The sequence below is a fragment of the Eretmochelys imbricata genome, chromosome 10, assembly GCF_965152235.1.
Source record: "Eretmochelys imbricata isolate rEreImb1 chromosome 10, rEreImb1.hap1, whole genome shotgun sequence".
Lineage (NCBI taxonomy): Eukaryota > Metazoa > Chordata > Testudines > Cheloniidae > Eretmochelys > Eretmochelys imbricata.
Genome location: NC_135581.1, coordinates 32,133,414 through 32,414,488, shown reverse-complemented (window position 1 = coordinate 32,414,488; position 281,075 = coordinate 32,133,414). Strand labels below are relative to the sequence as shown.

Sequence of the window (281,075 nt, the reverse complement as noted above, 5' to 3'; positions counted from 1 at the left end):
TGGCTCTGCAGCAGCCCAGTTGTAAGTGGGGTTCAATCTACCAGGCCCATTCAGCCCTTGGCAGCACCCTCCATCTATCAGAGCACAATGACCTTCAGCTACTATGAACCTGAGCTGGATTCCAACTGCAGTCTGATTTCCAAACAATACTTGCCTGGAAGGATGCATTTGGTCCCAGGGTTTCCTTATCCAAAATTACTGTATGTGTAAACACTGTAACTTGTGGCCTGAAGGTGAAGGGAAATGACCCCTTTGCCTGTAGCCACCTGTTAGGATACAGATATTCAGGCCTGTCTGTCAAGGCCTGTACTCTAAGAATTTAGGTGTATTCTTATCACTTGGCTAGTTAGAGGTATAAAAGAAAGAATCAAAATCACTGTCTGCCGGTGTAAGGTCCTTCTCTTACTGTGACAGTCTCAGGTCCTGTTCTTAGGCTAAGGCCTTTGGCTAAGCAACAGAGGCAGCCATAAGCTGGGAAGCGAATGGTCACATCCTCACATTCCAACCTAGCCACATTGAAATAAGGTGCTATTGGGCTGTTAGGAATACAATCCTGCCCTGATAGTGCCTATCGCCTCCAGAGAAAGGGAAGTGCCTAGAAGATGTAAAAGGAAACTTAGTTTGATAGCATCCTGTCTGGCAAGAACTCACTTATCAATAGCTGGGATGTGAAATCCTCACTTCTGTATTGTTTTGTCATTATAGTTCCCACTTTGCTATTGTTTGTCTGTATAATCTCTGTCTGGTTCTGTGATTGTTCCTGTCTGCTGTATAATTAATTTTGCTGGGTGTAAACTAATTAAGGTGGTGGGATATAACTGGTTACATAATCATGTTACAATATGTTAGGACTGGTTAGTTAAATTTCAGGAAAATGATTGGTTAAGGTATAGCTAAGCAGAACTTGAGTTTTACTATATAGTCTGCAATCAATCAGGAAGTGGGGTGGGTGGGTGTGGGGGGGAGGGAAATGGGAACAGGGAATGGGGGTGGGGAAATTGGAATCATGTTTGGCTAAGGACAGGAATGGGAACAAGGACACAGGTGTAAGGCTCTGTGGTGTCAGAGCTGGGAAGGGGGACACCAAGGAAGGAAACTGGAATCATTCTTGCTGGAAGTTCACCCCAATAAACATTGAATTGTTTGCACCTTTGGACTTCGGGTATTGTTGCTCTCTGTTCATGCGAGAAAGACCAGGGAAGTAAGTGGGTGAAGGAATAAGCCCCCTAACACCACCTGGCTATTACAGTCACACTCCCCAGCCTGGAGGAGCTGTAACGTTTAGTTAGTGCCCAGTATGGACAGACACAGCCCATGTGGAAAATAAAGTGTCCCTCTCTCAATTGTCCTTCTTTCCAGACATTTTATTGACAATTCACATTTTTAACATTCACACTTTTTGGAAGGCAAATATCTGAGCGCCAGGAGACCCCAGCCATGCCAGCGGATGATATTTCACAGTAGCAACGGGCTGACCACTCATTTATTTATTTGGATCATCCAATCAAACATTTCCTGCAGCCCTTCAGGAAGAAGGCATCAGTATAAGGCACCATAAGACAGGTCACTAGTGTGAAAGGGCTAGAAACAGGAGGCTAAGGTGACAGCCAGGATAAATCAGATCGATTACACAGAAAAATATTTCATTTTAAAAATCTAAGGCTATTTCAGGGTGTTCACAGGTTGGCATATGGCTCTTCAGTCTTCCAGGCCAGCGACCCCATGTCAGGACAGGACGCTTCCTCAGCCTCTCCTCTGCTTTAGCATCTCCATGTACATCTGGAGAGACTTTTGAATGGAGTCTTTCGTGATGAAGCTGACAAAGTTCTGAATGTCAGATTCGCGGTGGGCGAGCAGACGGTCCACAGTTGGCTTCCTCATCATGGATTTGGTGATCTGACGGGCATGGTCTGTGGAGTAGAGAGAGAGAGCATGTTGGCCAAGCAGGGTCAGTGTACATTACAGCCAGAGGTCCACCTGTCAGTAGTAGGACCACGGGGTGTAATTACCTTCCTGAGGAAAAGAATACTTGGTCCTAACACACTCTTGATTCTAACAGGGAATGACAGAGCAAGAACCAAGAGCTGGAAGCTGAAGCCAGACAAAGGCAAATTGGAAACAAGGCACAAATTTTTTAACAATGAGGGTGATTAACCACCACAGCAACCTCCCAAGGAAAGTGGTGGATTCTCCATCTCTTGGTGTCCCTGAAGCCAGACTGGACTCCTTTCTGGAAGATGCTTCTGTCAAACACCTGTGATCGACTCAGTGCAGGGATAACCAAGTGAACTTCTCTGGCCCGTGCTGTACAGGAGATCAGACTAGAAGATTACAGTGGTCCCTTCTGGCCTTAAAAATCAATACCCTTTGTCAACACTGTTTGACACAAGTGATACCACCATGAACAAACGTTAATTGCCCCATCCCCTGGGGCATGTCCTCTGAATCAGCTCCCAGAACAGCACAATAAAGCCAGTTTCCCAGCTGGTGACACTCAGCATTGCTCCATGGACTTCAAGGAATCTGCACCAGTTTACATCAGCTGTGTGAGGACACGGCCCTGAGTTCCAAACACAGAGAATGTAATTATGTATTAAGGAAGTCCATCCCCACCACACTATGGATACTCTCCATACACCTCACTTCCAGGACAGCCTTGGTCTTGCATTAGCCACTGCTGCACTCACTGTGAGAGCCTTGGCTGGCAGGTGCTATTATGAACGTAAGTCATTTCAGTCACAGAAACTCTCCCGAAGCCTATCCCAGAGCACAGACGTTCTCCACGACACGACCAGCCACATCCCCATCAGGAGAGATCCTCAGGAGCACGGCCAAGGAGCCCTCCAGTGGGGAATCTCTGGCTCAGGCACACGGCAAAGGGAAGAGTAAGCTCTCAAGTGGGGAAGAGATCAACCAAAGATAGAGAGCACACAATGCTTGTCTGCCACCAGTTGCATAAACCAAACCCTGCAGCAGGGTCCGGATGGCAGCCCACCACCTCTGTTTCCAAAGCTGTCTCGCCTGCTCTGCTTCATACCTTCCCTCTAAGACCCCACATGCTTTTAAAGCTTTCCTCAGAGCGATTATTCTTCCAGCCTTTCCTCTCCACTGAACCCACTCCTATTTGTATGGAGCTCTTGTAAAAAGCGATGTGCAGAAGTGAACCTGGCTCTGAAAAGCAGAGCAGTCACCAGAGCAGAATTTACTTGCTTGTGCTGTGTTGGATATTCCTAACCAAACATTTGCCTTTCCCGCACCAGTGTCCAATTGCTATAATGCACATTGATTAAGAGACTGTAATGAAATAAGTGTTCTCATGAGGGTCTGATTGCTCAGTTAAAGTCAGTAAATGCAAGTTAGCTCTGCCAGCAGCATTATACAGAGCAAGCACTGTCATTCTAGCATGGTCTGCCTTTCGTTTTACTGGTGCAACACAAGAGAGTGCATTAGTGCAACACGCATTTCATTTTCCAGGTATTTGTGCAAGAACAAATCTGGGAAAGAAACAGATCAGCTGCCCACACATATACTGGAGGCTCCTCTGGGTGATAACCCACCATGGCCCCTGTGTAGCACACTAGTACACATGAATTTCAAGGACCAGTACTGGGTCAGGGCCCTAGTGTGGGGATTGTGAGATCTGCACTGGAGTCTCCAGGAAGCCAGACAAGAAGGGACTGGTGACTTGCTCCCCCTCTGGAATAAGGGGCCAGGGACTGATGGGCATCCCGACATCCTCCCATCATGAGAGTGCAGGGCCCAAGAGATGCTTGGGGACCTGCTCCCAAGCCAAGGATGTGTGGGAGCATCCTGGGCACCTGCCTGTCAGACCCAGATTACAAAGGTTCTAGAAGGCAAAGGAATTGAGAACGGAATGTGAGATCCAACGATACATAAGAGCTGGGTGTAATGTGTCGGGGGGAGGAGCTGGGAAGGCCCAGACTTGGTTTTTGTCTCTCAGTCCATTCCCCGAGTAGCAGGCACATGCAGAGCGCATCTCCCGTCGGCTGGGCACCTTCTGTTTCAAATGCTCAGATCTGTGTTAAATCCCACCCAACGGCTTTCAGGCATAGGACAGCACTTGCCCCTCACACTGGCTCGTTGCATGCTGAGCTGAAAATTGCCACCATTCATACACGAGCCAAGTCATACAGCGAGCTTCGAATTTCTTCCCCCTCCATGCTGGCCTTACGGCAGCGTTAGCTGTGTGAAACTGCGTGTCTGAACCCCATGCTAGCCAGGTGGAACTGGCTGGCCTGCCATCCATGGCATCTCAACCCCAATATGCTCATTGCACTGCCTTTATTCCTGATCTCTTGGGAGCCAATAGCAGCTTTACAACTCATTTCAGTGGGAGCTGTCTCTGGTCATGAACTTGGTAACTTCTCCAAAGATAGCCAAGGGGCCCCTTGAGCTCACTAGAAACAAACCATGCCAGGCTGTTTGGCACTGGATTCTCCCATAGGTGCTTACAAGCTGGCCTGTTCTAGTTGGTTCCAGAGGCTTCACTGAACTGTTATGGTCCAATTGCCTGGGTCTCTCTGCAGTTCACCTTCCCTCTGGGACCTTGCCAGCCCAGGGTTTCTCAGAGGTTTGCTAGAGCATCTGGTCCAATACTATTCTGCCTCCTTTTTAATCAATCTAGGATAAATATTGCTGACATTACCACATGCAGATGAACTAGGGACTGTTAAGCCTCGCTCTCCGATTGCGTCTCATTCCCCTCCATCGCTCTCACTGTGCTACACCAGGTGACCGGCACACTCTGGCCACGAGCTCACTGCTCTTTGACAGGAGCATCCCGCAGCCGCAAGTCTCTTACCTGGAATAGCTAACCACTGTGACATCACAGCAGCAGCCGTGCTCTGTATCTTCTCCTCTGGTACTAACTGATCTACAAGGCCTATTTTATGGGCCTCAGGCGGGGAGTACAGGAGCCCCAGCTCGAGGGAACGCTCTGTAGCTCGGTTTCCAATAGTGTTCACCAATGTATCCTTAAACCTAGGAGAGAGGAGAGGAAACGCTCAGGCGGGGGAAGCACAGAACAACCAGCAAGTGTAAAGAGAAGCAGTGAGACAGCAAAACAAAGAGCTGATGTTAAGTAACCACCCTGTCCTCCTTCCAATCCCTCTTTAGAACTCACCTCTGCTGGGACACCTTCAAACCACTCAGCAATGGTCAGGCAAGCATGCTGGCTGCTTTGCAGACTGACTGGTATCATCTGTGTTGCCTTGCGGTCCCCCTGCCTGCAGCCACCCATTCTCTCGTCTTATACTTTCATTGTAAGCTCTAAAGGGCAGGGACTGTCTCTCTGTTACATGTATGTACAGCACCCAGCACAATGGGGCTGGGACTGTATGCAGTACCCCCATACAAATAAACTTTGTCCTGTCAGAGACTCTGGTGTCTCTGAATACATATTTCATAGCAGCACTGCTCCCGTCCCCCCACATAAATACACTTACCAGAAAGGTGCAACAATACCCAGCTGCGTTTCGTTCAGTCCAATGCTGTACTTTGGGTTCTCTGCCATGATTCTGTAGTCACAACTCATGGCCATCAGACAGCCCGCTGCCGGGCTGGACCCCTGGCACAGGAAGGAAGAGACTGGATCTAACTAAATCTCCACAACATGCTTCTAGTTCTAAAATACTCCATCTCCTCTCACCATAACAGCATCATCTATCGCATGCAGGATGCGCTCAGAACAGCACTGGGGATAAAGCTTTAAAGTCATGTCCCTATAAATCTTCGAAGGGACATGGTCAGAGTAAAAAAAGGCATTAAAACAATTCCTGCCCTACATTATTAATTGTTTTACATTTTAAAATTCTATTTTAATCCCCCCCAGCTATTTATGCTGTTAACTGTTTGAACTTTCCCAGCCTGGGAAATGAACTAGTCAATTTCACCTCTGTTCCTCATCAGTGTCATTGCCAGGTTCTCCAGCTCTAGCAGGAGGCTGCCTTGTTTGGGTTGCAAACTCGACAGTGGAGTAGGGTTTTGCTGAGGTTTTTTTTTTTTTTTAACCAAAAATATTTTTCCTAGGGGAATTTATATTTAAAAACTCCAAGGAAACATTGCCATCAGTCTTGCGCTTTGGGAAACCTACACTTGAGACCGTACGTGACCCGATGGTGTCCCTTTTAAGAAGTCCTAGCTGCCTCTTTTCCTCATACGTTCAGCCTCAGAGAGAAATTCAAGAGCACTTGCTAGTCACAGAGATATGGCCAATGCCAGCAGTTATTTTGTGGAAAAATAAAAGCGAGTGACCAATCAATACACAGAAATCACCAGATGGGCCAGTGTAACCCAAGAAACAATAACCAATTACTGCATATTAACTTATGCCAGAAGACATCTGAACTGCCCTTGCTGTGGATCTAACAGCAGAGTGCAATGACCTCTTCCTTCCACAACGCCTGCCCTTGGATTTCATTCCCTCAAACTCTCAAGGTAACACGTTAACTAATAAAGCACAAATGTTAGCTAGAATCATTTACTAAATTCATCAAGTAGGAACTAGGAAGTTGTGCATGTGACACAAGCAAATTTCAAGAAGGTAATCTACTAGACAAGCCATTTACAACACACACTTTGCTTCTCTACAAAAGAAAAAGGACACTAAACTTTCTAAACTACTACATGCCACAAGGGGCCACAGCAATGGTTCCCTCAACCCACCCAGCAATATTGTTAACCTATCCAACTATACTCTCAGTCCAGCAGAAGCAGCTGTCCTATCTCGGGGCCTCTCCTTCTGCCCCTCCACCCCCACGAACATGATACAGTTCTGTGGTGACCTAGAATCCTATTTTCAACGTCTCCGATGCAAGGAATATTTCCAACACACCTCTGAACAACATACTAATCCACAGAGACCTCCCTACCAATACTACAAAAAGAAGGATTCTAGGTGGACTCCTCCTGAAGGTCGAAACAACAGACTGGACTTCTACATAGAGTTCTTCCGCCGACGTGCACGGGCTGAAATTGTGGAAAAGCAGCATCACTTGCCCCATAACCTCAGCCATGCGGAACACAATGCCATCCACAGCCTCAGAAACAACTCTGACATCATAATCAAAAAGGCTGACAAAGGAGGTGCTGTTGTCATCATGAATAAGTCGGAATATGAACAAGAGGCTGCTCGGCAGCTCTCCAACACCACTTTCTACAAACCATTACCCTCTGATCCCACTGAGAGTTACCAAACGAAACTATAGCATTTGCTCAAGAAACTCCCTGAAAAAGCACAAGATCAAATCCGCACAGACACACCCCTGGAACCCCGACCTGGGATATTCTATCTACTACCCAAGATCCATAAACCTGGAAATCCTGGGCACCCCATCATCTCAGGCATTGGCACCCTGACAGCAGGATTGTCTGGCTATGTAGACTCCCTCCTCAGGCCCTATGCTACCAGCTATCTTCGAGACACCACTGACTTCCTGAGGAAACTACAGTCCATCAGTGATCTTCCTGATAACACCATCCTGGCCACTATGGATGTAGAAGCCCTCTACACCAACATTCCACACAAAGATGGACTACAAGCCGTCAAGAACACTATCCCCGATAATGTCACGGCTAACCTGGTGGCTGAACTTTGTGACTTTGTCCTTACCCATAACTATTTTACATTTGGGGACAATGTATACCTTCAGATCAGCAGCACGGCTATGCGTACCCGCATGGCCCCACAGTATGCCAACATTTTTATGGCTGACTTAGAACAACGCTTCCTCAGCTCTCGTCCCCTAACGCCCCTATTCTACTTGCGCTATATTGATGACATCTTCATCATCTGGACCCATGGAAAAGAAGCCCTTGAGGAATTCCACCATGATTTCAACAATTTCCATCCCACCATCAACCTCAGCCTGGTCCAGTCCACACAAGAGATCCACTTCCTGGACACTACAGTGCTAATAAACAATGGTCACATAAACACCACCCTATACCGGAAACCTACTGACCACTATTCCTACCTACATGCCTCCAGCTTTCACCCTGACCACACCACACGATCCATCGTCTACAGCCAAGCTATGCGATACAACCGCATTTGCTCCAACCCCTCAGACAGAGACAAACACCTACAAGATCTCTGTCAAGCATTCTTACAACTACAATACCCACCTGCGGAAGTGAAGAAACAGATTGATAGAGCCAGAAAAGTTCCCAGAAGTCACCTACTACAGGACAGGCCTAACAAAGAAAATAACAGAACGCCACTAGCCGTCACCTTCAGCCCCCAACTAAAACCCCTCCAACGCATTATTAAGGATCTACAACCTATCCTGAAGGATGACCCAACACTCTCACAAATCTTGGGAGACAGTCCAGTCCTTGCCTACAGACAGCCCCCCAACCTGAAGCAAATACTCACCAGCAACCACACACCACACAACAGAACCACTAACCCAGGAACCTATCCTTGCAACAAAACCCGTTGCCAACTGTGCCCACGTATCTATTCAGGGGACACCATCCCAGGGCCTAATAACATCAGCCACACTATCAGAGGCTCGTTCACCTGCACATCCACCAATGTGATATATGCCATCATGTGCCAGCAATGCCCCTCTGCCATGTACATTGGTCAAACTGGACAGTCTCTACGTAAAAGAACAAATGGACACAAATCAGATGTCAAGAATTATAACATTCATAAACCAGTCAGAGAACACTTCAATCTCTCTGGTCACGTGATTACAGACATGAAAGTTGCTATATTACAACAAAAAAACTTCAAATCCAGACTCCAGCGAGAAACTGTTGAATTGGAATTCATTTGCAAATTGGATAAAATTAACTTAGGCTTGAATAGAGACTGGGAGTGGCTAAGTCATTATGCAAGGTAACCTATTTCCCCTTGTTTTTTCCTAACACCCCCTCTACCCCCCCCCCCCCCGATGTTCTTGTTAAACCCTGGATTTGTGCTGGAAATGGCCCACCTTGATTATCATACACATTGTAAGGAGAGTGGTCACTTTAGATAAGCTATTACCAGCAGGAGAGTGGGTTTGTGTGTGGGGGGGGGGGTGAGAAAACCTGGATTTGTGCTGGAAATGGCCCAACTCGATTATCATACACATTGTAAGGAGAGTGATCACTTTAGATAAGCTATTACCAGCAGGAGAGTGGGGTGGGAGGAGGTATTTTTTCATACTTTGTGTGTATATAAAAAGATCTTCTACACTTTCCACAGTATGCATCCGATGAAGTGAGCTGTAGCTCATGAAAGCTTATGCTCAAATAAATTGGTTAGTCTCTAAGGTGCCACAAGCACTCCTTTTCTTTTTGCGAATACAGACTAACACGGCTGTTACTCTGAAACCTACATCCCTTTGTAACATAGGAATAGCTTCTCCCCTCCTGCAGAGAAACCCTAGCAAGGAGCCAGAGGGGCCAGGAAACAAATCTGAGCTCATCTGGTGGAGTTTCTGAGCAACCGTCTCCTCCAGTGGGAGGGCTTTGGGGGAGCTGAGGGGGATGGAGGGAAGCTGGAAAGGAGGGAGAACCCAGGATCTAAGGAGCTGTCATCTTGTCGGGCTTGCCCCTCAGCACTGCTCTGCTAGCTTGTCCCTCGCCTGGCAACATGGCTTCTTCGGGTGTGACACCACCTCTGACCATGTCCCCCAGTGACTGGGCAGCAGTAGCCACAGAGAGGCTCCCCCTAATGCTAGTCCAAGCAGCATGAATTCCAAACCAGATTGCCACTTGCAAGTGTGGGCTGCATCGGGGACAATAAAGCAAAAAGTAGCAAGAATGGTGCTCCAGCCTTTCCCATCCCTACAGTCCTTGGACTCATGGACTCCAAGAAAGGAGGGTCTCAGGATGGGGGAGAAAATCATGACAACACCACGAGTAGCCACCTTTCCCACCGTGCCCTCCCCAGCTAGCCATCAAGCCCTCCCGCACACACAGCATCTGGGATAAAGCCGCTCTGAGACACGGCTTCTTGGGGCTGGGCGCACTCTTTGCTATGTCTGTGCAGCAGAAACAAAGAATTCGATCAGAGCCAGCACCCTGCAGGAGATTCTGTTGTGACCTGTCACTTTAAGAGGCTGCTAAGGCGGCTAGCAAGCTGAAATCATGCGAGGCACTGTGGAGCTCGGGCTTCCTGTGTCGTGCTGAGTAAGTCCCACTTCAACCAGAGGGAGCGGGAGGTGCTCAGCACCTCCCAGGTGCAACGTATGGCTGGCAGTGCATTATGGAAGCTGTCCACCCACTGCAATACACAAAACCATCTTGGAGCAACTGACAGTGTAAATCTCTCTCATTCATGCCTATATCTGAGAATCAGGAACAGAACCAACCTCCAACAGTAGGGACCCTGCATACTTCTGTGTGGAGGTGCATGTGAAACATACACATGTATATTTTGCACACACAGTCCCTGTATACATTCTAGTGTTCGTACATAAAGCCTTCTTCCTTTCCTGTCCCTGCCCCCACAGTACCAATATAGCAAGGCAAGTGACTGACAATTGAGAGCCTCCTATGAAGTCAGGTATAAAGTTGACTTGCATTGATAGCGGCTATTGTCACCATGTTGGATTGGTACAGCCTGAGCCACATCTCCTGAACGGCTTTCCAGAACTCTGCATAGTGCTCTGCGCTCTTCCCATACATCTCCATAATATCCAGGCCAGCTGAGAAGATTTTGGGGGCACCCTAAAATAATGTAAGAAAAACATCAAATGGATAATATATAGTGACTGACCTTTCAACTTGTTAGCAACATGGTCTGGTAGAACCTGACCTGATCACGTGTGTACAAAACTGTGCAAACAAATATCTTTAATATTTTGCAAATTTGCTTAGAGTTATATTAACAGATAACTCAAGGGATCTTACCAGCAAGAAAAATAACAACGATATATACAAATACAGGGGAAATTCATTTCTTTGCAATTATTATTTTTACTTAGCAAAGCTTGTGGTTAATTTCAAATTTGATGCCAGAAAATGCCAGGTGAATTTAAAAAAGAGGACAGAGTACTTCCCTCCCAAATCAGCCTATTTTGTAGCCCACTTTATTTTCTTCCATCCTTGAAGGCCCCTGTAGCAATGACCTCCCTCAGGCAGAGGTGGCTCAATGCGACAGCCTTCAGAGCCTACCAATGCCATGCTTTGATATCGCCTGAACTGGTTGCTAGAGAGCAATATGGCTACGCATGAAGCAAAGGAACAAACCAGGGTCTGGCACTCACACCCTGCACATAACAACACCTGGCACTACTGGCCAGCTGAAACCGGCCCTGTAAAGAGAATCTTCATTTCACTGTAAACATACTGACGTCAGGATGACCCCTCTGCAGCCTCGGTCATTCTCCAGTTTCTCCAGGCTTATTAGAAACTCTGTTAGAAAGTCCAAGCTCAGGCTGTTCACAGGAAGGTTCTCCATCTTCATCACAGCTACCCCTGCACCACAGAAAATAAGAGGAATTAGAACCCACTGGAGATGACCATAGCAATGTCTGCCAGGCCACTAATTACCACACTCCAGATCTCTGAACGTTCCCAAGACCAGACTAGATCAGGCCTGGATGCTAGCGTAGGAATTTTCCTCCAGGTCAGATTGGCAGAGACCCTGGGGGTTTTTTGCCTTCCTCTGCACAATGGGGGACAGATCACTTACAGGTTTAAACTAGTGGTGAATTCCCTGTAACTTAAAGTCTTTAAATGATGATTTAAGGACTGCAGTAACTTAGCCGGAAGTTAGGGGTATATTCAGGAGAGGCTGGGTGAGGTTCTGTGACCTGCAATGTGCAGGAGGTCAGACTAGATGATCACAATGATCCCTTCTGACCTTAAAGTCTACGGGTAACTGGCCATGCCACTTTACATAACTAAATTGCTGGATTTTCTCCACCCGCATCATGCCTGTTAGGGTAACTGGCATCTCTCTAGCTCCCCCCATGCAAAGATCCGTGCACTCCACTAATATCATTTTAGCTTCCCAACACCCTGTGAAACATTGTTTCCTGCCTGCAGATGGGAAGCGGAGGCACAGAAAGATATAAAGCCACAATCACAGTGTGGCAGAACCCAGTTCTCCTGGCTGCCCATCTTGTGGAAGAACCCCTTGAAATGCAGCTCTACATGAATTACACTAACGAGAAATAGGGTGTTCCAAGCTCTAGCAGCTACCATCAAAAGGAGCAAGCAGTGTGTCCCATTGTATTCAAGAGGGCTAACACAGACTGGACAGGAGCTGCAGTGGAGAGGCTACATTTTTCTTGTAAATATCGTTCCCTTGGTTGTGGTTGTGTTCCACTGACAGGCATCCAAATGCGACTGGCAGTGCTCACATAGGGAACTGACAGGCAATGTGTACTTTAGATATAGATTATTTGAGGTGTGCTTGTGAAGATCAGCGTGGCAAGCTGCTGTAGGGCTGAAGGCCTATTCCTTCATCCAAATGCGTGTACGTGCAGAAGCTCATAGGCCTAAGTCACTGCAAGAGACAAGTCACATGCATGTTAAAACAATCACAGCAGCTTTCCGGATCCATTACCAAGCGTCAGCACTTTGTACCGCAGGCATCATGCACAGCACTGTTAGAGAGAGCCTAGTGCACTGTACACACACACACACAGAGCCTAGAGCACCGTACCTGTAAAAGAACCCACCCCGGCCTGCCGTACACATACACACACGCCCCCCCTGGCTTGCCATACACCCCCCCCAGTGCACTGTACACACACGCCAACAGGCTGTACACATACATACACGTACAGCACACTATACATACACATACAGACAGCACACTATACATGTACGTACACGCACACAGCCTAGTGCACTGTACACGCACCGGCAGGCTGTACATGTAGATACGCAAAGCACGCTGTACATGTACACACACACAGCACCCAGCACGCTGTACACACACACACCGACAGGCTGTACATGTACACACACCCAGCACCCAGCACGCTGTACACACACACACCAACAGGCTGTACATGTACACACACACAGCACCCTGTACACACACACACCGGCAGGCTGTACATGTACACACCCAGCACCCAGCACGCTGTACACACACACACTGACAGGCTGTACATGTACACACGCAAAGCATGCTGTACATGTACACACACACAACACACTGTACACACACACACCGGCAGGCTGTACATGTACACCCCCACCAGCGCACTGTACACACACCCCCACACACAGAGGCCGCCCCTCACCGGCGCTGCTGTCCAGCTCCACCGCCACCCGGCCGTGGCCGATCGCTCTGCGCGGGGCGGCCCCCGGCTCCCGGCCTCCGGCTCCGCACAGCCCCGGACGCGGCCCTGCAAGACACGCACGGGTCAGCGGCGGGGCCCGGCCGGGCGCGGAGGGCCGGAACCGGGACCAGCGCACGCCGGGAACGGCCCCAGGTGGCTCCCCACGCGCGGGACCGGGGCCGGGCCGCACCTGAGCGAAGCAGCCGCCAGACAAAGGTCAACCCCACCGCCGCCATCTTCCGCCTACCGGCCCGCTACACCGCCGCCTAGCGAACTGACGCGCCCAGAGACGCTGACTGACACCCAGATGCTGATACACACCCAGACTCTGATACACACCCAGAGACACTGACACACACCCAGACACTCAAACACACCTAGACGCTGACTGACACCCAGAGACACTGGTACAAACCCAGACACTCACAGACACTCAAACACACCCAGAGACACTGACACACCCAGATACTGACTGACACCCAGAGACAGTAACACACCCAGACACTGACGGACACCCAGAGACGCACCCAGACACTGATACCCAGAGACAGTGACACACCCAGAAACATTGACACCCAGAGACAGTGACTGACACCTAGACACTGACACCTACAGATACTGGCACCCAGAGATACACAGAGACACTGACACACCCAGAGAAGTATTAGCACACATATACTGACATACAGACACTGACACACACATAGAGACACACATTCACATGTGCACAGACACACACCCCCTGTTGACACACACACATGCACTGACTCATATACACACCATCTCACTCACACACACACACACTCACTCTATTGACACACAAGTGCACAGTCACATACAGACACTCCATTGACACACACACACCCCTGCACGGACACAATCACATGTGCTCAGACTCTCTCATGCAAACACTGACACACACACTCACCGATGCACAGACACACTTACACATATTTACACTCACACGTGCACAGACACACATACACCCTTCATAGGCACACACGCACGCACAGGTTCACACACACATCCACAGACACCCACACTGACGCACAGTCCATTGACACACACACAGAGCCATGTGGAGCAGGGCCTCTCCAGCCCGGGGTGGGTGGCTGGGGCTGGCTGCGGGACACGGCGTGTCCACAGCCCCACATGCTCCATCCTCTACCAGCTGGCAACAGCTCAGGGATAGGGTGAGTGGCCATGTAGGCGAAAGAGCAGGCGCTGGTGTCCAGGCTCAGTGAGTGGGGCTGCAGGAGCCTCTCTGGGTGGGGTGGGCAGGCGATGGGGGAGGAGGGGAGTTGTGGGGAGCTGGGACCACCAAGTAAGCGGAGCTGCCAAGTACCTCTTGGCTGGGCCACCTGACCTCAGAGCCTGGCTAGGAGAGGTGACAGGGCCAGGCCCCGGCTCCCTGCCCTGGGGTGGGGGAGAGGCCCACAGGGAGTCATTGACTGACAGGCTGGCGGCATCCCAGGCCTGTACCACCCACCTTGTCACCATGACAGGGAGAGACACTGCCCCCCACCTCGAGTGTGAGGCTGCAGTTACCCCCTCAGCACCACGCAAATACACCTGCCGGCACCCCCAAATACTCCCTCCCAGTACACACACACCCCCCAATTCTCCCTCCCAGTGCATCCTCCCGCACGCACCCCCCAAATACCCCTCCCAGTACACACACACTCCCAAATACCCCTCCCAGTACACACTCACCCCCAAATATTCCCTCCCAATACACACACAGCCCTCATGCACCCCGAAATACTCCTTCCAGTAAACACACACCCCTCCAGCACCCCCCAAATACTCCCACTCAATACATACACACCCCTCACACACTCCCAAATACCCTCCCAGTACACAGCCCCCCCATGAACCCCAAATACCCTTCCCAGTACACACGCACCCCTCACACTCCCCCCAAATATGCCTCCCAGTACACACACACCCCTCCAGCACCCCCAAATAGCCACTCCAGCACCCCCAAATATGGCCTCCTAGTACACATACACACTCCTCTAGCAACCCGCAAATGCCCTTCCCAGTACACACACACCCCTTCAGCACCCCCAAATACCTTCTCCCAGTACACACACCCCTCCTGCACCCCCAAATACCTCCTCCAGCACCCCATATACCCCTTTTCAGTACACACACTCCAGCACCCCAAATACCTCCTCCAGTACCACTCACATATGCCCTCAGCACCCCCATATATCCTACCATTATACACACACCCCTCTAGCACCCCCCAAATACCTCCTCACAGTTCACACGCACTCCTCACCTCCTCCAAATACCACCTCCCAGTACACCCCCACCCTCCCAGTACACCCCCCCCCCCGCACAACTCAAATACCCCCTCCAACACTCACCAACTCTACCCTACCAGAAGTGTTCTCTTTTTGGGAACTTGAACTATAGTAACCCTAAGCTGAAGGGGGGTGGGGGGGGGCTGGGCATCAGGGTGTTAGGGGAAGGGAGCTGGGTGGGGGACAATCAGGGGGTTATATACTTACAATAATTTTATTTGACAAAACCAAAGTTCATACTCTTTGTAAACTCAAAACAAAAGCAAAACTTAAAGTAGTTGTCTAAAAGTGTTTTAATGCCAATATTTGCATCTATTTGACATTTTATCTATGTACTTTCTCAAAGTCTGTAATGTAATTTATGACATCTTTCTTGGAGGTTATTTTTAGCTTACACAGTGTCTTGATTTTATTTTCATTTAATGCACTCAAAATATAAGCAATAGGCCCTGGGTATGTTACACAGCATTGGGTGTGTTTGTTGAACAGGGCATTTGCGGTGTGAAAAATGTTTCTCTGAAGTCTTAACCTTGGACCCTTGACCAAGAAATTTGGACCCTGACAAAAACTAATTGACTACCCCTGTCCATCTGGATCTCTGATTCATCCTTCCAAAGAACAAGAGAGATCCTATTCCCTCCCAAGATCACACTGGAAAGGGACCTTATACACAGCTGTCCCTCTTCCCCAAATTCCTGGCTAGCCCTGGTAGTTCGTCTGGACTACATATCCCAGAATCACATTGCTCTAAACTGAAATCAACCTCAGATTACGGCCTTGTCTATACTGAAAAATTAGATCAAGCTAGCTACTTCGCTCAGGGGTTGAAGCATTTACACTTTGAGTGCTGAAGTTCAGTTGACCTAACCCCCAGCATAGACACAGCCAGGTCAACGGAAGAATTCTTCCATTGGTAGGCGGTGTGGTTGGAAGTGTAATTTCCTCCTTTTTAATCAGCCGTGTTTTATGGGGTTTTGTTTTAGCACTTTGAAAATACACTTTGGTTCTGCGCTGTCACTGCCCACTTTTTTGTGCGAAGAACAGCACGGGACTGCAAAATTAAACACATACACACACAAAATACTCTGGCCATCTGAAGCATTGATTTGGCTTCTTGGTGTTGTACTGTCACTGCATTCCTTATAGAAGGGTGTAAGACTTGGCAGCAAGAAGGAAGGGACCAACGTGGATTGGGGTTTGTGGGGCCCTGGGCCAGAGAAAGTGGGGGCCTCTCCCCACCCCTTCTGCCTGCAGTCTCCCCTGCCTCCCCCGGAGCTTGCCCTGTCCCGCCCGCCTGGCACTTGTGCCAGAGAGTTGGGTCAGGGCATGGGGGCTTCCCCAGCTCTCCAGCAGGAGCACCTGGCGGGTAGGGGAAGCCACCGCACCCTGACCTTGCTCCCCGGCAGGAGCACCAGGTCGGTGGGGGGAGCGGGGCAAGCCCCTGTGCCCTGATCCCGCTCCCCAGGAGGAGTGCTGGGCAGGCGGAGAGGGTCAAGCCCCGACGCCCTGAAAGGGGGCCGCTAGTTGGCCCGGACACCTGAGCAGGGGTCCCAGTGGCTAATCCGCCACTGATTACACTGGAAAACAATTGCTTTATGTTTTGCACATGCAGTCTCGGTTTCTCTCTCACCCAGAAACTCTGACAAGGAAATGCGTGCAAATGAGATGGCAGCTGAAGGCCCTTTGATCCCTCAAGCATGATGGGACTGGGATCAGAAGCTGCAAAGAGGCCAGCCAAGGATCACCGGCTCTATGATGTCTGGCTTTGCCATCCCTTTGAGAAAAGAACCCCTGGAACTTGTGTAATGGGGCACGGCGGGGTGGGGGTCGGGGCAAGAAGACACAAGCCAATCAGATGTCTTGGGAGTCAGCCGCAAGGGAGAGGCAGCTGACTGGACCTATTCCAGGTCTCCCTAAGGAGAAGGGATCAGAAGTCCTCCTGCACAGCAAAACAGACAGACGTACTTTGTAGGTATGTATACACTGCAAACTGAGGTATGACTGCTGCCTGGGGAGACATGCCGGTGCTAGCATGGCTAAAAACAGCCGTGTAGCTACAGTAACTCCTCACTTAAGGTTGTAGTTATGTTCCTGAAAAATGCTACTTTAAGCAAAATGATGTTAAGCGAATCCAATTTCCCCATAAGAATTAATGTAAATTGGGGGGCGTTAGGTTCCAGGGAAATTTTTTCACCAAACAAAAGACTATAATATATATATATATGCACATATATACAGTATAAGCTTTAAACAAACAATTTAATACTGTACATAGCAATGATGATTGTGAAGCTTGGTTAAGGTGGTGGAGTCAGAGGGTGGAAGAGGGTGGGATATTTCCCAGGGAATGCCTTATTGCTAAATGATGAACTAGCAATTGGCTAAGCCCTCAAGGGTTAACACTTTGTTGTTAATGTAGCCTCACATTCTACAAGGCAGCACGAATGGAGGGAGGAGACACAGCATGGCTGTGGCTGCAAATATTGGAAACTGAAAGGGGTGATGAACCCACGCTATCCCACTGGAGCACACCACTCCCTCCACTTTCCAAAGTGCGGGGGGAAGTGCATGTGTGTGTGTGTGAGAGTGAGACAGAGACACACACCATGTGTGTGAGAGAAATGTGCATTGCCCCTTTAAGTACACTGACCCCACTCTAAGTACCCTGACCCCACACTACCTTTTTAAGTAGATCAGCAAGTTGAGACAGCAGCTGCTGCCAGTAAGCTCCCTCTGTCCTGAGCCCTGTCATCCACCTCTCTGTTTTGTGGAGGTGGGGTACAGGAGCGGGGGGAGGGGGACACCCTGACATTAGCACCCCTCTTTCTCCCCCGCCCCTCTACACAGCAAGCAGGAGGCTCCCGGGAGCAGCTCCAAGGCAGAGGATAGGAGCAGCACACGGCAGTGGTACGAGGGACACCTGAACTGCCCGGCAATTGGTAATTTGCTGGGCAGCTGCCACACAGGGAACTTAGGGGAGCTGATAGGGGGGCTGCTGGTCCACCCTGGTGCCAAGCCCCCACCAGCTAGCTCCAACGGGCTGCTCTTCCTGCAAGCAGTGGACAAAGCAGGAGGCTGCCAAACTAAGTTATATGGGAGCACTGTGCAACTTTAAATGAGCATGTTTTCTCATTGATCAGCGATGTAACAATGTTAACCGGGACGGTGTTAAGTAAGGAGTTACTGTACAGGGGCCCGGGCTTCAGTTTGTGCTGTATAAGCACACTGGGGAGGGGACCCTGAGGACATACAGTGCTCACTGGTTTTAGCTGCGCCAAGGTGGGTGAAACTGGCATGGGCATGTCTACCCAAGCTGCAGGCTGAGGAGCGATTGCAGTGTCATCGTGCCCTGAGAGAGAAGGTTGCAGGATGAGTGGGCGAAGCAGAGCCAGGAGGGCCTCACCTGGGCACACCGAATTCCCCTGCCCATGAAGAGGAGTCTCTGCTCACTGAGCCATGTCCTGACCGGGGAAGAGAGAAGCCACAACCTGCCACAGGAGAGACCTTCCACCCATCCCCAGCTACCAAAGGCCAGCTGATGCCACAGTGGACAGAGAGGGACTAGCAGCTGGGACCATCAGGCGCCTCGGCATTCAGTTGCAGTTTGCCTGTCCGTGGGCTCCAGAATTAAGGCCTCTAAAATACCTAACTCCTGAGAGAGAACCAGTGAAACTCTGCTTGACAACCTCAGCTGAGAAAGGTCACAGGCCAAGTCTTGCAGTGGGACTGATGTGCTCCAGGCTGCAGGACCACCTGCTGCCACAAGGAGGCTCAGGGTGGGATGGAGGTACTCCGTGCTCCTCCCCTCCCTCCCCCCCAATACACACACACACACACAAAAGTTGCAGAATGCTTGGCTCTCACCTGGTGACTTCTGGCCCTGGATCACAGAGAGAGGAGGAGGCGGCAAGGAGCAAGGAATACAGGTTTCTGTGGCACCGGCCCCACACAGAGTGTAGTGCTCCCTGCATGTCCCCCTGCAGCACGTGGAATAGGCATTGGGCCCAATCCTGTCCCTAGTGCTGTTAGCAGGAGGAAGCAGGATTTACACCCGCTAGTTGATTTGCTCTTTGTCCATGGAAGGGTTGCTCTGCTTTCGGGCTCCTCAGCCTTGGGCCTGCTTGCCACTGGTTCTGGCTGGTGTGGCAGATTTTCCCTCTCTCCCTTGCTTCTAGAGTTGGCTCATTGCTGCCGTGCCTCCTCTCTTGACGGTTAGGAAGTTCAGCACGCATTCTCTGGTCACGTCTCATGGGCTTGGTTTCAAAGGCAGGGCCCTTCCTCGTAATGCAAACAGGGAGCAAAGGATTTTGGGCCACAGGCCTCCAGCAAGGGTCCATATTGTCCATTAGAGCTGATGTGACTGTACGGAAAGTCTCCCTTCTTTCATATCATTGTGTTTCTTTTACCCCTGGCCCACCTGAAGAGGCAATGATGGTCAGCTAGCATGGATGATTCTTTGGCTTCCCTACCCCCCATCTCACAATAGAGGAGTTGGTTTTTATTGCAATCCAGGGAATTTGACTGCACCAAAAAAGACTGCAGCTCTGCCTGAAGATACATGTGAATCTTGTGCTTTAAGGCCTGCTGAACCCGTGCTGGGAGGTGCCGAGCATCTGCTGCTCCTCCTGCCTCCAGCTCCCAGAACATGCTCAGCAGGAAGCAGCACCTTGATCCCGGGCAGCTGGGAGGCCCAGCAGGCCTAGCCTGGAGCCTTTGCAGGGAAAACAGTGTTGGTGCAAATATAGCCCTGCTCTGGTGCATGTAGACCAAGATCTACTGGTGACCATGGCTGCTGGGTCTGTTATTAATGTCTTGGTGAGCTGTGCTGAGTGGAAGCCATCAGTAAAAGTTGCTGATTCGGCTCAAACCAAGGGGAGCGCCAGCAGGAGACAGCAGGGCGGGATATGGGCCCCACGCACTTCTGCAAAACCCATCTGGCCTCCTGCATGCATAGATTTTCCATGGGACATAAACCAGCACAGCTGACTCTGGGCCAGGGGGTGTCAAGTGCTTGTATAAACAGGAGCGGTGCAAACACTGCCCTTCCCCCAGTACAAACCATCAGCTGAGCCCCTGCGCCAGCCGGCTTGATCCTGAAAAAAGCACTGCCTTCCGTGCTAAACGTGGCTCCCGGGGAATGCTAGGGGAGACTGCATATCTCATCTATTTTGAGGAGAAACCACAGACTGCTTTTTGCCTGGTGGGAGGAACATGAGCCCCTTGCATCAGAGGGGGAAACCAGTGAGATCAGCCACAAAAACCCGAGAGAGAGATGCAGAGGAGAATACAGAAGCCAGACACTGAACCAAAGTCATTCTTCCAATTCAAGAGCTACCAGAAGGATCTGCGACAACCGGCTCTCTGCTGCTGAACGCGCTGGGCAAGGAAAATGCTGCCCGTTTGCCTTCTTCTTGCTGCTGTGTGTCTGCAGGGGAGTCTGCTGCAGGAGGCCGGGACCAGGGAGCAGAGAAAGCCATTCTTTGAAAGGTTTAGGCGACTCGAGGAGCAGGTGAATATTCATGACTCTTTGCTATTGGACAGATGGGGCCAAATCCTACTGACTTCATTAGGAGTCAGACCTACTTGCTCCAAAGGGTCTGCAGTGTATCCCTCTGATATCAGCATGTCTATCCATGTGTTCCTACAGTACCTGTCTCACCAGCTGGCCCAGCACTGGAACTTACCTGTAGAAGTATATGGATGTAATATATCGGGGTGGCCAAACTTACTGACCTTCTGAGCCGCATATGATAATCTTCAGAAGTTCGAGAGCCGGGCCTGCCTGCTGGGACTCGGGGCTTCTGCCCTGGGGCGGGGTGGTGGGGCAGCCCCGGAATATACAGAACATCAACACCCTTTACTTACACGTTTTTTACTCAAGCCAAACTTCCCTTCTCTTTGCCTGGAGTTTGCTGAGTGTTGACTCTCTGTTGTCCTAGAGGAGACTGTAATGTCTGGGCAGATGTATGAGTCTGTGTGATAGCCATTAGAGATACGTAGCCAGCGTTTTCCCAGCTAGATCTCTGGGAGCTGCTGGCTGCTCGGCACCACAACAGATCAGACTGTTTCTTGAGGTGTCTAACTTTAGATCAAAGGGTCAAGCTTTAGGGGTTCACTTTTGAATGCTGTTGGTCTCTGCTGAGGAAAGTGCCGACAACAGGGCACTGGCTCACTGATTTGCACAGCAGATCCAGGCCCCCTTTGTGACTTATCAAAGGACAGGACTGCTGGGATAAATGTCTCTGTCCTGTGAAGATTTGGCTGGGGACCCCCTGGGCTTGGATGTCGGGGATTCCAGGGGATGACACAAGCAAAGAGTCAGGGTTGCAATGACCAAAGAGTGAATGATCCAGTTTCTATGATGTGTGTATGGATCACATGTACATAGTGTCCCAGAAACTAGAAATGGGAGAACACTGATTAGGTTATGGAATCCAGTCTCCAGCGAGGGCAGGAGAGAGTCCCCAGTCAGAGAGCGGGCTGAGTTCCTGGGAAGTGTCTGGGTTAGCGGCCTGCGAGCTATAAAGGGCAATGTGAATCTGAGTTACGGGGCATTTTGATATTATTTTACATTTTCCAGCAGGCAGTCCTGTGTGAAGGCAATACCTGGTTTCTCTAGACTCCGTGGCTCACCCAATGGCTGAATTTCAGCTGGAGAGGTCTGGTTATGTAGATAAGGGCTGGATTCCAAGCCCAGCTCTGCCACTGCCACACTGGGGGGCCTTGTTGAACCCTAGATTTTGGCTTTAGTTACAAAAGTGGCATCAGATTTGTGGTGCCTCTGGGTGAGGGTGCTCAGTGTGAGACCCCTTTGGGGCTGGTTCCAAACTGCAGTCAGTGGGAGCTGACCATAACCAAAGCAACCGCAATTAGAGGCCCTTTGTAAAAGTTTAGCCCTTAATGCTTGTGTGTCAGTTTCCCCAGCGGTCCAAGGGTTGCGTAAGTCCCTGGGGTTGTGGAGGGTTGATTAGCCTGAGTTCGGCAGCCCTGCCCAGAAATGATCCCTGATCTAAGTGCTGGGAATCATTCAGGGTTCTGGGTGTCTTGCAGTTTCGTCGGTTTCAGGAGGTGACACTGCTGCATCTCCAGGGGATCGCCGGGAACTACAACATTTCCTACAACATCGACACCAGGTTCCGGCACCTGGCGGATCAGTACGACACCATCGCGGCTGCTCTCAACGTGTCGCATGCCGCCCTGCAGGAGGACCTGGGCTCTTTGAAAATCTGGATGAAGAAGCTACAGAAAAGAACCAAAAAGCTAAACTCTAAACTCTCCTCGTTGGCTGAGTCCCTGAGCAAAAGCCACAAGCAGAGCTCTGGGGAGAGGCTGCAGCAGAGCGCTCTCCTGTCCAACCTAACTCTGCAGACTGCAAGCCACGTGGCAGACCTCACCACCCTGCACGCCAGCAGGAACACCCTACAGAAAGAGCTGGAGAGCCTGCGGGAGGCCAGTAGGAGCCAGGGAACCAAACTGGAGGCTCTGGAGCAGCGGCTGAAGAACACACTGCACAAGGAGATCCTGACATCTGGGCACCATGAGCTGGCTGCGGCCCAGCGACTGAACCAGACACCCCATGACAAGCTGCTGGAGGCAGAGGGAAGCCAGGGACACAGCGTGAAGAAGCTGCATGCCAAGCACAAACAAAGGAAGAAGCTGGAGGAGAAGAGGCAGCAGGTCCTGGCCCAGGCTGCAAAGAGGGGGCTGCAGAGTAGCCTGTTCCATGGGAATAAGACCCCCAGGCAGGAGAGACAGCCAGAGACCCCCACTGTGCCAGAGCCACAAGCTGCCAGGCAGCAGCTCCGCAGGGTGGCCCAGATCTCACAAGAGCAGCTGCAATCACCATCACCCAAGAAGCCAGGCACAAGTATGCTGAAACCTTTTACATTCTCTCTGTCTCCCAGCACACATACCCACATGATGTTATGCTAGGGGGTGCTTTTGTAGAAGGAAAGCTCAGCCCTCCATTGCTTGCAGCAGGCCTTTGATCTTCAGCAGACCAAAACCCCTCAGGCTAGAGAGGTGCCTTTTCTTTGTCCCGGGAAGAGAGAGAACTCGGTTGGACTCCTCCTGACCATCCCCTGGACCCAGCACATGGTGCCAACAGACCGTTCTCCCCACTATGGGATTACAGCCTTCTCTTGCTGCTAGCTAATGTCGTTAGACTTGCATGTCAAATGGTAGCAGGCTGCGATGTAGTGCTGAAGGTTTAGGATTCAAGCCCTGACACACTGATGCATGATGCGGAGGTTGTGTTAGTTGCACATAATAGAATCTGGCTTTATTTTGCCTTTTAAAAATAACCTAGGAAATTACATACAAAAAATTATGTTAAAAGACCTACATTATTTAGGCTGCAAAATCCAGCACTTGAAAGTTAGGAAATGCCAGGTCTGTGGTTGCCTTTGTAAACTTAATCCACCCCTCTGTCCATATGCCTTAGAACTTTGATTACATGATCACGTACTATTTTTCTGCACATGGGGCCAAATTAAGGTTGCGTGGGCAACTCTAAATCTGATATTTCCTAATTTTCAAGTGCTGGCCCAAACTATAACTGGGTTCAAAAAAGAATTAGATAAGCTCACAGAGGATAGGTCCATCACTGGCTATTAGCCAAGCTGGTCAGGGACGCAAGCCCCATGCTTTGGGTGTCCCTAAACCTCTGTCTGCCAGAAGCTGGGACTGAGCAATGGGATGGATCACTTGATAAATTGCCCTGTTCTGTTCATTCCCTCTGAAGCACGTGGCACTGGCCACTATTGGAAGACAGGATCCTGGGCTGGATAGACCATTGGGCTGACCCAGTACAGCCGTCCTTATGTTTTTTTAACATTCTTTTTATACGTAATTGTGCGTATGTGGCACGTGCGTTATAGGCACATACGCTGCATTGCAGCAGGTTCTTGGGAACGCCTTCTGTAGGTGATTGGGGCAACATACAACTTCCAGTCTAACTCCTCTTTTGTCAGCTGCTCGTAATTTTGGCAAACAAATTCCTTTGGGGCTGAAGTTGTCCATGGCCAGGCCTGAATTCTCAGTTGTGCTAGGGTACCCTTGTACCGTTCTGGCAGCGTAAAAGGGCTGTGCGTCAGTGTAAATGTAATCCCCCAGCCCCCTTCTGGCCCCTTTACGCTGCCAGAGCAATCTAGATGGCTGTAGTGTCAGTGAGAATTTAGGCCCTATGCTCTGGGCAGAGATTTTTGAAAGATTTCAGCAGCCGAGCCGTCCAGTTGCGTTGTCATTCTTAAAACACCAACCATAAATAAACCACCTTACCCATCAGTTCCCATCAGAAAGGTTGGCCACACATCACCCAACAAGTGCTGGACCAACTTGGCTTCTTTTATAGATCATGCTGGGTTTTGAAGCACCAGCCAAGCTGGCTGGGAATTGTGCTGGGGGGGTTGGAAGTTGGGAGTGTTGATATTTTTCCACGTGCATGAAGCAGAATTTTCTGTTGGGTTTCTATGGTCCCTCTCAGCCTTAGCATCATTCTGCTCCCATGTGCACCGGACAGTGCTGTTCAGGATCTCTCTGCTCGCCCTGACAGGGTTTCACAGGCAGCTGTGTAGTGCTGGGCTCTCAATGCCCAGCAAAGCTGACAGATCTTAGATTGTTGAGTTCTCTTTCCCTCTGGAATTGACTGGCCTCAGTACTGCTTTGCAACTCTGCAGCATGTCCCCACCATCACAGAGCAAGGAGTGGAGAGCCCAGAGTGGGGAGAGTCTCACGGCGCTGTGCGGGAAGCCCTGAGGGAGAGGGGATGCTTAGCAGATGTAGCAGTGGAGCCTTCAGGCTCTGCTGGAGGGGGTCGCTCAGGGGTCTCACCAGCAGCGTTGCTACGGGGGCTCTCCCTGGAATCCCAAGCTCAGGCTGGGTCTGTAAGGGGGATCCCCAGTGCACCAGGCAAGCTGCTCTCTGGGCCTTTCCGAACCCCACTCTGTTGGGGGTGGGCACTGAAGAGGGTGGGCTGGACAAGAGATGGTGTGAACTTCTCCCCTTCCCCAGTCCCTCCCCCTCTCCTTCTGGATCCTGTTCATGGACTCTGAGATCTCTCAGTTAATCTCCACTTCTGACCTGCATATCTAGCCGCCCTTGGCCCCAGCCCCCGCTGTCCCTCCCTCTCCCGGCTCCTCTCCCTCAATGGACAAGCCCCTGGTAGGATGCCCCAGCCACCAAAAAACCCACCGCAACCACCCAGCCTCTGACTCCTGTCTCTCCTCCTCGTCTAAGCTCCTTGAACAGAGTCTTTGCTGTCGCTGCATCGCCTCTGGGCTTGTGTTCCTTCCTCAGCCTCCCTGATCTCTCTGCAGCCTTGAATACTCAGGGTCCTCCGCTGCCTCCCCCTTGTCTCCTGTATCAAGTTTAAACTTCTTGTTCAGGCCTTTGGCTCCACCAGAAACAGATGGTGTCTGGGAGGGCTGGGGGCCGATGGACGGATGAGCTCAGAGGTAGCTATTCCTGGTGATGCTTTCTTGTTAGGATGCCCACAGCCTTTGGGGATCTTTCCTTGGCAGGGGCTGAGAGATCATCCCGTCTCCCCAAACTCCTGAGCTATTGCCGTGACCGAGCTGTGTCTCTTCTTTTGCATCCAAACAGGTGTCACACCCCTGTTCCCTCCATCCCCACGGCCTCTCCAAGATCAAACAGGGCCGTGACATAGACCCGACCAGAGGAAAGGAGGACAGCCGGCTGAGTAGAGGGTTCATTGAGCCAGTTAAACCATGAGGCTGCGTGGCTCCACCGGCAGGAGACTCTCGCTGTCGCCCCAGCTAGTGCAGCATCATTATCAGTCAGAACAAAGCAGGCATGAGGCACTGTGGAGCAGCCACTGGGTGGCACTGTTGCTGTACAAAGGTTCAGCCCCTGCCCAGCTCTGGGCCAACATGGGTGTTGCCGTGTGGGTCCCAGAGAGACATGGTGCGGGAGGTGATATCTGTTATTGGGCCCACTCCTGTCCGAGAGAGAGAGAGAGAGAGAGAGAGAGGCTTCCGAGCCACAAGGAGCTCTTCCTCCGGGCTGGGAAAGGCTCTCAGAGTGTCACAGCTAAATACAAGGTGGAACAGATAGTTTAGCAGAAGTAAAAAGAAATGGAGTACTTGTGGCACCTTAGAGACTAACCAATTTATTAGAGCATGAGCTTTCGTGAGCTACAGCTCACTTCATCAGATGAAGTGAGCTGTAGCTCACGAAAGCTCATGCTCTAATAAATTGGTTAGTCTCTAAGGTGCCACAAGTACTCCATTTCTTTTTGCGAATACAGACTAACACGGCTGTTACTCTGAAACTTAGCAGAAGTAGTTAGCACAAAGTCCAAGGGACCATTCAAGGTGAAGTGGCCCGTTAACACCACAGTAGTCATCTGACAAAAACGGGGGGGGGGGGGCGGAGGAAGAGCGAGGGGGGGGATTAGTGAGTTACAGTTTGTTGTAATAAGCCTCAAATCCAATGCCTTTATCAAGTCCATGATTTTTAGTCCCTAGCAAAGTTATGAATTGAAGCTCCCAGCACAGGTGCCGACTTTCTGGTTTTCCCGGGGGATGCTCGACCCCCACTCTACCCCAGGCTCCACCCCCACTCCACCACTTCCCCCAAGGCCCCACCCCCACCCCACCTCTTCCCACCCTTGCTCCGCCTCTTCCTGCCTCCGCTCCTCCCCCACGCAGCGGGCGGGAGGCGCTGGAGAGGAGGGGAAGGAGCTGATTGGTGGGGCTGCCAATGGGTGCTGAGCACTGGAGCACCCACCGAATCAGAACCTATGGCTCTCGTCTTTGGAAGGTGTGGTGCAGGTTCCCTTTGAGGACGAAGCCTGAGAGGTCAGACATGGAGTGATCACTTTGCCGCCAGGTGGGGCAGGGTTTTTGTCTTGATCAGTTTGCGGCGTGAGTTCATTCCAGGGCATAGTGATTGATTGTCTGGTTCCACCCACATTGTTGTTATAACGCGCCCACAGAGGCATCATTCCCACCGGAGTGACTTTCTGAAGCTGCATGCTGGTTATCCATCTCCACCTGAGCCTACACTCTCCTGGGCTGGTGACATTTCTCATAGTTCAAGCTCGGGGAACTTCTGGCCTGCTCTGGGTCAGTGGCATGGCTCTCTGGGGGTTGCTCTGTTGAAAACAACAGGCCCTCACTGAAATGCTGCTGGGGAAGTAGCAACTCAGCAGGGGTTTGCAGGACAGCTCAAGGCACCTGGAACTTTGCAGGGTTGAGCAGGAGACAACCAGTCAGGCCCTGCAAGGAGGGTGCAGCCTCTTCCTGGCTGAATCATTAGTCCAAATAACAATATTCATGGCTGCATCCTGTCTCCACTGGCCAGCTTAGCTCTCCACCTGCTGATGCTCAGGGCACGGGGGAGGTTAGTGATAGCATGCTATACTGTGCTGGTGGGATTTGAGTGAGGGAGTGGAGCTGGGGGTGCTGCCCCCCAGCCAGCTCACTCATGTCACCCCCAACAGAGCCATTCTAGGACAAGGACTGATGGCCCCAAATTCTGTGTCATGCAAGGTGCTGCCATGCCTGTGATTGTGCCTGCTAGGAGTGGGAGGACGGCCTGGGGGCTCAGGCACTGGCTGGGGATCAGGAGAGCTGGGTTCTAGCTAGGCCCAGCTCTGGCACAGACTCCGTGTGTGACTTGGGGTTAGTCACCCACTGGCTGATTCATCTGAGTTGCGGAGCGGCCAGAACGACTCTGTGCCACTGAAAACCTGGCCTTTTGCCTCCCTGTGTGTCATGTTCATGAAGCACCTGGGGTTCCCCAGATGGAGGCACTAGGGATTATTATCTAGGTGGGGTGGGGGAAAAAATATGTGGGGCTACCTGCAAGGCAGCTCCTATGCCAGGTGAAAGGGAGGGTGGCTAACTGTGTGATCACTGCGCTCAGACAGCTGGGGGGGCAGGGAGAGCAGTCCTTGACTGACCCTCACTTATGGTGGGGTCATCAAACAGGAATAAGTCACCAGGACCATATGGTATCACCCAACAGCTCTGAAGGAACTCAAATGTGAAATTGCAGAACTACTAACTGTCGTCTGTAACCTATCATTTAAATCAGCCTCTGTACCAAATGACTGGAGGATAGCTAATGTGACACCAATTTTTAGAAAGGGCACCAGAGGTGATTCCAGCAACAACAGGCCGGTAAGCCTGACTTCAGTACTGGGCAAACTGGTTGAAACTATAGTAAAGAACAAAATTGTCAGACACATAGGTAAACTTTATTTGTTGGGGAAGAGTCAGCATGGTTTTGATAAAGGGAAATCATGCCTCACCAATCTGCTAGAATTCTTTGAGGGGGTCAACAAGCATCTGGGCAAGGGTGATCCTGTGGATATAATGTACTTAGATTTTCAGGAAGCCATTGACAAGGTCCCTCACCAAAGGCTCTTAAGCAAAGTAAGCTGTCATGGGATAAGAGGGAAGGTCCTCTCATGGATTGGTAACTGGTTAAAAGATAGGAAACAAAGGAATAAATGGTCAGTTGTCAGAATGGAGAGAGGTAAATAGTCGTGTCCACCAGGAGTCTGTACTGGGACCAGTGCAGTTCAACGTATTCATAAATGATCTGGAAAAGGGGGTAAACAGTGAGGTGGCAAAATTTGCAGATGATACAAAACTACTCGAGATAGTTAAGTCCAAAGCAGACTGTGAAGGGTTACAAAAGGATCTCTCAAAACTGGATGACGGGGCAACAAAAAGGCAGGTGAAATTCAATGTTAATAAATGCAAAATAATGCATGTTAGCAAACATAATCCCAACTATACATATAAAATGATGGGGTCTAAATTAGCTGTTACCACTCAAGAACGAGATCTTGGAGTCATTGTGGATAGTTCTCTGAAAACATTCACTCAATGTGCAGCAGCAGTCATAAAAGCAAACAGAGTGTTGGGAATCATTAGGAAAGGGATAGATAATAAGACAGAAAATATCATATTGCTTCTGTATAAATCCAGGGTATGCCCACATCTTGAATACTGCATGCAGATGTGGTCACCCCATCTCAAAAAAGATATATTGGAATTGGAAAAAGTTCAGAAAAGAGCAACAAACATGATTAGGGGCATGGAACAGCTTCCATATGAGGAGGATTAATAAGAATGGGACTTTTGAGCTCGGAAAAGAGACGACTAAGAGGGTATATGATAGAGGTCTATAAAATCATGACTGGTGTGGAGAAAGTAAATGAGGAAGTGTTATTTACTCCTCCTCATAACACAAGAACTAGGGGTCACCAAATGAAATTAATTGGCAGCAGGTTTAAAACAAACAAAAGGAAGTATTTTTTCACACAACACACAGTCAGTCTGTGGAACTCTTTGCCAGAGGATGTTGTGAAGACCAAGACTATAACAGGGTTAAAAAAAGAAATAGATAAGTTCATGGAGGTTAGGTCCATCAATGGCTGTTAGCCAGGAATCAGGATGGGAAGGGATGGTGTGTCTAGCCTCTGTTTTCTAGAAGCTGGGAATGGGCGACAGGGAATGGATCACTGGGTGATTACCTGTTCTGTTCATTCCCTCTGGGGCAGCTGGCATTGGCCACTGTCAGCAGACAGGATACTGGGCTAGATGGACCTTTGGTCTGACCCAGTATGGCCATTTTTATGTTCTTATGGCGGGGCGGGGAGGGGAGGCAGGAGGCTGGTCCATCGTCACAGTGCAGGCATGAGCAGCAGCCCCACACGCTCGAGACAGGCAGTGACTGTGGCTGTCTCTCTCTCCTCTCCAGTTTGCAATGTGGATTCCATGCTGCTTTTCCCCAACGCTTCCACTGAAAACTTTGCCACCTTTGGTCAGGGCTTCCAGACCAGCCTGCACGAGCTGTCAGTCTGCAGCTGGGTGAGCACCCACGCTCACTCCCTGGGCACCATCCTGTCCTACGCCACAGAGGAGAATGACAACAAGCTCGTCCTGCATGGCCGGAACACCGCGGCCCCAGCCTCCATCCACTTCGTCATTGGTGACCCAGCTTTCCGGGAGCTGCCGGTGGGGCGGGTCCTGGACGGCGGATGGCACCACATGTGTGTCATCTGGTCTTCCATCCAGGGCAAGTACTGGTTCTACGTGGACAGGAGACTAGCATCCATGGGCTCCAAGTTCCAGGAGGGCTATGAGATCCCCCCTGGTGGGTCGCTCATTCTGGGTCAGGAGCAGGATGTGGTTGGGGGTGGGTTTGACCCCTCAGAAGCCTTTGTGGGACGCCTGGCTGGCTTTGCCATCTGGAACCGCACTCTGATGCCTGGGGAGGTGTCCAGCATAGCGATCGGGAAGGGCCTGCCCCGTGGCACCATCCTGAGGTTGGCTGATGTCTCCTCCCTGAATGGATCAGTGCAGAAGGTGAATTGCACCTGCCTGGAAAACTGTTAGTAAACCAAGCACGCCCCATCCTGGGCTGTCCCCAGCAATACAGACCGTGGGCAGCCCAGAGTCCAAATGCCACCGGGCAGTTATCGACATCAGCTTGTGATGCCTGTGAGCCAGAACACTTTCTCCACCCTGCTAAATAGGCAAAATGCCCTTTTCTCCATAGGATGAGAGGCTAGGGGCTCTACTGACACAGCCATTGCCATGGAGATCCTGAGAGGCATAAAAGCATCACTCAATGCTTCCCATGCCAATTTAATGGAAACTTCTTCATGTGATTGCTCATGTCTCCTCACTGAGTCCAGAAATCAGTGCAGCTGTGTTGAGGGTCCAGCCATGCTGAGATGGCTGTGTCCAAAGGGATAATCAGCCAGAGGCCGGCTCATATCAATACCTGACCTCGGCGTCGTATTGCTTTTCCTCCTGCAGCGCTTTTCCAGACCCTTAGCAAAGACCCAGCAATCGCTTCTCCCACCAGTGCAATGCAGCCAGCTCTGGGGAGGATTGGGGCAGGGGGGCATGGCAGCTGTTCAGTAGTGCACAGCAATACCACACACCAGATTAGGACAAGAGATGAAAGCCTCAGATGGGATTTAGATAGACAGACTGCGAGCATTCAAACTGGAACACAGCCACCCTGCACTTATGGAAACTGCCACAGGATTTTTAATTCCCACAATGGTCGGAAATTAGTCTTAGATCTCATCCAAGATACAGCCCCGTAATATCATGCTGGGCATGGGTGTAGCCCAGAAATGGAGGAAAGCGGGCTGTCTCCCGCAAATACCGCTTCTGATAACTCCCACTTTTCCAGGAAGGGCTCCCCTCCGAATACTGACCTAAGCAAACCCTACGGAGCTAACACCAGCTTAGCCCAAGGTGCTGTAGCTGCATATAAGTGCAGCAGCCTGGGGGAAAGGCTCTTGGATTCTATTTCCAACCTGAGGCACAAATGTCTATTGCAGTTAGTTTTCACAGTGAAATGACCACGAATGGAACTTGCCTTCGACATTTAATTCTTCCCAAGAGAGCCCAAGGAAGAGGAGGGCAAGGGGAAGGTGGCCCTCATAACGCAGCCCAGTCTTGCAGTCTAGGTTTGTGAAGTGCTCTTTGAAATGTCAACAGTAACTGTGTACCAGACGGTGTGTACCCTGGTCGTAGAGGGTCAAGCTTACCCCTGTCATGGGGCTGGGCTTGATGAGTAACTCAAAGAAGAATAACAGAGTAGAAACCTCCACCTAAGCTTTCTCCCCAGGTCAGATTGTTCCTAGGGCTCCCTGCAGGACCTTCCTGGCTCTGCCCTGAGTTCCCTCTCCCTAGAGGGCCACCCCACCTCTCAGAGGCCGATGAAGTTCAAAACCAGCATGTGCCTCAGTGAAGCAGCAATTCGTGCAGAGCTCTAACCTGGCTAACAGGGCAGGTCAACAGATGATCCCTGCCTCTCTGTTCAGCCCTAGCCCCGGCTACATTCCCCTGTGGTGCCAAACATCCAAACCAAACAGCCTTGATCTAATCATGAATGAGAGCTGGACAGAAACAGGAACTGTGCCTTTCCCCTGGCCCAAGCTCTTCCTTTAAAATGGCCTCAAGTCTAAAGCTCCTTGGAGAGGCTGGCTGCTCTGGTTGCAGCCTCAAATAGCTGCAGTAAGCTACCTGCTCCAGTATAATAGGTACCCACTGCATCCAGCTTGGCCTTGGGAAGCCACAGGAGTGTGGAGAGGGGAATGTGGAGCCTCTTATGGGCTGGTGGTTTAGATCAGGTGTCTCCACAATAACCTGTGTGTGGTACTGAAGCTGCTAGAGTGATGCTGCATCTCTCTCGTGAACGCGAGGCCTGTGTCTCTTGCAGCTGGGATCTGGCAACATTTCAAATAAGAAGGAAACAATCATGTTTGCTGTATGTAAAGTGAAAACTGCCCAAGTAAACAGCAAAAATGGGGACAGGCAGGGGAGATTTTTAAGATTATTTCAGCTTGAAAAGGACAGCATCAGCTTGACATTTAGGCAGTTTCAGAACGTGATGTTGAAAGCCTTTTGGGTCCGGCCCCTGCTGACGCAGGGGGTTTTACAGCCACGTATTTTCCATTTTAAAAGAAATTGTTTTCTCCTGTTGCTGGATGAAAATCTCACCCAGGCAGTTCAGGAACCTGACTGTTGTGGAAGGGTGAACTTGATGATGCAAAGTGCTGTCAAATGGATCATGTACACAGAACTGGGAAAATAGAGAAAAGCCTCTATTCGGGCTAATCTCTTGCCATTTCGGTGACATTAGCTGCCACTTCTAGCAAGCAGGTAAAACATTCAAGAGAAAAGTGATGGGTTTAAGTTGAGAGTGTCCCTTTAATCATCTAAGGTGTTAGTAACATGCCAAGGAGTGGTGTCTGTTTTTACATTGACCGTGTCCCTTTCCATCATGTTTACAAGCTTGAGGGTCATTTTATTCCTAAAATCAAAGGGCCAGTCAGAGGCACGTTCCAACCCCCAGAACGTATAGTCATGGGCTAGCTCCCCAGCCAAAGGCTCCGTCTTGCAAGGTGCTGGGTGGGTCCCTTTAACTCCTGCGAATGTCAGTGGGAAGTGAAGGCACCTGGCACTTCCAGAAATGCTCAGCACTGTACAGAATCAAGCCCTAAGCCGTATCACTGGTGGGTGCTTGTCAGGTGCCCCATATGGCCCGTCAGTGACATGATTCATTGATGTGTCAGCAATTGGGGAAGATCATCAGGATGGAAACAGGCAGCAGTGACTGGGAATGACCCAAAAGACTTGGGGCTTTTAGTCACTGTTGCTCTGGCTCTGCCGCTACTTTTCTCCGTTTTATTTCTGTTATCTCCTCAGTGGCACTAGCTGGGCTCCCCAAACAGCAACTCTGCTCTGGTCTCCACATCCTGCACTGTCCTGGAGGCAGCTCCCCTTCTCCTACACTTTTATTAAACAGTCTGCTTTCTTTATTTCCCGCATTGGCTTGGTATTGCTGCTTAAAGGCAGAGCATGGGAATGCAGTGCGCTGTAGCCACTGGGAGTGCTGGCCAACTCCAGGTGTCTCACTCCTAGTTCTCTCACCTCGCGGGCCCGGGTCAGAGTCTCCTGCTTGTTTAAATGCAGCTTGGAGTGACCCTGATGTTCTGCAATAGTCACTGGCACCTCAGGAAGTGTTTGTCGCTGAAGGAAAGTGACACCCCGTCAGGAGCTGTTATGTGCGTGGCATCCAGGCAGCCACACCCAGAACTGCTCTGAGGATTTGCCAGCCTGCTACGTCCTGGTTGTCTCCGCTAAGAGAGGCCAGTCGGTGGTTCTGTTTTTCATGTCCATGGCAGACAAGAGCAAGCAGCTGCAGCCCAGCATGGGGCTGGTCACTGTCATGGGTCTGTGTCTGGAGGAGACAAGGCAAAGGTTTTCTCTGGAGAGGCTGGTCCCATCCCATGCACCGAAGGTCTTGGGGTAACTGGGAGCTTTGGGCAGCAGCCTGCTCCTCCTGGATTGTGAAAGCAAGCAGGGAAGAGGGTTTTTTTTGTGTGTGTGTGAGGGGGAAGGTGCCAGCTTCCTGCACAGCTCTGTTGTGTGGGTGGAGAGGGGAAACACATGGACACGTTCTATATGGAAGAGGTGGCGGTGCGAGGCCCCACCAGGCTGGCTAGCTCAGATTTCTCTGCCCATAACACCCTGGGACCCACATGACGAAGCATCATTTATATACATGTGAGGCCTTGGCATGTGGCCCAAGTTCTCTGAGACAGGTACAAACAGCAGAACACACCAGAGAGGGGCCATGGAGCATCTTACACCAGCAGCACAAGGGGCAGCGGAGGGTGTCCGAAGGGAGGGGAGACAGGTGCATAGATTCTTAACAGTAACTAGGACTGGAGGAAAAAAATTAGCCAACATTTTGGAAAACGCTGTTTCATTTCAGCCAAAATGTTGTGTGAAATTGTTGCATTTTGGCTACATTTTGTTTAGAAAAAAATGGGGGGGAAACATTCCTTCTTCAACACTTTTGGGAATGAAAAGCTTCAACTTTTCATGTTGAATATGACTTTTTGTTTCAAAATGAATGTATTAAAAACTTTACAAGGGGTCAAAATCGAAGCAAAACCAATGTATCCACCTGCACGGTTGTGACTGAGCCACATTTTGAATTTTGTTTGGAATTTCATTTTGTGAACAATTTTGACGATTTTGTCCCAATCTGGGATTAGTTTTTTCCCCAAAATCTCAACATTTTTCAGTGGCTAGAAAATCCATCTTCTGATCAGCTCCCTGGGTCTTGCTGAAACCACACCTCTGTCTGGTCTGGTGGGTGAACACCAGCTGACTTCCATCACCAGGCTGGATTTGAGAATTGCTGCACAGTCTCCGCCTGATAGGGAATTGGAGGGTGACGTGTGGGGCCCTTTGCAGACACACCTCACTGCAGACCATGGTCCACAGTCTTTTTAAATAGAGTACTGGTACCCATCTACCCCTAAAGGCAGGGGGCGTCAGGGAGGATTTTACCTCTTGAGGCATTCAAGCTGGTGGGTGGGTACTTTACGGGCTCAGACGCTTCAGCCACAGTCAGATTTCATGCCGTGCCATGCCTGAGCCCAACCTCCCCAGCACTTAGAGTAGAGCAGCTACACCAGTGCTGAGACAGAGTGTAGAAAAGGCTAAAGCCAGAACAGTTTCTTTCGGGCAAGAGGAACATCCTCAAACACTGCTGCATCCCCTCGGTGTGATCTGAGCTATGGCACCAGGAACGTGCCTCCCCATCGAGGTGTTGTCCCCTAGACCTCCCCCTGGGCTCCACTTTGGAATGTCTGGCCTCATCTTCAACTGAACCTCCCTCCTTCCACATCTACAAGTTGGGCTGTCCCCCAACTCAGCACTGCCTGGACATGTCTGCCTGTCTCTGTCTGGTGCTTTGCCCCCTCTCTTTTTGACTGTTGCAGTTCCCTCCACAAGAGATCCAGCTCTCCCGAATCCAGAAGGTGCAGAATGCTGCTGCTGCTTGCTGCCATCCAGAAAGGGGTAACCACATCCTCATTCACTGCAGGATCCAATTCAAAATTGTCCTGTTTGTTTTAAAAGCCACCTGGAGACTTGCTCCAGCCAATCTCACAGCCCTGGCTCTAGCTGGGGCTCCCAGGGATGGCTAGGACCCTGCCATGGAGAAAAGGGACCCAGCCAGGGCTCTGTGTGGCAGGGAGTCTGGTAGCTGCAGGCTCCCCAGCCCTGTGGCAATCTTCACAGCAGGGCTGCCCCGAGCCAGAGTTGTGGACTCTGGAACCCAGAATGAAAGAGCCTGCTAGGAAACCATTTGTAAACCTGACTGTGTTTTGGCGAAAGATTTGTTGACCCTGTAATGAGTTGACAGAACATTTCACCCCCTCAGACAGTTTTTTTCTGACAAAGCTAAGTTTCTTCTGAAAATTTCCAGCTGCCCCTATTACCGAGTGCTAGAGGCTTTTTTGGAGCTAAAGATCCTGGTTTTCATCTCTGCTGATCATTGAAATGTTTGTGGCCATAGCTTGTTACAGTGTTTCCTCTCATCTGCCTTCCTGCCTGCGTCTCTCAGTTTCTCTTCCTTGGTTGTTGTTCTGGTTTCTTGGACAGTGTATTATGTAATCAATGTTCCCTCTAATTTTTGACAGGCCACATGCGCAAAAAATTTCCTCTGTGCAAATTTGTGTGTGCGCGGTGTTTCGTTGTGCGTGCGGGGTTTAGGATCTGTGTGCGTATGCACACAACTTAGAGGGAACAGTGCAAGTAACTCTGCCAAGTGTTTGGGGTCAGTGAAGATACTGTGCAAAACACAGTTGTATTGAACTGTATTGCACAGATGATGCAGAAGAAAACTCTTGGGATAATCTATAACATTGCTGCTTGTGTGAGACCTGACTTGTACAGTAAGGCAGAGCAAAAGAGAATGCATCAAATGCCCCCGGCTCTTCCAACCAAGTCAAGAGCATTTTCTTTAGTCCTAGTTTTGGGTGTTCTGCTGGTCTCTTGACATGCCCTAACAATTACTTTCTGCTGGATTCACTGAAGACCTGGTCTTGGGTTACCATACTGTACTAAAGGATCATACACAACACGGGGATTGTAGTGTTGTTTAAGCACCGTAGTTCTGGTTCTGAGCTGTTACACCAATATGAATCTGTAGTAACTCCACTGAGGTCAGTGAAATCTCTCCAGATTTACTTTCCACCCCCTCCCAGGGGTGTTACTTTGGATTTACACCAATATAACAGACATCAGAATCAGGCCCCCTGTCTGTAGGATTTTCTGAAAGGTCTTGAAACTGGTTGACTTACTTTCAGAGACTGAAATGCCGTTGGCTTCGTTGCTAGTGTAGTGTGATTAACGTCACTGAAATTACATCAGGAATGAATTTGGTCCATGATTATTTGAAGGAATAATGCCAGGTACACACACAACACAAGTCACACGTGAAGGGGGAAATTCTGAGCTCCTAAGTCAAGCAAACCTCCCAGTAACTCAAACTAAAGGCCTGGTTGGGTAAGGCCTGCAGAATTGCACATGCACATCCCATAGGTGCGGTGTTCCACTCTATCTCCTTTGGGAACATATCCCTTTAATCTGCCCCATGAAGCCCTTTGCTATACAGCGTGTGTCGGGTGTGCTCCTCTGGACCAGGCATTGCATGCTCCCATTGACCCGAGGCAGGGCCGCCCCAAGCAGCGCACCCAATTGCCGCCACCGCGAGCGGCTGAGGAGATGGGGGTTGCCGCAGAATTGCCCCCGCCGCGGAAATGCCCGAGCGGCACACGGATGCCACCCCTTGCGGGTTGCCGCCCCAAGCACCTGCTTGGAACGCTGGTGCCCGGAGCCAGCCCTGCACCGACGAACGGAGCTTACAGCTCTTTGAGATACCTACGCTACAGGTACCCTCCGCGTGCCCCTCTGGGGCAAGCCGCCGGACTACAACTCCCATGATGCAACGCTCTCCTGGGCTCGGCGGCCGCCGTAGCCCCTGTCACCTGACCGGCGGCGCTGCTTGCCCCGTGGGGTCACATGAGCCGCTCGGAGCCCGATGCGGATCTTCCAGTGGCCGCTGCCCCAGCCGAGCGTCCCCGGCCTGGCCGCATGGCCAACGTCGCCAAGAAGGTGTCCTGGTCCGGCCGGGACCGCGACGAGGAGGACGAGCCGCCGGCCGCTGGGGAGGCCACCCCGCTGCTGAACGGCGCGGGCCCGGGGGCGACGGGCGGCCCCCCGCACTCCCGGCCGGTGAGCGAGTGGGGCCGGCTCCCTGCGGGGGACGGCGGGGTGAGAGGCTGGTGTCACGGAGCCGGGCGTTGTGGGGGGCCAGGGGGCCGGTGTCAGCGGGGCTGCGCGGCGGGGAACAGGCAAGCCCAGATCCGGTGCGGGTCCCGCTCGTCCCGCCTTGGGGAGGCTGGGCTCGCTCTAGCTGGTGCCCTGCGTCCTGCCGGGCTGGCCTGTAGGCAGGGAATGTCCAGGGAGCTTCAAGCCGAGCGGTGTCTCTGCCTCCTGCCCCCGAGCCATCCCTGCCTACTAGCTTCACCCCAGCCGTGCTCTGTTTATAAGCCTCCCTGGTCTTCTAGCCCTGCAGCCCCACACTTTTGCAGCTACTTCTCCTCGGTTCTGGGAGTTGCTGTCCTGCCGGAGCTCTGTGTGCTTCCTTTGCTGGAGTTCAGCCAGCGGGTGCTTTAATCCCTGGTGGTGTAACCGAATGGAAGCTTCTGTAAAAAGGTGAAATCTGGCAGAGCCCTGAGCTGGGCAGGGTCTGGACAAATGCTGGAACATTGCAAAGACAGTGCAAATGGTGAAGTGACAAGGGTCCAGGGTGAAATAAATTCTTCTCTGGGCTTATTTGGAGAAAAAACGGTTGCTACAGGATCTGTGCAGCCCTGAGGGTTGGGGGAGCTTTATGTCCTTAAGAGGGGATTTTTTGTTGAGTGAGTTTAAGGTGCAGAGAATTCATATGGGGAAGGAGGAAGGGTTAGCAATCGGGTTCTGCCTCCTTTAGTCTTGCTGTTGGCTTTTGCCTCACCTGTCTCTCTGGAGAGCTCCTTGAAACTTTCCTTTAGTATTGGAACGTGTCTCCACAGCCTTCAGTGGAATTGGAGAGACCAGGAAGTAATTGGAGCAAGTAATTAGAGAAAGCAGTGACTTAACTGGACAGCAGCAGTTAGGTGTTAAAATGATTTGAGGAGAGGGACTGGCTTATTGGTGGCATGCAAGATACCTCATTTTGGGTTTCCAGGACTCTTGAATGTGCATTGATCTCTGCAAATGGATGGGGATCTGAGCTTTGCTTCCCAAAGGGGTGGGCAAACTTTTTGGCCCAAGGGCCGCATCTCAGTATGGAAATTGTATGGAGGGCCATCAGGGGATTGGGGTGCATGGGGGGATGAGGGCTCTGGCTGTAGGTGCTGACTCTGGGGTGGGGCTGGGGATGAGGGGTATGGGATGCAGGAGGGTACTCTGGGCTGGGATCAAAGGGTTTGGAGGGCAATCAGGGCTAGGGCAGGGGGTTGGGGCACAGGGGGTGCTCAGGGGTGCAGGATCTGGGTGACGCTTATCTGAAGTGGCTCCTGCAAACAGCGTCCTGTTTGTCTCTGCATGGGAGCTGGAGGGGAGGGCCCACACCGCTCTGCGCACTGTCCCATCCACAGGCACCGCCCCCGTATATCCCATTGGCCAATGGGAGCTGCAGAGCCGGCACTTGGGGTGGGGACAGCGTGCGGAGCCCCCTGGCTGCCCCTGCTTCCAGGAGCTGCGCGGCGCTGCTGCACGCATGGAGCAGAGCAAGACAAGCCCCCAACCCTGCTCCCTGGCTGGAGCACTGGAGTGAGGAAAGCTCCTAACCCTGCTCCCCGGTGGGAGCTCAAGGGCCAGATTAAAAGGTCCGATGGGCCGGATGTGGCCTGTGGGCCGTAGTTTGCCCACTCATTCCACTCTCTGTCATCCTTGGGAGACTGTACTCAGATAATTATTTAAGAGGGGGTGTAGAATTCCTTCCTGCCTAAGATTGGGATCCATGCTCTCATTAGGGGTGCTCAGCCAGTGACGGCCTGAGCAGGGAGTGGGGAAATCAAGCAGAAATTGTGGAAATATCATGGTAGAAGAGCAACTCTGCTGCACCCTTCATTCCTCAGGGAAGAGAAACTTTATGCCTTCAATTACAGCACAGTCCTGAGTCCCTATCACTATTCACTGATCAGTCTTGGACAGGTCAGTCTTTCTTGTGTCTGAATCAACCAAAGTGTATTAAAAAGCAGAACTTTACAGGTCACCAGATTGTGAGCTGAGATTTCCTATTGCAGAGCGATACTGGGACAGGGGGGCTACAGATGACTAGGACAACCAGCAAGGAAAAACACAGCATGTGGATCTGATTCATACAGTGTGTTTCTCATGTCTCTGTGACAAGTGCCTAGCTGATTGCGGTACTTGGTGAGCACAGCTGATGAGACAGGCTGCTGACCCCCCAAGAGGAGCAGTGTTGCTGTGAGGGGTTGCTGTGGCCTGGCAATAAAACGAATGGGGTGGGTGGAAGAGGAATACTTTCGGGGGTTACTAACCATTTCTTAGTGATGATCCTTATTAAGTATAATGGATACAGGAAATCTTCATTTCAGTCATGGTCTCTGCTGATGGGTAACCTGTGAATCTTTGGCTGATCAAGGTGTGGCCAGTAAGAAGTAGCAGGGTCTATAAGCATGGAGAGTGGGACCAGTACGTTATGTATGACCCTTTTAATGGACTCCTTATCCTCCCCATTTCTGTTGGGCCCTGCCGGCTTTCCACGGCACTCATAGCTGCAGGCAAGAAGCCATGAACTGGGGAGACTATCCCAATTCTTACTTAAAAGCATATGTTTGTGTGGGAGTGAATGACCTAGCAGGCTGGTTCTGGCCTGTTCTCCAGGGTGAGGCAAGGGCTTGAGCAGCTGAGCACAAGAAAATCAAACTCTTTAAATGGAGACTCATTTAATTTCACGCAGCACATGGGGTAACATGCCAGCAATAGTAGTGTCTGGCTTGTGAGATGCTACATAGCAAGTAAAAACCCCCACCTGCTCACACTAGGTTCAGGTAATAGGCTTCATTCTACAGGAAACGTCTCTCCTGTTGTGATGTTGGATTGCTGTCTGTGCACCTTGTTCAGAAACGAAGGCTGTTAAATATGGCACGTCTCCCATTGAGGGCATGTTGCTTGCTATGGGAGTTGTTTGCTGTTGTGTATTACACACACTATAGGGAGTTCTGGATTGGAAGGTGCTACCTGGCTTGTGACTCGGAGGTTATGGCTGTGATTTGGTCTGTCTAAGTTAGTGAATGCTTCAGTTAGAGCCCCTGTGTGGTTTTAGGTGGGTGCAGGAAGGGAGGTGAGTTAATAACAAATGGCTTTCTTGCCTTTTCCTGCAAAGCCTAATCTGAAAAAGCAATGAGACTTGGATCTGTGTTTGAGGAAGATCAATGCCTTGCCCAGCCATTATCACTGGCATCTTGTCATGTGTAATGCAGTGCTTCACCTTACTTCAGAGTGCCTTGTGCAAGTTAGAACACTGAACAAAATGGCTTGAGAGAAACCTAGGGCTGTTGAATTGGGAAGTTTCTAAAGACGTGGAGCAGTAAGTTCAAAGAACGCTACAGTAAGTGTGGTTGTGATTGGCTAGCAATTCTAACTGCTGAATTTCAACTGTTGCCATAATGTAGAGATAATCAAAGGGTCTGCATGTTTACACCCACAAACAAGCTTTAAAGGATCTGTACTAGAGGAATAAACTTCCTATTTGCAGACAAAAGGGTGAATTGTAAACTTAGAGGTACTAGCGTATTAAAATGTGGTTTGAAACCAGACCTACAAACTAATGGTTGCGGTGTGAAAGGCACCTCTCCTCATGACTCCCAGGGTTGTCAATTTGATGACATCAGAACAGGTATGGCAGAGGCTGTAGAAGTTTTGAAAGCCTTGTCCATGCTGCCAGGCCATTGTGTCCCTCCCCTCTGCAGTAGCAAGTTGTTCAGACTTCAGCCCTTCTTGTCCTGAGAGAGAACTAAAATCACACTCTTTTGGCAAGTTGCGGTGGTTCTGAGGCTGCGACTAACTTGTATGGCTCTGAACACACACCAAATGGTAACAGCTGTCAGTCACCTGACGTGGCTGAATTTGCACCATTGGCATGGACATGGAGGGCTTTGAAGCCCATTGCCAATCACCACAGTCATCCAGTCTCATTAAAATAAAATAAATGTCAGTTATTTCTAAGCCAAACATTGCACAGCTCAATGAAGACCTCTGCCTGCTTCACACGCAGCAGTCAAAAAACAAACCTGTTGGATACATAAGGAATGGGATAGGGAATGTTACTACAAATAATATATTGTCTGGGTACAAATTAATGATATCCGTCCACTTTAAGTTGGGAGACTAGGGCTGAACACAGGATCCCAAAGATCAGAGGAATAGGGAAGATTCAGAAATGAAAATGATTGGACTTTTGCATGAAGAGAGACTGAAGAAGATTGGGGCCGGTTAGCTTGTGGAAGACGTGAGTAAGCTGAGACACAAGAAAAGAATACAAACCTGTGGGTAGTGTAGAGAAATGCACCCCATTTATCTTATCTATCCAGTCTCATAAAATATTCTTGCAGTGGCCACGAAAGGCAGCAAATGAAAAAATGAGAAAAGGAAATACTTGTCTGCAGTGGTGGTGTAGTCACAGATTGTGTGAACTACTTGTACTAAACTAGCTGTTCCACCTTGTATTTAGCTGTGACACTCCACAGAGTACCTTTCCAGACCTGAAGAACAGCTCTGTGTACGCGCAAAAGCTTCCCTCTCTCCAACAGGAGCTGATCCATCTCACCCCCGCTGTGTCTCTGAAAGGAAATACTGTCATTTACTCAAGGCACAACTAACTGCCATCAGATCTCACAGAGGCCAGGAGCTGTGTGGGATTAAAAGGGATGAGCTGTTTAGGGATATGCTTATCCATATAGTTATAGAATGAATATACACATGTTGAATTCAAAGGGGAGAAACTCTTCTGTTTCAGAGCGAGAGCCATTCACGGACTGGCAGGGTTAGGAAGATACTCTGTGTGAGCTGATTATTCCATAACCATCCTCTGTGAAGCTTCTCACGCTCTCCTGAGGGCCCTGGTACTGGCCACCATCAGGAGGATCCTGGGTGAGAGGGTTCTGGGGTCTGGATTTGCATGGTGGTTCCTATGTTCTACATCTCTAAGCACGTGCACACGATTCAGATCAATGCGCTCCCAACGCTGAAACACTTGAATCTTGGGCACATCTCATCAATTTGGCGATTTCAAGATTCCTGAGAAGCACTTGAACAGTTGAGCTGGATGTGGTTAACACCTGATACTGAGATAAAGGGGTCTTTGTGTAAAACACTCCTCTTGGTTCTCCTTCCTTGCCATTCGACTGGATCGGCTCTGATATTTTTCCAAGCTAGCTCACAAATTGAATATTAAGTATACAAACAGGCTGATGCCCAGGCAGGTAGCAATCTGAATTCCTAGGCAGGAAGCAATGTTATACATATTCTGAGAAATGTAGCTCAAGAGCCTGCCTTCGATCCACCGTGGATAAAAGCAAACTTTATGGTGGTGATGACTTGTCAGGTGCCTGCTGTGCCTTTCGTTTTGTCTCTTTGCTTTCCTTGAGAGTAACTTTTTTGGCGAGGGGAGAAGGATAGGTTGGCAGATGGATTTGTCAAACCATGTGATGGATGCTTGGTCCCAAATACTCAGCCTACCATGCAACAAAAGTAAAATTGTTGTATGAGTCTATAGGCTGGTGGGAGTCTAACATCTGCATTCATCTGTGCATGCTTATTTTGACTAGCTGCATGCTTGTTTAGAAGCTCAGATAGCAAGATGTAAAATACTGCAATCAGGGAATAGCACCAGAGGTCTTCCTGCTGGCTATATTTAGAGGCATCCTGGATGTGTCTCCTTCAGGGGGAAGGAAGAAGGATCTGTACCTGTATTAGAGAAAGCAAAAATTCCTGAGGAGTCTTGGAACAGTTCATGCCTAGGATTGTTAGCCTTTTGGGTCAACAGGGCTGGAGCGTATACCTGCCCACTCACCTGTTGGGAGTGAGCACTTAGCCTTGAGCTGATTTCATGAGTCTGCAGAAAGTTGCAGGGTTGCTGCACATAATTTCCCAAGGTGACATTAACGAGACTCTGGTCAGTTTCACTTCAGCCTTGTAGGCAGCAGTGAAACAACCAGGACCACTTCAGGTTTATGCTTCTGCTGAGGAGAGGTCTGGGGAGCAGCAGAGGCAGAACCTGGAGTATTTCCAGAGAGAGAGGCCCCAAAACTGGAGGAGGGGTCAAGTTTCGGATGACTGATCTCTTCAGCTCATGGGTAGTTCCCAGGAGGTTGTGGGATGGGGAGTAGGAAGAACATAAAAACTGCCATACTGGCTCAGAACAATTGTCTGTCTAGCCCAGCATCCTGTCTCCAGTAGTGGACAGTACCAGAACGTTGTGGGGAGTGTACAAAACAGGGCAGTTGAAGTGATTGACCTCTGTCTTCCCCTTCCGGCTTCTGGCAGTCAGAGGTTTATGGTTGCCCGAGCATGGCGGTCTGTCTCTGACCATCTTGGCTAATAGCGATTGATAGACCTATCCTCCAGGAACTTATATAGTTATTTTTTTGAACTGCGTAATGTTTTGGCCATCACAACATCCCATAGCAAGGAGTTCCACAGGTTAATATGGTGTTCCATTGGAAAAACTACTTCCTCTTCTTTGTATTAAAACTGATGCCTATTAATTTCATCTGCTGGCCCCTGGTTTTTGTATTGTGGGAAAGGGTAAATGGCACTTCTCTATTCACTCTTTCTACACCATTTGTAATTTTTGTAGACCTCTGTCATGTTCCTCTCCCATCCCCCTAGTCATCTCTTTTCTACGCTGAACAGCTGTCATCTTTTGTTAAAAGGCAAGACTTTGCCTTCCAGCAGCCAGAGCAGGAATGGATTTGTCAGCTGTTTGATAACCAGAGGCTGGTACCAAAGATACAGGCCCCTAGCATAGTCCAGGGGTAGCACCTTGGTAAGAATCCAGGCATCCTGGCCCATTCTCAGCAGTTGCAGGTGGCGGGGGTACAGGGCGTCTCACAAAGTGTTGTTCATGGAGGCTGAGGCCAGGGCAGATATTGTCTTCATGTTGGCCTGTGGGTGGTAGGTTTCTGCTAAAGTCTCCTAGCCTTGGGATTTGATACAAACTTTGGGGCCTGTCAGGACTGTAGCTTTGTGCTGCCTGTGATAGAAGCTCGGTAGCAAATGAAATATTGGCATAATTGCTTTTCCAGCTAGTATTTCAGCAATGGTAACACGCTTTCCTGTAAAAATCGTACTGTTTCATAGCTGCAGCTTTGCAAGCTAGTTGCCATTCTACTGCCATGCCCATTCAGCATCTGACTAGGAACTCTAACTTAGCCTGAGTTTACAGCAAGGGCCCCGAGGACTGAATATCTTTATCTTTATCTTGTCTTTCATAGAATCCACCAGTCTGTATGATGTCTCTGTGTGGTCACTCAAATTGCTGCATGGAGGTGTATGGGGACACAGCTTCTTTCTAATGTTGTGCGTGATCCAGAGCCAGGCTGTTGGCATGTGATGGTGCAGAGGATAAGGAAAAGAAATAATTCATGTCCTGTGACCCTTCTCTAGAAATTAAAAAAACCCTCTAATAACATTTCCCAGGCAGTGGCCTAGTTTACTCATCAACAACAAAGTCAGACATTAAGTTGAGTCAAATGCTTCTTGAGTCAAATGCTTGCTTGTGGTTCTTCAGAGCAAAGTTGGGAGCCTATAAAAAGTTTGCTGTGTACACAGTCTTAGTGTTTGTTCTGTCAATGTTTTTGTTCATTAACTCTGATGGAAGTCATGCCATTATTGACAGGGATTGCTTCATGGCTAGTCAGCCTGTAAGGGAGAACACTGGTATGGTACCTACCATGCGTGGTGCATGTAATATAGTTTGGCTGAATATAGGCCATTTACTTTTGCCTAAATCTAATCTTGTGGATTCTCATTGTTGGGGGTTGTAACCCATCTGCAGGGCATAGGCCTCACTAGCTCTGCTCCTGGGTGAGTCAGTCCTTGCCAGGCAAGATGCTCCTAGCTGTGTTGGTCTCCTTGCCAAGCAATACCACGCTGGGTCAACCATACTGTAATAGTGGGCCCGTTGTCGTTGCTCATATGTCATCTTATACTGACCCCTGCTGCAGGTCCTGTGGGATAGGAAATTACTTTTGAGTGCTATTTACTGTATATCATAAACTTTAGCCAAACTTTTCTTTCCAATTAAAGTTGTTACTCTGGGTTTGCTATAGGCCCTTTCAGAGAGGTTGTTTTCATAGCAATCAGCCGTTGGACCATGTCCCGGAATGATGTGGCCTGAGTCATCTCTTTCTAGAACTTGCAATTAGAAACGAATGAACTGGCCACTGCGCTAGAAACCAGCAGCACCTTACTTGGCAAAATCGGCCAACTTCAGAAGTCTGTGTAGCGAGTGTCTTTGTACCACTGAGCTGTGGCAGAAACTGCCCTAGCTCTTCAGAGATGGTTACCAGGTGCAGTTGCTACAGTTATTAGGTAACGCCCAACGCTTCCTATGAAAGCCTATTTTATTCTTTTAGTAAAAGCACTACAGAGAAAACATTAAAAACCCTAAAAAGCCTACCTGCGGGCTAATCACCTTCCCAGGCATCACCCAACCCTAACACGGGCTCTGACAGGAGCCATCCGTCAAACACCCACTGGAGGGAGATTCCTTGTGGTTACCTGTTCATCACAGCTTCAGCTCAGAACAAGCCCACAGTTTTATGGGGCATCAGTAGGCCTAGTCCTTCCAACTCTTCCCTAAAGACTGGGGCTCTCTGTGAAGCAGAAGGCCTGTCCCTTTGCTGGATCAGGAAGAAGGCCCTGAGCCAGTTTAACATCAGGCTATTTATCCAAGAGTCCTTTCTTTGTCAGTTGGTCCGTGGAGAATCCAGTGTGAACCGGTATATGCACCTTTCCTGGGGGTGGCTTCAGAGGGCTGGTAAGCAGGGAAATTACATTAGCATTCCCATCCCTGTTAGAGAATGCACATCCAGTGCCACAATAACACACACACAGTGAACCACAACTTAATTCCATAAAGTTTGCCCAGGGTATTACAGAATAGTGTCAGTCTTTCACAGTAACAACTAGTGGTAACATCATACCAGCCAAGTCAGTCATATTTGCTCTCCCCCACCTCTCTAGCAAACATCTGCCCACATGCGATCCAGGCTGATGGAAAAAGTCCAGTCTGGGCTTGGCACCACTCTAAGCATTACACTGCCCCTAGGATAACTTAGAGGAGAATTCTTCTTCAGCGGGATCCCGTGGTCTTGGGGTTGGAGCCCCAAATGCTGAAGAATCTACTCTCAATCTTAATCTGGCCAATGTGCCAGCTTTCGTGTGGACCCGACATGATTGAACTCCAGAGTATGGGAGCTCAAGCTAGTGCTGGTGCATAGGGTCTCGCTTGCATTTACCTAAAGTTCTTCATGTGTGTGCGATAATTTTTTTTCCCCACTCATAATGAAATTTGGAGGTGGAAGCTCAGTTCAGCCTTTCTCTGTCAGAGGCCCCTGCAGAAAATACAATTACGTCTTGGTGCTTCCAGTCAGATCAAGAGCACTTGAGTGTCTAGTCTTTCTACCCTATGCTAAAGCCCCCTTCCCTTTACAAGCACTTTAGGGCAAGGATTGTGTTGCCCTCTCTCTGTTCTGCACCTAGCCCAACAAGGCCTCAGTGCAGATCAGGGGCCCCTAGGCTTGACACTGATGTAAATCTGCCTAGATGCAAAAGAATGTTTTGTTGCAAAGTCAAGCACTTAAAATGCATATTTATGGCTGCCTTTGCAACCTGAGTTCTGTCCCCTGGGGGAGTCTGGCCTGTGCACTGAGTGAGGCAGGAGTTCTCCTAAAGAAAAAATAGTATGTGATCATGTCATTAAAGACAGTCGTACACATGGCGGGGGGTGTCAAATTAAGGCTACGCGAGCAACCTTCGTTAAAAGCAGATCTTACTTAACTTCTATTCCTTTAAAAGAAGAGAGTTAAAAACGACTAACAACCTCCCCCATTGTGCATCAGCAGCAGGTTTGATCTACAGGACTGACTACATTAGCAACCTTTTCCTGCTGGCAGCTGCCCCTGGGCTGGGCTGCTGGTGCCATGTGCTGGGTCTGGGGGAGCCCCCAGCCCGTTGTTCTTTCTCCCCTCTGGGAGGTGGGGGGAGTTGCTGCCCCATGTGATGCCCCTGGTGGGAAGAGGGGATGGGCTGCTGTGAAGATGTGCCAAGTCCAGGGACGCATGTGGCTAGTGGGAGGCCCAGCTCTTTCTCATCTCCCCTCCCGCTGCTACAGCTCCCAGGTCATTCCAGCGCAGTGGTGGCGTGGGCCCAGCTGTAGAATGTCCAGTTATTTTGGTAGGCTGCCAGCATTTCCCTGGGGAAGCAAGCGAGAGACAGAAAGAGCGACTTCAATTTGTGTCAGTGAGCACAGTGTCTGTCTCAGCCAAACCCAGATGGAATCAAGAGAGAAAGGAAAAGCACTTCTGTAGTCTGGGGATTTTCTTCCTGCCAAATTTCAATTCAAATACAGTTCAATTGGATCCTGGAAAGCGGGGGCTTGACAAAGATTTGGAGTCATGGCAGACAAGCATCTCAACAGGAGCTCCCATTGTGATGCTGTGGCAAAAAGAGCTAGGGGGGTCTTTGGAGGAGAGGGTAGATAAAAATTGACTTAAACACTGAATATTTTTCCTTTTAAATAACCGGATTAAAATTAAATTTGAAATGATGACACCTGGTTTTAAGGGCTACACTTCACTCTGTTCAAATCATTTGAATAAAAAAGTGGTGCATCAGTGAGTCCCCAGATTGAAATTTAGTAACCTGTGCTACTTCTTAAATTCTTTACTGGTGCCAGGGGAAAGCACCTCACTTTCTTTGTCAACTCCAGCTTTATAAATGTCACAATGTTATGTTCTACATGATGTATCTACATTACTTTCAGTCTGTAGAATGGAGGAAGTTCTAGTACTTACATTTTTCCAAATGTAAATAACTGCCAGTTTGTTTCCCAGAAAAACTTTTTCCTTAATTACTTTTGGTTTCTGTTTAGCTAGCAAGCGCAGAGAGCGAGTGAGTGCTTCATTTGGACTAGTTTATTCAAAGCTAGCAAAAAACGAGAGGGAATTGAACTAGTAGGAAAACTTGTTTTCATCTTTCAATGTATGAATAAAAACCAGGTTGGAGAGAATGAGATCTATTAAGTGTAAAACCATGAAGGGCATGAGGCAGATATTTCAAAGTTATTTAAGCACCAAAACATGGCACACGGCACCTTTAACAAGGCACCTGGTAGGAATATAATTTCTATCCTGTATCCTCCTAGTTAGCCAAAAGTACCAAATTTTTTATAAAGACTACATTTGGTTTCAATTCAGCATGTTGTAATGGTTAACCACCAATAAAAATGCACCTTTCTTTAGGAAAGTTAACAAAGTGCAAATAAGAACATAAGAACAGCCACACTGGGTCAGACCAATGGTCCATCTAGCCCAGCGTCCTGTCTGCTGACAGTGGCCAGTGCCAGGTGCCCTAGAGAGAATGAACAGAACAGGTAATCATTAAGGGATCCATCCCCTGTCAGCCATTCCCAGCTTCTGGCAAATGAGGCTAGGAACAAAACAAAACAAAATTAAAATCAATTATTTAAATTCAGATTTCCTCCTTGAAGACTTAAATCATGATTAAAATGGATTTGACTCAATGTGCTCCTGCAGGTATATAATGAGTAGGAGTACGGCCATGATTTTTACCTCTGTGTATGGCATTGGCCAGACAAATGCTGGAATATTGCTTATAGTCCTGGTGTCTGCATGTTAAAAAAGGTGTTGAAAATTGCAGAGAGTGCAGAAAAGAGCCACAAAAATTATTTGAGGTCTGGAGAAAATGTATTACAGTGAGTGACTTACAGCTCAGTCTGTTTAGTCTGTCACCAAAAACCCTCAAAAAACAGAGATGGTTGATGATGGCGTGGAAGCACCTTCCCGGGGAGAAAATACCAGGTATTAAAGGGCTCGTGCATCTAATGAAGAAAAACATACCAAGAGCTAATGGCTGGAAGCTGAAGCCAGACAAATCCAGATGGAAATAATGGACCCATTTTTAACAGGATGATTAACCATTGGAAGAAACGACCAAGGGAAGTGGCAGAGTCTCCATCTCTTGATGTCTTCAGATCAGCACTGGATGCCTTTCTGGAAGAGGCTTTAGTCAACCAAGGTCTTGGGCTCAGCGCAGGGGTAACTGGGTGAAATTCTGTGCCCTGTGACATACAGGAAGTCAGGCTAGATGATCTAATGATCCCTTTTGGCATTTATCCTAGTCATCAAAGGCCTCGACCAGCAATGGAGGTGAGAACTCTTGAAAAAAGGTCACAAAAACTCTTGCCATGGAAAGTGTTAGGCAACCAAAGTACAGGGGTTGTTACTGGCTCCCATGACCTGTTTTGGAATGCCAGATTGAGTAACCGTTGGCGATGATGTAGGGGAATAAGCTAAAACTGGCTAGTTGCGGCTTCCTCCCCAAGTTTATTAAAATGTTTTTGCTTGTGATCAGTGATGGAGAGGTGACTTCAGGCTTCTTATTAAGGTATCAAAGGCTTAAACAAATCTAGGCTCAATGACTAGGTGGTACTGTGTGTGTGTGTGTGTCTATATCTATACATGTACACACACACACACACACACAAAAACATCATATTTTTCATGTATCCTCTTTGCATTCTAGAAATACACAGAACCCCAGAGTGCCAAGCCCGGGGCTGGAGGAGTCAGGGCCTGCAGAGTAAACTCTCCTGGTATGGAGGGATCCCGGAAGGAGTGCACTCCTGCTTCAGGTTAACGCTCCCAGCCTGGTGCCAGTTGCAGGGGTTGTTTAGATCCAGCCCTGTAAGCCGCTGCATTGGTTTGGAATCCAGATGGGCAATTGCTTTGCTCTGTGTCAACATTAGGATCTCAAGCAGTGCCTTCAGCGGGGAGGAAAGGTAGGGTAAGTCTACACAGCAGCAGGGAGCGAGCCACCCCGTCCGGGGCAACAGACTCAAGCTAACACGCTAAAAATAGCAGAGTGGACGTTGGGCGGAGACTTGTGCTAGCCTTGCGGTGGGGTGGCTAGCTTGAGTCTGTCGACCTGGGCTGGGGGGCTTGCTCCCAGCTGCAGTGTAGATGTACCCTCAGTGGCTGGCAAGGGAGCTTGAGCGTACAGTTTTGTGATCCTGCTGACAAGCTGATTGCATCTTGGTTCCTGTTTGCTTGCAGACCTGACCACGCTGCTTGGAGATTGAAGAGAAGGGAGGGGCCTGCTTCTGTGTGATCTACGTGCATGTTGCGTGGCCAGCACTCTAAACTGACTTTGTCCCCCCTCCCAAAGCTCACAGGGAGGGGTAAGTTTCATGGTCTGGGAATCTGAGCACTTTTGTGGTAGCTCCTCCTGGAGGGGGTGTGAATGTTAAAGGAGTCTGGGGAGGGCTGTGAAGGGAAGCGAGGGTGGCTCTTCCGGGAAAGGTAAATTACAGCAGCGGTGGGACAGCTCTGGCCCTAAGTTGGGTCTGACAAAACCAGCCCACAAAGAGCTGTTTGTGAAGTCAGGCAGTGCCACTTTCCCCTTCGCCTCTCAAGAGCTCCTCACGGTGCCTCTTTCTGGCTGGGGAGACTCATTGCCTTGCAAGGGACGACTTGACATCTAGCCCTGTGGCGTCATAGCCAAACCACCTGAACCTGCTTGGTACCAAACCAGCAGGGCTGCAGGATCTGGAGATGTGGAGTCAGTCTGGGTCCTGTTTGAAAGCCGTCTCCATTTTGGCCCAGCCACACTTGTCTGGGTGACTCTCCCCCTTCGGGCCCTCATCTGCCTCTGCTCCTCTTGCAGCCGCTCACTGTGACCTGGGTGTAAAACAGGCATCAGCTCCTCTGTTCTAAAATGGGATCTTGCATCTCCTCTTTGAATACTTCTGATATGGGCAGGGAGAGCTTGGCCTGAGACGTCTGGAGAAAGAAAGTGTCTTTTTCTTGTAGGCCCCTGTCCCTGTAGTCTCTGAACACCTTTTTGTCTCTAATGGAGCTATACCCAACACCTCCCATTTTACATCAGGAGAAGGGCCTTCAGTTCCCCATGACTTGCTTGTTTGGGCTATTGCAGTGAATCCTTTGAGACAAGCTGGAAGTGGCTGCCTCCCTGCAGTGGCCAGTTGAATGAAGTGTACATAACGACTAGTACCTGCCCGTTCCCGGTGACTGCTTCTCTCGGTCCACCCGGAAAGACCGAGAGAGTCCAATGTGCCTGCAGGCCCCTAGAGCTGCCCCTCTTCCTGTATTCCAGAGGCTCCTGGCTGGAACAGGGGACGGTGGTTTCTTCGTTTGTCTTTGCCAGGCCATGCTAGTCTCCTGACCGCAGAGATGGCTCCATCCTATGCTGTGGCTCACAATAGGCCTCTTGGCCCTGCAGGGCCAAGGTGGTCTGTGGAAAGGGGCAGATGTGAGTTCTGGGAAACCTCATTTCCATTAAATGTAAATTAAAATAACTCCAGTGTCCAATTGGCTAGTCCCCCCACCCCCCTGCCAGGGCAGAGCTCCCCTTTGCAGGGCAGTGACCCTTCAGATGCCAGGGCAGATGCTTTCAGCGCCAGCAAAGTGTCCGTCCCCCTGCTTTGGAGCAGGACGCCGTCTCTGGTACTGCATGGTGGGGCCCTTTAACACCGCAGCACCACTGCGGGCTTGGTTATAGGCCCAGCCCTTGCTCATGTTGAGTGACTGGAAGAAGTGCCCAAAATAGCTCTCAAACTCCTGTATTAGGCAACTCTGCTGACAGTGCTCGGTTCTGGGAACTTGCCCGGCGGAAGAACCGGTCCTCCCAGATCACTCTGTCTGCTGGAGAACACACCATGGCTCATCCCCGCCTGAAACGTGCCTAGGTAGCAGAGCGTGGCTGCAGCAAATGCTCCCTGAACCTGGTGTGCTGTCGCCCCTCTGGGAAACACCTCGCGCAGCTTCGGTTGCGCTCGGTCTGCAGGCTCAGGGCTGTCTCCCGCTTCCAGCTTGCTTCGCTTTGTGTTGCTGTTTGCAAATAGCAGCGTGTCCTCCTGGGCCCGAGCAAGTCAAACGCTTTGGTGGGAACGCCTGGCGATGAGATTAAATAGACTAATATGCTCGTTTCTCCCTGGCCAGGAGCAGGTCATGTGGAGTAGAGCACAGAGCAAAATGCACAACAAACTGTTGTTAACTGATCCTGTATTCCAGGCCAGGAAATAACTTTCCTGATCGTGACCAGCGGGCATTCCCTGCAGTACAGCTGCAGATTTTGCCCAGTCAGGCAGGTGTGTTTAGTTACCGCAGTCCTGAGCCATGTAATGCCCCTGAGTTGGGGAAATGTGTGGGTGAGGTGAGATCATTCAAGGAGGGAGGGAAGGTGGATTTGGGAAGCGAGGGGTTAACGTCCAGTCTCTCCAAAGTAACTCGGAGCCACGTGGCTGTGGCGCTTCCTCCTTGGAGAGCCCCAGCCTGCTGAACCAGGCTGGGTAGAAAGGCCTGTCTCTCCATGGTGACCGGGGGTGAGGAGTGCATCGCTGGAGCGGCCCTCCCTGCAGGGAAATGGGCAGGGCTGCACCTGGGGTTGTGTGACGCATGGGGAGAAAAGCCTCTTGTGCGGCATCAGGTGAGCTGACCCCACTCAGTGCAGCACAGGGGAGCTGCTTTAGCGCAGCTGATGCGAGGTGTCCCCCAAAGCAGGCAGAGAGCAGTGCCTCCTGCCTGGCTGGAGCTGGCTGAAGTCTCAAGTGACAGCTCCTATTGCCCGAGCTCCAGGGGAAGGAGCTGGAGGTGGCAGAGTTCCAGCATCCCTCCCTTGTGTTCCTCCTGCCTCTGTTCTCCGGGGGGCTGCTGGGTTTACCCTGAGATTTAACCAGGAAAGTCTCCAAATGTGAATGGCTGCAGAGGGCCTTGCAGTCTTGCTGGGAGCGGAACAAGGGGTGTCCAGCCCCGTACACAGTAAAGAGCAACTCCGAGCTTCTCTCCCTGTGCTTGGGCAGCATCGTGACAGTGGTATGGGGTAGGAGATTGGCTGCAATAGGCGAATGAAAGGTAGCAAGGAGGGAGAGGCCCTAGCTAAGATCAGCCCCTTTGTGATGGGCTCTAGGTACCTTGAGACAGACAGACAGACAGATGGCCCCTAGCTCTATGGGCCTCGCCGGCTGGCTGATAGGTTGGTTGCCGCCAATGCAGCGTGCTCTTTTCTGCTCCATGAGACAGGCCAAGAGCTCACTAGCAAGAAGAGTGCACAGGAGCTAACCCCTCCAGGCCTCGGAGAGACCCTTTCACATCATGTTACAGGGCAGTATAAATTTGAACGCCCCCTGATGCAGCAAGTGGGCCATTTCGAGCTCTAGGCTCGTCTGCAGAGCTTTATCCGTGATGCAAGGAAATGACCCAAAAGCAGCTCAGTTGTTCCTCCAACAAACACAGCTGAGTAGCGTTTGGCTTGTGGAGGGGAGTAATTGATCCAGCCTCTGGCAAGGTAAAATGTTGTTAATAGTATTAATAACAGCTTCTGACAGGGCTTCAAATTGCCTCCTGACCCTGTCATCGCTGGCTAAGTGAGCCTAGCCCTGGGGCGACCAAATTTTGCCCACCAGAGGGTTGCAACCAACTTGCCTAAACCAGGGCAGGTTGCAGCTGCCATGTGGTCACTTTGTGGCAAGTCCAGAACCTGGTGTACCAACTTCCATCTTAACTGGCATGGCTTCTGCATTACAAACTAGTGGCCCCTGTCAACATAGAACTCCATGGGTTGCATTAGGCCTGGGTCCTGCATTTGGCCACTGCTGGCCTAAAGCACGGGATGCCCTGGCCTGAAAGGAAGCTATTCCCATGTGCTGCAGCAAATACAACAGGGTGAGCCTGCAGGAGGAGATCCTGGGCTGCTGACACTCAGCACGCAGAGCACAGCCACGCACAGTGAGGGGAGCCTGACTAATGCAGGCGGTGTATAAGAAGAGAGAGGGAGAGTGCCCCAGCTGGGCCGAGTGCAGCATGAACTTGAGGGCAGGCAGCTGTCAATCTTGCTTCCCTCCCTTCCCCCCTTTGGTATTAGAGTCAGGAGGGCAAAGCGGGGGCACCCAGATGTCTCCCTTCTAGCGTTGGGGCTTGCTAACCTGCGGCCATGTGGAATATTTGAGCATTGACCTAGTTTTCCATTCTCCTCTCAGTTCACCCATTCCCCCTTTCTACGCCTTGGGCAGCTGAGCAGTGTGGATCTCAACGACGATGTACGCGAATTGGTGAGTGGCACAGAAAGGAGCAAACATTGCTCTGACTGTTCCCCTTCTTGGTAACTGAGGCCAGGCTGCGGCAGATGGCTCCTCACAAAGCAGCAGAGTGGGCCGCAGGGGGCAAACCCACTGCCAAGGGTCTGTCTTTCCATTATAAGCCTAACTTACTTTTTCTAACTTGTTCCTCTTCCTCACCAAAACCAGCTGCCTACTTCTGCCTGGAAACTATCATGTAGGAGCCCCTGCCCCAGGAGGCACCTCTTGGAAAACTTGGGGTCAGTTGGACGATGTGTCTTGGAGAAATGATTAATCAAAAATTAGTCTGTGTCTTTAAGACTCCCTCGCTCCCTGCCCATACCGCATCCGAGCTCCCGTGCGGCCACAGCCAGTGCTCCGGGCTCTGTTCCAAGCACTCTCTCAACGGGTACACGTATTGGGGGTGGGGGTGTCCCAAAGAAGTGCATGGAAGTTGTACTTAGCGCCCATGCGTGGCATTGCCGAGTTGGACCAAACAGCGAGCACAGCTGCAGGGGAGAGCACCTCACGGCGGGTCAGTGAGCGCCCGAGGCTGGAGCTCCAATCCGGCTCCGTGGAAAACTCGCTTTGGCTGTCTGACCCAGATCTCGGGATTGTAGGGCTGCTGCTGGACAGGCCACTCGCCTGCCGTGTCGTCACTTCCCCCTGCACTCCCCTCTCACACCCACTAGCCTCCCCATTCCCCGCTGATGAGCCCTAGACCTGTGCTCTCTTCAGTGTGTCCTTGCGGCTCTGACCCCACGCAAGAGACGCAGGCAAGAGCCATGTCCTCTGGCTCAGAGCATCCCCCAGGTCCCTTCCGTAGGTGGATCCCCTTTCCCCCCACACACGTACTCTCCATGTGGAAGGGGGCGTTCAGCTGTTTGCTGACCACTGTCCTCCATGCTTGGCCCTACCGACCGGTTAGTCTGGAAACTGGGGTCCATGTGGCGGGCAGGGGGTGGGCACTGGGTGCCAGGATTGGGCTTTGGGGCTCGTTGTGCGGGGGCGGGAATGCTCTGTGTGACTGGATTCTAGTGGAAAATTCCTGCCCCCAGCTTCACCTGATCCTGGGCCTGGGGGTGGAAATCCAGTTCAGAACATACCCTGCCAATGGGGAAAACAGCCCTCTGGGGACAAGAGGCACCTGAGACCTAGCTGCTCTATTGTGGCCTATTATGTCTCCTCTCAGAGCAGTGGGTGCTTGCTTGGTTTCCCTTCCCCTCTCACATCCTGTATCTGGCTTTCGCCTCCCTCCGCTCCTGGGCTTCCCCCTCCATTTCCGTTGGGTTGCCGTTTGTGTTACGGTGGTGCCAAATGGGGTCCTGCACAGACACCGCAGGAGAGGGGGCCCTGCCTGAAGAGTGGACAGGCTGAGTGGGCGCTGAGCGGTCACTCCTCTCTGGAAGGCGTAACCCTAGGTGGAGGGAGAAATCCTGTCACCAGTGGCTGAATCTGTATTCTACGGATGGGTTCTGCGCTCGCTCTCTCTCTTTCTCTCTCTTTTTCTCTCTCACCAGTCAGATCCCATGGGCCAGAGAAGTGTCCCTCATCCTCCACCCCTTCATGAGCTGCCCCCAAGCCCCTCCTGAACCTCACATACCCTGGAGCGTGGGGCTGGCCCTCGGGGAGATTGATCTAGAGTAACCCTTATACACCATTTCACATGGCACCTCTGAGTGGGAGCCGCCGGGGTGGGTTGTGTTCACACTGCTGCTGGAGCCGGAAGTGTCTCTAGACTCGCTGGCATTGAGGTTTGCTGATCTGACGCTTTTATCTTTCTAGCTACAGTAGTCTGAATTAGGACACATGTTCGGTCTTCACTTGTGACTAGGGCTGCCTCAGAGCCATTCTCTTATCCTGTAGCTGGGCCTTGGTCACTCTTATTAGTTGTATTGCTGGTCCCCACCTGATATCAGGGCCTAGTTGTGCTGGGTACTGTACCAACACCCCAGCCCTGTCCCCGCCCGACAGCGCTTGCAAACTCACGACAGGCAGGATACAAGTGAATGTAACAAATGGGACAGGCAGGAGGATCGGAGAAACAGAGCTACCGTTCCCCGATTAGGTAGACATTTCTTGTTCTCTGCAGCCCGGTGCTCCCTGCTGTGCGCTCTGCAGGGATTTGTAGGGCCAAGGACAACAGCAGAGCACAAATAAATGGACCCCACCCCTTCCCTAAGCGTGCAGTCGCTGTATCAACTCAACGAATGCTGTGCTCCCGCCAGGAGAGGGGAGGAGCGACAATATTCTCGAGATCCACGGCTGGATTGTTCTCTTAAAGCCTTTTTCCTCTTGGTACCTGTCTGTGCATTGCCACACACCACTAGGCCATGCGCTGGTATGCTAGGGGAGACCTCACAAAGCCTGTTTGAGCCAATGTTGCCAACTGTCATGACTATCACAACTCCTGTGATATTGGGTGGTTTTCTTCAAGCCCCAGCTCCTGGGGTCATGTGAATACATGAGACTCTTGTCTCTCTTTTTAGAAAGAATTTTAGCCCTCATTGTCTTGCAGAGAAAAGCTTAAAAATGTGAGCCCCCCCCCCCAAGGATCTAACACCTGAAGGCAAGTAAAAAGACCCCCACACTTCTTAATGGCTCATGATTCTTAAGCCAATCTCACGATTTTGGAGGCCTGACACCAGATTTTTAATGTCCAGGGTTGGCGATGTAGTTGAGGACAGTAGGACAGAAATTTCTGCCCTAGCTTGGTGCTTCATGGTACTTTCCTGCCTGACTTCTCCAAACCGTCTGAAGCAAATGGAGTTCCAGCATCTGCTCCTGGATCCCCCCAGATCTCGGTGCCTGGGAACAATAACCATTTCCATGAAAACGGCTTTGCACACTGTTGGTAACTTGCCAGGGGTGTTTCGGAGTTCTTGGAAGCGTATAATCCGGCTGCTCTGTTTCCCCCTTGCCTCCTTGTTCCCCAGCTAAAGCAGATCTCCCCTTCCCAGTGGGCACTCTAATTGAGAGCCTGCTTTGCTCTGCGGTGGAGGGAGAATTTTCTTGCCCTGGGAATGTGCCTGCCCTGTGCCAAACATCACCGGTGACCCCTCCAGCCTTTGCTCGCTTCTGAGCAGAAGTATCTCGGGCGACGGTCTTGGTCACTGAGACCTGAACAAACGATGGCGATAAAGCCTTGAACTGTTCCTAAGAAACACTCCCGAGGGACCAGGTCATCTGGTCCGCAGGCTGGAGGTCTTAGAGCATCAATTGCCAGCTATAATAGCACAGCTCCCTTACCACCTCCTTATTCTGGGCAAGGGAACACATTGGAGTAGCTATAGCACCTCCAAGTCCAACCTGCCGCCCTTCCCAGCATGCTGCAGCTAGGGGCAGGCGGTGTTGGACAGAGGAGGGGGTGCCCTTCACTGCCACGGGGCGTCCAGCCTCAAATCTCACTGCACCAGGGGTGGCTTTGGTGCTGCGCATTTGAAAAGCTCCCCATCTGCCTTCCTGGGATAAGGGTGTCTCATTACGGAGTTGCCTTGCTACCGAGGCGTTTAACTCACCTTTCCCCTGTACTTAATGGGCGACTGGAGGGAGGTACAGCAGGGGTCCCCCTCTGCCTGATGAGTTGAGCAATAAAAGCTGTCAGCACACCCGTCCTGGCGGATGTTTCTGGCTGTGGCATCAAGGCTGTTCTCATAGCTCGGTGGGCTGATTGGTGTTGGTACTGGGACGCTCATGCTGAGCCAGTCCCATCCTCTTTAGTTCTGCAGGAAATCCCCTGGGATCAGACAGCATCTGCGCTGCATTCCCAGCTCTCTGCACAGGACTCTCAGTGCCTGAGGCAGTGGTGTGTCCTGCTTCGTTAAGTAGACTCTGTTTATAGCAGTCAAAGTCAACAGCTATAAAGAGGCTGCTTCATGGTGCCATCTAGGACGCTGGCGTGAACAGCCAGAGCAGATGCTGTCCTACCCCATCTCTGCCTAAAGCCCCTGGCAGTGAACAAACCCCTGTTTTTGTGAAAGGCTTCCTGGCAGAAGCTGGCAGCGGGAGCTGCGTGGAAGCAGGCGATGCGACCTGTTGATGCCGTCAACAAGCATACCCCAGCCGGTCCCTCGGAAGAGTAGCTGAGCACTGGGGCTGGGACTTGGGGGTAGCTGCTCCAAATGGCAAACTCCAGCAGCCCTGCTTTGGGGCAATGCCTTATAAGATGTCCTGGCTGATCTAACGCCTGATCTTTGCCTCCCCCAGGAAACGGAGGCCCCTAACCAGTTTCCCAGTGAGATTCCTCACAATGAGAAGCTGCTCTCGCTCAAGTATGAGGTAGGCACCCCAGGTGATGTCTGTTTAATTGGGATTAGAAGATTCTGGTTCATACTTATTTGAAAACTGGTGATGCTCAAGCCAGCGAACGAGTGGCGTTGAGTATGGGAGGAGGCAGTGGAGTTGAGGGGTTATAACCTGGTGCGTGGAAAACCTCAGCACTGAGGCTGTTCTGGTGCTGCAGGGCAGGAAAGTCCCTGTGGGACAGCAGGACACCTGTCTCCAGAGTAATCTGTGGGGTTCCAGACAGCAGGGGGAGGTTTAAGCGGAGAAGAGTGCTGGGACTGGGGGCATGAGCAAGTGGGGGTGAAGTAGGTTTCATTGGGAAGGGGCAGAGCAGAGCTGAAGCTCACACTCCTGCAGGAAGGAGATCCCCTGCTGTGGTACCCAGTGAAAGCATTTCCCTCTCCCTGAATCTAGAGCCTGGACTACGACAACTGCGAAAACCAGCTGTTCTTGGAGGAGGAGAGGCGGATCAACCACACGGTGAGTCTGGCTGTGCCCACAGCACCGGCCTGCCAGCCTGAGCCCTGACGAGACTCCAGCCACCCCTGTGGAAACTGGTCAAATGTCACTGCGGGCCAAGGGTCAGAGATGTGGCTTCTCAGCAGCATAACCCATTGCTTCTGGGAACAGCTAGCCCCAGGCCCCCAGAGGAGAGACTCTCCTCACTTAATTTATGAGCCCACTCTTCTACGTTTGGGGCCACTTCCAGCTGAACCAGTGAGTGACCATGGCCTAATTAATGCCAGTTTGCTTGGGGGAGACCTGGCGTGGGACCCTCTGTCAGCAAGGGGGATATTTAGGAAGGAAGCTGATCCAAAGGCCTTAACATCTAAAATGATGACATTAAATTCTGCAGTCACTGCGTGGGAACACTACCATTGCTGTCCCAGAAGGTGACTCCCCCTAAGAAAAATGAAAGCAGGAAGGCCAGGTAGTGTAGCTAAATGCTTCAAGAGATCCAGACCAGGTCTCCTCCCAGACAAGACCTTGAAACCAACAGGAAGGAGCATGCACCATGACTGGTGATGTGTGAGGAGGCCTCAGGGCATTGGAAGAGCAAATAGCCAAACGGGGAAGAACAACAAGAAAGTCTTTAAGTGCTTCAGCAAGGAAACCTGCCAGGTCTGCTGGACCCCCGGGGAGTAACAGGAGCAAGGATAAGGGCACTGCAGGAAGGCAAAACCACTTCTTTGCATCAGCCTCCACCACAGAGGATGTTGAGGAGATAAGTGTCAAACTAGGATGTGCTGTGGTACCGACTGATAAGTAGGGCACAGTTCTGCAGATCAGCTCCTTCCCGCGCTCCTAGGGAAGACGCTCCCTCGATCCCGTTCCAGTTCTAAGATGACCAGATGGTTGAAACTGTAATGATGCTGTTCCATGAGTCAGTGATACGTCCTTAGAAACACCCTGTGCAGGAACGCTGTTCTAAGCCTGTAAGCGAAGGGGCTGGAGGGTCGCCTCTTTAGCTCAAACACCCAAGACACTCTTGGGAGAGAAAAAGTCTTGGCTAATACCAGTTTAGCGAACACAGACTGTTTTCAACTGTCTGAATGAAAATCCTTTCCCCTTCAGTGAATCAGGTTTAATCCTACCAGCTGTCACCAGCCTGACAGGAAAAAGAGTAGATCAGACCAGAGCGTGTAATGTTCAAAAGAATAAATAAAACCCTTCCAGACTGTAATTGTCCAGTGTCAGAAGAGGGCATGTATCTGATCAGCTTTTCTCTGGGAGGGGAGCTGCCCTGCCCTGAGTACTTAGTGATTTAGTTCTGCACAATGGGAACAGCACTGACGAGAAAGTCACGTTTCTTGGGGAAGGGGGGTGTGTGTTAAGGTGCACGACACCATCCTTCACCCTATGGGTGCATTTGGATAGCTAGAGCGTGCTGTGCTCAGGATCAGCCAAGGCCCTGGGGTGGAGGAGTCTCAACTCTGTCTCTCACAGGCGTTCCGAACAGTGGAGATCAAGCGCTGGGTCATCTGTGCCATGATCGGGATTCTCACCGGCCTCGTCGCCTGCTTCATCGACATCGTGGTGGAGAAGTTGGCGGGGCTGAAGTTCAGAGTGGTGAAAGACAGTATCCTTCAGCTGGGGAGCAAGTGACATGGGGGCAAGTGTGGACAGGGTATTGCAGTGATCTCTGGGCGATGGGACAAGAGGCCGTCAGCACAGTAGCGAGCAGAGTAAATTACCCACCGGGGAACTCCTAAAGGACATGGCCATGTGGGGTCAGGTGCATGTGTGTTGGCACTGAGTGAACTAACCCTGCAAGAACTCTGTCTGTCCATGGAGGAAGTTGAATCTTTGGTTAGATCTGTGAATGCCCTGGGCCAAGAGTAGTGGGTGCACTTGTGATCCGTGTCAGGAGGGGAGGTTTGTATCACAGTGGCCGTACCATAAGGAGCCCAGCATGCTCCAAGTCCTGTCTCATTAGGGCCCGAGAAGCGAGGTTTCCCCTAGCAGACAGACCTGCCGAGGGGCTCCCAACCCTCATGGGATTCTGTGAGAAGCAGAGATGTTCCTGACGGAATAATGTGATTGATTCCTGGCTGCTACCTGGAGAATAAGCATGGGTCAAATCTGTTACTCCCTCGGAGCAGATAGTCCAGCCTACCATGGGTACCTTTCCGATGTTCTGCACAATTGATTCCTAATATGTTTGCTGCGTACTACAGCAATTCATGGTCAGAGAGCAGTTCTGCTCCAGAAAACGGCAGCCCCTCGCTCTGCAGACCAGCCCCGTGTGCTCAGTGCTGGAGCTGCCGTGCTGTTGACTGAAATACATGTCAGCTTAGAGCTGGCAGACATCCAAAAACCAGAACTATTTCAATTAAAAACTGCCAGCATTCTTCACCCCACGGTCTTCTGTCCCTGGTCGGGGGAGTGGGGAGAACTGCTGCCTAACTGACCTCACGCATCTTCAACAAAGTAGTGTAATATTCAGTTACCTACACCCCGTGGCAGGCCATGGCTACTTATCAGGTTGTGAACGCTTCCAGGCAGGGACTGCCTCTTTTCTATCCTTATGGCACCCAGCACTGTGGGCTGCCCCATCTCAGTTGGGCCCTCCAGGAGTTATTGTAGCAGCTACTTGGAGAAGCAAGCAGATCCACTCTTGGATTCTTCAGGATGAACACTGCTGTATAATGTGCCCCTACAGACCTGCACGCAGAGATCTAAACCCTTTGAGAAGGCAAGAACCCAGCTTGACTCTCAGCTCTCTCGGGAGCAGGCCCTGGCAGTTAGGGGAAACCTTCTCTTTCAGCTAGAACAAACTGGCTGGGGGGTCGTTGAGAGCATAAACAAGGGGTCCCACCATGGCCTTGTTAGTGACTCTGCATAGTTACGCTGCACTTCAGCTCTTGTCCCAGGCCCACACTGGTGCATCATGGTTTCTTGCTTTGGCCTTAAAGTGAAGGGCTAAAATCAGGCTGAATCAGAGAGATCCCAGTCCCTTTTGGTGCAACACCCTGTAATGCCAGAGCTCAAGCGTCTGGCTCCCTACGCCGCTCAGCCGGGGAGAAGATGCCCGGCAGAGGGGAGAGCTCAGGAATTAGCACTAGTGAAAATACAGCAGGAACACACCAGCCAAGTCACCTCCTTTCTGTATTAAAAGCTCCTTCACCAGGCTTGGTGCAGTGTGAAAATCCTTTAACTCTTTGATGCCTGGAGCCTGCACTTTCCCCCGTGATGTGTTCAAATGAAACATGCGTTAGCGTGAGCACAACTGCCTGAATCACCGGGTGCTAAGAATTTACCGCTGTATTGCATTACGCTTGTCAGGGAAGCTGTTTAAACACTTCCTTGAAAGATGTGCTGCTTTGTGTGTGTGTGTGTGTGTGTGTGTGTGTTTGCCTTGCAGTGTGCGGCTGTCTCCCATGAGATGGTGCAGTGGTAATGGGGGGAGGAGGCGGGTTCTTCAACCGGTGATATTTGAGTTTCTTGACTGACCCTCCCAGATATTGACAAGTTCACTGAGAAGGGGGGGCTGTCCTTCTCCCTGTTACTTTGGGCCATTCTGAACTCGAGCGTGGTGATGGTTGGATCCATTATTGTTGCTTTCATAGAAGTAAGAGTTAAGAGCCAGCTGCAGGCCGGTTGGTTTGCTCACTTCCCCCTGCATCGGTTCTGCAGTGAAATATGCAGCAGACTCAACAGCCAGTTAAACATTCTAGTAAAACCCCCTACTTGAGGGAGTGGGAAGTCGCTTAGTTTCTTTGCCTGCATTTCCCTGTCTGTTCTCTGCTCCCCCTGCTGGAGCAGGTGGCTTCAAAAACATCTGGGCCTTAAAAACTCTTTACTGCAGGTAGTGCTCAAATCTGTGGGTAGTTGAGTGGGATTACGTATCTTCTGGTAAAGCAGACACAGAGCTGCCATGGGCACGAGATGAGATTGATGAGATTACGCTGAAGGAGGATTATACTGGCTGAAGGAGAGGAGAGGACTTTTCCTTTTCCTAAGAGGGGAAGAAAATGCAAATATTATAAAGCTCAGGGTTGTTTTGTTATTTCAGATGTTATTTATAACCATAATTCCTCTGACAGGTTTCAGAGTAACAGCCGTGTTAGTCTGTATTCGCAAAAAGAAAAGGAGGACTTGTGGCACCTTAGAGACTAACCAATTTATTTGAGCATGAGCTTTCGTGAGCTACAGCTCACTTCATCGGATGCATTCAGTGGTATTGAATGCATCCAATGAAGTGAGCTGTAGTCCACTGAATGCATCCGATGAAGTGAGCTGTAGCTCACAAAAGCTTATGCTCAAATAAATTGGTTAGTCTCTAAGGTGCCACAAATACTCCTTTCCTTTTTTCATAATTCCTCTGTGGATTAGCACAGGGACTGAGTTGTTTTACTACTGCCATGCAAGGATTTCTCCTTAAGGGTCTCTACCTTCGGCCAGTAGTCTTAAATGAGGCACTGTCTCTTTTCGGTTTGATTCTTTATTTGTTACATGCGCACAACCCTAGGTAATAGCATCCAGCACGGCAGGTAGAAGGAGCCCAGCAAATAGTCAGAGCCAAAGGAGGCGAGGTGTTAAGGAGGGAGCTTTTCGGGATGCTGATGGTAACGGTTTGCTCGGCTGGGGAGATGGTGCAGCTTCCTCGACATGAGTTGACCTGCGCCCATTTACACTAGGTCTGGTCTTGGCCAGTCTCTACATTTCCTGCATGTCCAAGTGTTTAAGGATGAAAAGCTCGTAGGCAGAACAATGCGCTTCTGAGACAAGCGCACAGCAGCCCCCTTAAACTGTTGCCCATCCGGAGGGGGGCTGTAATCAGGGGGAGTTATTGTGAGGTGAAGGGAACAAATCACAGTAACAAGGCAAATGAGCAGCATCTCCGGTGGGGAATCAGGGTAACGGAACCTTAAAGCACAGTGGAGTCCGACTTGGCCAGTGTGCTAGACCTGTTCTGCGTTGAGGAAGTTGAAGATAAACGTCCTGCCCTGTCTAAAGTGGGGGGTGGGGCCTTTAGCCATGAGGCAGAATGGGTGCAGAAACAGAGGGTCACACAGCACTCGTAGGCCCCCCGAAAGAGGCGGCCAGCTTTGCTCTTTGTCACGCCCTCCCCTTTTGGAGCAGGTCCGGAATAGCCTGGACTATACATGGTGCTGTGGCCGTTACTCCGTGCTGACGGGTGCTGGCCCGTGCTCTTGGGTTAGTCCGGCTGCTGGCTGAGCGTTAGTTCCCAAGTAGTATTGAACAGCAGCTTGGTCTAGCAGGATCTCTCGCTCTTTCAGCTAGGCTGTCGCTCTCCCGTTCAAGTGCCCGGCTCTTTCCACAGATTTAAAGAAAGCCAGGCAAATATAAACCCTTCGGTGGCCCTGCACCCATTCAGCCCGTCCACCAGAGGATCTGTTGAGCTGGCCGCAGTGGCTTCAGTAGAGTCCTCCCCTTGGAGTTGTTTTCTGGAGAACATCTCCTGGGGCACGGCCTGTTCCCTAGTCGCTTCTGAAGAGGGAACCACCTCGACTCCTACAAATCGATTCAGTCCATCCTGCTTTAGTACTCCTGGCAGGTCGGACTACTCAGCCAATCGGGTTTTGCTTGAGGACAGCCAAGAAGTTACTTGTAAAAGCACAATAGAGGCGGTGCCAGAGGAATAATCTGTCCCTGAGATTCAGGTGACTAATCTCAAGTCCCACTCCAGGGAAGGAGCTGCTGGCTAGCCAGGGTCTTGCCTCTGGAACATGCCTGGCCAGCTGTAGGGGTTGGGGTGGGCGGGGTATGATCCCTACAGGAAGCAAGGCTCAGACTGCCCCTCAGTAGCTGTCATGTTTTCCCCTTATGGGGGGGGTGGTGGAGGTGCTGAAATGGTCAGAGAGCGGCCTCTGGCCCTTGTTGCCATCTGGGATGATGGAAGCCACTGTATAAGGGCTGATGCTAACAAACTCTCCCTGTGCTTCTAGCCTGTAGCCGCTGGCAGCGGGATTCCTCAGATTAAATGCTACCTCAATGGCGTGAAGGTTCCTCATGTCGTCCGCCTCAAGGTAAGACACTGGGTTTTGGTGCGAGTGCACTTGGCCGTCCCATGCGCCATCGTCCCTCCCCCACACCAGCGTGGTAAGGCAGACCAGGAGGCTGGCAGCTTGCAGGAGCTAGGACTTCCTCCTCTGGCATTCACCAGCCTGGTCTGCCTCCACGCCATGCCAGTGCCCCCGTGCGCTGCCAGCTCCCCGTGCTCGTCTGGGAGGTGCGCTCCTGTCCCAGCTCTGCGAGGATGCCCTGTGGCCTCCCATCTGCAGCTGATAGTGGCATCTTCTGGGGGAGAGGAAACTGGCCCTGAGTCACCAACTCATGACCCCAGCAGTCGCCATCCTGCCCAGCTTTGTGACTCCTCTTGGGCAAGTTCCTTCACCTCCCTGGGGCTCTGTCTGATAAACACACCAGTGCAGATCCCTTTGGGGCTGGCTGAGGCGAAGCGCTAGGTAACTGCAGTATCACAGCTGGTACTGATTGTACCGGGGGGCTGCGTGTGCATGCTTGCCTCTTGTAGCCTCCTGTGCTCTCAGCCTAGCTTAGGCTGCTGCTCTCCCACCCGCTCCCTTCCAGTGGCATTCAGTCCTTGCATGCACCCCTTGGCAACGGGAAATGTTGTTTAAGGGCATTTTTACGGTCTGCCGGCCCTACAGAGCAACGTGGGGGCTCAGTGCTGGCTGTGAGATCTCTCACGTGGCAGAGCTTTGCAAGTAAAACGGCACCCCCGTGTTTGGATCTGAGGGCTCAGCAGGGCTCCAGTAGGCACGTGGGGGAAGCTAGTGCTGTGAATACTTGCTGACCCCTGGATGTCGGGGGGCGGGGGGCAGTTACTGGACTGCCCAATCCTCTGTGACGGCCGTGACTCCTGCCCTGCTGTTACCCCAGAGAGCTGGTGCTCTGCGCTGGAGAAAGGCTGCTGCAGTGGAAGTTTAGACGTTACAACCGCAGCAGTGAAACAGCAAGCCAAAGACAAGAGACAAAGAACTCTTTGGCATCGCTGGCTCCTGCCGCTCTAGCTGCTAGCTTGCTGGCTACCCGCCGCGCTTCTTGCCCTGTGAGTGAGATTTCCAGGGGAAAGAGGCTGTAACTCCATCTTCCCCTTTGCTCTCTCCCAGGTACCTGGGTTGCGGGGAGCAGCTGTGTCTGGTTTGGAGCTCTCTGCGTGTCTCCCACCAGCCCGCCGCCGAGCGTGACTGCCTCATGACTTGCTGTCTCTCCTGTGCTAATCAGGGACTCTCTCCTTGTTTTCCAGACCTTGCTGATCAAAGTCTGCGGGGTCATTCTGTCGGTGGTCGGAGGCCTGGCTGTCGGGAAGGTAATTTTACCCAGGAAGCTAATCGAATTCAGCCACCTTCCCAAGCGCACTGTCGGCGTGCAGTCACCCCTCTGTGCTGCACCCTGGCCCCGGGAGCTGCTGCTGTCACGCACGCGTGTTGCGCTCGAGCGTTCCTGGGGCCTCCATCACTGCTAGCATCCTAAACCGTTTGTTTCCCACAGATACGTGTATCCGTTTGTCCTGGGTCAGTGACTTCTCCGCTTTCCCCTTTGCTCTGATGCCCCTCATCAGTGAGCTGCCTTGAGGTGCCTCTCAGAACAGCAGGGCTTCTCAACCTTTTCCTTTCTGAGCACCCCCCCCCCCCCCGGCGCTATAAAAACTTCATGGCCCAGCTGGGCCACAACAACTGTTTTTCCGCATATAAAAGGCAGGGCCAGTGCCAGGGGGTAGCAAGCAGGGCAATTGCCCGGGGCCCCATGCCAGAGGGGGCCCCACAAAGCTAAGCTGCTGAGGCTTCAGTCCTGGATGGCGGGGCTCAGAGCCCAGAGCTTCAGCTTTCTGTCCTGGGCCCCCGTGAGTCTGATGTCAGTCCTGCTTGGTGGCCCCCCTAAAACCTGCTTGCGGCCCCCCGAGGGGCTCCAGAGCCCTGGCTGAGAACCACTGCGGTACAGCACCAGCAGTGTGCCGTGCCCTCCTGGGGGATCGGGGATCAGGGACCCTGGGTAGTGGCGACGTATCCCAATGACATCTGCTGACCTGCCAGGACTCAGAGGAGTTGGGCAGGGGAGTCGCAGTCCCTGTGGCTGTCTGGTTCTTTCATCCTCTATATTAGAGGCCATCTCGAGAATGAACCCTACAATGGTGTCGCTGCACCATAAGGTGGCCTTCCAGAGAGTCCTGCTGGGACATTGCCGGGCAGAGGTGCAGCCACTGGTACAGTCTGCGGTTATGAATGGAGCTTGAGTCCACTCTGACGCAATCCTGGGGATCCCCCGCACTGATAGAGACCGCGTTTCAGGAATTCACGCTCTGCGTTCTAGAAAGCAGGGTGGTTTGTCCAGGCCTGCTGGACGTTCTCTTTAGAGCCACTTATTAAAGCTAGGAAGCATGGGAGTAAGGTGAGGTTTCCACTTCCTGCAAAGAAACCTCCCCTGTGGGAGCCGGGGCTACTTCGGCCATAGAATGTCCACGTGGCTGTACTCCCTCGCAGGCTCTGAAATCGAGCTGGGGGCGTGGGCGGGATGCACAGAGTTCACGCTCTGAATGCCCGCGTCTTCATGGCAAGGCTCCAAAAAGCGAAGCTGCCTTTCTCCTCTAACGTCCGCTTTCCTGCCTTCAGGAAGGGCCAATGATTCATTCCGGAGCGGTCATTGCAGCTGGGATCTCGCAAGGAAGGTCGACTTCTTTGAAGCGAGACTTTAAGGTTGGTTAGCTCGCTCCCAGAGTCTGACGGGGGGAGGGGGGGGTGTGTGTGTATGTCACCACATGCTGGGGAAGGAGCTGTGGTTACTGGCTCATGACATCTCTGGTCCGGTGGATAGAATCAATATAGCAAAGTGCTCTTCACCTTCCTAGTGCGATCTAGGACCAGCCAACTAGCGCGACTGAATCCAGAAGAGCCTGCCCTGCTGAAAAGGTGGGGTAGGGCAGTGAAATGGAGATGGGCCTGCTGAGGGCATGAGTGCTGTGGACTTCCATGCAGACAAAGCTATCTGCTTGTTATGCTCCCCAGGGCGGCAGGGGCCAAGAATCCTGCTCGAGCAGTCAGCGGGGGTGGCTTGGAAGGAGTAATACTGGCCTATCCTGAAGGGGGCTCCATCCAATCCTCTTTGCCCTAAACCATTCCAGTTGCAGTGCTCTCTGGGTACCTATCCCACAATTCCCAGGAGCAGTGCATTCTGGGGGGAGCTTGAAATGAATATATTCTCCCCCTACAGCACCCACTGCAGCTGTGCTGGGGAGAGCACCAAGGAGCGGTGGAATGTTGCTCCCCTCTGGGTCCGGCATTGCTAGTGAGGAGGGCAGGGCTGGGCTGGGCGGGCGGGCGGGCAGCGAAGGCTCCCCCACGTTGCTAAGCTTAATTCAATTGGCCGCTGATGTCACCATCTGAATTGGCCTCAGCAGACTGAACACGCAGCCGATCTGTACTGGGAAGCCAAAGCCTTGATGGCAACCCCGTGATGCTGCCATCTGGGCTCGGTGGCCTTTGTGAAGGGGCCCACTGGCTGGCACGGGGCCCCTGTGCGCTCTGTGACACTGCTGAGCGCTGGTATGTCAGGGGGACATTGGCTCTGCGGCTGGGAGAGGAATCCAGTTCAGGTGGACAGACACACGCTGGCCCCGCGTGAGCCGGCGCACCAAAAATAGCCGCGCGGCCAGGGCATTGCAGGCGGCGGTTTAGCCAGCTGCACGAGTGCATCCTCAGGGGGGCGGGTGGGTAGCCCAAGCTGCCACAATGGGGCTGTGGTCTCACTGCTGTTTTTAGCACACTGGCATAAGCAAAACTAGCCTGTATCACCCCGCTGGAAAGCATGCTCCCGGCAGCTCTGTGACATAACCCCCTAGGGGAGCAGGGAGCTCAGTGTGTCTGCTTTTATTGGTTCACATCCTAGCTGCGACGAGTCCTGTGCTGCCAGGCCATGTAATAAACTATTCCGGGGTTTAACACCCCTCCACTCAGCACGGGCAGCGGTACAGGGATAGCTGCGAGCAGCATTCTCTGCATGGGAGCCAACGTCAGGCCGACGTTACAGGGGGTGCGCTTGGGCTGCTAGCAACTGCCCAGCCGGTAAAGCGGCTGTCCTCGTGTTGTTTCAGATCTTTGAGTACTTCCGCAGGGACACGGAGAAAAGGGACTTCGTCTCTGCTGGAGCGGCTGCTGGCGTCTCGGCCGCTTTTGGCGCCCCAGTTGGTAAGATGTCTTCTGGTGCTGGGTGTTGCCCTGCAGGCCAGACCCTGCCCCAGGAGGGATGCTCACCACCCCTCACCCCCTGTTAGGGGTAGCTGGCAGTGATCTGGATCACCCAGAGACTCGTGGCTTTCCCAGCCCTCTTGTGGCGGGTGGGGCTAGTCAATCATGCTTAGAGGAAGTGACCTGTGCTGGACAGAGCTTGGAGCAGCAGCTTTGGGTGCTCTGCATATTTACTCTCGGGCACTGCTTGAAACTGCGACTTTCAGAGCTGTGTTCCTATGTAGCACCGCCAAACTAGAGAACAATGGCGGCTCTGTCCATCTGTCCCTCTGCTCCTGCCCATCGAGCTTGGTGGCAAACAAAATACTGGCATGCAGGCTGCCTGCCTCTGCTGGGCTTCTGTCTGATGCCGAGGGGAGCCCTTGGAGAACAGAGAGAGGGAGCTGGTCCTGGCATGCAGATACAGCCAGAATGCCTGGGTACTACTTGGTCCTGTTCCTGCTGAGTCCAAGAGAAACCTGGACAGCGCCAGTGAAGCGGATAGGGTCGTGCCTGGGTGGGCAGGGCTGGGAGAGCTGTTAACCCCCCAGGAGGGGTGTCGGTGTCTGTATCAGTCACTACAGGAAAACTCATGTGTGTTCCCTCCTCCGACGTGAGCCTGAAATCTAGGCGTAAAGTTTCGTGTTAAGGAACGAGTTAGTCCCCCAGAGAGCCGTCCCTGCCCCCCAGCAGCCCATATCCAGGGTGAACCCACACCCCAGCATTGCTGCTCCTCCCCGCTAAGTGACTGGGGAAGTGGCAAGATGTAGGCCGAGCGCTCTCTCCCAGTGGTCCCCAAAGGGCACCAGGCTTTGTCCCCACGGCAAAGCCTTCCTGCTGCCATGGAGGCAGGCGTCGGAATGCCCAGCGTTTCCATCTCTTAGCCGAAAGCGACCGTGTGTGATGCTCCCCCAAAGCCTCCTGGCTCCAAGTGCGGTGTTGGCATGACCGAGAGCTGCTAGCATAGACCTGCATCTGCAGCAGTGACCCTCCCCAAGGCTTGGCCAGCCATTGGCCTGCTTCTGGGGCTCAGGCTGGTGGGGGTGATCCCCTTGGCAAAGTGTCATCAACCACAGCCAGGTGCATCGGTTCCTAGTGCAGGGGTGAGGTCTCCAGCCCTGTGAGGCTGTGCCCCTTGTCTCTGCACACCCAAGGGGCAGGTTCTTTCCAGCCCACGTAACTGGGAGATCAAAACTCACCCTGACAGGCCCAGCCACTCCCAGGCAGGGAGGCGGTAGCTACCCGAGCTGATCTATTACAATGGCCCCATGGCCTTTTGTATCCCTAGGGGGAGTTCTCTTCAGCTTGGAAGAAGGTGCCTCCTTCTGGAATCAGTTCCTGACATGGCGAATCGTAAGTGTTAGCAGCCTGAGGCCGAGGACCGCCTTGGCTCATGCAGGGCCAAGTACGATTGGCCCCGCAGGTGCTGGGCACCGGCTTCTGAAAACTCAGCTGCCAGCTGGGGGTTTGACTGGGGTTTCACTCGGGCTGGGGAGGAGCAGGATGCCTTGTCGAGCGAGGGGCCTGCACTGGGTAGAGATGCCCCTGTCAGAACGGGACTGTCTGGTGAATCTAGGCCTTGACTGGTGTAAGAGTCTGAGGCCAAGACAGAGGATGCTGACGGTTCCCCTCCCGGAGAAGCTGCCATTTAGCGCTTGGAGTCCTGCAGTGGCCTGTGCCCCAGAGGTGGCAAGAGGGAGATGGGACGTAAAGGGAACAGCGCAGAACCCTTGGAAGAGGCGCGAGGCACTTGTGTATAAGCACAGAGTGCAAGGTGCTGCATGATCCCCAAGAAGATATGGCTTCTGCCTATGGAGCTCTTAGTGTAGCAGACATGCTGATTTGGGTACCAGGCACTGGTTGGGGTGTGAACTAAATCCTGCCCCTCCCTGATGTAAGAACACTTTGGGGAATGAGTGGGGCCGAGGTAGGCCCCTGGTGGATGGAGTGGGGTTTGAAGAGGTGTGACAGCAGGCAGCCGAGGCAGCAGGTTGTCTCATGCCATGATACTCTCTTGCTTCTCTCTGCAGTTCTTTGCCTCCATGATCTCTACATTCACGCTGAACTCCATCCTGAGCTTTTACCATGGGAACCCTTGGGACCTCTCCAGCCCAGGTCTCATCAACTTTGGAAGGTTCGACAGTGAGGTAAAATTGCTGGCAGGTTTGTGCTGTCACTGGGCAGGCACACGCCCTGTACCGGGCGTTCTCTGCAGCCTTGCAAGTAGTGGCAGGACCTGAGGGCAGCAGATGGGGCCATTCACTCCCTTTATGCCCGTCCCCTGAATGTTTGACAGTATGAGGCACCTCAGGTGGGGGGTGTCATGCTGGGGCGGGGGCGCTCTGCAAAGGCCAGATGCACCCAGATCAAAACTTCCTGCCGAGCAGCCTCTTGGAAGTATTTGTCCAGCTGTTGCTGGGCTCTGGTTCTGCCAGCGCGGGTTCTGTGGGGCCTGGGAGCGAGGAGCCCTGCTGCAGCCACTGCTCTGGGCAGCTGCCAGCTGTAAAGGCTTTGAGCAGAGGCAGTGACTTGGCACCGAGCAAATCGCTGTGCCAAAAGGTCTCCAAACCCATTTCTCCTTGTTTACAGAAACTGGGATACACGTTCCAGGAAATTCCGATCTTCATCGTTATGGGAGTGGTTGGTAAGATCGGTCTGCTCGTTCAATTGAGTTAACACCTCTGAATAATCCCCTGTCCTGAAAAGCTGCCTTAGCCTACTTCCTTGGGAGAATGGGAAAGCTATTAAAAAGCACAAAAACAGAGGGCCCTCGGGGAACCTTTTGCTGCTCGATGCTTTCACGGGCCACAGCTAGATTCTCTGGCCAATCTTGATCTTCTGTGGTGAAGGCGAAAACCCTTAACTTTGTTCTTCCCCCTTGCCGGGTAGGGTTGGGGTGTGGCAGAGCCTGTCAGAGTGACATTGGTCCAAGGTATGGCCCCTTGAGAGGCTGGGGGAAGGAAACTGGTGTTCTAGGCAGAACTCCCTTCCCGCTCTGAGTCTGTGGGCTGGGTGTTTGGAACGTGAACTGTGTGAGAATTATTTTCTGATACGTTGTTTCCGTACAGCCCTCTCCTGCTGCGCTGGGCACAGCACACATCTAGAAATCTGTCTTTCAGCTGCAGCCTTGCCTGCCTCTGCCTCAGTGCTCTGTACAATCAGGTGGCTGCTAACAGTCCTCCACCGGATTTAACAAAATGACCAGAAGTGCAGGGAAATGCCAGGTCGGAGTCAGCGAGGAATTGCTACGGACTTTCCTCGTAGATAAAATGTCAGAAGCTATCCTTTGGATCAGACTGGACCCCAGCCAGTATGCTGATGTCATCTGCTTCTTTCACTGTCCTGGGGTCTGAGTGGTGGTTGAATTTCCAACCTTTCCGCCCACTGCTTCCTGCCCAGAACAGAAACAGGAGTACTGTGGTCTTCAGTTGGCTGGCTGCTGTAAGGCGACAAAACTCTCCTAATGCCGTGTTGTGTCTGAGTATTGAAACGTGCATTGGAACAATGAAACCTACTGATCCCACAGTAACCCTGATGCAGCCACATTGCACATCCCAGTATACACTGGAAAATGTGGCAGTTATAGTCTACGTGGGGCCTCTGACTAGCCTGATGCGCTGTAAAAATTCTCAGTCCTAATGTTGCATTAATGCATCGTGCCGATCTATGACCTACATGTTGTAGATATAAGATCGGGCTCGGACGCTAATGTTTCCTTTAGTGAAGAAACAAGAAATGAAGGGGAAGGCCAGGTGTGTACATGGATCTTTCTCGATGATGTGCGCTCGCTCTCATCCTTCTATCCCCCCTCCAAAGCAGGAGAGTTACATTTTGACTCTTTCAATGGTGAAGCCTCCGTAAACTGGAGATTTGTGCCCATAGGGAGCAATGGAAGCAGCTTGTGCAGTTTCTTCCACGACATTCGGCTTGCTCCGCTGTGTGGCTTGACACGGGGCATTCCAGCAGGAAATTGCTGCTTTTCCCTGGAAGCTGCTGCTGTCAAAGGCTTAAAAACGTTGTGCTATTGAGGATGTGTTGCTGACGAGGGCAGAAAAGTGTCCAAAGGCAAACTGAGTTGGGGAAATCTTTGTCGTGTGTTTTTGTTTTGTTTTTTTTTTAAAGATGTGTTTAACTCTGTATATAGGAAAATCCTGAATGTGGCATAAAGGAATATTGGTTTCTTTCAAATCACTCAGGAGGTTTTCAGCTGCTTTCCCTCTTTCCTGCTTGCAGGTGGAATTCTTGGCGCGATATTCAATGCCTTGAATTACTGGTTAACCATGTTTCGAATCAGGTAAGAGCCCAAGAGGAGCTAAATAAAATGAAATCGCTCAGTATTCTCCCGGGTTGTGTTCAGACTGGGGCCGATTAACTGAACCAAAGGGCGTTCCTTTTGTTCCTGAAGCCCTACTGCTTCAGATCTGGTAAGTGACGTGTGGTGTTCGCATGTGTTCACTCACAAAACTCAAGTGCTTAGAAGTGTGGAAGTGGAAAAAGGGATAAAGGGAATTTGAACACAGACATCTTAGTTTTCTTAGGAATAGAGCAAGAGTCAGGCTAAGTCTAACTCTAATTCCCGCTTCCTTGGCAGGTCTCTGCCAGATAAATAATTATGGCAGGCGTTTATCAGGCGGAGACCTGCCTAGGAAGGGGGAATCCCTGTCCATGTGCACTCTCCCCCTTGCAATTGCTCGAGAATAAACGGTCTCTGACTTGTTGCAAACAACCTAAGAGTGAAGACTGCGTTTTTCTTCCACAGAAGCAAGGAAGTGATCGTTAAGGATGCCGTCGCTTTATAGCACACTAGAATTGACAGCTATTATCACAAAGAAATCCATATTTCATCACAGCTGTAACTCTGACCCAAAGTAAATATCCATTCCATCATCTCCTAAAGCAGAGACCAGTCTGAGAAAGGAATCTTCTCTTACATGTGCCTATTCACAGTACTCTAATCCACCTAAAATACATGAACATGTTCCACGCTTTCCTATTGGACTGTGTATAACCACCGTTTCTTGAGGCACGTTGGATTTCATTAGATGATACCGACGACCTGCAAGTATATTAACTGATGATGCAAGTCCCATGTAACAGTAGCTTTTTGAAGAAACACTTAGATTCTGAAGACTGAGGATGGACTGAAAGACTTTAGAACAAATACATGGGTCAGAGTTCAGGTGATGGTGACAAAAGATGGGTTTCTTTCTTCTGATGCAAATGCTTATGTTGACAATGCGATTTTCTTAACCATCCATTTCTTTGCTGTTTATTACCTGGGTTATGCGCTATGTAAATGCATTGGGGGAACATTTTCAAAAGCTCAGGTCCCAGTGAGCTCCTAAATCACTGTCCCCATAGTCACTTTGCTTCAAAAATTAGTTAAAATGGCTAAGCTTTCTGTGTTGGAATACCTCCCTTCACCCTCTTGGGACCTGGTTTCTCATTTATCCACCAGAGCTCACCTTTCAGACAAATAACATCCCATGTCTGCTGGGAGGATATGGGGAGTGCTTTGTAGCTTTTGCAGATGGAACAGACAGGAGTTGAGGGATTCAGAGCAGACTGTACGTTCCATGTTCGATGGTGCTGCGAATGTGTTCATGGAACCAGAAGTCTGCAGGACCGTTAAAAGTATAAAGGGCGATTTCCATGCAGCTCCTCTTTCGTACAGCCCCAGTAACGTTCAGACGGCCTTCCGCAGGGCGGGATAGCATCCAGGAGCAGAGCTGGGGAAGGGGATTGTTTCTGTGGACAACTTGGTGAGAGAGAGAGAAGAGAGCAACAAAAATGATCAAAGGTTTAGAAAACCTGAGCTATGAGGAAAGGTTAAAAATAGCAGGTGTGTTTAGTCTTGAGAAAAGACAACTGACGGGGGGCTGATAAATCTTCAGACATGTTAAGGGCTGTTATAAAGAGGATAGTGATCAATTGTTCTCTGGCCATCGAAGGTAGGACAAGAAGTAATGAGTTTAATCTGCAGCAAAGGAGATTCAGGTTAGGTGTTAGGTATCCTGAGAGTTAGTTACAACATTTTCCTTAAGTACTGGGATAGGTGACCAAGGGAAGTTGTGGAATCCCCGTCACTGGAGGTTGCTAAGAACAGGTTGGGCAAACACCTGTCGGGGATGGTCTCGGCTTACTGGGTCCTTCCTCCGTGCAGGGGGCTGGACCAGATGAGCTGTCAAGGTCCCTCCGAGCTCAACATGTCTATGATTTCCCCTTCATTTGAGCCCGTGAAATCCTGCTGCTTGTCTGGTTCCCGCCCCTGGAAGGAGGCAACCTGCACCAGCCATTCCCCTGCCCCCAAGCCACCAGCAGTGGTTGCAACCAGTCTGAAGAGCCAGCTGACCTGGGGGTGCTTCTGGGAAGCAGAGAACAGCCGGGAGGTTGCTCCCTGTTCACGTGGCTTGTGTCTGACTCTGCAGGTACATCCATCGCCCGTGCCTGCAGGTGATCGAGGCCATGCTGGTGGCGGCTGTGACGGCAGCTGTGGGTTTTGTGATGATCTACTGCTCTAGCGACTGCCAGCCCCTCCAAGCGGATTCCGTGACCTATCCCCTGCAGGTAGGAGACATGGCTGTGAACCCCATATCCCCAGCACAGTGTCTGTTCCTGACTGCCCCCTAGAGCTGGATCGGGTCACAGCACAACCAGGTGCTCAGGGATTTTCCAGGCATAATCTCTGCTGCCTTGCTTGGGAGCTGGTCTCAAAGGGGCCAGGCTAGGCCCAGGCAGGGGGGAAGGTCTCTGTAGCTTTTCGATGAGCCAGGGGACTGCAAGCACTGAGGGAGGCAGGAACATCCCCTGAGATGGGCAGTGAATGAGGCAGGGCTCCATACGTGGCAGAGGAACCCTGCCTCGTTCAGGGCCTGAGCTTCCTGGGCTCCCATTATAGACAGTCTAGCATGCTGGGAAGGGTCACGCAGTGCACATTGAATGAGGTGAGGCTCTGCTAGGGGGTATGGTTCACGGAGTGCATGGCCAGTAAGCGGGGCCTGGCAGGGTCTGGCCAGAGACTTTCAGTTTAAGGGACTACAATAGAGAAGCGGGCATCCAAACTGTTGCTGGAACATGCAATCTGCAAACCAAGCTCTCGGTTGGGGAATGACAAAGGTAAGGTCACCTGTGCAGCCTGAACGCTGCCCCTTGTGCATCGGCATGCACAGAATAGCACAAGATGGCATGTGTGTATCTAAGATTGCAGAGAGAGCTGTATACTTGAGGGAATAGTGTGTGATCAGCTGATCAGACAAGACTTGGGTGGGGGGCTGAGCTAAAGGTCTGTGCGAGCTCAGTGGCCTCAGGACAGGTTTCTAATAGAATCTAGCTGGGATTTGATGATCCAGCCTAGTGCACCAGCAGAAGTGAAGGCTTTGCAAATCACGTGAGCCTTCACTGCACCACCTTGGTAAAGGGGTCACTGTTGATTTAAAAATCACCAGTCTCTGATAACATATTGCCAACTACTGTTAAGGAACATCTAAAACTACTAGAACAACGAGGAGTCCGGTGGCACCTTAAAGATGAACAGATTTATTTGGGCATAAGCTTTTGTGGGTAAAAAACCCACTTCTTCAGATGCATGGAGTGAAAATTACAGATGCAGGCATAAATATACTGACACATGAAGAGAAGGGAGTTTCCTTACAAGTGGAGAACCAGCACTGACCAGGCCAATTCAGTCAGGGTGGATGTGGTCCACCCCCAGCTAAAACCTCTCCAGCACATCAACGATCTACAACCTATCCTGGAAAATGATCCCTCACTCTTCAACCTTGGGAGACAGGCCAGTCCTCGCTTACAGGCAGCCCCCCCAACCTGAAGCAAATACTCACCAGCAGCTACACACCACACCACAGAAACACTAACCCAGGAACCTATCCTTGCAACAAACCACATTGCCTACTCTGTCCCCATATCTACTCTAGCGACATCACCAGAGGACCCAACCCCATCAGCCAGACCATCAGGCGCTCATTCACCTGCACATCTACTAATGTGATCTATGTCATCATGCGCCAGCAATGCCCCTCTGCCATGTACATTGGCCAAACCGGACAGTCTCTACGTAAAAGAATAAATGGACACAAATCAGACATCAGGAATGGTAACATACAAAAGCTAGTCGGAGAACACTTCAGTCTCCCTGGACATTCAATACAGATTTAAAAGTAGCCATCCTTCAACAAAAAAACTTCAAAAACAGACTTCAAAGAGAAACTGCAGAGCTACAATTCATTTGCAAACTTAACACCATTAATTTGGGCTTGAGTAGGGACTGGGAGTGGCTGGCTCACTACAAAAGCAGTTTTCCCTTTCTTGGTATTGACATCTCCTTATCAATTATTGGGAGTGGACCACATCCACCCTGACTGAATTGGCCTTGTCAGCGCTGGTTCTCCACTTGTAAGGTAACTCCCTTCTCTTCATGTGTCAGTATATTTATGCCTGCATCTGTAATTTTCACTCCATGCATCTGAAGAAGTGGGGTTTTTTACCCACAAAAGCTTATGCCCAAATAAATCGGTTAGTCTTTAAAGTGCCACCAGACTCCTCGTTGTTTTTGTGGATACAGACTAACACGGCTACCCCTCTGATACTTAAAACTACTAGTACGGCTAGAGATGGGAGAGAAATCTCACCACCCTTTCTGCTTTCACTGCTCCCCTTTATAGCCAGTAAGTGTACCCCATTTGTGACAGTCGTTCAGCTAGTAAAGGGGAAGAGTTAAAATAGTAATGTGTCAAATTCTCAACTAAACTAGCTAAATTTCAACTTGACCATGACCCTCTAAATTTCTGAGGTGGGTAACACTGTACAGGTGAGAGGCTAGGCCTAGTGTGCTCACCGTTGCAACACGTAACTGATTTTGGAGTGTAAATATTTTCGAAAGGGATTTAGGCATTCTTAATTCCCAGGTGCCTAAATTCCTTTTGAAAATATGTGGGCTCCTAAATCAGTGAGGTGTTGCACCAGTGCATGCAGCAATATCTAAATACCTTTAAAATGTCGGGCCTAAAAGCCTAACTAGCTGAACGCAAATGTATCATGCTAGCGATGCCTGTGGCCTATGGCTCCGTGAAACTGCACATCTGCTAGTGGGGTGTCTTTCACCAGGTGCCCAGGACCCACTTTCACTCCTGCCTTCTCGCTCTCTGCCAGCTACTGCGTCCCCATGTGCCACACGTCCCAGTGCAGCGATCGTTGCGTGGATTCTGCCAGATCTCACAAGCCAGCCTTTGTTTTTTCTCCCCAGCTGTTCTGTGCGGATGGAGAATATAATTCGATGGCCACCACCTTCTTCAACACGCCTGAGAAGAGTGTCGTCAGCCTCTTTCACAACCCTCCAGGTCGGTTCTGGCTCGGCTGGCGGAATGGGGAGGGGGCTCGGGTCTAACGGCAGGTCCGGGGCAGCAGACCCAGATTTAGGAAGCCAATCGCTTTGTTCGGTTTGTGGTCAGATGTTCTTGTGTTAGCCCAGCCCTGCAGCCCTACCGCACGCTCTGCCCTGCTGGGTGAGCTCTGTTCAGTAATGCTCATAGACTTCAAGGTCACAAGGGACTATCGCAATCATCTAGTCTGATCTCCTGCACATCGCAGGCCACAGAACCTCACCCAGCCACTCCTGTAATAGACCCCTAACCTCTGGCTGAGTTACTGAAGGCCTCAAATCATGGTTTAAAGACTTCCAAGTTACAGAGAATTCACCATTGACCCAGAGCTCCTGTAAAAAGATCCTCCTCGCTAGTGAATATCAACCCTCCGCAGAGCCTGCTGGGTGGACAGGCTCTGGGGCTGTCCAGTGTGTAACACATTGGTGGAGGTGGTGTCACGTAGAAGCCCTAGGGTGTGGACCAGGACCCATTGTGCTGGGTGTTGTACAAACAGAACAAGGACAGTCCCGGCTGTGCAGTCATGATGGTGCGCTTAACCAGGGCAGTGCCATCCTGGCACAGCTCCCCATCACAGGGAACAGAAGCAACCCACAGATCAGGCTGGGCCAGATGGTGTTAGTGCCGAGCCATTCACGATCGCGATGACTTGCCCTCCACGCCTCTCGGCAAAGCTTTAAGAGCAGGGGTAGCAGGAGCCCTTCATAGCATTTACAAGTGCCCTGCTGCTAGTCTGTGCGATGTCCTAAATCTTTCAGACTGACCTCATCAGGGGAACAGAGTCTTGCTTTGTTCGTACTCACTAATTCATAGAATGCAGGTGTTTGCGAGGCATCTGCCGTTCACTAGTGCGAAGTGGGTGATCTGCTCTTGAATACGCATTGAAACAAACTAGTCTCTAGCCAGAGGTGAATAGGTCAGGTCTGAGGAGGAGACCTGTATCAGAAGTCTTGTGCTTTTAGGTAGTTGGCTGATTTGAGGCTTTATAAAAGTCAAGATCTGGATTTGGATCTGCAAAGTGGTGTCAATATTTTATTGACGCTCCCACAAAAATTCCCCCTCCCTTAGCCTGTGATAAACACCCTGTCCCCTGGGCACATGTGCTCAGACAGGCAGGATGAGAGCTGTGGTGTGTTAGCTTGTGTATAGATGGGACCTTGATGAGGAGGTTGCAGTGTCCCATGAGCACTCTTGTTAAATATCAGCCAAGCATTTTCCATTCACTGCCTTCAGTCTCTGTTCCATCCGTTCTCCTTTGTGTGCTCACTCCAAAAGCTGGAGTCTGTGGAACGTTCTGGAAATGTTGTTGGCTGCTTCCTGTTTGCTAAGGTCTCTCTCTCCTGAATGACTTTCCCTTCTGGTCATGTTTTAAATGTGGATTTTACATTTTGGGTTGTCTAGAAACGAAATCGCATTTCACAGTGCCCCGGAGAGTCCTGGCTGGGTTTGCATCTCTCGGCTGACATAATGGCTGGGTAACTTTAATCGAAAAGGCACCAGTTCCGCCTCTACCCCAGAAACAGTCTCCTGGAACAGCCGCTTGAATCTCATACCTGTTCTTTCACTGACAGCTGAAGCACAGAGATGGCTATCCCTTGAGTGTACTGAACTGGCAACTCCAGCACTAGTTGCACTCAGTGGTGATGACTTCCCTACGGACATAGGATAGGACCCAGAGGACTTGTGGTGCCCCAAACCTTTTCCTCTCCTGTCTCAAACCTTGGTTGACAGTTGCTGTGGAAATGCTCAAAGAGGGTGGGGAGGGGGTGCTCACCTACTTGACACTCTAAACAGCTGTTGGCTGAGGATGCAGATCCAGGGAGTGCTGGGCAGGGGGGACTTCAGGGCACTGCACAAGGGCCTCTCGACACAGGTGATGGCCAGTGAATCAGCTGCAGTATGGCGGGTGAGACTTCCCTTGCAGGTAGCAACGCACAAGCAGCAGGGGGCGTCCCTGGTGAATATAGAGCAGGAAGGTTTATTGCTCTGCCTGGCAACAATTATGCCACAGCACTGTAAGGAACACGACACGCCGGGTCGAATCCTCTTGGCTTCCGCAAAGGAAAACGGGGCCTCCCCAGTGGATTAGAATTCTGCGGCCTTCTCCAGAACTGGCTGTACTAAGTTATCTGGGTTGTCAGGTGTCTTTTTGATGAAGTACCTCGCAAGAGGCTGTTAAGAAAAATACGTCCTCCAAGGGGACGGTCAGAGTATCGTCCTGGGGTAGAAACTCAGAGAAGCAGAAAGCCGATGAAACGGTCAGTTTGAATTGTGGCCAAAGGCTAACGGGGAGCAGGAGGGGTGAAGTCCTGGAGTTCAATATGAAATTAACCGCCTGGAAAGGGGGGTGAGCGGAGAGGGCAGTTCATAGAAAGGATGATTGTGAGATGTGTAGACAGGCCTGACCCTGCGAGGGGGAATGAACAGCTGGTGGGAAGAGGAATCGGAACTGCTCCTACAAGTGTCTGAGTCTGAATTAACCCTGGAAGCTCACCGCAGACCTCTCTCATGGGAGCAGAAATCCAGTTTAGGAATGAGAACGACCCCCCTGAATGAGTGAGCCCCTTCCCCAACATAACCGTGCCTGTGGGAAGGGGCAGTGAGCAGGGACAGCTGGGCACAGGAAGGGGCGATGAAGACTTCCATGCAGAGACTGACCCGACAAGCAGTGTTTAGTGAAGAGATGAATCAGGTCTGGGAAAGGCTTGCTGGCTAACGAATGGGACGGGGTGGGGGGAGCATTCATAGGTGTTCTCTGTTCAGAGCAAGGGGATTTGGTGCCATTGAAAGGCAACGGGTTTAAAATAGCTGCAAGGAAAGCAAAACTAACCCTGCGGCGCCCCTGGCCAGAGAACATCGGGGCCAAGAGCAGAGCAGGGATTGGAAAGGCTTGGCCCTTGTGTGACCATGAGAACAGCTGCAGTTACGGGATTTTTTAAAGGTTTTAGGGCTGTGAACCCTCCTGCTCCAGGGCATGAGCTGGCTGCTGGGATGGGGGCAGGCTAGCCCAGGTTGGGGCTGCTTTCAGAGTACCTGCCTGCAGAGGGCTTGGCGATCGGAGCCAGCCAAGGGACGAGAGAGGGAAAGATCTCGTTCTTTGAGGGGAAATACCAATCTTTACTTGTGAGATGTCTCTACAGTGGCTAGGTAGGTCCATCCCGCTGCCATGACCATTAATGGAGGGGGATCGGAGCAGAGTGATGAGGAGCTTTGCTGCACCCGGGGAGTGGGGGGAGGGTTGTAGCATCGGTTCTGCCCTTTCTCAGCCCCCTCAGGGATGCTGTTCTCTAGGGTGTGCGATGACGGACAGATGCACCTTGCTCTTCTGGTCTGACGGGCTGGTGTGTGTTTGGAGGAGCCCACCCTCTCGGAGCCACATCGTGGCAGTAATGGGGGGCTGCTAACAAGCTGGAATGTGCCATTTAATGTTGCAGCTTGACCAGGCTGGTGCCAGCAGCAGGTCTAAACAGCGTGAATCTCTGAGGTGTAGAAGGGCTGAAACCAACCACCTGGGCCTCTCCTCTCTCCCCCCCACCCCAGGTTCTTACAATCCCATGACCCTCGGGATGTTCACCCTGATGTATTTCTTTCTGGCCTGTTGGACATATGGGCTCACCGTGTCGGCAGGTGTCTTCATCCCTTCCCTGCTGATCGGAGCTGCCTGGGGACGACTCTTCGGCATATCGTTGGTCTACTTGACCAGTGGAGCGGTGAGTTACCCCCCGGGCAGGGTGGGAGCACTGACAGCGAACCCACGTTTTGCTTGCAGATTTATGAGCGCTCCATGTCTGAAGGTCAGCTGAGGAGCTGTGTGGGAGGAGGTCGTGCTGGAGTTTTAGCTGGGTTAGTGGGTGAAGGGAGAAAGACAAGCTTAGATACTGCAAAATCCCAGCTAGAAAGGGAGTGGATCTTGCTTGCTGCCCTTCGCCGCCTCATCCAGCAGCAGCAGCTCCGGAGGAAGTGCAGTAGACCCGAGTGGCTAAGGCTCCCTGCAGAGCATCCCTGGGGCAGTGCTTGCTGGAGCTTGGTGAGGCTGTTGTCAAGGGGCCTTGGATGCTCCAGCAGATGGGTGGCTGCTGCTTTTGTTGTCTGGCCTGTGGCTGGCACGTAGGGTGGCTGCCTCTGCCTCTGAGGGGGTAAAAGTTGGATGACTCTGTCCCACCCCATGTAACTCCCTGTCCCTGTCTCTCCTGTTCAGATCTGGGCCGACCCAGGGAAGTACGCGCTGATGGGGGCCGCAGCGCAGCTGGGTGAGTTTGGCTCGCCATTAGAAAAGTGCCCGCTCGGAGGCGTTGGTTGTGTTCCATGGAGACTGGGCTGTGTCTGGCTGTGTCTCTGCTGGGAACGTCTGGTGGAAAACGCAGCCTCTCTCTGCTTGGAGTGCTGCCGGTCAGCTTCAGGCAGCGTATTGGCAGCTGCCTGCGGTGGGGGAAAGCCTTTTATTTAACATGCACCTGCGTCAGGGGTTCCGCTTGTCCTGTGAATCGGAGACTGAAGTGCAGCCGCTGGGAGCGGGGTGCTCCCCCTTAGCCTGGGTCTGTGGAGGAAGGGGCTGTTAATGGAGAGCAGGTCTCCCAGGAGTGGCCTGGGCCTGTCTTGTTAAAGGCAGCTGGTGGCATGGCACAACACACCTGGTTACGCACGTCAGGCTTTGCAGCGCAGTCTTGTCTGTTCGCTGCCTGACCGTGTCCGATGTGGAACCACAGAGCTCCCTTGGGGCCCCTCGCAGCCCGTGGGTGGCTCCCCGCAGAGCAGCACCAGATGTGGGCGCTGCACCTTGCTGCTGCTAATATTAACTCCTGGCATGGATGAGCCCCCGGTCTAGCAGTGACCCGGAAAGCAGAACTCTCCACGCCAGCACTGAAGAGCAAACGTGGCGTCATCCTGACCTGTGGTTAGCTAGGCAGGGTACAGCCTACAGGAGCCAGCTAGCGCCCTGCTCTCCTGCTAGGCTCTGTGCCTCTGTTCCCCACCCGCACTCAACGCAGGCCCTGCCCCACCCCATACGCCCTTCGTGGAGCCGTCTCTCCAGGCCAAACCCCAAGGCAGGGTCGTCCCCAGAGTTCAGGTATATGCAGCAGCCATGGGGATCAGCTAATGTCCCAGCGCCAGGGCTCAGAGCCTTTGCTGGAGCCTCCTCTTGCTCTCCCTCCTGGGTTCTGCCCTCTCCCTGCGCCAACAACATGTACACCTCTCCCTCAGGTGGGATCGTGAGAATGACCCTGAGCCTGACCGTCATCATGATGGAAGCAACGGGCAATGTCACCTACGGATTCCCCATCATGTTGGTGCTGATGACGGCTAAGATCGTGGGCGACTACTTCGTGGAGGTGAGCAGCCTGGGCTGTTCCCATTCCGAATGAGGGCCAGCAGGCAAGGCAGTGGCTGCAGGAGCCAGGACCTGCTCTCTGTTTTGGGGCTGGATGCGAGCATGGAGCTGGCAGAGCCTCTGGAGCCTGCTGACTGGGCATGGCTTGGCACCGCCCCCTAGTGATCTAGCCCGGCTGGGCTTGCCTGGGGAAACCACTTGATTAGTAGGGATGTTGGGGTCTTTGCCAAATTCCATTAGCCTGAATGGAGCAGAGTTAATACCTCCCTAATGGGCTGTGGCTGGGGTTAGTGACCCGTCAGCTGAGCACTGAGGAGTTTTGGCAGGGCGGCGTGTGGAAAGCCCAGGGACAAGACCAGGCTCGAGCAATTTGAAGGGAGCCTGTGGCCTGTGTCCATGCTGTGCCTGCCTGTGGCTGATTGCTTTGCCTCTCCTCCTGCTGCAGGGTCTGTATGACATGCACATCCAGCTGCAGAGCGTTCCTTTCCTGCACTGGGAGGCTCCAGTGACGTCTCACTCCCTCACGGCCAGGTAAACAAGCTGCCGTTCTGCAGGGCGGCTAGGCCCCTGGCTGGCTTCCTTGGAGCCCTAGTAGGTGCATTGGACAGAACAGCCCCTGGCACTACAGCGAGTGGGGCTGCGGTCTGGTGGAACTTTGTGCCCTGGGCTGCAGAGCTCCCAAGACTGGCTGGTAACAGAGCAAACTGCCCAGGAGGCATCCACCAGTTCGAATTCCCAGTGCTGCTGGGTCTGAGAGCTTTGAACATGTCTGCCAACGGGTCTGGTGGGTCTGTCCTGTCCTGTCCTGTCCTGCCCCACGTCAGCACGGTGGCACCAGGACGAACCTGAACTCTTTTTACCACTTTTTGGGCAGTTTGATTAGAAAGGGAAGGGGACAGGGTGGTAAGGGGTCCTGGGGATTGGGTCCAATACAGGGCCCCCCACTGCTGGACCCAGGGCCACAGAGACAGAGCTCTGGACGGTCTGATGGTGTCTGGGTGTCAGCCCATTCTTAATAGCGGAGTGACTGCTTCACAACCCACCAGTGCAGGGGATTGTATTCCTCGCCAAGGGGGTCTGCCTCCCTGCCTTCCCCAGCACCCAGCTCGGACTGGCTGCAGGCATAAGAGCAGTGTGGGGGCAGGGCCGCTAGCAGGCTGCCGGGCTGTCTGCATGGTACTCGCTGTGCGGGATCTGGGAGGTTCCTGTGGGTAGAAAGCTCCCGGGGGAGGAGCGTGGTGCCGGGGCTGAGCAGACTCCCCAAAGGGAGAGCCCGTGCAGCGCTCTCTGGCACAGGATGGAGCTAGGTTCTCAGTCACTGCCGCCCATCGGTTGCCCAGGCTGTTCCACAAGGGCCCCCGGGGCTGCGTCCGCTCACAGGGTGGTTCCTGGTCCTACAGGTTGAGGCTGCCCTCTAGTGGCAGGCGAAGGAAAGTAGCCATCTGGAGCTGCTCTCGTCCAGAGGCAAACCCATAGAGAGGGGTTTGTGCACGGAGCCTGCCAGGCCCTGGGGAGGGCAGATCACAGGAAGGGCAGCTGTGCCACGCGCGGACCCCTCCGGCCGCTCTCCCGTTTGTCCGTTACGCTAGCGAATGTAGTGTTCATTTGGCGGCTGTTCATGGCTGTGCTCAGATTGGCTGTGACCTTGGGGGTTTATCCCCTTCTTCTGCAGTGTGGGGCATGGGGCACTGGGTGGGATCTGGGCGGGTCTCCTCAACCCAATTCTCTGCCTTGGCGGGGGTCTTGGCACTGGTGGCACCTCAGCCCCTCCTGTTCTCTGCCTGTGCACACAACAGCTTAGTCTTGGGTCTAGCTCGGGTGTCCGGGCTCAGCACAGGGGTAGCTGCACCTGGCCCGAGCTGTGCAGGAGAGCAGACTAGATCCCCGTCTGGCCTTAAACTCTGGGACACTCTGGAAGGCTGCTGCTAAGTGGCTCTCCTAGGCCGTAGCGTGGGGAGAACATGGGGAACACTAAAGAAGCTGCAGACCCAAAGACACAACCTGGCCCGCCTAGCAAGTTAAATAAGGTCCACGTGATAATGCAGGGACCAGGGCCCTGCCTGGGGTAGGATGGGGGGTCGACTTTTGGCTGGTGTGTTGGGCACTGCCCTCTGTCTGGGCCAGGCAGCACACTCCTCTGCACCGGTGAGGAAGAGGCCAGTCCCAGCCCGCCGTCACCTGGCGCTCTGTCCCCTGCAGGGAGGTGATGAGCGCGCCCGTGACCTGCCTCAGGAGGATTGAGAAGGTGGGGACGGTCGTGGACATCCTCAGCGACGTGTCGTCCAACCACAACGGCTTTCCCGTGGTGGAGAGCAGCCCGGACCCCACGCAGGTAGGGCAGACCACTGGCCAGCTGCCGGCCTTGCCCCAGGACCACGGGCAGCTGAAGTAACACCCACGATGGGGGTGGGGGTTGGGCCACTCTGCAGCGCTTGGGGTTCAGCCCGAACTGCTGAATCGGGCCAACGTGGTGCCCCAGCCAGTCAGAGACCTGACAGCTGCAGAGGCATCTCTCTGACCCTTGTGGGTGCTAGGGGGCCTTCACCAAGCCTGTCCCACATGCACACGGCCCAGCCCCCCTGGTGCCCTAGGAGCCCTGGGTTCATGGGTACTGGCTGCTCCTGGGATGGTTCTCTGCACCCACGTGGTGCTCTCAGGCTGGTGGCTTCCCTGCCCTGCAGCTCCCAGCATTGCTGCTGCCACCAGTGAAGCCACCCCAGCGTGAGCAGCGATGGGGAGAGGCTGCTCCATTCCCTGGGGCTGCAGGACCTTGCTGAGCTGGCTGGGGGACGGTCCCGCCTTAGAATCATAGGATATCAGGGTTGGAAGGGACCTCAGGAGGTCATCTAGTCCAGCCCCCTGCTCAAAAGCAGGACCCATACCCAATTAAATCATCCCAGCCAGGGCTTTGTCAAGCCTGACCTTAAAAACGTCTAAGGAAGGAGATTCCCCATCTCTAGCTAGGACTCCCCAGTGCTTCCTGCGCTGATAGGCCTCGTTGCCGGCTGGCAGCCAGGAGCCGAGGGGGTGGTATGGGCGTGACCCAACGTGCCAGCACTCTTCAGAGGTGCCGTGGCCAGGCATGTGTGTCTGGGATGGGCAGACACCAGGAGAACGACCCGCTCCCCAGCTAGCCCCTGTCCCGTTGCCAAAGCCTTGCTGATGCACGGCCCTGCATGCTAGCATCTTGCACCAGCTGGTGCTGGGGAGCAAACCCTGACTCTGCGTCAGAAACCAGCGTTCCCCACCTCCCCCCTTGCCCTTTCCTGGGGCACCCAGACAGGGTCATCCCTACCAATGATGGTGCCCTACGCAGCCTGAGCACCGGCTCCTCCCCCCGCCGCAGCAGGTCTGGGTTGTGTTCAAGGCCTGTAGGGCCACGGAGGCAAGAGCTGTGGGGTGCCGCTTTGGGGGGCCACACAGGTCCAGAGCAGCCCGGGGGATTAGCGGGGAGCCTGGCGCCGGCAGCAGGAAGCGGAACAGCCTGGCCCCAGCCCGCTCCCCCCGCCCCAACTGTGTCGTTCGGGGGAGAGGGTTAGGGGCAAGGGGTGGGACACAGTGGGGAGCCAGCGGAGTGGAGCGGGCTGGGGCTGGGGCTAGGGTGCTCTGCTTCCCGCCACCGCCAGTGAGTGCAGGGGTAGGCCTGACCCTTGCTGCCCGTGCCAGGCCCCCCCGCTAATCTCCTGGGCCGCGTCCGTCACTGGGGGAGGGGGCTTGGGGGAAGGGGTGGAGGTGGGAAGAGGCGAGGCAGGGGCGGAGGGAGTTATCCCGGGCCCCGCACCTCACCAGGAATGCACAGGGGAGCCAGCTGGGGGATGGGGCTGTCCACCAGTCCTGCTGCATATGGAGCACGCAGCTGCTTAGGGCACCATGAAGTTTGGGGCAGTTTGGTGCCCCAAACTTCATGGTGCCCTATGCAGCTGCTTATTCTGCATATGCCTAAGGACGGCCCTGCGCCCAGACGCTCTTTGTGCAGCCCCTGGGGACAGCAAACAGAGTCCTCCTCCCTGCTCGTGCTGAATTGCTGCCTCTCACCGTCCCCGGGGCTGGACCCTGCATGGTGTGTGCAGGCCTCGCGCACTGCAGGCCTCAGGCTCGCTCACATGCCGGAGTGCAGGGCGTGGTCCTCGCTGACCGCCTCTGAGCCTGCACCTGCCGCTCACCCGACAGCCCGCCCTGGGGCTCTCGGCTCTGCATCCCTGGAGGCCTGCCTGCTTGTCACCACGGGGCAGTGAGCAGCCAGGGCCTGTCTCCGGCCCGTCGGGCTGATTGCTGAGCTCTCCTTGGCCCCTGCTCACGCCCGGCGCGCTCTCTTACAGGTTGCGGGACTGCGAGGCCTGATCCTGCGCTCCCAGCTGATTGTTCTCCTGAAGCACAAGGTAAATGACTCCGTGGGATTGGGAGCCTTTCTCCCCCCAGGGGACTTGCTGTAACTGGGCCTGGATGAGCACTGTCTGATGTTACGCCTCTGGCCCTCTAGTGGGATGCGTCCGGCCCAGCCCCTCTCCTGGCCTCTGCCTGGGGCTAGCTCAGGGAGGTGGCATCAGCCTGGTTCAGTGAACCAGGAACCAGACTCCCCTTCCCCGTGGTATGGCAGGGGCTCAACTGTCCTGGCTGCCCAGGTACCCAGTGATGCCCACTGCTTCCCTTGGCAGCTCCTGGCTCCTCTCCCCTGCCGCTGGCAAGCAGAGCAGGCTGGAGCAAGGTGGGTCGCCAGCTCTCTGCTGGGAGGCCGCTGTTCCTAGAGGTGATGAAGGGTCCCCCCGTCTCGCTGCCCAAGGATGAGCCGGGCACGTCGGTGCCGCATGCTGGACCCACTGTCCGCTTCTGAGCACCAGTCTGCACAGGGGAGACCATCCTCTGGCCAAACGTACTGGGAGCCTGGAGATCGGGGCTCTGCCAGCCCTGGGACAAGTCCCTTGGCCCACTGTCTCCCTCGCCGGGGCTGTCTGCCGTGCCTCAAGGTAGAAAGCTGAGTGAAGTGGGCTGGCCCTATGGGATGTTCCGGGGTGATGGACTTTTCTCTGTTTGCTCCGTTACGTTCTCGCCCCGTCAAGTGGCAGCTGTCCAGTTTTACCCGACTGCCTGGATCTGCGCAGGGCTGGGATTCCTGCTGCCCATGGACAGTTGCTGGCTGCTGCTAGTGGGGAGGTGGGTCTGCAGGAGCAGGGTGGGAGGCAGCTGATCTGCCAGGTCAAGACTCCCAGCAGCTGAGCAGGGCTCTCCTGGCTGGGGTGGAGCCACGGCACCTGTACCAAGGGTCTCCCCTCTCCTAGGTCTTTGTGGAAAGAGCCAACTCAAACCTGGTTCAGAGGCGGCTGAAGCTGAAGGATTTCCGGGACGCCTACCCCCGCTTTCCCCCCATCCAGTCCATTCACGTCTCCCAGGACGAGCGCGAGTGCATGATGGACCTGAGCGAGTTCATGAACCCGTCACCCTACACGGTGCCCCAGGTATGCCTCGCTGCGGGCAGGGCAGGGCGTGGTGCTGCCGATCCAGCTTTGGGAGTGAGCCAGCGGGAGGAGGGGAGGCAGAGCAGCCAGGGATCTCCTCCCACCACTTGGGGGCCAAGTCGGGCCCACTCCAAATGGGAAGAAAACACCCCTCCCCTGGGGTGAGTGGGGAGCTGCGTGAGGCTCAGTGCAGAGGGGCTCCGTGCCCCACGAAAGTCGGGGAAGAGAACCTGTTACAAAGGGGCTGCTCAGCCCCCTAGGCCCTCCCTGCCAGGGCAGTGCTCCCCGCTTGGCCCTGTAACGGGCAGCTCGCTCTGCACGCAGCAGGCAGCCTCCGGGGCTCTCTGACCTCCTGGCCTCGCTCTGGATTGCAGGAGGCGTCTCTGCCAAGGGTCTTCAAGCTGTTCCGGGCGCTGGGCCTGCGGCACTTGGTGGTGGTGGATAATCACAATGAGGTGAGTGGCCAGCGGCTCCAGGGCCATGTAACACCCTGGTGGGTTCCCCTGGTTCCGTATGGGGCACCAGGCTATGGCAGAGCCCTGTCACCACAGGGCCAGCATCTCTGTCCGCCAGACATGCGCCCTGGGGTGATCTCTGTGGGGCGCCCATCGATCCCTCTGCCTTCCTCCCTGCAGGTGGTCGGGCTGGTGACCAGGAAGGATCTAGCAAGATACCGACTAGGAAAGGAAGGGCTGGAGGAGCTGTCCCTGGCGCAGACATGATGCCCCTGGGGTGGTTGCTTTGCCATGGTGAGCCCCGTTCCCCTGGAGGCGTCGGCAGGGAGCTGGTCCCCGCAGGCTGCCGCACCACCCGGTGCGTTCAGCACCAACGCCCAGCCCCGATTGTGCGTCTTGTCTGTTGCCGTGTTCCCGTTTTACTGGCTGCCTGTCCCTTATGAGGGCTGGGCGTCACTGCAGTCTACTGTCCTGTCACCCGAGGGAGCAGTTGCTGGGCAGATTCCTGGTTTCTCCCATCTGCGCGCTGGGCCCTTGGAACAGCTTTGAGGCTAGAGAGTGCTGGGGTGGGGAAGCTGAGCCCAGTGCCTGGCAGGAGCGCGAGCGTGCTACGAAACTGGGCAGCAGACGTCCCACTGCTAATCCCCGGCCGGTGCATTCCAAGCCAGAGCCGCCTCTGCACCCCACGCCGCCTCCTGGACTATGTGCTCTGGACTTCAGGAACCAGAATCGTGTGGATCTGACCCAGTCTGCAGCCACCATTGACCAATGTCCATCCCGCCTGGGCCTCCTCTGCACCAAACCCTTTACCCGGGACACAGGCATGGGAGCTGGCAGGGCCTGGTCCAGTATCTTCTAGCAGGGAATTTGCCAAGCAAAGGCCCCCTGGATCCGCTGGGCCAGTGTCTGGGGACCAGTGTCTTAACGCTACCCACAGCTGAGGTGGCGTTTAACCCTGCATGCGAAGGGAGCAACGTACCCCAATTCCACAGCCCCAGCCTTGCAGCTCGGCGGGTCTCCGATGACATGGACACACACAGACAACCAAGTAAATGGGCTGCCAGGGACTGGGTGCAGCTGGCTTGCCGCTCGCTGTTGCTGGGCCAGTCTCTGCCACGGGTTGCAGCCAGGCCCCGCTTTGGCAGTGACATGCCTGGGCCTGTCTGAGACCCTGGGCCAGCCCGGGGGCACGGACCCTCCTGGCACTCCCTGTGCTGTGCATCTCTGACATGGCGCAGCCTCCCTCCCCTCCCCTCCCCCACGCCGCCTTGTTTCTCCCAGGCAGGGTTCACCCTGGGCCCCTCCTGGGGAGGCCAATTGGCCTGGGGCCAGGGCTTGTTTGGATGCAGGCGTTTGGTGAAGGAGTCTCCCAGGGGCGTGTGTGCCAAGTGGGCGTTGGCACTGCAGTTCTGTAGGAAGGTACCCGGTGTTGAGTGCTGCCCAGCTGTGGGGCCGGGCAGGGTTGGACCCCATGCTGGGGAGGGGAGGTTGCTCTCCGTAGAGCGCAGTGGTTATCAAAGGCCTTGTGCAACGACCGCCGTGGCCTCCAGCCACATCACTGCTGGACCCTCTCCCTCCAGTGCCAGGCACACCACGCCCGGGGCAGCAGGATAGTTTGCAGGCAGCCAGTTCCAAGAGTCCATGTGACTGCTAATGGGAAGTGCCCTCAGGGCACCGTCTTGGCCCATTCCTGGAGAGCAGCCGTCTCAGCAGAGCAGGGCTGCCCCCTCTGTCCAGTCTGCGCTGCCTTCCCTGGTCGCTGGGTGTCCTGTTCCTGGCTTCCTTTAGGCGGAGGGGATGAAAGGAAGAGGGATCTGCCTTATGAGTATTAATAGGATGAAGTGATGCCATGCGGGATGCTAAAGTGGAGCATTTACAAACGATCCCCTGCTCCAGGAGAGGGGTTCGCCCCGCTCAGGCAGCCTCTGTCCCTAGCTCTTGTCCATTCTGCCCGCTCTCCTGGGCTCCACTCAGTGATGACAGCACAGGATGGGTGCCCGAGGTGCAGCTCATGCTCCTGGCGAGAGGGTGGTGGGGCCGAAATGCACGGAGATCGTAAGAAATAAAATCACTGGAACCACACTGCTGCTGCCAGATCTGCTTTTCCGTCTGCGCCCCGTCCCGGCCGCACCGCTCTTGGGCAGCCTGGTGAGATTCAACCGGGTCAGGCCGGGGCAGGGAGCAGTGTCTGGTTCCGGGGGGTAGGAAGAAGCGGCTCTGCACGACTGGGGCTTAGAGTGAAGTCATCCGCACCTCCGCCTCGCAGAGCTCAGCTCCTGCCCGGCAAGGATGCCTTGTGGCTGAGGGGAAAGGCCGGGCCAGTGCGTGCAGAGCCGGGGCTGGCAAATCGGCACACCTGAGCTTGCCGCATGGCAGTCCCAGCCTCGTGCAAAGCCTTTACAAATCAGGGTGTGAAAGTCTGTCCTCAAATCACGGCCACTCTCAGTGTGAAGCCATAAGTGAAAGATGCTGCTGGCGCTAGTTCCCAGAGGGGACAGGGAACGTGACAGCTGAAATCTCTGGAGCACCAGCTCATGCTGCCCTGAGACCCAGCTGCAGGTGGTGAGGAGACAATGGGACAGCCAGATGCCATCCTTGCCAGCTTGGAGGTGGCAGGGGCTGCCTGCTGCACCTGAAGGTCAGCCATTGCTCTAGCCCGTGGGTTCCTGGAGCAGCCTTGGGAGAGGAGGTTTTGGGCCTCTGGTCAGTGCAAGCCTTGTTCCTGCATCCCCTTCCACAGGCCTGCTCCCCTGCAGGCACAGTCCCAGGCCTAGGACTTCACCCGCTGCTAGAAATGAGTTAGTGACCAGCCACTTGGAGCCATTGTAAAGCTGGGCTCCCCTGGCAGAAGGCCGCGCCTCCCTGGTAATGTACAGACTGTTCAGCATGTCATGCTGGAGTCTGAAATACCAGCCCCACTGTGCTTCCCCATGTCCCAGTTACTCTGGGCTGGAGCGGTTTGTTCATGAGTAGGTTGCAGGTTGCAGCTAAGGGCTAGGTCATCACCAGGTGCGTGGGTGTGGGGCTAGAGATTTTACACACCCGTGTCTAGCAAAGGGCTAAGATCAACCTCCCCAGAGCCCTTGGAAACAAGTTAGGATCTTTCCAACCAAGAGAATTCGCCCCCTCCAGGTCAAGTGGATTCCAGCATCTCCTCGGAGAGCTGCTCTAAACACCCAGGGCTCGAGCCTACTTGCGTTGTAGATGCAGACCTCGCACAATCAGCTAGTGCATGTAAATATGCCTGCTCGGGCAAGCAAGTTCTTGTACCTCTGGGGCAGGATGGGGTTCTGAAGGGGGGCATGCAGGGCAATGGATGCCCTCCCTCTGGGACTCAAACAATGCACTCACAGAGCAGGCCACCATCTCTGCCTCTCCTCTCACCTCATCGGGCCTTGGAAACTGAATTTGTAAAAGGAGCAGTTGCAAACCCCAAGTGTCTATTTTGGAAGCCTTGAGATTTTCTATGGGGAGATGATCCATGGGAGATATTTTTGTGCTGAAATAAAAGCTGTTTATACTTTTATCCCAGCATTGACTCCTTTCTCTTGCCTTACGGCATTGGTTGGGGCGAAAGGCCAAGGCCATGCGGCCTGCGCAGCATTCACCAGTGTGTTCAGGGACTTGTCCAGGCAGTCAGGCAAGGTGAGAGGGGCGCTCAGGTGGAGGGTGAGGGCAGAGAGGCAGCTTTGGAGTTCTGCTCCCAGACCGGTGGGGCTGAGGTGAAAGCGTGTCTGCTGGGAGCCTGTTTGTCCCGAGCCCCCCTGCCCCAGCTAAGGCAGCCGGTGATGGTCCATCTCTGGGAAGGAAGAGGGAGGATCCAGTGGAGAAGGGTCCAGAAGGGTGCACATGGGCCAGCGTCTGGCTGGTGAGCATCATGCTGTCCCTTGGGTCCCATCAGCCTCCAGGACTCGTCAATGGGGCGCTGGGGCTGTTACTGCCACGTGCACTGTGGAGTTGGACATGCAGAGCTGTTGGGGCCTGGCTGGCAGTGGGAGAGTGCTGGGTAGAGCAAGCCCCCCGCCCCAGTGATACCCCTCAAGGAAACCAGTGGGGCAATGCCAGGGGCTGTGGCCAACCTGCAGGGTCCTTGCTTTGTGCCAAGCACAGCATCACCCCCTGGTGGTCAGGAAGGACAGTGCCCTGTCCATGCTGCCCATTTAACCACTGGAGAAACAAACCCGGACTGTACAACTGGAACTGATGGAAAACAATGTCCCATCCTTCCCGCTTGCCTCCCTGGTGATTAGAGAGGCATCCTACAAGGGGGCAAATTTCAGCCCCCCGGCTCGGCACTGCCCTTTGTGCCTTGCACACAGCATAGTTAGGGGGCTGGTGACCTGGTTGGGGTCGTCAGTGGTGCTAGCTTAGCCTAGTCTGCCCTGTGGGAAGCTGTCATAATAAACATGAGGATAGATTTATTCTCCCTGAACGCTGCGAAGCTGGCTGCCCCCATGTGGGCCCCTATTGTCTCTCTCTTTTGCTTCTCTCCCTTCCTCACCTTTTTCTCCCTTCCCTAGCTTTCCCTACCTTGGTATTTCCTGTCCAGCTGCCTTCACGCTGCGGCCTTCAATCACTGCCTGGAAAGGATAACAGGATCTGCAATGCGATAATTAAGGCCAACATGTACATTTTCACAATCTCTCTTTACTAGCAACACCCCAGTGACATTAAGGGGGCAGGCCCTCACTCTGACCCGTAAGTGCAGGCGGGCCGACAGCGCTGCATTGGCTGCACTTGGGCCACGGAAGAGTTCATCACAACCACGAGGGCTAGAAACTGACTTTTAATAAAACTCCAACTCGGCAGAATGTGCGTTGGCCTGTGGCCCCTAGGTACAGCAGTGGGGCTGGATCGGGCCTGGCGCCCGGCTCTCCAACTCTCTGGCTATGGCACTTTTGTTCTCTGATGTTTTCAGGTGCAGAAGTCACAGCTGGTGTTTTGTCACCTAAAATTGTAATGGCTGGTGTATGTGCCACTAGGGGGCAGCACTAATCGCTCACCCCCCCTCAGTCTACGCCCACTTCGAATGCCTTAGAAAGAACAGGAGGACTTGTGGCACCTTGGAGACTAACAAATTTATTTGAGCATAAGCTTTCGTGAGCTACAGCTCACTTGCCTTGTTTCCTTTTCGAATGCTGTTCTGAAATTGCTGAAGATTGCACTATTCCCATTTAATGACCGTCTCGGCTCTACAAGGACGCGATCCCTCAGTGCACGCAAAGATAACAGCCACATGGTGCTTTTGCTCTTGAAAGGAATATGTGAAAACACTCCCTCTTTGATACTTTTTGGTGCTGGAGCTGGACCTTTGCAATCTCTAGTGGCAGCCCCTGAGAACAGACTGGGAGTACTTCACACCTCAGTAATCATAAGCCAGGTAAACGTAATGCAACCCAGTGAAACATTACAGCTCTCGGGGGGGGTTTCACCCATGGAAATGGTAAGGAGCGCAGACTGGCATGCTGTGAATGCTGGCACACGGGCTGGAGCAGGTCCCGCCTCCTCCTCCCCAGCACCGCACAGTGGGGTCAGAGATCCAGTACTGTTGACTCCAGTACCTGCAAGGGCGACACTGGCTCCAGCTGTTTCTGCACCAGCGGCGTACCGGGCAGCAAGGGACCTCCTCTGCCTTTCTGTCCTGCCCTCTCCCTTGGCCCAGGGTATTGCCAGGGCTGTGTTGTTTGTAGCCCCATGGGCTGGGCGGCCTGCTGAATCGATGGGTCTGTCAGTGCCACGTCCTGGGGTTTCCCTTCCACACTCGGAGAAAATGAGGCGAGTACTGGACTTGGGGCCCTCCTTGGTACCGGGAACCTCTTCAGTCCCCACATGGCTGGTGCCCCCAATATTGCCATGGCAGCAGGCACCACTCTGCCCTTTGGCACCGGTTGTCACATCAGTACTGATGCTGACGTCGGGGTTACTACTCCTGGCCCCAGGAATGACGGAGCTACACTCAGTGCAGGGGGCACCAGCCCCTCGTCACCCTGGGGTGGAGTCAGACTAGCTGCGTGAACTCTCAGGGCTCGCCCCACCGCTGCCCCCTGAAGCCTGGGACTCCTCAGTGTCCAAATCAGGGTCTGTCTTCTCCCACTCTCCATTACCTGAGCAAGGGCCGTTCATGGAGTGATGTGGGTGTGACGGGTTGGATCACAGAAACCCCCTTGGGAACTGCCAACTGATGATTTTATATAGACTGCAATGTCACAGTGGGTACCAGGACTGGCACTCATCTCACGGTCAGAATGGGGGCCCCTGGCCCAGGGCCTACTGGCCACCAATGCCCTTTCCATACCAGTGGCCTTCATGGAAACTGTGGGCCACTCCGCTGTCATGGAACTCCCACTGAAAACTGAGAGCGCTGGCCAGGTCTGTGGTGGTAATTGATCCATCACAGGTCCAGGTACTGGTGAACCTTTCTCCCGAGGAGCCTCCAGCGCTGTCCCACCTCGGCCTGTCACCCCAGCTCCAGCACAGTTAACTGTCTCATCCTCGTCCCCAGACAATTCCATGGTGCCAGGCTCTTTCTCCCCATCAGTACCAGAGGATTTCAAGGCGTACCAGGACCTGTGGTGGCATGGGGTTGCTTCCCTAATATCCAAGTGGAGTTCCTGCAGGAGAATACTCACAAGTTAGTGGACGTCCTTCAACCATCTGCCCCTGGGCCAGTCACCCTCCCTCCTAATGATGCACTCCTTGAGCATGCGAATGCCCACTGGAGCACATCAGCTTCAGTACCACCTGCAGCTAAGCATGTGCAGAAGTGCTACCTCATTCCCACACACGGATTTGAGGGTTTTTTCCCCATTCAGCCACAAATTCCTTGGTAGCAACCATGGTGGCAGGTTGCTCCCAACCTCATTCTCATTGACCTGGTGTGGCCGAGGCAGTGCTGGTTCCCCGACCTTTTTGCATTGCCAGTTCAGGCTCCCATCCTGCTTCCTCTCCATCTCAATCTACTCACCCAGAATCACAGCTGCACCTTGCACCCCGCGGGGTGTGGCTGCTGCATGGCTGGCTGAGGAGGAAGAGCGTTATGCAGTGGCTATTCAGCAGGTTCTGCTTAACGGTAAAAAGCCCTCTACCAGCATGGCCTATTCCGAAAAACAGGAATGGTTTGCCACGTAGCCATTGGCCCATGAAATTCAGCTGCTGCTGGCTTCCATCCAGGACATCCTGGAGGACTTGCTTCACCTTCAGCGATCAGGAGGTGCGCTTCGTTCACAGAAAATGCACCTGGCAGTGATACTGGCATTTCATCTACCCATTCAGGGAAGATCAGTCTTCTCCAATCCCATGGTACCAAGATTCTTAAAAGGGCTTCTTCATCTACATCCCCCGTGGGACCATAACACGGTCCTAGCGGTGCTGATGGGACCTCCGTTCGCATCCCTAGCATCTTGTCCCTTTCCGCTTCCCTGGTAGCACTCACATCTGCAAGGAGACTGTGAGAGTTGCAGGCTGTGATGGCAGAATCTCCTTATACATAATTCTCCAAAGACGAGACGACTTAACAGCCACATCCAAAACTTTTGTCAAAAGTGGCCTCTGTTTCATTTGAACCAGGCTGTATATTTACCTGTGTTCTTTCCTGAGCTGCATTCATCTCCAGAGGAGCAGCATCTCCATACATGCCATGTCTAGCCTTCTGTCAGGACAGGACTAACCAGTTTCATGTTTCTCCTCACCTGCTTGTGTCATATGCAGAGTGTATGAAGGGTCACACGAGTCCTTCACAGATGAGCTCTAGACGGATAACATCCTGTATCAAGAATGCATGTGAAATAGCTTCCGCTACGCCCCCTCAGTGGTTGGAACTCATTCGACAAGAGCGCAAGTGACGTCAGAAGCGTTCCTCGGTGACGTCTCAGTTTTGGACACTTGCTGCATCTACTCGAAGAAGAAATGGTTATGTACTGTAACTGTGGTTCTTCGAGACGTGATGCACATGTGCGTTCCGCGACCCACCCTCCATCCCCTTTGCACTGGAGTTTCATCTCTGGGTGTTCGGTGAGACAGAACTGGGGGAGGGAGGCACAGCCTCATGTAGCCAAGGGTGGAGCTACCATCATGAGGTGCGAGCACTGCCCGGCAAATTCTCCAGCAAGCTGGGCGTGCGCACACCCCCCCCCATCCCTTAGTGGAATATACAGTACGTAACTGTTTCCTTCTGCATCGTCACCTCTTCACTTGACCTGCAGCCCTGGGTCACGTCACCACCAGGGCTGGTCACTGGACTAGGTCTGCACTAAGCGCCGCTCTCTCTGATCTCTCTCTCTCTGAGTTCCCCCTCTCTGACCATCTCCTGGTCTCCTTCACCATGGCCCAGCAGCCCCATCCATTGTGCTCTGGCACTTGGCCTTTCTGTGACCTCCAGTCCGTTGGAGCTGGTGACTTCTCATCTGCTCTCAGCCCTCCCCTCCCACCTTTCCATTCTCTCCATGGCTCTCTCTCTTTCGCCCTTCTCCCATGGTAAGGTCCAGCCCTGACTCACTCCCCCAACCTCCCCTTGCTCTGCTCCTACCCTGGCGCTGCAAAGTAGCTCTGACATCTTCACTGTGAACCAGCTCCACTTCCCCAGCCGAACTGCAGCCCACACCCGTGATCCCAGCTGCCTTCTTGTTGCTCCTCAAACCCTCCCCTTCTCCGGCCTCTGCTGCTCTCACTGCACAGGACCTTGCTGATTTCTTTCAAGAGACCTGACAAAGTACACCAGGACCTTCTCCCTCCCCTTGGCTCACCCTCTCTTCCCCCATCCCCTCCCACACTCGCCTCCTTCCCCCTCTCCCCGTGCAGAAGTGTCTGTCTGTCCCCACTAACCCTGCTGCTGGTCCCTGTGACCCCATCCCACCTCCAGATCTCCCTCACTCCTCTCCTAACTGCTCTTTCCCCTCACCATACAAACATGCTCTAGTTTCTCCCATCTTAGTGCACTATCTGCAATTGCTGTCTGGGGTTCCTCTCCTTCAATTCCATCCTAGGCCCCCTCCACCTGCCTTCCCAGCCTTCCCACTCCTCTTGCCAAAGAATCTGCCTTCTTTATAGCCAACGATCAGAGCCAGTGCGCCTGGGACACCATCACTCAGGCTCATCCTGAAATCTTGTCCTCTTGGCTTCCCTGACTCTGCCCTCTCCTTGTTCCCCCTGGACCTCCCTGATGGCTCCTTCAGTGTGTCCTGCAGAGGTTTCTTCTCAGCCCCTTTTCAGCTTGCTGGGAAGGTTCCACAAGGCTCTCTCCTTGGGCGCCTTCCCTCGCTACAGCTCATCTCTGGGTCACCTCATCCAGCAACACAAATCCAGCCCCCATCTGACGACTCACAGATCAGCCTCTCTGCTCCAGACCTGTCTCTGCCGTCGACTCGGGCTGTCTAGCTGTCAGCTCAAGTTCACCACGACTGAAAGAGACCTTTAGCTCGTCCCTCCCACTCCTCCCTGCATCCTCTTTCTTGATCACTGTGAACAATACCAGCAGCCTGCCCGGCACGGAGGCCTGTGACCTGGGCCTCATCTTCACCTTGGACCTCTCCCTAGCTGCTCACACCCAGGATATAGCCACATCTTGCCCATTCTTTCTGCAAAACATCTCTGAGAGGCCCCTCCTATCCCTTTGCACTGCTAAACTCCCGCCCAGGCTCGCATTGGCTTGTGGCCCAGTTATTGCTGTCGTCTTCTCTCTCACCCTGCTACTGCTGCAAAGATTGTCATCCTCGCCCTCAGCGCTGGCTATACCACCCCTTTGCATCCCTCCACTGGCTCCCTCTTCCTCCAGAGCACACCAGCCTCTCGAGCAGGATGCCTTGTGATCCTCCAGGGACCGCACGGCCTGCCCAGCACCCACAGGCTCTAAGGGCAGCATCTCGCCAGCCCTGCCAGGCACTGTGAGGATGCCCCAGGCACAGTACCGCAGAGGCAGAGTCACCAGGCCCATTGGGGGCAGGGAGCAGCCAGGAGCTTGCTGGGGGCAGCATCCCGGGGGTGGGGAGCAGCAGCTGAGCCTGTATCCTTGTGCAAGGGGTCTGCATGTGGAAAAGGAAACGCTGTGGCTTTGGGCTCAGCCTGCAGCTGGGTGAGCTCCACGTGGCTCTAAGCCACCTTTGCAGCTCCCTGATCCTGGGGCCAGCTAGGGAGCAGTTTGGCTCTTAGCAGAACTTAGAGCAGCCTGAAGGCTGCCACCGTTGCCAGAGGCCATCTTGCCAGCCAGGGTGGTGCTCCGGGCACACCTACTCCTGCGGAGGCTGTGAAGCAGGGATGGGATAGCCCTGCCTTTGCACCCCCCACGTGCACATCAAAGGCCTGACTTGCAGGAGGCACCAGCTGGTGGTGCTGTGCTGGAGCTCCCCAGTGACCTGGCCCAATCCCCAAAGGGGTTACATGACCCCGTAGCTGTGGGGGTTGCAAGCTTGTCACAACTCGCTTTCCTGCTGACTTTGGCTTGTGACGCTGAGCTACCAGAGGTGAGTGCTACGCAGATCAGTGTGTCTCAGGAGGTTCCCTGAGCCGTGACTCCCAGCACAGCCAGGGAAGCATTGTGGGAGTCCTGCAGAGACGCAGGGAGGGCGGGCCCCCTGCCCGCCCCAGTTCCCCTCCCTTGTTAGCGGGTGTTCTCGCTCTGGTTCCAGTGCTGCAGGAGGAATGTTAATGCAGGGAGTTGCTGAATATTTCTGAAACACAGCCTCTCCAGGTCTGCAAATAGAGATGCTGGCCCTTTGCTCCCACTGCGATCCCTGGCGGACGGCACGGAGCAGGAGATGTTAGTACAAGCTTTTAGCATCCATAAACAACCCCCGAACGCACCGCTCTTATTTGCCAAGATAGCTCCGCTGCTGAGTATCCCTGGAGTTCCCCTTGTGCTGTGTGCCACAAAATCTGGGGGCCGGTTGCTAATGACAGACTGACCGCCCAGCTCAAGGGCTGGACTGGGAGCAGATGGCACAAGTCCAGGGCATACCCTAAAGGTCAGGGAGTGCAGAGGAGGCTGCATTGAAATTAGCACTAAATACGAGAAGCCGTGACTCAGCACGATCTGCTGCTGTCCTGCTTCCCCTCCCCATGGCAACTGTGGGGCAGCCCTATAGTAGAACTGGAAGCTTAGGGGCTGGTGTTCTGGGCAGATTTAAACATAAGAACATAAGAATGGCCATACTGGGTCAGACCAAAGGTCCATCCAGCCCAGTATCCTGTCTACCGACAGTGGCCAATGCCAGGTGCCCCAGAGGGAGTGAACCTAACAGATAATGATCAAGTGATCTCTCTCCTGCCATCCATCTCCACCCTCTGACAAACAGAGGCTAGGGACACCATTCCCTACCCATCCTGGCTAACAGCCATTAATGGACGTAACCTCCATGAATTTATCCAGTTCTCTTTTAAACCCTGTTATAGTCCTAGCCTTAACAACCTCCTCAGGCAAGGAGTTCCACAGGGTTGACTGTGCGCTGAGTGAAGAAGAATTTCCTTTTATTTGTTTTAAACCTGCTACCCATTAATTTCATTTGGTGGCCCCTAGTTCTTATATTATGGGAACAAGTAAATAACTTTTCCTTATTCACTTTCTCCACACCACTCATGATTTTATAGACCTCTATCATATCCCCCCTTAGTCTCCTCTTTTCCAAGCTGAAAAGTCTTAGCCTCTTTAATCTCTCCTCATATGGGACCCGTTCCAAACCCCTAATCATTTTAGTTGCCCTTTTCTGAACCTTTTCTAATGCCAGTATATCTTTTTTGAGATGAGGGGACCACATCTGTACGCAGTATTCAAGATGTGGGCATACCATGGATTTATAGAAGGGCCATAAGAGATTCTTCATCTTATTCTCTATCCCTTTTTTAATGATTCCTAACATTCCGTTTGCTTTTTTGACTGTCTCTGCACACTGTGTGGATGTCGTCAGAGAACTATCCACGATGACTCCAAGATCTTTCTCCTGATTAGTTGTAGCTAAATCAGCCCCCATCACATTGTATGTATAGTTGGGGTTATTTTTTCCAATGTGCATTACTTTACATTTATCCACATTACATTTCATTTGCCATTTTGTTGCCCAATTCCTTAGTTTTGTGAGATCTCTTTGAAGTTCTTCACAGTCTGCTTTAGTCTTAACTACCTTGAGCAGTTTAGTATCATCTGCAAACTTTGCCACCTCACTGTTTACCCCTTTCTCCAGGTCATTTATTTATACGTTGAATAGGATTGTTCCTAGGACTGACCCTTGGGGAACACCACTAGTTACCCCTCTCCATTCTGAACATTTACCATTTATTCCTACCCTTTGTTCCCTGTCTTTTAACCAGTTCTCAGTCCATGAAAGGATCTTCCCTCTTCTCCCATGACAACTTAATTTACGTAAGAGCCTTTGGTGAGGGACCTTGTCAAAGGCTTTCTGGAAATCTAAGTACACTATGTCCACTGGATCCCCCTTGTCCACATGTTTTCTGACCCCCTCAAAGAACTCTAATAGATTAGTAAGACATGATCTCCCTTTACAGAAACCATTTTGACTTTTCGCAACAATTTATATGCTTCTATGTGTCTGCAATTTTATTCTTTACTATTGTTTCAACTAATTTGCCAGGTACTGACATTAGACTTACCAGTCTGTAATTGCCAAGTCACCTCTAGAGCCCTTCTTAAATATTGGCGTTACATTAGCTATCTTGCAGTCACTGAGTACAGTAGCTGATTTAAAGGACAGGTTACAAACCATAGTTAATAGTTCCACAATTTCACATTTGAGTTCTTTCAGAACTCTTGGGTGAATGCCATCTGGTTACTGTTAAGTTTCTCAATTAATTTCAAAACCTCCTCTAGTGTCACTTCAATCTGTGACCATTCCTCAGATTTGTCACCTACAAAAGACAGCTCAGGTTTGGGAATCTCCCTAACATCCTCAGCTGTGAAGACTGAAGCAAAGAATTCATTTAGTTTCTCCGCGATGACTTTATCGTCTTTAAGTGCTCCTTTTGTATCTCGATCGCCCGGGGGCCCCACTGGTTGTTTAGGAGGCTTCCTGCTTCTGATGTACTTAAAAAACATTTCATTATTACCTTTTGAGTTTTTGGCTAGCTGTTCTTCAAACTCCTTTTTGGCTTTTCTTATTACATTTTTACATTTAATTTGGTAGTGTATATTTCTCTTTGTACTGAGCACCATTCACAGGATAGCACTGCCCCTACTCTGCCCGTGCTGCTGGGACGCCACCCCCTCCAGAACCCACCCGGGCCCAACACCAGCCTAGGCTGAGACAGCGTGGTCCTGACACTCAGATCTCAATTATGGCCGCAAAGAAAGCTAGGGCTGCAGCATGTGCTGATCATTACTCACTTACTAATACCTGTCTTCTGGCATTATTCCCATCAAATCCATGGCACTCGCTGGAGACTGAGCCCTACTCACCGTAAGTAAGGAAATCAGCAGGTGCCCTTAATGCTGGCTGGAGATTTCATGTGTCCTGCATTATAAAATGCACCTGATGGGGCATTCAGTTCCACAAGCGGATAATGAAGATGAAAAACACTTGGCTGGAGACCTGCCAGAGCCTGATATTCGCCAACCAAGCAAAACTGTCAATGGAAACCTGCCTGTGTGCGCTCATGCATTCATCCATCCTCTGCAGTGTCTGAAGGTTTGTCTAGACTAGGAGAGGGCAAACTTTTTGGCCCAAGGGCCACAGCTGGGTATGGAAAGTGTATGGTGGGCCATGAATACTCACGAGATTGGGGTGCGGGAAGGGGTGAGGGCTCCGGCTGGGTGTGTGTGCTCTGGGGTGGGGCTGGGCATGAGGGGTTTGGGATGCAGGAGGGTGCTCCGGGCTGGGATTGAGAGGTTTGGAGGGCAGGAGGAGGATCAAGGCTGGGGCAGGGGGTTGGGGTGGTGGGGAGTGGGAGGTGCAGGCTTCAGGTAGCGCTTACCTCAAGCAGCTCGTAGAAGCAACAGTACGTCCCCCCTCTGGCTCGTACATGGAGGCGCAGCCAGGCGGCTCTGTGCACTGCCTCATGCGCAATGGGCTGGGGCAAGGGGTTGGGGTATAGGAGGGGGTGAGGGCTCCACCTGGGGATGCGGGCTCCCAGGTGGGGCCAGAAATGTGGGGCTCAGAGTGCAGGAGGAGGCTCCAGGCTGGGGCAGGGGATTGGGGTGCAGGAGGGGGTGAAGGCTCTGGCTGGGGATGCGGGCTTCGGGGTGGGACAGGGATGAGGGATTTGGTGTGCAGGAGGGGGCTGGGGTGCAGGAGGGAGTGTGGGGTGTGGGCTCCAGGAGGAAGTTTTGGTGCGGGAGTGGGCTCAGGGCTAGGGCTGGGGTAGGGGGTTGGGGAGTGGGAGGAATGTGGGCACCAGTCGGAAGTTTGGGTGTGGGAGGAGGCTCAGGGCTGGGGTTGTGGTGTGGGAGGAGGTTCAGGGTGCGGGCTCCAGGCAGCGCTTACCTTGGGCAGCTCCTGGAAGCAGCTGGCATGTCTGGCTCCTAGGTTCAGGGACCAGGGGGCTCTGCATGCTGCCTTTGCCCTGGCAGCTCCCATTGGTTGTGGTTCCTGGCCAATGGGAGCTGCGGAGCCACTTAGGGTGGGGCAGCACATGGAGCCCCTGTGGTCACTCCTGTGCATAGGGGCCACAGGGACATGCTGGCCACTTCTGGGAGCCGCACAGAGCCAGGGCAGGCAGGGAGTCTGCCTTAGCCCTGCTGCACAGCCGACTGGACTTTAGCTGCCTGGTCAGCATTGCTGACTGAAACCTCTAGGGTCCCTTTTCGACTGGGCGTTCTGGTCAAAAACCAAATGCCTGACAACCCTACGGTGTGTTTACTGGGTTGTAGCTAGTCCAGGTGGCTCCAGGAGGGGACACTAATGTGCACCATGACTAGCCATGTCGCAGTAAGACCTACCTGCCCCTCATCTGCACGCGGAGTGCGAGTGAGGGTGCTTGGTCAGTGTAAACACACCCCTTTCAGCAGGGAAGCCACTCTCTGGGAAGCCAGGGAGGCTGGGAGCTGCAGGGGGTGGGGGACTGGGGTCCTACCCTTGCGTCCTGGCCCCACTGTGACCCATGGCAGGCAATGCGGGAGGGGTTTCTACTAAGGTCATATCCCTGCTCATTACACATTCCCCTGGTTACACCCAGGTCACTCCATCACCACAGGCTGGAGCTCTCTCGCTGGTTGCCGGCAGCCTGGCCTGCAGGTTTGTGTGTGGCTCAGTGGTGGGTGGGCCAAAGCACCCTCTTCCCCGCAGTGAAGGGTGTAGCCACGTTGACCGAGGAGCAGGGTTGCTGGATCTCAGCTGCCCTCCCCTGCACAGAGGGATGATTTACCTAGTCTGGCAGGAGCTATTGACTTGCCGAGGAGTGGGGAGATAGGGGGGGTGTTTCTGGCAGATAAGAGGTTTGCTCAGAAGAAGACAAATGACTTTGTTTGTTGTTCTTCCTAATCGCTGCCCCTTGGTGGGTGGTCCCAGGCATTCCTTCCAGGAGCCCCTACCCCCTCTGCCGTGCTCTGTGCTCCCCGGTTAACCCCAGCAGGGCAGGTGGCAGGCATCACCCACCCCCGGGCTGACCTGCAGGGTGAGGCTGGTCCTGGCACTGACTCTCAGGGGTGGAGTGATGCCCTTGGCAGTTCCTTATCAGAGGAGGCAAGGCAGAGAGCCCAGAGATAAAGACATGGGGCCCCTCGCAGAGGCCAGTAGGTATAGGGGGATGGGGACTGTACACAGGCCAACAGCCAACGTGCTGGGGAACAATCCGGACTGCCTTGCTTGCCCTTTCCAAATAGAGAGAGGGTCAGGCGTGGTGAACACAACCCAAGAACCCCTGGGCAGAGCGTGTGCCCACTCCCCTGCAGCCAGCTGGCCACCTCACCTCTACCCAACCCCTTGGCTGCCTTCCTGACTCAGACGGTGTCCAGTCCACACTGCTTCCCCCTTCCCATCACAGCCCTCCTTGATCTCCCTCCAACCCCATCTGCACTCCTCGTGGTCCCTCATGCCCCTGCTCCTCCCACTGTCTCTTTGTGCCTTCGTTCAGCCTGTCTCTGTGCATGCACCCGGCTCCGGGTGCTCTCCACAAACTGCAGGCCCTTTCCTGGAGCAGTGACCCCTGGGCCTCCCCAGTCCCCCACGTTTCTGACCGTGCGAGGTAGCAAGCTGCAGCGCTCTGCTGACTCTGTGGTACGGTCACAGGAGTCGGCTCTGGGCTGGGGCTGGGCACGGGTCTGGCTTCATGTTTGTAACTGGAGCTGAACCCTGTTTTTCAGCTGAAACTTTTTGGGAGCAAAAAATGCAGAGTGGGTGACGCAGAAATGCTTCCCCAATTTGTGAGACAAGGTGTGGGAGGTAATACCTTTTGTTGGACCAACCTCTGGTGGTGAGAGAGAGAAGATTTTGAGTTCCCCAGGGCTCTCCTCCTGGTCAGGTTCACCAAACTCTTCATTTAGGAAACAAACAAAAGTTGGGGATTTTTTTTTGTTTGTTTGTTTCAAACAATTTTTTGTTTCCAAATTTCCTTTCCTTTTATTTTCAGAAACGTCAAAGCCCTTCGAACACGGTCAAAAGCAAATGCACCCTTTTGTTTGGCACACAGTGAAAATGTTTCTGACTCAGTCTGACCCGAAACAATTATTTGTCAACTTCTCGAAATGGCGAAGAATGGATTTTCCAGTTCTGTGGCAAAGCTGTGTTCATAAGGATTCGTGTACCCAGGGAATGGTCTGGAACGGCTGTTGCACACCACCTCCTGCTCTGGGCGCTTGTCCTCCGCAGTAGATATTGGACTTTAACTTCACACCGTATCTCCATTTGAAATAGCTTCCCCCCTAGACAGCCCTTGCAGTACTTCAGAGCTGGTATTAGTACTGCTTCCTACCACCCTACAACTCTTCCAACTGCTACATGGACTCAGACACTAAACTAGAAGTTGGCTGCTATTGATCAGCGCTCAAATGCCCCCAAACTAGCCAGCAACTCTGTTGGTAAAGAGCCAGCCCTGCTCTATAGAGAGCTAGTGTCAGGCTGGCAGCTCCCTCTCATCTAACCAATGATAATCCAAGATCCTCTGCCAGCTGAGCCATCCAACAGCGGTCGGATGCAGGGCGGGGATCTTCAATGGTTCACCCACAAAATAAGCTCTGCTCAGCTCAAGCCACCCGTGCTAGAGAGCACGCTCCAGAGCTGTTCAGAGTTGATCGTGTGAGCTCAAGAGGGCGGGGGGCTCAGGTGGCTCCTCCTTGACTGGAGAGAATACAAGTTGTATCTTTCAGGCTCACCCACTCATGGCGCTAACAGTAGCAGCCACTCCGAGCAGGGGTGTAGTTCTTTGTGCTCTGATGCCAACTCTCCTTCCTTACGTGCTTGGGCAGTGAAGTTAGCAGTGGTGCCATCTGAAGGATCGCCATTGGCATTAAAGGATCATTGCTGAGTTATGACCTATTGATATGAACGGAAAAATTATTCCTCTCACAGCTGTTGTTTCAGGCTCTCTGCAAACTCAGGCAGACACCATGGGGGGCTGGGCCCTGCAGCTGACTCAGCCCTGTACTCAGCAGCTGAAAGTTGGCTGATGGGCCTGGTTTATTAATTCCACCTGGGACATGGAGGGGTAGGATCAGCTACCTGGGGATGAGACTAGGCCAGGGCAGATCTGGATGGAAACTCCAGGGACAACTACACCCAGGCAGTGACCAGCAGCCAGGCCTGAGGCAGGTACTGAAGCTGGGTCTGTGTGCACTGCAAGGCCAGGACATGGAAAGCATTCTGCCTGCTCCCCGTCAACCATTACTGCTCATTTCACATCTTTGACTCTGCCTGATCCCTGCAGGGAATGCTGTGGTTGGAGCCCTGGAGGAGCTCCTGCTGGCTCAGCATGAGACCCCGGGGGCTCCTGGAAGGTGCATGCCACAGTAACAGCTCTCCATCCTTGGACAGGGTCCACCATGTTCCCCACTCACCGCATGGCTGATGTGCAAGGGGAGGGACCATGGCAATGACCCACTCCCTCTCCCCAGCCTGTCCACAGGCACAAGAGAGAGAAGGTTCTAGCACCTTCCTGTCCCAGCCCCCCTGTGGTGTTTGGTACAGAACAGCTGACTTCCAGGGCTCGGGGATTGGCCCTGTTCTGAGCAGAGCCAGCCAGGGGCTCAGAGACTTTAGGGTCAGAAGGGACCATCAGGATCATCTCATCTGACCTCCTGCACATCACAGGCCACAGAACCTCACCTAGCTACTCCTGTAATAGACGCCTAACCTCCGGCTGAGTTACTGAATTCCTCAAATCATGGCTTAAAGACTTCAAGTTACAGAGAATCCACCATGTACACTAGTTTAAACCTGCAAGTGTCCTGGGCCCTGCCGCTGCAGAGGAAGGTGAAACCCCCCCAGGGTCTCTGCCAGTCCTTTACTGGATGGAGTTTGCTTGTACTTTCAGGTCCCAAAGTGCCCAGGAGCAAACTGCAGTTTTCTCACATTTGTTCATCATTGGAAATCGTTTCCAGATAATGTCATTGAATCCCCCTTGGACTGCAGCACGTTGATTCGCAAAGGCACGTCGGTGCCCAACTCCCCCTCAAACCAATGTGGGTCGGCTGCCTAAAGACCTCGGGGCCATCGGCCCTGTAGCAAACAGACAAACAGAGCAATGGCAGGGAGGGGAAATGAGGGACTCGCTTCCCTCGGACAAGGAGAAACAGGCACCGCTTGGGTGACAGGTTTTCTTGGGTTTATTTTTGTTTAATGGATTTAATAAAATTTATAACAAGCTCCATAGGCCAGGAGCAGTGGAAGCTCCCTAAAAGTGTGGGGGCCCCCACTGGTGCCCGAACCATAGCCTCTGCGCTGCCCCACCCCTTCCTGTGAGGCCCCACCCCGACTTGCTCCTCTCTGCCCCTCCCTCCCCCATTACTTGCCCTTACAGCTGGTAAAAAGTGGGAAGGCATAGTGATGTGATGGGGCCATGGCACCCTGGGCCCCCTGGTCCGGCACCCCTACCTGAGGCATGGCTCTTCCCATCAGCAACCAACCTGGGTGGAGACCAGCTCCTTCTCCTTAGCCTGTGAATATCAGGGTACATGCCCCCAGGCCAGGCCCCTAGGGGCCTACACTTTCCCTGGGGTCCTTCCGTCCCTCTCTGCTACACAGAGGGTGACCACAAACATCCTCAATCCGCTCAGGCTGCACGGCCTGTCTCCCATCAGCCATGCCCAGACTGGTGGTGGTTTCCCAGCCTGCCTAGGGGTGACGAGAGATTGTCTGACTTTGCTTCCTTTGTGCACAAGGGAAATGCCTAAATCCAGCCCCTAGGAACAGATCAGGGCTTAGTAGGTTCTGAGCTAGTAGAGGTTTCACGTGCCGGGTAATGTGAGCATCGCCCCAGGCGGGCTTGGGCCAGGAGGCAGTGGAAAGGGGGAGTGTTGTGGAACTGAATCACCCCCCAGGCAGTCAGCGTGCACCACTGCGGGGGAGGTCAGAATGGCATTTCCTGGAGGGTGACGAGAGGTGGTATGCCCCTGCCTGGATGCAACAGGCCCCATGGCAGAAGGGCAGGTACGGTGCCTTGTGCCTGACCCCCACCATGAACTTCCTGGATGACCCTGAATGGGACTTGGGCTGCATCCCCATACGGGGGCATCAAAGGAGCAAAACCCTCCTCCCATACCTGCGCCAGTATCCAGCCCTTGTCTCTACATGTCTTTCTGCTCCCCTTCCCCTGGCACAGGTGGGTGGGAGGTATGGCACCCCCCTGTGCCAACCAGCAGCCAAGCCACGGTTCCTGCTATAAGGGCTAGACCCTTGGAGCAGGGAGTGATGGTTGCTCACAGCAGTCCTTGGGCACTGGCCTCTGCGCTGCTCCTTGCTATAGGCATAAGGCAGCCCCATTCCTGGCCTGAGGACTCACAGCAGCTGGTGGATAATGACACATGCCCATCTCTGTGCTCTCTGGTGGGGAAGCGCTGTCCAAGCGCTGTGCACCGGGAGGCAGTCACACCCTCCCTGGAGATGAGGCTGCAGCCGGGAGCCCTTTAGGATCCTGCTTTCAGACCCCTCTGTCATCTACAGAGGACTGCAGGCCCCAAAACTGACAGAGAAGTGACCTGCCAGACTAGAGGTTAGTTCCCTATCTGATGCCCTGGGCTGGGGTGTCCTCCCCACACTGGCTGGGAGAGGGCTGAGGCAAGCCAGGTGGGCCTATCAACTAGTTAGGCTGCAAACTGGGGGAATTAAGGGTGGAGAAATCCCTAATTAAGAGGAAGTTCACCTGAGCAGAGGTGGGCTGGGAAGTTCACCTGAGCAGAGGTAAACCCAGGAGCCCGGCAGCAGCAAAGGCTGCTGGGAGGAAGTTTGTGGTCACCATTTGCTCAGCAGGGAGGGAACCCAGGGAAAGCATAGGTCTCCCTGACCTTGGGGGTATGTACCCTGAAGAGAGTCAGTGGGAAGTAGTAAGGCTGGGGACTGAAGAGACTTTGACCATTTGTTGTACAGTCCCTGGGCTGGGACTTGGAGTCGTGGATTGGCCCAGGTTCCCCTGCCCACCACTGTGGCAGTGGTGGGGCAGTGAACTGGAAGACTGCTGCGGTCACACTGGGAGTGACAGAGGCTGAAGGATTGTACCCCAGAGGGGGGATGCTGAATGACCTGGCCCAAGCACTGAGTCATGAAGAGGCAGTAGCAGCTCCTGGAGCGAGAATAACTGGGAGAGAGAGATGGAGGTACGGCATGCAACTGCAGAAAGGGGCATTGGCCTCCTGGAGCTAATCCTCAGAATGGCCAGGAGGCGGTGCCATCCTGCAGTGAGTAGAGCACCCCCATCACATGCTGCCCCCCCCCCCCCCCCCCAGTACAGCTCTTAATTATCATGAGGCCTTTTGGTTTAGACTAATTCAGCCCATTCTCCCTTTTGCACCTTTTGCCCATCACCATTTGTTGTTATCAGTTCTTGTGACCGTTTGTGAACTTTCCCTCACTTCTTACAGTAGAGCTCACACTTCAGGTACATGGGTAGACCCAGTGATCGCAGCAGAGCTACAGACCCAGGGCTCCACTCCTCTCTCCCTACACCAGGGCAGCTCCAGTGATGTGAGTGTGCTCACTCCAGGGAGCATCCTGCAGCCTTTCTAGACTTTCTAGACACTCCCGGTTTAACCAGACAAATCCCTGGGCATGGGGGTTTGCCTGCAGCAGGGGGGATGACTGGAAGGGTGGGAGCTGCTCGGGAGAGATTTAAAAGCCCTTCCCCTCCCATTCCGGGAAAGCAGGGTCTGGCTGGGCAAGTCTCTTTGGGAGGGAGGCACGCACGACCTCCTGGGGTTAGCGGCACATGTGACGTTCTCCCTCGGTGTGTACTGGGAGAGGCTACTCTGGAAGAGGCCCCGTGGGGGCGTGTTCCCTGGACTGCTTCTTGTAGCTAGAAGGTTTGTCTCATCGCTGAGAACGGCTTACAGTGCCCCGCGGGGGGATGGTGCTGCCAGCCTCAGGAAGCAGGCAAAGGTGGCAGAAGGCTCTCCTCTTCACTCCCAGCCCCATGTTAGAGTAGCCTAGGACTGCTCGAACTTACAGTGGCCGGAAAGGAGGGGCTGAAAACACAGCTGAGGCTCAGCACTGGGGAGTCCAAGCCACATCTACTTTCTCCAGCTACATCCCCTTTCCCTGCCAAACCTGCATCGAGCCACTATAGAGGATGCCCGTGGGCACCCAGCGCCAGAGAGGCTGGCCCTCCCTGGAGTCGAATGGGGAGTGAGAGCCCCACCACCACACTGGAGTGTCTGCGTCCTCGTCCCCTCTGTTCACCTGCCCCGCAAGGGAAATGCGGGCTGTTTGGGTGTTCACGGTGAGATCCTCAGGCCTGATTCTCCTCAGCGGTACTGAGAGCCTGCAGGACCCCCCCCCCCTCCCCCGACTGCCAGCACAGCAAGCACTCAGCACCGCTGGAGTACAGTGTGTCCGACAGGGCAGGGACGGTGCTGAGCACCTGCAGCCTTCCCCCGCCCCCTCTCACACACACCGACTGCCAGCCCGGTGAGCGCTCAGCACAGCCGGAGTACAGTGTGTCCGACAGGGCAGGGACGGTGCTGAGCACCTGCAGCCTTCCCCCGCCCCCTCTCACACACACCGACTGCCAGCCCGGTGAGCGCTCAGCACAGCCGGAGTACAGTGTGTCCGACAGGGCAGGGACGGTGCTGAGCACCTGCAGCCTTCCCCCGCCCCCTCTCACACACACCGACTGCCAGCCCGGTGAGTGCTCAGCACAGCCGGAGTACAGTGTGTCCGACAGGGCAGGGACGGTGCTGAGCACCTGCAGCCTTCCCCCGCCCCCTCTCACACACACCGACTGCCAGCCCGGTGAGCGCTCAGCACAGCCGGAGTACAGTGTGTCCGACAGGGCAGGGACGGTGCTGAGCACCTGCAGCCTTCCCCCGCCCCCTCTCACACACACCGACTGCCAGCCCGGTGAGCGCTCAGCACCGCTGGAGTACAGTGTGTCCGACAGGGCAGGGACGGTGCTGAGCACCTGCAGCCTTCCCCCGCCCCCTCTCACACACACCGACTGCCAGCCCGGTGAGCGCTCAGCACAGCCGGAGTACAGTGTGTCCGACAGGGCAGGGATGCACTCCCCATCCCACAGGCCCCCACCTGCCTCCAGCACGCAGTGCACCAGGGGCGGATCCAAGCCTGAAATCAGTGGGGCTAGGGCAGGATTTGGCCCAGTATGTGAGCTGCCCTCGGGGCCAGCCTCTGTCTCAGCGCTATGGGCCCCTTGTGCATGGCTGTGATCGGAGGGCATTGCTGATACACACGCACTGAAAAGAAGCGTTTATTCGCCCTAGCCAGTGCCATCACAATCCGAGGAGAACAAAATCAAACACCAGCATTGCCACAGCCTGGCTCTGGGCTGCTGGGAAATCCCAGGTGACATATCTCCCAACCCCCACCCTGTCCCATAAAAAGGGAGTGAGCTTTATCATTAACCAGGGTGGCACATGGCGGGGATGCAGCGATCAGATGGCAGCAGGTGCACCCTGGCACTGCCCAGCATCCCTGCAGGACACACAGACGTGGATGGTTTTACAGGATGGGCACAAAGGCTGGTGCTGCAGCTGGGAGGGACCCAGAGCCTGTCAGGTTTAACAGGTGAGAGCAGGCTAAGGCCCATGGTGCATAGGCCAGGCATCGGTTTGGGGGTTTGGTTCAGTCAGAACTGCAGGTGGGCATGGTGCCCCCATCCAGAGCCAATCCTCAGCACCTTATGGGCATAGAGCGTCTGTCCAGCACAGGGGCCCCTGGTGGGGCTGGCTGGGGCCCCAGTTCCTCTGCCTCACAGCACACTGAACTGATCGGTTTCCATAGCCGGCCTGGCCAGCTCCCTGCCGGTGCTGGGCAGCTCCTGCTCCTGCCCGGGCTCTGATGTCCAGTTGGCCAGGAGGTCGCTGAAGTCAGGCGGGTTTGTGTTGAGGATGCATGGAGGGCCAGGTGACGGCTCCTTCCAGAAGGACTGTGGCAGCTTCCTCTTGTGCATGGGCATGATGTGGGCATACTTCTTCTCCAGCCGCAGCTTCCTGCCGTCAGCCGCCCTCCTCTTGAGGAAGCGGTGCAAGCCGTATTCGAAGAGCTCCGCTAACGGCCCCAGCTTCTGCACCCCATCCTTGTTACAAATGGACCTCCAGACCCGCTGGTCGAGCTGCCCGGGGGGTGCCACAGGGCCCTGGGCATCCTCGTCATCCAGCTCGCCACTCTGGGCGAGTCGCATCAGGTCTGCATAGTACAGCTCCCGCCCCAACCGGCGGGGAGAGAAGCAGTCCTCGTAGATGTTGCAGGAGTCAGGGTCCTCATCCTTGGCCTTCCTCCCAAAGTATCTCTGGATGTCACAGCTGATCAGCTCGGAGAACTTCAGGAGCTGCAGGGTCATTTCTGCATCACTCTGGCTGCAACCAGCTGTGACTTTCTGCCCCTCTGTGCCAGGACTGTGACAGGGAGGGCTGTCCTGCTCTTCCACGTCATAGTAGTCTTCCTCTTCCACCTCCTCGTCATCTGACAGGTCTTGGAAGTCCATGTCCTGGGGTGGGGTGGGGTGGAGGAATGAGTGCTGGAAGGAAGCAGGCAGCCTGAACTCTGGCAGGTTCCTGATCACTCCTGCAGCCATCTTACCGCGCTGCGTATGGACGGGTGCCGCTGGGTTGTGCAGTCACGCTGGAGGATGCAAGGGAAAACACATGGTTAGGGATGTGTGGATGGGACCCGGTGGAGGACTAAGGCTTATGCAGTGATACTTCTGCTCCCCTCTGTGTGTTAACTCCCCAGTCCAGCCGTGCAGGTGCTTTCCTCCTGTGCAACGTCAGTACTTCCCCGCTGAGCAGGGCCATGGTGCTGAGAGCTGGAGGATCTTGCACTTTGTTCTCCACGTGCCTGGGAGCTGCCTGTCAGTCTGTATGGGTCAGTTACAGTGGGAATGGTTCAAGCAGCTCTGTATTCATGCACCTCCCCCGCCCCCCCCCCCCCCAGTCTTGCTCTGTGCTCCTGCCTTTGCACACAGCTGGCCAGGTGCGGTGGATGAGGTGTGCTGCGGTATGGGACTAGGGCCCGTTCTCTACAGCTCTGAGGTGGTTGCTGTGCAGTATGGGGTCACCGCGACTCTGCTGGAAGCAGCTCAGGGGGCAGCGGTGCTGGCGTTACCAGATCCCACCGGCTGTTGCCATGTGCGGAGCAGGTCGGATCCAGGATAACAGTTTTATTGCACAACTGGAGATGGGATTTATGCTGCTTAAGCAAACAAACAACCCCCCTAACATCTGCCGGGCCTGAGAAGCACAAGGCCACACAGCCAGCCGGGGGCAGGGAGAGAACCTGGCGTGCAGCTGGGCACATTTTCCAACTGGCAGCTTGGGGCGTTCTTTGCCAGCAGGGTCTGGCAGCAGCAGGAGGCAATCTCCCTCCCACGACCCAGGCCAGGGATCAGGCCCCGGTTTGGATCTCAGTTGCCCTGTGTCAATGGGGAGTAACTGGAGAGAGCCCAGGGTAACAGATCAGCATCTCCCCGGTGTCTGCTTGCCCTGCCATAATGGTCACCCCACGCCTCCCATGGGTGTGCTGAGGGGGCAGGGTGGGGAGGGCATTTGGCTCTTGTGCCATTAAGGCCCAGGCCTGTGCTGGCACAGCATGGGCAGGACCAGCCCCAGGGAGAGCGCTGGGAGGGAGGCACTGATTGCCCATGTGCAGCTGGAGCACCTGCTTAGAACCCAGCCTGGGCTGAGACAGAGCACGGCCCGACCCACAGCCAAAGCACTCCAGAGCTGGCCGGCCCGGAGTGCAGGATTCTCAGACCCAGGGGCTGGGTTTGGTCCCTTTGGGGCTCAAGCTGAACCTGCTCTGGCTCCTCCCAGTGCTGATGCCCATTCAGTGGCTTTGCATTTGCCCGCCTGAGACAGGGAGGGGCTGGAGTGGCTGCTGAGCTGGCACAGGAGAAAGGCGCAAGGCTGTGACACCCCCCCCCCTCCCGTCTCCCCCTCGGTACTGCCTCAGAGAGCACCCTGTCTGCGCTTCAGCTCGGCTGCCACTGCCCCAGGACTAGCCACCCGGCTGGGGAGATACAGCTGGGGACCTGCGAGTGCTGACTCAACCACTGGGGCATGGGTGTCTCCTGCTGGGCACCCCCCACCGCGGGCGCTGCCCAGCTAGTTCTCCAGGCATGCTGCTGGTGCCAGGGCATGGCCCCCGTCCACTCCTCCCCACAGGCCCAGCCCTCGCTGACAGTCCGCAGCCCTTGCTGCCCGGCCCCCCAGCCACATGCCTGGGGCAAGGCGTTTACCAGTGCCTGGCTTCCTTCACCAGTGTAGAGAGCACCCACCTCCAGCTGCTTTATAGCTGCACTATCTGGCCCCCTGACCCTCCCACCCCAGGTGCTGGAGCTCAGGGGCTGCCCCTCGCTGCAGCCTGAGCATCGCTGTGGGTAGAACACACACAGCTCAGGGAAGGCTCTGGAGTCCCACCCAGGGCAGGCAAGAGGCCGGTAATGCAGGTGGGCAGGGCCCCACAGCAGGTGGTGTGCAAGTGGGAGCCACCCCCCAGAACACCAGAGAGAACCACCAGTGTTCCCTGCACTCACCCCCCTGAGCAAACTGAGCAGGAAGGGCTGGCAGCATCCCACTCAGCAGCAGGGCAAGACTTGTGTGCCACCGCACCCGGTCTAAGCTCGCAGACTGTGGGCTGGGGAGTTCCACTGGGCCTGAGGCTGGTCCGGCCCCAGGAGCTGCTGCGTGCCCTCCACACCTAGATTCGGCATAGCTGTAGATCCCCATCCCCTGCAGGCTGGAATGCAGAGACAGCTGCAGAACTGGGCTCCCTGCACCCAGCGCAAGCTTCCTGCAGCCTGTCCCTGCAGAGCAGCCCCCGTTGGCTCGCCGCCTTCAGGGTACTCCATGCCCATGCAGGGTGGGGGGCCATTCCCACCATTAGGCAAAGACGCTGACAACCCTTTGCCCTTCCTGAGAGGATCTCACATAGTTTGGGAAACAGTCCCAGCACCTCAGCGGTGCCCTGGGAGACAGGCAACATTGCTACGTCCCAGGAGGAGAAACTGGGGACAAATCACTTGCCCTGTGCCTAGGCAGAGCCAGAAACAGAAACCAGGAGTCCTGGCTCCAGTTCCCCCTCTCTTACCAGTACAGCACTCCCAATACAAAGAAAACTAGGAGAGCCACCAATGGGTAGGAGAGTGTGGTCTAGTGGCTAGAGCAGGGGACTGGGAATCAGGAATCCTGGCAAGTCACTTCCCTGCTCTGTGCCTCGGTTTCCGCATGTGTAAAGCAGGGATGACACTACTGTAGAGTGCGAGGCACGGTGTGCTCTGTGGATGGAGGATGCTAGAGAAGGGCAAAGTATGACTGACACATACAGAGCCCGCTGCCAAGTGGGCAGCCTCACCCCTGATCCCCATGAATCCAACGACCTGGCCAGTGTGCTGCACGCTGGTAGGACCATCCCGTGCAGCATGCATGCAGGTGGGATAAGAGCGGAGGGGGGATGGGAGAGGATTTAGCAGGGGCTAGAGCAGTGTCCCAAGCGACCCACATGGAGCAGGAGCAATGCTGTGGCTGGGAGCTGGGCAGGCTGCTCCACACTGGGAGCCAGTGTGCTGGGAGCCAGCTGGCCGGAGCCAGCCTGGGGGTCACCCCTACACTCAGCGGTGCTGCCCCGGGAGAACAGGGACCCATGGGTGTACTGAGGGAGGAGATGCTCGGACGCTGAGGATGGCCCTCAGGTGTGACACTTCCAGCGCTGGGCTGTGGGGGCAAGTTCAGCTCCTGGGTGGGGGATGCTACGGAGAGACACAGAATGGGCCTGAACCTGAGCTCCAGCTCCTGGGCACCAGCACACGCCACTGAGAGCAGGGGGTCGCTCCTGACCTCCAGCAAACGAGAACAGGATCCCGCCGCAACCGTGCCATCACCCCCCAGCCACCTCCGCCCTCAGGCCATGTCCTGTGCCGATGGTGCTTTCACGAGGGGGTCACGCAGCGGGAAAGTCCAGCCTGCCCGGGAAAGCAGGCCTCATTCACTCCAGCCCCTGCTCACCCACCTCCAACTGACCGCAGACAGCCTGGCTTTGCTCTCTCCAGACACCTCCCCCATCCCGCTGGGATCTCTCAGCCGCAGGGCCCACGTGCGTTCTGTGCCAGCACTGGGAATGCAGAGGGGCCAAAGGCTGGGGAGCACCGGGGGCTGAGCCTGCCCAGGCAGAATGGCCCTGTTCTCCTTGGCCCATTCAATGCACCCTGGGTGCCAGTCTCTGCCCCCGGCTGTCCCTTGCAGCGCTCAGCTGCTGGGCAGAAAGGGGACCCGGGCGCTAAATAGGGAGTGGTTAGAAAGAAGACTGACTCTACAGCTTCTTTTGCAGCTATGCGTGGGGGGGGACACTTCTTGCCCCAAGCGGTCAGCCTGAGGGAGAACGAGGCCAGCTTTGGGGCGCAAGCGACTGAAATACCATCCCGGTGCCTGAACAAGCCAGGTGCCTCTGGGCGTCATGAGCACCAAACCACTGTACTGCACCCTCCTCGTTGGAGCCTCAGCACTTACCTCGCTGCAGCAGCCGTGCCATGCACAGCATCCCAGGCTCTCTCTCTCCCCTGGCCATCCCTCCACCTGGGGCTGAAGTATTTATAGTGGAGCTGGACTGACGGCTGGCAAATATTTGGTAGCTGTATTGTAATAGTAGACTCGGTAAACAGAGCTTTGGTTTGCTTTAGCGCCCAGCAACCAGAGAACACTGCAGCAAGGGAGCCAGTGGGACGGAAGATAGGGCTCACCTTAATGGTTGACTTCCCAGGGGATTTTCAAGTGTTGTTCCTGTAGATTCACCTATTAAATCTGCAGTCACAGCTGCCAGACCACCCCGCACACTTGTGCAGAGGGCTCTTATCTCCGCTGCTGATTGGAAGCGAAATCAAGCTTTGTCAAACAGGCGTAAAATTAAATTTCATGCTATTTTGACTCCTGGAGTAGGCATCTTCTGAAGAACATAATGCTCATCAAACAAGCCCTGTGCAAATACTGGCCACAACGGGCAAGGGACGTGCCCTAGATGGGGGCCTCCCCATTAGAAACAGCCTCTCGAATCAGCTGCAGGACTAGAGACAGCCCAGCCGCCTGTGATCTGTTGTGTTCGTTTAGATGGAATAAGGGGCCCACGGGTGTTAATACAACCCAGTCACTGTCTAACATTAAGAGTGTTAAACAAGATTCAGGGTCTGGCATACGAAGACCTCCACCTGCTTAGTGCCATGGTGCAAACATGCCATTAAACAGTCTTTGAACCTTATATTAAAAATACAGACGGAAAATCAGTAAAAGTATCTGAAATGTAAAGTATTAAGAAAGGCTTTAATTTCAGCAACATCCCTTAGCTGGCAAGAGTCTTTCAAAGAGAGAATCTCTTGTCTGGCAGTCTCTTCATTGGTATTTTTGGGGAAAGGGAGTTTGCTGAGACAGGCTGGAGCTGTCGTTGTGTTAAAGTCTAGTCCCGTTTCCTAGAAGACAAAACAAGACACGAACCAGGGGAGAAAGAAGAACAGCAGAGAGAAGATGCAGCTATTGGCTTTCACTGGCAGTCTTAGTGATGGAAAACATGGGCCATGCCCACAGTCTGATCAGTCACCCTGAGGGCTGGCAAATGGGTACCTGTGGCAGGCTGTTTAGGCATTGCTGTCAGCTTGCAGCAGGGTTGCAAAACAGGCCGTCCCCCAGGAGATGGCTGCCATCATGGTGAAGTTTGCTCCTTCCCCTCCTGTCTTCCAGTGTTGCCACAGCCAGCTTTCCCCCACAAAACCTCTTGGTAAGAAGGCACGGCCGGCGTAACAGCGCATTCCCTCGGGGTTATGTTCACTCATTAGGCCTAATTACGGCCACAACAATTTTGCTCCATTGATTTCCGGTCCCTCACGTCTTGTTTCCCAGGCATGATCATAATACAGCTTTTGAATTATCACAAGGCTTTTTGGTTTAGACTAATTCAGCCCGTCTCCCTTTTGCCCAGCACCATGTGTTGTTATCAGTTCTTGTGACAGTTTGTGAACTTTCCCTCACTTCTTACAGTGGAGCTCACACTTCAGGTACACAGGTAGACCCAGTTATCACAGCAGAGCTACAAACACAGGGCTCCATTCACTTCTCCCTACACCAGGGCAGCTCCATTGATGTGAGTGCGCTCACTCCAGATTGGCAGGAAGCATCCTGCAGCCTTTTTAGACACTCCCGGTTTAACCAGATGAATCCCTGGGCATGGGGGCCGCGGTGGAAGTGCCAGGCGCTAGGCCTAGGGTCAGATCTCGGCTTTCCAGCTGCGAGCGACTCTCACCCTTTGCCATCATGTTCCCACTGCCCGAGACACTGGCTCTGAAATGTTCCAGATAAAAGCCAGGAACTCATTCATCAGTTCTCTGTGCAAGAACCATTTCACTCCCAAATGCACCGGGGCTAATTAGCTACGGAAGTATTTCACTAGCCTGCCCGGCTTGCACCGACACAAGCTGGTGTGATAGGAAGCCCAGGACTAATGGTTTAGTAAGTGATTTACTGGGAAAGCTGGCCCCTGGTGTAATTGATTTATTGGTGGGCGTGGCTATTATAAATCACAGATAACAGCCTCATAATTTTATTTAGTAAACACCCAGCTGGAGAACACAGCAGCTTTGTTATCTGGCGTCGGCCTATTCTTGTGTTGCAAGCCCTCTGCAGGGGGAACACCACTGCCCTCTGCTGGCAGGGCACAGCACAGCTCCAGAGAGTGCTGAATTCCTGGGGGACTCAGCCTTCTCCAGAAGCATCCACCCTCGCCACAGCCCCCCGCTCCCCAGCCCAGCTTAGGAATGGACAGGGCTTAATGAGCTGCCCGGAGTGGGGGGCACAGCAGGCAGCCAGCCCCACAATTCCTGGTATTAGCACAGCCCCCTCTCCCTGCCATGGCCTCCTCTAAGAGGCAGCGTGGCAGACAACCCAGACTCAGGAGGGGGACAGTCCCAGCAGGGACTCATTGCTTTACAGACAAGGTGTTTGAGTTAAAGGGCTCCAGTTCCCAGGGGCCTCCTGACTTCAGGGCTGGGACTTTAACATTTCCCCTTGTTTTGGGCCTAGAGATTGCCACTGCGTGCCCAGCCCCTCCCCCAAGGCCCCACTCACATTCAGGGCCAGGCGCCGGGTGCCTGGGTGCTGTGTGCCCACAAGCCACAGGGAGCCTGGTGTCCAGGAATCCCAGGGGAGAATCTCTGCAGGAGGGTAGCCCAGCCCCTGGCTCTGCATGCAGCCGGCTTCCCACTGTCTGTCTGCTCCTGTGGCCCCCATCGCTGTCACAGGCCTAATGCATTTATCCTCACAAATCCCCCATGCCAGGGCTGGGCCAATATTCCCATTGTGCAGATGGCAACAGGGGCCCAGAGCAATGCAGGGACTTGCCCAGGTCACCCATGGAGCCTGTGCAGAGCCGGGAGCTGACTCCAGGTGCCCTGTCCCTTCGCCCATCTTTCTTCCTCCACTGGTAGGGGATGTTCCCAGCACGGGACAGGCTCCAGCAAGCAGCTTGGCAAGCCAGGTGGGATCAGGTGCTGGCTGGCATAGCTCCTTGGGTGACCGTGGGGCCTGGCTGAAATGTTCTGCAGCCCCATGGCCAGCCTGCGCCTTGTGATCCCAGGGGCACAGCCCTCACCAGGCCAGGGGAGGACAGGGCTGTAGGAGGGCCTAGGAGCACACACGGTGCTCTGCTTTTTGGAAATCAAACTCCCTGCAGCCGCTACCCACACGAACTGTTGCCTACAGGGGTGGCACTAGCCTGGTGAAGCCAGCCAAAGCCAGCAGGCAGGCAGACAGACAGACAGACAGACACACACACAGGGATGGAGAGGCCAGGGAGCAGGGGCTGAGGCCGCAGGCACCACCAGCCTTAGCGGGTGAGGTCTCCTGGGGCTGACTCTGCTTTTCTTCCCTCTTTCTTGCTTGTTGGTGTCATTCATCTTCCCCATCCGCCCTGGGGATGAGCTAGGCTCTGGGCACCCTGAGAGGTGGGACGGGCCCACAGTGCTGGGTGGGTCTCTGCTCCCAGGCTGAGCCATGTCAGCGTGCTGCACAAGGGCGTCAAGGACAAACTGGTCGTGCAACACGCCGGTACAGTTGAGGTGGCTCCATGGAATCCAGCTGCATGGCCTCAGACACAAACACACAGCTATGGTTAACACGTAGGCTGGCTCTGCGGCGTTGAGCGCCAGGATAAACCCTCAGATCCCCAGACAGACCCCGGGCATAGGAAGTGGCTGTGAGGCCGGCAGGTCGCGGCCCCATTAGATGCTGATAGGGAATGACCTGAGGTCTCTGGCCAGACGAGGGCCGTGCTCAGTCTGTGCAGTGCCCTCCTGGCCAGTGCTAAGCCCCCGCAGCCCCTGGGGCCTGACTCTGCAGTGACCCCGCTCTTTGCGCACTCCACCCCAGGGCAGGGTGCTATCCTGAGTGGGCAGCGGTTCATACCCTGGCGAGTAGCGAGGGGTCAGCTCCTCAGCAGGGAGCACAGGCCAGGAAGTGCAGCAGCTGAGGGAATCACTGAGCTGCCTCCAACAGCTGATGGGCTGTAAACAGCCCTAGAGCCCCACATAGTGGTGTTAGCAATGATTTCATGGGAGCAGGCCCCCCTCCCTGCTTAACTGCCTGTCTGTCACTGATGAGCCCAATCATCCCCCACACCGGAGCAGGGAGCGCTCGTGCCAGGACCCATGCACAGGGGAGCAGCCTGCACACAGCTGTGACCTCACACAACACACACACAACCCTATTGCAAGGATCCACTCACACTGAGCATCACTCCCTGCAGTGAGGTGGAGTGGCCTCCCTTCGAACTGGAGAGCAAGGGACTACTACACTCTCCCCTGGTGGGCGGAGCCAAATCCACCCCACCTCCCTCGCCAGAAGTACCAGGGCAGGACAGGAAGTATAAAAGGAGAGCCGTGGAGCTCAGTTAGGGCTGGACCACCAGAGAGAGCAGACATTTCTTCCAGGGAGCTGAGCTGCCTTCTACAGGATCCCAGACCAGCCCTGAGTGGAGCAGCACCCTGCTGTTGGAGAAGACAGAAGACCCTGATGAGTGGCTGCCACCTGACTGTGAGGTGATGAGACAGAGCCCCCAGCTCACCGGAGCACCAGCAACTAAGTGGGGTAGGATGTAGCCAAGGGGAACCAGACCTTGATCCGGTTGTGCTGCTGGGAAACGAGGCAGCATGTTTCAGTGGTTTCCTTGCTGACCCAGTGGCAGGACCACTCACTGTTGCTAGTGCCCTGGGCTGGGATTTGGGGGATAGGATGGGCTGGGTCCCCCTATCCCTTGCTGCCATCCCACACCTGGGGTGACTGCAGACTCATTCTAGGCCAAGAGATGCTGGAACTGCTGTCTGCTTCAGCCCAAAAGCTGTGGGATAAAGACTGTTTGTACTCTGCCCTGCCCATAGGGCCAGGGCTCCCCCATAGACTATTGGTTACTGTCTGACTGTAATGAGGCAAAGTGGCATCGCTCCCACTCCAGAGCAAGGGACCACTACCCTCCCCAGGGGGTTAGGCATGTGCACAGGGGTCCCCCCACCTTTGCTGGGGTAGGGGCTATGTTGGTTCCAAATATGCCGTCACAGAGGGAGGCAGGGACTCAACTCCAGGGCATAAAGTCTGCCCTTAGGGTGGTGGGGTGGATTGCACCTGCAAGCCTTTAGAGATACACGCTGCAGCACCAGCTGGAATTGCTCCACAGAGAGGTGCTCCTATCTGCTCTTTGCTTATCCTTTATCACCAGCCCCAAAAGGGCAAGACTCAGGGTCTGGCTCCACCAGGAAAGAGTTAACAAAGAACTGAATGGTGGTTTTTGGTCTGGCTGCCTGTTGAGCTGTCCCTGCTCCCCCTCCTGCCTTCCAGCATGTCTCTGTGTGAACTTTCAGAGTAACAGCCGTGTTAGTCTGTATTCGCAAAAAGAAAAGGAGTACTTGTGGCACCTTAGAGACTAACCAATTTATTTGAGCATGAGCTTTCGTGAGCTACAGCTCACTTCATCAGATGCATACCGTGGAAACTGCAGCAGACTTTATATATACACAGAGAATATGAAACAATACCTCCTCCCACCCCACTGTCCTGCTGGTAATAGCTTATCTAAAGTAATCTTCAGGTTAGGCCATTTCCAGCACAAATCCAGGTTTTCTCACCCTCCACCCCCCCACACAAATTCACTCTCCTGCTGGTGATAGCCCATCCAAAGTGACAACTCTTTACACAATGTGCATGATAATGAAGTTAGGCCATTTCCTGCACAAATCCAGGTTCTCTCACTCCCTCACCCCCCTCCAAAAACCCACCCCCATACACACACAAACTCACTCTCCTGCTGGTAATAGCTCATCCAAACTGACCATTCTCCAAGTTTAAATCCAAGTTAAACCAGAACATCTGGGGGGGGGGTAGGAAAAAACAAGAGGAAATAGGCTACCTTGCATAATGACTTAGCCATTCCCAGTCTCTATTTAAGCCTAAATTAATAGTATCCAATTTGCAAATGAATTCCAATTCAGCAGTTTCTCGCTGGAGTCTGGATTGGAAGTTTTTTTGTTTTAAGATAGCGACCTTCATGTCTGTGATTGCGTGACCAGAGAGATTGAAGTGTTCTCCGACTGGTTTATGAATGTTATAATTCTTGACATCTGATTTGTGTCCATTTATTCTTTTACGTAGAGACTGTCCAGTTTGACCAATGTACATGGCAGAGGGGCATTGCTGGCACATGATGGCATAAATCACATTGGTGGATGTGCAGGTGAACGAGCCTCTGATAGTGTGGCTGATGTTATTAGGCCCTGTGATGGTGTCCCCTGAATAGATATGTGGGCACAATTGGCAACGGGCTTTGTTGTAAGGATAAGTTCCTGGGTTAGTGGTTCTGTTGTGTGGTATGTGGTTGTTGGTGAGTATTTGCTTCAGGTTGCGGGGCTGTCTGTAGGCAAGGACTGGCCTGTCTCCCAAGATTTGTGAGAGTGTTGGGTCATCCTTTAGGATAGGTTGTAGATCCTTAATAATGCGTTGGAGGGGTTTTAGTTGGGGGCTGAAGGTGACGGCTAGTGGCGTTCTGTTATTTTCTTTGTTAGGCCTGTCCTGTAGTAGGTAACTTCTGGGAACTCTTCTGGCTCTATCAATCTGTTTCTTTACTTCCGCAGGTGGGTATTGTAGTTGTAAGAAAGCTTGACAGAGATCTTGTAGGTGTTTGTCTCTGTCTGAGGGGTTGGAGCAAATGCGGTTGTATCGCAGAGCTTGGCTGTAGACGATGGATCGTGTGGTGTGGTCAGGGTCACAATTTCATTTGCAAATTGGATACTATTAATTTAGGCTTAAATAGAGACTGGGAGTGGCTAAGTCATTATGCAAGGTAGCCTATTTCCTCTTGTTTTTTCCTACCCCCCCCCCCCAGATGTTCTGGTTTAACTTGGATTTAAACTTGGAGAATGGTCAGTTTGGATGAGCTATTACCAGCAGGAGAGTGAGTTTGTGTGTGTATGGGGGTGGGTTTTTGGAGGGGGGTGAGGGAGTGAGAGAACCTGGATTTGTGCAGGAAATGGCCTAACTTCATTATCATGCACATTGTGTAAAGAGTTGTCACTTTGGATGGGCTATCACCAGCAGGAGAGTGAATTTGTGTGGGGGGGTGGAGGGTGAGAAAACCTGGATTTGTGCTGGAAATGGCCTAACCTGAAGATTACTTTAGATAAGCTATTACCAGCAGGACAGTGGGGTGGGAGGAGGTATTGTTTCATATTCTCTGTGTATATATAAAGTCTGCTGCAGTTTCCACGGTATGCATCTGATGAAGTGAGCTGTAGCTCACGAAAGCTCATGCTCAAATAAATTGGTTAGTCTCTAAGGTGCCACAAGTACTCCTTTTCTTTTTGTGTGAACTTTGTTGCCGATTCTTGCACATATCGGCCTCTGCTGCAGGTGTGCTTTGAGCTGAGCTCAGGGCCCCATTGTGCTAGGTGCTGTACAAACCAAGGGAGAGACAAGCCCACAAGCTAGTGCAAAGCAGAGTTTGTGATGTGGGAGCTGGACCACTCTCATCCCACACAGGAACAGCACTGGGCAGGGCCCTTAAGCACAGCTTGAATCACAGACCTAACTATGTTAGCTGGCAGCAGAAGGTGGTTGTTAGCCTGAGGCGGGGAGGGAGCTCCTTCCCCCATGTGGTCCACTGGTGCTATGTGCTGGGTTGGGGGTGCCCAGCCTGGCAGGCTCTTCCCACCTCCCAGAGAGGCTGTCTGGTTCTGAGATTCCCAGTGCAGTATGAGCTGCTGCTGGGGCACCAGGAGCCTGGCTTTAGATTCACATCATCATGGTCAGTTCTTTTGACAAGCTGCAAAAACGTTGCTGACAAAGCAAGCAACCAGCAGGGAAAGGGCCCTTTTCAAAGGATTACATCTCTGCCACATCTGAACAGAAGTTCCCCAGACCAAAAAAAGGCACTTATCTGGCCCCAGGGCTTTCTTGCTGCTGAATTTCAAAGGCCCTGCTGCTAACAACAGTGGCATTAGCTAGTTTCTCAAACACAAAATCACAAGAATCTTTTTAATGGAAAGTTTATGGAAACCTAATTACAATCCCAGCTGCCCCTCTAATTAAGGGATATTCTCCTCTGCTAGGTGTCAATGACAGCAGTGAGGCTTGAGTCCAATAATCTGTCTAGGGGACCCTTTCTAAACAAAATATAAGGCTTGGCTTGAGGCCCCGTCCCCCACTGAGACAAACTCCCACTCTTTGCTTCAGGAAGCTAAACAATCTCCCTTTCCAAGTATTTCCTGCCCACACAGGAGCCCTCTGGATCATTGTTATGTGGAACCGCAAGGAAAATGAGCACATCCAGGAAGTGAGAGGGCTATGCAGCCTCCTTGATCCCAGTCAACACGCTTCCCCGCTTGCTGGGGGCCCACACTCTCGGGCAGACACACCCCACCCCATCAATCCAAACAGGCTCAGCAGTGCTTGTGTGGGCACCAGGATGGAAGCTTTGTACGCCTCCCTACATCAGTGCAGCCCCTCCAGACCTGTAGCTATTCTGAACTGCAGCTGCTTGGTCCAGTCTCACAGAATCTACTCTGCATCCCTGGCCTAGTCCATGGAGGCCACATGGCGCCGGTGGCTACCACCATTCCAGACCAGGGTCCTCATCTTCCAGCAGTCCTGCCACAAAACTCCATTCCACATACAGTCCAAGATGGCTGGCTGGGAGATCCCTAGTGCAGCACAATCTGATTAGCAACATTTCCCATTTTTAGCTCCTCTTCTCTGGCTGGAAAGCTTAGATTGCATTACCCAACCAGACTCTGCTGACTCTTAGCTTGTGGTGATCTTCTTTCCTCAGGTTGTACCTTTCAGACTTCTTCTCTCTCCCGCCTATGCCCCCGGTATATTTACACAGACCATCTAATACCAGAACGCTCCAGACTCCATACAGAACTGCACTGGGGTGAAATGCTACTTTGTAAATGAGCCTGCCAGAGCTGGCTTTTCCCCTTTCTCCAATAGGGGGCAGCAGAGAGCTCCAGCCATCTCAGCCTTGTATCTCTGGGGGTTACGGAGAAAATAACAAAGCAAGGAAGAACCAACATCAAGTCCCCAAGAGAGAGTATCCTGTTGGGGTGTCTCCTCCAAGCCAGGCTGCACCTGACCTCCAATACTACGACCACTGCCCTCTGCAGATAGCAGGCTGCTGGACAGGTACACTGTGCAGGAAACAAGATCCTATAAGGTACATAGCTGCGGAGAGCAGAGGAAGCTGTTCTCTGTCGCCCAGTCGCAAAGGCCTGCGGCACTGTTCATGGCCTCCATTCTCTGGACCCTTCGCAGGGTAGCCCCCGCCCTGCGGGAGCACTTACTGTTCTCTTCTCCAAACATTCACGCTGGCAACCGTCCTGCCGGAATAGCAGCCATCTAGCCCATTTGCCTGCTCAGCAAACATGATTAGTTCCAGCCAGATCTCGGCAGCAGCTGATAAGCCTTCATTATGGTCCCATGACGTCACTTTCGCTTCACCTCCTTCTTGGGCTACGAATGCTGCGGGGACTATGCAGCCAACCTCTGCTGTTTGTACCCAGGCCCCATGAGACTCTCCTTGGCACTCCCTTGGCACCAGTTGATCCAGAGCATCCTGGAGCTGACATTTGTGCTTCCACAGCTGGAAATGCCTGAGCCCCCAACGTTGAGAATTCCCCCCCCCCTTCATCAATACTCCCTACCCTTGCCACAGGGACCACGCCCCACCCCAGAGGTGGTGCATTGCCAACGTAAGGCCTGTAACAGGATGCCCCCATCATATAGTGGGCTCCTCAGATCTGCACTAAGGTGTGTATACTGGGCCCTGACATGTGTCTGGGTGTGCCCATTTCTGTGTCCAAAGGCAAGAGCTGGAGGCCATATTAAAGCTCCCGAGTATGAAAATCAGCATGAGCAAGCTCTGCGGTGGGCTGGCGGACCCTGCAGGAAGGATGACGCCAGCTGAACAGAAGTGGCTGATTCAGGACATCCCATGCAGCTTCTTCAACTGTGGCAGAGTGGCTGGGAACAGGGAGAGGGAGAAGTGACACTGGTCCTGCATCCAGAGCTGCTGTGCTCCACCAGCCACCTTCCTCTCCCCCGAGCAGGACCTGAAGGCTCCGTCACTGCTTGGAGCCCGGGGGGAGGGGGCTCCCAGCCCGAAGAGATGTACTCATGCTAGATCTCATCAAGTTAGTGCCCTAAAAATAGTAATGGAGCCACAGTACCACAGGCAGCGGCTAGGGGCACGTAGCCCGGAGGTTGTGGTGGGTTTGTACTTTGGATGGCAAGCCCCCTGCGCTGCTGCCTGTGGGCCCGCAGCGACATTGCTATTCTTAGTGCGGGGAGGTCTAGCAAGCTGGGCATCACACCCCCAGCTCTCAGCATCTCCCTGTGGAGTGGTGATAAGGTACTTGCTCCTCGCCTCCCGCCCGGAGCAGCGGCCTCCTGGGCTGCCTGCAGGGAGCTTTCCGACTGTCGGGCCGTGGTTTGCAATGTGCAGAAGGCCCCTGCTGATGCCCAGCACTCCCCTCCCCCTGACACTCTGCTGGGGCACATCTCAGCCCCTCCTGCCCTTGTCACTAGAACTTCCCCTTGAGTGATTCTCAGGCATGTACTGGCCAGGACCACTCCACTGAGGGGCACAGCCCGCAGCATCCTGGCTGCAGTCTCCAACACAGGGCTCTCAGGAAGGTGCACATGGAGCACAGGACTGGGGTTGGAGTTGGGGTGTGGCCCAGCTGGGAGTGGGGCTGGGCACAGGGGCACTGCACAGCTGTGGCCAGGTCTAGGCACGGGGCCATGGCGTGGCTGGGCATGGGGCCGCAGTGCAGCTGGGGCCGGGTCTGGATACAGGGTCGTGGTGCGACTGAGGGTGGGGCTGGACACGGGGCCACAGCATAGCTGGGGCATTATTTGCCATGGTTTAGGCAGATTTTCAGAAGCTGTCAGGTTGGTGGCTAAGAGGAGCTAGGAGGAGATTGCCTGTGGTGGGTGCCCAGGTGACTTTGAAAAGGGTGTGTGGGTGAGCACAGAGGATGCTGTGTGCCCGGGGACGGTGGGGATGGGCCATGGTTACAGCATGGCCACTCATCTCACATTCACAAAGCCCTACCCAGGCTCCCTGCCAGCTGCAGGGGCTGCCTCAGGCAGAGCTCAGCAAGCAGACACAAGGGGTAACCCAGTGCCCCAGCTGCAGCCCAGCTCACGGCACTTCCAAAGGCAAGCAGCACATTGGGACCCCGGCAGCCTCTCTGCCTGGCTTCCCAGTCAGCCCTACCATCCTGGGTTCTGGCTGCCATGTCCCTCCATCTATGCCAAAGAGATGGGGAACTCACTCCACGCCAGCCCCACACCTGGTGCAGCAGAGGGGCAGGGAGTAGCATTGCCTCACTGTCCCCATCTGCAGGTCTGGGGTGGTCTCTTCCTCTGCCCACTCCCCTCCACACCCGGAGGCACAGGTGCAAGGAGCTGGGGTGAAGGCACCAGTGGGATCCAGGCATTGGCCAGAAATGAGCTGCTTCTCAGGGGGTGCCATGGGCTGGACATGGAGTAGCATCTCTCTCTCCCTGTGGCACGGGGAGAGGAGTGTCCCCTGGAGGAGCCTTGCACACCCACCCTGTCCCACGGGCAGGGGGCTGACAGGCCATTGGGTCTGCTGGGGCAGGACGGAGGAGGCTGACTGGGGGATTCCAGCCACCAGCCTTTGCCCCCTGTGAGCGTGGTAGCTGTGGGATGGATCTGAAGGAACACAGGAGCTGAGTATGGGGGGAGCCTGCTCGCCCGAGGATCGAACAGCTGCGGGGAGAAGAGGCCTGGGAAAGAAGATCCACGGGATGCCCCCTCGCCTGGTGGGACGGCTCCAGGGCCCTCCTTTCTCAGAGAGCCAGTGCCACATCTCCCCCCCCGCCCCATTCCACCCCGCACTGAGCCCAGAGGCCTGCAGCGGACTGAAGTATCACAGCTCAGAGGAGACTAGACTGTCCCCTGCCACAGGCAGAGCTCAGGGGGAACCAAGGTGACCCGTGCCTGAGAGCGACCCAGATAATCTTGGCCCGTGACCTGCACCCACGTGCTGCAGAGGAAGGAGGGTGGGACAAACAAACTAAACCAGTAGGGGGGTGGGGAATCCCACCCTGACCCCTGCCGGGGGGGCCGAAGCTCTGCCTCTGGGCAAGGCGGTGGATCTGGCTGCACAGGCAGGAGGTGGAGCTGGAGCTGGGTGTGTGGCTGGCGGGGCAGAGTCATTAGGTAGTGATATATACGACTGACGTGCTCCAGTAGCTGACTCCAAGCTGGGATTAAGGCAGGAGCCCTGAGTGACCTGGGCTTCCCAACCCCCTGTGCCTCTTGGCCAGCAGCCATGCTGGCTGCCCTCTGGAGGAGCCTGCCCTGCTGGGAGGGAACCTGTGTGGCCTCAACACAAATGGGTCTGGCTCCTCTGGAAACTCGGGGGCTCATGCCCAGTACTGCCAGGCCCCCAACACCAGGAGAAGATGCACACTCGGGCTCTCAGCTCCCGGCACCCCACTGCTCTGGTCAGTGAAAGCCCAGAGTCTCTTCCGCATTTCTAGGCCCCCAGTCAAAGGAGTCTGGGGCTGTGGGCTTCATCAAGCCCAAAGTCTGGCTCTGAGGGAGGAGTGGCCGGGCCAGGGGGACATCTTGCAACCTGTTCCTCGTTCAGGGTGTTTGATTAGGCACCTAGTTGGCTGTTCAATAATAAAGCGCCCTGATGATGCAGTCAGGGAAGATGGAGCATATGTCCCGGCATATGCTTCTGCAGGATGGCCTCTTCTGCCGCCTCTTTCCAATCAAAACACAGCTCCCTGCCAACCTCGGCCTTATCACCCCAGCAGGCTGGAAGCCTGAGCCCCGCTCTGGGCCCTGCCTGCTCCATCCCTTTGGGAGGATTCAGAGTTTCTGCTATTCTCACAGCTCTTATTGATCTTCCTGCAGGAAAATCAATAGCCCAATATGTTAGCACTCCAGGGGAGCTGCAGGAAATGACAGCCGCAACTCAGCACAGCAACACGGCAGCCCGCCTGGAGCCATTAGAAGAACATTAGGCCCTTGGGTGAGATCTTTCTGTGTGCTTTGAGCTAATCAAAGCCAGGGGCTAGTTCATGTGTCCCTGCAGCAGGGAGGAGTGCTGGGAGGGCGGACCATGGAGCCACAAAGGGGCTTGGAGCTCCCCTCTGCCACATCACAGGCCAGCCAATGCATTGCAACCCTGGCCCTGTGCCGTGAGGCTTGATTCTGTTCTGGGAGCTGCAAAATCAAATGCACCAGCTGCATTTATAAATGGGAGTCAGGTCCTCACTGGCCGAGACTCACCTCAGCTCTGATGACTTCAGTGGTGCTACACTGTCAGGGCGTCTGGCCCACAGAGTCCTGAGCTCCAGAAACTCCTCCTTGAACTTGGCCACTGGCTGCCCCCCAGGGCCAAAAGCCGTCAAGCCAGATCAGGTTGCCACCCTGACTTGGCCTTAGCGGCACCAGGACCCTCTCCTCTCCTCGCATGGCTGCTTAAGGGCCACACACAACAGCCGTCTCCCCTGGCAGGCAGAGGTGCTGCTGGCTCCTGCTGGGCCCAGGGAGCCAGGTGGCCAAAGGGGCAGGGAGGAGCTCATCAGCCAACAGTTCATGCAGCCATTCTCCAGCTGGACGTGCTCCTTGGCCTAGGACACAAGGGCTCCATTCTGATTAACGGTCAGGATTTTGTGCCTCCGCTTCCTTTTCCTCCCTCGCCTGGCATGGTGACTGCAGTGGCCTCGAGTGGTCAGAACCTCAGCTGAAATCTCATGTGAAGTTTGGCATCATAGGCTGGGCATTGTTCAGGACTGAGTCAAAGGAAGGAGCGACCCCTACTGAGCCCACACCACACACACCCTTTATAATGATGCTAGTGTGGTGATGAGAAACAAAACAAATGTTAGAAGAACCAGGAAATACAGCATTAAAGTGAAACTGTCCATATAACATAGCCTTAACTCTGCCCTTGTGGGATGACACTGCCCCTACAACCTTAACTCTGCCCACATAGGTGACACTGCTCCTACAACCTTAACTCTGACCTTGTAGGGATGGCATCACCTTGTTTGATCGCTCTTTGGTGGGTGGTGAAATCTGCCTGCATGTGGCCTGTGTGAGCAGCAGGACAGTGAGGGCTGGAGACCCCCTCCTGCTCTGCTAACTCTCCCATTGTGACTGTCTGGCTGGGACAAAGGGGAACAGCTCCCTTCCCAAATCTCCCAGCAACTGACCTGCACCCACATGAACCTGCCAATGGCTTGTCTAGAAAGAGCGCCCCCTCCAGCAAAGCAGGAGAAGCTCACTGGATCCAAGGCTAGTTTAGGACTAGAGCTCAGATCTCTGCTTCACTGAGCAGCATCCCTACCACTTTCCCCCTCTCCCTGCCCTGGTTGTTGTTAGGGGCAGGGCAATGTTAAAAGACTCCCAGCCTTGCCCACAGGAGTCCACTGACGGGCAGTGCATGTCTGCAGCCCTGTGTGCAGAGTTACAAGTGAGCAAAACAAGCAATATGAATTTTCAAGCTGTGAGCACCTGGCAGATAGTGGGGGGGCTGCAGCCTCAGAACCCTCCTTTTGATTTGCATGAAATTTTGTTAAAAAATGACACAGGCACCACCCTAGTGGCTGTGAAGGGGGGGTTCACCTCCCAGGGTGGGGTTCAGCTGGCTTAGAAGGGGCCAATTAACCTTAAAGGCTGCACCTGGGGGAGAGCCAGGCTTGATTGATTAGGCTAATTGATGATGAAGCCCAGCTGATTGGGGCAGGCTGCGCTTGTATAAAGCCAGACAGTTGCAAGTAGAAGAGGGCTGGAGGGGGAGTGAGGGAGTGCACAAGACCCCTAGGCTCCCAGCCCTGCAGGAAGGGTTTACCAGAAGAGCTGTGGGAAAGTAAAGCATGTAGAAGGCAGAGTAGGAAGAAGTCCAGGGAAAGAACGGTGAGGTTGTGCAGATCTTTGTTACTGCTCATTGGGTCCCTGGGCTGGAAACTGGAGTAGCAGGCAGGCCCTGGGTTCCCCTACCAGCCACTGTGAAGTGGTACAGGACTGGTGAAGGTGGCATCCAGGTAGCTGGTCTGGTGAGATGCTGATATGCCAGAAGAGGGAAAACTATATAATAGCCTGGCTAGAGGGCTGAGCCATGAAGAGCGAGCACCCCAAGCCCGGTGATGGAAGAGGGTGCTAGACCAGATGAGAGCTGATCTCCTAGACCAGCTACCAGGGGTTGCTTCCAGTGGTGAGTGAAACCTGTAACAGAGGCACCCTTCTAATTTTCAGCCCCATACATGTTTATGTACAGATTTTTGTGGGGGTGGTGATAAATAGGGTTCTGTCTGGAAACTGGCCTGGTTAACTATGGGGCAGCTGCCATGATACAGAAGGACCTAGACAAATTGGAGGATTGGGCCAAAAGAAATCTGATGAGGTTCAATAAGGATAAGTGCAGGGTCCCGCACTTAGGACGGAAGAACCCAATGCACAGCTACAGACTAGGGACAGAGTGGCTAGGCAGCAGTTCTGCGGAAAAGGACCCAGGGGTGACAGTGGACGAGAAGCTGGATATGAGTCAGCAGTGTGCCCTTGTTGCCAAAAAGGCCAATGGCATTTTGGGATGTATAAGTAGGGGCATAGCGAGCAGATCGAGGGACGTGATCGTCCCCCTCTATTTGACATTGGTGAGGCCTCATCTGGAGTACTGTGTCCAGTTTTGGGCCCCACACTACAAGAAGGATGTGGATAAATTGGAGAGAGTCCAGCGAAGGGCAACAAAAATGATTAGGGGTCTAGAACACATGACTTATGAGGAGAGGCTGAGGGAACTGGGATTGTTTAGCCTGCAGAAGAGAAGAATGAGGGGGGATTTGATAGCTGCTTTCAACTACCTGAAAGGGGGTTCCAAAGAGGATGGCTCTAGACTGTTCTCAATGGTAGCAGATGACAGAACGAGGAGTAATGGTCTCAAGTTGCAGTGGGGGAGGTTTAGATTGGATATTAGGAAAAATTTTTTCACTATGAGGGTGGTGAAACACTGGAATGCGTTACCTAGGGAGGTGGTAGAATCTCCTTCCTTAGAGGTTTTTAAGGTCAGGCTTGACAAAGCCCTGGCTGGGATGATTTAACTGGGAATTGGCCCTGCTTCGAGCAGGGGGTTGGACTAGATGACCTTCAGGGGTCCCTTCCAACCCTGATATTCTATGATAGACAGGCTTCATGTCTGGCTTGCCAGGTGCAGGGGAACTTGAGTTTACACCTGGATAATCTGTGCGAACCGAGGAATGGGCAGCTTCCATTTTTGGGCGCCCAACCTTAGGGTGCTTGAACTGGATTTTCAGAACCACCGAGTGCCCGCTGCTGCCCCTGGCTCAGGCTTGCCAGTTCCTGACATTCACAGAGCATGACCTGCCCCCCAGAATTACAGGACTGACCTAACACCCAGGAGATGTCTCCAGCTGGGGTTCTTGGATTTATCCTTTGTGCACATGCAGGCCCTATGGTCAGGCTTCTCCCTGCAGTGGAGTGGGGGGCTCAAAACTATCTACAAAGGAAAGCGGGATTGCTTCCCTAATCCCATCACTGCAGGACTCTGGGCTTTACAGAACAGACCAAATAACAACAAAACTTGCGATAAAACACACATGATCTGGCAGCCGGGCACTCCCACCATAGCACAACCACGGCTGAGTGCTGGGCTCTGGGGCTCTCAAGTTGGCCAGCCACAAACTGAGCCAGCCAAAATCAGCAGCCACTTTGGAAACTGTCAGCCCTACCACCACCATGAACCCCAACAGCCACAACCTGTCAGACATGGGGAGGTGGCATGTGGGTGACATCTAGTGGTCACCTTGTGACACGAGTTATAGGGCTCAGCCAAGGGGATGCATAGCCCTCCCTACCTGGAGCAAGCTGTGCCCAACAACTCCGCATCTCCTCCTGTGGGGGGCTGTGCTCCTGGGCTGTGTGGGATCCAGCTCCTGCAACCTACTGGGTGTTTGAGAGCTTGCAGCTTGGGAGGCCCTTCCCCATGGAGCACAGATGAGCTGGGCTTTCTAGGGTCACCTCGCTTTCTTCTGCTCCTCCTTTGCCTCTGCTTGGGGCTGGTGCTCCCAGAACAGAGGGAAGGACAGCTCAGTGGTTTGAGCATTGGCCTGCTAAACCCAGGGTTGTGAGTTCAATCCTTGAGGGGGCCATTTAGGAATCTGGGGCAAAAATTGGGGGTTGGCCCTGCTTTGAGCAGGGGGTTGGACTAGATGACCTCCTGAGGTCCCTTCCGACCCTGAGATTCTATGAGAGAGGGGAGGCTGGGGAGGAGCGGTAGAAGGGTGTAGGTCTGGGAAGGATCAGGGGAGGGGCTCCGGCGTCCGGAGGAAAGACAAACCCAAGAGACAGATGAGGGCGAATTTCCGGAGGCGCCTCAGGGGCTGGAAAGATTGACTCCCACCTTCCCAAGTCACAGAGCAGCCTAGGAAATATAGACTCACAGGCCCTGAACAGGGAACTGCCCCTTCTCAGCCTCAACACATGGATCCTCCTGGGGAGCTGTGGGGTGGAGGGGGCACACCCTCCTGGGGACCCACAGAGCTCTGTTAATTTTTCCCCATAAAAACCTCTTTGGCCCTGGCTCATTCCTGTGGCCGTGCCCAGGCAATGGTGGCGCCAATCTCATAGCTAGGGCCCTACCAAATTCGTGGTCTGTTCTGGTCAATTTCACAGTCATAGGATTTTTAAAATAGTTAGTTTCACGGTTTCAGAGGTTTATATCTGACATTTCATGGTGTTGTAACTGTGGGAGTCCTGACCCAAAAGGGGACTGTGGGGGGGTTGTTAAGCTGGTGGGGGTGTGTGTGATGGGATTGCCACCATCACTTCTGCGCTGCCTTCAGAGCTGGGCATCACAGCCTGCTCCACAGCCCTGCATGTGCTAAGTGGTCACAGACGTTTAGCTGGGCTCCAAGACACTCCACCAACAGGAGACTGTCATGAGTAATACAGACACCCAGGCCTTGGCACATAGGGACACTGGACTATCCCCAGAACCCGAGTCTGATACACAGGAGATCTTGTTTGCCCTTTTCTCATGTGCTCCTTCTCCAGTCCCCATCTTCCTCCTGTCCTCTTTCTCTCTCGGCTTTTCACCTGATCCTGAAATCACGGCATCAGCACAGTGGGATGAGATGGTTCACCTGGAAAAGGACCAGTGACGAAGAGAGACCTGACCAGCCCAGCCAGATGATGTCCCTGACTGGGGAGGTGAGCCAGGGTCCAGAGCAATAGCTGCTGTGGCTGACCTGCCGGCCCAGAGAATCCATCTGTGGCTGGCCAGTCACCCTGTATCCTGACATCAACAAAAAACCTCTCTCCCCTGTCTTTATTCTCCTATCTCTTCTCCCCTATGGGTCTCTCTGTGGAAAGCAGGAAAGTACGATTATTTCCCACTCAGAATTAAACAATTGAACTATGCCTTTCGCCCCCACCACGGGCTGTTTGACAGAAAGGTGACTAGCTGCTGTTCCCTCTGTGGCTCTCTAAAAAGAGACCTTGGTAAGTTTGGATCATGTTTGTTTTTCCTGATCACTCAGTTTCAGTTTGCTGCCTTTCTCCGTGTTTTGATTCTTTCCCTTGAATGTGCCTCAATCGGTAAATTTCTAACCTGTGGCATGAATCTGCTGTGGGACTAAGCAGCTGAGGGCTCTGTGTGCCAAACCCTGCACCTTTTTGAAAACTTTGTTGGACAGTGACAGGATAATGTTAACACCTTTGACTCTTTAGGCCCAGATCTTCCATCTGAATTAATACAAGAGGTCCCTCCTTCACCCTGCCATTCCAAGGGCTTAGTTCCCTTCTGTCCTCCTCCCCGCACACACATCAGGGTCCCGCATTCTCCCTACCATGCCAAAGGCTTGGGAAAGGACTCCATGGTCCAGAAGGACCCAAAAACCCTGGCCCCTCTGGGTTGCAGCCAGTTGTTCTCACCCTGGCCGCATCCTGCTGCAAGACGAGATCAGCCGTAAGCCACTATGGAGATTCTCCTGGGCTTGCGCATCTCAGTTGTCTAAGGAGAGAGAGAGACACTGCCAAGTGCCACCGGGACCTTACTGCAGACTCTGTAGTGACTTCCGTTCTGGCACCGGAGCATCACCTGGCATCGCTGCCTCTAGGAGGTAAAACCTCTCCCCCCCTCAACCTGACTTGCTGCAGCACAGCCAGGTAGGGTTTCAGGTTGGGCTAGCAGGGCCTGGGGGTGATTCCAGCCTGTGGAGTTTGGGGAGACCTGTGCTGCAGGCCCTGGAGCACGTGGCATATAGGCACCTGCATTTCTCCAGTGTATATAGCCACTGCCCGCAGCCTCATGGGTGCCTTCTGTGCCCTTACTGGTCAATGTTGCTGTCAAGCTGTACACAAGCATGAATACCAACCTCAGGGCATACTGTAAGGAGCCAGGGAACAAACCCCAAATTGGTTGTGAGTTCTGTACTCTGATTTCACCAAACAATTATTAAGTGTAAACTCCTCAGGCACTATAACAGCCTTAAGAGAGAGGCACACGTGGTAGCCCTGGGCACTTGGATCTATCCTGGGCCCTGTCCCGCTCTGGAGCCACAAACACTGGAGGAGCGGACAGCTGCTGTGCGGTCCCCACCGTCTTGGGGGCAGTGGGGCTCAGGCTTCCAGCTTCAGCCCTGGGGTGGCAGACAGCAGGCTCCAGCCATGCGGTGGCAGGCTCTGGCCACAGGCTCTGACTTGGGGCTGCAGGCTTTGGCTGCACAGCAGCGCTCCCTGGCTGCAGGGCTCTGGCCACAGGGTTCCATCCCCCGGCCACAGGGCTTCAGTGTCACTACCCCACTCATTGCCCCTGGCTCCCACTACCTCCCCTGGCCCCTCACCCATCCCAGTATCATCGCGGTCCTTGGTACCTCCCTACCCACCTCTCCATCCAACACTTAATTTGTCCCCCAGTTTGACAGGGCTGAGTAAGTCTGCTGTGAAAAGTGATATTTGTAACCGTTTTGCCAGGTGGAGCCAGCAGCAACAAGGGCCAGGTTCAGTATCTAGGGGTTCCTTATCAACAATACAACACAAAACCGGCTTAAGCCCCCACCCAGTGACAATTACACACCACCCCCTGGGCGCCTCTAAGAGGCAACGCTTCTCCACTCGCAAGCACAGAGTCTGAGTGTAGCAAAAACTTTTAATAAAAGGAGGGAAGTAATTCAGCATTAATTTGGGAAAACACCACAACTAGGGTTCATAAACATAAACCATGAGCAAAAGACCCAGCCCCAAGTACATTGGACCATGTCCTTTTCCCCTCAGGTTCTTAAGTCCAACAATCCAAAAGTCTCTTTAACGTGCCCATCCCTTCTCTGTACCCCACTCACAGTTGCTGTCCTTAGCCAATGCAGCCCCAGAGTTCAGAGGTTCATCCACAGCGTTCACTTCCCACCCCGTGTGGAGGGGCAGCAGTAAGGAGGAACCTTACACACTCCACTGTTTGGGCACTCATTGCCCCAAAGGCCAATTGCCATGTCTCTCTGCAGGGCTCTGCTCTGGCCCTCTCCACCAGCTTCCCTGCTGGCCACTTGCTGCACCTCTCCACCAGCTGCTGGGCTGGCCACTCACCAATATATCTTCAAGGACCCCCATCTAACACAGCTCTTAGTGATATCAGCTATTAGTGAGGGAAGCTTCACTGCTGGTGCACACTGGGCAGTCTCTTGGAATAGAGACACTGTCCCAAAATAGGTCTAATATTTAGTGTATTCCTAGACCTAGGTATCAGTGATTGCAGCTCTGCAGCATGAACAAAGCTCTCAGTTGAATCTAAATTAACTCTTTTATTATACCATGGAGAGAGGAGGCATGAAATGGTATCTAGATACCAATACCTACCTTCCCCCAACTCATTGGGTTTTGGAACCCAGGTCCCCTGCCCAGCGAGTGCCGTTCGGTTGAGGGTAAGTCCCTCCATCGGGGTATGCCGGGTACACTTCTGCTGCCCTCGGTTCACACAACCAGGATAACAACACTTTATTACTCCTGCCCCAATAACAAGGAAACTGGGGATCCAACACCAGCCACAAGTGATTATTTGGCAAGCAATCCCATCATGCTGAGCACCTAGGCAGGGTGGGTGTGTCCATGTAAACAAGATCAGCTCCTGAAATCTTTTTCCACAGCTCACCACTAGATGTCAGAGGAGAGCTCATTCAGACTCTACACTCTTTTCACTGCCTCCCAGCTAGCTAACAGGTCTGCTGCTGTGAAAAGTGATATTAATATACAAATATCACTTTTCACAGAAGCAGACTTACTAACCAGCAAGTCTTTAAAAAAAGAAAGAAAGAAAAAGCAATCAAAAAAGCAAAAGGATCAACAGAAAAATACAAGAATATGCAAAGCACCTTATTTGTGTTTCTACTTGGTTTAGATCCAGTAAAGGAGTGGTTCTCAGCCAGGGGTACGTGTACCCCTGGGCGTATCCAGAGGTCTTCCAAGGGGTACATCAACTCATCTATATATTTGCCTAGTTCTACAACAGTTTTTAAGTAAGGTGAAACTTGGGGTACGCAAGATGAATCAGACTCCTGAAAGGGGTACAGTAGTCTGGAAAGGTTGAGAACCACTGCAGTAAAGAATAGAGGCAACGGTACATTATTTTTATTAAGTCTGCAAAATAACCCCTACGTAAATAAATTACTATTATTTGGACATGTGTATGTGCATATTCATTTTTTTCCTAAAGTTAATTATTTTACAAAAAATTACCACACACTGACGCCACCAAAAACTTTGTTGTGAGAACCCCTGGCCTACACTCCAAGCAACAAAGAAATAGAGTTTCTTCTTGTTAGGGCTTTTTATCCCCCACCCCGGACTCTCAGCTGCGAACTCAGATGATGAAAGGACTTTACTTAGGGTGACCATATTTCCCTATGCTGAATACAGAACACCTAGTAAAATTACTCGTATAATCCCATTCTAATCCCACGTGTCTCCTCTACTCTTCCTCCTCCCAACCAGGGACCTCCATTCTAACCCCACGTGTCTCCTCTATCCCCCTCCCCCCAGGGGCCTCCATTCTAAGCCCATGTGTCTCCTCTACTCTCCCCCGCCCCACCTGGGGCCTCCATTCTAACCGCATGTGTGTTCTCTACTCTCTGACTCCCCCTGCCCCCATTTCTGGGGCCTCCATTCTAACTAGAGTTACCAACTTTCTAATTGCACACAACTAAACACCGTTTCCCCACCCCTTCTCTGAGGCCCCACCCCCACTCACTCCAGCCCCCCTCCCTCCGTTACTTGCGCTCCCCCACCCTCACTCACTTTTACTGGGCTGGGGCAGTAGGTCAGGGTGCGGGAGGGGGTGGTTAGCTCAAGACAGCTGGAACTAGGTTTTAGTTTACAGAAGTTGGGCTATCTGCAGTGTTCTACCCCCTCCGTATCTATCATCGGCAATTGTGTAGTTAAGACAAAGGCAGGTTGAGGTTGCAAACAGTCAGGTGATATTTATTAAGAGTAACAGTAACCGACCCCCTGCAAACTAAGATAATACAATAACAGCTTGGTTGTTAACCCCAATGATGTAAATGGGGGTGAACCCCACAGCCCCAAACCCTATACACAATGGGATAGACAGGACTAAACAAGGACTATACCATATCTTTCAGACACTAGACAGGAGAACAGGAATAGGAACGCAGACGGGAACCAGAATCTCAGGGACAGGTGCCAGGAACAGAAACACAGCAGGAACCGGAACTCAGGAACTTCGGTGATAAGTAAAGTAGATCTTCAGTATGGTGTCTTCTGCCTTCTATTCTTGATCTCGTTGTCCTGCGATGCTAATTCATGTGATGATGGAACAGGTGAGTGGAGGTAAGTTAAGGGAACCTTGGTAGATATTACTGGTTCACCTCAAGTCCTAATACCACAGGGCTCTAGCTAATAGCAAGGCTGGTATTCTGTGGGAGGGCTTCTTTGCCTCACTCGGATGACCTGCTTTCACAGCATTTCGAGACACAGAGTGCTGCTCAGAGGGTGATGCTCCCTTATATGAGTTCTCTGGTTTTTTTTGTTTTTTTGAATGTCCAGATTCTACTGCCACGAGACATTACCTTTCCCACCTTTTCTTTGTTTTGGTGCCAAACTCAAAAAGAGAGCCAAAAAGCTGAAGGAGAAGGGGTGCCAAAATGGAGGACAGGTTGTCCTATTATCAATCCAAAATGACTACTATGGACACTTAATAAATTGAACCTTTCCTACGCAACAGGATGAGGGCTCCCGCTGGGGAAGCAGGCTCTGGGGTGGGGCCGAGGGGTTTAGGGTGCAGGAGGAGGCTCCGGGCTGGGGCCAAGAGATTTGGTGTGGGAGTGGGCTCAGGGCTGGGGCTTCAGGTGCAGGAGGGGGTGGAAGCAACCCTAATTCTAACCCCATGTTCCTCCTCTACCCTCTGCTCTCCCACACCAGGGGCCTCCATTCTAACCCCATGTATCTCCTCTACCCCTCCCCCCCAGGGTGGCCTCCATTCTCACCCCATGTGTCTCCTCTACCCCTCCCCCCATGGGGGGGCCTCCATTCTCACCCCATGTGTCTCCTCTACCCCTCCCCCCACGGGGGGCCTCCATTCTCACCCCATGTATCTCCTCTACCCCCCCCCCCCGGCCTCCATTCTCACCCCATGTGTCTCCTCTACCCCTCATAGAATCATAGAATACCAGGGTTGGAAGGGACCTCAGGTGGTCATTTGGTCCAGCCCCCTACTCAGAGCAGGACCAATCCCCTATTTTTGCCCTGATCCCAAATGGCCCCATCAAGGATTGAACTCATAACCCCGGGTAGAGCAGACCACTGAGCTACCCCCTCCCCCTGGGGGCCTCCATTCTCACCCCATGTGTCTCCTCTTTCCCCCCCCGGGGGCCTCCATTCTCACCCCATGTGTCTCCTCTACCCCTCTTTCCCCCCCCCGCCTCAATTCTCACCCCATGTGTCTCTTTTACCCCTCATAGAATCGTAGAATACCAGGGTTGGAAGGGACCTCAGGAGGTCATTTGGTCCAACCCCCTACTCAGAGCAGGACCAATCCCCAATTTTTGCCCTGATCCCAAATGGCCCCCTCAAGGATTGAACTCATAACCCCGGGCAGAGCAGACCACTGAGCTACCCCCCACCCCTCCGGGCCTCCATTCTCACCCCATGTGTCTCCTCTACCCCTCTTCCCCCCCCCGGGGGACCTCCATTCTCACCTCATGTGTCTCCTCTACCCCTCTCCACCCCCCCAGCCTCCATTCTCACCCCATGTGTCTCCTCTACCCCTCTTCCCCCCCCGAGGGCCTCCATTCTCACCCCATGTGTCTCCTCTACCCCTCTTCCCCCCCCGGCCTCCATTCTCACCCCATGTGTCTCCTCTACCCCTCTCCCCCCCCGGCCTCCATTCTCACCCCATGTGTCTCCTCTACCCCTCTTCCCCCCCCCGAGGGACCTCCATACTCACCCCATGTGTCTCCTCTACCCCTCTTCCCCACCCCGGCCTCCATTCTCACCCCATGTGTCTCCTCTATCCCTCTTCCCCCCCCCCCCGTGCCTCCATTCTCACCCCATGTGTCTCCTCTACCCCTCTACCCCCCCCCGGCCTCCATTCTCACCCCATGTGTCTCCTCTACCCCTCTTCCCCCCCCCGAGGGACCTCCATACTCACCCCATGTGTCTCCTCTACCCCTCTTCCCCCCCCGGCCTCCATTCTCACCCCATGTGTCTCCTCTACCCCTCTCCCCCCCCGGCCTCCATTCTCACCCCATGTGTCTCCTCTACCCCTCTTCTCCCCCCCGAGGGACCTCCATACTCACCCCATGTGTCTCCTCTACCCCTCTTCCCCACCCCGGCCTCCATTCTCACCCCATGTGTCTCCTCTACCCCTCTCCCCCCCCCCCGGGGGCCTCCATTCTCACCCCATGTGTCTCCTCTACCCCTCTTCCCCACCCCGGCCTCCATTCTCACCCCATGTGTCTCCTCTACCCCTCTTCCCCCCCCCCCCGGGCCTCCATTCTCACCCCATGTGTCTCCTCTACCCCTCTTCCCCCCCCCCCGGCCTCCATTCTCACCCCATGTGTCTCCTCTCCCCCCCCCCCGGCCTCCATTCTCACCCCGTGTGTCTCCTCTACCACTCGTCCACCCACCAGGAGGCTCCATTCTGCAGAGACACATGGGGTTGGACTAAGAGGCCCCCAGTGTTAACGGCACTAGTGGGGCTCTGGGGAGCCCCCAGCAGCCTCAGCCCCTGGCGGGCCAGTGGGAGGAAGGGCGGGGACGGTGGCTGCGGGAGGGCCCATGGGGGTGCTGGGCCAGGGCCCCCCCGTTTCCGAGCAGCCCGGCTCGGGGCAGGACTACATCTCCCAGGATGCCGCGCGGGGGCGGGGCTCTTTCCGCCCAGCGTGCCCCGCGCTGGCTGCTGTTGCGGCCGGACTCGGCGCCGGAGCTGTTGGCTGCGCCCCTCGCCCGCTCTGTCCCCGCTGTGAGGAGCCGCGCGCTGCCTGCCTCCCGCCATGTCGGCCCAGGCCCAGATGCGGGCGCTGCTGGACCAGCTCATGGGCACGGCCCGGGACGGTGAGTAGGGGCGGGCGGGGCCTGCCGGAAGCGCCGCGGCCTGGCCGGGGGCCGGCACCGGCCGCGCTGGGCCCGGGCCCGGGCAAGCGCCAGCGAGGGCTCTGAGCGGGGCCTGATCCCGGCAGCTGGGGAAGGGTCAGCGCTCGCCGTGGGGGACAGATCCGGGGTCCGACCGTCCCCTCGAGCTCTGCCTCCTGGGCTGAGCCCGCCCCCTTCTCCCCCGCCGGGGCCCTGGCTCCTGGGCCCGAGTCTGGTTCCCAGGACAGATCTTCGCTCCTTTGCTCGCTTCCGTCCCAGCGGGGGCCCTGGCGCCGGGGTCTGAGCCCCTCTCCCCTGCCCTCCCGTCTCCCGAGCTGGCAGAGCCCCCGGTTCTCTTGCTGCCCCCAGCTGTGGAGGCTCCGTATCCAGCACCTGAGCTTTGCTGATGCTCCCCCAGCCTGTCTGCAGGGGCCCTGTCCAGCTGTGGCGCCTGTCATTGTCCGTGTAGAGCCCTCGGCAGCTGCTGGAAACGTCTGCATGAGTCAGACTTGTCCGAGTCTGTGGTTGTTTCAGTACCTATCCCGGGGAGAGGGGGGCACACTGACTGCCCAGGCCCCACTTCAAACAGGGGGTGTCTCACCAGGGCGTCTGCAGCTCCCCTTTGAACAACTCGGTTCAGAACTCCAGTGCCTGTTTGACACTTGTCTCTGTTTGTGTCAACTTGAGAGCCCACATGTGGGGTTTGGCCGACTCCTTGTGGGGAGCCTGGGTTTGAAAATGTGGAGCCTCTTCTTTTATAGTAATTAATCAGAGTAGCCTAGGTCTAGCCTGTGCAGCCTTTTTCTCTTGGGACTCTTTGGAAACCTCAGCAGAGGATATGTGCTTAGTGTGCGGTTCTGTAACAGAGACAATCTAAGCCTCCCCTAAAGCAGCCTTGAGTGCTTCTGCTATTGCATTGCAAGGTGAGCTGGAAGTCTAACTTTCCTGATTTAATATATATTTATTTGGAGAGACTTTCCGGCCATAAGCTCAGAGGAAAAGCTCTATCCTTCAGTCAGTGCTTTACACACAGAAGCATGTTAGGTAGGTTTGTATGTAGAAACTGAAGCTCATAGCAGTTGCCAAGGACAGGAATGTTGCATCCTATGCAAAACTATTTTCCTGCTATGGTTTGTATTTTCTTTTCTACTGAGCTACTGAATATTTAAACTCATTCTGGCACATTAGCAGGGCTGTCCTGGTTCTTTGCACTTTTTTTCGTAAGTGAATAAGTGCTTTTTCTTTCTTGTGTATTGAGTTGCTTTTGAATTGCTTCCCATATTTTTATTTCATACAAACTGAACAATTGTGGCCCCTCTATTTTATTTATAAAGGTTCAGTGTATCTTTGCCTGCCTACATCAATCTGCAAGGGAGTTGCAGAAAAGCCTCATGTTCATCGAGCCGTGAGTCACAACCAATTTTTAAAGCTGTTATAACAAAAAAAGTGTTTGCTTTTTTTCACAAGTAATTTTAAGAGTGTAGCTTAGAAAGAAAGAAAGAGAGAGAAAAAACCATTTTCAGTAGACACGACATTAATCCTGGATGCTTTGCAAATCCTAAACTATATTCATACTTTAGTATTACACATACCTGTGTCATATACACAGATTAGCTATAAAATTGTCACATACCATTGCCACTTTGCCTTTACTTTTATGTATCATTCCCCTGACTTCCTTACTGCAGGTGTGGGCAAGAAAACTTTTCCTTTAAAACTTTTCAACAGTGGGCATAAAATTCTGCAGCTGAGGTCTTGAAGAATGCAGAAGGGTATAGTATGTGTTGGAGCTCGCAGTGTGTATTGACTAACTTTGTTTCTTTTTTTTTTTTTGCTTTTCTGATATTGTCTTGTTTAAGTGGCTCCCAAGTGTAAAATGTTTTCTGAGGGTGGGAAGGTGGGGTGGGAAGTACATGTTTTGTGTTCCAGGCCAACACTTAAAAAACTTCATTCCTCACATGGCCTTGGAAAGCACACTGCATATTTAGTTGTCCAAACCAATAGGACTGAAGCATTATCTTATTGGATTAATAAATAGCAGTTGCCTGTAGAAATTGCCAGGCACAGCCCTGTTTTGTGATTCATGGCCCTCTGATAGCATGGGTTTCAGTATCTCCTGCCCCTATCCTTTGTATATTTAAAAGAGGAAAATAAAAAAATTGTCATGGCTATCAGCCAGGTTGTCTTTTTTCCCTGGCTAGGCTGTCTCTTTGCATTGGTAACAGGCCATGGGCGCTCTCTGGCTTTCCAGCACCATATTTAATATGTGGTGTACTGGTCATCTAAATGCAACATTCATATTTCAGTTGCCAATTATAAAAGTTCCAGAATACCTTATTCTCCTCTAAGCTTTTCCAAACTATCTTGGGGAACAGGAACATGAAGTATTTTTAATCTACATATTGAGGCGAAATGATCATACCAGCACCATCATGCTTTATCAGCATTCTAATGCTTTCTTATTTAAACCAACACATGAATTTCAGGAGATGAAACGAGGCAAAGGGTGAAGTTTACAGATGATCGTGTCTGCAAGAGCCATCTCCTGGACTGCTGCCCTCATGATATCCTGGCAGGAACAGTAAGTGTCTGTCTTGGTAGTTGTAAGATATGGTGAAATAAAAGGCAATGGAAATTGTTCAGATCACATCCCTGTGCCATATATACATCTTAGGAGATGCCAATTAGGAAAGATCAGACATCCTCTGCAAATTCTGAATGTACCTAGTGCATGAATTTCAGCATGCCCATCTGTGACACACACACATGTTGCTGTTGAAAAAATCTGCCTGTAGAATTATGTGGAAGTGGTCAGAAGTGAGGGATTTTAGTAATCCCATATCTGGTGCTAAAATAGAACAGTCTTGTCAGTTTGACATACTTGGTGCCTTTGAAACTTTCTAATGCTGATATGGGACTTTATTAATCAGGAATTAAAAGAGGATAATATAATGTCAGTCAACATGGATTTATGGAAAATAGATAATTTCAAACAAACTTGGTATCTTTTTTTAATGAGATTTGCGAGTTTGGTTGATAAAGGTATTAGTGTTCATGTAATATACTTGACTTCTGTGAGGCATTTGACTTGGTATCATATATTTTGATTAAAAATATAGAAAGATATAAAATTAACACGCCAAACATTAAGTGGGTTAAAATCTGGCTAACTGATAGGTCTCAAAATGTAATTGTAATTGGGGAATCATTGCTGAACAGGTGAATATCTACTGGGATCCCACAGGGATTGGTTCTTGAACCTATGCTATTAAACACATTGTTTGCTTGCGCCAAGCTTACCAAGAAATCCAGATTGCCCTATCTGGATTTCTTGGTAAGCTTGGTGCAAGCAAACAATGTGTTTTCATATGGCTAAATATAAATGTACCCATCTAGGAAGAACGAGTGTCGGCCATCTGGGGACTGTAGGATGAGGGACTCTGAGGAGCAGGATTTGAAAAAGATTTGAGTGTCATAGTGGATAATCAGCAGAACACCAGCTCCTAGGGTGCAGCCAAAAGGGCTAATGAGATGTGTGGATACCCCAGCTTTACGTATCTCGAGTAGTAATAGAGAGGCGATTTTTACCCCTGTGTTTGGCACTTGTGCGACCACTGCTGGAATACTGCATCCAGTTCTGGTGTCCACAAATCAAGAAGCATGCTGATAAACTAGAGAGCGTTCAGAAAAGAGCCACGAGACTGACTAAAAGATTAGAAAATCTGCTTTATAGCGATAGACTCAAAGGGCTCAATCTATTTAGTTTAACAAAGAGACGGTTAAAGGGTGACGATCACAGTCTATAAGTATCTACACAGGGAGTGAATATTTGATAATGGACTTTTCAGTCTAGCAGAGAAAAGTCTAACGTGATCTAGTGGCTGTGGAAGTTGAAGCTAGACAAATTCAAACTGGAAATAAGGCATAATTTTTTAACAGTGAGAGTAATTTACCATTGAAACAATTTACCAAGAGTCATGGTGGATTTTCTATCACTGATAATTTTAAAATCAAGACTGGATTTTTTTCTAAATGATCTGCTGTAGGAATTATTATGGGGCAGTTCTCTGGTCTCTGTTATAGAGGAGGTCAGACTAAATGATCACAATGGTCCCTTCTGACTTTGCAATGTATGAATCTTAAATGGGACACGGCTGCTGCCCCTTCCAGCCCACCGTCTGTCTTCAGCAGGTTGGATCAAGGCTCATTTGTGGAACTCAGAGATAGTTTTAAACAACCTTGTTTCTCTTTGATCTAATTTAATAATTCAACTCCCCAGCTTTCCAGTCTCCAGTCTTACTGCATGTGGCCCTGTCCTGATGGATTCCCCAGGGAACAACTTTCTTTTGATGGGGAATATATTCAAGTATTAATGGCATTTTGTAGTTCACTGTAATTCAGTTCTTAGGACTGGTTTGGCTAAGTAGCATGTTAGTGTGTCAGAGCAGATTTTGTTTAATCTGCAGATGAAAGAAGGAAACCAATTGCACCTCCCTGCTTTTCTAGTTTCTGCCTCCCTTCCTGGGAAAAATCTGGCTCATCTTGAGTGTTCAGTTCAAATGTATTCTATAGGAGCAAAAAAGAGGATGCAGGATTTTGATGGTGCTGACAAGATTTTATGTAATTAAAAGTATCCTAATTTGGGGTGGCTGAGTAAAGATGAAAAAAATTACTTATGGAAAATGGATACCACCAGACAGATTGCTGAATTACAGTAAACTGGGATATTCTTTCAGAAGAAAATGAAGCATGTCTTCTGTCATTGCCACATGAGAACTAGACTGCTGCATGCTGGAGATGAATTCAAATACTTGAATTCTTCTGTAGCCTTCAGTGTTCCCTGTAATTTTTGACAGGCCATGTGTGCAAAAAATTTCTTCTGTGCAAATTTTTGAAGCAGAGTTCAAATTTGTGCTCCATGAGGCAAATGCGCCCAAGCGAGTAAAATGCTTATACATTTAAATAGTTTTAATTTGCAATTTTTGATAATAGTTTTACAGCATGTTATTTTATAAGTAAAAAGAACAGGAGTACTTGTGGAATAAATTTGTTAGTCTCTGAGGTGCCACAAGTACTCCTGTTCTTTTTACTTATAAAATAACATGCTGTAAAACTATTATCAAAAATTGCAAATTAAAACTCCATTATGTCAATTTATATGGGTTTTCAGATAGAGACAACATAAGTAAAAAAAGAAAGACAAGAGTTTGTGTTTTTTAAATTTAAAATTTCCCTAAAAAAAATCAATAAATGATTATCAGCCAAGAATAAGATATGTAATTACAAATGAATTTTAATTTCTTATTGGTCGAAATATCAAAGTCCGCTAAACTAATCTTACTGTTTTTCCCTGCGATCTTTTTCATTTGCCCATTCAGTATAAACACTGTCCAGATCTAACAGTTCTCCATCCAGCTGGTAACTCTTAATACAAAGTCCTGGCTGGGATGATTTAATTGGGGATTGGTCCTGCTTTTGAGCAGGGGGTTGGACTAGATGACCTCCTGAGGTCCCTTCCAATCCTGATATTCTATGATTCTATGATGCTATGAATACACATCAGCATGTCCAAATGATCTACTTGTAAACAATTCCATAGTTTGTTTTTTAGAGTGTTCATTAAGCTAAAGCCACACTCACAGTCTGCACTTGATGCTAGGAATGTTCCTCCAATATCCATCAACTTTGCAAGATCGTGAAACTGTTCGTTCTGGTGAGCAAATGTCACCATATCTGGGAAACTTAAAACCGATTGGCTTTTGATTCTTTTGGCTACTGCAAACTTGAAGTCATTGTACTGACTGACCAAAACAATCTCTTTAGCAAGAAAGTCTTTGTATTTTGAACATAGGGATTTGACCTAATGAATTCCAAAATTGAAGTCACGCTTAACTATTGCTACACAATCAAAAGCAGACCACTTGTGGACTTCATCCTCTGGAAACCTATCTGCCAAATGTGCACACAAGATGTTTATGAAAGTTATTATGGAATTGGTATCAATTTCATTATTTTCTTGAGAGCTCATATCTAAGAGAGCCTTAACTTTGTCACTCCATAAGACTGAATCTCCAAGGTACTGTCTTCTGATCTTGTTCAGTTTACCTCGGGCAAGGTGAAATGCTTCAAGAGGCGTAAGGCCCCATTTCTGGAGCAGCGTGGATAGTGAAGCCAGCTCCGACAAAACACCATTCAAAACTTCTAATGTTATTCGGTATTCCATGGCTTTCAGCTTTTTGTGGCAGTATTTAGAAACCGGATCAGTATCTTTGTCTTGCTCAAAATATTCCAGAAGAGGATTATAGTTGCAAATAATTGCTTGAAGTGCAAAGTGCCTAGATAACCAGCGCACTTCACTGAGTGGCCTGAAAGCCACTGACTCACATTCAGAAGCATCCACTATTTCCTGAAATTTGCATTTTCTCTTGGATGACCGATAGAACACTGTGTAGATGGTCCTCATTAAGGTTTCGATGTCTCTTATCAGCTTGATCTCTTTCCATGCATCGGAAATCCCCTAAGCGTGGAATATCATGTTTCAGCTGAGCCACCACGCCATTGAGTTTGCCCAACATCACGGAGGCACCAATAGATGTGAACACCACCATCTTCATTGGATCAAGTTGGTGTTTTTTATAAAACTCTTTGATTGCAGACACGATTGAAACAGCATCATGTTCTTGCAATCGTAATAGTCCACCAAACGAAGTTTTATAGTCTGCAGAATATAGGGATCTATATTTAAAGTAGAGTATCAAGTATCTGTTAATGGATATATCAGTGCTTTCATCAACAGCTAGAGTATGAAACATTGCTGATGCTATTTCATGCATGAGGTCATTTTGGACAATGCAGTTGATATTTTCAAGAAATTCGAAAGCATAATTTTTACTTCTCCAGCTCACTGGTATGCGCACATACTTTTCCCTGTGGTCATTAATATCCTGAACAGGAAGCATTGCGCTGTTCATTTTAATAGCCAACAACACACTGTCAATAAATACCTTGATTTCTTCTTTGAGTGCTTGCGTTCAAGATTAATTTGCATCCTCTGCTTGTCAGCTGGACTTTCAAGAATCATGCTAAGCAATCCACTCCGTAAGGAAGGGTTTTTGTTTCTAAGTCTTGTTCCACCATCTATATTAGACTTACTTGCCAGATGACGCTTTAAGAAATCCAACTTCCATACATCGTTCTACATTCTTCCTGTTAAATTCTCTTGAAGCTCTGGCATCTTAACAATATACACAAATGACTCTGTCCTCATCATATGTGAATATTTCACAAAGTTTAACAAACATTACACTATGTGACTTTCGTATAACCGTCTTTATAGTCTCATCCAGCCATCCAGATTTAAATGAAGTTGCTGTTCTTTTATGCTTTAGACCTCTAGACAGTGACATTTTGGGATTGATTTTTTTACCGGATTGGTTTATTTAAAATTAATACTTTTATTATATGGCTACTATTTTAATGCGCTTAACAGCGTGACTCGACAAAAGGGCAAATGGGAGATCATTCAGATCAGGATACCGGAAGTTTGTGCGTAGCTCCGATCATTTCCATGCATCTGTGGCAAAAAAAACGCCGGAAAATGGTAAAACATCACGAGTAAATGTCTGATGTCCAATGTCTTTGAAAGATTTTAACCACGAAAACAGCACTTACCTTTTTTGTTCATTTCTGGGAAATCTTTGCAGTTCCTTAGCAACTACAGCCAGGCATTTTGACTTATTCGCATGTACTTGAGTTTGTACATAGCCAAATGAACAGACTACAAGGAGATGTGTGGGTCTCAACGTGATCAACGTTCCATGTTCGAAATGCTGGTGGGGAGGGGTATGATTCATTGCCCTCCTTTCCCTCCTCCTCCTCCTTCCCTTCCCCCCGCCAGCAAGTAGAATCTGGCTGTGTTGATAGATGGCAGGCGAACAATGTCAAAAGTCGCCCGTAAATGATATTACGGCCTGGCTCCAATGTAGCATTTCATTTTTTTGTGTGCGCGGGGTTTAGGTGCATGTGCACAGCTTAGAGGGACTTGCTTTCAATGGTAAATATTAAAGTATTACAAAATCAGTCATTTTATATTGCTGTAGTCAAGTAACACTGCTTAAAATGCAGTTACAATTTATAGCCTTGCCTTTTGTAATATGGGGGCTGGAGCTGGCATGCTTGCTGCCAACAGAGGAAAGATTCAGTATTTAATCTTTAGATTGTACCACCGATAGACCACTATAAAATCGTGGTATCAGTAGGAGCAGCTGTAGCAAGGCTGTTTTGGCACTTGTGACAGGGCAACTTCTGCAATATCGTGGGTGTATCTTAAGAGTTTGTATTATAAATGCAAATGTTTGTGTATTATTGTATGTAATGTTTCAGGCAGGGAGATGTGACTAATGTGGACTCTGGGAAGGGCTATGAGCTTCAAAGGACTAGTTGAAACAATGTGCCAGACAAGAATGAACTTTTAAAGTTTCCTAGGGGAAGATCTATGCGAAGGTATATGCAAAAGTACCCCCCTCTGGTTATGCAAAAACTCAGCCTTGAGGAGGGGACCTTTGTCCGCTGATCACCTGTTCCATGAGAACAAGGTTAGCAGCCCAAATGGTAATAAGGAGTAACTTCCAGAATTCTGGTTATTCTTGTTTTGAATGGGTGTTACCGTGTTATGAATTTGTAACCACAGAGAAACATCTGTCGTGTTTGAAGGACTGACTCCTACCTACTCCGGGGGGAATTTTGCACCAAAATATTAAAAAGTCTGCACACAATGTTTTAATATTTGGCATATTTTGTTTGTCAAAATAACACCATATAATCAAACCATTTTCAATTATTTTGGTAATTTATTTCAACATACTTTTCAGCAAGTGTGTCTGTAACAATACAGATAGCAAAACAGATTCAGGAAATGTTTTTTGAAAAATGGATTCCTTACTAGGCATATTGGCACATCTGTGTGGCTCCACAGCAAGCAAGAGGGACAGAGTCTTGCATGCATGCTCAGCCTTGCCCCCCGACTCCCCCTCCCGCCCTAGATCCAGGTGTGGGTCAAGCAGGCTCAGCCTGGCAGAATCCAAGTATGGAGGAGCTTTAGTGTTGGGGGGATACAGGTGTGGGGCAATTGGGCTGCGGTTGGCTTGGTGGGGGGTTCTGGATGCAGGGAGGTCCAGGTGAAGGTCATTGGGGCTCAGCAGATGGGGTCTGGAAGTGGAGAGCGATGGGTCTCGGCATGGGGCTCAGTGGATGCGGCTGGGTACTGGAGAGTGAGGCTTGGTAGGGTGCAGGTCTGGATACAGTTGGTTGGGACTCAGTGGGGTTGGGGTCCAGGTGCAGGGAACTCTGTAGTGTGGTCCAGGTGCAGGGTGATGTGTCCTGACAGCTGGAGGTGGTCCAGGTACAGGGATGGGGATCCGGATGCAGGGGAGAACTAGGTGTGTGTGTGTTTGTTTGTGGCCAGGGGGGGAGAGGGTGTGCGATCTGGATGCACAGAGGTTGGGCAAATGGGGATGGAGCTCCACCTACAGTGATCCCTCCCCCTGCGGCTAGAGAGTGATGGGAGCAGGAAGTGGAGGAGGGGTGCAGAGATTCCTGCAGCCAGAAGAGAGAGCCCAGCCCCACCTCCTGAAGTGATTTACGTCTCCCCGACACCTGAACCAGACGCACGCCCTGGGTGTGTGAATCCATTTTTTTGCGGGGATGTTAATTTTGAATTCCCTGAGTGGTAAATGATGGAAAGAATTCATTTAGCTTCTCCCACAACGGCCTTGTGTTCCTTAAGGGCTTCTTTAACATCTCAATCGTCCAGTGGCCCCACTGATTGTTTAGCAGGCTTCTTGCTTCTGATGTACTTAAAAATTTGCTGTTAGTTTTTGTTTCTCTTGCTAGTTGCTCTTCAAATTCTTTTTTGGCCTGCCTGATTATAGTTTTACACTTGACTTGCCCGAGTTTATCCTCTTTTCTATTTTCCTCAGTAGGATTTGACTACCAAATATTAAAGGATGTCTTTTTGTCTCTAACAGTCTCTCTTACTCTATTTAGCCATGGTGGTTTTTTGGTCCTCTGTTTTTGTTTTTGTTTTTAACTTGGGGTATATGTTTAGTTTGAGCCTCTATTATGGTGTTTTTAAATAGTTGCCATGCAGCTTGCGGGCATGTCACTCTTGTGAATGGTTTCAGAGTAGCAGCCGTGTTAGTCTGTATTTGCAAAAAGAAAAGGAGTACTTGTGGCACCTTAGAGACTAGCCAATTTATTTGAGTGTGTTGTGAATGTTCCTTTTAATTTCATTTAACTAGCTTCCTCATCTTTGTGTATTCCCCTTTTTGAAGTTAAATGCTACTGTGGTGGGTTTCTTTTTTCTCCGCACAAGCATTTTAAATTTAATTACGTTATGGTCTCTTTTACCAAGCAATTCAGCTATCTTCACCTCTTGGATTAGATCCTGTGCGCTATTTAAGACTATAGCAAGCATTGCCTCTCCCCTTTGGGTCCAGGACTAGCTCTCCAAAAAGCAGTCCTTTCTGGTGTTTAGAAATTTTATCTCTGCATCCTGTCCTGAGGTGAAATGTTATCAGTCAATATGGAGAGAGTTGAATCACCCATTACTATTTTATGGCTTCTCTGATCTCCCTGAGGATTTCACAATCCCCATCACCATCCTGGCCACATGGTTGGTAGTATATTCCTACTGCTATACTCCTGTTGTTCAAGCATGGAATTTCTATCCATATAGATTCTGTGGTATGGTTTGATTCATTTAAGATTTTTATTATATTTGACTCTTCGCTTTCTTTCACATGTAGTGCCACTCCCCCACCAGCATGACATACTATCTCATTCCTATATGTTTTATACCCTGGTATTACCATGCCCTGTTGATTATTGTTGTTCTACCACATTTCTGTGATGCCTATTATTCATCTAATACCAGGCACTCAAGTTTACCCATCTTAGTATTTGAACTTCTGGCATTTGTAAACAAGCATTTATTAAATTTGCCAATATTTAATTGTCTGCCTTCATCTGATGTAATTGAATGGGCCTCTTTTTAATTTAACTTTCTCTTCAGTTCCTACCTGTACTTCATCAGCTTCTATCCTCTCCTCTTTACTAGGATATAGAGTATCCCCATTTATAAATCTTCCCCTAAGAGATGTTTCAGAGTAGCAGCCGTGTTAGTCTGTATCCGCAAAAAGAACAGGAGTACTTGTGGCACCTTAGAGACTAACAAATTTACTTGAGCATAAGCTTTCATGAGCTACAGCTCACTTCATCGGATGCATTCAGTGGAAAAATACAGTGGGGAGATTTATATATACAGCGAACATGAAACAATGGGTGTTACCATACACACTGTAACGAGAGTGATCAGGTAAGGTGAGCTATTACTAGCAGGAGAGCGGGGGCCGCAGGGAGAAGGAAGAGGGAACCTTTTGTAGTGATGATCAAGGTGGGCCATTTCCAGCAGTTGACAAGAATGTCTGAGGAACAGCGGGGGGGAGAGGGGGAATAAACATAGGGAAATAGTTTTACTTTGTGTAATGACCCATCCACTCCCAGTCTTTATTCAAGCCTAAGTTGCTCAAATAAATTTGTTAGTCTCTAAGGTGCCACAAGTCCTCCTTTTTCTTTTTCCCCTAAGAGATGTCTCTGTATGAACCTTGTGCTGTTCTGCACCTGTTGGCTTTTCCCCAGCCCTTAGTTTAAAAACTCTTGTATGTCCTTTTTAATTTTACATGTCAGCAGTTTGGTTCTATTTTGGTTTAGGTGGAGCCCTTACTTTCTGTATAAGTGTCTCCTTTCCCAAAAGGTTCCCCAGTTCCTAATAAACCTGAATCCCTCTTCCAAACATCACCATCTTATCCATGTTTTGAGATCCTGCAGTTCTGTCTGACTTTCCCCAGTTCCTTTGTTGTCAACCTCCAGAACTCTCAACTGGAGAAAGTGAAAGCATTTTAAAGAATGCTACCCTGAAGGTCCTGGACTTTCTTGTTAAGAGAGTTGGTGAGGGAAATGTCAAACATGGTCTACGTCCCCAAAATTTGACAGTTCGATGGTGGTTAGAGGAACTTTAAGCATGTGAGAAAAGACTGTCTGTCTCATCACTGCCTCCAATCCTGCCATCATTTCTGTTTCAACTTTCCATCCTAATAAGCCATCAGCTTTTTAGAAGCCAGGTGTGTGTATAAAATTTTGGTAGAATTTGAAAGAGTTGCTTTAGAAACCTCTTGCTCAAATGATCGCAAATTTGGATCATCCCCCCCCCCCCATGAAGCACAGCAAATTTCAAGGTAAACATGCAGATTTTAGAACATTTAAAAAATCGTCCTTTAAAAGAGAAGTCTTCTCTGCTATAATAATTGTATGAAATTAATCATCAGCAAGTGCTTTGCTGTGTCCAGATCCCCCCCCCACAGTAAAATCTTGGCTCAGTTCTTCTCAATGTGATGGTCTCAGCAGAATGAGAACACCCCATGGAGTTGAATACATCCTGAAAAAACAGAACTGAGACGTGTGATCTGCCCCATTCGTGTCAGTGAGTGTTCTTGTCACCTCCTCCCTGGTGCTTAATACCTCAAGCATGCCTGTTCTCAACTCCTCGCACCAGTTTCAGCATGTAATGTATTCTTGTGTATGTTCCTAACATGCTAATTCTTAGCTCCCCCCCAGAAGGGCAGGACTGCCCCGGGTGCTGGCTCACATGGGGGGAGCCGAAGGGGGTCTCAGACATCCCCAAGAGAGGCAAGGGCCCCCAGATCATGGCACGAATGGGGTGGCACAGAGCGGGGCTCAGACACCCTCAGAGGGGAGAATGTGGGTATGACCAATGCCCCTGCCCCTCCCAATTCCCCTGCCACCCACTTCTATGTCTCCCCTCCCCTTTCACATGTCTAAGCTATCATCTTTTCAAACAGAATTTTGAGCACCTTCTGAATTTTCTGCTATACTCATATTCCTCCTCCTCCTCCCCCCGCAAGTCCTTTGACAGGGGTGTATTGTAGCAATATACCTACTTTTTTGTTTGTTTGTTTTTCAGATTTTTGCCCAGAGTTGGATTTGAGTTTACAGTGCCTCAGTATTGCTCAGATTTGATGGCTGTAAATATGTCCTCTTGAGCTGTGCAGGTCCTATGAGTTGTGGCTGGCTAGCAAACCTCTTAAGCACACTGTCTGCACATTTGTGTCGGTGGGTCCCATGCACTACCTGGGGGGTTAAAAGTCCAGTTAATCAGACCATGTGACCACACTTGGAACCCTGTTTTGATCCCTAGGTTTGCTCAGAGAAAGTTGGTAGAATCTGTCAACTTAAGAAAAGCTAGTGTTTTTTATTTCAGGAGGAATCTACCTTGGGAACCCTTTGCCGAAAGAATCTCAAATTTGGATCATTAAACCCACCCGGCAACCCCATGAGGCACACCAAATGTCAAGGCAACTCGAGTAACCATGCCGATTTTAGAGCACTTACAAGAGTTAACCTTTAAACAGAAAGGTGCTCTCACCTTAACTATAGCAGAGCTGGCTCTCTGCTGTAACAATTGTGGCTTGCGCCAGTTTGATTTATCTGGCCACTATGGATATTTCAAGGAAGCATGGAAAGTCATTATCCTGGAGACAGGGAGTCCGTTCACCAGGCTCGTGAATGCCAGTGCCAGGATGGAATTTCATACTTCCCATTGGACTGGTTTGTTAACAATCCACTGGTGGGAGAAACCACCTCTTAGCAATATGATCAGTCTTGTTGGTTCAGCTTCCATTCTCTTTTTTTCTGTCTCATGACTGCTGAGCCTGGTTCCAAACCTGTGTGGCGTAGGGAGCCAGCACAGAGGTTTCCAGTGAGGAAAACATTGTTTAAAGCTTTTGCGGTCTGTTCCACCTCGTGGGTTGCGACAAGCTACAGTTGTTTTGTTGTCACCCTCCAGAATTCGCAACCAATCAGGTGGAGAAACATGGAGAAGGGAGATGGACTATTGCACTCTTGGAGGCTGATGCTTAGCTGGAATTTCTGAGGGACTACTTGTCCTGAAGTGAATGCAGATAGCTCTGGCCTGGTCGTCATCTAGATTGCTAGTGGATCTGCCAACAGATTGCCATGGAACAGACAATGGCAGCACTTCTGGAGGAAGTGTCAGCTGGTAATCTTCCCTAAATTGGGTAGCTCTATTAACTGATCATATAGTTCTGAAAGCGACAGAGGTGGAGCATCACCCAGAGACTTGTATTGGCACAAATTACCATTGCCTGCTAGCAAGAGAGAGTGGCGAGCTGATGAAACCTGTGGCATGGCAGAGATCTCATCCATGAGGACCTGAATTTTGTTGATTTTTTTCCTTGGGCAACTCACAACATCCAAGTTAGTTGTGAAAGATGCTCTTAGGGGTTAAGAGTTCTTGTGATGGAGTTATTGAATCTGCAGGAGAGCTCCTTAGAAACATGTGATGCCCCAGGATCTGGATGGCTAGGCAAATGTGGTGACTCTGCAACCAGTAGGTTTTTAAGGTAGGGAGGGGGTAAATCTTAGTGCATTGTTAGCCGTTTTGGTAGCTATGCTGAGACATCAGTTGCATAGACCACCCGTGAAACAGACGATAGTCCAGAGGACATTGCCTGTAGTTGATAGCGGTCATCTCTTACAGGATAGAAATGTTTAATGGCAGGGTAATATTGGCACATGAAGATAAGCCTGCTTGAGGCCTATGGAACATGAAAAATTCTGGGGGATTGTTTCTTGATCAGAAGGGCCAGTGTTCTATCAGGAAATCAACTTGGTGCACTGAGGTAAAGGGCCCCGTGGAAACCTCCAGACGTCTAGATTACCACCAAAAATGTGGAAGAGAAATCAAGGCTTCTCTGCTGATTGAAAGCAGGGTGATTGCCCCAAGGGAGAAAAGTTCAGAGATGCATTGCTTTTCATGAGATCTGGAGAGAGAAGGGAACAGTGTGGAGTGAATTGGGGGACTTTTTGAAAGTGAAGACTTGAGCCTGAGAGCTTACCTCTCAAATCAGAGAAGGTGTTATCTCTGCTTGCAAAAAATGTTGAACCTTGTTTTCAGGAGAAGATGGTTCTAGGTTGTGACTGGACCTCCTTGTCTTGTGGAAAATCCTCCTCTGGCTGGTGTTGGAAAGGAATTCTGATAGAATAGCCCCACAGAACGAAAGGGGTGAAAGGACACTCGCCGGTCTGATGTTGCTGAAAGCTGTAAATACCGTAAACCGACCTGAAGCCACTCTAGATTCCTTTGGAGATATTAAGCTCGGCACGATTGTAACATCTTAGTAGTCCTTCAGAGCTTTTTCTAGAGACTTAATCGAAATGTTACCCAGTTAAAAGGATCTTGGAACAAGGCTGCTCCTGGAAGTGGTGGCTGTATTTAAAGGCCACAGCCTGTCTCCATTTGGCAGCTCAAGCTAAGAGTAAATGGCTTGATAAGTCTATTAGAGCAGTTGTTTCATTGTTAATAAACTAAGATTATGTTGATGTCACAAGTCATGATTTTAAAACTGATATTTCATCTCTGTGTAGCCTGTCTTTTGTGTTAATGTGCTTGCTTCATTCTGAAAATTTCAGTTCTCCTCCTCTGTACCAGTTCTGCTAGCGTGCATGTGACTCACACTGCTCTCTTGTTTACAGAATAATAGAAATTGGAGCTGTCCTCCATCATCATGGGGCTGCTGCTGCAGGATTAGATCAGACATTTGTAGGTAGTTCTCTAGGTATTTTCCTCAGTTCCTGGCTAGCTAATTTAGAGATATTTAGTTTTAATCTTAGTCCTGCTCAACCCCCTAATCATCTGGGTGTATACATACATACACATGTCTGCAGCATGACTCTGCAAGCTCTGATGGAATTTGTTCTCCACTCATACATGGGCCTTTGGCTCTGGAGCTCTCCAGATGGTAAATATACTTTTTTCCATTTTAAATAAACCAAACCAAGTGCTTGGTAGTCGACACTGATAAATGCAGGGATGAAACTAGAGGGGTCAGTTGTAAATATTTTAACTAAAACCTTAAAGCCCCTTAATTTTTTTTAGTTGATAACTGTGGAAATAGATTTAAAAATTGGGAGCAGATGGCAGAAGTGATTGAAGCCTCTTTTGACAAGGGGGCAGTCCTACTTAGTGTCTCGTTAGCAAGGTGGATTAGTTTTAAATCAAAGCGATTTTATATTTCGTATTTTAATTGTTTTGTGTTTCTACCTTTTAGGTGTTTTCCTAAAGAAAGGTTGATTCTCATTGGTTGGTAACCATTAACATATGTTGATTGCAACTAAATATAGCCTTTACACTACGTTTGGTGCCTTTTTTTTTTTTTTTTTTTTGCTAACCAGGAGGGTACACTATATCTATACGCCTTCATTTAAGCAGTTATATAACTCATATTTATTCTTAGTCTTTATTTTTTTACATTATTTGTTATGTTAGAAAATGGGGAATGATGCATTTCTTATTTCCTAAACTAATTTTTAACTGTTAATTTGTGTCAAGCGATACTTGGATTGAAATTCAAATGCAATTAAAAACACACACGAACAGCATTTCATGTTTTTATTGCATAAAACTACCTTTAAATATGTTGGATGCGTAAGAAAAGAAAATTTATCAAAACATGTTTGGCATTTAAAACTAAGGAAGTATTACCTGTAATTAGTTGAATTGACATTGTTGTTCCTGGTCACCATGTCCTTCAAGATTTTAGAACAGTAGATCTCACCCTCTCATACCTAGTTTTATTCGTAGATTGGAAGAGCTTTCCTGTTTTTTCAACTCCTAGTTGGTTTCCTAACTTCGAATAAACTAGTCATTGGCCTGAAGTAGTTGAATAAACTGAAGTAAAGAAAATATTCTCTCTCCACTTGCAGAAAAGGGTACTGTTGGCAAAAACTGGTTTAGCATTTCAACAAACTCTGGTTCCAGATGCTTAGCTGGTGATTTCCACCAGTTCAGTAGTTTGACTTCAAAGCTGGTCAGCGAACATGTACTCCTTAATATTTTTTTGTTTAATTTACGTGATTTTAATAATTTAGGTCTTAACATACATTATAAATAAGTTGCACCTGAAGAAGTGGTTTTTTACCCACAAAACCTTATGACCAAATAAATCTGTTAGTCTTTAAGGTGCCACCGGACTCCTTGTTGTTTTTGTAAGTCTTAACATAATTTATCAATTTCAAATGTAATTGTAAATAGGTGTTTCGTTTTTTTTAATAAACTTGTAATTTAAATTACAAGTTTTTTTTATTTATCAACGCTGCTTGCTGGTCCGGTCATTCGTATGGGCTTGTGCAAAAGAGGCCACTGCGTTGGTCCAGTGGGACTTCAAATCCATAGCTGCATTAGGCTAACCCTGTGAAAGGGAGCTGTCAATGGAACTCTTAATACTACTCCGCAAGTTAGCTGCTAGCAGGCACATGGACATACTGGTCACTGGCTCCTTTCACCTTCAGACTGAGTTACTCTTAACCAGGAAGCAGCACCTGAGTGATGGGGTTGTATTGGGTTTCCTTGGACACTTTCTCAGTTACCCCGTTGTTAATGCATTTTTCCTGTTGCCCTTTAATATTAGGAGTCAGATAACTAGTTTATTCTACCTGCCTCTGACTGTTGAGCGATATGTTTTGCTTGCATATAGTCAAAATAGTGCTACTTCAGAAGCACCTGGAAGAATAATCCAACCAGACATGTCTCTTGTGGCCACTTCTCATATTGGTAAATCAAGAAAGAAAATCGGTTTCTAAATTGCCTTTGTGGGTGTGATACATGAAATGAGCATTTACATAGCTATCAGCAGTTAAATATCAGTGCTTGTTGCAGCAGTAGAAAGTTCTTTCATTGACCTTCTCTTTACTTTCCCATAGCGTATGGACCTGGGAGAATGTACAAAGATCCATGACTTGGCACTGAGAGCAGATTATGAGATTGCAAGTAAAGAGAGGGACCTATTTTTTGAGCTGGATGTAAGTATTGTGATTTTTAATTATTTGTGTGTAAACAGCTCAGTGTAACTTCTGATATCAGATTGAGCAGCAGAGTCCAGCTGACGTTTCTGCTAATCTTTTTGTTTACTGTACTATTTGCTAATTTGTAGTCATGTCATGTCATGACTTTCCTCATGTCAACCTGATGCTGAATTGAAAAGTTAAAATTAATTATGGCATTTGCAAAACCTAGGAACAAAAACAGGCTACATTCCTTTTCTGCTCAGAACTGCCACTGCTCTCAGCAAGGCTAGAAATATCATGCTCTGATGGGCTATGAACAGGGGTGAATTCTAACATTAGAAACCTGCTCTGTGTAATTGTACCTTTGCCAGCCTGTGCTTCCGCATTGATTTTGTGCATTGGAACTGCTCAAGCGTAAAAGGAATGCTAGTTCTCCCATCCTGGCTGCTCCGGCATGTCTGTGTGCACCCGTTGTCCATGTAGTGGTGTTTCAGTGCACCACATCAGCCATCTAGGTGTGAATCCCCTGCTAAATCTCAGAATGTAGAGACTTTGTCAAGTTACAGCCAGAACAGAAGCTCTTCAGAGCAGTCTTCATTCTATTTGCCCACATCTATGTTCAAAATGAGGCGTAATGACCCTGCTGTAGTTACTTACCTGGGAAAGGTGGGGAGGGGGACAGGGATCAGTGAAATTCCCTTCCCTAAGCAGACAAGCAGCTGTTGACTCTTGGTTTACCTCATCTCGGTTTCACAAGAGTCGGTCATTCTGATTCTGTTGTTCCCTGCCCTAATTTCATTTCTATTGAAATATCAGAACCCAATGCTCTTTCTACTGACTGTTTGTTTTCTATCTCCTGCTCCTTTATTAGCTCAGTATTTTTCTAGCTAAACCTGTAAATTTGTCTTCTCAACTCTCTCATTAATTACTGGCACCCTGCCATTCCCCTCCCCTCCCCCCCTTATGAGATCACTGATATACTGGTCTCCTAGTTACCTTTGCTGTTGCATCTTCCCTCACACTAAGGCTATGGCTACACTACAGAGCTTACAGCTGCGCATGCAGCTGCACCAATGCAGCACTCCCAGTGCAGACTCTCTAAGCTGATGGGAGAGAGCTCTCCTGTTGGCATAATTACTCCTGCCCCCGCGAGTGGTGGTGGCTACGTCGGCAGAAGAAGCTGTTCCACCGACATAGCACTGTCCACGCCGACGCTTAGGTCGGCATAACTTATGTCACTCGGGGGGGGTGGGGGAGGTGGCGGCTTATTCTACAGTAAGTGGTAGTGTGTTCGTAGCCTAAGGAAATACTGTATCCTTGCCCCATAGAAGAGTAAATGACACTGAGTAAAAAAAAATATACGGACGTGGATTAGGGCTGAGCACAGCCTCCTTTGTGGGGCAGGAACTCAAATCCCAACTGTATCACTGCTTCAAAACACTAAGAGATGAAGGGAAAAAGACAGGCTGATCTCCACCATCCATTTAGAAGTGTGTTCCCCAGAGTGGGTGCTGCTAGCATGAGGAATATAGGAATTGCTGTGCTGGATCAGGTCAGTGGGCCATCTGATCCCAGTTTGAAAATGTTGCCCTACATCCACTCAGGTAAGAAGGGAGAGCTGTGTGGTGGTTTGTGATCTGTAAAGGAATCCTCCTGGCTGGCTCTCCGTAGCAAAAGAGCCAGAGCCCAGCAAATGCTGCTTGTATGGCAAAAAGCACCCATAGTTACAGTTCTTGGTTTGAACACACACAGGCTATGGATCACCTGGAGTCCTTTATCGCAGAGTGTGACCGGAGAACTGAGCTGGCGAAGAAACGCCTGGCTGAAACTCAGGAGGAGATCAGTGCTGAAGTGTCTGCAAAGGTATCACTCTTCAGTTCAACACTTGTTCTGAGGGCCTGTGTGCATTGTTATGACTAGGTATATCTATGTTAAAATGTGATTTCTAAAACAAGAGACCTAAGTTACTTCTAAGTTGCGCGGCTATGCTGTGGGCTATCAAGGGCCACGCAGGCGTGGAGAGGCACCTCTCCCTGGTCCCAGCCCCGGAACTGCCCTGGCAGGGGAGAGGCGCCTCTTCCCTGGCCTTGGGCTGCTGTGGCGAGAGAGGGCTGGGGGGAGTCCTCTCTCCCCACCACAGCCTCGGGGCAGCCTGCACCCGAAGCCCCTCATCCCTAGCCCCATGCCAGAGCCCACACCCCCAGCCAGAGCCTTCCCTCTGCCCCAGCCCTGAGCCCCCTCCCACACTCTGAACCCCTCAGCCACACCCCCTCCATATTGGTGCACATAACAAAATTCTTTCCGCACATGGACTTAAAAAATTAGAGGGAACATTGCAGGAGATTACAAACTAGTCATATTTCCAAAATGTGGCTTCAGCCCTTCTGCGGTGGTGGGGTTTTTTCTTACCTGCATGGACAAGAAAACCATGTTGGGATCGAGATGAAGACAAACCATTCTGCTTTAACCTGTTTCTAACCTTTTTCCTTCCACTCACAGAAAACTGTTGTGTTGTGTTTGGGCCACTGTCTTGTCTTGCAGCCATTTAACGAGCTGCTAGTGCAGAGTGGTCAGGGCTGCCTGCCTCTTGTCTGGCTGACTTGGCTTCTAGCCTTGGCAACTTTGTCCAACTTAGTTTTTCTGCTTGAAGCATTTTCTCTTCTCTTGTGCTGTTCAGTGGCGATCTCTTTAGTATTCCCAATCCTCGTAGTTGGGGATGCCCTAGGCCCTGAAGCTCTGAGTTTGGTCTCCTGCTCCTTTGGGATGTTGCTGTGAAGTCTTGGCTGACGGAGGAGGTGTCTCCTGGTTGAATGCTGCATTGCACAAAGAGTAAATGTACCTGTAGCTTGCACTAGTGGCAATTTAATCAGTGATTTCTTACCACCAAATCCATGTTGGAAGATCCCTGTTTTCTCATTCATCATATGGCTCCTAGTGACACTTCCTGTGACCATTCGCTTCCCCATGCCCCTTATGAGACAGGAGACCCGCATGCGCGCACGCACACCCAGCCCTCTCTCCCAGCCCTCTGGCATGGAATTTGTATAATGTGTATTTTGCTGCTTGGTTTCTCCTGTAGCCCAGGTGGGTGTCCCCTCATCCTTTCTCCCTTCAAGATGAGCGCAGGGGTTTTCTCTCAGCGTGTGTGTGTAAATGGTTCACTCCTTCCAAAATTGAAAATACCCACATTGCTAATGACTACAGGGCAAAGGAAGCTACCCAGGGTTGCACAGGGAGATTCAAAAAACTAAATTCAACAGGAGAAACTGTAATAAAGACACAGCAAGTACAGATGAGGTTAAAAATAACAAGCCATGACCATGCTGTTGGTGGGGGCTGGTGGAGACCGTTTGCTGCAGTGGCTGTGAGCAGCTGTGTCCCTGTTGCCCTCCCTGTGGGGAGAAGAGCAAGAGTTGTAAAGAAGAGAAGTGGGTGTGGAGGAGAACCCTTCAGACTTGCTTGTACAATCCCAAAGGAGGGGTAGCAAAACAGCCGTATGTGTGGGGATCAGTTGTGGAACTGTGTGATGTGTTCCCCATCTAATTTGTCATACATTTATCATACACCTCTGGCTGTCTTGCTGTCCATATCTGCTTCCATCATCCCACATCTCTGAGCAGCTTCCAAGAGCTACTCTTGTTAAACCAGCCTGCCAGATAAATGTTACTTTCTTGCCCCAAATACCAAATTTCCCCATGAAATAGGCCCTGGCCTGAGGCCCTTGGTAAGGGAATCCTGCACCAGGGACAGGTTTATATCCTATCTAGTGACCCTGCGGGGCTGGGAGAGGAAACTCTCATCTGTCTCTCAAGAATGCTGTAGCTCATCCTGAAGCTGTGGGCTTGATACAGGAATCACTGGGTGAGGTTCTCTGGCTTTTGTTATGCAGGATGTCCGTCTGTTTGATCAGAATGGTCCTTTCTGGCCTCAATCTATGAATGCAGAATAGGGATGTTCCTATCTTTCACTTGGGATACACAACATCTGCTTCCAGCCCTGGGAAGTCATGAGATTATCAGACCCTAAAATCTTCACATTTTAAAATCATTTTTGAGGTTTCTGTGGCTTCCTCTGAGCCCTGTCGGTTTGACTGAAGGTAACCTAGGCACTTGGCTTTATCAGTAGGGGATACAAATATTAGTGTTTTAGTACTCTGGGAATATTGTGTCTCATCCTTTTCCTGTAACCCTCAAGCAAATACAGAATGCCTGGAGGGTGGAGTGGCTGAGAGGTGCTCTAAGTAACTTGCTTGTGGCTTTGCTACAAGTAAGTAATGCATTAAAATCATGCTGATCAACCCTATATACCAAACCATCATGCATCTAATATGCAGTGTATAAATATTAGTGCTGTATTTTAACAAAGCAGGAGACCATTATCCTGTCATCCGTCCCTTCCCCGAGCCTGAGGAATTTATGCTGCAGATGCCCTGGAATCTTGGTCTGCCAGTGACCTCCCAAATACCAGCAAAGGTCCGAAAGAACCATCCCCATTAATTACCCTGATTTTTTTTTATTATTATTTCCCCCCACACCCTTTGTGGTACTCGGGAGGACATTTGCTGTGGCAGAAAAATTTGGAGGTCAGTAGCCCATATTCCTTGAGCTCTTCAGCTCAAATCCAATACTACTGAAATTTGTAACCAGCCAGTTCTTCTCCCTCTTGGAATCTTACAAGCAAATGTAGGGCTTGATTGAAAAGTTTCTGTAGTTCACTGTAGATATTGATACATCATCTTTAGCTGGGGCAAAGATTAAAATAATAAGGATGCTGCCTGCAGCTACTGCTTTCACCTAGTGTGTTCTCGAAAGCATTCTATCTCTGAGGGTGTCCCTCTTGAAACATTGTGGCTTTCCTAATAGATTGGAAATAGGTGTCCACTCCAATGAAGCTAGAACACTGTAGAGGCAAACCAGTGTTAACAGCATTTGAGTAGTTACAGTTTAATTTGAAATACAGGGGCTCCCATGGAGATTGTGAGCGCGCGTGTGCTGTCTCTATATCTCGTAGTGGAGCGTGACATGGGACTTTGTGTTCTCAAAGTAAAGTTTCTGCCATCTGGTACTATCCTGTTAGCCGGCCTGCATGAATAAGGAGGCAGAGGATAATTTAAGCCTTCCCTGCTGCTAGAAGTAGGAGGTGCATTTAAACCAGTTCCAGGTTAAGATATAATGTCAGTGAAACTTGCAAGGCTGGTTCAAGGACCTGGATGTTTGGCCCTTCCCTGTGTAATTATTTGTTCCATCCCATTTGTTAAAACTTCAGGCTGGGGGGCTAGCAATTGCTAGGGAGGGAATCCCCCAAGGGAGCTGTCACCCACAGGGGGGGAGTGGGCCTGAAGGAAGTTCCAGTCATCGTTAAAAGATCCTGGTAGTGGTGGGAGGGAGGCAGGAACAACCAGGAATAGAAATTGGGACCTGGAAGGAAAGGACAGTTTTCTCTCCCTCTCTGTGGGGGGACTGCAGGCCACTGGAACCAGCCCTGGGGTCATGGTGGCAATGGAATGGTTTATTGTAGGCCCCTGTGCGTCTGTAGCTATAAGTGCAAGTGAAGGATTCATTGTCTGCAAATCCCACAAGCTTTACAGGGTTCTTTGTCTTATTAAAAGCAAACTCCTCTCTTTAGGCAGAAAAGGTTCATGAGCTGAATGAAGACATAGGAAAACTGCTGGCTAAAGCTGAGCAGCTGGGAGCTGAAGGAAATGTGGATGAATCCCAAAAGATCCTGATGGAAGTGGAGAAGGTCCGAGCAAAGAAGAAAGAAGCAGAGGTTTGCCAAGATCAACACTTACTATGTTCCCATGTTTTATGTAATGGTGAACTGAATTAGTAAACAGAGCACATAGCACCCAGCTGGGCAGCTTCCCCTCTCCATCTGCACAGTGAGTTAGCAAGTGATTGTTCTCAAAGAATGAAAGAAGATGAAATGTTCCCTGTAAGCTTTCATCCATCTAACAATGCCTGCTGCAGGGTTTCTTTCTTTGAAGCAGCTGGTGCTAGCCATGATCAGAGAGCAGATACTGGACTAGATGGACCATTAGTCTGATCCAGTCTGGCAGTTCTTGTGTTCTTATTAGCAGGTGCTTTTTTAGGTCTTTTTTTAAAGCAGGAGGTTGCATAGTAATAGTAATTTCTTGTACAGATTTTACTGGAGTGTTAGAAGTGGTCCAAATGTTGAGAATGAGATTCCTGTTTAAATTTAAAACACTCGCTTCAAGCTCTGTGAGGGTTGCATGTGTCCTGTGTGTGTGTTATGATGGTTTCCCCTGGTTTTGAGCCGTCTCTGCCTCTCCGCAGGAAGAATACCGCAATTCCATGCCCGCATCCAGTTTCCAGCAGCAGAAGCTGCGCGTCTGTGAGGTCTGCTCCGCGTACCTTGGTCTCCATGATAACGACCGGCGTCTCGCTGATCACTTTGGAGGCAAATTACACTTGGGCTTCATTCAGATCCGTGAAAAACTGGACCAGTTGAGGGTAATCAGTTATATTTTAAACAGCATCCCTCTACCTTGGCCAGCCATGGCCCGACAGCTCTCCTGTGAATACTTATTCATTTGATTTGTTTTGTAACCTGCTGTCTTTGGCTTGTATGGAAACTCTACACAGTCTTTGTTCTGAAACACTCTGAATTCAAGATAGATGAAACTCCAAGTGGAGGTTTGCCTAACCTCACTTCTGGTTCAGCCCTGTAATGTCTGCTTAACTGAAATTGTACCCATAGAGGAACAGGGCAAAGAATTACACTAGACTGGCTTCCTCCTTACATAAATTGGGTTCTTGGTATGTTCTGAATTGGAGTCCATAGGTCTGGGCCACAATTTGCAATGGGAAGTCTGTCATTAGTTTTAAAAATTATATGTATATTTTTTGGGTTTTAACATTTTATAAAGCACTCAGACCTACTGGTGAGATGCTGTAGCAATGCAAAGTGTGTTTATAGAGTGCTGACCGTGAAGGTCTCAGTGAAGCAGAAGCTGAAGTATTGATGATGGAATGATTTTCAAAACATGAGCCTGAAGTGAAGTTGGATGCACAGACAGTAGCTTGGCTCATGAATGGTAGAACTGATACTTAGTCAAGTCAGTCACTTCACAAACCTTACAAGTGAACTGGTGCTTTCTGCTTGCTCAGATCAGGGTTCTCCATTTTGTGCTGTGATTGTTGAGTATTTGTATTACAATGAGGCCTAGAGGCGCTAACCAAAATCAGGGTCTCCTTGTGCTAGGTGCTTTACATACACATGGTGAGAGACAGTCCCAGCCCTGAAGGGCCTACAGCCTAAACAGATAATGCTACAGCTAACAACCACAGGCACCCAGAGCTGTGTTCTTTGCACTGATATATGTTAGTGATACTTTCAATGGATGTAGGGAAAACACAGGACTTTGAATAGGGGTCTTGGCAGGCAAGTAAGCAGCTGCTTTTCAAGTGTTAAATAATCTGTAACAAAGTCTGTACCATCCATGTTCTGCTTCCCAGCCTTCTGCCTCATCTCATAAGCAGTTCTTTATAGCCTCACTATTTAAAAAGCATAAACAAGATAACATGGGTAATTATAGGCGTGTTAGTCTGATATTGATCCTGGGCAAGGTAATAGATACTGGACTTGATTAATAAAGAATTAGAGGAGGGTAATATAATTAATGCCAATCAGCATGGGTTTATGGAAATTAGATCCTGTCAGACTAATTTGATGTCTTTTTTTTTTTAATGAGATTACAGGTTTGCTTGATAAAGGTAATAGTGTTGATGTAATGTACTGGGACTTCTGTAAGTTATTTGACATGATGCTACACGCTTTTTGATTAAAAAAAAAACTCAAGTGATAAAAACTAACATGGCACACATCAAATTGATTAAAAGCTGGCTAGCTGATCGGTTTCAAAGTGAAATTGTAAATGAGGAATCTCATTGAATGGGTGTGTTTTGGGGATGTTCTATGGCCTGTGTTATGCAGGAGGTCAGACAAAATGATCACAATGGTTCTTTCTGGCCTTGGAATCTGAATCCCTTTCAAGCCAATAAAGAGACATGACGTGTTGGAAAAGGCAAATGTTGCACAAATCTATTGAATTACTGCATTTTGCCTCCAGCTGCAAGGTCTTCCTGCTGTCTTAGTTTGCTCTCTTGTTGTGTGTCTAACGCAGCATATGAATTCTTTCTCAACTTAGAAAATGGTGGCAGAAAAACAGGAGAAAAGAAACCAAGATCGTCTGAGGCGGAGAGAAGAGAGAGAAAGAGAGGAGAGAATGGGCAGACGGTGAGTGAAAGCAAGTGAGCCCCTCTACAGGGATGGGCTGTAAAAGCATGCAGCTCTCATATTTGTGGCTGTTACAATAGCCCTGAAAATGACAGACAAATCCTTTCCAAAATAATGCCGTCATTAAGGGCTAAGAGAGAGCTGCTGTGGCATAGGCAATGGTGGCTAACCATGACAAAGCAGGTAAGCCTTGTGTCAGGCTCATTCCTGGCACTGTGTTATTGTCCCTATGTAAGCTCCTAGGAGCGCACTTGATTAAGAAAAAAAAATCTTATTATAGTGCTTTTTTTATCTTTGGCTGCATTGCTGAAAGTTAGAGGCTCCTAGGAACTTTCAGGCATGTGCTGTCTTATCCCCTGCTTAAGAAGCCAACTCTGAACACATGGCTTCAGCTATGGCCCAGTCTCTATCCTTCCGAAATTACTAAGAAGATGCTGCTGGGTCTGCTCAAATAGCTTCTGCCGTGCACTAATTCCATGAACAGACTTCAGATTAGGACATTGTACTGAAACAGCACCAATCTGTGAGTGAAGATGTCGAGGCAGGGAACAGATGGCAGGCATCTTCACTAATTAAAAACATAAGAAAAGCCAATACTGGGTCAGACCAAAGGTCCATCTAGCCCAGTATCTTGTCTTCCGACAGTGGCCAATGCCAGGTGCCCCAGAACAGAACAGGTACTCTTCAAGTGATCCATCCCCTGTGACCCATTCCCAGCTTCTGGCAAACAGAGGCTAGGGACATCATCCCTGCCCATCCTTGCTAATAGCCATTGATGGACCTATCCTCCATGAATTTATCTATTTTTTTGAACAGTGTTATAGTCTTGGCCTTCACAACGTTTTCTGGCAAAGAGTTCCACAGGTTGACTGTGTGTTGTGTGAAGAAATACTTTCTTTTGCTTGTTTTAAACCTCCTGCCTATAAATTTAATTTGGTGACCCCTAGTTCTTGTGTTATGAGGAGTAAATAACACTTCCTCATTTGCTTTCTCCACACCAGTCATAATTTTATAGACCTCTATCATATACCCCCTTAGTCGTCTCTTTTCAAAGCTGAAAAGTCCCAGTCTTATTAATCTCTCCTCATATGGCAGCCGTTTCATACTCCTAATCATTCTTGTTGCCCTTTTCTGAACCTTTTCCAATTCCAGTATATCTTTTTTGAGATGGGGAGACCACATCTGCATGCAATATTCAAGATGTGAGTGTACCATGGATTTATATAGAAGCAATACGATATTTTCTCTTATTTATCCCTTTCTTCAGCAGCCTTTCATACCTTACCAGTGAGGTGCTTTTGACTTACATTTGGGACACAGCCAGGAGTGCCAGGAATCTTCCTGCTATGGTTCTGCTCATTCCTGTTTGAGAAATCCCAGGGGGTGTTTGCTCTTCTTGGTGGCTTTCAGCTGTGGGTGGTTCTTGTCGTCTCTTGTTCAGTGTGGATGTAAATACCCTAGGGAAGAGCTAGACAACGTAGGCTATTGTGTTTGTATGCTGGTGACCCAGAAAGAACTCTCTTCCTGCTTCCTCCAGTATGACTGACAGACGACGATATTGCATGGAAGCCAGCTGGCTTAAGCTCAGCCTGGACATGATGGTGCCTATTTGCAGGGAGCAGCCTCTGGGGGAACTGGCATATCTGAGTGCCCCATCAGTTGGCAGTGTCTCCCCATTCATTGTGAAAATGGTCCACAGTCTCAGGGCACTACTGCATACATCTCTGCAACGAGACCCCCAACATAGTGTCCAGAAAATCCTTTCGTTGCCTTTGGATGGCCAAAAACCTAGTTCTTCGCTCTCATAGAAGACCTAGCTTCAATCGTTCTGCTTTGGTGGCATCTAGGAAACGCTGTTTTAATGTGCTTTACCTTGGACTGATGAGAGCGCTGCCCAGCAGGCACCGATGTGGCTGGCGGATGAGGTCACTGTGCTGGCTGCCAGGAATGCACCCACAAAAATGCAAGTTGCTGGTTCCTAAAAATGAAGCCCTAAATGGCTTACGGTCCAGCTGCCTCCTGGTAGCCCCTCTCTCTGACCCACCTCAGGGCCATAGCATGCCTGGATGCTGTCGTGTGTCTATCTTAAGGAGAGGTTTTAGAGTAGCAGCCGTGTTAGTCTGTATCCGCAAAAAGAAAAGGAGTACTTGTGGCACCTTAGAGACTAACAAATTTATTTGAGCATAAACTATCGTGAGCTACAGCTCACTTCATCAGATGCATTTTCCACTGAATGCATCTGATGAAGTGAGCTGTAGCTCACGAAAGCTTATGCTCAAATAAATTGGTTAGTCTCTAAGGTGCCACAAGTCCTCCTTATCTTAAGGAGAGTCCTCTTTGTGGTAGCCTCTCAACTGTGGAGCTCACTTCTGCCAGAAACTCAACAAACCTGACCTGGCTGCCTTGAGAAAATGCTCAGAGTTTCTTTGGTCAGACTGTCCCACAATGCTGGCTCAGTTCCCCCAGAGGTTGCCTCCTCCCAGCTCCTCCTCACATCCTTCCAAAAGCCTGGTTCCTGAGGGTCAGGAGAGACGCCCGTTAATGGCTCCTTAAGTGTGGGATTCTTGGTGTGCCAGCTATTAGTGTTGGACCCCACACCAGAACCAGCTGAGCATGATGCTTCTGGATATACACAACACTATACATGCTAAGTGTTGGCCTGGAACCTCGCTTGGTACCTGCAGGCTCCCCATATGGCTTTGCCTGAGCAGATAACCACAGCCCTTCTTCAGCCTTTGACCCATACAGAGCGTACATACCCACCCCTCTGAAAGTTCAGGCCTCTTCCAGAGAGTCAGATAGTGGTCAGTGCTTTGGAAGGGAACATTATCTTTCTAAAGCTGTCAGATTCCATACCTGTTAGAGCGTGACATTTTTATTTAAAGATACAGTAGGGAACACCAAAAATGATCTTAAACATCGCCTGTCTATAAGAAGGCTCTACTGTTCTATTTGTCAAGTTGAGTTACATCACGGGAGTAAGACAATGTTGATTTAACTTCTTTCTCATGTATCAGCTGTACCTTAAGCCCAGCTTATCAGCACCACCTCAGCATGTTCTAAATCTGTCTAGCTCCAAGTTCAGTTCCAACCTTGTTACTGTTCTGTTAGCAGAATTCCCTTTTTATCTTCCAGTGCTATAATTGAATAATAATAATTCCTTGTGGCTAAGTCATGATACATACTGACTTAATTCAGTAAATGCACCCTCTCAGTAAAGTCCCTTCCTTAGTGTGGGGTTCTGTCCTCTTAGCCAGGTATTAAATGAACATTATTAAACAAGACTTCACCCTTCACTCAACACTTCTTTCATGTAATTTTCTGTTAATTGGATGTATGCAAAGTTAAGCTGCCAGAAGGGAGTTATTGCGAAATTAAAGGTTGAACATGCAACCTTAAGTCTGAGCTACTGTGCAACTCCTTATGATAGCTTTAAAATTCATGCTCCCAAGAAATCTCAGCTACATGTGTCTAAGGCAGTGGCTTTCAGTCTGCGGACCCCAGGTTCAAAACCACTGTTCTATAGTAATGACAATCTTTTGTGGACCCCTTAGACATAGTCTGCAGACCCTCAGGGGTCCACGGACCACTGGTCTAAGATGGAAGACAAATGATGAGATGTTAATACTGTACATAAGAGGGCAGCATGCATACTTAACACTATAGCGAATGGGGGTGTGTTGGTTTTGTATTGAATTGTTACATGGAGCACCCGAAACCAAGTTGGACTAATGCAGTTTTTTGGAGTTGAACAAGCCATTGATGTACATCTGATTTCCACTACGCTAGCGGTCCCAGTTGAGGGGCCAAGCTACTCAGTGTGTTGCAGTGTCCTTGAGAACAGCGATGTTATAGAATTGGGGATCTTATGAAAACCCGTATTGATGTCATGAATTTTCTTTATTCACTCTCTGAAATAAGCTTTGCTCTTCTTTCTAGGTCTGGCTCCAAAAATAGAGATCGCAGAAGGTGAGTATGTAAATCTTACGAAGTCGTCTTCAAATGCAGCATGTGCATGTGCTCGTTCCTGCCTAGTTTAATTGTGTTTGGTTCCTGGGTATAGTAATCAGAAGCCTGATAATACTTTCAACAGCTGCCATGATGCCCCAGACCCACCTGTTGCCCTCGTTGAATGAAAATGGGAACTGCCACAAGTGCACTTTCCAGACCCTACACTTCCCTAGTCTCTCAGAGTGATCTGTGGGGGCAGAGGAATGCAGTAACTTGAGAGAGAAGTGCCGACTACTCCAGACATCCAGGGAATAGGGCCCTGGGCACGTTAACTCCAGCATTTAAACAAGTGAATATGCTGGATGCCTTTTGGCAGTAGAATGTCCGTATCGTTTGTGTGCACAGAGCTTTGCCGTCCCTGAATGGAATGCACTTTGTAAGTACAACATTGGGATTCCGGCAACTGTAGATGGATGCCAGATGTCCCTGGCACATCCAGTACAATGGCATGCTGTGCCAGGGACAACTCTGTGATCATTTAACCTTTCTCCCCATTTCTTTAAAAATATATTGGTACCCTTTGCTGCTTGTTTTAGGACAGAGTGAAATGAGTTTACTTTTTAAAGTGCAGCATTTTCATAGGAAAGAGTTCATTTGCAGTCCTTCTAAAGATCTTGCATGGCACTTCCCATAGCCATTTATTCCTCAGCTTCTCTTCCTTTGATGTGTGGATCCCATTTCTGACTGCTGCACTGTAGCTGTGCGCTATATCAGCATGTGTTTGAATGGGTGTTGGGGTTGCCAGCTGGTTTCCTGTATGGATTTACCAGCTTTGGGTTCTTGTTGATTGCCCTCCATCGCAGGATGGTGTGTGCTCCCTGGGTTGGGCTGCCTTATACGTTAGGAAGGATGTATAGTGAAGCACAACTGAAGTTGGCTGCTGCTGTCTCTTTAGATGCACTATTACTTTGGAATGACCCTGTCTTGACTGTATTGGCAGGGAGGTGTCTCATGTGTACAGAATCTTGGGGTTTGAAACAGCTTGTGTTCTCTCAGATCACGATCTCGGGACAGGAGACGAAGGCGCTCACGATCCGCTTCCCGTGAGAAACGAAAGTCCCGCTCCAGGTCCCGAGAGCGAGACAGGCACAGACGCCATCGGAGCCGCTCACGCAGCCACAGCAGAGGTCACCGCCGTGGTTCCAGAGACAGGAGTTCAAAACACAAGTATGTACTCCCCTTCACACAGCACCACTATCAGGGAGGCCCTTCTGTGGAAGTCTTTGATGTTGTGAATGGCCTTTCCTTGCGGGGGAGCAGGGCTAACCTGAAAGTTAGGAACTAAAGCATGTAGGACAGTGGCTTTCAACATTTTTTCATTTGCGGACCCCTAAAAAATTTCAAATGGAGGTGCAGACTCCTTTGGAAAACTTAGACATAGTCTGCAGGCCCCCAGGTTGAAAACCACTGCTCTGTGAGAACTGTGATTAACCCCCAAGCCTGTGAAGTTCTTCCCCATGGTCATCTGCAGATGATGGTGCCAGGAAGCAAGTTGAGGCATGACTGGTTTAATAGAATCGCAGCTTAGAGATGTGTGTCTAAAGGAGAACCTTTGTTTTCCTTTTTAAATCACAATATGAGGGCCTGCTGCTAGGGAAACCTTTCCCTCACTCACGCCTCTATAGAAAAAGGCCAAAGAGCCTGCTGGGGCGAATCTGGAACTTCCCTCTTGGCAAAAGCAAAGTATAAGAGGGATGTTGGGCATCAGCATGCCATGGGCTGGCTACTGCTTGCACAGCTGCCTCCTGGTATGGGTCTATATCCTCTCAGCATTGAAGGGGGGTCTCAGACACATGTTCTTTTTTGGTGGGTTGTCATTGGGAAGGGGGTATATTGTTTGCTGGAGCCTGCACTACATCTTGATCGGTCTCTGGCATGTTCTGGCAGGAGGGATGGACGGTTCTCTGGGAATTCCCATGTTTTGGGAGGGCAAGGGTACTGCAGGAGTTATGGCATTTTCCCTTTACTCATCTCTTCCCTCACGGTCCCATATTACAGAAGAGCTTGATGTGTCTCTTCGGGAGCTGGACCCTAAAACAGTCCCTGGGTTAGTGGAAGGGTGGGAGCAGGCATCAAAGAGTAATATTAAATGCTCTGCACCTCAAGGGACGAGCATGCTCCCTTGCAGCACTTGTAAGTCCAAAAGCCAGGGATCTAAAAGCTGATTGTGTGTGTGCACGCATGTCGCCAAGCTCTTTGCTGAAGTCAGCCATAGCATGCTCTAACGGTACTCTGGACATCTTTGAGGAAGCCGTGTTTAGTACGGCATCCCCTTCTTGAACCCACCTGAGTAAAATGCAGATGATATACAACACATTATGCACACACTGTGCTTGTGCGACTGCTAGCCCAGGAGCTAAGGGGAATAAGAAGGGGTTTTACAGATATGTGAAGGGGGAGGGAAAGAAGCAACAGAGAGAAAGGAGGCCTGTTAATAAATAAGGGGGGTAAAAATAATGTTGACTCTCACAAATGGCTGAGATACTAAAGTCCTTTTTTAAATCTGTCTTGAACATGAAAAATAAAGAAAAGAAGTTTGGACAATTAGGAAGTGAGGAAGACCCTCTAATAACTATTGCTAAAGAGCAGGTAAGGGAATACTTCGGAAAACTTCACCATATACAAACTAGCCCCCTTGGATAACATGTGCCCCATAAGAATTGGCTAACAAACTTATTGTTCCAGTGACAGACATTTCTGAAAACTCATGAACTGGGGAGGTTCCAGAAGATTGGCGAAAAGCCGGTGGCAATCCCATTTTCTAAAAAGGAATTAGTGAGCCTGACAATTACTGTTCCATAGCAAAGCAGAGCTCTCCAAACATCTGGAAACTAATGGAATTATGGGCAAGAGACACCATTGAGGGGATGGGCTAAAGAATACACCTTCTCAAACAGGCTAGCTTGTTCTGGGGGCTGAATGACCGTCGTAGAGATGAAGACAAAATGGTGGCTGAGATATATCTGCGTGTTATGACAGCATTTGATATAGTGTCTCAACCTTACCTTCCAGAGTAATTGAAGCTTGCATGTAAATAAAACCCTATGCCAACCTTTTGTGGCTGCAAAGGAAATGTTTTTATACCATGGGAGCTCTAGAATAAAATGCTTCCCATGCCCTCTGAACCTGATGGTGTAAGGAACCTGATGGGAATAGCACCTCTTGAAGGGTGCTCGATGACTAGTTGACTCTTAGCTTAGGTCACTACTGGAAGATTGGGCCTAAAAAGCTAGTTTACTTAATTCTGCCTAGGCTGAAGAAGTGAAGCCTTGATTAAAGTCCTAGCTATCTTATGATAATTTGTGCTAGCAGAGTGGTCCCTGAGTCCAAAATTACAGCTGTGCTTTGAACAGAGGATGCTGGCAAAACTGACAGTTCTCAAGAGGCAAAGTACCAAAAGCCCAGGACTATACAAACATTTGAGCCCAAGGAGGAGAGTCAATTTAATGTAAAGGAGCACTCTAAGCAGGAAGCCACTGTCTCACAGTATCCCCAAAAGTGCTGTAAGAGAAACAGAAATAGAGCTGAAGTGAGAGGAACCATATACACTTCTACTGTTGTCCAGTAGGCAACACCCTAAAGAGTCTCTAGTGTCAAGCTATTTAAGGGGAGAGTGACAAAGCCTACATCTGAAGAAGTGGGGTTTTTACCCACAAAAGCTTATGCTCAAATAAATCTGTTCGTCTTTAAGGTGCCACCGGACTCCTTGTTGTTTTTGTGGATACAGACTAACACGGCTACCCCCTGATACTTAGAGCCTACATATTTCTCTTACCACTGAGAAATGTTCCTTGACTTCCACAAACCAGTCAGATGATGGTGACGCTGTTACACAAAGGTCACCGAGAGACTGTCTGGTCTTTCAGTTCACTGCTGGTGACTTGTAGTCCTGACATAGCATTATATATGCATGTGCCTCCTGGGACATACTTTATTTCCTGATAGGAACAGCTCTTTGCCATCAAGTACACATTCATGAATGCTTTTAGATGCAAAATTTTACAGTGGTTTGGTTTGTACTTCAGATCCTCTAGAGACCGATCTTCAAGAGAAAAGTCACGAGACAGAGAGAGGAAAGAGAAGAGCTCTTCTGAAAGACGGCATGAGAGCACAAATGGCAAATCTCGTTCCAAGAGATCGGAAGAGAGAGAAGCTGGCGAGATCTGAACTCAAATGATCTGTATTGCACTGTAAATAGTCTGATAAACATTCTACGAAAAGCCTAAATTTCCCATTTATATTTACTGAACACAACTCATCTTTTGTAGTTTTGAATTTTTATTATTTGGCAGATAGCTGTGAGTTTGTAGAGATACAGAGTTACTTACTGTTTACCAGGATTTTGTTTTAGTAGGAATAAATAAATCGATGAATTGACTTCAACGCAGGTCAGTGATTTACATATGTGTTGATTGGCATGACCCAAGGAATGCAGCAGTTAGAGCTAGTGCTGTGGTTGGAAACGTAACCTGCTGCATCATTTGTAACACTTATGCCCTTTTGGAATGTCCACTTGTCCCTTCACACAATTGGAGTTTGAGATCATCAGTAGCACTGGTGCTACCTCAGTTCACATTTTTCCTTTGGTTTGTGCACATTCAGAGGAATGTAAGGTTTTTCTCACTTTTTTTTTTAAGTGCTTAGCAACTCATTTTGTGTTCCAGTGTTTGAGAAACATCTTGGTATTCCAGCTAATTTAGGACAAACAAAACTAGCCCCTAATTTCCCTCTTAAACAACCCCATTTCATCTTCATGATGATGACCAAAGTACCTGGGGCACAGTACCGAGATATGCTTGGGCCTATCCCTAGTAGTAATTACACATACCTACTATAAAAATCCTGTGTTCAAGTGAAACACAATATCTGGATTGATCTCTGTAACCGAGTTCAGTCATGCTTAATGGAGGTAGCCTTCCAATCAGGGTGGAGCAGAATTGTACTTTGTACATGTGACGGTACCTTGAGGTGTGGCCTCTTAAGACAGGAGGTTGCCTAATAAGGGTGGGCCCTTGGTCTGGTTTCTGTGTATATAAATTTACATTGAACTGACTTATCTCATTGGTGCTTACAACTGAGGTGAAAGGAACCTGGACTATAACAGTGTGGGAAGAATGAAATATCTGTAACTAAATGTATTTTAAAATTAGGGAGGAAAAACTTCCTCTGAGTTCACTGTGCCAGGCACAATGGTGATCACAAGGATTGCGCTATTGTGAGACTTCCCACAGAATAGCTTAGCTGAAGTAGTTAGTATGTGCAGAATCATGAACTAAAGTAATATAACTCCAGCCACTGCTGTCCAGTTTTGACTTCTCAGCCTACTGATTAATTAGGTAAGGCAGGTATCTGAAATTAACACAGTTAAATCTTACCATTTTCCTGTAGTGGAAACTTAAGGTATTTGTAAATACTATTGCATTAGTGTGGCCAGCGTGTTCGGGTTTTCCAGCCATTTTTTCCTTGCTGAGCCTCTGATAATTCACTTAACTCTTCAATTTCCTTTAATTTGCGGGGGAGTGGGTTTTTTTGGTTTTTGTTTTTTTTTGTTTTTTTGCAGAGGTGCAGGAGTTGTCCTTGGTGTGTTAGTCTTCTAGATGCATGTTTAGGTATTGGGGGAATCTAGTTCCTTTTTGTTTTACAACTAATATTGCATTTTAATTATTGTTTTGTAATCTCTGTGTATTGCAATCGGTGAGCTCCTGCTTTTCAGGGCTCTTATTTACAAGGTCATCATTAGAATAAATTTAACCTGTGATGAGCGAACATCACACAGGTTGGCAGTTGATTGATATGCTGGGCTCAACTCTTGTCTTCAGTTACACCTGCAGCTCCTGTTGAAGCCAATGGCAGGGGTGTACATGTTGCTCAGAGCAGGGCCTGGCCCAGTGTATTTCCTTTCTAGGAACACAAAGGATCTAATAACAAATAAAACTCTAAAGCTGATCACACAAGTGTAATGGAGTGTTAGAAAGGAACCCACCATGCATTGATTTGTTGTATGTTGCGGTTTATCATGTTGGAGCGTTTTGTTTTTTATAGCACCTTTGCTTATGAGGAGTTTTGGTCTAAGTATAAAAATGTAAGTAAAATATGCTGTTCTCTTGCCAGTCTTACTCACATTAAAGATTTATGTTTGTGGCTTGGAGTGGTACTCTGGCTTTTGTATACTAGTCTAGTATCTGCACCCTGCTGATGTTGCACTGACATGGTCCCTTTTAATGGATCCCAAAGCCATTGACCTGACCAGTAAATTCTGCAAATTACTTGGTCACTGTAAATTTTGGAAAAATCGTTTCATAATCACTCTAGAGACCAGCACTGGCAGCAGTCCTGCTCTACGTCATGGGGAATGCAATGCCTCTTGTGTATGCAAACCATTGCTACTTTTATATTTAAATGTTTGGAAAATTGTAAGATTGAAAACAAGCTGTTGCATAGGAATGGGTGCAGCTTTCTTTATGGTGCATTTCCAAATGCTGAGCTACTCTGCCACCTGCTGGAGTGAGTGCTCAATGCGTAGAGTCTCTGTGAATTGCAATTCAGGGCAATTCTTTATTGCATTGGCCAGAGCTGGTTCCTGTCTCTGTACCTACCTGTTGCGGTCACCCCATCCAAAAGGGCTGTTACAGTGCCTTTCTGCAGCACATGCTGGTCAGTATTATGTTGAAGTTTCAGTGCCAGTGTATTCACCATACTTTACCTATAAATAAAAGGAGGGAACTGTTGGCACTTCAAATGTTTTACTAAGCAAATGAAGTAATGCTGATACTTTCCCTTACTAACTAGCTTGGCATGTGTATATGGTGTGACACTGTGGTTGAAACTAGCAAATCCGTGCAATACTGCAGCTTTCAAATACACTGAGCAAGGATTCTGCTAGAAACGCTGAGGTGAGTGTCAATGCTATGACTTGCATACTGTTCTCCTGGCCAGTGTGATTAGCTGCACTTCCACTTTCCTTCTCTTATCCTCTCAGCTCCGCGCATGTGATGACTACTGCTGAGGGGGTTAATACATAAGATACCAACCTAAATATCCAGGTCACCACCTATCATGGGGGGGAGCTGGTAGTTGAGGAATTGATCTTCAGCTGTGACTGATCTGGCCTGCCTTTAAGCTTTCAGGTACTATCTAGCCTGGGACTAGAACTTAGAGACTTATTTCATCTTGTGCATGCCACTGCCCCTTTCTCAGATAGGGCATTTTAACTTAGCTCTGTCTATGCACTTAGATATGCACGCCAGCTTGCTGCAAACTAACTTGCACTAGCCAGCTGAACATTAACTGTCCCTGTGGACCTGGCAGCTGTGCACTCAGAGTTCCCTAGTGTGCTCTTATTTACTCCCATTCAAAGCAGTATATATTATAGTGACAACAGGACTTCTAGATAGGAGTTGCAGAGTCTGTGCAGATAGTGCAGAGCAGGCTAGATTTACAACCCAGCTTGCCGAAAACTAAGTGTTCGGCTACACAAGCCCCTGGTGAACTGTGTCCAGTTGTGATGCCCACAATTCAAGAAGGATGTTGATAGAATGACGCTCGAAAGCTTGTCTCTTTAACAGAAGTTGGTCCAATAAATGATATTATGTGTGTCTCTTGTATCCCAACACCAACATGACTCCACCAATACTGCAAATGTTTGCTCTCTTATATTGGATCTCTGCAGTGAAAGGATACATTGAAGCTTAAAAGTCTTTCAGCACTCACTCCTGTTGCTGGAACTGCCAGTACAATTTGTGCCAATTGATACAGCTTGGACATGCCATTTTTATGATGTCCCCAGTAGTTTAATATGTTTGTTTTTCTTATTGAGAAATAGCTTAGCTGTAAATGAACCAAGAACTGTCCCAATCCTTTTTTGCACTTTCCTTCGTCCAGATAGCTCTTCCTTTTTGGAGATTTTCATGAGCTTTAAGAAGTTTTTCAAATCATCATTTGATATTTCAATTTCAAATGTGTCCGACATTGATTCAATGACATCATTATTGCAATGTTGGCAAGAGACCAGGCTGTCTGGAAAAGGTGATGTGAAGAGGGCACTCTGTGCTCCATGAGCAAGAGAAATGAACAAATGAAACATTTCCATTTTTGTCCGCCTTTTGGTAAATTAAATGTTGCCTTGGTTTTGTCCTCCTCTGACAGTAGGAGTTGATATCAAGGTACATACATGAGAGAAGATACAATTTTCAAAACAGGTTTGTTCTTGTTTTTTCACTGAAGACAGTAAAAAGAGAAGAGACTTGATGTTTCCAGTTTGCATTTTAACTCCGTATCATAAAAATCAACCATGTTCAATTCATATTGGATTGTGGGTCAGACCAAAGGTCCATCTACCTCAGTATCCTGTCTTCCAATAGTGGCCAATGCTAGGTGCCCCAGAAGGAATGAACAGAGCAGATAATCATTAAGTGATCCATCCCCTGTCACCCGTTCCCAACTTCTGGCAAACAGAGGCTAGGGACACCATTCCTGCCCATCCTTGCTAATAGCCATTGATAGGTCTATCCTCTATGAATTTATCTTGTTCTTTTTTGAACCCTGTTTATCTTGGCCTTCACAACATCCTCTGGCAAAGAGTTCCACAGGTTGACTCTGCGTTGTGTGAAGAAATACTTTCTTTTGCTTGTTTTAAACCTGCTGCCTATTAATTTCATTTGGTGACTCCTAGTTCTTGTGTTATGAGAAGGAATAAATGCTTCCTTATTTACTTTCTCTACACCAGTCATGATTTTATAGACCTCTATCATATCCCCCTTTAGTCTCTTTTCCAAGCTGAAAAGTCCCAGTCTTTTAAATCTCTCCTCATAGGGAAGCTGTTCCATACCCTGAATCATTTTTGTTCAGAAAAGGGCAACCTTTTCCAATTCCAGTATGTTTTTTTTTGAGATGGGGCGACCACATCTGCATGCAGTATTCAAGATGTGAGTGAACCATGGATTTATATAGAGGCAATATGTTTTCTGTCTTATCTATCCCTATCTAATGATTACCAATATTATTTTATTTTTTAGATCTCAAGCTTTACAAGTTATGGCAGAGATTGCACATTTCTTCAACGGCAAGTTGCAAGTGTGTGGGCAGAATAGTGTACTCCTTGCAGTGTTACATCTATTTCCTCCTAAGTCTAGCTTCTTCAGCCACATGAATCAAATCAATTCAGTCTTGGTCTGTATCTTTTTGAGCAGCTTCCCTGAAGAGTAAATTCTGTCGTTCCTCCCCCGCCCCCCTTTGAGTTTGTTGTGCTTATTCTTCAATTTCCTGGTCCTCATTAACTTCACTGTTTTCACCATGTTTGCTCCATTACTGTAATACTACATGTGTGCCTTGGAGTGATTCTATATATAGCAACAACTTTGAATATGTAAAATCAGGTCTCAGAGTAACAGCCCTGTTAGTCTGTATTCGCAAAAGGAAAAGGAGTACTTGTGGCACCTTAGAGACTAACCAATTTATTTGAGCATAAACTTTCATGAGCTACAGCTCACCTCATCGGCTGCATCTGATGAAGTGAGCTGTAGCTCACGAAAGCTTATGCTCAAATAAATTGGTTAGTCTCTAAGGTGCCATAAGTACTCCTTTTCTTTATGTAAAATTAGTTATTCTTAGAGGTGTTACTCCTCGATCTCTTTCTTGTTTTATAATGCAAATAAGAGCAGTCGTTTTTTTAAACTAGTGAGCTTAAAAAAATATTTTAACCATAAGCTTTAGTTCTGCTTTAAGTAAAAATATTGGGTTTAAGGGGTTCTGGTTTGACTTGCTGCCCTTAAAATAATCACAACCCAGTAGCAGGAAGAGGGTGGTGTGCGGTCAGTGCTGCACTCCTGGCCAGTTCTCTCGCAGCACCATGCTGCATGTTCTCTGCCCTGCGGAGACACTCACAAAATTATTCCTGCTTCCTAAACTCCTAGTAATCTGGGGCCAAGAGTTCTGCAGCCCCGGGCAGAGGTTTCTTAGACCAAGTGGCCGATGGTTACAGATGGGAAAAACACAGTTCGACTTCCACTGCAGCTGGGGCTGACCCCCGTTGCTGCTGCTTTGTGGTGCCTGCCCCAGCTGTTCCCCTCTGGCCCCGGCGCCGGAGGTGCCGACGCTAATCAGGCTCCTATTCAGGCACCACCAGGGCCCAAGGAGCTTGCAGATGAGCGTTGCCAGTTTTGGCTGGAGGTACTCCTGGAGATTTCATCACATGACATCATTTTAATTCCTGGAGACTCCAGGCCAATCCTGGAGGCTTGGCAACCCTACTGCAGCTGATGAAATTCGGGCTATGTTTAACCAGAGTGCGCTTAGCCTGCGGAACTCCCGGGCACCAGCTGCCCCAGGCCCCAGGGCTGGAAGAGCGGCCGCTTCCTGCGGACCTCGGGGTGCTGCCCTGGTCCGAGCCCGCCCCTAGACGGCCCTACGCTCGCACGCGGGGCTCCAGCTGGCTGCCGAGCACCTGGGCACTCCGGTCTCGCGCAGGCGCACATCTCACACGCCCAACTCCGGGGACAGAGAACCTGAGAGGACCAGGATCGGAAATGGCGTCATGCCCATAGCGGGGCGGTGTTAGATGTGATGCTTGCGGAGCCCCACCCCTTCCGGCGGAGACACGCCCCGGGGCGGAGCCAAGAGGGGAGCCTGAGTTGATGGGAGGCCGGCTGGCAAGCAGCGAAGGGTGAGTGTGTGCGCGCGCGTGCGCGGGGGGGATACGGGACCCCCACCCTGCGGCAGGGCCCTGCCTGCGTGAGGGGGTCAGAGCTAGCCCCGCCCCCACAGGCTGTACTGGGGAATCCCTGTGTGCGAGGTTGCAGGGCTAGCGCTAGCCCCACAGCCTGTACTGGGAGGTGTAGGACTAGCCCCACCCCCATAGGCTGTATTGGAGGGGATCCCTGTGCACGGGGGGAGTGGTGTTGCAGGGCTAGTCCCACCCCCACAGCCTCTACTGGGGAGTCCGGGGGGGGGGGTTTGCAGGATTAGCCACACCCCCATATAGTCTTTACTGGGGCCGTCCCTGTGTACAGGGGGGTGGTTGTAGGGCTAGCGCTAGCCCTCCCCCCCCAGGCTGTACTGGGGGGTCCCTGTGTGTGTGGTGGGGTGCTGGACTTCCCCTACCCCCTCACGGGCTGTACTGAGGGGGGTCCCTGTATTTGGTGGGGTACAGGACTAGTGCCACCCCTGCACAGGCTGTACTGGGGGATCCCTGTGTGGGGGAGTGTGTGTGTTTGTGCAGGACTAGCCCCACAGCCTGTACTGCGGGGTCCCTGTGCTGGGGGGTGCAGGGCTAGTTTGTACTTGGGGGGGGGGGGATCCCTGTGTGTGGGGATAGTTTAGGGCTAGCCGCACCCCTTACAGCCTGTACTGGAGAGTTCCTGTATGTATGGGGAGCAGTGCCGCACCCCTTACAGCTTGTACCTGTAATGACTGGTAATTATGACTCTGTGTGTGTAGGGGAGTGGACAGTGCTATTCCACCATTCTCTACAACTTTTTTGGGGGGCGGTCCCATGCCTCCCCTGTATGGGGCTTGGCCCCTTTTGGTGACCCTCCCGTGCAGGGTCCTTCCCAGCCACCAGGGCCCCTGAGGGCATGAAATTTACCAGTATGGGGCTTGGTGGGGAGGGGCAGCACCCACAGTGCCCCATATGCTGGGGAGTGGCGGGACTGCAGTGGATAGCTGGTTCTTTGGGGCCCTCTGGAAAGTGGCCACAGACACCCATCACCAGGCTTCAGCAGTTTGTAGTGCACCCTGTAATGCTCGGGTTGTCTATATGCCTCTCATGCCTGAACATGTGATTGCTTGCCTGGCTAAAATACATGAATCGTCTTTAATTGCTCCTATCTGTCTCCCTGCAGCTCTGGGCACTGATGCTCAGATTAAGAATGGTTTATTTTAGTTCAGTTTAAATTGTCTGAACTAAATTGAAATAAACCTGTTTAATTTGCAATAAGAGTGTCTGGTTACAGACTTTCCATAAATAACAAAAGAGTCTAATTAAAAACACTCTAGCTAATTTCATTGCCAGTTTGTGTGTAGACAAGCCCTCTTCCCATCCTCCCAGCCATATTGCTCATCTGGCTACAAATTGCAGATCATGGCCAGGAACAGATTATTCATAACTTGAGTTAAGGAGACAAAACAAAAACAAACAAAAGGAAGTATTTCTTCACACAATGCAGTCAGCCTCTGGAACTCTTTCTTCCAGAAGATGTTGTGAAGGCCAAGTCTATAACAAGGTTAAAAAAAAAAAACTAAATAAGTTCATGGAAGATAGGTCCATCAACAGCTATTAGCCAAGTTGGCAGGGATGGTGGCCCTAGTTTCTGTTTGACAAGGAATGGGCAATGGATCATTTGATGATTACCTGTTCTGTTCATTCCTTCTGAAGCACCTGTCACTGGAAGACAGGATACTGGACTAGATGGGCCTTTGGTCTGACTCAGTATGGCCATTCTTATGTTCTCTGTGACCTTACAGCTTGCATACTGAAGCCCATATTTACATCTCAGTCACGCTGGGTATGCCTACACGGCAGACAGAAATCCACAAAGCACTGAGCCTCAGGGGCTGGGCGTACAGACTAGCTGTATAGATGTATGCGCTCAGGTTGGAGCTTAGGCTCTGAAGCCTGCCCCCCTCCCTAGACTTCAGAGTCTAAGCTGTAGCCCAAGCTGGAATGTTTACACAGCTATTTTTAACGCTGTAGCGTGAGCCCTAGTCTGTAGATCTGGGCTCTGAGACCTGCTGCTATAGGTTTCTGCTTGTTGTGTAGATGTACCCATTGACATAAATTAAGGTCCCAGGGCTTAGGGCACTAACCTGGGACTTGGCAGATCCCAATTCAATACCTTACTCGGTCAGTGACCTTAGGTGACCTTAGGTGAGTCACTGAGCCTCTCTGTGCCTCAGGTCCATGCTTATGCCCCTGTAAACATCCACAAAGCTCCCACAGTATCCACCTCAAATCCCTCCTCGACACTCTTCTTTGCCATGATATCTACAATAAACTTGATAACGGTTAGGTTGCTGATATGCTGAGATCACTGTCTATCATTCTGAATGGTATTGTCTCATTGTTTTCTTGTGGTCCCCCATCTGTCTATAGCTGTTGTCTCTTGTCTTACAATTTAAGTATAAACCCCTTGGGAGCAGGAAAGGTCTTTTTATTCTGTTTATACAGCACCTAGCACAGTGGGGTCCTGATTCATGACTGGGACTCCTAGTTACTATCGTAATAGAAATAAATGGTAAGTATTTCCCAACATCACAGATGTGTTCTGAGGATAAACACACTAAAATATTGTGATACACACTATGATAATGGGGGCCACATAAGTACTAAGATCAAGAGATAAATAGAATGGAGTTACTCTGGATTTATATTGCTGTACCTGTAAAAGGATTCACCCAGAATAATAGAGAGCTTATCATGACCCCTACCCTCAGTTATTGAACACCATCCAACATGTACACAGAAAGATGCAGTGATCTGGCGGGAAAAAGTATCGCTGTGCCATTATGAACTACACAATGTATAGGCAAGGGACAGAGGTTATAGTTGTGTGTGTAAAGTTAAAGTATATGTAACCTTAACTTTGGCATTTTCTGACTTTTGAGCACTTACTAGAAAAATGTGAAAGCTGCAAAGTTTCATTAGAAGTAACTATACACCCCAGGTTCTTCTATTCTTCCCCTGTTGTTCAGAAATCAACTGTTGACCCTTTATCTCAGACTGAACTGGCATGGAACCTACAAGACTGCTGCTAACATTTTCTGTAAACTTAATGCTCCCATGAAAACACACTCCCTAAAGCAAAGCGTTATAAAATCTTAAGATAACACTCTGTGGGGTGACCCAATGAATTTGGATATGCACTTACGGATGCCTTTTTGATCTCTAACGTTTACGGTCAACTTATAATAAACCAGAAGTGAATAAACCTGGGTTCAGTGTTTGTACATCACAAGCACACTCTGCCTCCACCCAGATGTCAGGTGAACGTTCCGTGGAATCAGGCCCCAAGACATTACTGTTTTCATTTCAGGAATTTCTAACAGTTGGCATTGCTCACTTATTTTTAATATAGTTCAACTCACAAGAATTACTTTCAAAGATATCCTCTAACCATACAAAACTAACTGAGTTTTTTTTTTTTTTGGCTTGATATATGGAACGCGGTACTCTATACAGCCAACAGAACTTCAAGCTGCACTTAGTCATTCTTTTTATCTCCAGGTACTCTACCAGTTCCTCTGCAGGGGCTGACAGAGTGCGCTACCACTGGAGGTATCTTTCTGTATGACATCCAAAACTGAGGTCTAAAACTTTTCACATGAGTGAAGGTGTTAGCCCAAAGCTCCTTGCCAAATTTCAACTTGATTAATGTAATTCAGTCTCCTCAACATTGCCCAGGTAGTTTCAAATGTATGCAATACTCCTCTCACATTAAACTGTTGTGTGATGTACAAGTTCAACACTTGAGTTCCCTGCCAAAAGTAACTCCAGTTCAGTGACAGGCAATGAAATTCTTACATTAGTTTGCTATGTGCTCTGAGGCACATACTGAAGTAACCAAACCTGCTACATTTCACTGTTGAAAAACATGATTTCAGACAAACATTTTAGACTTAGTTTTTCCATTTATGGGAATGCAAGGAAAGAAGAGCCACCCTACCTCATAAGAACGGCCATACTGGATCAGACCAAAGGTACATCTAGCCCAGTATCCTGTCTTCTGATAGTGGGCAATGCCAGGTGCCCCAGAGGGAATGAACAGAACAGGTAATCATCAAATGATCCATCCCTTGTTGCCCATTCCCAACAAGGTGGAGTGCCCTTGTTAAATAGTGAGGATAAGAATAACACTTTTATGTTTTTTTGAATTGATTTTTAAAACATTACAAATATTTAATTTCCACAGAGGAAAGTTGCTTTAATTTTGGTAAATAGAGATTGTGGTGTGTAAGCGCCTTCTTCACCTCTGCATTACTGTCTGTGCACTGTTTGATGCAGGGGTTCTATGGAAAAGTAGTACATGTTGATGTAACTAGTGTAGATTGACATGCATACACATGGAGATAGAATAAAGGTGGCACAGGCAACCTCCACATTGTCATTTGTTGGCTTTTGAGTGCATCGCTTGCAACCGTAACACTGAGTGTAGTTTTTTTAGGGCACTGTAGAAATTCAGGACCTGTTTATACTATAGCTTTGCTTTTGTACTGCAGTGCTGACCTGCAGTGTTCCCTGCTGTTCCAGATCTCTTGAGTATTGTGTTGAATTTTGTAATTTTATATATTTTTTTGTATTTACTCAAATGTGCATTATTGGCTAGAGAGAGCTTACTAGCGGAATCCTAACATTGGCAAAAGGCTCTGGCAGTAATCCACAGGGCCAATGAGTCCCCTTTTGTCCGTTGGTTTAAAGGACTGCATAATGACAGCCAGGCCTGGGCTTTTCAGTGCTTGTGGAAAGGTGCCATTAGTGCAGTGATGTGTGTTAGCAGCTTGTTTTTCCCCTCATATGAAGCAATGATTTACATAAATTGTTCTTAGCTGCACGCTCTGGAAGCTCTGTTTTATTGACTTTGGAGCCAAGAATAGTTAATTTAATTCCATCAAGCCAGTGCAGCTAATGTTTAATACAAATTGTGGCAGCTTGTTTTTTAACCTTGTGCACTTAAGATCTTCGGCACAGAAGGCCAAAACGATGACTTTTGTTCCTACATTTTAAAAAATGGCTTGAATAATGAGATTGGAAGGATTTGTCGGCATACAAGGAAACACACCTTGTAACAATGTTACTTGTGTAATGTGCCCACTGCACACCTGGAGAAGGGAGTAGATTTGATTCTAGGGCAGAGGTTCTCAAACTGTGGTCCGCAAGCTTCATTCAGGTGGTCTGCGGATAGTTCCCTCTAAGGTGCGAACGTGGGCGGCCGCACACGAGAGTGAAGGGCCACCCACCTAATTAGTGGAGTCGCACAGGCATGGCTCCTCTAATTAGGTGCCTGAACCCTGGAGATGATGCACATCTAAGGTGAGGTGGGGGAATAGGCAGTAGGTGGAAGAGGGGGTGGGAGGAATTTTGGACGTGCAGGGTTGCGGTGACGAGAGAGAGAGGCAACTTTCCCCAGTTCCAGGACTGCGGCTGCTGGGGAGAGATGGCCCTCCTTCCCAGCCTCAGCTCTGTGGCTGCTGTGGCAGGGGAGAGACCCCCACTGCTTCCCAGCCCCAGGTCGGGGGCTGCCGTGGTGCGGGAGAGGGGGAGAGACACCCTCCCTTCCCAGCCCCAGCTTGGGGGCTGCTGTGGCGGCGAGAGAGGGCACATCCATCACATTAGAAAGGTAAGACTACTGATATTAAAATATGAGTTGTGTGCTTTATTTGTAGAATAAAAAAAGTTAATTATTAAGGTTTTTTATATAGCGCTTTTATCCAAAGTGCTTTACAATAGTTAGCTAACGGTGCAAACAACATTTGGAAAGATCATTAAGTGGTCCGCCAAGACCATCAGCAATTTTCAAGTGGTCAGCAAAAAAAAAAGTTTGAGAACCACTGTTCTAGGGAAAGGATGCGATGGTACATTGGCGATGTTGTGCCTGGCTGATGGCCACACTAGACAACTGACCAGGGAACTGAGGGCTGTGTTTAGCTGGTATGAATCAGATTGGGATGCAGCTACCTTTGTTTTTAATTAAAGTCCGTCTTGACAAGGCTGTTCAGAGCAAGGTGGAACGTTGCAGTGCCGGGAACTTTCATCTCCATGGGCTGAACTTCCATACATTAAAGATGAAGATTTTCTCCTTTTCCCAAATTGTCACTACTCCTCTGTGAGAGAGGTTCTATAATATTCAAGTCAAAGTTGTAGAAACTGTCAGAAGCCTACATCCCAAGAAAGGGGAAAAAATTCATAGGCAGGAGTTGTAGACCAAGCTGGATGAGCAAGCATCTCAGAGAGGTGATTAAGAAAAAGCAGAAAGCCTACAAGGAGTGGAAGATGGGAGGGATTAGCAAGGAAAACTACCTTACTGAGGTCAGAACATTTAGAGATAAAGTGAGAGAGGCCAAAAGCCATGTAGAGTTGAACCTTGCAAAGGGAATTAAAAGCAATAGTAAAAGGTTCTATAGCCATATAAATAAGAAGAAAACAAAGAAAGAAGAAGTGAGACCGCTAAACACTGAGGATTGAGTGGAGCTTAAGAATAATCTAGGCATGGCCCAATAACTAAACAAATACTTTGCCTCGGTCTTTAACGAGGAGCTTAGGGATAATGGTAGGACGACAAATGGGAATGAGGATATGGAGATAGATATTACCACATCCGAGCTAGAAGCTGAACTCAAACAGTTTAATAGGACTAAATCGGAGGTCCCGGATAGTCTTCATCCAAGAATATTAAAGGAACTGGCAAGCCCATTAGCAAGAATTTTTAATCAATCTGTAAACTCAGGGGTTGTACCATATGACTGGAGAATTGCTAACATAGTTCCTATTTTTAAGAAAGGTAAAAAAAGCGATCCGGGTAACAACAGCCCGTTAGTTTGACATCTGTAGTATGCAAGGTCTTGGAAAAAATTTTGAAGGAGAAAGTAGTTAAGGACATTGAGCTCAATGGTAATTGGGACAAAATACAACATGGCTTTACAAAAGGTAGATTGTGTCAAACCAACCTGATCTCCTTCTTTCAGAAGGTAACAGATTTTTTAGACAAAGGGAAAACAGTGGATCTAATTTATCTCGATTTCAGTAAGGCAATTGATACAGTTCCACATGGAGAATTATTAGCTAAATTGGAAAAGATGGGGATCAATATGAAAACTGAAAGGTGGATAAGGAACTGGTTAAAGAGGAGACTACAGCGGGTCACACTGAGTGGTGAACTGTCAGGCTGGAAGGAAGTTACTAGTGGAGTTCCTCAAGGATTGGTTTTGGGACCCATCTTATTTAATCTTTTTATTACTGACCTTGGCACAAAAAGTGGGAGTGTGCTAATAAAGTCTGTGGATGACACAAAGCTGGGAGGTATTGCCAATACAGAGAAGGACCGGGATATCATACAGGAAGATCTGGATGACCTCGTAAACTGGAGTAATAGGATGAAATTTAATAGTGAAAAGTGCAAGGTCGTGCATTTAGGGATTAATAACAAGAATTTCTGTTATAAACTGGGAACGCATCACTTGGAAGTAACAGAGGAGAAGAAGGACCTCAGAGTATTGGTTGATCACAGGATGACTATGAGCCGCCAATGTGATATGGCCGTGAAAAAAGCTAATGCGGTCTTGGGATGCATCAGGTGAGGTATTTCCAGTAGAGATAAGGAGGTGTTAGTACTGTTATACAAAGCACTGGTGAGACCTCATCTGGAATATTTTGTGCAGTTCTGGTCTCCCATGTTTAAGAAAGATGAGTTCAAACTGGAACAGGTACAGAGAAGGGCTACTAGGATGATCCGAGGAATTGAAAACCTGTCTTATGAAAGGAGACTCAAAGAGTTTGGCTTGTTTAGCCTAACTAAAAGAAGGCTGAGAGGAGATATGATTGCTATCTATAAATATATCAGAGGGATAAATACCACAGAGGGAGAAGAATTATTTAAGCTCAGTACCAATGTGGACACAAGAACAAATGGATATAAATTGGCCATCAGGAAGTTTAGACTTGAAATTAGATGAAGGTTTCTAACCATCAGAAGAGTGAAGTTCTGGAACAGCCTTCCAAGGGAAGCAGTGTGGGCAGAAGACATATCTAGCTTCAAGACTAAGCTTGATGAGTTTTTGGAGAAGATGGTATGATGGGATAGCTTAATTTTGGCAATTAATTGATCTTCGACTATTAGCGGTAGATATGCCCAATGGCCAGTGATGGGATGTTAGATGGGGTGGGATCTGAGTTACTACAGAGAATTCTTTCCTGGGTGTCTGGCTGGTGAGTCTTGCCCACATGCTCAGGGTTTAGCTGATAGCCATATTTGGGGTCGGGAAGGAATTTTCCTCCAGGGCAGATTGGCAGAGGCCTTCGGGGTTTTACGCCTTCCTCTGCAGCGGGGGACACGGGTCACTTGCTGGAAGATTCTCTGCATGTTGAAGTCTTTAAACCACGATTTGAGGACTTCGATAGCTGAGACATAAGTTAGGGGTTTGTTACAGGACAAGTTGATGGGTGAGATTCTGTGGTCTGCGTTGTGCAGGAGGTCAGACTAGACGATCATAATGGGCCCTTCTGACCTTAAAATCTATGATTCTATATCTCTTGTGATTCTGATTTCTAATCAGAACAGTTCCTGTAGTCCCCTGCTTTCTGCTGCCTCATGGCCTCAGCCATTCGGTATTGGCCAAGGGAGTTTGGAGTGGGTGATGGGGAGGGTTCAGTAAAAAATTGCATTGTTCATACAACCAGCTCACAGTGTTAGAATTCAAGATGTTAAACACCTGCCCAGCTTGTCAGCATTAATTAGTCAATTTATCGCATTTTCTTTAAAAATTGTGACTCTACAGTAAGAAGTAAGTGTTCTAACCCTTTTTCTTTCTTTGGATTGAATTAATTCTTTTTAGACGACCGTGTAAAATATTAATGCTGAAGAGGCACTTTCCTTGTAAGCCACTGCCTTCAAATGCTTTCTGTCTTGCTGGGAAAAAAACCCCAGTTGTTTAGCACTCAAAACTTGTTTTTCTGGCTGGTTTGTTACATTCTATTCAGGGTGCATTGATTTAAATCACCAAGTGGAAAGCCTCAATTTAAATAATTGATCGTAATCACCATTTCCATTTATAGTTTAGTGATTGCCTAGAGAAAGGTGCATTCTCATTGGTTAATATAATCATTAAAACGTTGATTTACAGCTAAATAGAGCCTTTACGCTACATTTGATAATCTTTTTGCTACTTAGGAGGTATGCTGTTTACTTTGATTTAAGCAATTATAGCTTAATATTTTCAGATTCTTATTAATTGCACATTTTTAGTATGTTAGAAAATAGTGAATGATATATTGCTTATTTACAGTTTCAGAGTAGCAGCCGTGTTAGTCTGTATTCGCAAAAAGAAAAGGAGGACTTGTGGCACCTTAGAGACTAACCAATTTATTTGAGCATAAGCTTTCGTGAGCTGTCAAGAGCTTATGCTCAAATAAATTGGTTAGTCTCTAAGGTGCCACTAGTTCTCCTTTTCAGATTGCTTATTTACTAGCTAATTAACTTTTTGCTTGTAAATTTTGTCCAGCTGCATTAGGGATGGTAAATGGAATTTAATGAAACACAGCAACATATACAATTTATTTTTATTAAACAAAATCATCTTAAATGTTTTGCGTACACAAACTTCTTTTATCAAAATGTGTTTAACATTTACAACTAAATGAGTTATTAAAGGAACAGCGGGATTAATTGTAATCAGTGAATTAAATGGATTATTTCAAGTCAGCCTGGGAAAAATTTTAAATATGCCCATGTGAAAGTGACTGGGGCCAGGGGGCATGGCCCCATCACTTTTTAGTAGCTGTAAGGGTAAGCAGGAGGTTCTAGGGGAAGGGGTGGTGCAGGGGGAGGGGCTCAAGGGGAAGAGGTGGCCCAGGGGCCCCCCACTTTTAGGGAGCTTCCGTCGCTTCTTATTGGAGCTTAAATTCTTTCTTGCCTAAATCTCTTGAAAATGAGTTACTTAGGGCATGGCTACACTGGCCCTTAAGCTGACCTATTGTGCCTTATTTATAAAGTTTGACCTCAAAAGTTGGACGTTTTTCCCCCGATTCTTTCTTTATATAGACAAGCAGCCTATAACTCTTAGAGTTCATGGTAGATGCTCATGGATTCAGAATATTTATTTTTTATTTAAATGTTTTAAGAGAGAGTAAGTTTAGTCCTTAACATATTTTGTATTAAACTCGGATTTCATTTTAAGCAGGTTTATTTTTAAAAAGAGAAACTTATTATAATTTAAATAAAATACAAAATATCAGTTTAAAATAAATTATTTTTCATTTAAAATCATTTTCATTAAGCCACTCTGTTTCTTATTGGCTATTTTATTGGGGGGGTAGGGGCTTTGAGCTCCCCTTCCCTAAAATGGATAACCAAACTCAATTTAATTTTTACAACTTCACACTTGCAGACTTGGTCCTAACAGGGAGAAAAATCTTTAACATGTTAAGAAATGACCAGTGTTGGGGGGAGGCGAAATCACAACTTCTTACTAATTCTTTTTAAAAACGAAAACTTTTTTTCTGAAAGGAACACAACTGCATGCTGCACAAGGCTGCTGACTTCCTACAGGAAGGGCAGTTGCATGTGCTAGAACAGATGTACGCTTCACGATGAAACAGGCAGCTAACGGGGTTTGTCCACTGTGGTTGTCTTTAATGTGAACAGACAATCCACAGGAATAGAGATTATATCCTGAGAGGTTTTGAATTGTCAATGGAAATTGAGAACACTCAGCATCTCACAAGATTGGGCCCTGTGGCAGCACGTTGAATGTTCTATAAAATATCTGAGATTTCTTTTATCTGGGTCTCCAGCATAAAAGTGTAGGAGAGAGGGAAACAGAAACTTTCATTCCAGAGGAAGTAGGTTATTTCTGGAGAAAGCTCTCGAGGGAGGGAGTGAGCGAATTATCTCATAGAAATGGAAGATCATATTTCTGAAGACAAGAATGGGTGAAATAAGTCCATTTTATTTAACATAGCCACAGACCTCATTTCTGTAAATTAATGACTGAGAGACTCAGTGCACATTGTCAGGTTTCAGAGTAGCAGCCGTGTTAGTCTGGATCCGCAAAAAGAAAAGGAAAGGAGGACTTGTGGCACCTTAGAGACTAACAAATTTATTTGAGCATAAGCTTTCGTGAGCTACAGCTCACTTCATCGGAGGAATGCAACTGATGAAGTGAGCTGTAGCTCATGAAAGCTTATGCTCAAATAAATTTGTTAGTCTCTAAGGTGCCACAAGTCCTCCTTTTCTTTTTGCGGATACAGACTAACACGGCTGCTACTCTGAAAAAAGAAAAGAAGTACTTTTGGCACCTTAGAGACTAACACATTTATTTGAGCATGCTCGGGAGTCGCATAACTAGTGCATATTGTGGAATTTTTGAATGATAGAGCAAGGAGACTGTGTCACAAAATGTACTTTAGTAATTTTAACAATTGTATCTTTTTTTAATTTTATTTTTCAAAAGTTTAATAAATCCATACAGACATTAAAGCACAGTGACAAAGAAAACACAGCACGAGTACGCTTTTAACAATAACACAATATTTTAATATTCACAGATAAGTACTCCTGAGCATTATAGCAAACCCCCCCCACCCCACCTCCTGAAAAAAGGCACATCAGAAACTCAGTGTACCTGGAGCCAATTTGTCAAGCTGTCGTGAACGACCAAGTGTCTTCACAGTTGGATCTTGTGCCTGTATAGATGGTGCACAGTGTAGCCACTGTTTGTCTGCAGGAGAGAGCTCTCCCGCAGACAAAAAACTTCCACCCCCAACGAGCGGCGTTACCAACCAAGCACTGTTCACTCCAGTGCTTGTCCTCAGACAAAACTGTTGTTTTTCAGGGAATATTTTATCTTGCCGGCGTAGACAAAGCGTTAGCAGCCTCTTCTGTTAAAGAACTAAGTAATTTATTCCTTTCTTTTCAGATGCAATTTTTATGCATTCTCCCTTAATATAGCCTTCAGTGCTTCCCATAAAGTTGGAGTAGAGGAGACAGTATTTGTATTTTCCTTCAGGAAGTTGGTAATGGATGTTTCAATCATCTGAATAAGTTCAGGGTCTCTAAGTAGACGTGTGTTTAACTTCCATCTTGAGGATCTTGTAACATTATGATCACTATCTATGTGAAGAGAAATGGTAGCATGATCAGAGATGATGATATTACTGACTTGAGCCTCCAGACATTCAGGAGCTAGCATCTTAAATTTCATAAGCAAATTGAATTTGAAATAGGAGGCATGAACTGTGGAGAAATATGTGTAGTCACGCTTTGTAAGGTGCTTCAGTCTCCAAATACTCACTAGTCCAATATACTTCAGTAGAGATAATGGATGGTTTGCACAGGCCTGAGATTTTCACATGGAACACAGATTTGTCTCTGATATCATCCATGACATCATTCCAGTCTCCTCCTAGCTCTACTGGGCCATCACCTCTGTTGGAAATTAATGTCAGTTATTTCTGTGATAAAGGGTGTGTTCCCGCCATTAGGATTATATACACTCCCCACAAATTAATCTCTTAGTATTGAAAATACTTTCAGCTATTATGTACCTGCCCTCTGGATCTGACCGTGACTGACTAGATTGAAGAGTTAGGCTCTTCTGGATTAGTATCACAACTCCCTTGCTTCTGGAGTTAGAAAAGGTATGATAGTAATGCTCCTCTATAGGTTTTTAATTCTGTCTGCATCTTCATTCCTTAAATGGGTCTCCTGAAGGGAAGCTATATGACATCCATTTTATTATGTGCCTCAAAGTTTTGATTCTCTTGGAGAGTCCATTAAGCCCCTACAATACGTTCCAGGAACAAAACTTAATAGAATTCATGAAAAATCAGTGATTGTTCAGATGCCAACTGATGCCCAATAGATTGACAGCCTCTGAGTTCCTCTCCATGCAAATACCACCCGCCTTACCCATGACATCCCAGATTTCCGGTACAGGCACGTTCAGATCTCACATGGTGTATTTGGAATCTACCAGAAATATACCTAGGTTTACCAAAATACTTAGATGTGCCAAGGTGTATAAATGAATTAAACCTATAGCTTCATAGATATGACTGCATAAGTAATAGCATATAAATACCAATATGCACATGGTATATACATATTTATACCAATAGACTAATGGAAAAAGATTAACATGAAGTGACATAAATGATATGTGTGCAAACCTGAATATATTACCACCATACACATTTTAAAGCAGTGCTTCTCAAACTATTTGATGTGGCGGACTGGCAATTTTTTTCCAATGTGCCAGGGACCGGTACCATATTTGTGCCATATTATTATCCTATTTGCATAGGCACATAGCACATCAGATCAGAAAAACTAACCACCTTCACTGTATTAATTGGAATGGGAGTGCGCATACCAAGTGTAGCATACTCGCAGAGATGTTCCCATTTAAATATATTGAAGACTGACTGAAAGGCTGTGCGTCTGTGTGGATAGTATAAAACGACTATAATTCGTTTACGATCCAAGAAAATATTATTTGAACATTCGTAGTAATACTAATTTATATCGGAAACAATATAATGAATATAATAGTTGGTACACATTTTTTATTTTATGTTTATTTTGTAAACTAATACAATATTACATTACAAATAAAAAAATATTAAAAAAATCGAACGAGCAAAGTCTCCTAACAAAGATATTATAAAAAAATTCATATATAAGTAATAAAATAAAAAATTATAATGAATAAAGTAAAAGTTAAAAAAAAAGATTGAAAGGAATAGGTAACATTAAATTGAAGACATAATAATTTTGAAAATGTCATAATACTAAAATATCAAATTGATAAGCTATTTTATTAACACAATAATAGGCATGTTAAAACTTATCCTTTACTAATGTGATAGGTTAGCCTGCTTCTTCTTTGTCAGCTTATCCAATAGTTCAATTGAGGACAGTGCCATGCGCAATGGAGAATGAATATCCAGACTATTCCTGTACTTTGTGTTAATGATACTCATGGTTGAGAAGCCAGTCTCGCAGAGGTATGTTGAAGGAAATGGGAGAAGAGTTTTCAGAGCAATTTCAGTTATCTCAGGATATTCTGCTTTCACTTTTATCCAAAAGGAAGCAAGTGATGTTGTAGTTTTGAAACTCATCTTCAATCCTTCGTCAGCAGCCAGCTCCAACAATTTATCCTCCATAGTGACAGTTAAGTCATCTTTCAAATGTTTATGATCATTTATGTTTATGATCAGCTCCCATATCATCACATAATGCAGCGAATAGTCTCGAATTTAAATCATTTGCCTTTACATGGTTCACAATTTTTACAACCTCGCTGAGCACACTGTTTAGTTCTGTTGACATTTTTTTTGTTGCAAGACTTTCTCGGTGAAGGAAGCAGGGCGTCAACTTGCATTCAGGTGCAAGTGCCTTAATCTGGGTAACCACTCCAGAATGCCGTTCTGTCATTGCAGCAGTGCCATCAGAACATACGCCAACACAAAACTTGAAATCCAACCCACATTTGTTATCAAAGTAGTCGCTCACAGTCTTGAACACTTCAGAACTAGTTGTTTTTGTTGGTAGTGAAGCAGAAAGCAAAAACTCTTCCTTCAAATCGCCCTCATGTTCAGAGTGCACATACACCGTCAGAATTGCCATCTTAGCAACGTCTGTACATTCATCAAGTTGCAAAGAAAGGTACTTTGCTAATTTAATCTGTCCTATGATCTGATCTTCCATATAGTGAGCCAGATCGTGAATTCATCGAGCTATAGTGTCATTTGAAAGTTGCACCCGAGCCACTTTCTTTGCAGCCAGCTCACCCAGCTTTTCCATGCAGACATCTTTAATACAGCCTATCACTAGCGTCTAACCAATTGTGTATGGCTTTTTAGCCTTAGCAACGTGAAGCACTACTTTATAAGAAGCTTGCAAAGCACAAGTATTTGTCAGATTTCAGAGTAGCAGCCCTGTTAGTCTGTATCTGCAAAAAGAAAAGGAGTACTTGTGGCACCTTAGAGACTAACAAATTTATTTGAGCATATAAGCTGAGCTGTAGCTCACAAAAGCTTATGCTCAAATAAATTTGTTAGTCTCTAAGGTGCCACAAGTACTCCTTTTCTTTTTAAGTATTTATGTGTGACACTTCAAAGATCTGTTTCTGACAGCCTTTTAAATCAACAAGCCTTCTTTCGAAGAACTCTTTTGGCTTTGAACTAATTTCATTATGTTTTGTATTTAAATGCCGCTTGAGCTTTGATGGCTTCATTGCGTCGTTAACCAACACATTGCCACAAATAACGCACTGTGGTTTTGGCACTCCACCATCATTCGTGGCTACAAAACCAAACTGAATGTATGAGGAGTCATATTTCCGAGTAAAGCTAGTACAAATTCTTTTTGTTGACAATACTTCGGTTTCATTTACATTGCCGTCATCTGATTCAGAATTACTTGCGTGTTCAGCAACTGGATGTCTCTTTTTGATAAATATGTTGATTGGGCCTCGCTTCGCCATCTGTAAATTAGGCATAAAAATAATGAATATAAATTCCATTACCCCGGGTATATACTTAATTTATGATATTAGGATGAAAGCCGAGTAAATGCAGTGGGAATGCTTTTATTGAGAAATATGTGCTGGAGAACATTGATTAATAGGGTAAGTAATGTTAGGATAAGAAGGTAATATACATTTTAAAATTAAATTGCAAACAGGACAATAATTGGAAAGTTAAGATGGTTTGAACATATGGAAAGAATGAATAATGAACATTAAAAATAAGATTTACCTGTCTGAAAGATATAGAGTGAGAAAGCAAGGAATTTCGAGAACTTCCTGGCAGAAACACGTAGGTTTGATTCTAGAAGAGGGGAAGGCTATAAGTACGAACAATGAGAGCGTGTATGAAACGATATATGGATATGGAGGAAGCGAGGACTGTCTATTTGGCTGTAGGTGTGTGGTGCTCGATTTCCTCTATCTACCTCGTAAGGGATACTGTGGGATAGGATAGAAAATAATTATTAAAATGTATAATATTATTAGTACTTACATTCTCAGATCAGTGGGTTCGGAGGGGGTCCCAAATGACAAACACGCAGAGATCCGTATGATGCTCTTTATTCAAGTTCTCGATGGTAACTGCCGGTGGGCGGGGTCTTTATATGCAAAGGAGTGGGGTAAGCACGCGCTCGCGCATCTCATGCAAAACATGCTGTAGTGCTATGGCAGAATTATCAATATTATAACGTGCTTCTGAAAACATATTATTTAATATTGTCGACTTTATCCACTGATAATTATTCTTGGTGGAATTCCAGTGTGATTTTTAAATTATACTATTCTTTCTTTCTTGGAAACTCGCCGCGGACTGGCAGCCGATGGCTTGCAGACCGGCAGCGGTCCGTGGAGCACCACTTTGAGTAGCACTGTAAAAGTATATAAACTTTAAGTATGGGTAGAAACATAACAATAAATATGCAAGTGGCCATATATCACGAATAACATGCAGGTAAGCAGTTATGAATATATTGGCACCATACATATATATTATAAACATATGAGTAAGCTCATAAATATAGCTATAAATAAAAGAAGATAAGAGTAATATAGTTGTTAGTATATTTTTTGTTGGCTTATCAATATATTGAAAGTATTTATTATTAACCTATATTACAGATAATTATACCCTGTAACACTCTTAAATATATAAAATATGTGTATTTGAGTTGCCTAGTTTTTCCCAATCACAGTTCCTTTTCTTCAGGGCTTATATTCTCCATTTATTTTCCTTTATCAGAGGATCATGCTGATACTTGTAGTGAGATCTGGTCTCAATTCCTATAGTGCTTGCCAAGTATCTGCTGGGGTTTTGAAGAATTTCACAGTGTGTGTCAGCTTCATTATGAAGATTGTAGGATATTTGAGGATGTATGTAATATCTGATCCCAGAAGAGCTCACTTGATGCTATTTAGTTTTGCTCTCTTCTTGCTTAAATTCACAGACAAGTCTGGATACAAAGAAAATTTAAAATCCTTATACTTGAGTTCATTTTTGCCTTGGAGCAGTCATCAGATTAACTTTGTCATTAAATCTTTGCAGTTTAAAGACGATGGGCTTGTGGTTATTATTGGTCTCTTGGTCGCTCTGCTGCTGGCCCCTGCCACTTAATGATCCCTTTCAGTCTCTAGTGGCGGCAAACTGGGATCCAAACCTAGTATCTCAGATTATGTTCTGGAGCAAGCTGATCATGTTTTTTCCTTCCCCATGCTTCAAGGACCCCTAGTAACCATGGGTGTATTGGGGGGGGGTGCCCCCCACAAGCTTCAGGCAGGTGTGGAATTTGCCTCCCCCGCCTAGCTCCATTGGCCTGACAGGAGCTGCCCCCCCCCCAATACAGAAGTCAAACTATGCTAGTAACCACAAATTATTTTTGTAACCTGTTTTCAATATTTTCTTGTTTCTCCTCAAGACTGGTTACTCTTTGCTGTAATGAACCATTCTCCATTTTAATTGCCTTCTTTTCTATGGCAGTTCTTGTTTCTTCCTTATCTAAATAGACCAAACAAGCTTTGACTTCTCCCACGTCATTAGAGAGCTCATGTATGTCTTGAGATAAAAAAATCAAATTTGGTAGTTACAAAATCCTCAGAGCTGCAAAGTCCAGTGTGAGAGACGGCTGGGTTCCCTTGGCCTTAGCAGGCATGGGTCATTTGGTGTTTGTTTTTCCCAGCCGGATCCATGACAACACAACAGAAAGGGTGGTCCTCATCTAGTTAATACCTTTCAGACAAAGTTATGGTTTATATACCTGGGAACCCTTAATTGATGAGGATTAGTGTGGGGTGGGGGGTTGAGGAGACCAGGAGTCAGGCAGCCACTTTCTCTACATGTCATGTGACCACCGCCCCCAACAATTGTAGCTTTAGTTTTAATTTAAAATCATACTTAATGTATTAATAAGTGCACCATAGTGTGTTTTGACATAGAGCTAGTTTTACTAATGAGAGATCCCGTAGAAACCTCTGGTATTTAATCTTTGGGAAGTGCAGAGAAGTCACTATGCTTTCGATGCAGATTATAAAACCCATGGATGAATGGGGTGTGGGTTGGATAGTTTCTGTAGTAATCAATACAGGTACCGTTAAGTTGTTGACTACTACAGATAGACCATTCACGCTAAAAATCTAATCAGCCAAACAAGTGGCATTGGACTGAAGCTGTGTAGTCTGCAGGGCAGTAAATGGCACTTGTGTGTATGACATCTGATTGTTTGATGTATCAGGAAGTTAGTAATAATAACCAGTAGCCAGTCACCCTTGTATGCCTGCTGAGTTAATGCTGTGTTCCTATTTGATTTTAATAACTTGCTGTGCCCATTGACACACTTCAGGGAAAAAAACAGCAAATGTCTCACAATTTCAAACACCTGATCATAATGAGAACTATTCCAGACAGGATGACTGTTCTCTTACAAAATGACACATGCATTACTTTTTAAGATATGAAGTGCCCCAAGGGTCAGTCCTGGGGCCGGTTTTGTTCAATATTTTCATTAATGATCTGGAGGATGGTGTGGATTGCACCCTCAGCAAATTTGCAGATGACACTAAACTGGGAGGAGTGGTAGATATGCTGGAGGGTAGGGATAGGATACAGAGGGCCGTAGACAAATTAGAGGATTGGGCCAAAAGAAATCTGATGAGGTTCAACAAGGACAAGTGCAGAGTCCTGCACTTAGGACGGAAGAATCCAATGTACCGCTACAGACTAGGGACCGAATGGCTAGGCAGCAGTTATGCAGAGAAGGACCTAGGGGTTACGGTGGATGAGAAGCTGGATAAGAGTCAACAGTGTGTCCTTGTTGCCAAGAAGGCTAGCGGCATTTTGGGCTGTATAAGTAGGAGCATTGCCAGCAGATCAAGGGACGTGATCATTCCCCTCTATTCGGTATTGGTGAGGCCTCATCTGGAGTACTGTGTCCAGTTTTGGGCCCCACACTGCAAGAAGGATGTGGAAAAATTGGAAAGAGTCCAGAGGAGGGCAACAAAAATAGTTAGAGGGCTGGAGCACATTACTTATGAGGAGAGGCTGAGGGAACTGGGATTATTTAGTCTGCAGAAGAAAAGAATGACAGGGGGATTTGATAGCTGCTTTCAACTACCTGAAAGGAAGTTCCAAAGAGGATGGAGCTAGGCTGTTCTGAGTGGTACCAGATGACAGAACAAGAAGTAATGGTCTCAAGTTGCAATGGGGGAGGTTTAGGTTGGGTATTAGGAAAAACTCTTTCACTAGGAGGGTGGTGAAGCACTGGAATGGGTTACCTAGGGAGGTGGTGGAATCTTCTTCCTTAGAGGTTTTTTAAGGTCAGGCTTGACAAAGCCCTGGCTGGGATGATTTTGTTGGGGATTGGCCCTGCTTTGAGCAGGGGGTTGGACTAGATGACCTCCTGAGGTCCCTTCCAACCCTGATATTCTATGAAGTGGACTAGCACTCTGAGAAGCTTAAAGCACTTGCTGTGAATGCTCTCTGATTTATGTTGTTCACCTGCAGTAGAGGGTTAAGATAAGTCTCCTGGATGAGAGATGTGCTGCTTTCAAGAGAAGTTTGGTGCCAGTGGCAAAAGGAGAAATGAACAACCTCAGAGGAGACCAACTATAGATACGGCTTAATGCACTGCAAAGGTCCTGAGTTCTCTTTGGGGCGTGGTCTGATACTGCAAGGAAGGTGAGACAGAATGCCAGTGAGGGGGTGATGGACATGGCACTTGGATGCAGACTGACAATAAGGAGGTGAGAAGTGACTCATGCCACATGGATGGGCCAAAAAGGGGCAGCGTCTCCTCGCCATCCTGAGCTATCGTCATAACTAGCAGGGAGATGGGTTAAAATGGCTAGCTAGTCATGCTGCAGACACCTCAGCGATGGAGTTTTGCCTTGTGACTATTTGGCTTCTGGTTTGTATTCAAAATATTATTTAGCTGAAGCTAAATTCCAAGCTTTTGCCAAAATAGCTATTCAGAGCAAAAGTTTAATACAGCCCTAGTGTTGTGTGTGTTTCAAAGTGACCTTGTTGTTTAAAATACTGCCAGTCTTTTCGGAGAGGAAAAATTAGTTTTGATTTTTTGCAAAGTTTCTTGCGGATTTTAAGTTGGCCATACTTGGTGCTCTCCAAGCATTGACATCAGCAGGGCAGAATTTGGCCCAGTCAGGCTCTGATTCTGCAGATGGGTCCCTAGTGAGTTCAGAGGGGTTCCACATGGACACATGTATAATGCAGCAAAACCTCAGCAAAAATGGAAGCAGATCATGGGTGGTTGTGGGAGACATCAAGTGTGAAAGGAATGCTGCTTGAGAGAATGTAACTTTTTTTACACAGAGAACAGTTTGTGGAAGATGTCTATTTCTTCATCCTGTCAATCACATTCTGTAGTTTCAAACATTTTGTCTGGCATACAGAAATTTTTCACCCTTAAGGTATGTGAAAACGCTGTGTATAGTTCCTCAAATGGCAAGTTGTGTTTCAGACAGATTTCTCCATCTGGGAAAGAAGTAAACAAACTGTACTTGAGCCTCGGATCTTGAAAAAGTTACTTGCTATGATGCATTGTTCAGGGATGAGGCAAAACTCGATTCATGTGGGATATTACTGTAGGCAGAGGCATGATGGTTCAGTGTTTCAGACCATGGAAAGTGAGCTAATCCATCTACCAGAGTGACATGAGAACAAGTGAGAGGTTTGAGCTCAACAGTTGCTCTACAGGTAATTTGAAAGGAGAAGCTTGGAGGGTAGCTATACCAAGTACAGGGTGAGTTATTATTCATTCTTGAAATTTAGTGGTACATTTCTTTCTTAAAAGCTAAAGGGAGAAAAGGGAAGAAAACCTGGAGAGAAGGTGGGGGATGAACTGATGAAAGGCAGAGAGTTAATTGTAAACATTTTAGTGATGTAAATGGCATGTTTCATTCATATTTACATCACAGGAGTGCAGCTGCAGCAGAGGGTAGAGTAAAATCCCACAGTGGTGAGTGCATGTGTCTTCTGGCTGCGACACTGGCAACCTACCCTGTTGTATGGAAAGCATACGCTGTTGAGTGCTGATATTTGAAAATTGGGCATTCCCTAGCAAAAGGTAGGGCCATCAGAGGTTGCTTTGCAGGTTCCATTCCATGCTCTTCACTTTGACCTGTGACTGATTCTAATCTTTTTATTTCCACTGAAAAGAAGAATAGTCTTAGAAGTTTGAAGGTGGTCAGTTTGTAATGTGGACTAAATATGTGTGTGAAATCCTAGGCTGGGAACCAGTTCCTTAGCAGTATTGCCTGGGAGCCCTCCTTGGGATGTGTGGATTTGTTGGTGCCTGTCCCACCCATTGTGCCATGCTCTATGCAGTTGCCATCGTGTCACTATCCGCAGGAGAAGAAGCGTACGTGCAGTAGGGGATCTTATGACTGCAAGGCCATGAAACTTTCCTCTTCCGTGCCTGCACCACTTGGACTAGTCTGGGGCTCCTCTGGGCTGAGAGTCCACTTTAGGATATAAAGTGGTGACAGTCCAACAGCTGCTGTTCATTCAAGCTTTTGGTACATATTACTTGCTGTGACTCCAAAGTATAACATGTGAATTATTTTTCAAATAGGGAACCACTTTTCAGCAGTGAGTCTGAGTCAGTGGGAGTTAAGATGCTGATTACACAGCTGAGTTTAATTACATAATTGCATACTTAACCAGATTAGAACACCTGTTTTGGATTAATTTAACAAATGGGAGTAACCTGTGTTCTATACTACTGGCAGAGAAAACATCAGCTGCTAAAAGACCAGAGAGAACATCTGAAAGTGGAGCTATTTTTTATTTGGAGACAAAGGAAAACTAATTACCAGATTTCTTTGTGATTCAAAGAACAAACAGTTTGGGGTAGGGCTGGGCTGTTCTTTGCCATTTTCAGGGTCTGAGCTTTCCAGTTGCATTTGAATCACCTGCAGACTGGATTTCCGAATGGGCACTCCAACCCTCCCTTTACTCCAGTGGTGTGAGGCCAGGCCTGCACGACAGACCTATATCAGTTTAACTGTGTCACTCAGGGGTGTGGATTATTCACACGCCTGAGCCACGTAGTTATACCTACCTAACCCAACCCCCCACCCAATGTAGACAGCGCGAGGTCGGCAGGAAAGCTTTTCCCGTCGGCACAGCTACCGCCTCTTAGGGAGGTGGATTTACTACGCCGATGGGAGAAGCTCTCCCATCAGTGTAGGAGCATCTTCACTAAAGGACTAGGGCAGCACAGCTGCATCATTGTAGTGCTGTATGTGAAGATGAGCCCTTAGGCCTGGTCTGCACTACAGAATTACTTCGGTATAACTGTCAGAGGGGTAGGCGTGTTAGTTTGGATCTGTAAAAGCGGCAAAGAGTCCTGTGGCACTTTATAGACTAAAAGACGTATTGGAGCATAAGCTTTCATGGGTGAAGACCCACTTTGTCGGATGCATGAATGATCCACACCCCTGAGCGACGTAGTTATACCAATATAAGTCTGTAGCGTAAAGCTGGACTCGCATCTACGCGCTGGTGTAGACAGCACTATGTCAGCAGGAGAGTGCTCTCTCATTGGCTTAGAGCAGGGGTTGGCAACCTATGGCACGCGTGCCAAAGACAGCACACGAGCCAATTTTTAATGGCACGCTGCTGCCTGCCGGGTCCCAGCTGCTGGCCCCGCTCAGCCCGCTGGCAAACCCAGGCTGGCAGCGGGCTGAGCGGGGCCAGTGGCCGGGACCCCAGCAGGCAGCAGCGTGCCATTAAAAATCCTGCCCGCCCTGGCCCGGTCTTCTCCACCCCCCGCGTCCCCTTGCGGGGGCAGGGTGAAGAAGCTTGGTCCTGCTGGCCACTGCTGCAGGGCAGGCAAGCTCCCCCCTCCCCTGCCTCTTCCCCTAGTGTGCTGGGTTCCTACCCCATCTCCTCTCCCTCCCTGCAGCCAATGAGCTGATGGCCCTTGTGAGGGAGAGGGAGAAGTAGAGCATCTTCACTGGAAGCACTACAGCAGTGCAGCTGCAAATCTGTAGTGTAGACCTGCTTTGAGTACTGCCCAAATAGAGAAACAAATGCTGTGGGTCATGTTTTTGAGTTAGTCATTGTTGCAAATGAAGGGAAATTTGCTGAGATTGTCAGTATAATTACACCAGAATTTATTACCCTTGTCCACCTTTAATGACTTTGAAGTGATTTGTATCGCATTATAAAAATAACTTCTCACAGAAAGGTTTGAGGCGTTGTCGTCATCATCAAACCAAGCCCAGTGGAGAATCTACTTTCCTGCTGTTGTGGTAGGATAGAGGGAGTGTTTAATTAATTTTGTTAGGGGTGATGAGTGCATTCTATTGTATGTCAGAAGGTGCTCTAGCTTTATAGGTGGAGCATAAAGGTACAGCTCCTAGTACAGAAATGCTGGGCTGAGCTACCCTGGGGCTTCCAGTTGATGCTTAATGTAGCAATGAGCAGCACTACTTGGATGCTCAGCCTATGGCTAGGGAATCATCCCAAGAACCTGTCGTGGTGCTCAGGGCTCCCTTCATGGTGCTTACCAGTGCCATATTACCTTTATTGCCAGGACCTCCTGCTACAAGAACTAAATGATACCTGGTTCACTTGCTCAGCCACGTAGTCAAGGAGGAGAAAGCAAAATGGCCAAATCTGAGTGGGAAATCTATATGCAAGACCATTCCTTCCTCTCTTCCATTCCTAGTTGGAATGCTTCCTAGCATTGACTCGTCCCATGTCAAGTTTCTGACCAGCAGAGCTGGTGAATGTGCAGCACCAAGTGTCACAAGGAAGCAAGTTGCGTCCGCCATAGGATTGCCAGGCGTCTGGTTTTTTAACAGAACACCCAGTTGAAAAGTTAAAAGTCCGGTTGGAGACGCAGCAGGGACCTGGGGCTAAGACAGACTCTCATGGTTCCTGGCCAATGGGACCTGCTTACCTGGCACTCAGGGCGCAGGCAGCACACGGCGCCTCCTTGGCCGCCCATGCGCCTACGGGTGCAGGGACATAGCAACTGCTTCCTGGGAGCTACGGTAAGTGCTGCTGGGACCCCATGTTCCCTCCCACACCCCAACCCTATGCCCCAGCCCAGAGCCCCCTCCTGTACCCTAAACCCCTCATCCCTGGCCCTACCCCAGAACCTACATCCTAGCCAGAGGCTGCACACCTCCTGCATCCCACCCCCTGCTCCAGCCCAGAGCCCTCTCCCACACCCTAATCCCCTCATTTCTGGCCCCACCTGGAGCCTGCACCCCCAGTCCAGAGACCATAGCCCTCTGCATCCAAATCCCTGATCTCCAACCTCACCCCAGAGCCTGCACCCCCAGCTGCAGCTTGCACCCCCCTTTCACACCCCAACCCTCTGCCTCAGACCAGTGAAAGTGAGTGAGGGTGAGGGAGAGCCAGTGACAGAGGGAGGGGGGGATGGAGTGAGAGGGGGCAGAGCCTCAGAGAAGGGGCGGGGCCTCAGGGAAGGAGCGTGGCAGGAGTGTTTGGTTTTGTTCAATTAGAAAGTTGGCAACCCTAGTCCACCACCCAGATTTCTCTGACTTCTGGGCCAGGTTGATTTACTAGATGTAGACAGGGTCTGTGGAGCAGTGGTCTCTAGAAAAAGGTAAGGTTTTTAAATTATTGCTGACTTTTGTGGTGATATGGAGGCAGTTATATCTGCTGGAGTTCTATTCTTGTACAAAATGATGTTCTTTAAAAAAAATTGCCTGGGATTTATGCTGCTTAAAACACATTTGTATAAATCTAGCAAAATGTAGTAGGTGGATGGGTGAGGTGGCCAGTCTGATTCTCTTTATGAGTCACCTACCGGCTGTCCACATGAGCTCCTGCCACTGGCTCTGGTAGCACCATGGTTTTCTCAGTGCTCTCATTCCTGTGCTTCAAGGCCCTTTGTTTTCGGTCACCACTTTGCAGTCTCCCCGTTCCCTTATGGCTCTTATGGGGGTAGAAAGGGAGTGGTAAGCTGTCTCCACCTCAGACAAACAGTTTGCTTCCAGAAGCACTGGAGTTGTGTTAGGTTTCAGTAGGTCTTCCCATGCTCAGGTGTGCTTGTCTTTTTGTTTGTATCCACTTTACTTTGCTAGTTTGGATAAAATGGAACCCAGATGCAAATAGCCCCTGATCAACCTGGCCTTCTCAATTCTCCTTTTCTTTAATCAGATATTTGAAGCTGTTATATCCACCTTTTATCTGGGATTTTCCATTGCAGGGCTAGGCATCATTTTATGCCATACCATTAAGCACATAGGATTCTTACTACTCACGATTGCCAGATGGAAAAAATGCAGCATAAGAGTTGATCCAGCTCTGAGGGAGGAAGCAGTTCTGTTCATGCAGTATCTGCTCCAAAGGACCTGTGGCCTCAGGCCGTAATGACCATGTGTGTTTCCTTTTAACACTGAAGTGTGGCTGAGAGAGCGTGTGTGTGTGTGTGTGTGTCTCTCTCTCTCTCTCTCTCTGGCTGCTGAATCTTGCCCACATGCTCAGGGTCTAACGGATCACCATATTTGGAGAGATGGGGGAAACAGGTACCGAAACCACCTAGACAGGAGTTTACAAGATTCCATGGCTCTTACCGCAAATGAGTCTTTGTCAAGTTTACACTATTCAACAAGTCAAAGAGTGGTCCCCTGTTTAAACATGTCTGTGCGGGACCCAAGGCTGAAGTATTGTGCATCAAGAACTCTCTTTACGCTGTCCTGGAGCTAGCTAGATTGGACTGGTGTGCACAGAAACATTTGAAATTCTCTGATCTTTCTTTTCATAATAAGGGCTGGTAATTAGCCCTAGTCCTGGAAGCTTCTTTTGGTCTGAATGTCATCAAGAATCTGCTGTAGCTCCTCATCTTCAAACGGGCCCTCTAGGCTGGGAATCAAAGCCTTGGCCTCCTCAGCTGTCTCAGGACACAAATTAGCCAAACATGCCAATTCAAATTTATGGAGCTTTTTCTGGAGCAACAAACTGTGGACGCTGGCAATGGTCTCCCGGTTTTAGAAGCAGCTGAAGCGAGCCTTGTAGTTCAGAGTTTTCATGAAGACTTCCGAGAGCTCCTGCTCATCCTCGGCGCTCTCATTCTGTTTACGATGCTCAAGAAGCACTTGCACTTCTGAATTTAGAAGCGTCTCAGCAGTTTCAAATTCTTTGGGGAAGACGAGCTGCCAGGCATCCTCCTCCACGTCCGTGACCCAGGCCTCACTGCCTCCGGCCTCCATCGCTTCAGCTGGCACCGGCTTCCCCTCTGGAAACGAAGGCTGCCGCGAGCCCCCGCCCTCCTCCTGCCTCGCGGCTGCGCGCCCAGAGCCTGCTTTTCCGAGGCTCCTGCCAGGCAGTGCCGACGGGCAGAGCGGACGCAGCCTGATGAGAGAGCCAGCGTCTCCCTCCCACCCTTCCCCCAGGCCAGGCTGAGGGGGGCCAGGCCCTAGTTTGGGTCCAGGGCAAAAAGGTCCCTCAGCATGTGTGGTGTGGCCTAGCCCTGGCCACCATCTGGTGGGTGGTAGGCCCGGGCCCCTTAGGACTGGGCCAGTCCAGTTAGGAAGGAATTTTGTCCCTGGTCAGATTGGCAGAGACCCTGGAAGGGTTTCACCTTCCTCTGCAGCTTGGTGCATGGGTCACTTGCCGGTTTAAACTAGTGTGAATGATGGATTCTCTAACCTGAAGTCTTTAAATCGTGATTTGAGGCCTTCAGTAACTCAGCCAGAGGTTATGCATAAGGCTATGATTCTGTCACGGAGGTCAAAGATTCCATGATTTTAAGAGACGTTTTTGTGTTCTTGAAAATTCCAATGAAAGTGTTAGATTTGAGAGAAAACGAGAAATCACTTATTTCCTTTAATATTTGCAGTACAGCACGTGTCAAAAATCCCATTTCTTGCACCATTGTTGCCAGGCCTGCGTTAAGGGGTAGCAAGCAGGGCAATTGCCTGGGGCCCCAAGCCACAGGGGGCCCTGCGAAGCAAGGTTACAGATGGCAGGACTCGGGCATTAGCTCCGGGTGTGGGGCTCAGGCTTCAGCTTTGTGCACATTTCCATGATTTATTGTTTATTGCCTGCGTCCTGTCTACGGCTTTTAATAAAAAATACCCATGCCAAAATCATAGCCTTAGTCATGCGTCTATTACAGGAGTGGGTGGGTGAGGTTCTGTGGCCTGCAATGGGCAGGATGTCAGACGAAATGATCATAATGGTCCCTTCTGATCTTAAAGTCTATGAGATCTGCTGCTGAGACTCCTGGAGAGGTAAATTATTCAGTCAGAATTTGGGCATGTGACTGTTCAGGGCATGGCTCCGGAAAATTGGCTTTGTCATCATGTTTATTGGCTCTTAAATAAACTTTTATGACAAGCTGTCATGCAGCTTTTGTCCAAGGCCATTGGAACATTGTATTTTTCATTCTTTGCTTCTCTTTTCCCTAACAGTTTAATGAGGCCTGAAAACTAACCTGGTGTAAAGTTGATTTTTATGATGATTGTAGGTTTTAAGCTCTGGGTTTCTGTAACATGCCTGATTTATTTAAAGCTGCTATTTGTGGCTTTTAGAATAAATTAACCAGCAAACCAACCTGATTATTTGCTTACGTGACACATGAGTTGTACTGGGCTCATGAATGTGACTTGGTTTTAGCAGACATAGAAACAAAAGGTGCTTTGGTAGACCCAAAGAAAAGTGTTTACCCAGCTAATTTTTGTCTGTCTCTACTATTTTTCATTTATTTCCCTTATGATCCTCGCTTTTTGCTGCGGGTTGGGACTCGCTGATCAGAGTCATGGGATTGTGAACTCACAAGATAGGAAGCTCACAAGTAAGGGTCTAGTGCTCTTCAGGTCCTGCACTTTGCAGTGCAGACATAAAGCCAGGCATTCCCTTTGCTCCCTGGAGCAAGAGTGGTAATGCCATCAAGGCACTGCCTGCTCTCTTCTGCCATGTGTAAAAGAGAGGCTTTCAGTAAAGCTGTCCAGCTATCAGGGTGCTAGTTATACATTATTTGCTGATTGTCAGGAAGAAAGTAATGTCTTTGACAAATACTGTTTGACTATCTATAAAACTGGATGAATAAGGGAGAAAATTAATGCCTGAGTAATTTATTCAACTGCTGATAGAAAAGCATCACAGATATTACTTGGCTGACTCTAGTTTAAGCTCCTTCTTTTCATTTTATTCTGGGAAGGAGTCTTCATCCCTAGATGCTGCAGTGCGTTAGCCCACCCTATTGCTTTCCTGCCTGAGGCTGGAACTGATGTGTAGCGGTGTCGGGTGCACTTTGGTTTCTCAGAGACGGGGGTTAATGGGTTTGTTTAGCTCCTGTGTAGAATGTCTCCATGTTTGCTTTTCTCTCTCCTAAGGAAACTCCTGTTAGTCCATTACACTAGGGAATGACTTTCTGATTTGTGTCAGCATATGAAGCTCACAGTCTCCCTCCACCTATATGGTCCTGGGATTCTACTGAAATCTATCTTAAACGGCAAGGATCAGTGTGCCAGTGAAAGAAGCTTTCAGTGCATGCTTTTTGCCAAAGGTGACCTACAGACCAGGTCAGGACCCTCCAGTCTAGAATACTGAAGAGCTTGTGGCCCTTCTTTATCTTCCCTATTCCAGCTGTATTCAGCCTGAGAACTGATTTTTTGCAGGTGAATGTCAACAGAGCTATATTTCTTCATCCACATTTTCTCCCCTTCTTGCAGCGTGGGAATCTTCTAATACCGGTTGTTGTTTCCTGTTTCACATGAAGCTGTGCTGAGGCCATGTGATATTATTTGCTTAGCTCCTATTTAACACCTAGAGGGTTTTTTTCCTGCTGTGCCATTGTTAATAACTCAGTGCTTTCCAATCCGAAGCTCTGAGGTAGTGACTGAATATTCTGTACCTTGCTTTGTTTGATCTATTCCAAAGTCTATTGTAACACCGTCCTTTTTGTTACTTCAGGTGACACAAATTGTCTGATGAATTCTGATGAGTATCCTGTGATGGATAACAAGAACTTGGAAGCAGAGATCCACCCTCTGAAGAATGAGGATGGGAAAGCTCCAGATAACCACGAGAACTGTGCAGAAAAAGAAGCTCTCTGCAGGAAGCCCACCCGCTTGTCTCAGCTCTCCCGATGGCGCACTGCTGCCTTCTTCCTTTCATTATTCCTGTGCCTGATTGTGGTGTTTGCCTTTTCGTTCATCATCCCGTGTCCAGTGAGGCCTGTTTCACAAAGGACGTGGAACAGGAAATATGACCGTGCGGGTGAGTCTGATGTACTAAACAGTATTTCTAAACGTTCATTTCCCTGTGCTCATCATAGTCAGGATTGTAGAACCCTGGCCAAGGTGTGGCCTCAGTCTAGGGCCTGCAGGGACGTTGCCCATGAGAGTGTGAGCTGCAGGTATCACAGGTTTTGATATGCAGTGGCCCCCTATCTTAATTGGAGTGGCCTTCTGGTAGGTGTTTGAAATCTTTTATACATAGGCAAATTAGTGCTGCCCTCAAGCACTGGAAAGGTAGCAGATTGGCCCTCGGTTGGGCAAAGCTTGAGAGGATGTTTTTACAGAATTGCCCTTTATTGTGGTTGAACTTTAACTTAAAATGTTCTTTAAGTGCCTTTGACCTGAGACTTAAGAGCAGTAACGGGGTCCTGCCTCCATCAGAAATGAGTACCTCTATCTTACCATCATTGGATTAGTGAAGGGAGAGAATCATGTCTTGTAAATTACTCTCACAATTCCGAAGAAAAATGTCCTTTTATTGAGCTCTTCTGTGAAAAGCTAGGTAGAGCTCCACTGCATGCCAGACCTTTGACACTACATCCTTCTCTGCCCTCACAATTTACTATGCCACTTTAATCCTCCTCCTTCAGTTTAAGGGGAGGAGCAGTTCTTCTGTCTTGTGTGTTCCTAGCTTAACAAACCATGGCCACAATTCACAGACATCACGCACATCAGCAGGGGATCAAATCCAGTGCTTCCGTATAAACACTGGCCTCTACCCTTTGCACTAAAGGAGAGCTCCATTGACTGAGAGCTAGTACTAGGCTGTTATATCCACAAGTGCCAGCCATTAGAGAGAGACAATTGCATGACCAAATCAGTGTATTACATTAGCACACTTTCAGAGATTATCAAATTCTCAACTGTTTGACTCCCCTAACTGCATAAGATTTCCTAATATTTACTGTTGGATACAACTGTTGTTGTTGTATTTTTATGGTAGCTCCTAGGGATCCTGATCCTAGACCAGGGATCCTGATCCTAGACCAGAGATCCCCCTGTGCTAGGCTCTGTTCAAACACTAGTATAAATGAAGTGCTAATCTATCTTGGCATTGCTTTCCCAAAGAAAAAGGAAGGGGGCAGCAATCGTGCTTTTAAGAAAATGCATTTTCCTCCAGTTTACCTGCGTTGTCACTGTACCCTTCAATCCTGTTGATCCAAGCGCTGCTCTCTAGCATCCGGTTTGTGATCTCTCTGCAGTGACCTACAAGTTTCTGACTGTAGAAGATGTGAACGAAGACAAAGTACAAGATGTTATCTTCGTTTTCAAAGATACCAATGGCAGCAGCAGTTTTAACAGATCCTGCTCAGATGAAGGTAACTGTGACTCTAAGCAGGAACAGACAGAGGCATAGTGGTATGGGGTGTGCTTTTTCTTTTAGTGCTGGTTAGTAATGCTGCGATGACAGAGACCCCTTGGGTGGATGGAGTTGTCCTCACCAGAGATGAGGAATAAATCTCCCAAGGATCTAGCATTCGATGTCTGTGCAGCACGTGTCTAGCCCCGCTATCTTTGAGTCCCGAAGCAGGAACCACTATTCACCAAGCCAGGAGAAAAAGGGAGAATTGAGAGAGAGAGTGTGACTATAAAGGGGAAACATTAGCACTGGCCATGTGGGGACAGGAGGTGGGCGGACAAGTTACCCCACTGAACTGGTTGTGTGCACGGACAGCTAGAAGGGAGGACAGTACTCTTCCCTCTGCAATGTGTTCTTTCTTCAGGCCTTTCCGCTCCATGTGCCTTTGTTGCTGCTGTCTCGGGCACCAACGGCAGCACGCTCTGGGAGAGGCCTGTCACTGAAGACCTCCTGTGGATGGAGTGTGCCATTGAGCAGCTGGGTGGGGCTCAGTCACCGGGCTGTCTTGTCATTGGGAACCCAGAGTTACTAACTGCAATCAACCCTCACACAGGTAGGCTAAGGGGCAGAACTTTACTGAACCACAGGGGATTCACACCTCTGCTATTGCTTTTCATCCCTTCTGTCCCCTGGCAGTAGGGAACCCTGATGGTATGCTGGCTTATGAATAAGGTACAGACTAATGCAAGGTATTTCATCAGCGTGAAAACATAGCAAATGCATCCACGTTGCAAACATCACTAAGGCTGTGAGAAGCCAACATGTTCCCAGCCAATTCAGTTCTGAAGCTGCCATTTCGTCTAGCTGTGTGTTTTGGGTACTGTCTGTGCTGCAGTCCCTAACATCCCTCTGCAGTGCTCAAATATGCTGAGGGGAAATGGGAAGAAACTTTCAGCCCTAGCTGGGAATGTTTCTGATGGGGATTGTGTGCCTCAAATATGAGGAGAAGAAATGTTTAGTTGCTTATATACCAATGCTTGGAGTCCAGGTAGCAAGCAAAAGCAATTGGGAATTTTCATTGAGGAGAAATGTGATATAATTGGCATTCCTGAAACCTGATGGGATGATTCACATGATTGGAATGTTAAAATCACTGCTTATCATCTGTTCAAAAAGGACCAAGTGGTTAAAATAAGAGCGTGTAGCGGGGCACTCTGCATTAGACACGATTACCTGTTTTAGATTTATTGGGAACTCAGAAGTGCAGGGACTTGAATGTACATGGATCAATGCGCCGACTAACAAAGCCCAGAAGGATGAATGGTGGGGCTCTGTTACAAACCCCCAAATCAAACCAGAGAAGAGGATGAGGTACTCCCAAAACACCGATCTGTAATGTGTTAAGACAGAAATTGTGTTGTTTTGAGGGACCTTAGTTTAGGGGATGCATGCTGGAGGTCTTCTGCAGCCTGTAGAAAAACATCATTAGAGTCTTAAAATGATAGAAGATAATTTTCTAACACAAAGGGTATTGCTTCCAACACTGGGGAACTCTAGTTTGGATGGGGTAAAGATGAATATGCCACTGGAATGGAAGTTGGCAATTGCCTAGGCCAAGGGTAAACAAGGAATGTTTGCCTGTATAGCTATACCAGCATTCTACCTATATGATAGCTGTCCTGGTATACTGTACTGGCAGAGTGCTCCTAGTGTGGATGCAGCTTATACCACCAAAACAGCTCTTTCACCTTTATAGCTTAATCCAACTAATGATGTGCCAATATTTTAAAAAAAAAAAAAAAGCCAGCTGGATTATGAGAGTAATGAGGCTGGTTAGCCTGGATATCAATCCCAGGCAAAATAATGGAACAGCTGAGTTAGGATTTCATTAACAGAGAGTTTAGGGACGGGAATATAATGAAGCCATATTGACTGGCATCAATTCATAGCTGTAATATATGAAATACTTTATAAGAGGCTTTTCTTAGTATTGCATGACATTCTGATTAGCATTGTACAGTATCAGTAAAGAACACATTTAATGGATTGACCAGCAGTTTTCAAAAAGCAGCTGTCAATGGGGAATCCTCTCTGAATGGGGGTGTTTCTAGTGGGGCTCAGCAATGATCACCACCAGTGCAGGTAAACCAGTGGTTCTCAATCTAATTACGATTGTGTGCCGGATATGCAGCTCTCGCTATGTTTTGTGGGCCGTATCCACACGCAATATATATACTACATGTATGGTCGGTTGGGCTGCAACTGTGTGATGAGTGGGCCACAGGCTGAGAACCCCTGAGGTAGATGCTCTAGATCTTTTTAAGCTAGCGCACTAAAAATAGCAGTGTGGCCCCAGTGGCAAAGGCGGCAGCAGCTTGGGCCAGCCACTCGAGCGTGCACCCAGGGGTTTGGGCGGGTTTGTACTAAGGTGGCTGGCCCAAGCTGCTGCCTGTGCCATTGTGGCCACGCTGCTCTTTTCAGTGTGCTAGCTCAAGCAGGCAGGGCTTAACCCAAGTATGTCTGCCCGTGCTGGGAAGCTGCTGTGCAGACATACCTGTGATGTCTTCAAATCAAGACTGGCTGCCTTTCTAAAAGATATGCTTTTGCCAAAGACAAGTTGTTGGGCTCAGAATAGAGCTAACTGGATGAAATGTAATGGCCCACTCTATACAGGAGGTCAGACTGGAAGATCTAATGGTCCCTTTCAGGCCTTAAACTTTGTGAATCTCCGAATTAGTTTTGTGCATATTTTTCGACAGCTGCTGATGTCCACTGTATTTCAGTGTTGGCAAAGTAACCTCTGTGTATCAGTATATCTTTTCTGCATCTCAGGGATGATATCAGACTTATATTTTCAGATTACTGGTTTGCTAGGAAGGGCAGCTCAAATAATTATGCTTTTGGCTGAGCAAAGCAAGGTCCGACATTCATCTGGATGGCATTTCTCTGTCTGTCTAAAATGCGATAACTTTGGAACACCAAATGCGCTCAATTCCAAAATTTCTAGCCATCAGTGGACAGAACCCTATTGATTTGGGGGAAAATTGGGAAACCAGAAGGGGGGCAATGGTCAGCACAAAGCATATTTTGCTAAACTCAGGCCAGGGACTCTCTGTCCCCCAGTTCCCCTTTCCCCCTCCTGTGTGCCTCCTCTCCTCCCCCCATTTCCTTCCCCCTTGCCATGCCATTGGGCCTTCATTCTAACTTCCTGTGTGCCTCTTCTCCTCCCCCCTCCCTCCCATCTACACTGGAAATAGTTGGATGGACAGGTCAAAAACATGTTTGAGATTGGAGAATTCTGATGCTCCATCCTTTTTTGAAGCTCCACTTAAGCTGACATTCCTGTTCCAGGGCCACTTAAAATCAGCAGTTCCTCCCTCCCCACAGTTAGCTCATTCCAGGGGAAAGGTCCCTTCATAACACACAAAGAAGGGTACCGAATTCAGAGAGAAATCTGGCACACTTTCCTTTCTCCTGTTCTGCCATCGACTCTAAAGTTTCTAATTCCTCTTCACAAAAACAGCATAGTTCCAGGCCCTTGTTATCCAGTACAGTTGCCTGAGGTGTACTGAAAAACTGTGAATATTGATTGCACCATCAAAGTTAACCTGGTCAGCCCTGGCTCCCTTTGATGGGATTTAACGTCTAAAGGAGCCATCACAGAGCACATTTAAGGATTCATCAGAGCTGAATGAATTTGTTCTTAATCAAGTTTCCACCTATTCAAAAGGATTCCCAGCCTTATTCTGTTACAGAAAATAGCCTGGAGATTTTAACTGTAGATCCACCAGGCAGCCTTTTCACAGCTCCCATTCAGGAGATTCTTTCTCCGAAGGGGGAACAGCCCAGCTACTTTGCTTCCAACAGTCCAGGTGAGGACAATGAATTAAAGAGCATTCTCTGAAATGTTTCCAGTTCCACATGCAGGGCCAGTTTGGCAGAACTTCAGGGTCTCAATGGGTGGATGAGACAGTGGTGTAGAGAGGAGGGATTTAGGTTTATTAGGAACTGGAGAATCTTTTGGGAAAGGAGGAGCCTATATAGGAAGGATGGGCTCCACCTAAACCCAAACAGAGTGAGATTGCTGGCAAGTAAAATTAAAAAGTTAGAGTAGTTTTTAAACTAAACGCTGGGGGAAAGCCAACAGATGTGGATGAACACACGGTTCAGACAGAGACATCCCTTAGGGAGGATTTATTAACAGCCTGGCTCTATAACTTAGGAAACAGGAGAGGATATGTATCGATAAAGTACAGGTAGAAACTGAAGAGAAATAGGCAAATGAAAGAGTCCTATTCAGTCCCATCACATGAAGGGAGAAAACTAAATTTTGACACATTTTATAAGTGATTGTATACAAATGCAGTAACTCTAAATATTAAAATGGATGAACTTGAGTGCCTGGTATTGAATGAGGATATTGATATAATAGGTGTGACGGGTTCGGTCACAAAGACCCCCTTGGGACTGTCACCCGATGTGCCGAAACTACCGCTGAGCCCGTCTTCCCTGCCAGCTTGGGACTCCAGAACCCTGTCTAGTTGAGCCAGACACACTAGCCTGCTGCAACACAGACCCAGGGTCTGAAACACGCCCCCAAAGCTGCAGACTTAACTGAAAACAGCTCAGCAAGTACTCCTGTCTCCAGCACCCAGACACTGAGTTCCCAATGGGATCCAAACCCCAAATAAATCTGTTTTACTCTGTGTAAAGCTTATACGGGGTAAACTCCTAAATTATCCGCCCTCTGTAACACTGATAGAGAGAGATGCACAGCTGTTGGCTCCCCCAGGTATTAATCACTTACTTTGGGTTAGTTAATAAACAAAAGTGATTTTATTAAGTATAAAAAGTAGGATTTAAGTGGTTTCTAGTAATAACAGACAGAACAAAGCAAGTTACTAAGCAAAATAAAACACTCAAGTCTAAGCCTCATATATTAAGAAACTGAATACAGGTAAATCTCACCCTCAGAGATGTTCCAGTAAGCTTCTTTCACAGACTAGACTCCTCCTTAGTCTGGGCCCAATCCTTTCCCCTGGTACACTCCTTGTTAGTTCCAGCTCAGGTGGTAACTAGGGGATTTCTCATGACTGGCAGCCCCTTTGTTCTGTTCCACCTCCTTTTATAGCTTTGGCACAAGGTGGGAATCTTTTGTGTCTCTGGGTCCCCACCCTTCCTTCTAAATGGAAAAGCACCAGGTTTAAGATGGATTCCAGTACCAGGTTACATGTCCTGTGAGACCCCAAGCATTCATTCTTCCCGCCCTGACTCACATGCATCTGATGAAGTGAGCTGTAACTCACGAAAACTTATGCTCAAATAAATTTGTTAGTCTCTAAGGTTCCACAAGTACTCCTTTTCTTTTTGCGGATACAGACTAACATGGCTGCTACTCTGAAACAGGAACACAGGAAGGCTTGCAAGTAAACAGAGCCATTTACAACCAATTGTCCTAGTCAATGGGAGCCATCAAGGTTCTAAACCACCATTAATGGCCCATACTTTGCATAATTACAATAGGACTTCAGAGTAATACTTCATATTTCTAGTTTTAGATACAAGAATGATACATACTGTGATAAACTCAGGACAGACAACTGCAAGGGTGGGGTAGAAAACAGTCCCAGAAGGTTAAAAGGCCCTCCTCCCTATCAACTGAGGAAGGGTAACTACCGGTCAATCAGCAGAACCTCTGTCTTGAAAGAAATCTCTCAGCACAGTTTCCTTTTATCTGTAGAAATAATGGAAGCTATTTACATGCCCCTTTTGGGTTTAGTTCAGGGGTGGGCAAACTTTTTGGCATGAGGTCCACATCTGGATGGGGCAGTTGTATGCAGGGCCATGAATGTAGGGCTGGAGCAGGGAGTTGGGGTGTGGGAGGGAGTGCGGTGTGCAGGAAGGGGCTCAGGGCAAGGGGTTGGGGTGTAGAAGGGGTGCGGGGGGACAGGGCGTTGGGGCTCAGGGCATGGCGTACGGGTGCAGGAGGGGGATCAGGGCAAGGGGGTTGGGGTGCAGGACAGGTGCTGGGTGCAGCAGGGGGCTCGGCAGGGGGTGCGAAGTGCGGGAGAGGGTTGGGGTGCAGGTGTAGGGGGTTAGGGGCTCAGGGCAAGGGGTTGGGATGTGGAGTGCAGGAGGGGGCTCAGGGCAGGGGGTTGGGGTGCACCAGGGGGCTCAACACAGGGGCTTAGGGCCTCAACGCAGGGCACTGGGGTGTGGGATGCAAGCACCGGCCCAGCACTGCTTACCTCAAGCGGCTCTGGAGAGGCAGTGGCACATAGCGGGGCTAAGGCAGGCTCCCTGCCTGCCCTGGCCCCGTGCCACTCGCAGAAGTGGCCAGCATGTCCGGCAATGGCTCCTGGGGGCGGGGCAGGTGGCTCTGCTGCGTGCTGCCCTCACCTGGGGGTACCACCCCCGAAGCTCCCATTGGCCACGGTTCCCCATTCCTGAGTGACGCAGGGCCAGGGCAGGCATGGAGCCTGCCTTAGCCCCAGTGCACCATGGGGCTGGCAATCCCATGGGCCGGATTGAAAACCCTGATGAACTGGATCTGGGCTGTAGTTTGCCCTCCCCTGGTTTAGTTGCTTTCAGGTCCTGTGTTTTTCCATTGAGCAAGACTAGCATGAAAATAGTGCTGCCTCCTTGTTAAGTGTTATCTTCACCAGGAGAAAAGGTGTCAGCCCATATATTTTAAGATCCTAATGTGGACAAGCCAAGTTGTAGTTTTAACATGTTAGCTGGTCAAAGTAAACCCTGGTGTTGCTCAATGGGAAAATTTAGGACACGTTAACATCCCTGTGTAGACAAGTCAGTTCTGCTTCAATATGGGTACGTTACAAAATGTAGAAAAAGCTCTCCTGCCTACTCCAGAATGTCACTCAGCCAGGGTCTAAATGTCTGGTAACACTGAGCCGGTCATTCTCCCTTATAGAAGTGCCCTGAATGTATTTGGTGCCGGTACAAAGGCATATGAAGAGCCAGGCTCTGTCCCCAAAGAGGGGTAGGGGTGTGTGTGTGTGTGTGTGTCGGGGGCAGGGTGGTGTTTAGTTTTTTTGTTTGATTGGTTGTTTTGTTGTGCTTAGTAAAAGGCTGGGAGAAATGGCAATAATATACAAACACAGTTAGTATGACTAACTTTGTAACTGCCCTGCTATTACTATTATAACACTGGCTCTCAGCACCCCCACTACAAAAATTGTTCCAGCACCCCTGCAGATGGCTGCATGGCAATGTCTACTTGTAAGTCGTTTGATGCTCTGTCCTGATACCATACAGTGAGCACTTCTCCACACCAGGTCTTTGGTGCAATGGAAATCTTCAGCTTCTTCCTTGTGAAGCATGTCAAGCTCGCAGTTCATTTCATGGGTAGCTCATATAGGATATATTTCGGAACAGGGCAGTGATTGCCTTCCAAACATCACCCTATCAGGGACCTAGAAGTCAAAGAAATAAACAGCTTCTTCCCAATAATCCCTTTACAAATCAGTGATCCTAGAGAGCCACCAAAGGACAGTGGTAGCTTAACCTAGGAGTAAAATCCAGGAGAGCGTTTGAAAAGGTTTTTTCCCCTGAGAGTCCTGCTTCATGGTTTAACGAAAGTCCTAACTACCCAGGTATCTTTGTTCTAAGATAGTTGCCTTGGGAGCCCTCCATCCTGAAGGGAGAGTCTCGCATTTCATCCTCCTCTGGTTGTTTTCAAACCAGTGGCAAGACTCAACTTTCACCGCCTCAAAGATTTAGTCTCACAGTTCTTTCCCAGACAAAATAGTACGTTCTGTTGTAGATTTCCTGCATATGCATGTGTCATTTTCCATCTCTTTTTTTCATTGCCTTCCACTTGCCTTAACTCTGAAAACCCTAAGGAAGTGCAGTTGTACTCTAGGTCTCTGGACGCCATTGAAATTCTCCCTCAACTGAGCAGAAGACTGGAGGTAATTAGATTCTGTGTTCATCCTTAATGAGGATCATAGTAAGGGCATGAAAGCACCGAAGTTCCCTCGTGTTGGATTGAAATGACTATTGCTCAAGCCTGTGTCTGTGCTAAATCAGACTCCATTTTGAGGCAGGGACACATTGAGAAATGGGACACATTTCTCCAACTTCACTTCGCTGTCTACCCAGAAAAGAATAAAACCACCTGCAATTAAATATGTGATGCATCAGCCTGGCCTTCCCTTCATAGCCTCAGGCAACTTTGGAGTCAGGGTATCACTAGCTAAAACTTATATTCTTTCCCTCCCTTGTCTGTTTGCTTGTTATCTGTGGGGGTAAAATTCTCCGCTACCCTCCGCTCCTCAGAGGAACCCTCCCATTCCAAATCTGTTGTGATAGTAACAAATTCTAATGTTGGGGTCAAAGCTTTGGGAGCGTTCCACTGAGGTCATAGGCTGCAACCTGCTCTGCATTGCTGCAGACAGCACAAAGTTTCCTTGCTATTCAGCACTGCTGCCATTATGACCGCGAGCCAGCGATTATCCTGCACTCCTGGAAGGGTAAAATTCCTTTGTCTGAACCGCATATGTGTGGTGGTTGAATTGTATTTGGAAAATGTAAGCAAAGCCCTTTTAGCTGTTTCTGAGCTGGTAAAATGGGACGATAAATATAAAATCAAAATATCACAGCTTGGATTTACACAAAAACAATTGGCAAAGGAGTGATCAGGCAGGCTGTGTGCCCATTCCTCAGATACGGGAGAGTCATGGATTCCAAGGCCAGAAGGGACCACTGTGTTCATGTGCATATTGTAGGCCAGAGAACTTCCCACAATCATTCCTAGAGCAGATCTTTTAGAAAAACATCCAGTCTTGATTTAAAAATCGTCTGATGAGGAATCTTGGTAAATTGGGTAAGATGCTGACAGAGGTTTCATTATTTTAAAAGTCGTTGAGTATGTATAGTTTATATCTTCAGTTGTGATTTTGTGTCCCCTAACATCCAGGTTGGCAGATCTACTTCTGTGCAGAAGCAAAGATATCAGTAAGGAATTGCTGAAGACTACTTTAATTTAATTTGATAATTTCATGGAGGATTCGATAAGTTCACAGAGGATAGATCTATCAGCCAGGATGGGCAAGGATGGTGTCCCTAGCCTCTGTTTGCCTGAAGCTGGGAATGGGCGACAGGATGGATCATTTGATGACATGTTCTTATGTTCATTCCGTCTGGGGCATCTGGTATTGGCCGCTGTCGGCCGACAGGACTCTGGGCTAGATGGACCTTTGGTCTGACCCAGTATGGCCACTCTTATGTTTAATTCATTTAAATCTAGACTTCTATGTAGTGTCTTAGGTGTCTGATAAAAATCACACAGGATCTTCCCTCAATAGATCACATCAAATTTACAGGTCATGAAAAGGAGCTCCTCATGCCACTTACCTGCTTTGGGCTGGTGTTAGCTGTTATCAGCCGGCATCAGTCCCCAGTAGGGTGAGGTTCTCCCAGTTTCCCTGTGTCTCTGGAATTCAGCTGTGGCATACTGTAATGCGCTCATGCATCCATCTGGAGTTTGCTCAGAAGTAGCTTCAGAGTGTCAAAGAAAAATCTTTCTCCTAGAGCAGATCCCACAAAAATACTTGAGATCCAGTCCCAGCCAAGCATACGCTTTTTTGTTCATTGTTTAGAATTAGGAAAGACATCTTGGTGCAGCTGTATTTTAGGCCCTTTCCATTCAGGCTCCCCAGCTGAAAGCTAGGTTTGAGCTTCATCTGTGAATAAAACCCATGAACATCTGAATTTATAATTGAAATGCGAAGACCCGTAACTATGAAGTGCCAAATCTGACACCCCAGTGTGTAGGGCTAGGTGATGATGCAGGATGGGCTATCAGGGTGTGGGGTATCTCAGAGAACAGTAATGACAAATTGTTCCTTAGTCCCACAGAGCCACTAAACAATATTCTGAGCAAATGTTTTGCATATTTTGAGCAAATGTTTCTCATAACAGGAATAACTGTGTTTTTCAGGGGAAGTTCGATGGAGGCAGTTTAACAGTTTTGGAGCTAATTATACCGTGGTGACTCCCTTATTAAAGATACCAGATGTGGATGGGGACGGTGTTCAGGACGTGATGATCTTTATCACTGCAGGAGATGAGGTACATACATCATCACTTTGAGCCATGATAGACCCTTTGCACATACTGCTAGGTGTGACAGGTGTGTTCTAAAACGGGAAGTACCCCCTGGGGGCCTCTGTGAGACCAGCATGTTTCAGTAGGGCAGGTCTCCTTCCCCTCCCCCTCCCCTTCCCCACCCAGAAGGGACATTGTCTTGCTGCTTTTGGACCAATAAAGTTTTACCGCTCCCTCAAATGAATAGAAATATTTCACTGGTCTAAAAATATAAATCCCAGTGAAAACTATATTTTGGTGTAAATATTCCCCTGATGAGTTTGCAGCCCAGCCATGGTACCTTGCCCCCTTGATGGTGAACAAGAGTGCAATTGCCTGGCCTGGTCTGTTTGCCCAGGCTAAGAGAAATGCAAACCAGCACCAGGAAATCAGGTTCTGAAATGTCCTGCTTGGGTCCTGTAAAGCACTGTAGAGAAGGTAAATTGAAGATTTTTGCTTTTCAGAACTGTGATTGTTAAGCTGATGATGTCCCCTTCATACCTGAGATTTGACCAAGGCCTGTACTTTACACAGTGTTTGTACTCGTATCATTGTGTCAATTAGGGGGATGATTTTATCATCAGAGCTACACTGGAACAGCCCGTAGTGTGGACACAGTTATACTGATATAAAGGTGACTAATACCAGAGAGCTTATTCCCTTCCCGAACAGGAATAGCTATACCGCTCAAAAGCACCTTTATACCAATATAGCTGTCCACACTGTGAAGGTGGTACCACTTTAACTGTACGTGTCCCTCTTTAACTGGACAACACTGGAGGTGTGGGAGCCCTGCATTCTCAGAGACACAAAATACTGGAGCAGCTCAGTAGCTATGATCTGTTGCCGCGGTCATCAGAAATTCCACCGCCTCTTCTTACTCCTGCATCTCCTCTGTTTTTTATTCCCTCTCATGCGTTCCCCTCGCCACTTGTGTCGTCTTCTTATCTCACAACTTATAGATAAAGCAGCCAAAAAATGTTTGAATGCATTCCACGTTCTGCAAAGCCTTGTCAGGGGTTTGAGGTTTTCTTTATCCTGTTCAACTTCTTTAGCCATTGTGAACCCTCCTCTGACCCTTCTGATGGAGCACTGGGCTGGGGTTCTGCCACATCTCAGATAAAAGAATCCGTGCCCTTAGTATGGAAGATGGGCCTTAGCTCACTGTGTGGGCAACCTCATGTTAAGTTTTACAGCTTGGAAGAAACCAGTTTTGGAGTAATACCTCAGACACCATCCGATGGTCCAGGGACATCTACATTGAACACATCACCGGCCACCGACAGTACCAGGAGGTGTGAGCCGGTACGACATCGTGCATCCACTATGGGAAAGGGACTGAGAGGCTTTTTCCCTTGGACTGTATGAACTGGAACCATAAACTCACTGAACATTATATCCCACCAAATGAGGGTAGATCCATCCCCATCATCGTATCCGCTCATTATACTCCACACCTGAACATAGCCATCATATGGACAACATACCCCCATATCTCAATGTCTGTACTTTGACCGATTAAGCTTTTACCCCGAATCAGGAAGATTGCAGATTATGTATTCCTTATGCCACCAGCTCCTAACCGAATTTCGCACCCCTTGATAATCTGTACATTATTCCCTGATAACCAGAAACTTCTATGCTTGAACTGTGTACCGTTTTCTTTTTATTTCAGCATTATTTTAAGTGGATTGATTCTGTTGCTAAGTACAGTTGAGATTGAAAGTGATAGTATTGTGATTAGCAGAAAGGTCTATCTACTGGCTTTCCTAAGAGTGGCAGCAGAGTCAGGCTACGGGTGGGGGAGTTTATAGGCTCCAGGAGCTGGGTGGGTGGATGTTTAAATGGCCATTTTCCTGACCTCAAATCCCTTGGGGCTAGGGCTGTGAATACAGTACTTGCTGAGATCTTAATCTCAAATAGAGGGAGTACAGTTTGTGCTGCCATAAGCTCTTCATTATGCTTTGTGTCTGTTTCTATGCATATTTGTGCCAGGCAGCCATCTGCATGTATTCGCGTCTCACCTGTAATAGTTGATTTGTGTATTAAACTGAACAGTGAGGAGCAAGTCATGGACATTTCTGCCATATGTCCAATCCAGTGTGTACATGGTGTTGGCCGTTACTCTCCTTGAGGACTGATAGGGTACGAGTGCTCAAGAGCTTCACAAATGACCATGAGATCATGCCAAGGGTCGTGGTGGATTCTCCATCACTGACAATTTTTAAATCAAGACTGGATGTGTTTCCAAAAGATCTGCTCTAGGAATTATTGTGGGGAAGTTCTCTGGCCTGTGGTACACAGGAGGCCAGACTAGAAGATCACAATGATTGCTTCTGGCCTTGGAATGTAGGAATCTATGAGAACTGAACTCTCTGCAATGGATAGAAACTTTTGACCTGTTGAACTATAGGTTCCCCCCCTCCCCCCAATGCTCCCCAGCCTGGGAGATTGGGAACAACTGGGAAGTTTATTGTTCTGTCTGGGGACCTTGGGATAGGTGTCCAGGGGAGGTGAGTCAGTCATGAGTTTCCATGTCATTCCCTCTGAAAATCAAGTTCTTAAGTCCCCTTACAGTAATCAACATCCTCAGCTAACTCTCCGAGTGCCAGCTACTTCAAACCTTCTTTTCCCCAGCTCACCTCCCTTCCCAGTTCATGTGTCAATCTCTCCAGCAAGATCAAACCATACCTCACCCACCCATTCACCCCTTGAGTGGGAGGCTCCTTTGGATCCCACTCCACCTCCCAGCTTTCCTCTTCCTCACCTGTTTCTGTTTCTTTCCCCCTTTTTGTCCTCTGTGTCCCTACCCATCCCAGTCACCCACATACTGCCTTCAGAGGCCCTCCCCTGCCCCTCTCCATGCAGGAGATCTTGCCTGCTGGCTCTGCTAGCTGTGGTTGTTGGCTAGTCGTATGAATCTGACCCCATTTTGGCTCCCTGTGTAGTGTTCTGCTTGAAGCATTTCTAGAGTGCTTGGTGTCTGCTCCAGCTTGGTTCTCGAAAAGTTCCTGTCTGGTCAACAGGTTTCCTGCTCTAACAACTAGAGTCCTGCCATTGACTTTAGTGGGAGCAGGTTGGGCTCTTCATTCTCTTTGGCACTACCGTTTTATAGAGCTAGCCTTAGTGGGAGCTTGGTTCAGGGTGCCCATAGTCTGCTGATTCCGGGTGTCAGGTTTGCTGAAGTGCTGCTCTGAGTGCCTTCTGCTCTTCTTTCTGGCCAAACGGATGTTAGAGCTCAGCTGGCATTGTTCAGAAAGAGTAAAGAGGAAAGCCGGTGTCCTAGACAGCCTCCCTCAATAAACCAGTGAGGCGAGACCTAGCCAGTCACTCTGCTGCCGTGGGTAAGATAAGCGTCCTGTAAAGCTAAATTTCCCTGTTACCTGATCCGACAGCAAAAACGCACAAGCAGTTGTTCTACAGTCACCTTTGTTACTGTTAATAGGCCTAACCTTGCCCTGTGGTTAATTATGCACAACAAAAAGATTGAGGCTCATGCCAGACAGTGACACCTAGTGGCCAGATGGGTATGTGGCGAATTGTTTGTGTGTTGTGAATTGCATTGTCTAAAGTTAACGGTTTTTCAGACTGTTTTAAGGCTACATACCCCTTTCCAAATAATGGAGTCTACCGCATACCCTTATCTAGAATTGGGTCGTAGTATACCTATGATTAGATTGCAAAGTCTTGCTAAATAAAATGTGTAGTCCGCCATCACAGGATTTTTCACGCGTACCCCCTGACAAGAGCTCAGTTTGAAAACCCCTGTCTTAAGTCAACAGCAAAAAGTGATCCGAGGCATGTAAAGTGTCTTCTGATGTGTGGAGAAGGCTCCACACAGATGGGCGAGCCACAGTGCAAGCTATGCCCAGGCAGCCACCTTTCCATCTCACGCCATCAGCCTCCCCAAGGGTTTGGGCTGCAGCAGCAGGAGAATGCTAACCTGCAGCAGTGGTGTTAATAAGTATTTATTCTTGGGGTTTTCCTTTTCTCTGTAGACTAAAAGTTTCATCTATTCGGGGAAGAATGGTGAGCAGATTGGAACCAGTGGCAGATTGAGTCTGGGCGCAAGGCCTGGTTATCTTATGCATGTGACTAAGACTGGCTCCTACTACGTTCTCTTCAATACTGGTAAGGCCTCTTGCTGGTTGAACGCTAAATATGCTCCCAGTATGGAGAAGTGACCATCACTTTGAAATGCGTAAATACTCTTCCAGCTTGTCGTACAGTATTCCACATTCTTGCAAGACTAGCTTCCAGGTTCTGAAATGACATTCAAGATAAAGCAACAGAAAGAGCCCTCTACTGAAAATAAGAGCTTATCTTGTGAACCCACAGTGTGCTCTTTACATGTTCTTTGGACAGTGCATTGAAATGTAAGTTTGAAACACAGGTAATGCCAAGTGAGTGTATGGCAGGTTGCTAAGTTAGTCTGTGGTTCCCTAAGGATCTGACGCACAATTTCTGAGCGGAAAGGACAGGAGAGAAGGCCTCATTTGCACAGTTCAGCACAATGGTCAAGGTAAGCTTCCTCTGTCATCCTGATTTCTCTTTGTTTGCACAGTAAATTCTCTTTATGGCTACTCCTTGAAGGATCTCTACAGCATGGCAACTGGGATGGAAAGTAAACTCACCAGCCTGAAGCAAGATTCTCAGTGGGAGAAGAAGGTCGAGAGCCCCACACATCACATACCTCTTCTCAGGTAGCAGCATTACATCCTCCTGACCTTGTGATTTATACGTGGGGCCTCTGATCCACTGATTGAAGCATGCAACAGTGTGGTTTAGCTGTCTCTAAGATCCGCTTCACAGTGTTGCTCTTGGCTTGTCCAGGAGCATGTTCCAGTGCCAAGCAATGAGGAGAGGGCTGGGGGAACTGACTCAGTAAGTGACAACAAAGTGGAGAGGATGTAATTCTGCTTATATATTGGTTGGGGGAAGACACCAAAGACAGAGGGGAAGTAGTGAGTGTGGTACACAGGGGTTAGAATAGGGGGAAAGGGATGAATTTGAGAGCATGGATTGAGGCTAAATAGCAGGAAAAACTTCCTGGCAGCAAGATCTATTGGATTGTGGAATCGTCGCCAGAGGGAAGGCGTGGGGGACGCCCAACAATCGGGACAGATCAAATGCTCTGCACGTCCCAGTCCTGTGTTGGCCCCAGGGAGATGGACTGGATGGTGCAATGTCTCCTCCATGTTTTATTTCTATGATTTCTGCCAAGTTTTAGGCTTTGGAGAGTTCCAGTTCAAATTCGTTTAGACTAAAACCATCAGGACAAACCGGGATGCATGCATGCGCGCGCATGGTGTTGAACAGCCAACTGCATTATGGGTAAAGCACAGTCCCAGTCCGTGCAATCTCTCAAAATGAGACCATCGTCAGTTAAACGAACTTTCAAATCCACAGCAACGCACACTCTCCTGCTCCCCCCCACGCGCTCTGACGCCTCAGCTCCGCTACAGACATCCTTTCAGTTCCAACAGCTAGTTAAACCCTGCACATCCAAACGCGTTTCCACACGAGCCACACAACCTTAACTCTCCCCTAGATTACTGACCGGGCTGTGGGTTTGGATATGGCTACAGCATGAGGGCAGAGATCAGGGAGTGCGGGAGATTGGTAGGTACCAGAATCGCGTGTAACTGCAGGGGATAAGGGAATTTTCCAGAACATATTTTTTTGGTCACTCACTCACTAGACAGCACCTGAATTTCTAATGCAGTGACCAGTCAGGGAAATCTCTTTATTCCCCAGAGAGGGAAGGGAGCACTTCCAGGTTGCAGAGCTCCGTCAGTTGTAAAGAAAGAAAGGGCACAAGTCTAGAGTGCTTTCCTCATACAGCCACCTGGAGTGCAGGGAGAGTGAATGCTTTACTTCTCTTGCATGTGGCACCCAAGAGAGCTGCTCTCTGTGAAGGGAGAGTGCCCAGTTGGATGGGGAGAGCTGGCAACCTGCAACTTCTCCTCCCCAAATGTTGGCTTCAGCAGAGACATTTGGCCTGGCGCATGGTCTTGTTTACCTTTCCTTTTCCTGGCGGGATGATAGCCTTTGATTTCTGCATCGGGCATGCTAAGAATAAAGTGGTATCCTCAGGTAGGAAATCTCACTAGTTCCTTGTCTTGGCCTCTCCTTGTTCAGCTCTGGAGACATTCATTACCTGGTGAAGGTTCCCGGGAAATCGGGGGAGAATATCTTGGTTGTGAAGTCAGACATGGCTGAGCTTCTCGATGGACAAACTCTTAACTCCCTGTGGACAGTCAACGCCTCCCACATCTTGAGGTAATGCTGCCATTGCAGGAGAGAGATCCTCCTTTCCAAGAGTTTGCCCAATGACACTTGAGTTCCAGGGATAAACAGCCCCTCCTTCGTGTAAAGTGCATGTTTCATATGATCTAGTATCCCTTCACAAAGGGGAGAGCTTGACGCCCTGCCTTGACTTTAGGGAGGGTGAATGGGGAGCCTCATTCAATCAGTCTATTTCCTACGGACATGGCTGCAATTCGTGGAGTGGGGGGCTGTGTTGTGGTTCTTCCAAGACTGTCTCTCCCTGGGAGCCACAGCAGGGAGTGAGGGCAGAGAAGGTCATGGTACGTAGTGTGTGTCTTTTTCCGCTGCAAACCCCCTCCCCAATAGCCTGGCTCCAACCCCCAACCCAAATACTGTAGCCATATGCGTGGGTAGAAACTTGGCCTGCTTATTACCTTATGTGCCATGGAGGGGTGGTAATCCTACATCTTCTCTGAAGGCCAGTGCTGACTACATGAACCTCCCCTTTCTGTGCCCCAGCCTGGTTACCTGTGCCTCAGGGGTTGAAGTTCCTGTTGTCTCAGGGAAGAAGTAGGACCTGGGTGCTGCTTCGGCAGAACTTCCAGCCTAGGGAAAAAAGGAGTCTGACCCCCAGCTCTTCCAGTTAATAATGTCAAATGCTGAGCCATTGTGGGATCAGTTTAGTCTCTCACCAGCTAGGTGTGGGCTGGGTACAGGCTGCTCTAGACAAACAGGCACTGGGCCTGAGACACCTGTTCCCTGGCTGCTCGGTACCTTGTCTCAGTCCCCTTCTCCTCCTGTCTCTCTTGCAGTGAGCCAGTGTTTGGTTACTACACACCTGACGTTCTCCACATAGTCCTTGAAAGTGGAGTTGGACCCAACAGGAAGAAGGTTTGAAAGCTCTTTGCTTTGATCCCCCGTTCATTGCTCACTTGCTGGCTACAGTCTGTGTATGGTTGGGCTCGAATACCATGTGCACAAGGAGTTAGCCCTGCACTGGGCGGAGGGGAGCTGGCTCTCTTGATAGGTGTCAAAGGCCTTTGCTGAGATGCGCAGCTCTTTCTCCAGGAGGTTCCTTCGTCAGCCCAGACAGTGTGTGGAGTTCTTCCCTCCTGCAAGTAACTAATCATAAATGACAGGTGAATCCAAAGGCAGAGCTCTGGGTCTGATTTCTCGCAGCACCTCTAGATGTGACTCTGCATTGACATGGCTAACTACACATAAAGGCCCCTAGGTGCCCCCTTCGTGGCTGCATCATGCATGTTTCCATGGTGTCCATTTCAGCTGTGATCATCCTGCAAATTGGAGAGAGAGCAAATACCCAGGATAGGTGCTGAGAAAGTCAGAGGAGCCTGGGATTGAAGCAATGGAAAATTGTAGCGGTCTGAGGAGGAACTAGAGCACAGATTCCAAATGGCAGCTCATTCCTTGGAGTCTGGGTTCAGCTACCGTGCCCTGATCTGATTTCCCCATGTAGCCAAGCACTGTTCCCTCAGGGAGGTGTGAAGCTGGGCCCCTGACTCTCTGTGTGCTGCATGCTTCAAGGTAAGCTCTGGTCTTTCTTCTCTGCCAGATCATGATTGTTGAGGGTGGCTCTGGAGCAGTCCACTGGGAGCTGGAGCTGAATTCAAGAGCAGGGAGTCCAAGGCCAGCCACTCTCAATACTGCAGATCACCGGTCCACGTTCCTCTTCTGGGGAGAGTACCAGGCAGAGGCCAATGAAACGGTGAGGGCAGTCCCTTAGGCTCACTCTGATTTTGAACCGGAATTTGCAGGACACCCCCTCAGCCGCCCCCACCCATACACACACGCACACTCTGAAATCTGCTAGCCCCGGGGAAGCACTTTGCCCTTCCTGTACTGTGTGCACACACGTGCCTGGACACGTCCCTCCAGGCTCTCCTCTGCTCATGTGTGGCCCAGTACCCTTGGTCAGTATCACAGTCTCCTCCCCTCCTGTGATGACCTGGGCTGAATCCACATCACCCCCACCCCAAGTTGTGGTGCCGTGCTGGCTTTGCAGGGGATGCAGCCCAGGCCTAAGGAGCTGAGCAGAGGGGTCTCTGCTTTGCGCAGTGAAAGGTGCTCGCTAGACTGCAGTGCAACTAGCTGGTTCTTAAGCCGAAGTTTACTCATTCACAGCCTGGCTCTTGAAAGCGTGGCAGGCAAGTGTTTTGGTGTGCTGTGGATGGGGCTGGTAAGCGGGGGGCAGCTCAGCTCATCCGGCAGGAGGAGGTGGCGACCTGGAAGACTTGGTGCCTTAGTGTCTGCACGTGTCTTTACCAAGCGGTTAGAAAATTGCAGGTGCTGGAGCTCCCAGTGGAGGGTTAGCTTTGATTTTTCATACTTACAGCAAATGCCCCTATAGAACTTGTTCTGAGGCCGTGGATTCTCTGGTGCCCCTCAAGCGTTGTCTGTCTCGCCGTGGCCGTGGCATACAGCGACTTGGATGGGGAAAGTCAGCTGGCAGGTCAGCCTCTTGGTGCTGGGAACCAGCCAGGGGAGGGGCTGTGAGAGATGAGTGAGGGGCAGTGATGACGCTGCTCCCTCTCGGACCTTTGTCAACATCAGCCTGATAGTTGTGTGCAGACGTGCTAAGTGTTTTCCCCATGACCGCTGGGTACGTCTTCCTGAACCCTCCCCCTCTCTGTGCCCTGTGTGTGGCTGATGGGCACCTGGGGCATTCAGGAATGTTATGAGAAACAGACGGGGGCCTTTCAGACCAGTGAATAAACCCAGCTCTGGTACTGATGGGACTCGTCCGACCAGGCTGGACTGGTAAAGTCTGCCGCCCGGCTCTCACGCTTGGTGCCGTCTGGCACAAACTAGCAGAGTTCGGCAAAACCTGGCTTATTTCCCCAAAGCCAGGTGCGTGTTTTGACTGTGGCTTCTGCCCAACTGGGCAGGATGAAGTGCTCCCCCACCTTGATGCCTCCTGTTTGTTTCAGGGCTCCAAAGTGGCTCTCCAGAATCTGTATCTGTTCCATCCGTCCTACCCCAATGTTCTCTTGGAGCTGAACAATAGCCCAGACCAAATAGTTGCCTTCGACGGTAAGTGCTGCTCCCTGGGCCCCTCCAGTGGAGACGCTGCCTGTGGCAGCTGGCCCTTCGCACTGTCGTCTCTCACAGAGCCTGCGGAGTCTCGGTTGGCTGCAGCGCTCTGATCTGCCCTTGTCCCGGGCAGGGGTCTGGCTGTAACCCCCTTCTCTCTGTTCCAGCGGTGCTGTTTGAGCGGAGCCGGCATGCCTGCTACGTGTTGCTGACTGGGCCGCAGAGCAGCAAGGGGCCAGGCTGGGTGTCTGTCACCAAGCAAAAGCTGAAAGAGGACATCGCTGACAGTAGGGTGACCTGGCTGAGCCAGGTGGCGGGGGACAGTGAGCAGTACATCAGGGACCGCTTCTTCAGGATGCGATTCAGCAGCCAAATGTGAGCTCCCTGGGAGACCCCAGAGAGCCATCTCAGCACTCTCCTCCAGCAATGGACTCATTAAACCCAGATCACGAACTCGTGTGGGAAGCTGCCGTTCTTGATCCACAAGCCAAAGGCTGGCTGCTGAGAAAACAGCCACAGCAAATCCACCTGTGAGCCCGCAGGGCTTGGGCACCCCAAATCCTGCACAGGTGGCTGCCAGCGCAGCCAGCCTCTGAACTGATGGGGCTTCAGTCCCTGGCTGTCTCTGAAGTGCCATCACTTCCAGGAGATCTGCCTCTTTCCCTTTCTAAATCACACAATACCTGCTGCGCTGCAGGGCGTACCTCAGCCGGGGCCACCTTCCCAACGCACCCCAAACTAGGACCCAGGGAGGGCATGTCTGGGTGCCGGAGAGAGGCCTCAGTTGATTACTCTCACCTTGGTGTTTACAGTGAGGGAGGGCACGTGCATCTGGGTGAGAGAGAGCAAGATGAGGAGGGAGGGAGTGTGTATGTGTGCACGTGTGCGTGCGATATTGGATTTTCTTTTCCTTTTGCCCAGTCAGACAGATGGGCTCTCCTGAGCAGGAATTTTTGCCTTCTCCAAAGAGTGGCGTGGACAGGGCGTGTTTGGTCTCCCAATGGAATACCCGAGTGCTGCTCGCCAGGGATAATGCGGTGAGATGGGTACTGAGTGAGTCTAGTGGGGCATGCAGTGGCTGGTGTATTGGATATGGCAGATATTCTCTGGCCCAGGAGAGCCACAGACTAAAGTGCAGTTCTACTCTGAAAAGGTCTCTGTATAAACTGCAGTTCCTCATTTTCCAAGCCTGCTGCTCCTGCTGCGTACCGAGGTGCAGAGCTGCTGCCTACTACTGGCTGAGAGAAGCATGGGCTGCTTTTCCCCCATTGGCCCTGCCGCAGCTGGTTCACTCATCAGGAACAGAATTGCGAATGAAGTTCCAGTTGTAGATGATGCAAGAGCCATAACAAGCCCCTGCCTGGCTACCCAGTCCCTGTGGTTCTAGCACGTGCTCTCTGCTCATCGGCTGGGCAGATCGAGTGTACTTGGGACCCGCAGGGCTGTTTGTAGGTGCTCCTCAGAGTGGAGCTGCCTGTGTTCCTTGCCAGGAGGAGGCCAGCCAGCTGTTCCCAGGGTGTGTGCTGCTCATCAGACATTAATTCAGCCTCGCGATCCCTGCGAGGAGAGTCCTTTGAGCACTGCTACCTCACTGAGCGAGGGGGACATGGAGACAGGCTGTGCAGTGTCTGGCCAAGGTCACACAAAGCCTCTTTGGGAAAGGGCTGGCGGGAGAACTCTGCAAAGCCCAGACTCCTGATCCGCTGCTCTAATCGCTGGGTAACGCTGCCCCTCTCAGTGCTAGCAGCTGTGTGGCGGGTAGGACACTTGGGTGCTGCCATTGCAGTGTGGTCATATCCGTTTGCTGTCGCTCTGTACTGAGGTTGCAGTGGGAGGGGCAGAAGTGGTGGGGTGTCTCCTTTTGGGGCCTCCCTTGGCATGCCCTGGGGCACCATGCTCTGGGGTGAAATGCCCTGGGGGCCAGGCACAGCGCAGGTGCCTCAGTCGTACCTCAGTGCCCAGAAGTGCCCTGTCACTGCCCCAGTCGTCACAGCTCCTTGGAGCTCTGTGCTGCAGCCTTGTGGGGTGACTGCTAAGCTGAGGTCCTGGTTCTTTGGGAGCAGCGAATCTGTGAATTCTGCCTGTGTCCAGTGGAGCAGGGCTGGGTGCTCCGGGGGGACACTCAGAGGGCTGGTGGGTTGGAGTGGGCGCATCGCTCATCTGTGGCGAGAGCAGGACCTGCGAGGCCTCGGGAGGAGTGTGTGGCGCCCGTGGAGTTGGGGAGCTGATCCCCAGCGGGCACGGACAAGGCTTCCTCACACTAAGGGCAGGCGATAATCCCCCAGGATGTGTGGTGGGGCTAAGTGCTCGCCTCCCTTTGGTCTGAGTCAAGGCCATGCGTAGGAACACTGCAGGGTGTGATTGGTGCTGGAGAGGAGGCTGTGCAGGTCAGCGAAGCTGCTTGTGTCAGCTTCCTCCGCCAGCACATACTGCTGCTGGGCACCACGCCCCGAGCATCTGACTTGGCAGCACCTGGCTCCTCAGTTACTCCGAGCCAGGCCCTAGGGAACAACTCCGGGCAAAATTAACTGCAGCATCTACTGCTAGGGTTTGCTGGTGTAGCAACCAACTGTTTGACCTTGCACTTCTGCTTCTAAGGTGGCCGGGGTCCCCATTGCACAACGCTCCACCCCTTTGTGAAATTATACAGTTGTGGAGTGTTATGCTCAGTGCCCTCACCGCTGGAACGGAGCTGCTTTACTGGAGCAAATTAGTGGAGAGAGCACGGCTAGCCATCATGGGAACCGAGTCTCCCACCATGGCAGCTTGATGCAGCTGCCCTGCTCTAAGGTGCACTGGGCAGCGTCCTGCTCTGAGGATGCCCCCAGAACGTGCAGTCAGTGGGATGATGCCTCAGGTCCCTGCTCCTCGTGTCTGGGGAGGGCTCCTTTCAAGAGCGTTCTCCACTGGGACTGCAGCCTGCATTGTGTGTTGTGCCACGGATTCCCTTGGCTTCTCTCTCGAAATTTAGTTGGGGATTGGTCCTGCTTTGAGCAGGGGGTTGGACTAGATGACCTCCTGAGGTCCCTTCCAACCCTGATTTTCTATGATTCTATGAATTCCCCTTCTCCCTAACATGGTCTTTTGAATGGTCTGAGTGCTGGAAGCAGAGCCCAGTCTCGTGTCTTTGCTCTAGCTCAGGTTCCCATGATTTGCCTACCCTTCAGGAGCCTGCCTCTTGCTTGGCATGTGAATGACTTGAGACCCAATGGCCCTGCAAATCCCTTGGTTGTGCCTTTGGACCTGGGGGATGCCTTACCGCACAGTTGTGATTCTCACCTGCACCCTGCTGGTGGCACTGAGCGGCTGTCAGTGAGGATAGCAGGTTCAGCTTGCCAGGTAACCCACCCACCCATGGCCCAAGCTGAGCTTCGGGAAACTTGGCCCTGCGGGTTGCACCGTGCCGTGGGCAAACGGTAACCCTGCAGCCTGCATGCCTGTTGGACTGATATATATCAGCTGCAGATTGTATCTCGCTGAACCTCCTCGAAAGGAACAAGGCTGCAGGGGACGTGGTCTGTGCATCAGGATTGCATTGTGCATTAATGATTCTTGCTGTTTGAGGTTTTTCCTCTTCCTTCCTGACCCCTACTCAGACGCAACCCTTTCAGGCAGGCACTCTGAACATTGCCTCAGGAGAGCCGGAATCTCAGCCTCGGGAGACTTTTCTGGCTTTAAGTTCCGCTGTTAACACACTCCCTGATAACTTGGAAATCCAGGTTCTCCTGTTAGCAATGTCAGTGCCAAGCTAACACCCTCGTAATGATGCAAGAGTTTCTTTCCAGCTGCTTTTCCCCTGTGTCATTGTTTTTGCAGTATTGAAGGAATGGTTTAATTGTGACTTGATTCAGTAACTCTGCTGGGCGCTACTAGCAGAAATCATTGCGTGTGTGAACAGTGTATTTTCTAGCACTAGGATGATAGGTTTGGTTCTCTAATTTATTGCAAATGTTGCTGTACTGGGCGTGGTCTAACTGTGATGATTCAATAAACCTCTTTTGCATTGTTTGTGAACAGTGCTCTGCTTCTGCTGCTGTCTTTAAGGAACCAGCGTGGCTGAGCCCTGAGCTCAGAACATGCAGAATTGGGTTTGACAGAATGATGGAAAGTTGTAAAACGTGTCCTGAAACAGGCCCTCCCCGCCTTATCTGGAAGGAGGAAAATTGCTCTGATGACGTTTCAGAGTAGAGCAGCTTGTCATGTGTTGGATGTAGTTTAAGTAGTAAACTTCCCCCCCTTCAGTTTGTGGAGTTAGTCTTGTTTGACAGTGCACTGAAATGAAGTGATGCCAAGGACCATGTCATCTGTTCAGCCACTGTGACGCACTGAAGCTGCTGTATAAAATAGGGACACCAACCATCTGGGCTAGGCTTGCTCCACAGCCGCATCAGGAGCACGTCATGTGACTGTAACTGGAAAACGAGCGTTCCTCTCCTTTCCCAATAGCAGTGGAATTTAGCCTGCCTTGCCAGTTCTTCAGGGGACCTGGCCAATGACTTTAATAGGACTGGGTGCATGTGCCCTTTGAGCTGCTTGTGATAAAGAGCTGGGGTGTTTTCTCGCTTGTTTTTTCCTTCTAGATCTTCTCTAAACACACCCATTGCACCAGATCACAACAGATCCAGTTATATCCCCAGTTGCGGATTCCCTTAAATTGGTTTAACTGATCCCAGGCAACTTCAGTGAGTAGACACAGCCTTAGATAGCTCAGGCACCCTGGAGGACACCTCAGTGGATCTACGTTAGCATTCACACATTCACTGAAGGGGCCAGGAGTGTTGTCAATAACGAGGGCTTCCTGTCTCCAGAATGTGAATCAGTCATGAAGCTCAATAGATGCTAAATTCAAAGCCCCAAAGGGGCATAAGCACAATTTTTTCCCTTTGCAGGTCCCCTTTTATGCTGCTAATAAATGAGTCACTTTTCGGTTTCGCTCAGTTCATTACTGAACCCTTGGTTGCTTTTATTTCTACTCATTGTGATGTGAAAACGAATGATTTGTTGTTGGTTTTGTGAGGGAGCTCATGAACTCTGCTGATCCCAGCTGTGCGTAACACGCAGCAGAAGAAAATACCCAGGAAAAGATTAAACCTGCCCCAGGTGGCTGGACACTGAGGATTTTGCACTGATGTTAAGTATTAAGTATGAGATGATGCACTTGAGAAAATGGAATCAGCAGCTGGGTACCTAACAAGCAGTCTCAGATGCAGGGAGACGGGGGGGGGCAAGTGTAATGACCAGCATCACGCTGGATCTGCCATTGCAGTAAAAGACCATTTCAGTCCAAGCTATGCCTGCATAGAGGGGCCTGGGGCAGGGGCTGAGGTTAAGGCAGGCTGTGTAAATAGCAGTGTCCCAGGAGCACTGGATGCAGCTCTAGTCTCCCCGCTTAAACAATGGACAGAAGAGTGGGGAGCTCAAATTAGTCTGCCAGTGAGTGACATGGCTTCATCCCTGGCAGCAGGTGCCTGTCTCAGCACCCAGAGTACTTCACTCCTGCCACCAAACTCAGCCTACGACCACTGAAGCAGAGACTCTGAAAAAGCCCGGGGCTCGTGGTGGATGATCAGCTGCACTTGTGCTGCTTCACACTGGGAGCTCGTTACCCAAGTTCTACCTTCACAGCCAAGACGGGTGCCAGAAACACCCCATACCCCCAACTCAGGCCCACAGCATGGACTCTATAACCCAAGCAGTCTTGTGACTCCAACCCCTTCCTCCCTGTACCTCCGGTGACTCAGCACCAGGATTCTTGGGCCTAGAGCAATCAGAAGGATAATCCCATGGAAAGACTGCCCTCTCCCCGCTCCACCTGCAGCAGCTCCCTCTGCCCACGGGCTGGCTCCACACCTGCTCCCTCCCACCCCCTGCTTAGCCCAATCCGCTTCCTTGCGTTCTGTGGCCCTGTCTCCTAAGGCCCTAGCTTAGCTCACCGTTTCTCCAGAGCCCTTCTGCAGTGACACTTCCTGCAGGTTGCTACCTGCACTTAGAGCCCCGCGCGGCGGGACTGGGGTCCTGCAGGACCTGCTGCCGTAATAGGAGGAGTGGGTAAAATGTACATTGTTGTGGGTGGGCAAAAAAACTAGACACTGGTAATTTTGCGGGAAAACCCTAAATCTCTCATCAGTTTACCAAGAATTGCCTATTGGAGAAATTGCTAATTATTTTGTTTGAGCTGCTCTTTCCTTTACGTGTTTATCTCCCTCTTTGTGAATCCGTACTGTACACCGGCTCGGGTCAGGTCAGAGAATCCCCCTCCAGTTTTGTTGTTCTGTGACTTCACGTACGTGCAGACTGTCGCTGCCGCAGCAGCTTGCTGTCAGTGCTGTGCACGGTTTCCCTGGTAAATGTTTTTCAAAAAGCAATAATAACCCTGCCCTAAATAACTTGACTGGGATGGTTCAAAGTTCTAAAAATAGTGCTCAAGTGGTTTAAAAACTTCCAGTTTTTTTTAAACCACTTAACTTTTTATAGTCATTAAAAAAAAAAAAAAAACCAGCACCTTTTAAGGCAAAATTGTGGTGCAATTCGTTTGGATGTTCTGTGTGATGTCCCCAAGACAGCAGTTTATCATAGACCGAATTTCAGCAATCTAAAGCAGGTTTATTGGAAAAAAAAAAAAGGGGGGGGGGGGTTAATACTTAAATTTAAGTGAGGGCTAGAGAGAGTTTTGATGTCTATTGTAATAGGAGTTAGTGTTTTTACCTGGGTTAAACAAGATTTGTTGTATTCTTTTCGTGGTAAAAATTGTATCTGAATTCCATTTATATATTTAATATATTAACCAACCGTGGGGGTTTTGGCTTGGGTTTTTCTAGTGGCCGGGGAGAATCTCTCTCCCTTGTGGGATTTGTGGGATCTGAGGTTTTTGCAGGTGGGAGTGGGATAAAAATGCAAGAACCGTTGCGGGAGTGCGTATTGCGCTGTGGGACAGGAGCGGGATCAATAAAATAGTCCCGTGCAGGGCTCTACCTGCGCTTGCCCCAGGCCTGCTGAAAAAGACGTGGCTAGAGGAGGCTCGGGTAGAACAGCTGCCCACTGAGCTGGGCCTGCAGCTTCATGTGGATGGCTCCATGGGCAGGGCCCTCCATGTGTAGATGTTCCATCACCTGCTGCCGCTTCCTGCTCCTGACCTCGCGGGGTGTGGGGAGCGGCGGGGGGTTGCCAGAGCCCCCTGTTCACACTATCATGGGGGCAGGGGGAGGAACAAGGCCAAAGGCGCAGAATCCCCTCTCCCTAGTTCTGCTGTGGGATGCAGGGCTCCCCTGCAGCCAGGAATCGGAGGGCTCCCGCTGCCTCACAGAGCTGCCTGTCAGTCCAACTGTCCTGTGTAATGGGCCAGCGGGGCCTCCTGCACCCAGGCTCTGCCAGCACCAGTTGCACGGCCTGTGGCTCCCCCACCCTGCATAGCACAGGCCAGAGAACCCCCTGTGCCACCGAGGGTGTATCCTCCCCAGCAACATCCCAGCTTAGTGGCACTCTGGGCTAGTTGGCTGCCACCATCCTGGCAGCCCCCTTGGTGGACTAAGCTACCCGTAAGTCCCATCCATTGACCGTTGGCCGGTTTGTTTGCATGGGGTGGATGTTTCATGGGTTCAAACTGATGTGCTGTCGCTTTCCTTGGCGGTAGCTGGGTCCACGGCTACATGAGGGGGCTGCCACTGGTGCTTTCCAGGTGCTGGGGGATAATGGCTGTTGGGGTTGAACTCTGCCTGCGGCCTGGCGCCCCTCCAGCAGAGCAGCGTGGCTGGTGGGGAGTCTGGTGGTGAGGATTCCCACTAGTGACACTGGCCCCAAGATCCCATGGCCCCACAGCGCGCACACTGCAAGGTGGAGTCACTTTGGGGCTGGAGCGTCCAATGGGCTCGCTCAATGCTGGGGTCCTCCCTGGCTGCAGCTGGGACCTGTGGTTCCTCTCGGGCCCTAGCCAGCTGCCCCGTGGCTCCACCAGCTGGGTGTGTTAATCTACAGCATTACAGGGAAGACCCAGGAAAAAGCCCTGCTCTGCTGCTTATGTAAGTGCTGTAATCGTCCTGCAGCTGGGCCCTGGCTCTGGGCTGCAGAATAATCCTGCCCTGAACTCCCCAACACTGGCTCAGCTTAAAGGGGACTGGAGTAGGGCCAAGCCCCCCCGCTGATGACATTAGACCACAAAGCTGCTTCGGCCAGGCCCCATCTGTGCCCCAGCCACGTTCTCCTGGCTTCACCACAGCTCGTTACAAGGCACCACAGATCACAGCCTCTATTCTCCCTGCTGGGTGCAGCACAACACTGGCTTGCTACAGTTCCACTGTGCTGGGACAGCCTGGTTTGGTGCCCACAGACCGACCCACCACCATCCTACACAGCGTGAGCCCTGCGAGCCCAAGTCATCTGGCATGGGCCCACTGTGGGTTTTTAATTGCAGCACAGACGTACCCCAAGTGCTCCTCCAGTGCAAACTGCGAGCAAGCTAGCCTGGACTGTAAGATTCCAGGGAGGGGATTGTGCCTTTATCCCCAACACACCTTAGCAAACCCAGTGTTCAGCTTTGCCCCCATGACCATGCTGGCCCTGTGCTCTGCTAGCAGGGGTGCAGGCTGTGGGTTGGCGTGAACACTTTCCCAAGGCGGGCTCGCTATTAACAATACAGGTGGACGTAGCAGAGGAATACATGACCTTCTTCCAAGGAAAGCTAGACGAGATGGGGCCCAGGGGTCTGGTACAGGAGAGACCAGGGCGCGTGCTGGGGAGGACAGAATGGTAGGTTAGAGTCCTGGGCAAAATGGGCTTGATGGTGCCCATCTCAGGGAGGCAGAGCCATCTCCTGAACACGGGGACCCTCCTGCCAAATTCAGGCTCAGTCAAGTCCCCACAGCAGGTGCCTTGGGATTGCGTAGGGCTGTGCCGGATGGCAATCCTGGCATCTCCACAGCACCAAGCAATTCCCCTGGAGAAGAACAGCACCTTGGGGATGCTCCAATAGAGGGGGAAAAGCTCCTTCCCCCATTAACATGCTCCAGGCTAGTCCTGCCTCTCCCGACAGCACATTAGGGATCGATTGCTTTTAAGAAGATCGCTGCCTAATGGGTGCAGTCCTGGTGTGCCATGGGCAGCCCAGAGCAGCCAGCAAGCACCACTCCAGCATTCGTGAAGCAAGAATAAGGCTGGGATGGATGCTTTTCTTCCTGCCAATTATCTCTAGGAAAAAGTTGTTTAACCTGAGTACTGATTATCAGAAAAGCCCAGCTGCCTGCCAGCAGCTGGTGAGTGCCTCGCCTGCTGCAGCTAAGGAGCCGATTGATCAGCTGCTTTTGAAGCTGGCTTGCCAGACTGCCCAGCCAATGCCCAGAGCCAGGTACCAGTGCCAGGCAAGGTGGGACTCAGGACCATCCCTCCCTCGCTGAGAGAAGCTACTGCAGCCATAGGGCTCTACCACGGGGTGTGGGTCAGAGCCCCTGCACTGCCCTGCCAGCTGGGACATGGGGCAAGCCGTGCAGGGGTGTGTAGCAGCCTGCTGGGAGCAGGGCTGGCGGCCCACACTCTGCATCTCTGGGGCAATGGCTAGGCTCTGGGGTCCTAGTGGAGATAGGCTCCCTTAGCTCAGAGCAGGGGCTCCTGGGGGTAGACCAGCAACCCTCATGGAACTGCAGGGCCTGGCCCAGCAAGACCCCCATGCATGGAGGGGGCATTGCCTGACTCCCTGCCTGGGCCCTTTGCCCAGAGATGGCACCATCTGGGGTAGATGGCTGTGGGGGTGCATATGCACCAGTGCAGAGTGCCTGGGAACCAGCTCCCACAGCTCCTTGCCCCACCAGCCCTGTCTGGGTGCCCCCCACAGCAGGGTTGGATTGTGCCCCTTCCAGGCAGCTTATTTCACTCCCTGCAAGGAACTAACCCTGGGCAGGCCAGACTAGGTCACACAGAGAGTAAAGAAATACTCTGGATAGGATGGTGTGTGAGGGAGAGCCAGGCTGGGAGAGCAGACGGCTGCAGGTCAGGATTGAGGGGTACTGGCAGAGTGGGAGAGGGAGGCAATGCAGGGCTGCAGTAGGGAGGGGTGTAGGGGCAGAGCTGGCGTGTCCAGGGCTGCAGTAGGAGGGGGCACAGAGGCAGGGCAGTAGGAAGGGGAGGGGTGCAGGAGCTTGGGGGAGCGAGGAGTGTGGGGGCTTGGGGGCAGGGGAGGAGGTCAGGGGGGCAGTAGGAAGGGGAGGTGCGCAGGGGCAGCGAGGCGGGGCCGGTCGATGCCGGCGGTGGGGCGGGGCGGAGATGTGAGGGGCTGGGGACCTGGGGGGGGGCACTAGGAAGGGGACAGGTGGGAGATGCAGGAGGTTGGGGGGCAGAGTAGGGGCTGGGGTCCCAGGGGGGCACTAGGAAGGGGACGGGGGGGCGCAGGAGGTCGGGGGGGCGGGGCAGGACAAGGCAGGGTCTGGGGGCCCGGGGGGTACTAGGAAGGGGAGAGGCTCGAGGGGGAGGGAGGTGCGGGGGGCACTAGGAAGGGGACAGGCAGGAGATGCAGGGGGTGGGGGGGCACTAGGAAGGGGAGAGGCTCGAGGGGGAGGAGGGTGTGGGGGCGGACAAGGAGGCAGGGATCCCGGGGGGGCACTATGAAGGGGAGAGGCTCGAGGGAGAGGAGGGTGTGGGGGTGGACAAGAAGGCAGGGTAGGGGCTGGGGTCCCGGGGGGGGCACTAGGAAGGGGAGAGGCTCGAGGGGGAGGGAGGTGCGGGGGGGACAAGGGGGTTGGGGTTCCGGGGGGGAGCACTAGGAAGGGGACAGGCGGGAGACGCAGGGAGCCGGGGGGCACTAGGAAGGGGAGAGGCTCGAGGGGGAGGAGGGTGTGGGGGTGGACAAGGAGGCAGGGGTCCCGGTGGGGGGGGCACTAGGAAGGGGAGAGGCTCGAGGGGGAGGAGGGTGCGGAGGTGGACAAGGAGGCAGGGGTCCCGGGGGGGGGCACTAGGAAGGGGAGAGGCTCGAGGGGGAGGAGGGGGTGGGGGTGGACAAGGAGGCAGGGTAGGGGCTGGGGTCCCGGGGGGGGGCACTAGGAAGGGGAGAGGCTCGAGGGGGAGGAGGGTGTGGGGGCGGACAAGGAGGCAGGGTAGGGGCTGGGGTCCCGGGGGGGGCACTAGGAAGGGGAGAGGCTCGAGGGGGAGGGAGATGCAGGGGGGGACAAGGGGGCTGGGGTCTCGAGGGGGCGGGGCGGGGCCGAAGGGGTTACGGGCGGCGGGCTCCGGGCGGGCTGGCGGCCGGCGGGGGCAGCAGAGAGGCCCGAGGCCGCTGCCGGCAGAGCCGCCCCGGAGCCCGCCCGGCCATGACCATCGCCGCCCGGCGCCGCCTGCAGATGCCCGGCCTGGCCAAGGTGAGCGGAGCCGGGCCCGCCCCGGGACCCTCAGGCTCGGGCCCGCCCCGCCCCCTCTGCAGCCGGGCAGCCCCGCGGTGCCCAGGCCCGGCCCCCGAACTGCAGCGGGGGGTGGCGTGTGCCCGAGTCTGCAGACAGCCGGGCGGGGCCGGGTACCCGGGTACCGTCCTGCCCCCACGGCCGCCTGGGCAGTGGGGCTCAGTGTCCCGCACACCGGGTCGGTCCCCCCGGGCTAGCACTGCCCTGCCTCTGTCCTGCCCCCCAGGCTCCTCCCCCCCCCGGGATGCCAGGGCAGCGTCCAGCGCCCTGCCTCTGTCCTGCCCCCCCCCGGGATGCCAGGGCAGCGTCCAGCGCCCTGCCTCTGTTCTGCCCCCCCGGGATGCCAGGGCAGCGTCCAGCGCCCTGCCTCTGTTCTGCCCCCCCCCGGGATGCCAGGGCAGCGTCCAGCGCCCTGCCTCTGTTCTGCCCCCCCCCCGGGATGCCAGGGCAGCGTCCAGCGCCCTGCCTCTGTTCTGCCCCCCCCCGGGATGCCAGGGCAGCGTCCAGCGCCCTGCCTCTGTTCTGCCCCCCCCCGGGATGCCAGGGCAGCGTCCAGCGCCCTGCCTCTGTTCTGCCCCCCCCCGGGATGCCAGGGCAGCGCCCAGCGCCCTGCCTCTGTTCTGCCCCCCCCCCGGGATGCCAGGGCAGCGTCCAGCGCCCTGCCTCTGTTCTGCCCCCCCCCGGGATGCCAGGGCAGCGTCCAGCGCCCTGCCTCTGTTCTGCCCCCCCCCGGGATGCCAGGGCAGCGTCCAGCGCCCTGCCTCTGTTCTGCCCCCCCCCGGGATGCCAGGGCAGCGCCCAGCGCCCTGCCTCTGTTCTGCCCCCCCCCCGGGATGCCAGGGCAGCGTCCAGCGCCCTGCCTCTGTTCTGCCCCCCCGCCAGGATGCCAGGGCAGCGTCCAGCGCCCTGCCTCTGTTCTGCCCCCCCGCCAGGATGCCAGGGCAGCGTCCAGCGCCCTGCCTCTGTTCTGCCCCCCCCCGGGATGCCAGGGCAGCGTCCAGCGCCCTGCCTCTGTTCTGCCCCCCCCCGGCATGCTAGGGCAGCGCCCAGCGCCCTGCCTCTGTTCTGCCCCCCCGCCGGGATGCCAGGGCAGCGTCCAGCGCCCTGCCTGTGTTCTGCCCCCCCCCGGGATGTCAGGGCAGCGCCCAGCGCCCTGCCTCTGTTCTGTCCCCCTGCCGGGATGCCAGGGCAGCGCCCAGCGCCCTGCCTCTGTTCTGCCCCCCCGCCGGGATGCCAGGGCAGCGCCCAGCGCCCTGCCTCTGTTCTGCCCCCCCCCCGGGATGCCAGGGCAGCGCCCAGCGCCCTGCCTCTGTTCTGCCCCCCCCGGGATGCCAGGGCAGCGTCCAGCGCCCTGCCTCTGTTCTCCCCCCCCCCGGGATGCCAGGGCAGCGTCCAGCGCCCTGCCTCTGTTCTGCCCCCCCCCCGGGATGCCAGGGCAGCGTCCAGCGCCCTGCCTCTGTTCTGCCCCCCCCCGGGATGCCAGGGCAGCGTCCAGCGCCCTGCCTCTGTTCTGCCCCCCCCCGGGATGCCAGGGCAGCGTCCAGCGCCCTGCCTCTGTTCTGCCCCCCCCCCGGGATGCCAGGGCAGCGTCCAGCGCCCTGCCTCTGTTCTGCCCCCCCCCCGGGATGCCAGGGCAGCGTCCAGCGCCCTGCCTCTGTTCTGCCCCCCCCCCGGGATGCCAGGGCAGCGTCCAGCGCCCTGCCTCTGTTCTGCCCCCCCCGGGATGCCAGGGCAGCGTCCAGCGCCCTGCCTCTGTTCTGCCCCCCCCCGGGATGCCAGGGCAGCGTCCAGCGCCCTGCCTCTGTTCTGCCCCCCCCCCGGGATGCCAGGGCAGCGTCCAGCGCCCTGCCTCTGTTCTGCCCCCCCCCGGGATGCCAGGGCAGCGTCCAGCGCCCTGCCTCTGTTCTGCCCCCCCCCGGGATGCCAGGGCAGCGTCCAGCGCCCTGCCTCTGTTCTGCCCCCCCCCGGGATGCCAGGGCAGCGCCCAGCGCCCTGCCTCTGTTCTGCCCCCCCCCGGGATGCCAGGGCAGCGTCCAGCGCCCTGCCTCTGTTCTGCCCCCCCCCGGGATGCCAGGGCAGCGTCCAGCGCCCTGCCTCTGTTCTGCCCCCCCCCGGGATGCCAGGGCAGCGCCCAGCGCCCTGCCTCTGTTCTGCCCCCCCCCGGGATGCCAGGGCAGCGTCCAGCGCCCTGCCTCTGTTCTGCCCCCCCGCCAGGATGCCAGGGCAGCGTCCAGCGCCCTGCCTCTGTTCTGCCCCCCCGGGATGCCAGGGCAGCGTCCAGCGCCCTGCCTCTGTTCTGCCCCCCCCCGGGATGCCAGGGCAGCGTCCAGCGCCCTGCCTCTGTTCTGCCCCCCCCCGGCATGCCAGGGCAGCGCCCAGCGCCCTGCCTGTGTTCTGCCCCCCCGCCGGGATGCCAGGGCAGCGTCCAGCGCCCTGCCTGTGTTCTGCCCCCCCCCCGGGATGTCAGGGCAGCGCCCAGCGCCCTGCCGCTGTTCTGCCCCCCTGCCGGGATGCCAGGGCAGCGCCCAGCGCCCTGCCTCTGTTCTGCCCCCCTGCCGGGATGCCAGGGCAGCGCCCAGCGCCCTGCCTCTGTTCTGCCCCCCTGCCGGGATGCCAGGGCAGCGCCCAGCGCCCTGCCTCTGTTCTGCCCCCCCCCGGGATGCCAGGGCAGCGTCCAGCGCCCTGCCTCTGTTCTGCCCCCCCCGGGATGCCAGGGCAGCGTCCAGCGCCCTGCCTCTGTTCTGCCCCCCCCCGGCATGCCAGGGCAGCGCCCAGCGCCCTGCCTCTGTTCTGCCCCCCCCGGGATGCCAGGGCAGCGCCCAGCGCCCTGCCTCTGTTCTGCCCCCCTGCCGGGATGCCAGGGCAGCGCCCAGCGCCCTGCCTCTGTTCTGCCCCCCTGCCGGGATGCCAGGGCAGCGCCCAGCGCCCTGCCTCTGTTCTGCCCCCCTGCCGGGATGCCAGGGCAGCACCCAGCGCCCAGCGCCCTGCCTCTGTTCTGCCCCCCCCCTGGGATGCCAGGGCAGCGTCCAGCGCCCTGCCTCTGTTCTGCCCCCCCCCCGGGATGCCAGGGCAGCGCCCAGCGCCCTGCCTCTGTTCTGCCCCCCCCCGGGATGCCAGGGCAGCGCCCAGCGCCCTGCCTCTGTTCTGCCCCCCTGCCGGGATGCCAGGGCAGCGCCCAGCGCCCTGCCTGTGTTCTGCCCCCCTGCCGGGATGCCAGGGCAGCACCCAGTGCCCTGCCTCTGTTCTGCCCCACCCCCGGGATGCCAGGGCAGCGCCCAGCGCCCTGCCTCTGTTCTGCCCCCCCGGGATGCCAGGGCAGCGCCCAGCGCCCTGCCTCTGTTCTGCCCCACCCCCGGGATGCCAGAGCAGCGTCCAGCGCCCTGCCTCTGTTCTGTCCCGCCCCGGGATGCCAGGGCAGCACCCAGCGCCCTGCCTCTCTTCTGCCCCCCCCCGGGGATGCCAGGGCAGCGTCCTGTCTCTGTCCTGCCCCCCAGGCTCCTCCCCAGCCCCCTGGGATGCCAGGGCAGCCCCCAGCACTGCCTCTGTTCGGCCCCCCCTTTCCCCTTGGGATGCCAGGGCAGTGCCCAGCGCCCTGCCTGTGTTTTGCTCCCCCTCCCTGTTGGAGGAGGCCTTGCAATTGGGCCCCCTCTCCCAAGTTCTCTTGGCAGCCAGGAGCCATTGCTAGGTCTCTAAAAAATGCTGAGGTTCTGGGAACACAGTAGCAGGCTCAAAAAAACAGCTCCAGGTCCCAAAGCTGGCAAAAAGCCGGGATTGAGGCCCAGGCACTATAGCCCAGGCTGGAGCTTTGGGATCCCACCAGCTCTAAGCAAAAAATGAGATCTTCAGCCCTTCTGGATGCAAGAAAAGCTTGAAAAGATGAGGCAAGTGCTGCCTGTCTGAGTCTGCAGAGAGCCTGAAATAACAGCTCTAAGAGCTGGGACCTGCCTATTCATCTTAGGTCTGACCTCGGCTGCCATCACAAGGGAGAATGGGGCCACAGCATGGTCCGGGGGGGCACCCCAGGACTGTGCCCAGGGCCCTGCATTGCCTTATGAGGGTTTGTTCAAAATCAGATTGCATCCCATCTGCTCCTCTGTTCCCATGGGCTGGGGTAGGGCTGCCTGTCCCCATGTACTCTGTAGCACGGGTTGTGTGTTTATTTTGTCCCCCTCAAAGCAGGGCAGGAATTATTTCCAGGGAGGGAGATTGTTATTTTTGCTGACTCCATCACAGTGGAGCAGGGACACTCGGAAAGTGCCACCCCCCACACTCCCCCAGCCCGTGCTGGTGGCAGCTGGGAATCCAATGGGAGCTGGATTGCTGCTGAAAACACAAATCCTGCATGGGGCTTGGCCAAAGGTCAGTGTCGGCACAGCGCTGGCCGAGGGGGTCCCTCGGAGTCGGGCAGTGTCCGCACAGCACAGCCCGAGGGCTGGTCTCTGCCTGCCCGAGGTCTGCGATCCCTGGGGTTTGGGCAGTGTCTGCACAAGCTCTGAGCTCATCTGTGTGATGCTTCTTGGGGGTGCCCAGAGCTGTGAGGCACCTCGCTGTCACCTGCCCTGAGCATGAAGAAGTCTTGTCTGTGCAAGCCGGGGCTCAGCTCCCTGACTCCACCAGCCACGGAGAACACACGCCATCCTCTCCCAGCTGATACAGTACCCACTGGCCCTCGGCAGGTTCACGACAGGCACGCTCTCGCCCTCTGAGTGTCCCCTGGCATGAGCAGCCCCTGAAGGCAGCACTGCCACCAGCAGCAGTGCAGAAGTAAGAGTGGCATGGCATGGAGTGGGGTTTTCACAGCCTGAAATATTTTCCCAGGGGGTTACAGCAATTCCTGCTTTAGATGGTCAGTGGGTTCTTGGTAGAGACCTTCCATGCCACCCTGTGGTGACCTGTTTTACATATATCAACCCCTGGGATCCCTGTAAACCCCTATGTTCCCCTGGTGCCATCTGCCAAGGGTCCCAGGGTCACAGTCTGTGCCTACCTGAGGTCGGCCAGTTTGTATTCGCTTGGCACCACTGGAAGCTTTTTGCCTGACTCGTGGAAGGAAATTCTGGGCTAGCCCGCCCCTGGGAAAGTCTCCTCCTGAGTGACCCCATCAGCGAGTGGTGCCTGCCCAGAAGCAGGAGGGCTTGTAGCTCTGCCAAAGTGCTCAGTTATTTTAGTCTGTCTTGTTATAACCCTGGAGGGTCCTGTTACCCAGAGAAACACCCAGTCCCTGTTGGAATCCTACAGAGCTCTTGGCCTCAATAGCATCTTGTGGCAGTGAGTTCCACAGGCTGTGTTGTGTGAGGAACGTTTTCTTTGATCACAGTTGGATTTGTTCCCTTTCAGTGACATTGAATTTCCCTTGTATTAGGCGACCAGGAGAAGAGACACTCCCAATCTACCATCTCTAGAGCAGTCAGTATCTGATAGAGGACACGATAACAGACTCTTACCCATCCCCTCTCCAAGGGAACAATCCCAGTCGTTTCAATTGCTCCTCACTTTCTCCAGCCTCTGATCCTTTTCATTGCCCTTCTCTGCACCCCTGGAGCTCTGCCATATCCTGTGTTGAGCTGTGGGACCAGTGCTGCACACCGTGTCCGAACAAGGCCGCATCACTGATTTATGTACAGATGTTACAATGCTCCCTGCATCCTTCCCCACCCTGTGCCTCTGGTTTGTTTTTTTCTCCATAGAGCTGCCCGCAGTGACGCCCAAGATTATTTCCCGATGCACGGCCCGGGTCTGCAGGTCACTGGGAGCAGCTTGGGTTATTCCCTCCGTTGTGCATCCCCCGGTATTTGTCCGATCTGAATTGTGCTGCCCACAGGGCCCCACATTCCCCTCTTGTCTCTGCTGTGTGGGGCCGCCCTGCCCATGGGCAGAGGGGCTGGAACTCTTGCAGTTTGCTGGCCGATCCCATGCTGAGCGGGTGGGGGGAGGAGGAGGGCTGCTGTCCCCAAGCTAGCGTCTCAGCTGCTCTCTCCCCCAGATGGAGCATGTGATCGTAAGCATGCAGGATCCCGACATGGGCATCAAGATGAGAAACCAGCGCCTGCTGATAACAGTGATCCCACACGCCATGACTGGTGAGTGCTGCCAGACTTCTGGCCTGCCCCCTCCCTGCACGCAGCTCTCGTGCCCCCGGGGCTGTCAGTCATCTGCCTTGCTATCCCCTCTCCTGCCGTGCCATCCCCTCCACTCTGTCGCCCCCCAGCCCGGCCTGAGCCAGTCAGCCCCGGGCACTGGTGACTCAGCGGGGAGACCCTGCCATTGCTCACTGTGCATCTGCACTGTGCCCTGGATATGAGAGCACAGAGCAGCTGTGAGTGTGTGGGAGTGCTAGGGTAATGAGTGTGCCTTGCACTGCAGCTCCCCCCACTGCCATCCTCTGGGCAAGGGCTCTGAGTGTGTTTGGAGTGGGGGGGTGTTGATGTGATTGCACACTGTGTGAGGCATGGGTGATTGGGGAGGGGAGGTTGTGTGATGTGTGTGGAGTGTGCAAGCACTATGGCATGCGCATGGCACTGTAAGTGCACAGTGTGTGTGTGTGTGTTCAGGCACTGGGGGCTAGCCATGGGTGTGTACACCATGTATATGGTGTGTGTGTGGGAGCACGCACTGTGTGCATGGAGGGGATGCGTGCACCGTGTACGCGATGATCGCTGTGAGTGTTCACTCCATGCATGGTGTGCACTGTGTGGTGATCACTATGGGCACACTCTGTGTGCATGGTGGGGGGCACACACTTTGTATGTGGTGATCACTCTAAGCGCACACTGGTGCCTGGGTCTGTGTGCACGGACTGTGTGTGTGGTGATCACTGTGAGCTCACACTGCGTGCACGGTGGGGGTGTGCACAGTGTGTGGTGATCACTGTGAGCTCACACTGCGTGCACGGTGGGGGTGTGCACAGTGTGTGGTGATCACTGTGAGCTCACACTGCGTGCACGGTGGGGGTGTGCACAGTGTGTGGTGATCACTGTGAGCTCACACTGCGTGCACGGTGGGGGTGTGCACAGTGTGTGGTGATCACTGTGAGCGCACACTGCGTGCACGGTGGGGGTGTGCACAGTGTGTGGTGATCACTGTGAGCTCACACTGCGTGCACGGTGGGGGTGTGCACAGTATGTGGCTGCTCCCAGCCCACTGAGCCGCATCCTGGACCTGAGAGCACAGGCTCCAAGGAGCAGCTCTGGGGGAGGCTGGGGCTTGGAGGCTCCCAGGCAGCTCCGTGTGGGCAGTGGTGCATGGGGCTGAGTGGGGAGCTGGCTCTGGCCGGGCTGGGCCCTGGTGCGCTCACTGCTGCTGGCCTGGCAGGCACAGAAAAGAGCGGCTGGGGCTGGGTGGGGTCCAGCACAGGCAGGGACAAGGAGGCCAGCAGCCCTTCCCCACTCCTATCTGACCCTGACTGCCCCACCCCCACATCACCCCCTGGTCACAACCCCCTTCCTCGCTCCCCGTCCCTCCCTTGGCCCTGACCTCCCGTCAGCCCCGCATCACCCCTCCCCCCTGGCCCTGACTGCCCCATCCCTGCATCACCACTGTCCCCCTGGTCCTGACATCCTCTCACCCCTGTGTTACTCCCCTGTCCCACCCCACCCATGTGTCAGCCCCGCAGCTATGACCCTCCCCGGCCCCCATGTCACCCCCTTGACCTGCCTCCCCACCCTTGCATTACTCCCCTGGCTGTCCCCTTACCCTACCCCCTTGCCACCCCTCCCAGCCCTGATCCCCTCCCCACTCCCGCATCTCTGCCTCTGCCCCACCCCCACCTCACCCCCTGGGCTTGCCCCGCCCCACGCCTGCGTCACCTTTATACACAGGTGTGGGGATTGTGTCAACGCCCCTCACTTCTGACTCGCTGTCCCCTGTGCTTGCAGTTTGGCACCCCCCCCCGAGGACGGGGCACCCCTTACCTCATGGGTGACAGTGCCCGGCTGTGCCAGCACCAGTCCCCGCCCAGCTGTGCTGGCCCAGGGCAGCGCCGCCAGCCGGCCCGGTCTCCTGTCTGAGAGCTCGCCCCCTAATGCCGGGCACTCCTGTCCCCCAGGTAACGACATCGTGGAGTGGCTCATCCAGAAGTACGCCATCTCCGAGGAGGGTGAGTGTCCGTCCACCCCCCCGACAGGCACTGTGCCATTGGTATCAGGCCCCCCACCCCTACAGGACAGGTATTCAGAGACTGTATCCCTGCAGGGGGCGGGGGGCAGATGAGACCCACTCACTTCCTTTGCAGAACTTGTAGACGTGAGCTCTGCCAACTCCCCTACTGGGCCAAGGCAATGCCAGGCCCCGATCTGGCCCCTGTATCGCCAGGCTGCCTCATCAGGATGCTTGCCCAAGCCACCCCCCTCTTCTCCCCATAGAGCCTGGTGTGCTGCCAGGGGCACAGCAGGCATGGGAAAGAGCCTCGCTAGGTCTGCATTAGCCTGCCCCAGGGCTGGCCCAGCCAGGCCTCTCCCGGAGCCTGTGAGATAGGCAGCTCTCCCGGCTGCTGCCGCCGGGTCTGAGCCCCAGAGCGCAGGGAAGGGGCTGCAATGCAGCGGGTGCAGAGGTACAGTTCAACCAGCGTGAAGGCCAAGAATGAGCCACCAAAGTCAGGGTGCTGTGGGGCGACATGGCTCCCATGGCCAGCCTGCCCCAGCCTGTCTGCTGGACCGTCTCCCTGGTGCCCATCCTCAGAGCCTCTGGGACTGCTTAGCTGCGGGCACATTGACCTAAAAGTGGAGCGAGAGAGAGAGATGCCCAGTAACACTCAGTGGACTTAAACTGCAGCCACTTCAGGGGTGGGGTATGATGGCTGCCTGCCTTGTGCAGTGCAGCAGTGAGGCAGGCATGTCCAGGCCAAGATATGCCCCCCCCACCCCCAACTGGGATATGAATCTCTGTTTCCAGCCTGGTGCTGAGGGCACAGAACCGTCCCCGCCAGCATGGTGTGTGGGGCCCATGTTACTGCCGCCATGGGCAGCATCTGCCCCTCAGTGTTTCCCTGGCCTGGCAGTCAGCTCCCCTCCAAGAGAGCCGTGGCTGGGGGCTGCCAATCGGGCCTGGGGCTGGCCCCAGCTCTGAGGAGGGAGTGGGTGCTACGAATCCCGATCTGCAGTCCCATGGCCGCAGTGGTGGGGAGAGATCGTCCAGCAAAGAAAGGATCTGGCCAAAGTGATTTAAACACCTCAGACTGCCTGGCCTCTAGCCCAGCAGACATAGCCAGGGCCTACTTCCCACTGGCTTACCAGGGGGGCGGGGTCATAGCAGGCCCAGTGGGGTTTGATGTCCCCTGACCTCTGTGTGCTGCTTGGCTTTGCCTGCTCAGTGGGATGGGAGCAGCCAGCCGGGTTTATGTTCCCTCCTTCCCCATGGCGCAGGGGGCGAGCCCACACGATGGTGAGCTGTGCTCTGGGCCCAGAGGGAGGGAGCGAGGGTAGACAGTGCTGGGGTTCTGGCACCCAGAGGGACGCCCCCTTTCTCCCCAACCAGGTGTGCGCTGTCCCTGGGACAGGGTTAGGAGCTAATGGGAATGGGCCACTCAGCACCTTGGCCCCCAGCCGCGAGCCGCCAGCGCTGACAGTTTCCGGCCAGCTCCCTGGCAGGCTTTATTTGACCCCACAGCGTTCCTAGGGCCCTGCTCTCTCCTATAACCAGCCCTGCCCCACAAGGGAACTCCTGTTCTGCGTTCCCAGCCCCTGCCTTCCTGTACTCCAGCCTCCCCACATCTGCCAGAGCAGCACAGCCAGCAGGAGGTGGTTCTGGGTTGGTCTGGCTCTCGGGGAGCCGGGCACTCCCCATGTTAGCAGGCAGGGTTCACCCACCCAGCAGCTCCTCATGGCTGCACCACCAGGCAGCTGCCCAGCCAGGCGGGGTCAGAGCTCCCAGCTGCCCTGCTTTGGGGCTGGACCAGGTGCAGTGAAACGCAGAGAGCTGAGTGGGGGACCGTGCACGGCCTGGGCTGTGGTCTGGGCGCAGCTTGGACAGGGGAGAGCCAGCTGCTGCAGAGTCCCCATCTGGGCTGCCCTGCGAGCATTTTGGGCTCCCAGCACCTGGACCCAGCTGGGGACAGTCACCACCACTGCCCCCCAAATGGCCCCGGCTGCTGTGAAAGCTCTGCACCCCGCTACCTGCAAGTCCTTGCCCTGGCCACACTTGGCTGGGTGGCCCCTGCCATGCCTGCGGGAGGGCCTGGTGCAGCTGGCACTCGCCATGGGCAGGGAGCACTTGGACCAGGCATTCCTGGGCAGAGAACACCCCTCTCCCCTGGGCTTGCTGGAGTGGGCTGGTGTGAACGCCATGGGGAGGGGCTGCGTTCTCTTGCTCTGGGAAAGCAGGGACCCTCCTTTATTTCTCTGCTCGGAACCTGCTGCTTTCATCTTTGTGTCTTTGCCCCATTCTTGCCCTTCCCTCTTGTCCTGACCCCGTGCTGGGCTCTGCCCGTCTCCCCTGCTTCACCCCACCCCCTGTTGCACAGCTCTGGGTGGAGCAGGGCCATGGGGCCTGGAGGCCAAGCTGCCTTTGGGACGTGCTCCGCTGGCTGATGAAAGGGACCAGAAACTCTGTCCCCACCTTGCGCGCAGCCTCATAGCCAGCAGGTGGGGCTGTGCTGGGGCTGAATCGTGATGGGCTCTTGCTGGGTTGTGCTGTGGGCTCTGTGCCAGGCTGGGCTCCTCGGGATGGCAGCAGCCCTGGTGCAGGCAGGTCCCATCTGCTCTTCTGGGCCCCTGGGAACCGGCGTGCAGATTGGCATGTTCAGGGCACCATCCTTCCATCCTCTCTCCCGCGCTCAGCCCTGATCGTCTCAACAGCCAAGAGGTCAGGGAGGAGGTGCGGGGCTCTTCTCTGCAATGGCTGTGAGGAGCCCTGCAGAGCAATGCTGGCTAGATACTGCTGATCCCTGGTGACAGGGGCTCTCTGGCTCTCCAGCCAGGCTGGGGGCATGGCTCCAGGGGCAGCCCACCCGGCTCATTAGGTAAGTGGGCTGCACTTGAGCCAGCAGCATGCGCGGGTTTCGCTACACACCTGAAGAAGGATTTCAGGGAAACTGAGGCACCGCGTGGGGATGGAAGAGGCTCTGGTGCAGGTGGGAGGCGCAGGCCCAGCGCGGGGCAGAAGGGAGCTGCCCCCTCTTCTCCTAGCCCCCAGTTACGCTCTCTCCTGCAGAGTCCCTGCATCTCGGCAACCTCCTTGTGAAGCATGGCTACATCTACCCCTTAAAGGACCCCCGCAGCCTGGTGCTCCGGGCCGACGACTCCCCCTACAGGTTCCAGGTAGGCCTGTTCCCAGTGAAGCGCTCGCTCTAGGTTTCTTTATGCCCCCAACATACTGAGCTGTGCCAAGGGCAGGCCCTGCAGAGACTGGGGCTGGCAGCCAGTATGTGCCCGTTGCACCGTCCCTGCAGGGCATGGCATCAGGCTAATGTTACCCACCTAGAGGGTCCTGCCCGGAGCCTAGGCCGTAGCATGGGCACTCTGCTCTATGACTGAATCCAGGGCCCACCCAGCCTGCCTGGCCCTTCTCCTTTATCACACTAGCGGGTCAATCCTAGCTGGACAGGGCTATGTACAGGGTGAGTGAGCCACCTGGGAGCGGGCTCCCTGCCCCCCTCATGTGGGACCTGCCACCTGCCGCCTAGGCTCTGTTCTCACCCCGGGAAGCACCGCCCGAGCCCGGCCCAGCAGCAGCAGCCTCTTGCTGGCCAGTGAGGGCTGTCACACCCCAGCACCCAGGCGGGCGCACTCCCTGCAGGGTTGGGGACAGGGAGTTTAAAGGGGCCCAGCCCAGGTGAGTGCCCTTTGGAGAGGACCAGCCTGAGGAGCATGATGTGTGACAGCACCATGCTCAGTGGGAAGCGGCTGCAGAGCCCTTGTCATGTGGTTTGACAGAGCCCGGCCTGGGGCCTGCGATCGATGCGGGGACCATGGGAGTGAGACCCCAGCTTTAGGGCTGTTCCAGCCTCGTGGGCACTGGACAGGCAGCACCCCTGGGAGCCCCCTGCACTGCTCCATTGTGCCCCTGCAGATGCCCAGGGCTGGGGGCGCTGCAGGAGCAGCTGTGGAGGGAGAGTCTCCCATCCTGGCAGAGACCCCTTTGGCAGGGAGCCCCAGTGAATGTGAGCAGGCACCTTCTGAAATCTCCCAGGATGCACTGCTTCTGAGCACAGCGGGACGCGTCCCCAGAGGCAGGCTGGCGGGCGTGCAGGGAAGTCTGCTGTGCTCTGCCTGTGAGCAGAGGGGCTGCACGACTGGGGCTCACCAGGTTCTGCCCGGCTGGCTGGGTTGTGTCCTGTAGCTGTGGCCAGAGAAGCCCAGCCCGTGGAGAAGGGCTGTCCTGAGGGCATCTGCTCCCACATCTCTGGCCTGGAGCTTTCCCGCAGTTTCCCCAGGAGCCTGGTTGTTGGCGGTGTTGATCTGGCTCATTACCAGACCCATCCCCAGCCCAGTGAGTCCTGGCACAGATCCTTCCCCAGTGGGGCCAGGGCCAGCAACCCACCCTCGCAGCTCCCGCTCAGTGTCTGTCTCTGTCTGTCCACAGACTCCTTATTTCTGGACAAGCTCCAAGTGGCCGGCCACAGAACTGGATTATGGTGGGTGTCGTCTCTCCCTGCCCCACGCAGCGTACAGGCTGCCTGGCTCATCAGGCCTGTCTCCATGGCCAGGTTCTGGCAGCAGCCAGGGTTGCCCTGTGCTCCTTGCCCTCCCTGCTCACCCCCTATCTGCAGGAAACACGGCTCTGGGGTGCAGGCTGCCAGCTGCCATGTGAGCAGGGAAGGCCCCGTCCCAGCGTGGTGTCCATGGGCCCTGTAGTTCCCCAAGCCGGTGCCCCCCCCTCCATTGGGACATGCTGTGTTTGACTCCTGTTCCCCAGAGTCCCATCTGGGGGAGACGTAGCCAGAGCCCAGGGCTGGAGGCCTGGTGTCCTGCCTTCTGATCTTGGCCCTGAGAGCATGGGCAAGCCCCTGACCGTGCCTGATGCCATCCTCCTAGTACAGAGGGGAAAGGGTCTCCCCTGGGGGGGCATGGGCAAAGGGGAACGGGCGCCCAGTAGCATGACTCCTCCTGAGAGATCAAAGCCGAGGCAGTGCCAGGCCCAGGCTGCCAGGGCCACCCAGCTCTGTGGCCATGGGCTCCCCCTCCTCAAGGGCTCCCCACCCTGACACAGCCCTTCTTCCTCGCTGCAGCAATCTACCTGGCAAAGAAGAACATCCGCAAGCAGGGTGACCTGATAGACCACGAGAAGGTATGAGCTCTGCCCATTGCAGTCCATCACAGCCCTGTGGGGCACAGGGATGGGGGGGGAGGGGGGCCAGGAAACTGAGCGTCCGCCCAGGAGAGATGTCAGCAAATCCGAACCCGCTTTAGGTCACAAGTGCAGTGAGTTTGAGCTTAGCCCCTAGTGGACATTTGTCTCACCTGAGCCACTTCTGAGTCTCTCCTTAACACAAGCCCATGTCTGAAATATGGGGGGTTGGGATTAAGGGGCATGGGTGGAGCTGTGGTGGGAGCCCAGGATGGGACAGCAGGGGGCTGTGGACGGTCAGGGAGCAGATGAGGGGAGTCAATGGATTGGGAGTCCTGGTGAGCTTAGGAGGCTGCAGGCAGAGGCAGCGCTGGAGAGCCCTTTGAATTTGGGTTTGGGGGCCCCACACCTCTGCTTGGCATGGGTCCGTCTGGGGAGCCCTGTGGGGGAAGGGCCAGCCCAACTGACTGCCTTTTACACTCGCTTTAGGATAACTACAACCTGCTGCACAAGAGGATCAATCACACCTGGGATTTTGTGGTGATGCAGGCGCGGGAGCAGCTCCGGTGAGTCCCATCCAGTGGACCGAACCCCAGCACTGCAGCATGGCTGGGGGGAGCCCAGGCCCAAGTAGTGCTTTGCCCACCCATGTTGGCTCAGCTGGCATCAGTATGCCCAGGGCTGTGGCAATTTGATGACCTCTGCTGCAGAGTCACGCTGCAAAGTGACCAGTAGGGGGTGCTGTATGTGTTGGGGGCTCGGCACTCACTGGCACCCAGGCCCATCCCCGCGTGGCCTCCCAAAATCATGGGCTCCCCCAGGTCCAAACAGAACCATGAGCACTAATGCCAAGCTGTGTGCCTGTGCCCACTGGCAGTCTGAGCCCATAGGCCAGTCACCCAGTACCTTGGGCAGTCATTAGCACCAGTGCCCGCCTACCCTCTGAGCGGATCATCTCACACCCGCTTTGCCCTAGCGTGAATGGCTGAGCAGGGCGCAGACCCAAGGGAATCTGGCCAGGGTGAGCTGTGTCTGTGAAGCACAGATGATCTGAATTCCAGTGGTTGCATTGTTAACAGTTTCCCTGCTGATCCACCCTTACAAACCTCCTCCCACCCTTCCCAGCTGCCCTCGCCCCCAGCTTCCCCGGGCCTCTTCCACCAGGGAGCCCGTGGGGCCTGGATACTAAGCCGTTGCTGAGTGCTGAGAATGAACCCAGCACAGTGGGGCGGGAAATCCTTCCAGCCGGGCGCTGGTGAGTGACCACCGCAGGGACGCCTGACAGACTGGAAGGGCCTCGGGCCCAGCTAGCGGCTGCTCACGGCCTGGCCAGCTCCCTCCCGCCGCCTCCTGGGGCAGGTGCTGGGAGTGGCTGCTCAGAGGCTGCAGTGTTTCTGCCCTGGTGCCTGGGGGCAGGGCCAGCTGTAGGGGCTTGTCGCCCAGGTCAGTGCCCAACCCAACCACAACCACAGCTTGGCTGAGTGAAGCAGGGACTGGGGTGTCCAAGCACTGGAGCCCAGGGCGGCTCTGCCTGAGCATGGCGTTTGGGAGGAAGGCCGAGGGAGCTGCCAATCTTGGCAGGACAATTATGGAGCCAGGCGGGTGCGTTCAAGCACTGGACATGAGTGCGGGCACCCCTCTGGGCGAGGCAGGGCCTGGAGCTTCCATTGCCCCACATGGGGGAAGGCCAAGGCCTGGCATGATTCTCCTCCCCCCCCTCCCCTGGAGGTGCCAGAAGCCGTCTGCCCTGCTGTGACCATGTGACGCAGCAGGGAGGGCGGAGTGTTGACCTGGGAATGTGCCCTGGGGATGGGAGACCTGCAAGCCTGTAACCTGAGCCAGAAAGGGGAGGGGGAGGTAACACCTCTGCCCAGGAATGTGAAGACAGGCTGCAGGAGAGAGCCTGCTGGGGGGGGGTTTAGTTTCAGTTTGGAGCTGGGTGGAGGAACACAGGGAACCCCAGGGCTGGGGTCTAAGCTCCCTGCTCCCCCAGAAGGACTTGACTGAGGGGTCCTGGGTGTACCCACAAGCTCTGTTTTGGACTGTGTTCCTGTTGTCCAATAAACCTTCTGTTTTACTGACTGGCTGAGAGTCTCAGTGAATCCCTGGAAGAGGGGTGCAGGGCCTGGACTCCCCCACACTCCGTGACAACTGGTGGCAGTGGTGGGATGTCCTGCACCCCGTGAACGGCGCTTCCTGCAGTAAGTGACTGGGGAACAGTAAAACGAAGGGGGATTGACGGGGACCAGGTGTGCTGAAGATTCAGAGAGAGATGGTTTCATGGGGCGGTTAACCCCTGGGAGCGTGTGACCAGAGAGAAGGACTTTTGCAGTAACAGGGTCCCCCGGGGGATCGCAGCGAGCAGTCCCAGGGGCGGAGGAGTCTGCAGCTCGACCCTGGCAAAGAGGTGGTGACCTCAAGAAGGACTGGCACACGAGGGGCTTTTCCTGGAAACCGTAGAAAGCTGCCCGGCCTGCGAGTGGCCAGCAGGGAGATGTACGCTAAACGCCTTAAGAGTGACCTGGTGGAGCTGTGCAGGCAGAGGGGGCTGCGCATCGGGAGGTCCACCAAGGAACAGCTGATTGTCCAGTTGGAGGAGAGGGATCGCTTGGATGACCCGATCCCTGCCCCTGAGGGAAGCCGCCTGGCGGACGCAGCGTGGGCCCTGGGGCCTGACCAGGCTGGGAGGGGTCAGACTGCTGCCCAGGACATCCCGAGACCCTTCCTACCTATGCCTGGGGGAGGGGTTGGGGAAAGCCCAGCGAATACCGAGGGCACCCTAACCCCGGCAGCCAGCAGGGGATCCTCCCGGCGAATCTCCCCATCCCTGGAGCGGAGGCGGCTGGAATGGGAGAGGGAGATGAAAATGAGGGAGCTGGAGGATCATGAAAAACAACATGAGGAGAAACAACGTCAACATGAGGAGAAACAACGTCAACATGAGCAGAAGGAGAAGGAGAGGGAACGTCAGGAGAAGGAGAAACAAAGACAGCATGAACTGGAGCTGGCCAGGCTGAGGAGCAGTGGGGCCCCGGCTGCGGTGAGTGCGGGGGGACCCAAGACTGCAAGGAACTTTGATAAGTGCTTCCTGGCCCAGCGGAAGGAGGGGGAGGACATAGATAGCTTCCTGACGGCCTTTGAGAATGCCTGCGAGCTGCACAGGGTTGACCCTGCAGACAAGCTCCAGTTTCTCACCCCCTTACTGGACCCCAAAGCCGTGGAGGTGTACAGCCGAATGACAGGGCCGGAGGCAGGGGACTACGAACTGTTCAAACAGGCCCTGCTCAGTGAGTTTGGGCTGACCCCCGAGATGTACCGGAGAAGGTTCCGGAGTCAGCGTAAAACGCCTGAGGTCACCTACCTACAACTGGTCAACCGGATGCAGGGGTATGCCCGCAAGTGGACATCTGGGGCCCAAGCTAAAGAGGACCTGCTTGACCTAATTGTACTGGAGCAACTGTATGAACAGTGCCCTTCGACCTGAGGCTGTGGTTGGTGGACAAAAAGCTAGAGAACCCCCAGCACGCAGGGCAGCTGGCCGACGAGTTTGTGAACAGTCGGTCAGCGGGTAGCAGGGAGGAGTCCCAAAAGAACAGGCAGAGGGGCACGATGCAGAGAGAGAGTCACCAGGGGGCCTCCCAGCGGGGAAATGGGGAGAACCCCCTCCAAAGGGGAACGCCTGGCGTCGGGCCCCTCCAGCCCACTCGAGGGGACCAACATGACCTGAGCTGCTATCACTGTGGCCAGAGAGGCCACGTACAGACCCAGTGCCCCGGGCTCAGGGACAAATTGAGCAGACCCAACCTACCCAGGGTTAACTGGGTAGGGACTCAGCTGGACGAGGGGCAGACGACCCAGGCAAGGGGGGCTGCCAGCTTACCACCTGCTCCGGAGGGAAGAGTACCCCAGGCCAGCTCCGCCAGAGGGCTGGAGGCTCTGGACTCAGGGTGCTCGGTTTACAGGGTGGGCGCGGGGCTGTCCCTCCGGAGAGAGTGCCTTGTTCCCCTGGAGGTGGATGGGAGGAAGGTCAATGGATACTGGGATACGGGCGCGGAGGTGACGCTGGCCCGGCCCGAGGTGGTGGCCCCAGATCGGGTGGTGCCCAACACCTACCTGACCCTGACAGGGGTGGGCGGGACCCCATTTAAGGTGCCTGTGGCAAGGGTATACCTGAAATGGGGGGCCAAGGAGGGCCCCAAGGATGTGGGGGTACACCACCATTTGCCCACTGAAGTTTTGATGGGGGGAGACCTAGAGGACTGGCCAAGCAAGCCCCAGACCGCCCTGGTTGTGAGCCGTAGCCAGAGGCACTGCGCCCTGACCTTGGGGAGGGTACCACACTGGAGGCACAGGACCCTATCCTGGTGGGGAGGGAGTGCCGAGGGGCATGGCTCAGAGAGGCTGAGGCCTCAGACCTGGCCACTGGTGGGGAACCGGGCCCCATCCCTTCCCCAGCCGCTGAGTTCCAGGCCAAGTTGAGGAAAGACCCCTCCTTGCGGAAGCTCAGGGACCTGGCTGACCTCAGTGTGGGACGGACCATGAGGAGAGGCTGCCAGGAGAGGTTCCTTTGGGAGAAGGGATTCCTGTACTGAGAATGGGCTCCCATAAGGGAAGTAGAGTCCTGTGGGATCAGGAGGCAGCTGGTGGTCCCCCAGAAGTATCGCCACAAGCTCCTGTACCTGGCCCATGACACCCCCCTCGCAGGGCACCAGGGAATCCGGCACACCCGGCAGAGGTTGCTACAGAACTTTTACTGGCCCTGGGTCTTTACCACGGTCCGGCAGTATTGCCAATCCTGTGACCCCAGTCAGAGGGTGGGGAAGGCCGGGGACAAGGGGAAAGCGGCTTTGAGACCTTTACCCATCATAGAGGAGCCTTTCCAGAAGGTGGCCATGGACATCGTGGGGCCTCTCAGCAAGACGACCCGGTCGGGGAAGAAATACATTCTGGTGGTGGTAGATTTTGCCACCCGCTACCCCGAGGCAGTGCCCTTAGCTTCCATTGAAGCAGACACCGTGGCAGATGCGCTCCTGACCATTTTCAGCCGAGTGGGGTTCCCCAAGGAAGTCTTGATAGACCAAGGCTCCAACTTCATGTCGGCCCTGCTCCGGTGCTTGTGGGAGAAATGTGGGATGAGGCACGACTGGGCCTCAGCTTACCAGCCCCAGTCCAATGGGCTGGTGGAGAGGTTCAATGGGACGCTAAAGATGCTGCTGAAAACCTTTATGAACCAGCACCCGCAGGATTGGGACAAGTACTTACCTCACCTGCTGTTTGCGTACAGGGAGGTGCCCCAGGAGTCTACCGGATTTTCGCCTTTCAAACTGTTATATGGAAGGAGGGTGAGGGGCCCCCTGGAACTGATGAGAGACGAATGGGAGGGGAAGGCCACTCCCGATGGAGTGTCAGTGGTGGAGTATGTTCTGATCTTCTGAGAGAGACTGGCTGAACTCATGGGCCTGGCCAGGGAGAATCTGGCCAGAGCCCAGAGGAAGCAGAAGGTCTGGTATGACTGCACGGCGCGGGCCCGTGCCTACGCCACCGGGGATCAGGTGATGGTTCTCATCCCTGTGAGAAAGAACAAACTACAGGCCGCCTGGGAGGGCCCTTTCAAGGTTGTCAAGCAGCTCAATGAGGTAAACTATGTGGTGGAGCTGTCGAACCGGGCGCACCACCACCGGGTGTACCATGTGAATATGATGAAGCCATATTATGCCAGGGGGAATGTGGTGTTGGCCGTGTGTGGACAGTGGGAGGAGCAGGGAGATGACCCTTTAGTAGATCTATTCCCTGGGACCAGAGCTGGTTCCCCCCTGGAAACAATTCCCCTCTCGGATCAGCTAACCCCTGCCCAGCAAGCTGAGGTCAGGGGGGTGCTGCATCCGTACCAACAGCTGTTTTCCAACCAGCCTGGACGCACTAATCTGACTAATGCAGACAGGGTCGCACCCGCCGATAAGATGCTCCCCCTTCCGAGTCACAGGGAAAACTGCTCAGGACCTGGAAAGAGAGGTCCGGGACATGCTGGCTCTGGGGGTGATCCAGCCATCTGCCAGCCCTTGGGCCTCGCCGGTGGTGCTGGTCCCCAAAAAGGATGGGTCGGTCCGGTTCTGTGTGGACTATAGGAAGCTCAATGCCATCACTGTATCAGATGCCTACCCCATGCCCAGACCGGACGAGCTCCTAGACAAGCTGGGAGGAGCTCGGTACCTTACCACCATGGACCTTACAAAGGGCTACTGGCAAGTGCCGCTGGATGCAGAGGCTCGGCTGAAATCGGCCTTTATCACCCCTCTGGGGCTCTATGAGTTCCTGACCCTGCCTTTCGGCCTCAAGGGAGCACCGGCCACCTTCCAGCGCCTAGTGGACCAGCTACTGAGGGGGATGGAGAGTTTTGCCGTGGCGTATATTGATGACATCTGTGTCTTTAGCCAGACCTGGGAGGACCACGTGTCCCAGGTTAGCCAAGTGCTGGACCGACTCCAGGGGGCTCGGCTGACTGTAAAAGCGGAGAAGTGCAAGGTGGGGATGGCTGAAGTATCTTTCCTGGGCCATCGGGTGGGGAGCGGCCGCCTAAAGCCGGAACCAGCCAAGGTGGAGGTGATCAGAGACTGGCCCGCTCCCCACACCAAAAAGCAGGTCCAAGCCTTTATTGGGATGGCAGGATACTACCGAAGATTTGTGCCCCACTTTAGCGCCATAGCCACCCCCATCACGGAGCTATGCAAGAAGGGGAAGCCAGATAAGGTGGTCTGGACCGAGCAGTGCCAGGAGGCTTTCCGGGCGCTGCAGAAGGCTCTGGTCAGTGGCCCAGTTCTGGCAAACCCAGACTTTGACAAGCCCTTTGTGGTGTTCACCGATGCCTCAGACACAGGACTGGGGGTGGTGTTAATGCAGGAGGATGAAAAGGGGGAGAGACACCCCATCCTGTACCTGAGCAAGAAGTTGCTACCCCGGGAGCAACACTATGCGGCCATCGAGAAGGAGTGCATGGCCATGGTGTGGGCCCTCAAGAAACTAGAGCCCTATCTCTTCGGGCGACACTTCACCATCTACACCGACCACTGTCCCCTGACCTGTCTGCACCAGATGAAAGGAGCCAACGCCAAGCTCCTGAGATGGAGCCTGCTCCTGCAGGATTACGACATGGACGTGGTCCACGTGAAGGGAAGTGCCAACCTGATAGCGGATGCGCTGTCCCAGAGAGGTGGCCCCGAACTTCCCCAGGTCACTGGTCAGCGTGACCCCGCTCAGTTCAGTCTCAAAGGGGGGAGAGATGTGACGATGTGACGCAGCAGGGAGGGGGGAGTGTTGACCTGGGAATGTGCCCTGGGGATGAGAGACCTGAGAGCCTGTAACCTGAGCCAGGAGAGGGAGGGGGAGGTAACACCTCTGCCCAGGAATGTGAAGACAGGCTGCAGGAGAGAGCCTGCTGGGGGGGGTTTTAGTTTCAGTTTGGAGCTGGGTGGAGGAACACAGGGAACCCCAGGGCTGGGGTCTAAGCTCCCTGCTCCCCCAGAAGGACTTGACTGAGGGGTCCTGGGTGTACCCACAAGCTCTGTTTTGGACTGTGTTCCTGTTGTCCAACAAACCTTCTGTTTTACTGACTGGCTGAGAGTCTCAGTGAATCCCTGGAAGAGGGGTGCAGGGCCTGGACTCCCCCACACTCCGTGACACCTGCTGGCTAAGGGGTTGGTGTGAGCGGCTGCCCCTGGCAACGCCGTGCTCTGATGCTACCCTTCTATTGACAGGGCAGCCAAGCAGCGACGGAAGGGGGATCGTATCGTCATAGACTGCCAGGAGCAGGCCTACTGGCTGGTCAACAGGCCCCCGGTAAGGCCATGCCGGCCCAGAGCCCTGGGGCCCCTCGTAGCAGGAGGGTGCACGCCTTGGTGGGGCTGCTGGGGAGCCCTGAGGGTGGCAGGAGGACCCATGAGGTGGGGTGAGGTGCACTGGCAGGGTGGGATCCCCGGTTGTGGAGGGGCAAGGTGCGCCAGCGGGATGGGACCCCCGGGGTAAGGTGATGGGACAGGACCCCCAGGGTGGGGCAGGGTAAGGCATTCCAGCAGGGCGGGATCCCTGGTATGGTGTGTGGGGTGGGGTGAGGCGTGCCAGCAGGGCAGGACCTGCAGGGCAGGGCAGAGGGGCGGGACCCTCAGGGTGGGGCCCACAGGGTAGGGTGGCAGGGCAGGACTCCTGGGGTAGGGTGGTGGAGTGGGGCAGGGCGAGGTGAGGTGTGCCGGCAGGGCAGAACCCTCAGAACAGAGCAGGGCAGTGGAGCAGGACCCCCAGGGTGGGCCCTCAGGGTGGAACAGAGGGTGGGGCGGGACCCCCTGGGGTGGGATGGGACCCCAGGGCAGAGCAGAAGACAGGGTGGGTCATGATGGTGGGGCAAAGCCCCTGGGGTGGAGCAGGGCAGGGACGGGGTGCGCTGGCAGGGTGGGACCCCCGAGATGGGACAGTGGGGCAGGACCCCTGGGTGGGTCGGGGCATGCTGGTTGGGCAGAGCCCCTGGGGAGGAGTGGGGTGAGACATGGCTGGCCGGGCAACCCCCCGGAGGTGGGGCATGGCCAGCCTTGTGTGGTGGGGTGACAGCTGCATTCCAGTCCCTTCTCCAGCCATGGGACAGGCACACCACACCTGCCTCACTGCCACAGCCGCCCTGAGTGCCATCCGTGCTGGGCATGAGCCCCGCACGTCCCCTGCAGGGAAAGGAGCTGGGCCATAGCAGAGCTGAGGGCAGACATCTGCAGAGGCTGGGCGGGGCGGTGAGGGGGAATTCTCAGGGACCCTGGCATCCGGCCCCTGGGACTCAGCCTCCCAGCCTGTCGGAGTCAGCCTGGCTGAGACAGGGGCCCTGCGGAGCCCACCTTGGGGGCAGGGGGTTGTCTCATCATTGCCTGTGCTGGCAGCTCAGAGGCCCACTGAGGCCTCCCTCCATGAGACCTCCGGGGAGCCCCATCTGTCCCGACCCCCACAGGGTCAGGTGCTGGCTCCAGGCAGTGAGTGACGAGCCTAGAGGCCACCCGCCTGCCCTGGTGCCGCCTGCTGGCAGCGACTGCCCCAGCTAGGCGTGCATCAGCCCCTCCCCTCCCCGCCCACCAGAGGGCACTGGCTTTCTGGGCAGCCCTCCAGTGCTCTGAGGGGCACCCAGCCTGGTACCACAGAGCCCTGGAAGGGGGTGGCCGTCCCTCCCCTGGCAGGGCTTAACCCCTGTGTCTTGGTGTGATGAGGCTGCAACTCACCAGGGCATGGGCAGCAGCTGGGGGCTGGCGCAGGGAGGAGAGCCCTCAATGGCAGGGAAGCTGGGGCTGCTCCCCCCACTCCGTGCTGGCTGGTTCCGAGCACCTCACTCCACTAATCCCGCACCCCCACAGAGCTCAGCACCGCAGAGGGTGGGTCTCCTCTCCCCAGCCGTGCAGCACAGCGGGGCACACACAGCCCTGTGCCAGCTCCCTGCAGCTCTGCCCAGGAGCGCAGCTCCCCTCTCAACCCCCCAGGCCAGCTGCCCCCATGCCCGACCTGGCGCGCTCTCCCAGAGGACGGGTGCAAGCAGCACTCAGAGCATTAGCGCCGGCTCACAGGAGCGGGCCACAACAGCTGGCGTTAAATCCTCTGCCTTCCCTTTAGTCTAATGCCAGTCACCGCCTGCTGCTATGGGGGCTGGGCAGGCAGACGGGGCCTTGCAGTTCCTGGGGGATCTCCCAGCTCAGGGGCTGGGCTCTGTGGCAGGATTGCTGTTTTGCCCTGCGCCCGGGTCTTCCCTGCTGGAGGGGCCGGGTGAGGGGAAGTAAGGGGAGCGCAGGGCCCGTCCGGAGCGCGTCGGGGCAGCAGCACCCAAGGCCACCTGTCGTCCAAACGTCCCACATGCAGGGAGCGCTGATTTCCCGCCCCAGGCAGCTCCAGGATAGCTAGTGTCCTCGGGACTGCAGGACCGGGCCCAGGCTGCAGCCCCCCAGGGATCCATGGGGCCAAGCTGCAGCGGGCTTCTTGAGGGGCTCTTTCTGTGATGGAGAGCTACCCCCTGGGGAACTGGGCTGAACCAGAGAGTGCTGAGCCTGCTGCCATGTGTGTCTGGCTGTGCCCTGCTCCCAACTCTGCCCTCCGTGGCTGCACCTGCTGGCAGAGCCCGGGCCCCAGACTGGGCAGCCCTGCTCGAGACGCCCGTCCGGCCGCAGGGGGTGCCCCAGCCTGGGGGTACTGTTGAAAATCGGACTGCGTGTTTGCTGGCTGGTGTGGGTCTGACTGCACAAGACCTGGAGCTTTCCAGCCCCTTTCCTGGCAGTGACCCTGGGACCATGGCAGGATTATCCCAGCATGCTTAGCCTGGGCTACCGCATCTCCAGGCAGAAGCTAGCCCTGATACCCTGCTTGGCAGCACAAAGAGCTGGCCTTGGGGCCCTGCCGCCAGCCCGAGGGCCGAGCGTGGCTTGGGGGTTGAACGGAGGGCCCTGCTCTGCGTTGACTCTGGTACCTGGGCCCATGGGGAACAGGTGGAGAAGAGAGCTGCCTGTAGTACAGGGGTCCTGTGTAGCCACATGTGCCCGGGGACCTGGGCATGGGGCCCTGTGCCCCTGGGAGCCCTGAGGCTGGCATGGAAAGTGCTAAGGGGTGACCACGCCCAGTGTGGTGTGAACTTTCCCCCAAGCGGGAGCCCCCAGTCCTCCCCCCACCCCCCAGTAGACCATTCGCAGCCCGATGGGCTGACGAGCTCACCCCGTCGCTCAGCATCCCCCAGCTCTAGAGCCCCTGCATAGCCCCTCGGGCCCTGCCAGCCCCTGCTGCAGCTCCCCGAGGTGCGTGTTAAGTTGGTGTCAGTGTGCCGAGCCCCAGGCACTGCACCGGTCCCATGAGGTCAGGTCTAGGTGGATTGGCGCTCCCTGTGCCAGGATTTCAGAGCTGAGGTAGGTTCTCTGCACAAGAGTCCTGGCGGCCGATGCCAGAGGGGTGACGGGATGGGCACTGGATGCGAGCTACGGGGACTGGGGAAGGCAGTCAGTGGGGTCCTGACCTCATTTTCTCTCCTCTGGCAGCCGGGAGCCCTGAACGTGATGGAGCATGGGCCGGAGCGGAGGAATTGCCACATCAGCCGGGTGCAGCTGGTGAGTGTCCTGTCAGGGTGTGCACCTCCCTCCCTCCCTCTTGCTGGGACAGGAGCTCTGTGCCAGCCACACCCTGCCCTGGGGCCAGCCAAGGGCTGTTCCCCACTGCCCATTTGCCAGGGCACTTGTGCAGGGGCACAGTGCTCCCAGCAGACTGCCACAGGCTGCTGTCGGGCCTGTCTGAGAAGCTGCTTAGCTCTTCCCAGTCCGACTAGGTAAAGACTGGCCCAGCCAGGGCTGCTTCCCTTGGGCTCCCACGTGCTTCCCTAGCCCGGCCCGGCGGAGTCCCACAGCCACGTGGAACAGACGTGGAGCCAGGTCTGGGAGCCTCCCAGAGCCCACGGGCAGCTCCTCATGCTCAGAGGTTCACACAGCTCAAGGCCAGAAGCGCCCATTAGACCACCCAGTCCAGACCTGCCCAGGGACTTCAGCTCTCGCCAGCGGGACCACGGTGCACCAGTGCCTGAAAACTGGTTACGTGAGACGTGCCCAGATGGGCCCCAAGCTGGAAACCCCCCAAAGTCCCTGCCAATCTGCGCTGGGGGAAATTCCTTCCCGCCGCCCCCGCCCCCACATCTGGGGATCAGAGCACAGCGGCCAGGTGTCAAGGACGGAGGGTTTTCTGTCCCACCCCGAGCCCGCTGGCCCGTCCCCAGCTGGGACCCATCTCTGACGCTTCAGAGAAAGCGAAACTCTCCCCGCTGACTGGTGCGGCCACTGGCCGTGGCCCTGAAGCACGAGAGCAGCGCGCAACCATTCTCCTAACCCAGAGCTGGGGGAGGCGATGCTGGCTCTCCTGTCCTCAGGATGGCCCCCAGCATCGCCTCGGCCCGCTGGTAGCTATGGGTGCACCTGAGCCCCCAGGGCATGATCTTGTCTGTGCCCAGCCCCAGTCACTGCAAACTCCAGTCAGGTCACTGCTGCTCTCACCCTGGGCCCCTCAGCATCACCGGGTTGCTTGGGATTAGTCCCCAGGTGTATTAACATCTCTTTACCAGCTGTTCCCCACCCTGTCTCTGATCTCTCCCCTCCCTGTGTGTGGAGTTCGTCCTCCCCGCTGTGGGCACCACCTGCTCACTAATCCCCCAGCGCTGCTAAGGGCTGGGAATCCACAGTGGGCTGGGCCCCGCAGATCTGCTGGGGAGACAAGAGCCCTGAGGGCCAGGCCTCCCCCAGCTCCCCTAGCTCGCATCCAGTGCCCGCCCTGCCAGCCCTCTGGCCCTGATGCTCCCTGTGCACCATTGCCAGGCTATCCAGTGAATACAAATCTGCTCTGCCAGCGCCTGACCCAGCCAGCCACTCCCTGGCCATGCCAGCTGCTTTGGGTGACAGGCTGGGCCTGGTGCTCCTGGGCTGTCTGTCCTAGCGTGACCTGCCCGATGCCTGCCAGCTCTGGGCACCCTCTCCTCACCTCCCCAGCGGCCACAGAGAGCTGCCACGGCAATTGTTCAGAGCCCTGGCAGGAGAGCCAGCCGCCGTCCTCGGGGAGCAATGTCAGCAGGTGCCGAGAGGCGCAAAGAGTCCCAGTGGCTGCCCCGTGGGCACTGCATGGAGTTCCCGGCCTGGCCAGAGCCCTTGCTGCAGTGAGCCGTGGGCCTGGCCTCTAGCCAAGCCAGCCCTGGGATGGGGGCCGAGCGCCATCAGAGCCATGGCTGGCCTCGGGGGGGTTTGTCACTCAGCGGCTATTGGTGCCCCGTCCTGTGTGTCGTGGTGTCACTAACGCAGCCCCCGGGGGCTCCTCTCCTCTCCTGTCCGTCTGTCGTGCCGGCTCCTTACTAACTGCTTGGCTTTGTTTCTCTTCTCTTCTCCTGTCTCGTGCCTCGTCTTCTGTCCAAGTAAGTGTTCCTAACCCAGAGCTGCCCACGACGGGGCCTGTGTGATGGGCCGGGCTGCACAGGGCTAGGGGGTGCACACAGTTAGAGCAGGGCACTGGGAGACAGGACTCCTGGGTTCTATTCCAGGCTCCCCCATTTACTGATGTGTGAGCGTGGGCTGGGCTGGTGACCGTGCCTCCTGGGTGGCGTGGAAGGAGGCCGTGGGGAGGGGCAGTGCTCTCTTGTGGCTGGAACAGGGCTCTGGGCCATCCCGGATCCCCATCTCCCACCCCGAGCATGGGGCTGGGCAGCACCAGGGGCTGCAGCTCTGGGGTTTGTGCTGGCAGTCGCACAGCAGGGCGCCGCACCCTCTCAGCTGGCACTGTGCAGTTGTGCCATCCTTTCCGGCCAGCTGGTGGCTGCACGGCCCAGCATGCCAGGGCATCGCCCTCCACTTCCCCCTGGCTGCCTGGCTCCCCGCTCTCTTGGACACCCGCCTGGTATGGTACCAGGCAGCTCTGTGCCAGTGCTGGCCCCTGACCCCTCCCCTCCTGTGCGGTGAGGAGCTGCCTGCTGGGGGATGGGTACCCATGTGTGCTGGGGGCATTTGCAGGTGCCCATCACCCTGGTGTTGGGTTCATGGCTGAGCAGCTTGCTGCTTTCCCTTCTCCCCTGCTGGGAGTATGGGCGACTGGAATCCTGCTGCTGTTCCCCCGGGGCTCTGGCCTGTGCCCTGCGCTGGCCCTGGCCCAGCTGGAGTGGGGGGCCCCATGCAGTGTGGCTGCCCCAGTGGGCAGAGCAAAGCGCCCTCCAGAGCCTGCCCAACGCCCATAGCCCCAGTCTGGCTGGGCTGGGATGCAGCTGGGAGTGCCATGGGCATGCGGTTGGCATGGCTCAAGGCGGGCTAGCAGCCAAGCCTGGAGATGCTGGGGTGAACCCTCTGTGGGCAGGGCTGGCACGGCTGAGCTCTTGGCTCGCAGCAGGCCTTTCTGGGGGCTCGGCTGGGTGCTCACACTCCTCTGTCGGTCTCTTTCAGCCCGAGAACACGGATTACTACAAGCGGGAGGTGAGTGCGAGGCTGGTGCCGGCCCAGTCGCACGCTGGACAGTGGATGGGCAGGCTGCTCCCTAGAGCCTTGGCTCTCGGACTGTGCAGAGCCTCCCAGGGAGCTAAGGGAGCCAGGCAGAGGGGAGGCTGCTGATGGCCCATGGCTCGTCCAGCCAGGCCCGCAGGGAGCCTGGTGGAAGGGAGGCTGCTGATGGCCCGTGGCTCGCCCAGCCAGGCCTGTGGGTTTCCTGACATGATCGTGACCCTGCTGGAAACCCCACAGCGATGGCTGAGCCAGTGCTACTGCATGGGACTGTGTTGGCCGTGCCAGGGCTGAGGGGCATGTGTAGAGTGGGTGGGCCACGCCCATGGCTGTGCCCTGTATCCCGCCCTACCAGGAGCAGGGGAAGCGTTGCTAAATCTGTCCAGAAAGGGCTGAGGAGTGGGGAGGTTTGGGCCTCAGGCACCCCGGGCTTGGCTCAGGCTCTCGCTGTTTCCCCATGGCCTGGCAGGGAGCGTGGGGGTAGGTAACAGCCGGAGCAGCTCCTGTCCCTCCAGGATTTGTGCCCTGCTTCTCGGGCTGGCCGGGCACTGCTGTTCTCTCCTCAACCCCACTCCTCTCTGCGCCCGCACCCAGATCGAGTGCTGCCGAAAGGCCATGGGCAGGACCCGCGTGAAGTCCTCCATTTGCCTGGAGGGGTAAGTTGCCATCCCCAGGTGGGGGGTGGGGCAGGCCCCGGGGAGCCTCAGTGGCATTTCCATCCCCGTCCCTGGGCACAGGGCTGAGCCACTCATGCAAACACCTTGTAGCTGCCCCTGGCTCTGGGGGAGGGGGTGTAGACAGCTCCACTCACACCTAATAACGCTAGGCTCTCCCCTCAGCTGTTGGTGCCCAGTGGGAGCCACACCTACTCGATGTGACTCCCTTTTCCAGCAGGGGGCGCTACTAGGATATTAGCATCCCAGGCCCAGAGCCCCACTGGGTTTAGCTAGTGGGATTTTTATTCCAGGGCTGGAGCTACACCCAGCTCTGCTGGTCCCCCTCAATCCTGACCTGCAGCCCCTGCTATCCCAGCCCTGGGGCTCCCTCCACCCCCCAGCTCTGCCGGTGCCCCTCAATCCTGACCCACAGCCCCTGCTAGACCAGTCCTGGGCCCCCAAAAGTGGCAGTGTCCATATTTCAGCATTACACTGCAGCCTCTTGTGGCTGGTGCTTGTGTGACCCTCACAGACAGAAGCTGACTCTGTGCTGGCCCCTGGCCCTGCTGCTTGTGGGGGTGACATAGTGCTTGCAGAAACAGGGAGCCCCTCTAGGAATCGCCCTGGGGCCAGGCCCTGGGGCCAGGCCCTATGCCCAGGGCTGATGCAGAGCAGTGCAGCGGGCCGTGGGGCTGGGAAGGGCTTTGACAGAATCTGTGCAGCATGACACACACCCCAAGGCCTGGCTGGAGCCCTGGCTCTGAGCCATGTCCCATCCTTAGGGTTTGCTGGGAACCAGCAGCAGGCTGGGCATCCGGGAGTGCTTCCCAGAGAGCGCCCGGGCAGCAGGGGAAAGCAAGCCTATGGCCTCGGAGACCAGCCCTTCCTGGGCCTGCCAAGGCGCCAGGCTCTACCTGTCCATCTATCTGTTGGGGGGCACTGGCAGGACATGTGGGACAGAGCAGCAGCAATGCCTGCTCCCCAGTGCTGCTTGGCACAGCTCCCAGGTCCACCGGCCCCACGCTGGACCTGTCTGCTGGGCGGAGGCCATGCGGAGAGCCCAGCCGTGCTCACCATCACTCCTCCCTTGGCAGGTACATCAAATTCAACGAGCAGTACGTGCCCCACGATCCCATCATGTCGGGCTGCCTGCCCAGTAACCCCTGGATCACGGACGACACCACGTACTGGGCCATGAACGCCCCCACGTAAGCGTCCGGGGCAGGGGGCAGCACAGGCCGCAGTGTGGGGATCCAGCCTGTGGCTGGTTCCTCCCCAGCACTGGGGCTGGCAGGGGCCGGAAGAATATCAGTGTGCTGCAGGCAGTGGGCACTGGGTTCCCGGACCCCTCAGTCGTTGCCCCATTGCCATGTGCTGTGGGGAGGGTCACTGATCAACGCTGGCCCAGGGGGCCTGCTTGGAGACCTTGCCATGCCACTGGGGGACACTGTGAACCCAGGCACCATGACAGGCAGGCTGGGCCCAGCCTGGTGCTGCCATGGTCCTGGGGGTGCTGCTAAGCCTGAGCTAGTGGGGACTCTCCAGACGGGGAGGTGTGGGCCTGGTTCAGGATGAGGGGCTGGGGCCCCAGCTCAGGGCCGAACTCCTTGGGGCTCCCTCAAGCCTGTCTCAGGGCGGGGGTCAGTGGCAGCAGGAGCCCCCGTGACCTCGGTTCCCTCCCCCGCAGGGTGACAACGCCGACCAAGCTGCGCGTGGAGCGCTGGGGCTTCAGCTTCAGTGAGCTGCTGGGTGACACGCTGGGCCGCAGGCAGCTGTTGGAGTTCCTCAAGAAGGAGTTCAGCGGTGAGCGACCTACCCTGCCCGGTTGGCTTCGGCCAACGATGCCAGGCTGGGGCTGGCTCCTCCCTCCTGCTCAACGGGGCCCTGCTGGCAGGAGGAGCCATTTGCCGGGGTTGGCTGAGGCACCTGGGATTGCGGCCCCTCCTGTGGGGTAGCTCCAGGGAGAGCCCCTCCAGTGCCATGGGTACAGGACTCCAGCCACGGCTCAAGCACCTGCTGGGCTTACAGGGGTCCAGGGGCTGGTACGGCCGGCAGCAGAGCGCCCGGCAGGGATCCTCCTTCACATGGCTCCTCTGCACGTGGCCCCCACAGGGGTTGTATCTTCCCCGTCCTTCGCTCACCAGCGATGCATGGGCACCTGTGCCCTGCGGGGCCCAGCTGGAGCGTGAGCCGCATGGCTGGGCTGCTCCCTGCTCTGTGCTGCCAACAGCGTCTCTCTCCCGCCAGCCGAGAACCTGAGTTTCTGGGAGGCGTGTGAGGAGCTGCGCTACGGGGAGCAGGCCCGCATCGCCGACACCGTGGAGTCCATCTATCAGTGAGTGCCCGGCCGTGGCCCCACTGCACCACGCCCCACATGTGCTCCCTGCTGTACCCACACTGCCCACATCATAGACTTCATCTATCTGGGAGTGCCCTGCTGAGCCCCCATCACACCCCCGCCATGCCCCCACTGTGCCCAGCCTCCACTACACCCCCACCGTGCCAAGCCCCTGCCACAGCGATCCCCTACTACACTCCTGCTGTGCCCCACCACACCCCCAACTCACAGAGCCCCACCGCCCTGAGACCCCACTGCACCGAGCCCCTGCCACACCCCCACCGTGCCAAGCCCCTGCCACAGCGATCCCCTACTACACTCCTGCTGTGCCCCACCACACCCCCAACTCACAGAGCCCCACCGCCCTGAGACCCCACTGCACCGAGCCCCCGCCACACCCCCACCATGCCAAGCCCCCACATGCTCCCTCTGTGCTTGCATCGTGGACTCCATCTATCTCAGTGCCCTGTCCCATGCTCTGTCCCCCACTTGACCCCACACGTCAAGCCAGAGGGGGGCGGTGTGTGGTCCCCTCTGCAAGGCATTAGAGCCCAATGGGGCCTATACGTCGGAGTCCCCCGGGGCAGCTCTTTCCTGTGGCTCCGAGCACAGTGCGGAGCATGGTTCTGGAGAGCTGGCACCTCCTGGGGGAGGGGTGCATACCAGCCCTAGACACGCAGGAGAGCCTGGGGGCGGATGTGCCAGTCCCAGACATGCAGGAGAGGCTGGGGGGAGGTGTCAGTCCCAGATGCACAGGAGGGGCACAGGGCATGTGGGGAGGCGGGGGTGGGGGTGGGGCTTGGCTGATCTGGGGACCTGGGAACCTGTAGGGGACTCCTCCAACTTCTCTCTAGCTGCCGACCCCCAACCTGAGCTGACCTGGTGGGTGCCCTGATAGAGCTGTGTGGATGGGGCTCGGGGTGGGGTCTGAGCCCATGGCCTCTGCCCCTCGAACCCGCAGGGGGAGCCCCCTGGCCATTGCCCCTGCGGTGCCCTTGCTGGGAGCCCAGGAGCACTCCGCATGGCCCTGAGCCAGCCCTGCTCAGGCTGGGTGTGTGCCCTGCTCCCCAGGCAGTTCCTGGCCCCCGGCGCCACCCGCTGGGTGAACATCGACAGCAAGACCATGGAGAGGACCCTGGAGGGCATCAAGACGCCACATCGCTACGTGATGGATGATGCCCAGATGCACATCTACATGCTGATGAAGAAGGTGGGGGCCTGGGCCCTGCCCCCACACCTGCCCCTCCCCTGGGCACTGGCACCTCCTCCTCAGCTTCAGCTGCCCCAGGTTACCCACGGGGCTGGGAGAGCCCTGGGCACTGGGCTGCAGCTTTACCAGCCCGAGCGGGAGCATGGGCAGAGTGGGGGTGGACATAAGAACATAGGAACGGCTATACTGGGTCAGACCAAAGGTCCATCCGGCCCAGTATCCTGTCTACCGACAGTGGCCAATGCCAGGTGCCCCAGAGGGAGTGAACTTAACAGGTAATGATCAAGTGATCGCTCTCCTGCCATCCATCTCCACCCTCTGACAGACAGAGGCTAGGGACACCATTCCTTACCCATCCTGGCTAATAGCCATTCATGGACTTAACCTCCATGAATTTATCCAGTGCTCCTTTTTTTTCTTTTTTTTTTGGTCCTGCTTGGAGGATGGGGGGGAAGGGCATTCTCCAGGGCAAGCTGGTCAGTGTGGTGGTGGCTGAGGAGCAGGGGATGGGCCGTGGGGCAGGCTGGTCACTGAGAAGTGGGGGAGGGTGTCACGGAGTCCCTGGGCGATGCTCTGGAACTGCTCCCCATGAAGCCAGTCAGGACTCTGGGGCAGTCACCTTCCTGTGAGCAGCCTGTCTCCAGGGCACACAGCTCACACAGCTTCCACCTTCCTGGGTCTGACCTCGGAGCATTCGGCATCCTCTGCCCCTCCGTGCGCTTCCCACAGCGACTCCGCTCAGGCGGGGCTCCTGGGGAAGCCAGAGGGTCCTGCCCCCCAACTCCTCAGTCAGGCATGACTCTCAGCCAGCCAGTAAAACAAAGGTTTATCAGACGACAGGAACATGGTCTAAAACAGAGCTTGTAGGTGCAGAGAGCAGGACCCCTCAGCTGGGTCCATTTTGGGGGGCAGTGAGCCAGACAACCACATCTGCCCTTCACTCCATGTCTCCAGCCAGCCCCAAACTGAAACTACCTCCAGCCCCACCTTTTCCCGGGCCAGGAGGTCACCTGATTCCTTTGTTCGCCAACCCTTTAGCTCTCACCTCGCAGGGGGGAAGGGCTAGGACATCAGTTGCCAGGAAACAGCGTGTTGGCCACTGTCTGTGTCCAGACCCCTGCACCTCTAGGGCTCTGCAATGATCATACACCCTTATCCCACCACCTAGATACTTAAGAACTGCCTTGGGGAAACTGAGGCACCCCCAGGCTGGTCACTGAGGAGTGGGGGAGGGGTCGTGGGGAGGGCTGGTTGCTGGGAGGGAGAAGAGCAGTGAGGAGGCCAGTAGTTGGGCTGGCCTGGGGCTCATCCCCCCTCCTCATGCTTTGCACTGCCCCCAGGACTCGTACCCACGCTTCCTCAAGTCGGAGCTGTACCGCAGCCTGCTGGCAGAAGCCATCGTGCCCCCAGAGACCAAGAAACGGTGAGTGGGGCCCAGGCAGCCAGAGGACACAGGGTGCCCAGCCTAGGCCTGCAGGATGAGCAGGGGAGAGGCCAGGGGCTTGCTGGTGCAGAGCTGGTCCAGGCCCCCTAACAGTGCCCCGCCCTCCCTGGTGCCAGCCCTACTTGGCTCTTCCCCCTCCCGCTTGTGCCAAGCTCGCTCAGCACTGCCCCGTCCCAGGCACTAACCCACCCCAGGTGCTCACTCACCCCTGGGTGCTAATCTCGCCCCGGACGCTAACCCCACCCCACGCTGTCCCCACTCCTGGCACTAAACGCATCCCACATAGCCCCCGTCCGGGTGCTGACCTCACCCTGGATGCTAACTCTGCCCTTCACTGCCCAAGCCCTGGGCACTGACCTGTGGCTCTCTCTGGCAGGGTTTTCCCATTCATGAGGAAGCAGCGTCACTCCAGCCCCAGCCCAGCGCTGCTGCTGCCCACGGGGGAGTCGGAGGCGAAGGCCGAGGATCAGAGCAAGGCGGTTGCTGTCCCCATGGAGAGCTAGGATCCCCTCACCTGCCACCTGCCCCCACCCACTCCAGGCTGAGCGTTCTGCACTGACGGGGGGCAGGGGTTGGATGAGGTGGGGCAGCAACTGCTGGGCCCCATGGGGCACCTGCTTCTCCCCCAGCCTGGCCCACCATTGTGGCATCAGGCCCCCCAGACAGGGTGTTCTGGAGGCAATGACCCATCTCTGGCCTGCCCCACCTAGGCAGTGCCAGGGCAGCGTGGGCCGGCTGTGGGGGGGTCTGTTCTTGTCCAATGGCTGCAGGTGGCTAGTTGGGTAAGGAGGGTGACTGCCCTGGGCTGGGCCCTGTGGGAGAGTGGCAGAGATGGGGAGGCCAGCTGCCCATGCAGGGCGGGCTCTCACCCCCTGGCATGAATGCAATCCCAGGCTCTCTGGCAGGGGCAGACCCAGCCTGTAGCACCCCCGGGCCCCACACACGTCATCAGGCACAGGGAGATGGGTGCTTATATGCCAGTGCAGAGCAGCTCAGCCTCAAAGTGGTCCCCTCAACCCCTCCCACAGGGCAGCCACAGCCCTTGACACTAAAGGATAAAGCCATATGCCCCGGGAGCCTGTGTGCCCAGCCCTCCGGAGCCCCCTGCACAGCTCCACTGGGGCAGCTCCTGCTCCCTTTGCCTTAGCTCTTAGAGTGACCCCCAGCTCCCTGCCCCCGGCGGTTCTATGGGGCGAGTGGCTGCAACGGGCCAAGACACACGCGGTCTGACTCCCCTCACTGAGCTGCCCACTCCTGGCTGGCGGGGGGGGTGT

At 51.9% G+C, this 281,075-nt stretch overlaps 7 protein-coding genes and 1 pseudogene across 14 annotated transcripts; 5 read left to right on the top strand and 3 right to left on the bottom strand.

Annotated features, from left to right (window-relative positions):
• Positions 1-1,351: 1,351 nt before the first annotated feature.
• ECI1 (enoyl-CoA delta isomerase 1) lies at positions 1,352-13,531 on the bottom strand. 2 transcript variants are annotated; one of them, XM_077828009.1, is made up of 7 exons: positions 13,450-13,531; positions 13,221-13,325; positions 11,309-11,436; positions 10,540-10,686; positions 5,466-5,587; positions 4,823-5,001; positions 1,352-1,910 (listed from the first exon to the last, which is right to left on the bottom strand). In XM_077828009.1, the coding sequence occupies exons 1-7, from the start codon at positions 13,493-13,495 to the stop codon at positions 1,744-1,746; spliced, it is 894 nt and encodes a 297-aa protein (XP_077684135.1). In that variant the 5' UTR covers positions 13,496-13,531; the 3' UTR covers positions 1,352-1,743. The 2 variants fall into 2 exon arrangements, with proteins under 2 accessions (XP_077684135.1, XP_077684136.1); XM_077828010.1 differs by lacking the exon at positions 13,221-13,325 and having other exon boundaries at positions 13,450-13,496.
• Positions 13,532-20,960: 7,429 nt separating this feature from the next.
• Positions 20,961-30,945, top strand: PTX4 (pentraxin 4). The gene is made up of 3 exons (XM_077829123.1): positions 20,961-21,080; positions 22,622-23,438; positions 30,308-30,945. The coding sequence occupies exons 1-3, from the start codon at positions 20,961-20,963 to the stop codon at positions 30,943-30,945; spliced, it is 1,575 nt and encodes a 524-aa protein (XP_077685249.1).
• A 7,011-nt stretch (positions 30,946-37,956) lies between these two features.
• CLCN7 (chloride voltage-gated channel 7) lies at positions 37,957-94,481 on the top strand. Of its 3 annotated transcripts, none has more exons than XM_077827938.1 (25): positions 37,957-38,169; positions 55,253-55,324; positions 59,537-59,608; positions 60,029-60,094; positions 61,562-61,694; positions 63,577-63,686; positions 66,028-66,108; positions 67,350-67,412; positions 68,713-68,796; positions 70,191-70,284; positions 71,612-71,676; positions 72,354-72,470; positions 72,913-72,967; positions 74,557-74,617; positions 76,752-76,890; positions 79,583-79,676; positions 83,259-83,428; positions 83,917-83,968; positions 84,921-85,048; positions 85,493-85,578; positions 87,247-87,379; positions 89,367-89,426; positions 90,324-90,500; positions 90,875-90,955; positions 91,136-94,481. In XM_077827938.1, the coding sequence occupies exons 1-25, from the start codon at positions 37,957-37,959 to the stop codon at positions 91,220-91,222; spliced, it is 2,493 nt and encodes an 830-aa protein (XP_077684064.1). In that variant the 3' UTR covers positions 91,223-94,481. The 3 variants fall into 3 exon arrangements, with proteins under 3 accessions (XP_077684064.1, XP_077684066.1, XP_077684065.1); XM_077827940.1 differs by having other exon boundaries at positions 37,963-38,169; positions 83,346-83,428; XM_077827939.1 differs by lacking the exon at positions 55,253-55,324 and having other exon boundaries at positions 37,963-38,169.
• Positions 94,482-114,238: 19,757 nt separating this feature from the next.
• PERCC1 (proline and glutamate rich with coiled coil 1) lies at positions 114,239-115,063 on the bottom strand. The gene has a single exon (XM_077828119.1). The coding sequence runs from the start codon at positions 115,061-115,063 to the stop codon at positions 114,239-114,241; it is 825 nt and encodes a 274-aa protein (XP_077684245.1).
• A 29,357-nt stretch (positions 115,064-144,420) lies between these two features.
• LUC7L (LUC7 like) lies at positions 144,421-180,997 on the top strand. 4 transcript variants are annotated; one of them, XM_077827504.1, is made up of 11 exons: positions 144,421-144,626; positions 145,979-146,049; positions 147,131-147,225; positions 162,501-162,599; positions 164,337-164,447; positions 168,210-168,353; positions 168,881-169,057; positions 170,755-170,843; positions 174,783-174,812; positions 175,851-176,021; positions 178,880-180,997. In XM_077827504.1, the coding sequence occupies exons 1-11, from the start codon at positions 144,421-144,423 to the stop codon at positions 179,019-179,021; spliced, it is 1,335 nt and encodes a 444-aa protein (XP_077683630.1). In that variant the 3' UTR covers positions 179,022-180,997. The 4 variants fall into 4 exon arrangements, with proteins under 4 accessions (XP_077683630.1, XP_077683633.1, XP_077683631.1 ...); XM_077827507.1 differs by lacking the exon at positions 145,979-146,049 and adding an exon at positions 177,382-177,443 and having other exon boundaries at positions 144,458-144,626; positions 178,880-179,015; XM_077827506.1 differs by having other exon boundaries at positions 144,551-144,626; positions 145,979-146,416.
• A 4,407-nt stretch (positions 180,998-185,404) lies between these two features.
• On the top strand, positions 185,405-239,565 carry FAM234A (family with sequence similarity 234 member A). The gene is made up of 12 exons (XM_077827937.1): positions 185,405-185,514; positions 214,498-214,803; positions 216,026-216,142; positions 216,548-216,736; positions 226,085-226,215; positions 230,229-230,361; positions 230,795-230,933; positions 232,372-232,512; positions 233,313-233,391; positions 234,074-234,226; positions 235,449-235,551; positions 235,719-239,565. The coding sequence occupies exons 2-12, from the start codon at positions 214,515-214,517 to the stop codon at positions 235,928-235,930; spliced, it is 1,686 nt and encodes a 561-aa protein (XP_077684063.1). The 5' UTR covers positions 185,405-185,514; positions 214,498-214,514; the 3' UTR covers positions 235,931-239,565.
• Positions 211,160-211,790, bottom strand: LOC144271454 (DNA-directed RNA polymerase II subunit RPB4 pseudogene; annotated as a pseudogene).
• A 13,326-nt stretch (positions 239,566-252,891) lies between the features above and the next one.
• RGS11 (regulator of G protein signaling 11) lies at positions 252,892-280,374 on the top strand. 2 transcript variants are annotated; one of them, XM_077828386.1, is made up of 16 exons: positions 252,892-253,006; positions 254,971-255,021; positions 258,072-258,178; positions 259,443-259,494; positions 260,089-260,147; positions 260,637-260,713; positions 267,899-267,980; positions 271,181-271,249; positions 274,100-274,129; positions 274,748-274,809; positions 275,904-276,017; positions 276,497-276,612; positions 277,057-277,144; positions 278,219-278,357; positions 279,698-279,780; positions 280,178-280,374. In XM_077828386.1, the coding sequence occupies exons 1-16, from the start codon at positions 252,910-252,912 to the stop codon at positions 280,302-280,304; spliced, it is 1,353 nt and encodes a 450-aa protein (XP_077684512.1). In that variant the 5' UTR covers positions 252,892-252,909; the 3' UTR covers positions 280,305-280,374. The 2 variants fall into 2 exon arrangements, with proteins under 2 accessions (XP_077684512.1, XP_077684511.1); XM_077828385.1 differs by lacking the exon at positions 259,443-259,494 and having other exon boundaries at positions 252,910-253,006; positions 260,070-260,147.
• The last annotated feature ends 701 nt before the right edge of the window (positions 280,375-281,075 follow it).

What these genes read in the sequence shown, in the direction of transcription:
- ECI1 (XM_077828009.1), bottom strand. Translation starts at nt 13,495, where the DNA reads ATGGCGGCGGTGGGGTTGACCTTTGTCTGGCGGCTGCTTCGCTCAG. An exon ending in CTGGCGGCTGCTTCGCTCAG is followed by an intron (nt 13,326 to 13,449) that starts GTGCGGCCCGGC and finishes CGTGTCTTGCAG; the next exon opens with GGCCGCGTCCGGGGCTGTGC. An exon ending in GGAGCTGGACAGCAGCGCCG is followed by an intron (nt 11,437 to 13,220) that starts GTGAGGGGCGGC and finishes TCTGTGGTGCAG; the next exon opens with GGGTAGCTGTGATGAAGATG.
- PTX4 (XM_077829123.1), top strand. Translation starts at nt 20,961, where the DNA reads ATGCTGCCCGTTTGCCTTCTTCTTGCTGCTGTGTGTCTGCAGGGGAGT. An exon ending in TTAGGCGACTCGAGGAGCAG is followed by an intron (nt 21,081 to 22,621) that starts GTGAATATTCAT and finishes GGTGTCTTGCAG; the next exon opens with TTTCGTCGGTTTCAGGAGGT. An exon ending in ACCCAAGAAGCCAGGCACAA is followed by an intron (nt 23,439 to 30,307) that starts GTATGCTGAAAC and finishes TCTCCTCTCCAG; the next exon opens with TTTGCAATGTGGATTCCATG.
- CLCN7 (XM_077827938.1), top strand. Translation starts at nt 37,957, where the DNA reads ATGAGCCGCTCGGAGCCCGATGCGGATCTTCCAGTGGCCGCTGCCCCA. An exon ending in TTATTGTTGCTTTCATAGAA is followed by an intron (nt 63,687 to 66,027) that starts GTAAGAGTTAAG and finishes CTGTGCTTCTAG; the next exon opens with CCTGTAGCCGCTGGCAGCGG. An exon ending in GCAGCCCGGACCCCACGCAG is followed by an intron (nt 87,380 to 89,366) that starts GTAGGGCAGACC and finishes GCTCTCTTACAG; the next exon opens with GTTGCGGGACTGCGAGGCCT.
- PERCC1 (XM_077828119.1), bottom strand. Translation starts at nt 115,063, where the DNA reads ATGGCTGCAGGAGTGATCAGGAACCTGCCAGAGTTCAGGCTGCCTGCT.
- LUC7L (XM_077827504.1), top strand. Translation starts at nt 144,421, where the DNA reads ATGCCGCGCGGGGGCGGGGCTCTTTCCGCCCAGCGTGCCCCGCGCTGG. An exon ending in CAAAGAAGAAAGAAGCAGAG is followed by an intron (nt 168,354 to 168,880) that starts GTTTGCCAAGAT and finishes GCCTCTCCGCAG; the next exon opens with GAAGAATACCGCAATTCCAT. An exon ending in GACAGGAGTTCAAAACACAA is followed by an intron (nt 176,022 to 178,879) that starts GTATGTACTCCC and finishes TTTGTACTTCAG; the next exon opens with ATCCTCTAGAGACCGATCTT.
- FAM234A (XM_077827937.1), top strand. Translation starts at nt 214,515, where the DNA reads ATGAATTCTGATGAGTATCCTGTGATGGATAACAAGAACTTGGAAGCA. An exon ending in TGCAATCAACCCTCACACAG is followed by an intron (nt 216,737 to 226,084) that starts GTAGGCTAAGGG and finishes TGTGTTTTTCAG; the next exon opens with GGGAAGTTCGATGGAGGCAG. An exon ending in AACGCCTCCCACATCTTGAG is followed by an intron (nt 232,513 to 233,312) that starts GTAATGCTGCCA and finishes TCTCTCTTGCAG; the next exon opens with TGAGCCAGTGTTTGGTTACT.
- RGS11 (XM_077828386.1), top strand. Translation starts at nt 252,910, where the DNA reads ATGGAGCATGTGATCGTAAGCATGCAGGATCCCGACATGGGCATCAAG. An exon ending in ACTCCCCCTACAGGTTCCAG is followed by an intron (nt 258,179 to 259,442) that starts GTAGGCCTGTTC and finishes GTCTGTCCACAG; the next exon opens with ACTCCTTATTTCTGGACAAG. An exon ending in ACCTGATAGACCACGAGAAG is followed by an intron (nt 260,148 to 260,636) that starts GTATGAGCTCTG and finishes CACTCGCTTTAG; the next exon opens with GATAACTACAACCTGCTGCA.